At 54.0% G+C, this 249,774-nt stretch overlaps 12 protein-coding genes and 2 non-coding genes across 17 annotated transcripts in view; 10 read left to right on the forward strand and 4 right to left on the reverse strand.

Moving 5' to 3' along the window:
- LOC124526937 (neutrophil gelatinase-associated lipocalin-like) overlaps positions 1-2,797 on the forward strand; it is a 3,532-nt gene extending 735 nt beyond the window's left edge. Inside the window, exons 2-6 of the mRNA XM_047100152.1 lie at positions 1-53; positions 1,421-1,500; positions 1,643-1,762; positions 1,983-2,084; positions 2,778-2,797. The exon at positions 1-53 is cut by the window's left edge and continues 84 nt beyond it. Of these exons, the coding sequence (XP_046956108.1) occupies positions 1-53; positions 1,421-1,500; positions 1,643-1,762; positions 1,983-2,084; positions 2,778-2,797 (375 nt within the window). The remainder of the gene's footprint in view (positions 54-1,420; positions 1,501-1,642; positions 1,763-1,982; positions 2,085-2,777) is intronic.
- Positions 2,798-21,169: 18,372 nt separating this feature from the next.
- Positions 21,170-24,713, forward strand: LOC124526949 (neutrophil gelatinase-associated lipocalin-like). Its single transcript, XM_047100162.1, has 6 exons — positions 21,170-21,307; positions 21,828-21,964; positions 23,381-23,460; positions 23,598-23,717; positions 23,935-24,036; positions 24,694-24,713. Exons 1-6 carry the CDS (start codon positions 21,170-21,172, stop codon positions 24,711-24,713), a joined length of 597 nt encoding a protein of 198 aa, XP_046956118.1.
- A 4,097-nt stretch (positions 24,714-28,810) lies between these two features.
- On the forward strand, positions 28,811-32,266 carry BBLN (bublin coiled coil protein). The gene is made up of 2 exons (XM_047070141.1): positions 28,811-28,989; positions 31,787-32,266. The coding sequence occupies exons 1-2, from the start codon at positions 28,911-28,913 to the stop codon at positions 31,957-31,959; spliced, it is 252 nt and encodes an 83-aa protein (XP_046926097.1). The 5' UTR covers positions 28,811-28,910; the 3' UTR covers positions 31,960-32,266.
- Positions 32,267-33,219: 953 nt separating this feature from the next.
- CIZ1 (CDKN1A interacting zinc finger protein 1) lies at positions 33,220-48,857 on the reverse strand. Its single transcript, XM_047070133.1, is given in 18 exon segments — positions 33,220-33,564; positions 33,899-34,020; positions 34,150-34,219; positions 35,656-35,808; positions 36,009-36,122; positions 36,604-36,691; positions 38,296-38,420; positions 39,397-39,594; positions 40,217-40,335; positions 40,516-40,900; positions 40,902-41,142; positions 41,665-41,773; positions 41,967-42,060; positions 44,254-44,483; positions 46,116-46,187; positions 47,772-47,887; positions 48,125-48,257; positions 48,769-48,857. Coding segments are annotated over 17 exon segments (2,580 nt in total). The 5' UTR covers positions 48,253-48,257; positions 48,769-48,857; the 3' UTR covers positions 33,220-33,348.
- Positions 48,858-55,157: 6,300 nt separating this feature from the next.
- DNM1 (dynamin 1) lies at positions 55,158-98,277 on the forward strand. Its single transcript, XM_047070153.1, has 21 exons — positions 55,158-55,329; positions 67,615-67,688; positions 68,005-68,154; positions 68,519-68,722; positions 68,957-69,055; positions 69,152-69,312; positions 70,369-70,511; positions 70,622-70,757; positions 70,940-71,007; positions 72,141-72,279; positions 80,522-80,608; positions 84,007-84,077; positions 84,291-84,342; positions 86,912-87,025; positions 90,692-90,801; positions 91,530-91,641; positions 92,048-92,059; positions 92,429-92,599; positions 93,940-94,181; positions 94,550-94,765; positions 97,855-98,277. Exons 1-21 carry the CDS (start codon positions 55,169-55,171, stop codon positions 97,925-97,927), a joined length of 2,595 nt encoding a protein of 864 aa, XP_046926109.1. The 5' UTR covers positions 55,158-55,168; the 3' UTR covers positions 97,928-98,277.
- A 1,511-nt stretch (positions 98,278-99,788) lies between these two features.
- GOLGA2 (golgin A2) lies at positions 99,789-116,333 on the reverse strand. 2 transcript variants are annotated; one of them, XM_047070164.1, is made up of 27 exons: positions 116,242-116,333; positions 114,400-114,522; positions 113,122-113,202; positions 110,978-111,094; positions 110,645-110,688; positions 110,459-110,522; positions 109,999-110,058; positions 109,728-109,808; positions 108,897-108,935; positions 108,549-108,611; positions 108,369-108,462; positions 108,168-108,274; positions 106,929-106,987; positions 106,494-106,635; positions 105,278-105,367; positions 105,063-105,170; positions 104,732-104,819; positions 103,643-103,980; positions 103,251-103,364; positions 102,384-102,629; positions 102,231-102,306; positions 101,943-102,031; positions 101,504-101,686; positions 101,278-101,380; positions 101,088-101,194; positions 100,852-101,005; positions 99,789-100,766 (listed from the first exon to the last, which is right to left on the reverse strand). In XM_047070164.1, the coding sequence occupies exons 1-27, from the start codon at positions 116,323-116,325 to the stop codon at positions 100,540-100,542; spliced, it is 3,081 nt and encodes a 1,026-aa protein (XP_046926120.1). In that variant the 5' UTR covers positions 116,326-116,333; the 3' UTR covers positions 99,789-100,539. The 2 variants fall into 2 exon arrangements, with proteins under 2 accessions (XP_046926120.1, XP_046926130.1); XM_047070174.1 differs by lacking the exon at positions 113,122-113,202.
- A 311-nt stretch (positions 116,334-116,644) lies between these two features.
- SWI5 (SWI5 homologous recombination repair protein) lies at positions 116,645-121,082 on the forward strand (the record flags this gene model as incomplete). Its single annotated transcript, XM_047070186.1, has 5 exons — positions 116,645-116,754; positions 117,043-117,091; positions 118,947-119,068; positions 119,787-119,881; positions 120,713-121,082. Coding segments are annotated over 5 exons (441 nt in total), but the record flags the coding sequence as incomplete, so codon positions are not given.
- A 24,984-nt stretch (positions 121,083-146,066) lies between these two features.
- TRUB2 (TruB pseudouridine synthase family member 2) lies at positions 146,067-157,700 on the reverse strand. The gene is given in 9 exon segments (XM_047070198.1): positions 146,067-146,478; positions 146,480-146,721; positions 147,768-147,904; positions 148,442-148,514; positions 152,135-152,216; positions 153,825-153,886; positions 155,006-155,080; positions 156,761-156,892; positions 157,487-157,700. Coding segments are annotated over 9 exon segments (1,002 nt in total). The 5' UTR covers positions 157,602-157,700; the 3' UTR covers positions 146,067-146,394.
- A 103-nt stretch (positions 157,701-157,803) lies between these two features.
- COQ4 (coenzyme Q4) lies at positions 157,804-168,747 on the forward strand. 2 transcript variants are annotated; one of them, XM_047070210.1, is made up of 8 exons: positions 157,804-158,089; positions 158,178-158,309; positions 159,723-159,819; positions 160,340-160,442; positions 165,394-165,420; positions 165,525-165,654; positions 166,168-166,261; positions 166,798-168,747. In XM_047070210.1, exons 1-8 carry the CDS (start codon positions 158,020-158,022, stop codon positions 166,967-166,969), a joined length of 825 nt encoding a protein of 274 aa, XP_046926166.1. In that variant the 5' UTR covers positions 157,804-158,019; the 3' UTR covers positions 166,970-168,747. The 2 variants fall into 2 exon arrangements, with proteins under 2 accessions (XP_046926166.1, XP_046926173.1); XM_047070217.1 differs by lacking the exon at positions 165,394-165,420 and having other exon boundaries at positions 157,807-158,089.
- A 5,662-nt stretch (positions 168,748-174,409) lies between these two features.
- On the reverse strand, positions 174,410-174,501 carry TRNAR-UCU (transfer RNA arginine (anticodon UCU)). The gene is given in 2 exon segments: positions 174,410-174,445; positions 174,465-174,501. It is a non-coding gene; the product is annotated as a tRNA-Arg (tRNA).
- Positions 174,502-175,025: 524 nt separating this feature from the next.
- On the forward strand, positions 175,026-188,041 carry SLC27A4 (solute carrier family 27 member 4). Its single transcript, XM_047070229.1, has 13 exons — positions 175,026-175,152; positions 176,474-176,640; positions 178,228-178,622; positions 180,035-180,193; positions 181,290-181,359; positions 181,459-181,550; positions 182,359-182,468; positions 182,679-182,888; positions 183,126-183,252; positions 183,900-184,037; positions 184,216-184,380; positions 184,474-184,620; positions 187,165-188,041. The coding sequence occupies exons 2-13, from the start codon at positions 176,480-176,482 to the stop codon at positions 187,320-187,322; spliced, it is 1,932 nt and encodes a 643-aa protein (XP_046926185.1). The 5' UTR covers positions 175,026-175,152; positions 176,474-176,479; the 3' UTR covers positions 187,323-188,041.
- Positions 188,042-194,379: 6,338 nt separating this feature from the next.
- On the forward strand, positions 194,380-210,366 carry URM1 (ubiquitin related modifier 1). Its single transcript, XM_047070242.1, has 5 exons — positions 194,380-194,440; positions 198,601-198,671; positions 207,053-207,134; positions 208,455-208,503; positions 208,840-210,366. The coding sequence occupies exons 1-5, from the start codon at positions 194,406-194,408 to the stop codon at positions 208,906-208,908; spliced, it is 306 nt and encodes a 101-aa protein (XP_046926198.1). The 5' UTR covers positions 194,380-194,405; the 3' UTR covers positions 208,909-210,366.
- Positions 210,367-222,306: 11,940 nt separating this feature from the next.
- Positions 222,307-222,523, forward strand: LOC124505447 (small nucleolar RNA U3). Its single transcript, XR_006960659.1, has one exon. It is a non-coding gene; the product is annotated as a small nucleolar RNA U3 (small nucleolar RNA).
- Positions 222,524-230,736: 8,213 nt separating this feature from the next.
- Positions 230,737-241,218, forward strand: CERCAM (cerebral endothelial cell adhesion molecule). 2 transcript variants are annotated; one of them, XM_047100194.1, is made up of 13 exons: positions 230,737-230,933; positions 232,341-232,451; positions 232,626-232,743; positions 233,768-233,902; positions 234,006-234,210; positions 235,917-236,036; positions 236,373-236,449; positions 236,546-236,652; positions 237,478-237,610; positions 239,220-239,347; positions 239,501-239,704; positions 240,098-240,353; positions 240,464-241,218. In XM_047100194.1, exons 1-12 carry the CDS (start codon positions 230,737-230,739, stop codon positions 240,351-240,353), a joined length of 1,791 nt encoding a protein of 596 aa, XP_046956150.1. In that variant the 3' UTR covers positions 240,464-241,218. The 2 variants fall into 2 exon arrangements, with proteins under 2 accessions (XP_046956150.1, XP_046956142.1); XM_047100186.1 differs by having other exon boundaries at positions 240,678-241,218.
- The last annotated feature ends 8,556 nt before the right edge of the window (positions 241,219-249,774 follow it).

The following is a 249,774-nucleotide window of genomic DNA, read 5'->3' on the forward strand; positions in this document are numbered from 1 at the left end:
ACCTACGAGCTGAAAGAAGACAACAGCTACAATGTCACCTCTACCGTGGTCTGGTGAGAGCTACCAGCAACTAGGAAGCATGGGGGGCCTAGAGGGCTGTGGTGGGGGTCCAAGACGCAGACTGATGATATAGCCGAGGGGTGACCAAAACTGAAAGATGATCATTCATCCTACCACTGGGTACTGGATGTCTGCATTTAACTTTCTCTCATTCACTGGATCAACATTTCGTGGTCACTTCAGCACAGACAGAAGACAATCCTGGGGATGGACACAGACAGACATCAGGACACAAAATAAAGAGAACAGGGGTGACCTAGAATGGGAGGAGGGTCACTAGATCCACCTAGGATGTTCTCAAGGGCTTCCAGGGAGGTGGACTGTGGGCTGGGCTTTGAGGAACCAACCTGTGTCAGAAGGAGGCCTGGGACCTTCGTGGCAGGACTGCTGGACTGAGACAGAGATAGCCACCTCTTAAAGAAACAGCAAGCCATTGTATGGCTGTCCTGAGCAGGAGCTAATGAGCGGTCTGGAGAGGGGTGGTGACCACAGTGGGGGGGGCCTCAGGTACTGGTGAGGAGTGGGTGTGGCTGCAGCAGGAAGAGGAATGATGGTGTGCAGCCCAGGAGGCTGATCAGTCATAGGTGGGAGATGACCAGAGAGGGGGCAGATTAGGACCTAGAGAGGGGAGCCAAGGCTTACCCAGATCCTCTGGGTTTCTGGATTTGGCACTTGGGTATGGGGCTAGAGCATCTGTCATTGAAGAATTCGAAGAAGGGCAGGTGTTGGGAGATCGGCTCTGGAGTGCCAGGGGCCGGATGTTGGCCCAACAGCTAAAGGAGTCTTTGGCATCCAGCAGACTGTAGCCTCGGTGGTGATTCCCCTGGCAAGGTTACAGCAAGAAGCTGCAAGATAGGAATAGGGGACAGGGGCGCCTGGGTTGCTCAGTTGGTTGGGCATCTGACTTTGCATTAAGTCATGATCTGGCAGTTTTTGAGTTAGAACCCCGGTTGGGCTCTGTGCTGACTGCTCAGAGCCTGGAGACTCCTTTGTATTCTGTGTCTTCCTGTCTCTCTGCCCCTCCCCTGGTCGTGCTCTGTCTCTCTCTTTCTCTCTCAAAAATTAATGAACATCTTAAAAAAGTAAAAAAAAAAAAAAAAAGAATAGGGGACAAATGCCTCAGGTTGGGGGTTGAGTATGGAGGGAAGGCCACCAAGGGGAAACAGCCCCAAAGAAGGAGGGAGAGTAGGTGCTGGGGGAGAGTCTAGGCAGGTCAGGAATCTCAGGGCAGAATAAGCAGGGACAGAGAGGGTGGGCTCAGTTGGGAAGAGCCAGGGCCATATGTAGGGTGGGTTGTGTGCCTACTGCTATGGCGGTGTGGGCTGTCACTCTCTTATCCACCCATCTCTTGCTTCCACAGGAAAAAGGCCTGTGACTACTGGATCAGAACTTTTGTCCCATGTTCTCGTCCAGGCCAATTCACCCTGGGAAACATCGAGCGTGAGTCCTGAGTTGGGTGGGTCTCTGGGGCACGGACCTCCCTGCCCCTCCACACAGACGCCATCCTGTGGAGGCCGGGAAGGAAGCAATAGCTCCCTCTGCCTGGCAAGAGCAGGCTGATCACTCACCATCCACCATACAGGTTACATTGGAACCAAGAACTACACTGTCCGAGTGGTGGCCACAGACTACAACCAGTTTGCCATGGTGTTCTTTGAGAAAGTTTACAAAAACCAGGAGTTCTTCAAGATCACCCTCTATGGTGGGTCTTAACCCTTCTGGGACCTTGCTCTTGGCCATGCTGGGGGAGAAGAGGCCCATCGCACCCAGCTCCCAAGTTGCCCTTCACTCCAAGCCCAGGGAGGTGGGAGAGTGGTCTTTCCACAGAACCCCTCAGGGGGAAGGGGTCTGAGGTGTCTTTCATATATTCTACAATATTTATGGAGCTTTCACCAGACACTCACCAGACATCTTGGCCACAGGGAGGACCAAGGAGCTGCGTCCTGTGCTGAAGGAAATCTTCATCAACTTTGTCAAAACCCTAGGCCTCACTGATGAGCACATCATCTTCCCTATCCCCAACGGTAATCACCAGCTGGGGAAAGGAGAAGAACATATGGGGACTGTCCAGGTCTGATGTTTCCTCACTAGTAAAGTGGGGAGGAGAGTGACCCAGGCCCCTGTTGCAGTCACTGGAGTCCCAGGAGCCACTTTGGGCTCAGGGAGACCCTGCCACATCCAGGGTTCTGGGCCCCAAGTGTTCCTCCCTCACACAAGCTTGCACCTGCCCACATGAGAATTGCAGCACCGGGGCCATGTTTCCTCAGTCTCCTTGCTTGGTCACCTCCCCCTCCACCCAGGCATATTTGTCCTGGGTCACCTCACCTTTGTCCTGGGGCTGACTTACCACTGACTTGGGAGGCACCCTTGTCTTCAAGCAGCCTGGCCTGGGCAGGTGCCTCCCCAAGGCTGAGGGTCTGTCAGGACTCAGCAGGTAAACAGGCAGAAGGCTTGGTGCCCAATCAGAACTGTGGCTGGGCCTCACCTGCCTCCTTTGGAGAACAGGTGTCACTCAGGTGTGCTTGTCCTCAGGCCTCTCCCCAAGTCCCTGCCCCATCATCTAGCCCTCTGCTGTACCATCCACAAAGGGAACTCCAGAGCTTCTGTGGCTGGTCCAGCCTGGGGCCCAAGGCAGCCGAGGGGCAGTGTAGGGGCCCTGGAGGTCAGGGATAGCACACATATACCCCTGCGCATGTTGACTATTCTGTCCCCCATAGATCAGTGCATGGATAAGTGAGCAAGCGTGTGGTAAGTATGGCTGGAGTGGGGGCTGGTGGGAGCCAGGGTGCATCTGGGAGGGGGTCCCAAGTCTGCCTTTGTCCCACCTGCCCAGCACTGCTGCCCTCTCTATTCCCTTGACTCCCTCTCAGGTGCCCTCTGGCTCTCTCCAGCCCATCCCCCTCACACCAGCCTCTGCCCACAGCACGGCCTAGATGTCCCCAACAGCCTGGACAGCACTGAGAGAGCCAGGGGACCCTCCTCACTGCACAACCAACCAGCTGCTCCCAAGACTGCCCTACTAATGGAACCCCTCCTTGTTCGCTAAATAAACACATATCCCATGGTGCCAGTCTGTGCTCCTTGACCTCTGGGCCCTCTGAGAGGTTAAAGAACATAGGGCAGGCTCCTATTAGCATCTCTCCCAGGAATTGTGGTCCCCAGCAAGGGATGGGGGCCACAGAAGCAGAGTCTAACTCCGACTGAACACATCTAGCTCCCAACTCCAGGCCCAACCTCAAACCAACAGCTGCCCTCACTTGCCCCTGCCTCTAGCACACTGATGGAGCACATCTCACCCCCATGTTCAGCCACCTGCAGCAGGTCAATGGCAGAGGCCCAGCGAGGGCCAAGTGTGAGGTTATGTCACCCCACTTCACCAGAAATGAAGTTTTGGGGGTAATGGGGGGCGTCCTGAGCCAAAGGCCAAGAAAGTATTCTTGAAGACATCTTTGGTGCAAAAAATAGGATTTTTTAAAGCACAGGGACAGGATCCATGGGTAGAAAGAGCTGCACTGGGGTTATGAAGAGTGACTGCTTATATACTCTGGCGTTGGAAGAGGTAAAGTCAAGGGAAGTTTTCTAAGAGATTTTCATATGCTAAAGAAGATTTACAGAATACTGGGCACCTAGCTACTGTCCAACTAAGGTACTTTTTCCCCTAGCAAAGCATTAGCATTAAGACAGTAAGGAGTTCCTTGAGAAATGTTCTTCTCTGCCAGCCTCAAGTATCTGTCAATGGGCTGCAGGGTATCAGGAAATTAACATTACCTGCCATTTCCTTCCTGCCTTTCTTCCCCATATTACTATAAGGGGTGATGTGGGGGCTCCAGGAAACCGAGTCTATAAGTTTCTAGAGATTAGGCTATTGATAAGATTGCCTTTTTCTTCTAATTTACTAAGATATTTGTAAACTGATGGAGACTCACGTCCTGCATGACTGGTATCTCTACCAGTTAACCATTTGTTTTCTTTCCTTTCCTTTGTTCTTGGGCAGCCAAGAGTGCCTGAGGAATGTCACACACATCCCACCTGGGGTGGAGAGGAGTAATGCTAGCTTGTACTTTGCCCTCAGCTTGTCTTATGCTCCCTCATCATATCCCCCATAAACAGTTTTGACCGTTACATCTTTAAGGTAGTTGGAGGTGGAAGGTTTCATCTTCTGTAGCTTCTTCTTGCTCAGTAAGGGAATAGAGATGTCCCCACCTATGAGTCAATATTGATCAGTTGGGGAACATATAAAAGAGTTACAGAAGGCAGAGGCAGCTGCATCCAAGGTGGACAATGAGTACGAACCTCCTTGAGTAGAAAGGATCATCTGTAGGGGCGCCTGGGTGGCTCAGTCAGTTAAGCATCCAAATTCAGTTTAGGTCATGATCTTGTTATGCCCAGAATTCATGATCCCCAAAGACCACTAGGGAGCTGAGTCCAATGCAAAAGCAAAAGAGCCTTTATTCGAGCTAGCTCGAGCTCAATCCCCTACCTGCACCGACCCAGCGGTGAGATACCGGAGAGAGAGCAAGTTTCAAAAGGACAAAGGTTTTATTGGGGCCTAGGGGCAGTTGGTAAGGTAATGGCTGTGGCCTCAGCCGATTGGCTGGGGAAGGGTCCAAGTCCTGTTAGGCAGGTGAGGGGGGGGTACTCAAGGGGAGGAGGTGTGGTCAAGGTGAAGGACACAGAACAAGATGGAGTCGGCCGGCGTAGGCCCGCCCTTTCATTCCCCCCTGTCATATAGCTTACGGACCCAATCATGGGGCCAGCTGCATTTATGGTGACAAGGGGAACAGAATTTCGAGGTTTATGCAAAGTTCTGGGAACCAAGTGTCCCTGGGGTGGCTCTGGGAGATCTGATTAAGTATTGTTCCTGAGCTGGTGTCTATAATCTGCCAGGTGATGTTTTGGGGGGCGTGGGGACTCCTGGCAGCATGAGCAATGACAAGCAGAGTTAACAGAGTTACCAATATTAGGTGGGTCGAATGCGCTGTAGCTTGAGCTTGAGCGGGTTGTGTTGGTCCCGACTGACAGCCCATCGCGTGACGAAGTCCTTCCGGATAGAGGAGGGGTCCGCTGGCCGAACGTGGGTGTGATGGACCCAGGTCGTGATGCCGTCTACTTTGAGAGTGGTGAGGGTTGTCAGCACCACGATGTAGGGTCCCTTTCAACGCGGCTCGAGGGTCTCTCGGTGGTGCCTCTTGACGTAGACCCAGTCTCCCGGCCTGTACTGATGAGGTGTCGGGGTCGGGCCAGCCTCGTAGATGGCACGGAGGCGCGGCCAAATGTCCTCGTGCGCCCTCTGGAGCCTTCTCAAGGAAAGAAAAAGTTCTTGATCTTTAAACTCAGCAAGAAGTTCAGCTCGAAGGTTGGGAATAACAGGGGGTGGCCTGCCAAACATGATCTCGTAGGGAGTAAAACCCAGAGTGTAAGGAGTGTTTCTAACCCGGTAAAGGGCATACGGTAGGAGAGTCACCCAGTCCCTGCCAGTCTCCATGGTTAATTTGGTAAGGGTCTCTTTTAGGGTTCTATTCATTCTTTCTACCTGTCCTGAGCTCTGGGGCCTATAAGCACAATGTAATTTCCAGTTTGCCCCCACCGCCTTGGCTACTGCCTGTGTTACCTGTGAGATAAAAGCTGGTCCATTGTCTGATCCTACCATGGCAGGAAAACCATACCTGGGTAAGATGTCTTCTAGTAGCTTCTTAGCCACCGTCTGAGCCATTTCATGCTTGGTTGGGTATGCCTCCAGCCAGCCAGAGAAGGTGTCTGTAAATACTAAAAGATATTTATAACCATACTTTCCTGGTTTGACTTCAGTGAAGTCGACTTCCCATTGGGCTCCCGGTCTGGTGCCTCTGAGCCTGGTTCCTTTTTTTATTTGATGTGGCTCTCGCGTTGGTGAGTTGGCAGGTCTTGCAGACAGATACAACTTGCTCTATTTTGGTGTCCTGTTGGTGAATCTTGATTCTGGCATGTCGGATTAATTCTTTTAATTTTCAGGCCCCTGTGTGAGTAAACCGATGCATGTGCTCTAATATTGAGACTCCGAGCCGGTCTGGCAGCACGAGCTCCTTGTTAGGGGTATACCACCATCCCTTTATCTCCTGGGCCATGGGGAGTTTCTTGATCCACTGTAACTCCTCCTGGGAGTATTTGGGCTGGTCTGGTAAAACTGGGTCTCCCAAGTCCGGTAGTTGTTAAGCCGTTTTCTAGCTTCCAGCATCAGCGCCTTGGTGAGGGCTAGGAGCTCTGCTTGCTGGGCTGATGTTCTGGAGAGTAGAGCCTCCGCCCATACGGTGTCCGTTTCAGTGACCACTGCTGCACCCGCATACTTGTGTCCATCTCGCACAAAGCTGCTGCCATCAGTGAACCAAGTGGCATTGGGGAGGGGCCAGTTGGTCAGGTCTGTCCGGAATCCATGTGCTTGTTCCAGGATTCCCACACAGTCATGTAGTGGAGCACCTAGGTCAGGGTCAAGCAGCAGGGTTGCAGGATTGAGGGCTGCACTGGGGTGGAATCGCACTCTTGGAGGGTTGAGTAGGAGGCTCTGGTAATGAGTCATACGTGTGTTGCTCATCCATATATCAGGAGGCTGTTTCAGGACCCCTTCAATGGCGTGTGGGGTCGTGATCCAGATCTCCTGTCCTAGGGTCAGTTTGTCTGCGTCCTTGACTAGGAGTGCTGTCGACGCAATAATTCTTAGGCATGGCAGCCAGTCAGCAGCCACTGGGTCTAGTTTCTTGGACAGGTAAGCCACTGGGTGGTTCCAAGGGCCTAAGGCTTGAGTTAGAACCCCTTTTGCCATTCCCTTATGTTCGTCTACAAAGAGGTGGAAGGGCTTCGTAATGTCTGGTAGGCCCAGGGCTGGGGCACTTAGGAGGGCCTTTTTTAACTATTAAAGGCAGTTTCTTCTTTTTCAGCCCATTTAAATGTTTTCCCCTCTTTGGTAGCTTCATATAGGGGCCTGGCGATCTCAGCAAAACCTGGAACCCAGAGGCGGCAGTAGCTGGCTGATCCTAAGAATTCCCTTACTTCTCTTTGGGAGGTGGGAGTAGGGATCTTTAGGACAGTTTCTTTTCTGGCATCTGATAACCGCTGCTGTCCGCCCTCCAGGATATATCCCAGGTAACTTACCCTCTCCCTGCATATCTGAGCCTTCTTCACGGATGCCCGGTACCCTAAGGCCCCCAGGGTAGCCAGCAGGTCCTGGGTCCCTCGCTCACAGTCTTTGGCCATGCTGGCAGCAATCAGGATGTCATGTACGTACTGTAGAAGGGTGAGGCCAGGGTGCTCCCTTCTGTGCTCACCCAGGTCCTCGTGTAGTGCCTCGTGGAAGATGGTGGGCGAATTTTTGAATCCCTGAGGTAGCCGTGTCCAGGTGAGTTGCCCACTGTAGCCCTCCTCCGGATCATGCCACTCGAAGGTGAACAAGGGTTGGCTCTGGGGTGCCAGCGGCAGACTGAAGAAGGTGTCCTTTAAATCTAGTACAGTATACCAGACCCTGGAGGGCGCCAAGGAGCTCAAGAGAGTATATGGGTTGGGAACAGTTGGGTGTATGTCCGTGACCCTCTTATTTACTTCCCGGAGGGCTTGTACCGGTCGGTAGTCATTTGTGTGAGGCTTTTTGACTGGCAGTTGGGGGGTGTTCCAGGCAGACTGGCAAGGAACTAATACCCCTAGGTTTCGTAGTCTCCGGATGTGTGGCTGGATCTCCTTCCGGGCCTCCTGAGACATGAGGTATTGTTTGATCCTTACCGGACTCTCTCCTGGCTTGAGCTCTACCAGGACTGGGGTCCTGTGAGCGGCTAGTCCTATCCCCCCACCCCCGTCTCTGCCCAAACCGAGGGGAATTCTTGTAGCCATCTGTCTATATTATCCTCTCTTGGGAGCGCCTCCTGGTGGAGGTGGTATTCATCCTCCAGTTTCATGGTCAGGACCTGGATGGGGTGGCCCTTGCCATCGGTGACCTGAAGCCCCCCTTGTCTGAAAGTTATCTGAGCTCCAATCTTGGTCAGTAAGTCCCGTCCTAACAGCGGGTAGGGGCATTCTGGTATTACCATAAAGGAGTGGGATACCCGGCCCATCCCCAAATCTACTGTTTTTTGGGTAGTCCATGAATACTGGCTCATACCAGTTGCCCCTTGTACCCAGGACTTCTTGCTGGCTAGTTTTCCTTGTGGGGTGTGGAGGACCAAATGTTGTGCTCCGGTGTCGACAAGGAAGTCAACAGGGGTCCCCTCCACTTTAAGAGTTACCCTGGGTTCGGGGAGAAGGTCCGAACCCCAACTCCCCTAATCACTTAGTTCATCTAGCTCTAGGACTTTTACTCGATCAGTCTTGCTTCCCTTCCCGCCGGCCCTTTTCGGACAATCTCGGGCCCAATGCCCTATCTCCTTGTAGTATGCACACTGATCCTTCTGCAGCCTCTGCTTCCCCCCCCTTGGCGGTTCCTTTACCTTTTCTTGCATCGTCTGCCAGCTGCCGGAGACGGCGGTCTTGTTCCTCGGGGGAGTCAGCAGTGGTAGCTAGTAGTATTCTGGCCAGGTCTCGAGTCTGCTTACTGCTGGCAGCCGCCATGGCGCGAGCCTGCTTGTTCTCAGGAGGCTCCCAGTTATTATATACCTTTTCGGCTATCAGCAGTAAGTCCTGCAGACTTTTTTCTCCTAGTCTATCTATTTTCTGTAATTTTTTCCTAATGTCTATGGCCGATTGGTTTACAAAGACCATGATAACAGCTGCCTTGCTTTCCGGAGCCTCTGGATCCATGGGGGTATAGGTACGGAATGCCTCCATGATCCGTTCTAAAAAGGCAGCCGGAGATTCATCTTTTCCCTGTTGTACATTTCCTACCTTGGCCAAATTGGTTGGCTTTCTAGCAGCCATTCGGAGACCCCCCCCACTGGAGTCTGGCAGTAGACCCGGAGCCTCTCCTTACCTTCTGCCATGTTGAAATCCCACTGGGGCCGAGTTAAGGGGAAGGAGGCATCTATCTGAGCCTGGTTGGTGGTGGGATTCCTGTCTGCACCCGGAACTAGTTTTCGGGCCTCATTGAGGATTCTTTCTCTTTCTTCAGTCGTAAACAGGACCTGCAAAAGCTGCTGGCAATCGTCCCACGTGGGCTGATGGGTAAAAAGAACAGAGTCTAATAAATCAATAAGCCCTGCCAGTTTCTCAGAAAACTTAGGATTCTGAGCTTTCCAATTGTAGAGGTCACTAGTGGTGAAGGGCCAATAGTGATAGGGCTGATTCCCCTCCGCGTTCGGGGTCCGGTGGCTCGCAGGGGCAGAATAGCGGAGTCAGCGGTGGAGGCGGATTGCTCCCTCTGAACCCTTTGTCTGGTAAAGGGTGGGCTTCCCACTGGAGCCTTTCCACCTCCCGCTCTTGGAACAGCGTCTGCCTCCCCCGAAGGGGGAGGATGGTGTTCTTCTGGCATCCTATGGGGGTTATATGGGGGAGGAAAAATTAATTCTTCAGTCCCCCCCGTAGGACAGGGTAGAGGGGTGCTGAAGGCTGGGTAAGACTTTTCTTGTTTTCCTTCTTCTTTGTCCCCTGCAAAGCAAGAATGGGTTTTGGCTCCGGAGGGAGTGGGGCTAGGAAGGCCTTAAGCCAAGAGGGTAGGTAGAGGGCTAGTCTGATTCTGTCCCATAGCATCTGTCCAGTAAGTCCACAGAACAAAACAGAGAAACACAGAAACAGACAAACAGAGGGCCCTTAGAAAGTCTTCCAACTCCATGGAAGCAAAACTGAAAGCTAGCTTAGACCTTTGAGGGGATTCCACGTCCCTCCAAAACCGAAAGCTAGACGACAGCCTCATGCCGACCAGCGGGAGCGACCTGCCTCGTCTCAGACCTTTGAGGGGATTTCACATCCCTCCAAAACCGATGAGGGGATTCCACGTCCCTCCAGAAGGGAGGATCAGAACGTCTTCCGAAACTCCCGGCCTGTGGTCCTCCAGTGCGTCCACTTAGACCACGTCGAGCACTACCAGAATTTCAGAAATGAGCTCACACAGAAAAGACGGAACAAACAGACACTAACCATGGCCAGTCAGGCTCTCCGGGTCGGGGGTCCCTCGGGGGTCTTGGGGATCCCGGACGAGCCCCCAAATGTTATGCCCAGAATTCGTGATCCCCAAAGACCACTAGGGAGCTGAGTCCGATGCAAAAGCAAAAGAGCCTTTATTCGAGCTAGCTCGAGCTCAATCCCCTACCTGCACCGACCCAGCGGTGAGATACCGGAAAGAGAGCAAGTTTCAAAAGGACAAAGGTTTTATTGGGGCCTAGGGACAGTTGGTGAGGTAATGGCTGTGGCCTCAGCCGATTGGCTGGGGAAGGGTCCAAGTCCTGTTAGGCAGGTGGGGGGGCGGGGATTACTCAAGGGGAGGAGGTGTGGTCAAGGTGAAGGACACAGAACAAGATGGAGTCAGCTGGTGTAGGCCCACCCTTTCAATCTCACAGTTTGTGAGTTCGAGCCCCACATCAGGCTCTGTGCTGACAGCTCGGAGCCTGGAGCCTGCTTCGGATTCTGTGTCTCTCTCTCTCTCTGGCCCTTCCCCTCTTGAGCTCTGTCTCTCTCTCTAGAAAGTAAATAAACATTTAAAAAAATTTAAAAAAAGAAGAAAGGATCATCTGTTGATTTGCAGTTATTGTAGTGATGGAGTCTTGTCACAAGGCAGAGAGACATGGGAGAAAACCGCCAAATGTAATTAGAATAACAAGAAAAAACAGCCCAAATAAAAGTCCTTTGGTAATTGATGAAAAATTTCAAGTTCACAAGTTGAACCAATCATGAAAGGAAAAGAAGGATTGCTTAAAGCACTAATTTGAGTGTTCAGGTCAGTTAGAAATCCAGAAATTTTGTGTGATAATGTAGAATGTATACTGATGAAGTTTTGGAGATTGGTGCGGTGGTCCAAAGCCAATGGCCAAGAAAAATTTCTGGAAGAAGTTTTTGATGCAAAGAGGTGATTTTATTAAAGCACGGGGACAGGACCCAGGGGCAGGAAGAGCTGCACTGGGGTTGTGATGGGTAACTGATTATATACCCTCAGGTTGGGAGGGGGTCAGAGATAAAGTCTCTAAGTTATTTTGGAAGAAAGATTTTCAGGACCTTGAGGGGCTCGCTGTTGCTAAGGAAACACCACTTATTACCATTGAATAAAACCTGAGTGGTGAGACCCTTCAGATGCATATTGGGGGCTATAAGCTTGGAGTATGGTTGCCAGCATATATCTTGGGGCAGTTGTGAGAAAGGAAGTAGACTTACAGTATCCTCAAGGTTGGGATAATGTTGAGCTAAGGTTCTCTTTGCCCCTAGCAAAATGTCAACATTGAAGCAGCAGAGATTGAAGAGGGAGTTCACTCTGCTGGTTTCAAGAACTTATCAATGGGGTGATGGCAGTAAAGGGATTTAATTTTTTTTGCCTTAGTTTCCCACATCACCATGGCAAGCACTTAGATGCCTTTCCTTTGTTCTTGTGTAGCCAAGAATGTTTGAATAATGCACATATTCTACCTGAAGGGAGGGGAAGATGTGCCAGCCTGTTTTGCCCTCAGCTTGCCCCACCCTGACTCATCATGTCCCCCCTGAACAACTTTGACCCTTAAGTCTTTAAGGTTGTTGTAGGAAGAAGGTCTCATCTTCTATAGCTTCATCCTGCTGAGTAGGGGCATAGAGCTGTCCCTACCTATGGGTCAATATTGGTCCATCAGGAAACATATAGGGCAGCTAAGGTGAGGCAGCTGAACCCAAGGTGGACAACGTGTATGAACATCCTTGAGTAGAAAGGATCATCTCTTGGCTTGAAGCTATTGTAGTGCTGGAATCTTGGCACCAGGCAGAGAGACCTGGGGAAAAACAGCAAAACATAAGTAGAATAACTAGACAGATTAGCTCAAATGAAAGGTCCTTTGGTAGCTAACAAAAATCCTCCAGACCAAGAGCTTAACCAATTGCTAAGGTAAGAGAGGTATCATTTAATCCACCAATTTGAGTATTCATGTCAGTTGGAAATCCAGAAATATTTTGAAGTAGTCCGAATGTATACACGCCGTTTTGTTGTTATGAGAGTTTAAGTTCCACCTTGTGCAGAACTTAAAACATCTAATGCTATTCTGTTTTGTAGAACTGTTTTCTGTATTTGACTTATTTAATATTTAGTAATATAATGTTATTTTGAGAGTCATTTAAGGCCTCAACTGTGTACAGGTGGTGTATACTCATTATATTGACTCTGTTTTGTTTAGTAAGCCAGCACGTCATTAATAGGAGGTACTTTTATAGAAACAAGAAAAATACAGGTTAATGCTTAGAGCAGATTACAAACCCACTGTCTCCCAGTGCTGCCAGTGAGAATTGTTAGATGTTAGGCTTGAAGTATCCTCAGATGTTTGTGGAAGCAGGCAGCAGGAATCAGACTGGTCTTTCTGGCTTATATCTCAAATGTCTGTGGTGATCCTTTTGAATGGCCCATTGTAAGAATGAGCTGTTAGTAGAAATTGGGAAAAGAGGATGAAAAAGAAAGGTACAACCATCCTAAGAGAAGTTGGAGGTCTTCCACAGGTTCACAGGAATAAGAAGGCAGATTAGTTTGCTCGTTGAATTCCTGTGAGGGGGGTACAGGTTTTATTTTAGATACAGGAGCCCACAAAGTGTGCCCCTCTAACTTTATTGCAGTGGGAGTACATAATAAACCCAGTAGGAACCCTTCCATTTTGGAGTTAAATCCCCTGTTGTATTAGACTTTCCATCCTTTAAATAAACCAGGTCTTTTGGGTTTATATGGGGTGGATTTCTAGTAACTGTCAGATCAGGTGGAGGGAGGATATGGTTGGCATATTTAGAGATTTAGGAATTAACCTGGCCTCCAGTGAATAGTAAAGCACTATAGTCTTTATCACTCATAGGTCTATAGTGAGAAAAGTCTGTGCATACAATTGTTGGGGGAATCCATCCCATTTTCCAGCTTTTTAACTATGCTCACAGGGATTTATTATTATCTCCACTGAATAACAAGCAGAATATTTTTCTATACATGAAATATTGTGACAATTTTTCTGAAGTTTACCTCAAGGTGTCTAGTTTAGACAAACAGCAAACATCTAAAGACAATCAGAACTAGAATTTAACGTCCAGAGAGCTGCATTATAGAAACATAGTTTTTCTGTCTAAAAACCCTCATTTCCAGAGATGGCCAAATCAAGACTAATTCGTTTGCAAATTAAGTCCAGTTTTAACAAACTTGGCCTAGTGATTTACATAAGCTCAGCTAGAATAGTGATTGATCCTAAGGATCTTTTAAAGTTTGCTTTGCTGGAACCTGTTATAAGGAATCTCCAGGTTGAACTGGAGACTGAACTGATTGGCCTCTCCAGACCAGAAGCCAAGCCAAGTATTTGCATCACACAGACCTGCAATACTTGTAGATTTGGGCAAATTTCTCTCCACAAGGTCCCCAATATATCCTGAGTTCCCTGCACCTGCCCAGAAGTGATATTCTTTACTCACGCAGTAAAGCTTCTGGGAATTCTCTGAGCAAGGTATCTGACCAACGTTTTCTTTTCTTTTTTTTTTTTTTAATTTTTTGTTAACGTTTATTCATTTTTGAGACAGAGAGAGACAGAGCATGAATGGGGGAAGGTCAGAGAGAGAGGGAGACACAGAATCCGAAACAGGCTCCAGGCTCTGAGCTGTCAGCACAGAGCCCGACGCGGGGCTCAAACTCACGGACCGCGAGATCATGACCTGAGCCCAAGTCGGACGCCCAACTGACTGAGCCACCCAGGCGCCCCTGACCAACGTTTTCAAGGGGTTTTATGGCTCCGTGTTTCATAAAGTCAACCTTAGTTCCCTAAAGCCATTTGGTCATATCAGGGTCTATGCATTTCTCTCAAATAGGACATTCCAGTCAAAGCCCTGGCAAAACAACCAGTATTTCCAAAGGTGTCCTGTTACAAGAAGAATCTTACTGTACTTATGCAAATATCTGTAATTGCCATGAAAGAAAGAAGACTCACTGAGAGTGGTTGAGTTTCAGAGGGTTTAGGGAGAGAGAAAGGTTAAATGTTTCAGTTTACAAATGAAAACTTCATGACATCTCTGTACATTATAGATATCTTAAGAGAAAATTCCCTTGATCCGGAAGAGGAAACATCACAGAACCAGCAATATTTCAAACAAGAGTCACAAAAACTATAATCTTCCTCAGTTTATTTAGTGCCATGTTCCTAATGCTTGTTCAGTTTGAACGAAGCTTTTTAGTTCTGGAAATTCTTTCCCGTTTTAGCTTAATCTTAAAGATGTCGATAGGGCGCCTGGGTGGCGCAGTCGGTTAAGCGTCCGACTTCAGCCAGATCACGATCTCGCGGTCCGTGAGTTTGAGCCCCGCGTCAGGCTCTGGGCTGATGGCTCAGGGCCTGGAGCCTGTTTCCGATTCTGTGTCTCCCTCTGTCTCTGCCCCTCCCCCGTTCATGCTCTGTCTCTCTCTGTCCCAAAAATAAATAAACGTTGAAAAAAAATTAAAAAAAAAAAGATGTCGAATACCTGTATTTCTCCTAAAAGTCCTTTTTATGAATCTCCTTGAAGATGAAATACGTTTTGTGGGAGAACAAGAACAATTAAAAATGACAAGATCTCAAAATGGACATTGTTAAAGACCTGATGAGAGTTCACGATGATGCGATTGCCAAGGAAACAGTTATTTTTGTAACCCATAACACTTCAATAATCAGAATATCAAGGGAGGACCTTATACCAAAACATTAAAACTTTAGGAATTGTATATATATTTGAGCAGTTACAGCATTTAGCCATGCAATACAACTAAGGTTTACCATTATTTGACAGTGCTTTTCCATGTAACTTAGCATACCAAATAAAAAGGTCTAATTGGTCAAAATCTTGGGAAAGTTTGTTAAAACCTTAGAAAGTTATACAGCACATTCTAAATAGGATTATAGATCATTACAAATTTTAAAACTTTATTTAACCAAGATGGCAATAAGAGATTCCAAAGGCAAATATGTAGCACTGTATAGTTGTTAGCAAAACCTAGCTCCTTTACCATTGAGAAGTTTTAACCTTAAGTAATCAAAGACTCGATCAAGAGGAAACCTAAAGCTTTCGTCTTCCCAGTAGACAAAGAGAAAAAAACATTTGTTTACATTTTCTTATCAAGAGCAGATCAACAATGCCAGAAAACTTTGTCTTTTGAAAACAGAGAAAAGCAGCATATCAACCTTAGGCCCATGTACTTTTAAAATCCATTCATCTCTGGGCAGCTGGGTGGCTCAGTTGGTTAAGCGTCCAACTTCAGCTCAGGCCATGATCTTATAGTTTGTGAGTTTGAGCCCCGTATCAGGCTCTGTGCTGATAGCTCAGAGCCTGGAGCCTGTTTTGGATTCCGTGTCTCCCTCTCTCTCTGCCACTCCCCTGCTTGTGCTTTCTCTCTCAAATATAAATAAACATTAAAATTTTTTTTTAATAAATAAAAAAATAAAATCCATTCATCTCAACCTTAGTCCATCCTGACCACGCATAAAATTCCTCTCCAGGGGCGCCTGGGTGGCTCAGTCCGTTCAGCATCCGACTTCGGCTCAGGTCATGATCTCGTAGTTCGTGAGTCTGAGCCCCGCGTCAGGCTCTGTACTGACAGCTCAGAGCCTGGAGCCTGCTTCGGATTCTGTGTCTCGCTCTCTCTCTGCCCCTCCCCTGCTCATGCTCTGTCTCTCTCTGTCTCAAAAATAAAATAAAATTTTTAAAAAAATTTTAAAAAAATCCTTTCCAAAGATTCTTTTCATGAACCTTCTACAACTTTCCTTTGCCTTCAAATTTTGGCCCAAACCATTCTTCTTGAAACAACCAGTCTCATTTGAGACAAAATTACTTTCTTGTACCCTCAACAATGAAAAATGTATTTCCATTCTTTATCTTTCTTACATATCTCCCACTTTCCTACATACAGAGTTGCTTTCCTTATTTCCATCCATTTTAAGTACGCTTAGCAGAATTTTAACTCTTAGAAAACTTAGTCTCTAATAAAAACTTAGTAACCAATCATAAACTGTTACACCAGAATTCTTTAGATGGCAAAATCATGAATCAATGAATCACATACCATGTTTTCCAATAGACCCAGATTTTCTTAGTTTCTCTGCAATAAGGAGTCAAAAGCACAAACCTATATTCAGTAATCAATGCTTCAGTAATCAATCTATTTGGAAAAGACCTAGATATGCAATAAATTCAATCCCATTTATCCAAGTTTCAGATTGTGAAATACTTTGAAAGCTACCTTAAGAATTATCTGTGAAAACTTTGAGGTACACAAAATTAACAATTTTTAAGTCATCTTTTTGCTAACAAATTGCAACAGAGACAATATGAGCTTCTTTGACCTTTAGGAAACCTTGATAGAATAAAAGTTTCATATTTAATGCTGAAAACTCCAAATACATGTCTGTCATAGTTAAACCAACAAACTTAAATAAGCTTAAACACCAAACACGTTCCACCTGCATTCACTTAAAGGATGATCAATTTGTTCCCCATTGTCAACTTTTACCTGGGACACCAATGGGGGAATCTGAAATGGGCGATTCAAGGGGGTGCTCATCACTCCTTGACATCGAGGGTGGAGGATGGTATAGAAGCCAGTTATGTAGGTTGCATGGAAGATGATGCAGAAACAGGAGGAGGGGGAGAAGCAGGCAGAAGAATGGAAGTACCAGAAGGCAGAGAGGATTCCTGGTTCTAAACCTTGTCACCGGGAAAGGGGAGACTCCATGTTTGTTTGTTTTCCACCAAAGTGGAAATAAGGAGTCTATGTCAGGCTAGAGAAGACAGGGAATTTCCCTGAAGCAAATGGAGTTTGGGAATATTCTTTAAAGTCCATGTGCCAAGGTAGACTACCCATAGTTGGCTCCAATTAAAGCCATTAACACGGGAAATGAATGAGGGAGAAGTCCCCACATCTATTAGGAGGAGGAACAGAGAGAAAGAGTCAGCATCCCCTTTGTCAGGGATGGCCTATGTTTCCTCTAGCAACTGTGTTCCATCAGGAGGAGCCCTGTTAGGACATCCGCTATGTCAGGAGGGAGTTTACTAGCCAAACACATTAGAGCAAATACATTCTGCAACAGGCCTTTTGGCCCAGGTCCTCACTTAGAGCTGTGAAGGCCTGGACCTAGGGTGCCTCCATCCATAGACCCTGTTTCCTGCAGAAGAGATCTAACTGCTAGAACTTACTAAGGCCACGCAGTGTTACATGACATCACCTCTTTCCTAAATTTTGCAATCCAAATTGTTTCTAGCAGGTTGAAGAGGCATCCCAAGGGAGAGTCCTTGGGGACTGAGAAGAAGGTCCCATCCTCCTCCTAGAGAGAGAAAAGTAGAAAAAGTCCATTACCATGAAAATCCCCCCCAACTCCCAGGTGGTGTCCCACACGCAGGATATATCAGAGGTCCCTGAGGTGTCAAAGTGACCCGAGGCGAACTTCAAACAAAATTGCTATGATCACCAACCAGCCCCTAAGGGCCTCTGTGGGAGGGATGCCAGCATCCCTCCGATTTCCCATGGTATCCTAGGCTACAAATAGGTGCAGGCAGATGGGCCTACTTTGCCTTGCTGAGAAGGCTGAAGAAAACACCATGTTTAACCCATGGAAAATACTGGGAAAGTTTTACAAGCGGGAATTGCCCAATTTTGTAATTTAAGTAGTAGTTAGCAGAAGACATTGACCCAAAACAGTGAAGACAGAAACCCATCATGATCCAAGTGACATTCCAACACATATAGTCTCTATATTCCAACTTCCTAGGAAATGGTTCCCGGCTGGGGAACATTTTAATTCAATCAGGTACTGGTTTCACCAGCAACAGAAGAGGTCCCGCAGCCATAAGTGACTAGACCATGGATGTGAAGGGGATCACGTTAGACCAATGAGGAGGAAACTTCTGCCATATTCTAAAGATTGGAATCCATGCTAGTCATACAGATGTCTGTTCCATGCCCACGACAGACAACAATATATAAGGACAGGAAGAAAGAGAGGGCACAAGTTTCTGGGTATTTTTACCATTCCTGACTGGGGACTCACTTCCAGCCAAAAGGCAGGCTTTCTCCTCCCCATAGAGTAGCCACGGGCTACAGGAGTACAGCCTGAGCAATGGAGACAGGAAAGTGTTCTAATAAGACCAGACTCCTTGAAAAGCCTCTGAAATATGAGTAAAGGAAGAAAAGAGAAACACTCACCACATTTGCACTGAAGCTCAGAGTCCAGAAGAAAAGACTCACAACCCCATATAGGCGCCAAATGATGAGGCTGGGCGGGGGGCGGGCGCATATTATAGAGCTGACAGCCAAGAAAGAATTCTTGAAGACATCTTTGATGCAAAATAAGTGATTTCATTAAATCGCGGGGACAGGACCTGTGGGCAGAAAGAGTTGCATTGGTGTTGTGAAGAGTGACTGGTTATATACTAGGAAGTTTGGGGAAGTAAAGTCAAAAGGAAGGGAGGCCTCCAGAAGGACTTTGATATGCTAAAGAGGACTCCTAATCTACCTGAGGCCTTGCTATTGTCAAAGGTTGTTTTACCTCTAGTAAGGCATTAATATTAGGAACGGTAGGGGTTCCTGGAGACATTGTTGTACTTGGTATTTGCCTCAAGGATTTGTCACTGGTCTGCAGGGTATCAGAAATTTAATTTTATCTGCCATTTCTTTCTTGCCTTTCTTCCCCACATCACCATGGAGGTTAGGGTCTTAATAGGGGCTCCAGGAAACTGAGTCTATAGGCTTCTGGAGACTAGACTATTGATAAGATTGCCTTTTTCTTATAATTTACTAAGATATTTGTAAACTGATGGAGACTCATGTCCTGCGTGACTGTGATCACTATCATTAACCATTTATTTTCTTTCCTTTCCTTTGTTCTTGGGCAGCCAGAGGATTATCACACGTATCCCACCTTTTTGTGGGGAGGGGGGAGGTTCTAGCTTGTACATTGCCTTCAGCTTGCCTTATGCTCCCTCTTCACCCAGAGTCTCTCTTTCAGGGCCCACCACCCAAAGCCCAGGCTAGGGGAGCTGGTTCCCCTGTAGCAGGTGGAAAGCCCATGAGGTCTCCAGGAGTCTCATCTGCAGCCAGTGAGGCCTCAGGACAGCCTCAGGTCAGGCATTCTGTCAGCCCTGGCCCATGTGGTGACATCTAGGAGACACTACCAGAGGGCAGAGACCCATCACTGCCTCCCACGGACAGCCAAGCCTCATGAAGAAACTACTTCCTTCCAGGACAAAGCTGGGATCAGCCATGGCAGGAACACTTCTGGGGGCCCAGGCCTAGGCCCCTGGACTCCACACCCCAAGACTGGCCAGAGAGAGCAGATGGTATCCGTGATCTCTCAAGAATGAGGCTGAGTCCTTGCATTCACTGTGACCCAAATTACTCAGTGTACAAAGCAGCAGGGTAGAGAGCCCCCCTTGGGCCCTAGCCCCTGACCCCTTTTCACACAGTGAGGATGCATGTCCCCCATTGTCCCCCACCAGGATGAAGCTGAGACCGTAGCCTCAGAGCTCTGCTATGTCAAGCTGTCTCATTTGTGGCTGGCATGCCCAGCTTCGGGTTTCTGACCACTGGGCCCACAGGAGGGGCCAAGTTCCTGAGGGGCCATCTGAGGTCTGGGCCCACCCTGCCAATGGGGCATGGATGAGGGGGAGGGGCTGACTCAAGACGGGAATGATGGGGCTTTGGAATGGTGGGGTTCAGAGCTCACAACCAAGAATGAATTCTAGAGACATCTTTGGTGCAAAAAAGATGATTTTGTTAATTCACAGGGACAGGACTTTTGGGCAGAAAGAGCTGCACTGGGGTTGTGAAGAGTGACTGGTTATATACCATGGGGTTGGGGGAGATAAAGTCAAGAGGAATTTTCTAAAGGGATTTTTTATATGCTCAAGTAGACTCCCACATTACTGGAGGTCTAGCTGTTGTCAAGCTAAGGTTGTTTTCTCCTCTAGCAAAGCATTAACATTCAGACTATAGGGAATTCCTGGAGAAATGTTATACTCAATATGCACTTCAAGTATTTGTCAATGGGCTGCAGGTCATAATGAAATTTAATGCCATCTGACTTTTCCTTCTTGCTTTTGTTCCCCATATCACTAGGGAGGTAGGTGATATTTGGGCTCCAGGAAACTGAGTATAGGATGCTAGAGATTAGGCTATTGATAAGATCACCTTTTCCTCCTAATTTTCTAGGATATAGGTAAACTGATGGAGGACTGTGATTTCTATCACTTAACTCTTTGTTTTCTTTCCTTTCCTTTGTTCTTGGGCAGCCAGGAGTGCCTGAGGAATGTCACACAGATCCCACCTCTGGCTCGGGGAGCATGTTAGCATGTTCTCTGCCCTCAGCTTGCCTTATGCTCCCTCATCAGGAGCACTCCCCAGCAGGCCTTCTCTGGGGAGGGGAGGGGAAGGGTGCCAGGGCCTGGGGTGGGTACCTGGGAGGGCCAGGATCTGGGCTCCATGAGCAGCACAGGGCACACTCTGTCCTTCCCTACCAGGAATGTCCTCTTTCAACTATCTCCCATTCCCTACCCTTCCCTTCCCTTCCCTTTGGAGAACCACAAGCAGCATGGGCTCTGTTGATGCGAGGCATTCTCTGTTTTCATCAGATGCAGGAAGGGGGCCCCACCACACTTAATCCACCAGGCACCTAGGCCCCAGCTGAGAGGCTTCTAGAGGTCAGAGATGACAGCTGGTCCAGATCAGAGACCCATGACCACACACAGTGATAACCAGGGGGGAGAGACTGTGAAGAGAGTCCCCGCCAGAGATGTGGAGATATGGGGAATGCACCCTCTCACCTCCCAGACCTTACGGCCCCTCATCTTGCATAATCCTGACCTGGAGGAAAGAGCAGAGAGCTTGCCATGATCTTCAGCATGAGTTGCTGGCAATTGTCTCACCCTTCCAGGATTTGGCAAAGGATAAGTCGCTCCACCCTGGGGTGAGCCATTGGCCACAGAGACCATAAATAGCATCCCCCAGAAGGCTCTTCATTCATCTCCTCTTTCAGGGAATATCTGGAGTGGTGCCAGCTTCCTCAGCCCTGAAGTCATGGCCCTTGGTCTCCTGTGGCTGAGCCTTGTCCTGCTAGGGGCCCTGCAGACCCAGGCCCAGGATTCCACCCCAAACCTGATCCCAACCCTGCCTCTGCACAGGGTCCCTCTGCAACCTGACTTCCAAAATGAGCTGGTAAGGGGCCTGGGAGGGCTAGATGCAGGGAGGCCCTGGGAAGAGTGTAAACAGAGGGGAGGAGAGGCAGGATGGGCTCAGGCTTTAGCTCCATCTGCTCTCGGGTGCCCTGATGGAAGGCACACCCCATGCTCCCATCCCCACCCAACCTTGCTGACAAGAGGGTCAGCTGAGCAGACTCCCCTGGTCTACACTCTCTTCCATAATCCCTGCAGTCCTTGCAAGGTGGGAACATCTTCAGGCCCTCTACATGATGAGGAAACTGAGGCTCAGGGAAGCCAGCTGGCCACTTGCCAAGTGTCACCCTGTCCCTGACACACTCAGGGCTCCCGCCTGGCCTGATGGTCTCCAGCTCCTGCCAGGCTCATCAGCCCAGCCTGTGTGGCCAGCTGGGTCCCAGCAGCCCAGTTAGAGGGGCTTCTGGTTGAGGCCCAGGCTGCCTAGAGGTGCCTGCAGGAATGGAGCAGGAGGGCCCCCTGGGGCTGCTCCTGGCTCTGCCTATCATCAGCCCCTATTGTAGTTCCAGGGGAAATGGTACATCTTGGGACTGGCAGGGAAGGAAATTCATAAAGAAAAACACAGCCAATTGAAGATGTACACCATCACCTATGAGCTGAACGAAGACAACAGCTACAATGTCACCTTTGTCCTGCCCTGGTGAGATCCATCACCTCCTAGGGGAACATGGGGGGGCCCAGAGGGCTGCCGTGGGTGTCTAAGAGGCAGACTGATGTCATAGCTGAGGGCTGGCCATAGCTGAAAGATGATAATTCATCCTACCACTGGGTACTGGGTCCCTATATTTATTTCTTCTTTCATTTACTAAATCAACATTTCTTGGTCATTTCAGCACAGACACAAAACAATACTGGGGTTGGACAAAAGCGGTCATCAATGACAAGACAAAGAGAGCTCGGGGTGTCCTAGAATGGGAGGAGGGTTGGTGGATCCAGCCTGGAATCCCACCTTGAGCTTTGTCCAGGGCTTCAAGGGAGGTGGTCTGTGGGCTGGGCCTTGAGAAACCAACTTGCATCAGGAGACCTGGGACCTTTATGGCAGGGCTGCTGGACTGAGTCAGAGAGAGCCACTTCTTCAAGAAATAGCAAGCCATCTCATGGCCGCCCTGAGCAGGAGCTGATGAGCAGTCTGGAGGGTGGGGGGGTGGCCACCCTGGCAGGAGCCTCAGGTACTGGTAAAGAGCAGGTGTGGCTGTAGCAGAGAGAGGAATGATGGTGTGCAGCCCAGGAGGCTGATCAGTCATAGGTGGGAGATGACCAGAGCAGGGGCAGATTAGGACCTAGAGAGGGGAGCCAAGGATTCCGCAGCGCCCCTGGGCTTCTGGCTCTGGCACTTGGGGATAGGGCTAGAGCATCGGTCATGGAAGGAGCAGAAGAAGGGCAGGTGTGGGGGATCAGCTCTGGGTTCCCAGGGGACCAGATGGGATGCAGGTGAGAGGTCAGGGTTGGCCCAGCAGCTAAGGGAGTCTTTGGCATCCAGCAGACTGGAGCCTCTGTTGATTCCCCCAGGAGAGGTTATAGCGGGAAGCCACAAGATAGGCATAGGGCATAGGGGACCCCTGGATGGCTCAGTCGGGTAAGCCTCTGACTTTGTCTCAGGTTATGATCTCACAGTTTTGAGTTTGAGCCCCGTGTAGGGCTCTGTGCTGACAGCTCACAGCCTGGAGCCTGCTTTGCATTCTGTGTCTCCCTCTCTCTCTCCCCCCTCTCCCACTCAGGCTCGCTCGCTCTCTCTCTCTCTCTCTCTGTCTCTCTCTCTCTGTCTCAAAAATTAATGAACATTTAAAAATTAAAAAAAAAATAGGAGACAAATGCTGCGGGTGAAGGGGACAGTATGGAGGGAAGGCCACCAAGGGGAAACAGCCTCGAAGAAGGAAGACAGTAGATGCAGAGGGAGAGTCTGAGCAGCTCAGGTGGCTCAGGGCAGAGTAGGCAGGGACAGGCAGGGATAGGCTCAGCGGGGAAGAGACAGGCCCATCTGAGGGGTGGCGTGCAGGCCTCCTGCTGTGGCAGGGTGGGCTGTCACCCTCTTACCCACACACCTCTTGTTCCACAGGAACCAGCGCTGTGACCACTGGATCAGAACTTTCCTCCCAAGTTTCCAGCCAGGCCAATTCAACCTGGGCAACATTGAGCGTGAGTCCTGAGTGGAGTGGGTCTCCGGGGGCAAGGACCTCACTGCCCCTCCACACAGACACCATCCTGTGGTACCAGGGGAGGAACCAATAGCTCCCTCTGCCGGGAGGGCTGATCCCTCACTGTCCACCATGCAGGTTACCCTGGAATCCAGAGCTACACTGTACGAGTGGTGGCCACAGACTACAACCAGGTTGCCACGGTGTTCTTCAAGAAAGTTTACAAAAACCGAGAGTTCTTCAAGATCACCCTCTATGGTGGGTCTTACCCCCTGGGACCCGGCTCTTGTTCATGCTGGGGGAGAAGAGGCCCACGACACCCAGCCCCCAAGGTCCCCTTCACTCTGAGCCCTGGGAGGTGGGAGAGGGGTCTTTCCACAGACCCCTCAGGAAGGAGGGGTCTGAGGCATCATTCATGGGTTCCACAATATTCATGGAGCTTTCGCCAGCCACTCACCAGCCATCTTGGCCACAGGGAGGACCAAGGAGCTGACCCAGGAGCTGAAGGAAAACTTCATCAGCTTTGCCAAAGCCCTGGGCCTCACCGATGACCACATCATCTTCCCAATCCCCAACGGTAATCACCAGCTGGGGAGAGGAGAAGGGCACATGGGGACTGTCCAGGCCTGATGTTGCTTCACTAAGGAACGGGGGAGAGGAGGGAGGCAGAGCCCTGCTGTGGTCACTGGAGGCCCAGAAGCCACTTCAGGTTCAGGAAGACCCTGCCACAATCAGGGTTCTGGGCCCCTAGTGCTCCTCCCTCACCCTAGCTCGGGCCTGCCCACACGAGAATTGCAGGCGTGGGGCGAAGCTTCCTCAGTCTCCTTGCCTGGCCACCTCCCCCTTTGCCCTGGGACTGGCTCACCACTGACCTAGGAGGTGCCCTTGTCTTCAGGCAGCCTGGCCTGGGCAGGTGCCTCCCAAAGCCTGAGGGTCTGTCAGGACTCAGCAGGTAAACAGGCAGAAGGCTTGGTGCCCAAACAGGAGTGTGGCTGGGCCTCACCTGCCTCCTTTGGAGAACGGGTGTCACCCAGGTCTGCTTGTCCTCAGGCCTCTCCTCCAGTCCCCTGCCCCATCTTCCAACCCTCTTCTGTACCATCTATGAAAGGAGCCCCGGAGCTTCTGTGGCTGGACCAGGCTGAGGCCCAGGGTAGCCCAGGGGCAGTGCAGGGGCCCTGGAGGTCAGGGATCCTACACACACCCCTGCCCATGCTGACCACTCTGTCCCCCACAGATGAGTGCATATATAAGTGAGCAAGTGTGCGGTAAGTATGGCTACAGAGGGGGCTGATGGGAGCCAGGGTGCAGCTGGGAGGGGGTTCCAGGTCTGCCTTTGTCCCACCTGCCCAGCACTGCTGCCCTCTCTATTCCCTTGACGCCCTCTCAGGTGCCCTCGGGCTCTCTCCACCCCATCCCCCTCTTGCCAATCTCTGCCCAGGGCACCGCCCAGCTGTCCCCACCAGCCTGGACCAGTGAGAGAGCCAGGGGACCCTTCTCACTGCACAGCTCACCAGCTGCTTCCCAGGCTGCCCTATTCACAGAACCCCTCCTTGTTGCTAATAAACACATGCCCCCCAGTCCCAAGTCTGTGCTCCTTTGCTTCTGGGCCCTTTGAGGGGGCTAAAGAGCAAAAGGCAGGCTCCTATTAGCATCCCTCCCAGGAACTGTGGTCCCCTGGAAGGGATGAAGGCCACAGAAGCAGAGTCCAGCTCTGACTAAACACTCCTGGCTCCAACCCCAGGCCCGGCCCCAGACCAGCAGCTGCCCTCACTTGCCCCTGCCTCCCAGGACACTGAGGGGGCACATCTCACACTCATGTCCAGCCACCTGAAGCAGGTCCAATGGCAGAGGCCCAGGCCCAGGGAGCTGGAGAGGGTTGGAGGGCTGAGGTGCTGTCACCCCTACCTTATCAGGACCCCGTGGATGCTGGAAGATTGCAATAGAGGGGTGCACAGTGGGTGAGGCAGAAGGTTGCCCAGCTGGATACCATGCCAGACACAGAGTGTCACCAGAGGTGGTCCCTTTCCCTCTGCCAGCCCCCTTTGGGCCCACTGCTGGGTGGCAGTGTCCATGCCGACCACATTCTGAGTGCTGCCCCTCACCCACATCCCTCCACCATGAGGACCTCTGGAGAACCTGGGGCAAGGCCAGGGGAGGCAAGGATGAAAATGAATATGCTGCCAGGAATCCAGATTCTAGAAGACTCAAGGGTTCCAGCCTTATACCCCTCATTTGGCCGGGCCTGTGTCTGGGGCCTGACCAGCCTCTGTCCACCCCTCTGTGTCTACATCACACGTTTGAACCCCCTCCCTGGTCTCTTCTCCCCTTGCAAGGTCAGAGGCTGGAGGGGGCGAGGCTCTGAAGAAACCCAGGCTTATCCACCCCACAGACTTGCATACTTACCCCTTCACCCTTGGGTTGGGGGAGTGGGGAGATAACTGGAGCTCTGAGCAGTGCTGGCCTCAGCCTCCAGGGGGCAGGACAGGGTTGACTGCTACAGCCTCAGGAGTCTGGGTCAGATCCAGGAAGAGACCAGCTTGCTGCAGCCTGGGTTGAGGGACGGATGGAGGCTCTGCCCAAGTCCAGAGACACAGAAGGGCACCCAAGGGACTGCTGGCTAGAACGCCACTAGCTGGCCGAGGGGGCGGCAGGTGCACCCAGCACGCCCGGGGCTTGGGCTCCACTTTGGGCAACAGCCAGTTTCTTTGCCTTGGCCCAAGCATACAGCTTCCTGCCACCATTCGGGGCCTCCTGGGTCTTCCAGGATCAAATTCTTAGGACGCAAATGGGCTTTGTGTTTCTTCCTGGAGTCACTGGATTTTATTGGTTTCCTATTGCTGCTATAAGTTATCACACACTGGCAGCTCAAGACAACACGCATTTGTTCTGTTACAGTTCTAGAGGTCCCAAGTCTGAAATCACTTTCACTAGCTAAAATCAAAGCCTCAGCGGGGCGGCACTTCCTCCAGAGGCTCTGGGGAGAATCTCCTTCTTTAACTTGGGGGTCTTTCTTCCTTAAAGACAGCAGTGTGGCATCTCCAAATCTCTCTCTCTCTCTCTCTCTGCTGAGGTCATCACATGGCCTTCTCTCTTGTCTGCAGACAAATTTCCCTTGGACTCCCTCTTTATAGGGACACTTATGATTGCATTTTGGGCCCACCTGCCCAATCCAGGGTAATCTCCCCCTCTCAAAACACGTCATGTAGGGGCACCTGGGTGGCTCAGTCGGTTAAACGCCCAACTCTTGGTTTCAGTTCAGGTCATGATCTCACAGTACATGGGTTCGAGCCCCACACTGGGCTCTGCACTGGCAGAGTGGAGCCTCCTTGGGCTTCTCTGTCTCTGTCTCTGTCTCTCTCTCTCTGCCCCTCCCTGGCTCATGCTCTCTCTCAAAGTAAATAAACTTAAAAAATTAAACAAATAAATAAAAACGCTTCATGTGATCACATCTGTACAGGCCCTTTTTCCACATAAGGTACTGCTCTCAGGTTCTCAGGATTAAGATCCAGGTATCTTTGAGGGTGGACCACCACAGTGGGCTTAGAGAGGGAATGATGGCAGGGCTTGTGGGCTAGGGAGACAGAGGTGAACAGGGACCCCAGAAGCAGGGCAGCACCCCGGCACACGGCGTTCCCCCATCAGCGCTGGAGGGAGCTGGTGGCTGTTTTGTCCTGTGGTCCGGTTTATGGGCCTTAACCACAGGTGTGAAGTGGGCAAAGGAACAGGCCCTCCCTGGGACCACAGCAGCCTCCGACCAGGAGCCCTCACTTGCCCTTGGAGGTGGGTGCACTTGGGCCTCATGCGACCCTGTGCAGGCTCCACGCATGCGCATTTACATCCACCTGCTGCATCCGCGTAGCAGGTGTACCTGCGCGTGCCTTGGCGCGTTTCTCAGAAACTGCCTGTCTCTCCGGGTTTTTTTAGCCCATCCCATGTGCCCTGGATTCAGCATGCTTCTCCCCTGGTCTGTGGGCTCACACGTAGAGTCAGGGCCTGTGATCCCAGGCGTGGTTTCAAACTGAGAGAAAAACATGTGCCCGTGGTTTTCTTTGGCTGTCTCATGCTTACAAGGATAAATGTGTTTGGATTATGTCAGCATGTCCACGTGTGTGATCTGTGTTTCTGCCAGGTCTCTGCAGACCTGCGTGCCGCATGAAGATACAGGTGTTTCTATGCCAGGCAGGGCACCTGGGGCTCTGCTCTCTTGGTCGGTGAAATGCTTGATCCTAAGGGGGACCTCTAACCCCTCAGCCAAAGGCGGATGCCCAGCCCTCTTTCTCAGCCCTGCCCACTGGTTGAATGCAGGCCTCACCTCCACTCAAGCCGGTTCAGGGAGAAGGCAAGGCTGCCAAGAGTGCAAGTCCGTGGTGGCTCTGATGGCAGGCGGTGGACTCAACCTCACCTCTACCTTCCTCAGGTGAAATGACCAGGCAGCTTCTGGGACAGAGAAGATCCCTCCCCGTTGTCATCATTTGGGACATATCCAGGTCCCCGTTGGGGCCCGACATCGCAGGCTCAACAATGGAAAGCAGTGACAGTCCGGTTGCTCCGACAGCCAGCGCCAGGCTGAAGGTGGAGGCGCCAGATGGACAAGCCTAACTCCTAGCCCAAGATGTCCTGCCCACAGGAACGACCGGTGTGAGCCCAGGACCGGGCTGCTGCTTCCATAGGGCCTCCTGGCAGAGTCCCAGTCCCCTCTCGCCTGGAACACGGGTCTGGCTCAGCTGGACCCCTGGCCAGGATCACACTGGGTCCAGCTGAGCTGGGTCCAGCTCAGGAGCGACAGTTGCTTGGTGGGTGACTTTCGGCATGCCTCCCTTTCTCAGCTGGTAAAAAAGGGGTGGGGGATGATGGCCAACCTTATCCCGAAGCCGCACGCAGCCCTGTGCCAACCCAGACCCTGACTCTCGCTGAGGCTGTGAACGTTTATCTTCTGAAGCCATAGGGAGCCTGAGAAGTCACGCGTCTCAGAATTTGCCCACGCGGAGGCTCCGGCTCAGGAACTCGCAGGTCCCCACCGGCAGGAAGGGCACAGTGGAGGCTGCCCCCACCCCTCGGCCGGGCTCGCTCGCCCTAGCTGAGGGCCTGCGCCCCCACCACCCAGGCTCCTCAGCCGGCAGCCCGGATAGCCACGCCCGGCGGCCTGAAGAGGGGCGGGGCTCAGAGCTCGACTGTGAGGCAGGGTGTGGGCGGGACGCGAGGGCGGAGTCTGACGGCGGGCAGGGGAGGAGTTCTGGCGGCGGGGCGGGGCGGGGCGGGGGCGGAGCTCGGGCCGCGCGGTTGCGGCCTTGGGGGCGGGGCCGCGGGTGCCGGGCCCCGTTCCGCCGCGCCGTGCCACTCTTCCGGCCCAGCGTTCCATCCGGCGCCGCCACCTTCCGCCCGGCGCCGGCTCTCGGCGCGACGGTCGCCCCGTTCCGTCGTCGTGCTGCCCTCGCGGCGCCGGAGCCCGCAATGTCGGGCCCCAACGGGGACCTGGGCATGCCGGCGGAGGCGGGCGTGGAAGGCGAGGATGACGGCTTCGGGGAAGCAGGTGACCCAGGGGGGCTGCTGAAGCGACCTTTGCTTTCTCAGGGCTGCCTCCTGGAAAGGAGAATCGGGGTCGGACTGGGGCTTGGAAGGGACCGCAGAGCCCTCCCACCCCTCGCTCCTGGGTGGGTTGCAGCTGCGGGCGCTGGCTGGAGCTTCAGGGCGAGCGTCCGTGAGTGGGTCCCTGGAAACCGCCGCACTGGAGAACTGCGGGCAACCGGCCCCGTTTTACAGATGGGGAAACTGAGACCGCTTCAGGGTCACTCGCCCTTTTGGCATCTGCTCCAGCCGCTTCCTCCAGCCCCTGTGGCGAGGGAAGTTCCTGAAGGGGCTGGGCGAGTGGGCCGTTTTGGCTTAGCAGGAGGGGCTGTCTGGGTGGGCGAACCCGCCCTGCTGAGTCAGCATCCCCAGCCACCTTTGCTGTGATCTGGAGTCTTGGCGAATGCGACCTGCTTACCGAGCAGCCTGTTGCCTACACAGCGCTGCGGGGGAGGGGGCGGATGGGTGGTGGAGAGAGAAGCATCAGCTCCCCTCTCATCTTTGGGAGCCTCAGTTTCCCCATCTGTAAAGTAAGAATAATAACGTGTCTCCTGCATTGAGAGGTGTCAGGATTAAATGAAAAAAACAAATGGAAAATAGTAGGTTCGAAGCATGCAAGTGAGCAGTTATTATTCTCTTTAGTGTAATAAAGATGGGTTTCTCAAGTCGGAAGACAGGACCTAGTAAATGTGAGATAAGTATGGAGTCTGCTTTTTGTTTTGTTTGGATAACAGCTTTATTGAGCTATAATTCACATACTATATAATGTATCCATTTAAATTTTACATGTCAGTGGGTTTTAGGATATTCAGAGTTGTACATCCATCACAATAGTTTTAGAACACTTTGATCACCCAGGGTCTGCATTTAATAAAAAGGTAGAGGGCCTCCCACAGGGTGGCAAATGGTGGACTGGCCAGTTTTCCCTAGGCACCGCAGGTCAACAGTGGCCAGATGTGTCAAATGGAGCCCACTGCAGTGGTGGGAGTGATCTGGAAAAGCCACTTAAGTGTCACAATGAGTAGATGTTGGCAGGTTCACAGGACTTGGTGCAGTGGGGAGGAGGCTGTCCCAGGCAGATGGCAAAGCTTAGAACTAGGAAGTGCCCTTGACATGGATAAAGCCTGGCCCCAGTGGTGTGGAAACACTCACCTCCCCCATCCTGCTTCAGGCCTGTGTCTCATGACACAAAATGTGCAGTGTTGATAATAATCATCTACTAAGTACTTGTCGCGGCCAGACCCTGTCTGAGTTCTTAATGTATTTGAATCCTTACAACAACCCAGTCCTTATTCCCTTCCCAAAAGATGCAGTTACTTGCTGGGGCAGAGCAGAGCTGGGAATGAAACCCGTGTGCCCCTGCTCTAAGTCTTGGCTATGCCAGCAACCAGCTGGAGGATCCTGGGTAGGTCCCTTCCTTCTTGGGCCTCGGTTTCCCCATCTGTACCACAAGGGGGTTGGTCTTAAGATCCAGCAGAGACTTTCCAGGACTCTGTCCCCTGGGAGGTGTGCCAGCTCTGGGTGATGGTGGTTCCCCACCCCCCCACCCCCCCGAATGCAGACACACTTGCACCCACATTCCAGACACACTCCTCCAGCCCTGGCCTTTTCCAAACACTGCCAGCTGCTTCCCCTCTGTCCCAAGCTGGCACCTGAGTGTATCTGAGTCATGGGCTGGCTCAGAACTGGGTCCGCAGTGGCACAGGCCCAGCCCTTGGATCCTAAGGGACATTGTGTTGCTGAGAGGCAGGTCAGGAGTGGCCATGGAGGAGGGAGTGATGGTTTCTGGTGGACACCAGGGAAGGCTTCTTAGAAGAGGCGTTTTGAGCTGGTCCTTGAATAGCTGTTGTGGTTGAGGCATTCTGAGTGGCAGAGACAGGTGAGCAAAGGCAGAAAGGCTAGAAAGTCAGAGGCTTCATTCATTCATGCATTCATTCATTCAACAAGTGCTCATAGTGTGGCAATGAGGGCGTCAGGGGAACAGCAGTGAACACAAGAGCATTCCCCCTCTCAAGAGCTCTGCAGTCTGGTCGGGGAGACACAGCAGCACACGTAGCAGTCAGGCCAGAGGTGAAGGTGAAGGAGGGCAGTGGAGGCATGTGGAGGGCAAGGAGGTCAGACATAGAGGCTTGATCCCGTCTGGGGCATTGGGAGGTCTCTCTGTGGCAACACCCATGCTAAGACTTGAAGGAGGAGAGGGGGAGGGAAGCAAGACAGGAGAAGGACGCCCTGCAGGCAGAGGCAACAGCAGCATGTTTTAGGGGCTCCGAGGTGGGCAAAGGCGGGTGAGGAAAGGGTGAGGAAAGGAAAGGGTATGGGAGATGGGGCTAGAGAGGGGGAGGGGCCTTGGGGCTTGGGAGGTTCTTTTCCCTCAGGGCAGAGGGAGCCTCAGAAGGGCTGGAGAGTAGAGCCTGCCTGGGGACTGGGGCTTTGATTGCCCGACTCGGGAAGGTGGGCCCTGGCCTCCAGGCAGCTGATGTAGGAAGTGGAGAGAAAACTGGCATTGGCAGGACAATGTCTGGCAGACCTCCCCCCGACCACCCTAACCATAGAAAAAAGGATGGTGCACTAAGGTATTATGTCCCCAAAGCCTTTCACTTTTGGCATCCACCCATTTTCCTGACGGTGACACCGAGGCTCAGGAAGGAATAGGGACTTGCCCAAAGCCCTTTTGTCCCCCAGGTTGGGACACAGTGTGGGTGGGGATGTTTGTGAGCCCCGAGGAGACACAGAACCTTGGCTCTCTTTTGCCTTCCTCCCAGAATATGCTGCCATCAACTCCATGTTGGACCAGATCAACTCCTGTTTGGACCATTTGGAGGAGAAGAACGACCACCTCCACGCCCGCCTCCAGGAGCTGCTTGAGTCCAACCGGCAGACACGCCTTGAGTTCCAGCAGCAGCTCGGGGAGGCTCCTAGCGATGCCAGTCCCTAGCCTCTGGGAGCCTCCAACCAGCCCCAACCCTGTCTTCCTGGGCTAGGCTGTGGCCTGGGCACTCACCACCTGGCTTAGATACCTTCTTAAGGGTGGGTCTGCAGGTCCCTCTAGTAGGTCTGCCTGCCTGGGCCACCCTTCTGGTACTTCCTTTGGCATGCCTGGGCCAGCCCCCAACACCTGACGTCCCCTCCTGGGGTCAGGTGTGGGCCTGCGACCCACCCACCTTGCCTGCCTGCCCAATTCCAGGACACTCCCCACTCTGCCCAGGCCTTGAGCATCCACATTAAATGGGTCTCCAACATCACTGTGCCTCTCCTCTGTATCCTGGGGTGAGGACCCCACTGGCCACTAGCGGTGAACAGGTCAGTGGAGGCATCCAGGCACTGATCATACACTGAGGGCTCACGGGCCTGCTGGTAGGCCTGGGGTTCTTGGCTTTCTTGTATTTCTGGACACAGAGGGTACAGGTGAGGCAGGGCTTCCTCCCCACCTGGTGCACTCCTGGCCAGCAGCTGCCTCCTCAGCCCAGCCCATCAGACACGCTGTGTGACCCAATGTGATACACTCAGCTTCTCTGGGTACTAGGGCCTTTCACTCAGCCAGCCAACAGCAATTCATGCTGTGCAACCTTGGCCATCATCCTCTTGCTCCTGGCCTCAGTCTTCTCCGCTGGCCAATAACAGGGTTGGTCTGGCTGTCTATCTCTAAGGGTCATTCCAAATGGGGAAATAGCCCATGGAAAGAGCCAGCTCAGCCTCGGCCCCGTTCACAGATGATTCATCTTAGGGTCGCCTGACAAGGGGGGGGACCAGAGGAGTGGGGAGGGTCCCCACTCCTGCACTTAAGTTCCCACAGGGTTCAGGTGGACAGAAAGGCCAGCACAGAGCCAGAGCTCAGGCCCAGGACCAGTTGTATGAACTTCAGCAAGTCACTTGACCTTGCTAGGCCTCTTCACCTGTTTCTTCACTTGTAATTTGGAGATAACAATAAGACCTGCCCCCTAGGGTCCCGACTCTGAAGGCTGAGGCAGATCTAAGTTGAAGGTGCTTTCCCTAGCCCCGACCACCTCATCAAGAGGGAAGCAGACTCTGGGGGAGGTGAAGTGCCTTGTGACCTCAGAGTCCCTGGTTAGGGAGCCCGTCTTTGGCCTTCCAGCTCGGCCACCACACCGTGCCCAAAGAGGGTGGGTTCTGGCTGAGAGCTGGCAGGGTTGCCCCCTCACCCTGTCCACCCAGACAGAAAGGCTGGTGGGCCCTGTACAGCCAAACTACCTTCTTTTATTAGATTTTCAGTAAAAACACCAACCATGTCAAAATTTCCACACAGACTTCTAAAAAGCAAAGCAGACCTAGACCCAGACGGGATGGGCATGAGGAGCTCCCTCTATCAGGTTTTGAGGCGGGTTGAACGCCGGGGAAGTGGGGGAGGAGGGGGTTGGGCTGTCACCTTGCTGGGGGTTTTAGCTGTGTCCTGGGTGCTGGGCTGGGTGGGCGCGCGGCCACCAGAAGTGAACAAAGCAGTCAGGGCGTTCCGGGCGTTGATTGCACACCGGCGGCTCACGGGCCTGCTGGTAGGGCTGGGGTTCTTGGCCTTCTTGTATTTCTGGACACAGAGGGTGCAGATGAGGCAGGGCTGCCTCCCCACTAGGTACGCTCCCTGCCAGCGGCTGCCTCCCCAGCCCAGCTGACGCTGCACCGGACACACTGTGTGATGCTAGGAGATGTCCTCAGCCTCCCCGTGCCAGAGCTCTGGAGCTAACAGCCTGGCCCTCGGCATCGCGCCCCCCCCCCCGCCCCCCGCCAGGACAGCAGAAAGAGCTGGGCACTACCCCTGTTCTGATTCCCTCTGTGGGCAGGGCCTTCTGTTGGGGGGTTGTGCCCCAGGGCTGAGGCCTTACCCATCAGCCAGGGCGGGTGGGGCAGGAAGCCTGGCTCACCTGCAGGTTCTCGAAGTGGGCCAAGGACTTGCAGTGGGAGAGCTGTGCCCCCGAGTTGCTGTGGTAGAACTTGTGGCAGATGCGGCAAATGTACCCCATCACGGGCACCAGGAAGTCCACACCTGTAGGACGGCAGCATCTGTGCACTCGTCCCTCCAGGCCAACCCGTGTCCCGCCCTCCCTAGGGGCCCATTTGCTCACCCAGCCTCTGAGTGGGACGAGGGGAGGCGGGGTCAGGGCTTGGGTCTTACCGTATGCAGTACTGGGGCTATAGGTCTCGGAGCCTTTCCACTCCTCTATGGATATATCTCTGGACCTCACCTGGAAATAGGCAAGTGTGGGCCTCAGTTCTGACTTCCCTGAGCTCTTCGACACCACTCCCTTGATACCCAGGAGGATGATCCCCAGGAGGTTGTGGGTGGCATTCTCTGGGCCTTTGCACATGCCTATCCTGCCAGAGTGCCCTTCCCGACCTATACTTTTTTGGGTTCAGCTCCATCAGTCCCCTCCTCCAGGAAGCCCTCCATAATCCATGCCAGGTGTGCCCGACACATCACAAGTGTCGTCTCTGAACTCCATAACAACCTTCTACACTTCGCTCATTTTACAGAAGAGGAAACATGTCCAGGCACAGTAACTCACTGGCCCAGGGTTTACGGAGGAGCAGCGTATTTAACCCTGGTGGGCCCCAGGCCCTCGTGACATTTCTAACCACGAGCCCCCTGCCAGCTTCCTGAATTCCTATCTGATGTTGCAGTGACCTGCTCAGGTGACTAAGGACCCCTCCTCCTACCTACCAGACATGAGCCCCTTCCAGACGGGGCCATCTGATTCCAGCCACAGCAGCCCATGCTTAGTAGCGCCCTCCTCCACTTACCAAGCAAACAAATGTGCCTTCCAGGAGTGACAACCACTCCCATTTGCCACCCCCGCCTCAGGCCGGGCTTCGGCCCTTCCTTAGAGCCTGAGTTGGGACTCTTAGTTCTAAGCAGAGGAAATGGGGGGGGGGGGGTGGCTCAGAGAAGGCGAGGGGCTTGCCTGAGGTCATACCACGGCCAACTGCCGAGTAACAAAGCGATCTCACATCAAACCTGCATAGGGCTGGAGGCCACCCTTGCTACACTCCATCCACAGGCCCTCCACAGCCCCTCCACGATGCCCCTTTGCCTGGCTCCCCACCCCCCCACCACCCCCGGACTACAAGGGCAAGCTCTGGGAGGGCAGGGCCAGGCCTTAATCCCCATGCATCCCCACATCAAGCACCAGGGCGTGGCTCAGAGGAGCTGCGGTGTTAGGAGCACAGGCTCTGGCATCTCACTTCCCAACATCCAAGTGGGTGGGTCTCTGCCAGGAAAGTGCTTGGTACATAACTGGCACACGGTAACTGCTCAAAAAGTGTCGTCTGCTATGGGTGTCATCATCATCATCACCTTATGCTGACTCTTCTGTGTCCCCTGCACAGTTCCCTCCGTGCCCTTATTGGCCTAAGATGCCCTTTCCCTTCCTCAATGCAGGTCAAAATTTCAGCCAGATTTTGAGGTCCTCACCCATGTAACCGGCCGCCCTGCAGTCATCGTGATGTGTATTTATACCTAGCCATACGGAATACAGTCCTATTTGTACGAAATTGTGGCACCCGTTAGTGCCTACAAACGTCAGCCCTGTGCCCCCTGGCCCTGGGAGGTGGGGCGAGGTCCCGCCTGGGCTGGGAGCCCAGCCTCCAGCCTGCCTCCCACCCCACCTCGCCCCCCAAGTACCTGCTTGCAGAATTCTTCCTCAACCTCAATCTCTTCTTCTTCATCCTCCTCCTCCTCCTCCTCTTCTTCATCGCCCTCAAAGCAGCCCACAGCGTCCACCGTGATGAAGTGGTCCTCGTCTTGACCGGCGATCTCCTTCTCAAGCATCTTCAGCTGCCCCGGAGAGTGGGCCAGGCTCAGGTCAGCTCTGGGCAGCCTAAGGGCCACAGCCCACCCACCCCACGACTCTGAGCGTCCCAATCCCTCCAGACCTGGTATGAGTTCAGGCTGGGAAAAACCTCAACTTGCTGTGTGGCCCTGGCCAAGGCTCTGTACCTCTCTGGGCCCATGTCCTGCGAGGGAGCTGGGGTTACCTCCTTGGCTTTGTCCTTATGCCCCTGGGACTTCACATGCTCCACAAACTTGCGGGGGGTCTTGAAATAGCGGTTGCAAACAGTGCAGAAAGGTCGCAGGGATTGCTTGGCAATCTGGGGAAAGGAGGGCAGGCCGAGTGGGTGGCAGGCAGTGTCCCCGGGTGCAGCCAGGCTGTGCCCAGTGAGATCTCATCTCCCACCCGCAGACTACCACATCTGTAACCAGCTGGCTGTGCCCCGCCCCTTTACCAGAACATGGGCAAACATATCCACTCCCTGTGCTGTTGGCTACAAGACGGGATGGCAGATGGCAACAGGACAGAGAGAAGACGAGCCGGGGAGAGAGAGTAGCCGCCAAGAGGACCCCACCAGCCCCGTGGCTGAATGACAGGATGAGATGGAGCTTCACCCACTTGGAAAAATGGAGAAACGGAAGCCCAAAGAGGAAACATGGAGAAGCCACGCTTCTGAGTTATGACCATCCAGAGATAAAGAGTGCAATTGTCTTTCCGTCCCCTACCTCGGCTCCCTCCTTCCCAACCCTGGGCTTGGAGATAGATGTGTGGGTACCTTCGCAGCATACAGGCCCTCATACCTTGTGGTCCTGAGTCCTGCGGTGCTGGATCAGGTCCCCCATGTAGTAGACCTGGCAGGTGTTACACCAACGCCTTGGCGGGGGCTCTCTGAGTGACGGCAACCAAAACAAGTATATACAGTGGGATGCTGTCCTTGTTGGAAAGACAGCCGCTCTCCCAAGATGCTCCCCATAAATGTAATGCAGTTCCAACAGGAGTTTTTTAGAAACTTATCAATGGTTCTGAGATTCATCTGGAAGAATCCTTAAACAAGAATAATAACCAAGGAGGAAGGAGAGGCAGCCAGTCTGAAGGACTGGCCTCAGGGGGCCAGGTCAGGATTCAAGGGGTGACGTCATCAGGAGACAGTTCAGTGAATCTCCCGCACCTAAAGCCTGGTAACAGACGGGCCGCATCCTTCTGCTTTTCTTGTGTCACGAGATCCCAAGCTCATTCTGCACGTGGCAGTTTTGAACCTGTTCTAACCTGATGTTGCATCCTACCTGCTTCCTCGTTCTCACGAATTCCCTCCCGTTGTCCTGTTTATTAGAAGCACTCCACCAAGTGGACAAGCCTGATCTAACTAATCCCGCAGGTTTCGATACTCTAGAAAGTTTCCAATTAAAATCTGTCACCATTACATTACTCTGCAAGGAACATCTTTGTGAATCATCTTTCTCCTGTATTTATGATTATTTCACCTAAGTATAATTCCTAGGTCCGCAAGCAGGGGGATGTTTAAAGGTCGAGAACATACTGCACAACCACGTAGGAAGTTCTTCTCAAAGAAGCACCTAACAGAGACACCGCTGCCTCTGGAGAGAGGGTTCCGTCACCCAGAGCGTGCGGACAGGGAGCTCCAAGCTGTGACCCTCTGTAAGCGCTCAAGGCTGAGTCCCCAACCACTGCCTCGGGGACTGTCCAGCCTGTGAAGGAGTTTGGTTCGGCCTCCATAGGCTTTGTTTCATCTTGATTCTGAGCTAGCTGCTAACATTTTGAAATTGGGAGATTTCACATACCAAGCTGGGTTTCTAGATTCTCTGGAACAATTAGGAGACCTGGAGCTGTGGGGCAGCTGTTCTGTGACAGAGCCCATGTCCCCCAGCATGGCCTGAGGCAGTGCCTACCTGCTTTCCCCCCCCCCCGCCCCTCCAGCCCCCCAGCAGGCCTCCATGACTGCCCACAGGGTGTTGAAAGGTCTTGTACCTTCCACCAGGCCTTCTTAGCCCAAGAGCTAGTTTTGGACTCCAGGAGGGCACATATTTTGGGTCAATGAAGCCCCTATGGCAATGAAAAAGGGGTGACACAGTGTAGCTGTAACCTCAGGCCACAAGGTGACGATCCTCACCATTGTGTGTCCCCACCCCCCCCCCCCAGCTGGGGTCAGCACATATGCCGGAGAAGCAGGGCTCTGTGCCACAACCCACTTCCTTCCCATGTGGGTGGTCCCACTGTTCCTGCCTGGATGGAGCCTTAAGAGACCATCTAGTTCATGAATTCTTACACTGCATCCTTCACCAGGCCATTTTACAGATGAGGAAAACTGAGGCCCGAGGCTAAACCATTAATGGTGCGGAGAGGCCTCTGGCAGAGGGCAATGCTTAACCCAAAGGCGGACCTTGAAGACGGCAGACTCAGGGCCCTTCCCAGCCACGCCTGGCCTGCAAGACTGTCTACCCCCCAGTACAGAGCCTCCGAGATCCCCCACTCACTCGTCCTCTCTCTCCAGGACATCCCGGGGCACGGGCAGCAGGGACAGGAGGCAGGCTTGGCTCATGTGCTGGATCTCCCCCAGACGCTGCTGGTGCTGGGCCCCCGCCATGTGGTCCTGGAACTCCTGTAGCCAGCAGAGCGAAGGATGGGCCTGAAGAACGAGCCCCGGAACAGCGGGCAAGGGTGGAGGAGGAGGCCTCCAACCTCGGCTTCATGGCCACCCCGCCGCTGCCGAAGCCGTCTCTCTTACAACAGCCCCGTGGGGGCCACAGAAGGATGGTGAACTGAGACACCAAGTGGGCACAGAGCAGCCGGAGCTTCTGCTCCTTCCGGAGACTGTGTGGGCCCCTCAAAGGCAGGGAGCAGTCCCATTAACCTCCGGATCCCATGGCTCTGCTCCGGATGACAGAGGTAGCAATAGCAAGGGTAATAATAATTATTGTTATTATTACGAGCCTAAGGCTGTTATTAACGTGCTGCTCGCTCCAGGGGGCGCTTGGGGCTCGTGATTTCAATGTCAGGTCACTGAATCCTTGGAACCTCCGGGTGAGGTGGGTTCTAAGCGTTTCTTCATCTGATGCGTGAGGAAATGGGAGTCATAAAGAGGAGAATTCACCTTCTGAGGTCTACGCGGCTAGTCAGGGCTGATTTAAATTTTTTTTTTTTTTTCAACGTTTATTTATTTTTGGGACAGAGAGAGACAGAGCATGAACGGGGGAGGGGCAGAGAGAGAGGGAGACACAGAATCGGAAACAGGCTCCAGGCTCTGAGCCATCAGCCCAGAGCCCGACGCGGGGCTCGAACCCACGGACCGTGAGATCGTGACCTGGCTGAAGTCGGACACTTAACCAACTGCGCCACCCAGGCGCCCCAAGTCAGGGCTGATTTATACCCGGTCTGCCGGACTCTAAGTTCCTAACTTCTTGGCTGGTCAGGAACTGTTTTCAGGGCAAACGCGCAGCTGCCCTGGAGGGTGCTCACGGGGCCCTTGCGGCCACTCAGGCGCCGCGGGGAGGCCTGGGCGTCCGCCAGAGACACCCTCCACTCTGCCCACCGGCCCTCCCCCCCCCCCCCCGTACCGGGGCCTGGCTGGCAGGTACCTGCTGGCTGCTGCAGCTGGCCTTGCAAAGGTAGCAGAAGAACTGGAGGGTCTGCTTCGAGGGTGTGCTGGCGGAGGCAGGGGTGGCGGAGGTAGAGTCACCCGCGCGGGGCACGGGCGTGAGGGGGACTGTGCTGAAGGCCCGGCTGTCACTGCTCTGCAGGATGGTGACCTTCAGGGAGCCCCCGGCACCCCACACCTGCACCGGGAACAGGGGCAGAGCTACCACCAGCTGGGCACCTACGGTGGGCCAGGCCCTGTGCTAAACACCCGCGAGCAGGGTCTTACTGGGCCCTCCTGACAGCCCGCTTCACAGATGGGGACACTGAGGCACTGAGCTGGCAGGTGACTGCCCCGGCTCACAGAGCTAGGCAGTACCACAGCCGGGACTCAAACCCAAGCCCACCCAACTGTGAAGTCCACCCCACCCCACCCTCACGTGACAGACGGAGACATGGAGACACCAGGAAGGGAACGGGTTTGGCCACGATCACACCAGGAGGCAGAGCTGGGACCCAGACGGCACGCATAGGCCTGCCCTCTGTGTTCTCTCCGCTAGAGCAGTGCTCCCCCGTCAGGGACCAAGGGCTCTATTTCAGGGATGAACACGTTGGAAGGGACTTGTCACCAAAAGTACCTCTAGTTCTTCAGAGCAAAGGCATGTGAAGGCAGCACACCACACAGGAGCTTGACGACCCTCCATCAAACCCACGGCCCCGGCAGAGGGCGGCTGTCACCTTTCACGGGTGGGGAAACACAAGGGGTCCTCCCGCCGCCGGGCCCCGCGGTAAGCACACAGCCACGGTAGCGTATCTACCCACCCCTAGCATCTCTCTTGCCCTTTTTTCACATTCTCCCACATCCAGACCGCTGGTCAACTCCTCCTGGCTCTCCACGCTGACCTGGGAGCCTCCTGGCTCTGGCGAGGCCTCCTTCAGGCCTGAAATGACAGAGGGGTCCATCTCCCACCCAGGTCCAAAGCGATCCGGGCCCGAGAGCCACCGTTTCTACCCACAGCCAGGACCTTGAAGCCTCTGGTGGAGACAATGCCAGGGGAAGGGCAAAGGGTCCAGGCCGAACTGTCCCATCACGGGGCAACTGGGAGCCAGTGCTCACTTACCTGCTCCGGCGTCTCTCGGATCTGGTGGTGGCTCCGGCACCGTGGAACGAACCGGAACCGGTGCTTGCTCCGACGCTGGCATGGACACCTGCGGCCAGGTCTGAGGCTGCGCCTCAGTCCGGTCAGGGGGCTGCGCGGGAGGCTGTCCTGGTGGCTGCTCTGGTGGCTGGACCTGGGGATATGTCTGCGTCTGTGCCAGCTGCTGCAGCTGCGCCTGCCCAGGGGGCTGGGGATGTGCCTGGCGCTGCACCTGTTTCTGTGGCTCGGCCTCCTTCTGCACCTGCTGCAGCTGCACCTGCTGCGGCACCAAGTGGTCTGGAGAGGTCTGCGTCTGTGCCTGTTTCTGCAGTTTGGGCCGTGCCTGGGTGTCCCCTGGAGGCGGGGGGTGGCGGCGGCTGCGGCTGCGGCTGCGTCTGCGTCTGCGTCTGCGTCTGCGTCTGCGTCTGAGGCTGCACTTGGGCCTGGATCTGCAGAACCCGCGGCTGGAATCGTGGCAGCACTCGGGCTTCCGGCGGCTCAGGCAGCAGCTCAGGCGTCTGGGTCTGCTTCGGTGCCGTGGTCCGGGCCTGAGGCTGGACTTTCGCCTGCAGCTGCCCGGGGGCCCCCTTCTCTGCGGGCAACTCCGAGCTAGGGAGGATTGAAAGAGATCTTCCGATGTCTCCCAGTTGGCCCCAGGGGCTCCTCAAAAAGGCCAAGACCCACGTTCAGTCCTAGTTATAGCACGTGCGAGCCCGAGCCGGGCATTTGGCCGAGCCCCTCCGGCTCTCCAGGCCCCAGTTGTACCTAAATAAATGGGCAGGACAGGATCACTCGCCCCCGCCTCCCACCACCTGCTATTATGTATCCAAGGCCCTGCAAAGCCGCCCATCCTCCGCCCACTCTGAGGTCCCAGATGCACATGTTCACCTCTCCGAACTGGCCACCAGGTGACTCAGGCCCAGTGAAGACACCGGAGACTCTCTGGCCTGGGGTCTTCCCAAGTAAGATGCAGAATTGGGTTTGACCTTCCTCCAAGCCAAAGGTCAAGGCCCTTTCCTTGTTCCAGCTCTCTATAAAGGGTCCTGGCCGTCAGCTACACCCACCCCCGGGCTTTGCAAGAATGAGAGTACAGGGCCCCTGGGCCCAGGGAAGGTTTTCAGCATCGGTTACCTCTTTGACCTCTTAGCCGGTGGCTCCGATGCCTCACAAGACTCGGGCTCAGGTGCTACAGTGTGTTTCTCTTTAGCGATGCCATCTGGGCAGGGTGGGGAATCTTGGTCTGGAACGGAGGGCAGATGAGTGACCGCCAATGCCACGAGCAGCACAAACTAGGAGCTCCCCCCTCGAGGTGGGGCCTGGGCTCGCCCCACACCAAGATCCCTGCCTCCCAGGTCTGCCTCCATCACTGACCCCTGCACCCGCCTGCCCCAACCTGTGTCCCACCCAGAGGGCTAGCAGCCTCCCTCCCTTACCTTCTGGTGTGTCTGTTCGGGACTCGACAACTTCCTCAGACCCCTCTGGGGGGTCTGACTTGTCTTCCACGGGCACCGTCTGGGAAGAAGAATCCTGCTTCCTTTCAGAAACTGTTTTTGACACCTGCCACCCACCCTCATAAGCAACCCCCTGGCCCAAGAGCAGCTTCAACAGTCCCGCAGGGGATGAAGAGCTGCCCAGAGACGATCCTCAGCACCCCAGGAATCCTGTGTAGGCTACCTGGCTGTTAACCCAGATTTGGGGGATACAGAGCCCCCTCCTGGCGGGCCCATGGTGCTGCCTGACTTCCCAATCACCTTCTCCACAAAGCAGCCAGAAGGGTCCTTCTAACACGCAAACCTGATCATGTCTTTTGTCTCTTTCAGGATGAAACCCTCCTGTGACTCCTCCGACTCTAGAGTATTCCTTCCTCACCCAAGCCGACCCAATCTGCCCTCTGCCCCTACGCCCCCGCCTCCAGCCAACTCCCCACTAGCCTCCTCGCCCTCTCTACGTCCACCCTGGCCTTCTCTCTGGTTCCCCAAGGTCCTACGTCTCTCCCTGCCCCAGGGCTTCACCCAGAGCCTCAAAGGCACTTCTTGAGGGAAGCCCTCCTGACCCCAGAGCAGATAGACCCTTAACACAGGCCCAGAGGACCTTGGGCTTCCTTTTTGTGGCATTTGCCACAATGTGAATTAACTGGTGGGAACATTATTTGCATTCACGTCTTACCACTGCTAACACCCTCCTCCCCAGGCTAAGACCTCCAAGGAGGGTCAGGCCAGTCACACCGTCTGTACCACTGGGGCTCCTACCAGACTTACTTTAGATGTTTGCTAAATAAATGCACAGCTCCGGCTGGTCCTGGGCACTCCGGTTAGTCCCAGGAGCCTGCCCACAGCCTCTGTCCCTCCTCCTAAGCCCGAGGAACCAGCGCTAAGTGGAAACATGCAGCCCATCAGGACTCCATGCCCTTCAGAACTACCTGCCTCTCACCCTGCATGACACGGGCCCTACTGTCCTGTAAGGCTCTGGGTCTGTCTTGACAGCTGTGCAGCATGGGGCAGCCTCCACCATACTCCCTGAGCCTCAGCTTTCCCATATGTAAAATGGGTGGGGGAGAACACTGGACAAGACCATGTTAGGAGGGGCCCAATGGGCAGGTTGGAGGCCAGGACCGCTCTCTGGAGGGAAATGCCTCACTTCCAGATGTGGGCTGGCCGGAGAGCAGCCCAGAAAGGGCAGTGTCATCCCTGCCCCTGGAATGCTCTCAGAAGGGTGCCATATGTGAGGGGCTGCCGGGACATTCAGGGACACGACAGTCCCAGAGAAGCTATTCCCTCGACTCTTTCTGCTTCTGTCAAGGACTGACTCTGCTTATATCAGGGTGAGCCTCCTTCTAATGCCTTGCACCCTCTTCAAGGCCCAAGGAGGTGGCGGTGCAGCTCCAGAACCTTCCAATGACAACACTGTAGAGTTTAGGGTCCTGTAATGTTGTTTTACCCTTTCCTTTCTTTCACTTCTGTGTACAGCAATTCTTTTGGACTGCTTTTGAAATTTCAGGTAGTGACATAATGTTTCCTTGTTAAATAAATGTTAACTGAGGAGAAGCGAATTCATTTAAAGCTCAGCTACTACAGTTAGTAACCCCTGGCCGCGGGTGCCTGGCTTTTGAGTTTTCCAAAGGTAGCAAGCCAAATAGAGATACATGCCAGAATTTGGAGACTCAATACAAAATAAAAAGGAATGCAAAACGCCTCACTCGCGTCTTAAAATATTGATTGAAGGTTGAAGTTGTCATGTTTTTTACCTATGAAGTTAACTCAAATCTGTTACCGAAATTCATCTCACTGGTTTCTTTTTACTTTGTTAATGTGATGGCTAAAGAAATTTAAATTCCATTTATGCCTCATGTTTTATTTCTATAGGGTGGCGCTGGTTTACCCAGAACTGTGACAGGACACTTAATACAAATACAGTGTTATGGGTCATTTGTATCTCCGTGTGTTTACAAAGAGAGAAATATCAGGTAAACAACAGGATTGGTGGCGTTTGGACGTGGCAAAAGTCCCATCAGAGAGTCACAAAGATCTGAAATTTGGGAAACACTAGACAAGTCCAACTCACTAACCCCTTCCCCCTTTTTACAGATGGGGAAACCGAGGACAAAAAGGGATGTGACCTGCCCAAAGGCCCAGTGTGTGCCAGAGTGGGTGGAGTTAGGCTGATACCAGGTATGACCTTCCCACGCCCATCCCCACCTGCTGCGCCCCAGCCATCACTCACCTTGCGATTGGGGGTGGTGGAGGAGGGGGTGCGGGCCTGTTTCTGGGGAGTCCGCCCTGAAAGGTTGATCTGGGAGGGGTTTATGGGGACCCCAACAGGAGGGGCCCCCAGCAAGGACTGCCGAGTGGCCTGGGGAAAGAACTGCTGTAGATTTGGGGTGGCCAGCTGGGGGACCGTGAGGCTGGGGCCCGTCAGGTTCGGGGTTGGCAGGTTGTAGCCACGGAGGTTACCTGCAGGCAGGAAGAGGGGAGAAGAGGTTAACAACATGGTTGGACGGTAGAGGCCAGGGTCAGGCATCAGCCCCCCAAAGCATCACGGAAACAGTACAGATCACTTGAAAGGGAACCCTTCCCATACAAGGGCAGCCAGGGGAGGGAGATGAGAGCCAGAGGCCCACCCCCACCTTGGGCATTAATGGTGAAGGGGCCTTAGGGCTGGTTTCCTGCTCCAGCTGAGGAGGAGAGAGGCACTGCCTTCTCCCTCTCCAGATGCCTCCCTGGTCCCCGGCTGCCTCCCTGGTCATGCTCCCAGTGCATTCCCAGCAACCCCACTCACCCGCAGGCATGCTTTAGGGTACACCTTAAGGTATGCGACAGACCCAGCACAGGACCCATAGGGAGAACCAGCAAGTTGACTGACTGGTCCCTGGAATAATAAAACACTCTCCTACCCCCATCCCTCTACCCCTTCATCAAAAGTCTACTGGGAACCAGGCACTTGCTAAGCACTTTGCATGCGCGGCCTCCGTCACTGGGCCCAGCCACCATCAGGGTAGGTATTAAGATCTCTACTAATGACAAAACAGACGCAAAGCAGAGATGTAACTTGCCCAAGATCTCTGCACATTCTGCCTTTGCCCCTCCCCATGCTGCCTAAACCCTTCTGTAGCTCTCTGCTGCTTGAAGAGAAGCCCATTCCTCACCTTGCAGGGTCTGGCCCTGCCCTCCTCCCAGACCTCCTTTCTTGCCCTCCTCCCCACACACGTACCCACTACATTTCAGCCACAGGCTTCTGTGCATTACCTCAACAAGCCTGGTTTCTTCCCGCCTCTGGGCCTTTGCACATGCCATTCCTTCTGCCTGAGCTGTTCAGCGCCCACTACCTCCTGGTCATCCTTCAGGCCTCCCTTTAGGTGTTTATCCTCTGAGAGACCGTCCCACATTTTCCCTGTGTCCCCAGAGGCAGACTTCCTTCCCTGTTCTAGAACCAGCTGCACAATTTCCTTGTCTGCTTCCCATTGCCCACCACCCAACCACACTGGGAACTCCTTAAGGGCAGGCACCTCATCTAACTCAGAGGCCCAGTGCTCAGGAAGTGTTTGAGCCATAAAAGACAGTTCAAATCCTTGCCCCAAAGCTGGGACAGGAAGCACAGGATTGAAAGCGTGGGTCAGATGTGCTGTAAGAGCTAGTTCGAGTCCTACAGCCCAAGCTCTGTGGCCTAGAGCAAATCATTTCCCTCTTCTTAGCCTCAGTTCCCTCATCTGTACAATGGGATAATAATAGTGCCTGATCCACTGTTTTATGAGGATTCAATGACATATGCGAGTGTGCCTGGTATAGAGTCAGCGTTCAGTTAACATTAAAACAAATACATGTACACATATGTGCAGAGAGCCAACCGGCTCTTAAAAACAGTAAGATCAAGAGATCTAAAAGATCTAAAAGAAAAATGGACAAAGGACATGGACAAGTCACAAAAAGAAATATGAATGTTGAAACAGACAAATATAAAACGTTTGGCTACACTAACACTCCAAGAAATGTAAACTGAAAGATTAATGATATAGCTTTTTTGCCAACCAAGTTAGTAAGTTGTATGTGTGTATACATATATATATATATATAAAAAGCATATAATACCCAAGGTTGCCGTGGGCATGGTGAGACCGACACTGTCAGACGTGGCTGGTGGCATTGCAAACTGGTCCAGTCCTTGGGGAAAGCAAGTTGGCAATACTTATCAAGAGCCATAAAACATCCATCCCCCGACCCAGTCATCCACTTTTGGGAATCCACTCTAAGAAAATAGTCTCAAACGTGATATTCATCCCAGGGTTATTTAAAACAGAAAAAAAAAAAAGAAGAAGAATACGGGGAAAAAAAAGGAAAAAAGGGGGAGAAAAAGGAAGCAGCTGAGTGTAGGTACGCAAGAGCAAAACAAAACAGCTGTTAAAAAATAATCTTTACAGAGACTGTCAAATCATCTGGTAAATGACCAAGTCATTCTACTCCATGAAAAAGAAACAAGATATAGCTTTTCACTTACATCAATAACCAACCACAATCATATACAAATTCCCAAGTTTGTGCCTAGAAAAAAATTGGGAGGAAATACACCAAAATCTTCATGGGTGTTTTTTATTGTTGTTGCTATTGTTGCTTTCCTTCAGGAGGTGAGTGAGTCTATCTATGACAATTTGGGTTTTCTTGTCCTCTCAAAAATTTGTTTTCACTTTTCTTTGAGGAGTGTGACTTTTTAAATGGGGAAGAAAAGGGGGGATACATACATATGTATACATCGTGGGTCCCTGTGTGTGGTTTTCTCTCTCCAACTATCCATTGATCCTTTGTCAATCAGCTCCAGGACCATCCCCGCCTACGTGGCAGGGCTGAAGAGTGACAGCCACCACATCTTCTGACCTGGCAGCATACCCAGCTGGATGGCAGGATAGCCTGGTGTCTAAGAACATGGCTCTGGGCTCTAATTCTCCCTCTAATCCACATCTACTCCCTGGGTGACCATGGGCACATGATGCCTCTCTAGGTCTCAGTTTTTTCATCTGTAAAATGGGATCATGGTATCTCCCTCCCAGGGTTGTCAGCAGAGTTAAGGAATTGTGTATGTAAAGGTCTCAGCACAGTGCCCCGCCCAGAAGGACCACCCAGCAAGCCACAGCTTCCATCTGGGAGGGGCTGGGTCTGAACCTGAGCTGGCCGCAGGTCACTGGGCTCCTAAGATTACTCCCAAAGGGGCTGAAGTATCTGAAGCAGCATCTTAGAAGGAAGAGCTGAGAGACTGCTCTCCACATGGGGAAACTGAGACAAGGGCACCGGCTTAATACACAGGGCTAGAGACGCCCATTCAGAGACCCAGGGGGTCAGGAGCCTCGGGCCTTAATCTAGCTGTGTGATCCAGCACAAATGACTTCCCCCATCTCTGGACCTCCACTTCCTCATCTATCAAATGGGCCGTGGGGGCAGGGGGCGGGGTGTCAAAATAGACCTTTTCACCCATCATTTCCTCTAATCTGAATGTGAGTGAGGGGTGCTGAGGACAGCCCACAGAGTCAGCACCATGGCCAAGGGCACACCTCGGTGATCAGCATAGACCGGCGTCCAGCTGAGCAACTTTGGGACTTCCACCTCCTGGAGCCTCAGTGTCCTCATCGGCAAACGAGGACGCTGAGAGTAGCTCTCTCTCAGAGTTGGCGTGTGGATCTGGGGGAGATTTAGCGCAAAAGGGGGATGCTAGGGCACCACCACTAAGATGCAGTCAGAAGGGGCCAGTAGCTATACCTTGCAACTGCTGCAGAAGCAAAGCTCTCTGTAGCACAGAGCCGTTGAGGAGGGAGGCGGGGCTGGCGCCTTGGAGGTTCAGGAGCTGCTGCTGTGGCTGCTGTTGGGGCAGCCCCCTGTGTGTTGGGAGGGGCTGTCAGAGGGCTTCAGGAGAGTCGGACCCTCCCTCTTCCCTCACCTCCATCCTCTGCCCCCTCTCTACGGCAGACAGAGGAACCTCTTAGGGTGGGAACTGATGGCTCCCAGGACTGAAACGGGGACGACCCCGGGGCGAAAGGACTGGGATGGGGTCTCCGCCACAGGGATCTGAGCGGCGGGACTGAAGCCGCCCACCCCTCCAGAGGGGAACTCACCTGCTGACGGCCATGGGCAGGGGGGGCTGCGGTGGGGACTGCTGGAGCAGCTGCTGGAGCTGGAGCAGCTGCTGCTGCTGCAGCTGCTGCTGCTGGAGCTGCTGGAGCTGCTGCTGCTGGTTGAACATGGTGGCTGAAGGGAGGGCGCGGAGTAAGGCGGGACCCCTCCTTCCCTCCTCCCCCGCCCACGGCCCTCAAATACCTGCCCGCCGAGCTTCACCGCTACACCCCAGGCCTGCCTACACCCCAGGCCTGCCAAGAGCACGCCGCATTTGCACCCTCACGCTTTCAATAACCCCCGCCTCCCTCCACTTTCCCGTAAATCCTGTCGACAGTCCCTCCCTCAAATGCCCAACCCCGCCTGCCATCTCCCCTACTCCCACGGCTCTGTCCTTCCCGGGGCGTCCTACCCAAATGCACCTCCACCCCGCCTCCAGCCTTTCTCGCGCCACCGCGTCCCGATGCCAGCCCCCCTCCACGACAACCCCACCCTCTTCTTCGCGCCTACTTTGTGTCAATAACAGCACCCCCAACCATTCGCTTTGGCCTCTGAACAAAGTAGGAGGAAGGCTTCCCTCCCCATTCTGTTAACCCCTTCTTCTGCCGATCGAGCCAGCCTTACACATCAAATCCGGTTACCCCACCTGCGCGCGACGCCCTCAGCCTCCATCCAGATGGCCCCTAAACCCTTCTGTGCGTCCCCAAGCGGCGCTCGGCCCGCGCACCTCACTTCCCCGCACCCCCGCCGCAATCGCGCCGCCCCCACCGGCAGAACGGGCGGGGCGGCCCGAGCGCTCCGCTTCGCTGGGGCCTGACGGGGCCACAGCAGCGCCCTCTGGGGGACCGGAGGACTCGGTGCAGCGGCCCGTGGCGCAAGATCCTGCGCTGAGCTCGCGTCCCGCTGCGGGGGCGGCACCCGCTTACCCCGCGCCTCGGCTGCGGCTGGAGCGGCTCGGAGCTGCGAGGGGGCCCGAGGCAGCTCAGGCCCTCCGCCCCGCATCCTCCGCACCGGGAACCCGCGGCTCCGACCCCGAGGCCCGTCTGTCGCCCGGAGGGGTCTGTCGTCTGGTGGGGACATCGCGGGCTACTTCGAGGAGGACCGTCCCCAACCGACCTCCCGGCGGCCGCCACTGTCCCGCGATCCTGGGGCCCCGCGCGGGGCTGAGGTTGGAGGGGCCGTGCAGCCGGCAGCGGCACATTCGGGGACCTAGACCGGGCGAGAGGGTGACCAGCACAGCGGACAGAAGAATTTGCCCTAAAACGGGGTGGCGTGGTCCGTCTGGAGGTGTTTATTCGATTTGACTCGGGAGGGGGTGAGGAGGGCCGAGTTCAATTATTAAAAACGGCGTTCATCCTGATCCTGAAATTGTCCTGCCCCAAGGACCCTTTAATTACGACTCAGTCCCGCATCCCGACGCCCCTCTCCCTCATCCCCACGTGGAGTCACTGAGCCAAACAACCGGCGGTTACTAAGTAGCGATCCTTTTTCGCTTTTCTATTACCTAAAGTCGTCAATGCAGGTAACCGCCGGGGGCAGTCCTCTTCTTTTGCATTAAGCGCCAATTGTGCGCGGACATCGCGCACGGTGGCGCTAGAGGCGCGCAGACTGGAGGCCGGCCCGGCGCGCCTAGGCGCGGAGACCTGAGTGTCAGCCAATCCCTGCAGTCGTGTGACAAGCTCTGTCCTAGAGCTCTGGACCGGCTCCACTGCAGCCCCAGGCAGCAGCACAGGTGCCTAATTCGGCCTGGATTTAGAGACGCGAAAGTGGCTCGAGTTAGCAGGACGTTGCGCCCTTGGGTGGAAGGGCAGCCTGGAGCATGGGAGCTTTGAAGGCCTGGCCTTGGGCTTTATCCCCGCAGGGCAGAGAACGCTAGGGTATGACGGCATCGCATCCGCCTGGATTAGAAAACTCACTCTGGTGAGAACCGAAGACAGAGGCAATGGGGAGGGAGAGAAGGAGCCGAGTCAAGATCGTTTAGGCTTCCATCCAGGTCCAAGCACGCTGACACCTGGTCTGAGTGCCAGCAGAAGTTGGAGAAATGGAATCGGGGCTTCACTACCTTCTGGTTAGGTGACCCGGGTTGACAGGGGAGTCCTCTCTGAGCCGGTTTCTTCTTCCCTTCCATGGTGGGTGTGAGGATAATATTATGTAATGCTTAATACTGGCACTTGACACAGTGTGAGTTTAGTAAATTGCCAGAGTAAAAACAAACAAAACACTAAAAATAATGTTCATGCTGGTGATCCTGTGTTGATTCATCTTTCTGAAAATCTGTAAATTCTCCATCAAGACTATTGAACGTGTTCTGCCCTTTGACCTGGTAACCCCTCTTGCAGGAAACTTGCCCAAGAAACTAATCAGAAACAAGACTTTTTAAAGCCAGTAGGTCATTCATGGAAACATTACTGGTAATAGCTGTCTGGAAAGTAATCAGCTTTAGGGGAACAGCTAGGTAAAAAGAGGCATGGGGTCTGCCTCTTAAGGAGTGGCAGGCATACAGCCATGAGAAATTATGTTTTCAGGGGCGGCTGGGTGGCTCAGTCGGTTGAGTGTGGGACTTTGGCTCCGGTCATGATCTCACTGTTCATGGGTTCCGCCCACATTGGTTCTGTGCTGACAGCTCAGAGCCTGGAGCCTGCTTCTGATTCTGTATTCCTCTCTCTCTCTCTCTCTCTCTCTCTCTCTCTCTCTCAGCCCCTCCCCTGCTTGCTCTCTGTCTCTCAAAAATGAATAAACATTAAAATTTGAAAAAAAAAGAAATTATGCTTTCAGAGCCCAAATGTCCATCAACTGATGAATGGATAAAGAAGATGTGGTATATATGTTCAATAGAATATTATTTGACGATCAAAAAGAATGAAATCTTGCCATTTGCAACAACGTGGATGGAACTAGAGTGTATTATGCTAGGCAAAATAAGTCAGTCAAGAAAGACAAATATCATATGATTTCACTCAGATGTGGAATTGAAGATAAAAACAGATGAACATATGGGGCACCTGGGTGGCTCAGTTGTTTGAGCGTCCGGCTTCAGCTCAGGTCATGTTCTCACTGTTCGTGAGTTCGAGCCCCACGTCGGGCTCTGTGCTGGCAGGTTGGAGCCTGGAGCCTGCTTCGGATTCTGTGTTCCCCTCTCTCTCTGCCCCACCCGTGCTTGTGCTCTGTCTCTCTCTGTCTTTCAAAAATGAATAAACATTTAAAAAATTTTAAAACACAGATGAAACTAAGGGAAGGGAAGCAAAAATAATATAAAAACAGAGAGGGAGACAGACCATCAGCCTCTTTTTTTTTTTTAATTTTTTTTCCAACGTTTATTTATTTTTGGGACAGAGAGAGACAGAGCATGAACGGGGGAGGGGCAGAGAGAGAGGGAGACACAGAATCGGAAACAGGCTCCAGGCTCTGAGCCATCAGCCCAGAGCCTGACGCGGGGCTCGAACTCCCGGACCGCGAGATCGTGACCTGGCTGAAGTCGGCCGCTTAACCGACTGCGCCACCCAGGCGCCCCCATCAGACTCTTAAATACAGAGAACAAACTGAGGGTTGCTAGTGGGGTGTTAGGTGGGAGGAAGGGGCAAAGGGATGAGGGGCATTAAGGAGGACACTGGTTGAGATGAGCACTGGGTGTTATGTGTAAGTGACGAATCACTAAATTCTATTCCTGAAAATAAATAAATATATATACTTGATTTGAAAAATTATGTTTCAAAGGGTATGCAAACACTCACAATATGATGTGAAGTGAACTCAGCAGGTTACACAACCGTATACACAATTATGATCCTGGTTTTGGAAAAAATAAATATATGTGTGTAGTGGGGCGTTTTCACTTTTCTTTTTTCTACTTTACTGTGATGGGTTTGGATGACTTTATCATGGGAAGGGAGTGAATTTTAAAAAATGTATCTGACTCTGTGCTGACTCCTTGAAGACTAGACAAGATAATAGCTGGTAACTCGTTGGGGACCCTGTTCAGCACTAGACTCGTGTTAATTGCTTTTAACCAATACCTTGCTGACAAAGCCCCCCAGTGGACTAGATTCTGAGGCAAAAGAGAAATCCCATCTCCTTGCATCTGAAATGAAGTCTGAGGCTGTACCATCACCTGGAGTCCTCTTTCTTGCCTCTGATTCGAGCTGCACCTTTATTATGTAATGAACTCTTAGACTCACAAAGATCTATGTCCAGACCTATTCTGCTCCAGGAATCTACCCATCTCTCCCCATGATGCTACCATATAATGTAATTATTACAGTTTTGGAATATATTTTAATTCCTCCATAGCACAAGTCCCCAACCCTGTCATGCTTTACAAAAAAAAAAAAAAAAATGTCTTGCCAAATTCCCAATCATATAACACCTTTTTTCCAGGTAAATCATAGAATGATTTTGTTAAAACCCTCCCCCAACTCCCCACCCGATCCCAAGGTGCATATAATAATATACATCAGAGTTTCTCCAACTTCAATAGGAGTTGAAGGAATAGGGTATCTGGGGAAGGAATGGGAATCTTTTGGGGCTCTTGGTTCTTGTTAATCGCAGGTTATGACCCAACAGATCATGAGTAGAGCCTGAGATTCCACATTTCTGACAAACCCCAGGTAATGCCCAAGCAGCTGGTCTTGCTGCATCAGTGATACAGCAGTACCAGACCTATAGTATGATCCCATTTCTGTAAAAACAAAATCAAATAAAATGAATATATATGGAAAAACCCACAGAATAAACACTATAAAAATTATAAGGGTCCCCCAGGTGGCTCAGTCAGTTAAGCATCCAACTCTTGATTTCAGCTCAGGTCATGATTTCAGCGTTGTGGGATCAAGCCCCAAACTGGGCTCTGCACTGAGTGGGGAACCTGCTTGAGATTCCCTCTGTCTCTCTCTGTCTCTCTCTGTCTCTCTGCCTCTGCCCCTCTCTCCCCCCTGTAAAATAATAGTAATTAAAACTATACATAACAGTTATCTGTGGGTGGGAGGATGACCAGAAGCTTTCAAATATTTGGTAAAGTCTTTTACAGTAAGTTTCACTACTGTAATTAGGGAAAACAACCCAGCCATGAGGGTGCCCCTCCGGGCAGACATCTGTAAACTGCACCCCCTCCCCAGACTAATGGCTCCCCACTCCAGGCTTCCTCTCTGCCCTCTCTGGTTCTCAGAACATCATAAAGTGGCTGGCTCTAAGCAGCTGTTCAAGATGAGCATCGTGGGTAGCTGAAGCTCCAGCTGCCAGGAGGGCTCAAAGAACTGGTTTAATAACGTTCTCCTGAGCACCAGGCCAGGGCCAGGCTCTCACAGGGATTCTATTCTCTCATTATCCCCATTACCCAGATTAGATAACTGAGGCCCCAGAGGCATGTGAGCACCTGAATCACACAGCTTGACTAAAGCCCAGGCCAGGCTCCTGGGGCAAGGTCTGTTCAGTTTCCTCTGCTTGCCTGGAACCCCCAGCCCCACCCCACCCCCCACACCTAGATGTCCACGCGGGTCGTTTCCTTACTTCCTTCAGGTCTCTGCTTACATTTGTACCAGAATCTTATGCTCATCACCCTAAAAAACACTCCCCTGCCCCTGACTTTCCCATCACGATCTGACAGAGTCATATTCATTGGCTTGTGTATACTTCGTCTCTCTTTTTCCACATATGGGTAAGGACTTTGTTCATTTTGCCTACTGCTTTATCTCTGGGGTCTAGCATAGCGCCTGGCTCAGTTAATAGGCATTAAATGGGTGAATGAATGACAGTCTCTGATTCCCAGGCCGCTGCCCTCCCAGCAGTGGCCCCCACCCCCACCCCTCACATTCACATGCAGGGTGACCTGCTGATGCCCAGCAGCACAGGGTATGCTGACCTCTCTTCCCTAGACTCTTTGTGGGCTGTCCAAATGAGGTTTCTTAAATGCAGAGGTGAATGGCTAGGCCTGCGGCCCCTGGTCTCTCCGTGTGAAAGGGATAGATAGGGTAGATAGATAGGAGTCCTGGATTCAAATCCAAATTTTACCAGCACCCTGATGGGTTGGGGCAAAGTCTGACACTCTCTAGGACAAGAAGTCCCCACTCTCGGAAGAAGACCTTGCAAGGGTCAGGGCCCTTATACTTGCTGTTCATTCAGTTTGGCCTGCTCTCCCCTCCTGATCTGCCTGTGGCTGGCTCCTTCTCATCATCTAGGTCTCTTCTCAAATGTCACCTTTTCAGAGAACCACCCAACTCCTCCCAGGCTAAGTAGACCTGCGCACCCAACACAGGTACCTCTCTTCACATCCTGTTTATTTCTTCCGTCACTATTGGTATAAACTATTTTCACTATTACTATTTCATTCACCTGGTTATTCATTTGCTGTCTGTCTCCAGCACCCAACGTAAGATCTGTAAGGGTGGAGACATTGTTGGTCTTGTTTATTGCTGTATCTCTACTGCCTACAACAGGGACTGGGTTTTGGTAGGTGCTCAATAAATATTTGTTGAATTAATGTTCTTTCTCCTTCTAGAAACAGGGAAACTGAAACCCAAAGGCGGGCAGGGGCATGCCGCCATGAATTAGTATCAGAACCTAGAGTAGAAGGAAGCAGTAAGGCCAAGTGGAACTCCAGGTCAGGATACTGTGACCTTGAAGGAGACCCATCTCTTTCCAAGCCTCAGTTTCCTCCTCTGTAAGATTGAGTGAGACAGCCATGACCACTATCCAAGAGGCTCGGCACTAGGGGTACACCTCGCCCATTTCCAGGAATGATACCCTTTGCAGCATCAGAGCCCCCCCCCCCCGCCAGACACAGCTCCAGCGCCCCAAACCCGCAGATGAAGAAAACTACAATCCCCATGGTGCCGCAGGCTGCACCTGCGCACGACTGCCATCCCGCAGCGCCGTGGGCGCCCTCTGGCGGCATCCTGACGCAGAGCTCCGATCCACTCCCGGAGGGGCGGGGGGTCCGCGGCACAGGCAGTCGGAGCGCGCGGCTGCAGCGGCGGAGCCGGAGCCGGAGCCGGGAGCCGGAGCCGGGAGCCGGAGCGGCGGCCGGATCGTAGCCCGCGGGGCCCGCCGCAGCCATGGGGAACCGCGGCATGGAGGATCTCATCCCGCTGGTCAACCGGCTGCAGGACGCCTTCTCCGCTATCGGCCAGAACGCGGACCTCGACCTGCCGCAGATCGCCGTGGTGGGCGGCCAGAGCGCCGGCAAGAGCTCGGTGCTCGAGAATTTCGTCGGCAGGTAGGAGCGGCGCGCCTCGGAGCGGGGACTCCCCCCCGCCCGGGCCCCCGGGCCTCCGCCCCCCCCCCAGCCCCGACGGCACCGCGACCTCGCAGCCCTTGGCGCTGTACCCGCGGACGGCGCGCCCCCCACCTCCAGCCACAAGGAGGCGGCCCCCCCTCCCCGAGAGCCCCTCAGGGGCAGCAGCGCCCCCCGCTTGCCCGCAAACGTCGTCAAGCCACCGGCCACGGTATCACGCCCCCCTCCTCTGCCACATCCTTTAGGGAAGACGGCGCTCTGCTAAGAGACCCTGGCAAAGGGTCCCTCCTCCCCCAGTATAGGCACCAAGGGGGCCTGCATTACTCAGCGCCTCCCTTCGGCTCCCGCGTTCCCAGGAACGGGCAGCACCCCAGGGGCAGTGCTCCCCGGCCCTGGGCTCCACGGAAGACAGCTCCCTCCCCCATGAGGATCCCTGGGCCAAGGCTGGGAACCCTCTCCCCAGCTGTGTCCCTGGGAGAGGACACAGCCCCCGGGCATCGAGGACCAGGCACAGCCTCCCCCCTCACACACACACACACACACACACACACACCTCTGCAGCTCCCGCCGCCATCCGTGCGCAGCGCGGCGGCCGGGGTGGGGGGGGGGTGTCGGGGGAGCTGCAGGACCAGGATGGGGGTGGCGGTGAGACCGCTTCTGATCCTCTTGCGAGCCGCCGGCCGCTGGCTCCGCCGCCGCCCCTGGGTGGGGGGCGCCTGCCGCCGTCGCTCTCCCCGGGGCCTGGCAGAGGGCTTGTAATGGAGGGAGAAGGCGGCGGAGGGCAGAGATGACTAAGACAGGGAAGCAGGATGGCGGGGAGGGGGGAGCCATTTGCAGAACCTAATCCCCCTCCTGCCCCTGATCCCACAGGGCGCTGGGAGGGCCAGGTGGCAGGGAGTGGGGGGCAACCGCAAAGACAAAAGGTCCTGGGTTTAGGGGGGCAGGTAGGGTCGTGACCCCCTTGCCCAGGCTCCCCAAATAAAATGGACGCGGGGATGGCTTTTCCGTGCTGAGAAGAGGATGACGCTCTCCCGGGAGGGGGATGGGGGCTGGGCAGACAGGGAGAAGGCAGTGACACTGGCCTCCGCACTCTGGCATGTCCCTCCCTCACCTTCTTCAGAAACCCTAGCTTTCTCCCACTGACCTTCCAGGCTGAGGAAGCCACTGGCGAGGGAGGCAGAGGCCCCTCCCTCAGAGGGCAGCGGTTCTAAGGAGACATCCTGGATCCAAGCCAGGTTCTGCTGTGACGCCTCAGACCAATCACTTGCCCTCTCTGAGCCTGTTTCCCCACCTCTAATGAGGACAGCTGGACTGGATGGTTGCTCCTGCCCCTCATATGACTGAGAAGACCAGGGGCAGCCCTGGGGCTCAAGGGAAGGGTTCTGACTGGAGCAGTGTATCTGGGAGACATGGGAAAGCCACCATTGGGGGCGGCTGGGCCCATCTGGTCAGCAGAGGGGGAGGCCGTCTGTCTCTTGGGGACCGGCTCCCACAGAGCCCCCCTCCTGCTCACGTGACCCCCCCAGAGCTGCAGAGACAAACCGGCAAGAGATACACAGATGAGCCCCTTCCCTGTGGCCCAGCAGTCAGGGTGAGGGAGTGGGGGGACTCTGGAGACAGTAAAGCCCAGAGGCCTTAGTGCTTTAATGGCACCCATGGAAATGCAGCACTTTACGTGTACAGACCATAGTCCTACCTTCATCCATTGAACATTTGCTGAACGCCTGCTTATTGCAGGCTGTGTGCCCTGGGCCGAGGCGGTGGGGGGAGCAGGGAAGGTGACCTCAGCCCCCATCTGCTGAGCCCTTCTCGCGTGCCCCACACCATTCTTCTCGGGACGGCTCACAACAGCCCCATGAGGCAGGTACCATGGTGCCCATCCTGCAGATGAGGAAACAGACCCAGAGTCACACAGCCAGGAAGGACAGCATCTATTATATTCCAAAGCCCAGGTTCCTAATCTCAATCTTAAGAGCCCCCGAGAACCAGGCCCTGAACCGGACACGGGGACATGCAGGAGCATGGGCCTCCATTTTCCCCATCTGTGGGATGGGAACACTGGCAGTGGCTGCCCTGCCTTCCTGAGAGGGTGGCGCAGGGCTCCGGTGAGTCCCTGGGTGTAAAAGCCCGTGTTGGGAGGGAGCCGCTGATGGTCAGTTAGGTTTGGGGACCCATGCGTGCTAGGGCAGACCTGGCCCCGGTCTTCCTGGAGTTCGCTGTCCAGCAGACCAGCCAGGCCCCAGCTGACTGTAGCCGCTGTTAGCTTGTTGACCGGAGCAAGATGTGGACTCTGTTCCAGGAGCCCTGGGCCCTCTTATGCCTCCTGCACCTGACAGTGGCCCTGCAGGAGGATAGGCGGGGTGTCACGGGCTCCTGGCCTCTCCTCCGAGGGCTGGGTCCCCAGACTGGTGAGCATGGTAACAGCCGCTCAGCCTCCTGGGGCTTCCCAGGAGCCGACACCCCATGGAGAGGAAGTGGAAAATGCACCAGGGGAAGCAGAGGCTGCTCCGGGCCAGCCCGGGCTCCTGGGCACCCCAGGGGGGGGGGCCCTGCTGGCAGCTGTGCAACGGAAGTGGCCCCGCAGCTGCCCAGGACGCTGCTAGGACTTCTCTGGGCCTATGCTCTTTCTTCATCCCACTTTGAAAGAAGGGGAAACTGAGGCTAATTCATTTAGTCACTCGGACATTCGTAGAGTGTCCACAGTGTCACAGCACTGGAGATTCCAGGGTGGAAAAGACAAAAGCTTTGCATTCCAGAGGGGGAAACCTCTGAAATAGTAAACACAGGGACAGGTATATGAAGAAGGCAACCGGAGAATGTGGTCAGTCCCGTGGCAGGAGGAAGGGCCGCTTTCCACAGGGAGGTCAGAGAAGGTTTCTAGGAGGGGGTAGCATCTGAGATGAGAAGCCATGGGACGGGGAAGCATTCTAGGCGGAGGGAGCAAAGGCAAAGGCCCTGGGGCACTAATACATTTGGTGTGTTCAAAGAACAGGAAGGAGCCACGGTAGCTGGTTGTTTGGTGGGCAAGGGCAAGATGGCATCAGAGAGAGATGGGCAGGGGGTGGGTCTACAAGGCCCTGAGGCTACGATGAGGAGTTGGGTGCATTTTCATTATTGCCAGAAGCTTTTAAGTAGTAGAGTGCCTTGGGCTGACTCCAGCAAGTGTGTAAGTTGGGGAGGGGGTGAGGGACAGGGGAGGAGGAGGCTGCTTCGGTGAGCCAGAGCTGTCGGGGAGCCTGGCCCAGGGCTCTCACAGTGGGGAGGAGGAGAGTGGTGGGCTTCAGGGGACATTTTGGAGGGAAGTCCCCACAAGACTTGCTGGGATGGGGATGGGGAGGGTGAAGAAAGGGGACTCAAGGCTGACATCAGTGTCTTTGACTCTGGGTGGGTGTTGGTGCCATTATCGGAGGACGGGAGGAGCAGGCACGGGGGTAAGATCGGGAGCTTGCTTTTGAACGTGTTCAGTCTGAAGTGTAAGGTGGGCCGTGTGGTGATGCAAGCCTGAAGCTCAGGGGAAGGCGGGCTGGAAATGTAAATTTGGAAGTCCCAGTAGAGGTGAGATTTAAACCCATGGGAGTAGATGAGATCATCTCGGGGTAAGTGCAGACAGAGGGGTGCGGGGGGCCCAAGACACCCCAGCATTTTGTGAGCAGATGCCTGCTGCCCCGGGCCACCCTCTGTCTGCCCCTGGCTACGTGCCCGCTCCCTGCGACACCTGTCCAGTCCCAAGAGTGGGGTGTCCCGGGGCAAGCTTTCAGGCTCTGCTCCCCTCATTCTGGTGCCCGGTCGACTGGACAAGTGGATAGTGGCCCCCCTTCCTCCCCTCTTGGTCCCTGGGGAGGCCAAGGCCGATGCGAATGTGGCCGAGGGGCTGAGAGCTCGGGCTCTGGAATCGACCCCGGGTTTGTAGCTCGGCCCTACTACTTACAAGCTGAGTGACCTTGGACACGTTTCTTAAACCCTGCTCAGCTGCTCTTTCCTCATCGGCAAAATGGGGATAATAATAGCACCTCCCCCATGGGACTGTGCCGAGTGTTGAGATAATGCCCACAAAACACTCAGGGTAAGGCCTAGCACAGAGGACGTGCCCGTTCTGTTCCATCCGAACCAGCTGGGAGGCGGGCCGGGGTGCAGGGAGGGCAGGGGGTCTGGTGGGTGGGCTTCTGCCAGGAGGCGGCTCTGAGAGGCAAGGTGTTGGGTTTCCCTAGTGCCTCTTGCCTCTACCCCTGCTCGGGCTCCCTGCCTCCTACCGACCTCCTTGCCCCTTCCTCTACGTTCTCAGCCCAGCACAGGCTTGGTGCTGGTCTCTGGCCTCTGAGAGCCCCTCTTGAATGGTTCCATTTCCCGGATTTGGAGACTGAGGCCAAAGAGGATTAGGGGATATCTGAGACATCAGAGGTAGAAAGTCACTGACTGGAGGGGACGGAGGGGACTGACGTTTGCTGGGCACTTACAGTGTGCCAGGCCCTAGGGATACAGCTGTGAGCAAGCAGGACCCATCCCTGCTCTGGGGGGTGGGGGGTGGGGGAGGGAGTTCACAACTGAGCAGGACAGACAGACACTAGGTGACACAAAGAGCTCTTTTGTTGTGTGGACCCCCGAGGAGGTGGCCATTGAGGCTGGACATGAACAAGAAAGGGACCCGGTCAGGCAAAGGGGTGAGCACACTCCAGGTGCAGGGTCCCACCCGAGCAAAGGCCCAAGGAGGGAAAGAGCCCCCCGTGGGTTCGAGAAGCCAGACAAACAGCAGTGTCACCGAGTGAGGAGTGGAGGCCCCAGTGAGACCAGGCCAGAGAACACCTTTTCCAAACCCCCACCCTACCCAGTGGCCCCAAGGAGTCAGGCATGAAAGGTGACTCTGGCCGACAGCATCTGATCCCGGCTCCAATAGAATCGAGTTTCCCAGACCTTGGCCGGGGTCAGAGGGTCAGAACCTCGGGGGAGGGGATGCAGGGGGGCCTTTGCGGAGGAGGCCGGTCCAGGGCACAGTGTTATCAGGCGTGGAACAAGAGCGGGAAGGGAGGCCCACGTGCCATATGTCTAAATATTCCAGTTACGAATCAAGCGAAGGGACTGCTGAATACGATACACTCTGTCCTCCCACCTTGGCAAACACACCTTCAGAACGACCTGGCCGACCGGGTTTGAATTAGAATTTCAGACTCCTCAGAGCTCCGCGATGGGAGGTAGAGTGTGGGGACAGGTGGCCCCTCTCCCCGACCTGCCCCTGTCTCGTACTCCAGCCTGCGCCACAAGGGGCCTCCTGGGCTCCCATGTGGACACCCAACCCTCACATCTGAGCTCTGTCCGTGGTGGCAGAAAGGATCCCCCCTTGGGCCTGGGACTGCCCCTAACAGTTAGGTCAGACCCTGAGGGAGGGCTTGAGACCGACAGGAAATTCCAGAACACTCCAGTGTGGCCTAGGAAGGGTACATGGGCTCCAGCTGGGACCCTCGGCCCCTGGGGGCTCCTTGCTCTAGAGATCCAAAAAGCGACCCCCCTAAAGAATTGGGCAGGGGCCCTGATTCCCCACGTCCAAGGGCAGTGCTCATTATTTTCTTGGAACCAACAGCCCGTTAGTAGGAGAGGCAGATTATCATCCCGGGTTTTCAAATGGCGAGCTGGCTCAGAGAGGGTAGGGACCTGCCTGAAGCCCCACAGCACCGGAATTAGAGGCAGGACAGGAGACTGCCCCGGCCTCCCGCCTCTGGGTCAGCGTCCACCGTCTTCACCCCCACCCGTGTGTGTACGTGTCACACCCCTCAGCTTCCCCTCTGCTCTCCCTGGTTGTCTCTCTGGACCCTTACCCCTCCCCGGACCGGAATCCGAGAAAGGAGCAAGAGCTGTACGGGGAAGGCAGCCCTGGCCTCTCCCTGCAGGTGCGCCCTCGTAGCTTACAGTTCATGGGGAAAAATGGGTCCTCACCTTCACCGTGCCTTCGTCTTCCTCCTTCACTGGCTCATCCTCAAAGTCTCACATCAGCCAATACCTCCTCCAGGATGTCTTCCCTGACCACCCTCTCCCCTGTGACCTGACCCTCGGTGTGTGGGGCAGGGCTCAGTTTTCTCCCACGATGAGGGGCTGCGGAGGAAGAGCGAGGCCACTGCCTTGGGCTGAGGGCTCCCGGCCGACTGCAGTTCCAACCGCAGTTACCAGGGACATCTTACCTGTTTATTAGTGCCTCAACCCTTTCATGACTCTGGCTCAGGCGTGTCTGGTCTGAGCACAGGGGACTGAGGCCACCAGCCAGGATGGGGAGGAAAATCTCAGCAGGTGAATGCGCACTCACCTCTGACCTGAGTCCCAAATTTGAAGGAGTGAAATGCTCCCTAGCACACACAAAAGGCACCTCGCCTACGAGCGCCAGATGGCTCGTGTGGCACCACCAATGGACACCCTCCATTAGACCCTCCCACAGCCGGGATCTCAGCAGCCCTAGGAGGGAGCTGCTGGGTTGTGCCCATTTCACTGATGGGGAAACTGAGGCTCGGAGCAGGGAAATCATTTAGTGGTAGTGCTACGATACTTTCACATCAAGCTGCTGGTGATAAGAAATGAACATCCAGACGTAGCTCCATATTGAATGACCTGATGAATGTCCTTGATGAGCTGTTAGGCAAACAGAGCCGCTACTTAAGTGTGCACCGGAGGCCGGTGCATGTATAGGCACGTGAGGGGTACCTGACCTCGTCTCCCGTCCCACCAGCCTCACCCAGCCTTGCAAGGAGCAATCAAGAGGACGCAGGGGACACCGAAGCAGGCTCAGTCAGTAAAGAATGCGACTCTTGATCTGAGGGTCGTGAGTTCGAGCCTCACGTTGGGTGGAGAGATTCCTTAAAAATAAAATCTTAAAAATAAAAGCAGGTGGAGATTTCTTAAACAGCTTTATTGAGGTACAGCTTGCATGCCATAAAATTCACCTGTTTGTGGTGCGCAGCTCGATGATTTTTAGTGCATTTACACAGTTGTGCAGCCATCATCACAATCTAATTTTAAAACACTTCCATCACCCCAAAAAGAAGCCTCGTGATGATGCAGATTTTCAAGTGCCTGGCGGAGCCCCTGACCAGCAGTGCCCGATCCATCAGCGTTTGCCATGATTATTATTGTAAATGATAAAATGTTTACAATGGAGAGCCCCAGGTGTTGGGGTGATGGTTGCTCTTTATTTTTAAACATTTTGTGTATTTTCTGAATATGTTTTCAAAGGGAGAACATACGACTTTTACAAGTAGGAGGCAAAAGAGAAATCTATTTCCATCTTGAAAATATAAAGTCATCAACACTGGAAAGGAGGGAAAGAAGGGATGAAGGAGGGAAGGATAAGGAGAAAGGAAAGATCATGGATTTTTTTTAGTAGGGAAAGTGGTTGCTGAGGGGAGACTGTGTACTCAGAGTCCAGACCCCCACATGCCAGTCCTACCCAGTCACCAACTTGCACTGTGGTCTTGGACAACACTCTTTCCCGCCTTGTGCCTCAGTTTCCACACCTATACAATGAGGGTGATGGTGGGAAAACTGGAGGAGCTCATCTTCAAATCATTCTTTTGGCCAGCTGGGCTACCTCGAGCGCCAGCTACCCGCCCTGCTCCATGCTGGGGGCTGGGGACACTGGTAAACAGGACCAGCCCAGTCCCTGCTCTCAGGACATCAGAGCATCGGGAGAAGCCGGGCCAGGACTGCCCTGAAATGTTCAAACCGCAGCTGGAAATTCACAGGCTGTGTGATGTGGGCATGCCTGGGGCCTCCTGGGATAATGTGAACAGAGAGGGACTTCTTGCCTGGAGGCGGCCTCACCTCCTCCCAACTGTATTTCTTGGCCCACCCGCTTCCTCGCCTCCACCCCAGCTCCGTGCTTCAGAGGGCACCTCAGAGCCTGCCCGCCTCCCTTACCTTCCGCTTTCAGGGGCAAGATTTGGCTGGAAATATCCTGGCCCACCCGCCCACTCTTCCGGCCAGCCCCCGGGAGACCCACCTCCCAACTTCCTCCCTGCTGCATCATTTGGTGGGAGCCCAGCCCGTGTTCTCAGCTTGCTCGACAAGTTATATTATTTATAACCATAATAGCTACCATTGATTCAGGCCTCAAGTTATATAAGCCTCACAGCAACCCATTTTACTGATGTGGACACTGAGGTTCAGAGAGGTATAGCCATTTGTCTACAGCCACACAGCTCCTGAGTGGCAGCTCTGACATTCAACGCCGGGCCAAGCCCAGGAAACAGGAGGCTTAGAAGCAAGACTGGGCACAGACCAAACATGCCGCTTTCTGGTGGTTTTTGCATTCCACAGGACGGGGGAAGCAGGGTCCCTGAGCTCTGGCCACAGATCTCAGGTATGAGAGTAGAGTAGGGGAGGGTCACTTTGGACGTTTGGTGTACTTTCTCCGGACCCCTCTGGGCGGGACAGCACCAAATCAGGCAGGGAGCGTGCGGCGCTTGGAGGTCCTGAGGGGTGTGCATTTCATCCTCCCTGTGCTTCAGGTTTGAAGGTGCCTCTGCAGATGGCAAGGCAAGGCCTCCTCGGGAAGCCGCCATCTGTCCAGAATGAGCAGGGAGAGCTGGCATGCCACCACGCACCCCTCCCACGTGGCCCCCGAGGCTGGTGGGCCCAGCACGCTTTTCTCTGGGCACCTGTTCTGTCCTCCCTCAGCCTAAGCAGGAGCTGGGTGGGAGGTGCAGGGTGGCGCTGGCTGGAGGCCAGATCAGGCCCGAACCCCCACTTTATCAGAGCGCTGTGGGACAGTGTGTCCAGGTGGGAAGCAGGAGCCATGGAGCTATTTAGCCATGCTTGATCCTTTGAGCATCGCCTGAGCACCTACTATGTGCCAGGCCTCTGGTGAGCGCAGGAGTCCAGCGGGGAGAAAGGAGCTCACAGTCTGGACGTGCGAACCCGCTGGCGCTCTTTGCACCCGCCCAGGCCTGGAGCCCTGACCCCCGATAGGCCACTTCCTCCCTCATTGCACCTCCCTGCCCCTCTCTGGGCCTCTGTCCCCACCTCTGGACAATAATGGGGGAATGACACGGTCTCTGAAAACTTCTCCTTAGTGTTCATCATTTCCATCTAACATTTCGTGGTCAGAGTCCAGAGATCCGAGTCATGCCTGGAGGAGGCCGTCAGAGGGTTCTGTGGGATCTGTGTTCCTTGGTGACATTTGGGAACCCTCCTAGAGAGGGGGCTGCTGAGTGCCTACTGTGTACCAGACCCAGGCGACGCTTTTTCCATGCCCCCCCGCCCCCCCCCCCGAGGCTGCTGGGCCTTCTTGCAGCCCACGTGTGCTAGAGGATAATGCCCGGTTTCTATAAGGCCAGTTTGCAGCTGAGGGCTTTGAGGCCCAAAGAGTGAAACACCTTGCCCAAGGGCACCAGGCGGCAGAATGGCCAAGGCGGGATTCGAGCCCGGGGATTCGAGTGCAGGCCATGTGAGGGCCTCAGTCTGAGAACCTGGGCCGTGATAGAGACGGGGCCTCTCCCCCCACCCAGGCACCTCCATCCCCACCCTGGCCGCACGAGATCCTGGTCTGAGGAGGGGCTCTACTCCCACACATAGCCCTGCCCCTCTAATCTCTGCTTCCCTTAAGCTGCTTGTCCCTTAAGTAGCCCTGGAGAGGCAATGACTTGGGGCAGGCTGGCCCAGACCCCTGACCACCCTTCCAGCTGGGCCCTGGGCGCCGCCCCGGTACCCTCTAGGTGGCACCTCGTTGACCTCTGACCTGCAGGTCGGCAGGGACCAAGTGGGCCCATCTGTGCAGGGGAGGCCTCTCAGGGAAGAGCTCCGGGGAAGGTCCATGTCTCTGCGTGGGGGGCTTTCTGTGGGGAGTCCCATCCTTTCCAGCCCCTCCTGCAGTTTCCATGGCAACTACTGTTGCCATGGTATCGCTGGGTGAGGAGCGGGTGGGGAAAAGGGTGGACCCCAGGCCCCCAAGCCCAACCCAGCCTCTGAGAACAGATGTCCTATCTCCACAGCCCTGGGGGATCCCAAATACTAGAGGGTCACCCCCCCAAAGGAATGAGTAAAGGATGGCAGAGATAGAGACAGGAACCCCCCCCACCCCCGTTAATCCCCTCCTTCTCTCTGCTGACTGGTGCACCTCCGTTCCAGCACATGTCACACTGTATTGCATTATCTGTTTACTTGTCTGTCTCTCCCACCACACTGTGAGCTCCTCCTCCGGGTAGGGAGCGGTCTGACTCATCATCTCGCTTCCCCAGGGCCCAGCACAGGGCCTGGCACAGAGCAGCTGCTCCCAAATATGTCCTAGACTGAATTTAATTGAATTACATAAAAAGCCACGTCTGGCTTCTTGGATTGAAGGAGCAGCACACTTTGACAGGGAAGTTCCCAGGCTCTGGGGCCCAACAGACCCTTGGGTTTGAATCCTAGCTCTGCCATTCCCATCTGGATGACCTTGACAAGTCCCTTCACCTCTCTGACCCTCAGATGCCTCATCTGTAAAGCAATTTCCATATCAGAGCACTGTTTTGAGGACCTGGGGATTCAGTCAACATTTATTAAGTACCTCTTGGGTGCTAAGCCTTGGGCCGGACAGTGGAATACAGTGGTGGACAGGAAGACGCCAGTCCTGCCCTTCAGAGGCTTAGTCTTGCAAAAATGAAAAGTGCTTGCCTAGCACCTGGAAACAATGAATAAATGCAGGATTCATCATGCTTCTCCTTCCTCATTGAAGTGGCTGACTCCTCCCTATTAGCCTCTAACCTCCCCAAAGGAGGGGCAGGGTGAGAACAGGATGAGAGAGTCCTCCCCAGGGCCCAAGAAGAGACCTTGAACCCAGGAGCCTGGGCCTACTCTGTTGTGCCCGGGACCCTCCAGGCTAGGGAGTGGGGGCCGGGGGGTGGTGCAAAAAGCTGTGTGGTCCCGGTCAGGCTCTGAGCTGGGGGTAGGAGGCCTGGGTTCTTCTCGGGCTCTGTCCAAGTCCTATAGGAACTTGAATGTGTCTTTTCCCCTTCTTGGGCCTCCATGTGCCTCTCCATGAATGAGGTGGCCAGCTGGAGCCCTATGGTCCCTCAGGCTGTAGCCTGCTCCCCCTTTCGTGGGTCCTGGGGATCCCGTGACTGCAGTTCTGACAGCCTCGTCCCTGAAGAGGTGCCCACCCTCATGCTTGTGCTGGCCTGGGTGGGGCCAAGGGCGGGCGGGGATATGAGAAGAGCTGACAGGACAGAGAATCCACCCACAAGGGTTAGCCAAAAGGACTGCTGAGGTTCACACTGGCACAAGCAGAAATCTGAGGTATAGACATCAGGCCTAGGGCAAGGGGCGACTTTGGGAAGCTCAGGTCCAGTCCTTCAAAGACTGGGTCTTCAGGGGACCGAAGGGCAAGGAGCTCTCACTGCAGAGTCAAACAGATCTGCATCCAGGGTCTGCTCTGCTAGCTACTGACTGTGCAACCTAAACACCTCTGAGCCTCAGTTTCCTTATCTGCAAAATGGGGATAATAATGGCACCTACTGGGGCGGGGCGCCTGAGTGGTTCAGTGGGTTGAGCATCCGACTTCAGCTCAGGTCATGATCTCACAGTTCGTGAGTTCAAGCCCCACATTGGGCTCACTGCTGTCAGCCTGTCAGCGCAGATCCCACTTTGGATCCTCTCTCCCCTTCTCTCTGCCCCTCCCCGGCTTGCGCTCTTCCATAAATAAATAAATAAATAAATATTTAAAATAAAAATAATAATAATGGCACCTACCTCACAAGGCAATATCACGAGAGATTGCCCACAAAGAGCCTGGCATGCAGTAGGCACTTAAGAAGCATGAATTCTTGTCCTTGCTTCCTCCTTTCCCCCATGCCCCCCTCATCCTCAACCCCAGCCAGATGGGGCCCTGGGAAGGGGAAGTGAGATGCTGCCTTTCCCCACAGCGGAAGGGAGGGAAGAAGGTGCAGCTCCATTTCCTTGAGACGCACTCTGTGGCCACTGGACACTTGGGCATGTGGGGTACCCCGCGCCTCAATTGAATGGCAGTGCCTGGGTTGAGGCAGGGACTTGTTGGCCCAGAAGCAACACAGAGCATACCTGAGAGAAATCTGGGAGTTATTAGTCTTGTCTCCTGGCAGCTCACACGCATAAATCTGTGACCCAGGGTACATGGGGGAGGTTCTTTCCACCTTTCTTGCCTGTCATCTCCCCTTAGTGACCTGAAACCCTGAGGCTAAGGTGTAGTGGGCACTTTAGGAGAGCTTTGGAGCTCCCGGTGGCAGGACAGGTGCCCCTGGGACAGGCCTTGACCCTCCTCTCACTCCCAACTCATTGCAGAGACTTCCTGCCCCGAGGGTCAGGCATCGTCACCCGACGCCCCCTGGTCCTGCAGCTGGTCAATGCCACCACAGGTACGCGCTTTCGTCCACGAGCATCCCGACCGGGCCTCTTCAGTCCCCCACCCTATCCCCCAGGGAGGAGTCCAACCTAGCCGCTGAACTTGCTTGCTGTGTGACTTTGGCCCTAGATTCCCCACCAGGACAGTGGGGAACAAAAATGCATAACGTTAGACCTGGCGTTGTTGTGGAGAGGGAGGGGAGAGAAGGCGGTATTTGGGGGTGTGTGGGGGTCTATTCCCAGTGGAAGATGGGTCCCAGGTGGGTTCCGGGCTAAGATGCTTACCCATCCACCCTTCTTCCCTCCACCCCACCCACACTTTGGGGGCAGAATATGCCGAATTCTTGCACTGCAAGGGGAAGAAATTCACCGACTTTGAGGAGGTGCGTCTGGAGATCGAGGCTGAGACCGACCGAGTCACTGGCACTAACAAGGGCATCTCGCCGGTGCCGATCAACCTCCGCGTCTACTCGCCGCACGGTGAGGAGACGTGGCCCCGCCCCCGGCCTCCTGGCTCCCTCGCTTAGCTCCGCCCCCGGGACGGAGTCTTGGCCACGCCCCTTTGCTCATTCCTCCTAAGGCGGGCTCCGCGCCTCCTGCAGACTCCGCCCCCACAGGGACCCCTCCTCTGCCCATCCTACCCCAAGCTCCACCCTGCCATGACTCCGCCCACCCCTGGCCACGCCTTTAACGGGCCGCCGCTTTGGCCCCGCGTTTCCCTAATCCCGTCCACCTGCCGCCAAACTCCCAAATGGATCCTCTCTAAACCCGGCCCTGTTCCTTAATCCGCCCGCCCACGGCCACGCCCCTCGCCTTGAGCCCGCCCTCTCGCCGCCCTGTCCAGTGCTGAACCTGACACTGGTGGACCTGCCCGGAATGACCAAGGTCCCGGTGGGGGACCAACCTCCTGACATCGAGTTCCAGATCCGGGACATGCTTATGCAGTTCGTCACCAAAGAGAACTGCCTCATCCTGGCTGTATCCCCGGCCAACTCCGACCTGGCCAACTCCGATGCTCTGAAGGTTGCCAAGGAGGTGGACCCCCAGGGTAGGTTCCTAAGGGCAGCAGAAGTGCAAGGCCCTGGGGGTCTACCCTCAGTGCCAGGCGGAGGGAGCTGCTCTGTAAAGAATGAATGAGGCGGGAGAGCAGAGGCAGGCAGTGGGGGAGGGAGGGCGTGGGGAGGGAGATGTGGGGAGCGGGATGGCAGTCGGGGTGCATGTGGGTCCCCTGGGAGGGCAAGTGCAGGTGTAGACGGCCCTCTCCTGCTGCCCTCCCCCTCAGGCCAGCGCACCATCGGGGTCATCACCAAGCTGGACCTAATGGACGAGGGCACAGATGCCCGTGATGTGCTGGAGAACAAACTGCTCCCCCTGCGCAGAGGTAGGCAGGCTCCTCCCCTGACCCGCTCCACTGCCCTTCCCTGTCACCCCACCCTGTGCAAGGCTGGTTGCCCCTGACCTGGACCCCCTTCCACAGGCTACATTGGGGTGGTGAACCGGAGCCAGAAGGACATTGATGGCAAGAAGGACATCACGGCGGCCTTGGCCGCTGAACGCAAGTTCTTCCTCTCCCATCCGTCCTACCGCCACTTGGCTGACCGCATGGGCACGCCCTACCTGCAGAAGGTCCTCAACCAGGTAGAAGCTCAGGCCTGGGGAAACCAGCACGAGGACAGAATCATTTACATGTGTTTTGGGAGGGTGGCCAACAGAGGTTAGCGTCCACATCGTGCGTACGAACTGAGCCCCAGAAAACAAAGCAACTCGCCCACAGCCCCACCCACCGTGAGGTAGCACCAGAGCTTTGCTGACTTTTCCCTGACAGGGGCCTGGAAAGGGAGCCCTGTAGGCCCTGCGGGTGGAGAGAAGACCCAGACCTTGTGTGGAGGGTGGCACTGACAAGGGCTTGGGTTTGGGGGCCATCACTAGAGTGTACTTGGCCGAAGACCTTGCTTCCTTCTGAAACGGAGAGAGGCTCGTCTGGAGACAGGGATGGGCGATCCCAGGGGCTTCCCTAGGATGTTTCTCCATCTGGAATGGGGCTTCCAGAACTGAGGCATGTGTGTATGTGATGATGGAAGGGAGGCAGTGGGGAAGGCAGGGTGGTGTAGGGGCAGAACTGGGGACTCTGGAGGCCATAGACCTGACACTTGAGCTCTCTGAACCTCCATTTCTGTAAAATCCTGATGATGGGAATAAGGCCCCATTTCATAAGATCCCTGTGTAGCTTCAGGGAGATACTGAGTGTGGGGACTGAGCCAGAGCGAGCCCCAGTACTTGAGAATTACCTTACAGGAGGCCTAAACCCAGAGAGTACAAGGGGACAGCCCCCCCAGCCATCCCTGTCCCAGAGAGATTTTATTTGGCCTTCATCGTGTCTAAAAATATTGTTAGTCAAAAATCAGGTAATTTCAAATAAAAATCTAGACTTCTGGCTTCTGTTGAAACTTGTATTATTCGCTTATGAATTTAGTTAATACCCCCCTGTATGCCAGGCCCTGCCCTGGGCAGCTTTCCTTCTCGTAGGCAGGGCAGTAGTGGGCAGGGTCATGGCTGCCTTCTGCAGCTCTCAACCTGACCACACCCACAGTCCCCCCCCCCTCCACCGCCCCCGGGCATCCTGGTCCCTGCTTGACCCCGTGGGCATCTGTGTTGGTGCCCATGGCCTTAACCCTTGTCTCATCCCCGCCCCAGCAACTGACCAACCACATCCGGGACACCCTGCCGGGGCTTCGGAACAAGCTGCAGAGCCAGCTCCTGTCCATCGAGAAGGAGGTGGAGGAGTACAAGAACTTCCGGCCAGATGACCCAGCTCGCAAGACCAAGGCTCTGCTGCAGTGAGGCCCTCCCCAACTCCTGACTCCCCGGCACTGAGCTGCCCTCCAGCGCGGGGTTCGCCCAGGGCTCCCTCCACTAGGCTCCTGACGTCGCACCACTCTCCCCCCAGGATGGTCCAGCAGTTTGCCGTGGACTTTGAGAAGCGCATTGAGGGCTCAGGGGACCAGATCGACACCTATGAACTGTCAGGGGGAGCCCGCATCAACCGGATCTTCCATGAACGCTTCCCCTTTGAGCTAGTCAAGGTAGGATGGTCTTCCCGGGGGCGGGGGGAGAGGGGAGGCTTAGAACTACCACCCTCCCCCCAGGACTTTCACACATATCTTTGCTGACCTGGCACCCAGCCCCGGGTGTGGGGCGTCTGTCTGTCTTGGCCTTCCAGGGAGGAGGAAGGCCCTGACCGGCTGTCTCTGGCTCTCCTACACAGATGGAGTTTGATGAGAAGGAGCTCCGAAGAGAGATCAGCTACGCCATCAAGAATATCCATGGCATTAGGCACGTATTGGGACTGGGGAAGGGGGCTGAGCCCTGGAAAGCAGGGGTTCTGGTGCCACGGCACAGGGAGTGGTGAAGTGAGCCGCCCTCAGGAAGGACCAAGAGCTCTGGTCCCCAGTCCCCTCAACCCCTTCTGGCTTCCAGCTCAAACGGGCTCGAGCTGGGGGAGGTGGACGGGAGGCCTGGGCCTCTCCCTCCCCGCACCTGCTGTCCTCCTTTGCTGTCCCTGGGAGCAGGGCCTGGAGGCTGGACCAGGTGGGCAGAGCCCAGGACATAGGTGGCTGGGCAAGCTTCTCTGGGCTTGGGCCCCTGCCTGTCCTCAGGATGAGACAGCTTCCCCCAGTCCTATCCAGGTAGCTGCACACAGCTGGCCAAACCACTGGGGAGGGCCTGGGATGGAGCATCGAGGTATTGGTCTGTGTCCTTTTATGATAGGACAGGGCCTCTCAACCCTCCAGATCCTCCCATAGTCCCATTAGCCCGAAGTGGGCCCCATTCTACACCACTTCCCTCCTTCTAGCTAACCCCACTGCCTTTGGAACAGGAAGGGGGGACTGGAAAAAAAGATTGTTCCTTAAAAGCTTAGCCCCCTTCAAGGACCCAGATCTACACTGTTCATTCAACAAGAAAATTTAAAGCATCTGCTATGTGCCAGGCAGTGAACAAGACAAAATGTCCCTGCTTTTATACAGGTTGAATTCCAGGGTTTGGTATGGAATTTACAGACTGATAACTGCATTGGCTGAGGCACAGAAAAAAAAAAAAAATATATCGCTCCTCAGCTTAAAATAAAATGTTTTATTCCCAGAAAGGCTCCTAAAGAGAACCCAGTTTGGCATTTTTCATACCATTTCTGGCCATAGAACCTTTTGTATGAATAGAATCTTAAGAGCAAGCCGGACATACATGACAATTATAAGCAGACCTTGTCTTGCCCCCAAAGAGCATCCATGGAATGTCCTTCATTCAAATCCCTCCTGCCCATTTTACAGAGAAGGACACTGAAGCCCAGAGAGGGGTAGTGGGAGGACCCCAAGGGCAGAGTTCAGGTGGTCGGGGTGGGGCCCTGACCTGGCACTCCTGGCAGGAGCTGGCCTGTGACACTGTGCCCTTCTCCCGTTCCGGGCATTCAGAACGGGGCTCTTTACCCCAGACATGGCCTTTGAGACCATTGTGAAAAAGCAGGTGAAGAAGATCCGAGAACCGTGTCTCAAGTGTGTGGACATGGTTATCTCGGAGCTAATCAGCACGGTTAGACAGTGCACCAAGAAGGTAACCCGGTGGCCCGGGCCAGCCCCCCCCCCCCGCCTCTGCCCCCATCCTGCATTGCTGCCAGGCTCTCCTTTCCCACACCCCCCACTGCCTCCTCGGTAGCATGTACAGACCTCAGCGGGGTGGGGGAGGCAGGCCACCACAGACCAAGATGGGGGGCCTCTCCGAGGGGGCCTTACCCACCTCCTGGCCCCCAGGCACAGGGAACAGACATTGATAAGACAGGTGTGATGGTGGCTCTTGTCCTGAGAGCCCACCAAGAGCTCCCCCAGCTCAGGGAGAATAGGCCTTGAAGGGCCCCGAGCCCTCTTCCTGCCCTCAGAGGTGAGGTCATCTCTAGGGGCTCCAGGGAGGGGTCTTGGGGACACCTTGGCCCTGCAGACAGGAGAGCTACGGGCCTACTTGGCTGCTGCTCTGGGGATCTGGATGGCCAGAGGGGTGCAGAGGACCCAGGTCTGGCAGGTACCTGACTCCCCACTGTCCTTCATCCCCCCCCCCCCATTCCCACCCTAGCCTCACTCAGGACCCTGCCCTTCCCTTCCATCCACATCCAACCTTCCAGGGACAGAATCCTCTTCCATCTGCTATGTCATCTGAGCCTCACAGAACCACGCAAGGAGGGAAGGGCAGGGCAGGGAGGATGGCGCCCATGTCACAGCAGGAAGACTGAGGCTTAGGAGATCCAGTGACTTGTCCAAGGTCATATGAGCCGGCAGGTGGCAGAGCTGTTACTCGAAGCCACGGCTTTGGACTCCAAATCCAGTGCTTGTTTAATTCCACCCCCCAGCCTCCCTTCCTTTCCTCTCTTCACTACTGCCCTGGCCCCTCTCTACCACCTCCACTCTTTCTGTCTTTCCTCTTCTCTCTCTGTCTTTCCCAGCTGAGTTCTCCAGACCCTTTTGGAAGAGAGGCAAAGGATGCCCCTTGAGGAGAAAGGGAAGGGCAGGAGTAGAGTAGGGAGCTGGAGAGTGGAGGTCAGGCAGCTACCCTGCAACTCCAGGAGGCATCATCTGCACCACAGCCTATGCAAATAGAGCCCCCTGGAGTTTTGCAGTGCACAGCCTGGGCAGCTGGATGCAGTAATCCTGGTGGACGTACGGAATTGTGCTGGGCTTCGGAGTCAGGATGAAGTGAATGCAGGAGGTGCTGGCAAACCTAGAACTGAACAGAATGGGTGGGTGGGGTCCTGGCCTGGGCCAGCCCCTTAGGAGGACTCAAGGCTGGGACAAAGATAGCATCAGGAAAGACAGAGAGGGCCGGCTCAGGGTAAGCTGGGGGTGGAGGACGCCAAGCCCTGGGGAGAGGATCTGAACTCAGTAAGGGGCCTTGTACAGAACAGGGGGTTGGTCCCTCAGAAGCCCCCCCCCCCGGCCCATACCCACAGAACCCTTCAAGATACCTGGCCGCCCCTAGGAGGTGCCGGCCCTGGGGGGCGGTAGGGAGGGCCGGTCCCACACTCACATTGTCTTCTGTTCTCTCTTTCTCTGTGTCGGTGTCTCTCTCTTTTCCCCCATGCCTGTGCCATCCTCCACTCCTGAATCCTGGCTCTGCTTGGCTTTCACTCCCCTTCCTTCTCCCGGCCCTGCCCATGGCTGCTTCTCCTCCTGTCCCCTCCTCCTCCCCGGGTGCAGGACGGGCCTCTTCACACCTGACCTCGCTTTTGAAGCCACAGTGAAAAAGCAGGTGCAGAAGCTCAAAGAGCCCAGTATCAAGTGTGTGGATATGGTAGTCAGTGAGCTCACGGCCACCATCAGAAAGTGTAGCGAAAAGGTATGACGGCCACCAGGGCGGGGCTGGGCCTGGCCGTCCCTTCCTCATGGCCAGGGACTCCCGTGGGCAGAACCATCTGCTGAACAGACCCGGCAGCCTCTCGGCCACCTACGTGGACCCAAACACCTGTGCTGGCCAGGTGACTCCGGGCCCTTAAGTTTCGTGCCAGCTTATCACCCTGGGTCTGTTTAAATTTATGATCCTTTTAGGCCCCCATCTCTGCCGGAAGACCACCCCAACCCGCGCATCCTCAGTGGCCCCTTTTCACCAATAAGAAGGACAATGGCGACAATGCTAAGGGGACAGCTGCTATTTATTGAGCACCTATTATGTGCCAAGCACCGAGCTAAGTGCTTATCCTTTTTATCTCACGTTAGCCTCTCAACAACCCTAAGAAGTGGGTAGTATTGTCCCCATTTTACAGATGAACAAACTGAGTCTCGGACAAGAAGAGCAGAGTGGGGTTCTGGTTTAGGAAAGCCGAGGGAGTAGACCTGGGATCAGGGCCTCCTGGAGTCGGGGAACTATCCCAGTTCCTTAAAACAAATTTGCCTAAAAGCATATTGGATTACTCACTTTCTAGTAATCCATATGCATTCGACAGGGTCAGCCTCTTTTGGGTCTGTGATCTTTTAGATGCCTTCTTCCTATTTGTCCACTTTGGGGCATTTTGAGGATTTTTAGCCAGATATTCCCAACACAGTTCTTCCCTCGGGGGAGTGCATGAGAATCAGTTGCCTGGGGGAACTCTTCCAGAATTCAAATGTCCCTGCCCAGCTGGCTGAATCAGAATCTCAGGGAGAGCCCAGCCTCACCTGTACTTGAAAAAGCTCCCTATGCTGGGAGGTGGGGGCCCTTCTGCCCCAACTTCATGTTTCAAATACATGGGTTTTCATGGCTCGTACATAATTAGTCATGTGCACCCCCCCTCGTTATCCTCTATCACTTTGCCCACTTTTCATGCCTAATGCAGACGGTAAGCAAATTAACATCCACTCCATCCCTGTTTCAGGTGGAATAAAATCTGGGCTGGACTCCCCACTGCATACTATTTACCACGACGTCTGAGTCATGGTCCCACTGCACCTTGACTACTAAGCCACACAATCTCACTTTTGTTAAGTTTTTAAAAATACCGAGTTTAGTTTAAGCTGCCTCAAATCTCTTTACAAACAAAGACAAGGTACGACTACATTTTTTTTTTTAACTTTGGATTTTAATTGTAAAACTAGTACATTCTCTGTTTTAAAAGTTTGGTAAACGCCAAGGCTTAGAGAGAAGGCCACCCCCCTCCCTTTCCAGGGAGCCACCATGGAGATTTTTGTACATTTCTTGCAATGTACACTCCTTTTTAAAAAAAAAGAAAGAAAGAAAAAAAGAAAAAGAAACGATCCTTCTTGATTTTGTTCTGATCATGCAGGATTGTTATAAAAATATTCAAGCAGCACAGAGAAAGCAAATCCCCACAACTGAACAACTCTAAAGATAAGAACAAATACGTGGACCACGCTTCCTAACTAATTACGTATATATGCCAGTTTAACCTAAATGGACCGTACTCCACACACTGATTCGGGAACTCTTTTTTACCAAGCAGTGTGTCATGGGAACGTAACTACAGGAAGATGTGCCCTTGAACTGCTGAATCATAGCCCATGGTAGAAACGTGCTGTGATCTACATATTCAATACCTCTTGACATTTAGATTGTTTCAAACTTCTTTTTCTCTTACAAACAGTGCTGCAGCGAACATCCTTATAGATGTATTTACAACATATATCCTGTTGCTTCTTCTTTGGTTTAATGTTTATTTATTTAGAGAGAGAGAGAGAGGGAGGGAGGGAGGGAGAGAGAATCCCAAGCAGGCTTCGTGCTGTCAGCGCAGAGCCCAACGCGGGGCTCCATCTCACCAACCGTGAGGTCATGACCTGAGCTGAATCCAGAGCCGGACGCTTACCCGACTGAGCCATCCAGATGCCTCTCCCGTTGTTTCTTTAGAGCAAATTTTTACCCAGAGAATCGCCTAGTCGAGATGAGCATTTCACGGTTTTGGTAACTTCCACAAGAGTGCTCCCCAGAGGGGCGCCTGGGTGGCGCAGTCGGTTAAGCGTCCGACTTCAGCCAGGTCAGGATCTCGTGGTCTGTGAGTTCGAGCCCCGCGTCAGGCTCTGGGCTGATGGCTCGGAGCCTGGAGCCTGTTTCCGATTCTGTGTCTCCCTCTCTCTCTGCCCCTCCCCCGTTCATGCTCTGTCTCTCTCTGTCCCAAAAATAAATAAACGTTGAAAAAAAAATTAAAAAAAAAAAGAGTGCTCCCCAGAAAGTGTCACCTACCTATTCCTCCAGATATTTTTTTCTACATGTAGGTTTATTTACTCTGATAGGTAGTCACACTGTAAACGTACTAGCATTCTGCTTTTTCTTTTAGTAGCACACATTTTGGGGGGTATTATCACATAGTCAACATAAACATTTTTTAGTGGTTGCATAATAGGTTTATCATGGTTTACATAACAGTTTTCCTATTGGTGAACATTTAAATTGTCTCCAGTTATTCAATATTATAAATAATCTGACAATGAACATCTTTTTTTTTTTTTTAGTGTGTATTTATTTCTGAGAGAGACAGAGAGGGACAGAGTGTGAGCAGGGAAGGGGCAGAGAGGGAGACAAGAATCTGAAGCAGGCTCCGGGCTCTGAGCTGTCGGCACAGAGCCCAACACCAGGCTTGAACTCGTGAACTGCGAGATCATGACCTGAGCCGAGGTCGGATGCGCAACCGACTGAGCCACCGAGGCACCTCCCCCCCTCCTTTTTTAAGTAAGCTCTACACCCACAGTCCTGAGATCAAGTGTCGCAGGCTCCACTAACTGAGCCAGCCAGGCACCCCCGAACATCTTTATCTGTTCAAATGTTTACTTTTCTGTCTCTAGGATTTTTTCCTTAGGATAGATTCCTAGAAAACATATTACTAGATACAAACATTTAAAAACTGTGAAACGGGGCGCCTGGGTGGCTCAGTCGGTTAAACGGCTGACTTCAGCTCAGGTCATGATATCGTAGTCTGGGAGTTTGAGCCCCGCATCAGGCTCTGTGCTGACGGCTCAGAGCCTGGAGCCTGCTTCCGATCCTGTGTCTCCCTCTCTCTCTGCCCCTCCCCTGCTTGCTCTCTGTCTCTGTCTCTCTCTCTCAAAAATAATAAGCATTAAAAAAAATTTTTTTAAATAAAAACTGTGAAACATTCTGCTGAATTGCATTCCAAAAGAAAGCAGTAATTATCGTATATGGTAAAATTTTTGGAAACAACCCAGATGTCCACCAAGAGGCGATCGATTATGTAAAGTATCACCCAGTCAACGGCAGACTATATGTTAGAAGGGCAAGCATATTTATTTCCATTCACATGTCCCTCTACAGTGTACTGTGGGGGGGAAAAGCAGGTTTCAGAAGACAATGTATAATATTTGGGGGGAGGAAATAATATAGATAAATAACAAAATCCCAAAGGCACAGTCACCAAATTGCTAACTGTTACTTTAAGAGCAGGCAAGGAAAAATGGGAACTTTCCCATTTCCACTCTGAAAAATTTAGTCTTACAGTGAGTCTGTAGATTTTTGTCAGGAGGAATATGGATCGACAAAAACTTTAAAGGGGAAACCTTATAAATTATTTATTTCTAAAGTTTATTTATTTTGAGAGAGAAAGAGCGAGTGGGGGAGGGACAGAGAGAGAGAGAGGGAGAGAGAGAATCCCAAGCAGGCTCCACACTGTCAGCACAGAGCCCTACACCGGGCTGGATCCCACGAACCGTGAGATCATGACCCGAGCTGAAACCAAGAGTTGGACGCTCAATCGACTGAACCACCCGGGCGCCCCATAAATTATTTCTAAAAAATAATTTTGCCTTTTGATTTAATGAGTAGTAATGATCTCTTTTCTTTACACGGCAAAATACACCCATCTTCGTCTATTTCCCCCCCCCCAAGTCTTCTAGAAGTTTAGCAAGGCCCCCCCCTGACAGAGGCTTCTAAATTGTCAGCTCTTAACTATTCCCAGACCTGCTGGGACTGCAACTTTCCTCTCTGGATAAAATCTAAAGTTTAATGTCACACGTGGGACGTACTGCTCAAGCCCCTCAACAACGCCAAAAGGGAAGGTGCTGTTACTACCCCATTTTACGTGTGGAGAAGCCAAGGCTCGGAGAGGTTGCAGTCACTTTTTTAAGGACGGTCGGCAGGGCAGGGGCTGGCTTTCAAACAAGAGTCATGTGGCTCCAGGGCCTGTGTCCTTGGCCACGAACTCGTGGGCTCCAAACTGACCGCCCCGCTCCCTCAGCCAAGGACTGAGAGAGAAATGTTCCGTTTTAAAAACTGGCTAAAAGTCCTGGAAATGCTCAGAGGCAGCCAGAATGGAAAAAGATGCTCAAAGGGAACAGAACTTCTCAAAGAGGCTGAGGCTGCCCTGTCCTGTGTGACTCGTGGAGAAGTTGACAAATGTAACGTCCAGGCGGTTGGTGGGAGAACTGGTCGTGGTCTTTGGCAAATTGCTCCCTCGGCCCTCCCCCCTCCCCCCCCCCCCCACACCCCTGTCACAGCCCCACCCTGGGAGGGAGCGCTTGGGACCACCTCAGAGGAAGCCTTCTGCTGGTGGTGACTCGGTCCTGAATCTCGGCCCCAAGTTGGAGACTTCGAGGAGGAGGAGGAGCCCCTCCTTGGGCCTCGTGGGGCAGCGGACCCACCAGGCCCGTCCAGCCAGCGTTTGTTTTGAAGCCCCAGGTCTCAGGCCACCTCTCCCCCGGGTCCCCTGCGCTTGGCCACGTCAGCCGCACCTTGGCATAGGCATGGGATGGCCGAGGGTGGAGGGGGGAATGTCCCATCTCTCATGTCTACCTCTCCTGGGCATCCAGGGTGCCACTTTCTTCCCCATCCTCTTGCCTCTCCCTGTGCCCCGCCCCATCTTCTCAGCCTCCATCTTGCCCTCAGAATCACTACCTGCGACCCAGGCACGCTAACCTCCAGGTCTCTTCCCACATAGGAGGATCCACCTGAGGGGCCTGACCCAGGCATGGGAAGAGGGACAGGACTGGTTTGAGGTTGGCCCTACCTGGGTCCCACGTGACCACCAAGTGGGGAGGGCAGGCCAGTGGGACTCGAGGTTCCTGTGGGTGGGTTCCCCATCATCAGCTCAGCGAGGCCCCCCTCCCCGAGGAGGAGCTTGACCATGAGCCAGAGGAACTGGCGTCCACTCACCCTGGCAAGGAGGGCAAAGACATCCATCCTTCATTCATTCTGTCTTTCCTTCAACATGCCCTCTTTGAGCCCCAGCCTCGTGCCTGGCCCTGCCCCTGCCCTCAGGGCAGCCACAATCCTGTTGATGGGGTGGGGGGCCACAGAGAGGCCCCTAACCCAGCTCTTGGGGTGGTCAGGGCAGGCTTTCTGGAGGAGGTGGCAGCCAACAGTCTTGAAGGAGAATGAAGCAGCCTGGGCTTTGTCCAGAGCCGGGCTGAGCTGAGGGCAGAGTTCACAGGCAGAGAGAGAAAGGTTTGGAGCAACTTCCCCTTCGTCCTCAGTTGATAAAAACTGGAGGGAAATGGGTGTTGCTGAGCTCCTACCGCAAAGCAGTGGGGTAGAGACCGGTCGCCTGGCCAGCTCAGAGCTGGTCGGACACCGCTGGGGATGATGGTGCCAGGCCGGGGCATGCAAAGGGAGGCAAAACTGGGTGGATCCTACCAAGAGGGCCCCGGGCCCAGTCAGGCCCCCGCGGGGTACTGCTCATGCTGCTGGCACCCCACTCCGCATGCCGCCCACCCTGCGCCCTCGCATGTCCTGCCTGGGGCTCCTGCATGTCCAGTATGTGCCTGCTTGTTTCCCCTGGCCCCTCCCTCAGCTCTGACAGGGCCACTGCCTGTCCCCAGCCTGACTCAGGAGGCCAGCTGGCACCTTGGGCCCTGCCCTCCCCAGACTCTTCCTGGATAGGAATCTCGAGGCTGTTCTCTGCCTGATTCCACCCGACTCCTGACTCCACCTGATTCCTCCAAGCTTCTGGGAGGACAAGGAGTAGCCCCCAGGGTCAGCGAAAGCTTTGGGAGCTAACGGTCCCCCAAACAAAGGCCTCAATCGAACAGTCTGTTTCCAAGATGGCTGCCACCAAGGCGGCCGAGGAGGCTGAGCCCCGTGGCATTTCCGCCCTTGGGAACTGCCCTCCCCCGGAAGTTGCCCAAGTAGGCCAGTGAAGAGGGCCTGGAACCAGAAAGACCTTTGAATTGCCACTTGGATCCTACACTTGCGGTTAAGGGTGGCCGTGGCTTGGTGCCTTCAGCTTCCTGGGACCCCAGGCCTCTCTTCCCCTCATCTCGGGCATTCTGTGTGTGCCTCCCACCCCACGCCCCTGGATCCCTGGATTCTGGTGGGGTGGGGGTGCCCCCCGCCGGTGCCCCCTGTGTACGTGGCTCTCTCCCCTCCCGCCCTTCCCCAGCTCCAGCAGTACCCCCGCCTGCGGGAGGAGATGGAGCGCATCGTGACCACCCACATCCGGGAGCGCGAGGGTCGCACCAAGGAGCAGGTGAGTCCCTCCTGCGCACCCCCCCCCCCCCCCCCCCGCCTCTCCCCGCACCCCGGGCTCTCCTCCTCCTTCCCATTTTTTCCCATTTTGTCTCTTCTGTCTCCATCTCCCTTACACTTTCTCGCCTCTACTCTCTGCTTCTCTCTTAAAAAAAAAAAATTTAATGTTTATTTAATCTTGAGAGAGAGAGAGACAGAGAGACGGAGCGTGAGAGGGGGAGGGGCAGAACGAGAGAGGGACACGTTATCGGAAGCAGGCTCCAGGCTCTGAGCTGTCAGCACAGAGCCCGACGCGGGGCTCGAACTCACAGACTCAGGAGCCACGCGATCATGACGTGAGCCGAAGTCGATGCTTAACCCGCTGAGCCACCAGGCTCCCCTCTGCTTCTCTTTTTTATTGTGGTAAAATATATATAACATGAAATTTACTATTTTAACCATTTTTAAGCATGCAGTTCAGTGGCCTTAAGCACATTCACAGTGTCACGCAGCCATTAGCACCATCTGTCTCCAGAACTTTTTCATCTGCCCAAACTGAACCTCATTAAACAGGGACTCGCCGTCCCCTGCTCCCCACCAGCCCCTGGCAACCATCTTTCTAGTTTGTGTGTCTATGAATTTGACCGCTCTAGGTGGACGCTTACAACTGTCCTGTTTTTTTTTTTTTAATTCTGTTTCTTTTTTTTTTTTTTTAAGTTTATTTATTTTTGAGAACAAGAGGGAGATAAGAGAGAGGGCGTGTGAACAGGGAAGGGCAGAAAGAGAGGGAGAGAGAGAGAACTCCAAGCAGGCTCTGAGCTGCCAGCGCAGAGTCTGATGTGGGGCTCGATCTCACAAACCGTGAGATTATGACCTGAGCCGAAACCAAGAGTCAGACGCTTAACTGACCGAGCCGCCCCGGCACCCCAACAATTGTCCTTTTGTGTCGGGCTTAATTTACTTAGCACAATTTCTTCAGGGTTCATCCCTGTTGTAGCGGGTGTCAGAATTTCCGTCCTTTGAAAGCCTTTTAAGGTATATGCCACATAGTGTTTATCCATTTGGGCTGTTTCCACCTTTTGGCTCTTATGAATAATGCTTCTACAAACATTAGTGTGCACATGTCTCTTTGAGACCCCGCTTCCAGCTCTCTGGGGTATACACCCGGAAGTGGGATTGCCGAATCATTTGGTAATTCTGCATTTAACTTTTTGAGGAGCCGCCATACTGTTTTCCATACTATTTATTTCCATAGTATTTCCATAGTATTTCCATACTATTTCCATACTATTTACTGGAGCTGTGCCATCTTGCATTTCCACTATCTCCTTCTCAACCTTCTGACAGTCTGTCCTCTCGTCGTCTCTCTTGGGGCCTCTCTATTTTCTACTTCTCCGGGTCACCATATACCTGTCATAGCCACCCCCTCTTCCATTTATGTAGTCATTTATCAAGTATTCATTCATTCATTCATTCATTCACTGATTCATTCAGTCACAAACATGGTCCCTGTTCATTCATTCATTCATCGATTCATTCAATCACAAACATGGTCCCTGAATGTTGCCTCTGAGCCGGAGGAGCAGAGATGAACAGGCTCCCTCACGGCCCTCACGAAGCTCACAGGCGAGTCCTCCTTGCTTGTCCATCTCTCAGTCACCCTTCTGTCTATACCTACCTCTGGCTCCCCATTCCCAGCCCTTCTCCATGATGGTGCTGTCCACGTCTTCGTTTGGATGTGGTGTCTTTGAATCCTTACAGATCTCTTTCATTTCAAAAGTGATAAATACTTAATAAAATATTCAGTCAGTATAAAAGCAATTAAATGACAAGTAAGTGTTCCTTCATTGACTCTTCCCTGCCCCCAGCTCCTCCCACAAAATAGCCATCACGCACAGTTCGATGTGTTCCCTTCCAGGCCCAGGCATTTTTTTTTTTTTCTAGACGCATCCAGATTCCAGATTCCATCCTAATCTTCCGTAACCACAGCCCTGCTGTGCGTCTTGCTTTTTTCTCTAACGATAATTGTGGTAGCTAACATCTGTGGAGCCCCCGTTACATGTCAGACATGTGATCTGCCTCATTTCATGTGTCTTCACCACTCCTGTGAGGCAGAAACACTTACAGGGAGCAGTGGGGCTTGGGTCAAAACCCGGCAGTGTGCCTCAGGAATGTCACTCTGGGGGCGCCTGGGTGGCTCAGGCGGTTGAGCGGCCGACTCCGGCTCAGGTCACGGTCTCACGGTTTGTGGGTTCGAGCCCCGCGTCAGGCTCTGTGCTGACAGCGAAGGGCCCACTTCGGATCCTCTGTCTCCTTCCCTCTGTGCCTCTCCCCCGCTCTTGCTGTCTCTCCCTCTCTCAAAAATAAACATTTAAACAAATTTTATTTTTTCCACTTTCCACTTAAAAAAAAAAGTCACTCTGGTCGTGACTCAGTTCTGAATCCCATTAGTCCTCATTATTTGCAAAGGGGATCTTCCCATCCCAGAACTTAGAAATTGTCCTCATTCTTTTTTTTGAAGTTTTTAGAAGTTTATTTATTTATTTTGAGAGAGAGAGAGCACAAGCAGGAGAGGGGCAGAGAGAAGGAGAGACAGAATCCCAAGTAGGCTTTGCACCATCAGCGCAGAGCCCGAAGTGGGACTCGAACTCACGAACTGCGAGATCGTGACCAGAGCCGAGATCAAGAGTCGGATGCTTAACCGATTGCACCACCCAGGCACTCCTGTCCTCGTTCTTTTGAACAGCTGTAGAGTGCTTTATTGCTTAGAAGCGACCATAATTTATTTCACTTTCTTATGGCCGTTGGCTTGTTTCCAATTTTTCACTATTACCAACCACACCACACTGAACACCCTGGGATACATAGCTTTGCTCACTTGATGAGCTTATCTAGCAGATAGATACCAGCTAGATAGATAGATAAATAGATTTCTAGAAATGAATATGTGCATGTTAATATTGTTAAATATTTCCAAATTACCCTCCAAGAAGGTGATGCTAATTTACATTCCCACCAACAGTGTATGAGAATCTGTCTCCCCACAGTGTGCCCACACTGCTCACTATCAATATTTATTATTCATTTGATAGATTATGAAAGGGTCTCTTTGTTTTCATTTACATTTCTTTATTAATGAGGGTGAGCTTTTTTTTTTACACATCCTTATTGATTATATGCGTTTCTTCTATGAATTATGCAATCATGTTCTCTGACTATTTTTGATTTGTGTTTCTTGTCTGCCTTTCACTTATTGACTTGTAGGAACTCTTTTATTTATTATGGATACTATTACTGGTGTGTTGATTGATTTATTATGGATTCTATAGGTGCCGTAAGTATATTTCTTCCAGCTTTTCATGCATTTTAAAACTTTGCCGTACTTTTTCCCCTTGCCTGCTGACGTGTGTATCCTCAAAGGTCATGCTTCTCATCGATATTGAGTTGGCTTACATGAATACCAATCACGAGGACTTCATAGGCTTTGCCAAGTGAGTGCTCCCTAGGCAGAGAAGTTGACAGCTCCCGTGAGTGTGTGTGTGTGTGCGTGTGCGTGTGCGTGTGTGTGCGCGCGCATGCCTGCGTGCATGTATAGGACACAGGCCTGCTGGGCTGACCCTCTGAGCGTGGTGCCCACTGGGTAGTGGCATTGAAGCAAGGCCTCTTGAGAGAAGTTCTGAGACTCTTCCTTCGCTCCCTATTAGTGCTCAGCAGAGGAGCAACCAGATGAACAAGAAGAAGGCTTCAGGGAACCAGGTGAGTGAACCCCAGTGCCCCAGCCGGAAGGATGGAGGGTGCCGGACGGACGCCAAGCGCTGAGAGTCCCCTCCCCCCGAGGGGAAGGGTCTCACAGGGGCCAGGGAGCCTGTCAGCTGCCAGCCACAAGCCTCCCACTCTGCCTCAGTAACCCTCTCTCCTCTCTCCCGATGCTTCTCGTGGTTGCTATGGTTACCTCTTTGCAGGATGAGATTCTGGTGAGTACCAGGACTGGGGCTCTTGGCTTATGTAGTGAGGGGGAGGAGGGGGCCCATTTGTAGTGGGGACACACGGGGGGGAAAGGGCACCCTGGCCTGAGCTGCTTGCACACACCAGCACATGGGTGTCCACACACGATCTCAGTCCAGAGGCAAGGCTTAGCCATACACAGAGCCCATCAGCCTACCCATCAGCGTGCATGAGCTAAGTATCTACTTCAGTCAGAGGTAGATCATGTGGGCTGGGTGAGTGAAAATGGCTGGTGGGGGCCTGGAAATCATTAGGTGCTCCTTAAATATCTGTTGGATGGATGGATGGATGAGAGAGAAATCTATTTTTAAGGTAGCCATCTCTACCAGAGAGTTGGGTAAAGAGATGAGTGAAATATCAAGAAACATGTCCCTCTTTGCCTTCTTCTGCCCTTCAGATCTCTGCTGAAACACCACTTCTCATCCTCACCTGTACACACAAGCCATAATCTGGAATTTTCCAGAGGCCATAGTTTCTTTACAATAATCTAGGTGTTTGTGTGATTATCGGCTTCATATCTGGTTCCTTCTCAAACCCCATGAGGGAAAGGGCCGGGTCTCTCTTGTCCATCAGCACATTCTCAGCCCTCAGCCCAGGGCCTGGCACACAGTAGGTGCTCACTAGAATGAAGGCACTGATGAATGTAATATCCCAGGGCAATTCGGTTCAGGAAACGCTCGGTGGCGTCTACGCTGTGCTGGTCCCTGGACAGGAGTCAGACCTTGGTCCTGTCCCTTGGAGACCTGAGCCTGCAGTCAGGACCCAGGCAGGGTGGGAGCTGGAAGAGCAGGAGGTCTCTGGTGCAGGGGCTCTGGAAGGAGGTTTGGCAGAGCTGGGGGTGGCCGAGGGAGGACGAAGGCTGCAAGTCAGCAGGAAGTAGCATGACAAGGTCTTCTGGTCAGATCCTGGGGTATGGAGTGCCGGGGCGTGGCATTTGGACTCAATTCTGAAGACAGTGACAAGACACTGGGGGGATCCTCACCGAACCGGGACAGGGTGGAAGAAGGATCATGGGGCACCTGGCTCTCTTGTTTCTGTTAAAGGCTAAGACAGCTACGCCGCTACTGATCCACTGCGTGACTTGGGTTCTCTGCAAGGTTCTTGGGGAAGCCAGAGAGGGTCAAGGAAGGCTCCAGGAGGGTTTTGGGGGCCTCGGAAGTGGGCCTGACCCCAGAGGGCTTTCCTGCGAGCCCCAGGCTCCTCTTGTCTTCTCTGGATGCTCAGAAAAGCCAGGGAGGTCAGGGCCAGGGGATGGAGCAGAAGAAGCTTCCTCACACTCAGGATGGCCCACCGCTAGGGTCTACTTAGTGGCCTTGACCTTGGAGTAGAATCTGCAGGCCCTGGTCTGCGGTGATGGCTCAGGATGGTCTTGGGGACAGCAGCTTTCTACAGTGAAAAGAGACCTTTGCCTGTTACTCTGGGCTCCCCAGGGACAAAGGGGCCTGTTCAGTTCGTGCTCAGCCCTTCCCCTTGCTCCCACTCCCCAACACCCCACTCCTGTCCAGAGCCTGGGGCCAGAGACCCGGAGAACCCTACTTCTGTTGCATTCGTGTGTTCATGTCACAGATGTTTATTGATCACTTTCTGCCTGCCAAGCACACTGCAAGGTGCTGGAATATACCAGTGAGCTTTTAGAGAGCTCACAATTTAGCAAGACAGGCATCAAGAGATGATGTCTCTCTCTCTCTCTCTCTCTCTCTCTCTCTCACACACACACACACACACACAATTTTGAATATCAGCCATTGTCACAGAAGGGAGTGATAAAAGACAATAAGACTATAGTGGGGGTCCTGACTCCTACTGGGGGCCAGGGAGGGCCCACCTGAGAATGTGACTCCTGAGCTGATGCCTGGGGCGGGGGGCGCATAGGAATTTGACAGACAAACAGGAGGGGAAGTGCGTTCTAGGCAGAGGCGGCAGCAGCATGTGCGAAGTCCCTGAGGTCAGAAACAAGTCTTACAATAAGGTGCATCTCAAGCTGAAGAGACCTTCAGAATCGTGTGGCCCAGTTGGCCACCTCAACTCGACTCCACACTTTGAGCAGTGGGGAGCTCATCCCCTACGAAGGCTACCAGTCCCCTACTCAGGTGGCTCTAACTATCAAAAGGCTCTTTATCCCGACCCGACCTCTGCCTTCCTGCCTCTTCCAGTCTGTTCACTTGTGGTTCAAACCAGAGCAGGTCTGGCCTGCTCTGACCGGCCAGGCCTCCAAGAGCTAGAAGAGGGGCGGGCTTTTGAGCACCTCTCTTTGCCTACCCCATCCTCCGCAGGGAATCCGGGCCTCTGCCCACTGACCTCCTGCCCTCTCACCCTCCAGGTCATCCGGAAGGGCTGGCTGACCATCAACAACATTGGCATCATGAAGGGGGGCTCCAAGGAGTACTGGTTTGTGCTGACGGCCGAGAATCTGTCCTGGTATAAGGATGACGAGGTAAGGAAAGAGCCACTGGTCAGGGGGTGAGGCTCAGACACCCTGGGCTAGGAGTAGACCGAACCACCCAGCAAACGGGTTTTTTTTAATCCCATCAAAGACCCTTGGATGGAGTTGGGCTGCAAAGATCCAGGCAATCCCGGGAGCTCATCCAGGCTGGACAGAGAAGATGGCTTATCAGGATCGGGGAGCCTGGGGCTCAGCGCCCTGGAGAGGGTGGGCAGGGGTGCTGGGCACCCCCCTGACCCCACCAGCCCTGTGGCCTTCCTGTTTTCCTGCTCCAAGGGCGCGCCGCCTCCCCCGTGGCCCCCGCAGGCCTATGACACACACACGTCCAGCTGCCAGACGCCCTGTTAACCCCTGCACCCCAGTCCCCCAGACCCTGTCGGTGCAAGGAGGTGCCCCAGATGCCTCGAGGCTGAAGGACCAGGAGTGATGGGGCCCTGTAGAGGAGCCACGGAAAACCCCTCCTTGCCCACAGGGGCAGACAGAGCCCCTGCCGTCTCCCTCCCCTGCTGCTGGTCTCCTTTAAGAATGAGTCTATTTGGCTTCCACATCTGGATTCCAGAGGTGACCAGAGAGAATAGGGAGGGCTGGGGGGGCGGGGGGGCTTGCAGTAATGAACTCCAGCTGGCCACAGAGTGGGGGAGGGGACCCTCTTCCTGAGGAAGCTTTTAGAGGAGAGGGCGCTCTCGGTGGGGGAGTGGGGCTGGGGTGGGGGCTGTGATTTTGGTCTCCGAGCCCCCTCCTTGATCCCCGCCCCCTCCAAGTCATCCCAGGCAAGCCCCCCCCCCCCCCATCTTGGGCCGGGCCCTCTGTCGTCACTGGCTGGGGCGCCAAGCCATCTGGACCTCATTACCCCAACGCTGGCCTCTCCCGGAGCATGGGGCCCCTGGAAGGGAGGGAGTGTGAGGTGGCGTGACGAGGTGGGGGGGGGGTCGCTTCCTGCTCTGTCGCTCAGGCAGGCTACCTAGACCCCTCGTGGGCCGGGGGTGCTGACCGCTGGCCCCAGAACTCCTGGTGCCCTTATGTTGGGCTCCTCATACGGGGCCAGGGGACCGTGTGACCTGGGGCTGAGGGCTACACTGCAGGGAAATGTATCCAAGAGGGGCCCTGTCCTCCCGTGACGGGGTCTCATTGAGCTTTGTGTGCACATTCGAGTGGGGTCGCCTGTGGGAGCCGTGCTGAGTTGGTGTGGGCGGGGTGGGGGTGGGCAGCGAATGCCGGGAGGCGGGGTGTGCGAGGCTGGTGGATGTTGGGGGGGGGTTGTGGGAGAGCGTTTGGGGTGTAAGCATCTAGGTGTGGTTGGGGGCAGACGGTGTGTGCCTGAGGTCTGACTCTGGGGCGTGTGCTCCTGTGCTCGGTGTATAAGTGAAGGTGCGTGTATGTGGCAGATGGACTTGAGGAGGGAGGGTGTGCACGGGGAACAATATGCATGTACTTGGGACGTAAGGATGGGAGAGGGCCGGTGTTCCATGGTGAGGGTGCGCGTGTGCGCGCACGTGTGTGTGCGTGAGATGTGCAGGAGTCACAGATGTGTAATTTTAGTTTGGGTGTGGGAATGTATGTGCCTGAGTTGTGGGGGGTGTGCGTGTCGAGTCGTTGAGTTCGTGTGTATGTGTGTGTGTGTGTGTGTGTTGGATGTGAGCGGAGTTTTGCACTAGAACACCTGGGGGACATGGAGGTGGTCTGGGCTGTGAGGAGCGTGATCTGTCCCCCTCTCTACCCCAGCCGCCAGCCCTCTGGCCTTTGGGACTTGGGTGGCCCTCTGGGCAGACAGGCGGCTGCCCAAACCCCCAGCCCTCGCCGACCCCCCAGCTTCTCATTTCTTCCTCTGCCACCCGTCAGCACCCACATCCCGTCTCACAGCAGGGTACCCCCCCTTCCCTCTGCACCTCCTCCCAGCATCCCTCCCAACCCGCCCCCCCCCTCAGTCCCCTGCCCGGTCTCCAGACTCCGGTTCTGGGATGGCGTGTGGGGGTCGGTCCAGCTCTCCAGCGGCGGTGCCGAGGGTCTAACCCAGCCCAGCCTAACCAATGTGCAGACTACTGTACAATTTGGGAGTCCTGAACAGATAGTCTAAACACTGGGTAGACGGAGTGGAGGTGTCCTCTGATCCATCCAGGCAGCAGTATCTGTCGGTCGGGTGGGAGCTTCGGCCCCGTCTCCTGGAGATCCAAGGCCCCCCAGCCCCAGCCCAGCCAGCCCGTGGTCCCCTCTCTGCTCCCGACTCCCCTTCTGCCTCCTTTGACGTGGCAGGGGTGAGCGGGAGCTGTGGCTGGGAAGGAGGGGCCTGGGGAGGGGGCCGGCCAGCAGGAAGGGAGGGGTGGGGGGAGGAGGCCGCTCCTACCTAGAGTCCAACCCCAGAGCGCAGGCAGGGCGGCAGGGCGGGTGGTGGCGGGGCCTCCCTCGAACGCTTCCAGATGTTCCCTGGCCGCGTGTGCAACTTCCTCCTCTCCTCCCCCAGCCGCCCTCTGGGGCTCCTGGCCACCCGCCTGGCATAAAGAAGGCTTTATGTGGCTGGATGGGCCAGGCGGGTGGGGGGGGGGGCAGAAGGAGGTGGGCAGGACTGGGAGCAGGGTCCTCCTAAACCCAGCCCCTGACCCGTGGTCCTGGTCGAGGCTCGTGCCCGAGCCCTGAGTCCCTGAGACCCACATAGACATCCCGGCCCGCCCCCCACACCCCACCCCCGGTCACAGCATGGGTCCCGTGGTGTGGGCAAGTGGGGTGCCGGCAGCAGAAACCCTTGTCCTCCTCCCAGAGCCCCATCCTGGACTATCTCGTCCGCAGATCCCCGGGCCTTCCCTTGAACGTAGCAACCTACAGACAGATCTCAGCCCATGGCAGGCACACACGCGCGTGCACGTCGGCCCGGCGCCCACATGCGCATCCACAGATACACATCACTCCTCCCAGAGGGCTCCGGCCAAACCAATCCTATTAAACAGGCCACAGGCACGCAAATGTGTGTGCCCACAGTGTGGCCCGCGGGCACGCTCCGTACGACACAGGTATTTACAGTTGCCACCCGCATCTACAAAAGCGTGCACACATCCGCCTTGACACACGGTGGTGACAGCGTACGTGCTCGGGCCGGCGTGCGTTCGCACAGGCACACGGCCACACACACGTTGCACACACAGGCGTACCACCTCCGGGTCTGTGCCGTGCGCCTGATTGCTAACACATGGGTGGGTTGGGGGGCGTGGGCTGAGCCGGCCCTTTGAAGCCGCCGGGGCTGCCGGCGGCCCCCCCTTCTCTGTCTCTCTGTCTCCACAGTCAGGAAATGAAGTCAGCAGCTTATCCGAAGCAGGTCTCCTTTGGCCGGGCCGGCGGGGAGAGAGGCTTTGAGGGCGGGGTCCCTGGCTGGGGCCGGCCCGGACTGCATCCAGGGCTTGCTTGGGGTGGGACTGGGACCCACCCTCAGCCTGGCCACCCTGCGCTCTTGGGAACGGCTTAAAGGTCATTGGGCACCAGAGGTGCTCAGCAGGCCCAGGGCTCCAGCTCTCTTCAGACAGCACCTGTTCAGTGCAGGGGGCCCTGGGGCCCAGAAGCCCCGGGGCCACTCTGGGGGTCCGCAGCCCCAGCCCCCCGCCCCCAGCACAGAGTGTTCTTCGGACGTGAGGCGCGGCCCCCCCTCACCGTTGCTCCCATCTCTATCCGCAGGAGAAAGAGAAGAAATACATGCTTTCCGTGGACAACCTGAAGCTGCGGGATGTGGAGAAAGGTTTCATGTCGAGCAAGCACATCTTTGCCCTCTTTAACACTGAGCAGAGGTGGGTCCCCAGACCCTGCAAGCCCCAAACCAGCCTCACTGGGCAGAGAGGGGAGGGACCCTGCCCAGAGCCCCACAGCGCGTCATTCATTTGACAGATATTTACCCAGTCCCTACTCGGTGCTGGACTTCATATCAAAATCTCCTTCCCCCTTCCGCCGCCCCGCCCCCACCTTCCAGTCATTCGGTTAGTGGGTTAGTGCCTGTTCTGCATAGACTCTGCCGGGCACTGGGGACTAAGAAAAGCCCATCAGGCCTGGTCCCCTTCTTGTTGCTCAGTGTCCAGTGGGGTCCGTGACAATACCGGGTCTCTCCCCTCCCAAGCCAGGGCTGACTCCTGTGGGCTTCACCTCCCTCGAGATGAAGGTTCAGCACAGTTGCCATCAGGGAGGTCCCCAGAGGGCCAGGGAGGGAGCCACTGGGGGCTGCCTGGTCAGGGATGCCCCTCTTATGAGGGGCTCAGTCCCCCTTTTTCTTAGAGCATCGTACTGCTGGTTTCACTGAATCCTGACAGTGACCCAGGGCGGTAGGAGTCATTATTAACCCATCTTCTAGACAAGGAAACTGAAGCTTGGAGAGAGGAGGATTGCCCAGGGTCACACAGCTGGGAAGTGAGAGAGCCAGGACTGGACCCCAGGCATGATGACCGCCCCCCCCCATCCATGCATGCCCTTAACCACCTGGGTGAGTGGGTTTCATGCCTTTTCCCCTCCCTGCCTGCCCTTGCAGGAATGTCTACAAGGATTATCGGCAGCTGGAACTGGCCTGTGAGACACAGGAGGAGGTGGACAGCTGGAAGGCCTCCTTCCTGAGGGCTGGCGTGTATCCGGAGCGCGTTGGGGTGAGTGGTAGTGCCGGGAGGGGGCCAAGCCACCTGGGTCACCAGCCTCAGCCCTTACGGGCTCAGAAACAGCACAGATCCTCCCCCTACCTGTCCTGGGGTGGGATCAGAGTTAAGCCTTCCTCCCGTCCTCCAATGCTGGTTTTCCGTGACCCTCCTCTGCCCCCTCCTCTGCCCCGTTGGCATTTCGTGCATCCCCTGCATATAATGGTGGTTTCTTGTGGCTACTTCACTTTCCTCCTCTCTTTCCCTGGTGTCTAGAGTTGCTTTAGAGTGGGGGTAGGGTGCCCTGAGTTCACTCCCCTTCTCCTCTCTGTGTGTGTCTGCTCCGGCTCTGCTTGCTGGTGGCGGCGGCGGTGGCAATGCTGGTGGCGTGACCTCTGTGGCTTTGGCATGGGCCTCCCAGGACAAGGAGAAAGTGAGTGTGCCCCTCCCTCGCCTTCAGCCAGGTGTCTCCAGCCTGGCCGCAGCTCCGACCAGGTCTTTAGAATCAGGAAGGGACCTTGGAAAGCCTTTCCTAATCGATGGACTGGGAAACTGAGGCAAATTCTAGGCACTAGACTGAGAGCCGAGATAAGACTGAACAGGGTCTGGGGTCTTCAGAGGCACTGGGCAGAGCCCAGATGCAGAGCGTTTGGGGGAGTTGGCATCTGTGTGTGCAGGCCATTTGTTCTGTGCACCTCAGTGTTCCAGGCCACCCTTGGAGGGAGGGGCCAAGCCCCTGGGGGTGCCTAGAACCTGGCTGCGAGAGCCCAGCCACCCTAATGCCCTCTATTCTCAATGGCAGGCCAGCGAGACTGAGGAGAATGGTTCGGACAGCTTCATGCACTCCATGGACCCACAGCTAGAGCGGCAGGTGGAGACCATCCGGAACCTGGTGGACTCATACATGGCCATCGTTAACAAGACCGTGAGGGACCTCATGCCGAAGACCATCATGCATCTCATGATCAACAATGTGGGTGCAACGCTTCGTGGGCGGTGGGTGCTCTTTTGGGACCAGGGAAGCAGCAGCCAGGTTGGCCCCGGGGAGGCACAGGCCAGTCCCATGGGACCAGGTCTAGAGAGGTAGGTATAGGGCCACGCCAGAGCTGTCCAAAAGAAATAAAATGTGAGTTCCTTGTATTATTTTGTAGATTCACATATCCAAGTCACTACAAATGTTCTTAAATGTTTTCCAAAAGGGACTAGGAATCACATCTTTTGAGAAGTCCCAGACTGTGTTTTAAAATACATACCCCAGAGGGGGCGCCTGGGTGGCGCAGTCGGTTAAGCGTCCGACTTCAGCTCAGGTCACGATCTCGTGGTCCGTGAGTTCGAGCCCCGCGTCGGGCTCTGGGCTGATGGCTCGGAGCCTGGAGCCTGTTTCCGATTCTGTGTCTCCCTCTCTCTCTGCCCCTCCCCCGTTCATGCTCTGTCTCTCTCTGTCCCAAAAATAAATAAACGTGGAAAAAAAAATACATACCCCAGAGAACCACTACCATCCATGGCTCAGCGAAGAAAAGCATGGCTGCCAGAGAATTAGTACTGTGTTTGAATCCTGGCTTTGCCACAAATTCTGTTTGACTTTCAGTAAACTACCCTCTCTGAGCCTCTGCTCCCTTGTATGTAAAATATGGATAATAACAGAGTTGAGAATTAAAGGGATAAAAAGAACAGAGTAACGCAGTGCCTGGCACATAGTAGGTGCTCAGCACATCACTGAATAACAAACGAGTAAGTAAGACACAGGCCTGTGGCATAAAAAACCTCAGTGCCTCTCCATGAATATCCCAGAGCCTGGGCCAGGTAGCACCTGCGGAGTTTAAGGAGAACATTAACTCCCCCCCCCCAACCCCCTACACACACAGACACATTTCATCCAATCCAAACACACATTTACACCTGTCACTCAAGGGCTCAGAAAATTTAAACTGTCATCCACCTTATTTTGGCCCAGTGGAGCATGCAAGTCCTTGGACAGGGTGCAAATGCCCCATTTTACAGATGGGGAAACGGAGACCGAAAAAAAGCTGAACAACTAGGTGTCCTGGTTGCATGATAGGCCCTGGGAGCCCTCCCCAATCTATGACTTGGAACAGGTCACTTTTCCTCTCTGGACTATCTGAGGAAAGAGCAAGGACGGAGACGAGGAAGTGGCGGGCGGGGGAGATCTCCGAGTTCAGGTGGCGGCAAAGCCAGGACACTTCCCTCTCCCCCGGCCCCGAGTTCTCAGTCCAGCGCACACACCACGGCGCAGTCAGCGTGGTACAAGGCGTCAGAGCCCAGCCTGTCCTCTCTTCGCTTCCTCGCCCGCAGACGAAGGAATTCATCTTCTCGGAGCTGCTGGCCAACCTGTACTCGTGCGGGGACCAGAACACACTGATGGAGGAGTCGGCGGAGCAGGCGCAGCGGCGCGACGAGATGCTGCGCATGTACCACGCACTGAAGGAGGCGCTCAGCATCATCGGCGACATCAACACGACCACTGTCAGCACGCCCATGCCCCCGCCTGTGGACGACTCCTGGCTGCAGGTGCAGAGCGTACCGGCCGGACGCAGGTACCAGGGCCGGCCCCCACGGCCCCAAAGCCCCCCAGCCCGGGGCCCGCGGGAGGAGGGCCGGGACCGGGCAGTGGCGCGCCCGCGTCGCCGGAGCGGCTCCCACCTGGAGCAGGGGGCGGGGCTTAGAGATGGGCGGGGCTTGTTGCGGGGCGGGGCTTGCCGTGAAGCGCTGGCTGCGGGGCTGGGTGGAGCTGGAACTTTAGAGCCACCGGAGGCGGGCCTTAAACTCCGGGAACGAGTAGGGCGGGGCGGGGCGGGGCTTGCGCGCATGGGCGTGACCGGCACGGGGCTGGGGGGCGGGGCTCAGGGTGGGGCGGAGCTGCTCATCTCTCCCTTCCTTGTCTTCCGCACCCTGTCGCCCGCAGGTCACCCACGTCCAGCCCCACTCCGCAGCGCCGAGCCCCCGCCGTGCCCCCAGCCCGGCCCGGGTCGCGGGGCCCTGCTCCTGGGCCTCCGCCTGCTGGGTCCGCCCTGGGGGGGGCGCCCCCCGTGCCCTCCAGGCCGGGGGCTTCCCCTGACCCCTTCGGTCCTCCCCCCCAGGTGCCCTCGCGCCCCAACCGCGCCCCGCCCGGGGTCCCCAGGTGAGTAGGGGCTGAAAGCGTCGGAAGAGACCACCGGGCGGGCTTGGCCGGGAGGGAGGTGGGGCCAGAGCCGACCCCCTCCATCCGGGGCGCTTCGGACGTGGGTGCCGGAGCTACGGGAGGTGTGGCCGAGGGCTGGCGGAGCCTGCCCCACCAGGGAGCGCTGAGTCCCGGAGGTGGTCGTTTCTGCGGAGGGGGCCGTGGGACTCATCCCACCTGCCCCCTTCTTTCCAGCACTTGCATGGCGCTTCCCTCCCTTTTCACTTCTCTCTCCCACTGTTGCCTACCTCCTCCTTTCTCCTCGCTCTCCGCCCGTTCTCCATTCCGTCCTCCACTTCTCTCTCCCAGCCCCTAGTGACCCACCTCACGTCTGGGGATTTGAACTCAGATCTTCTCCAGATGTGGAGTTTGTTCACTTACCCTCAGGGCTACTCTGATGCCCCCCTTCTGAGTCCTGACTCTGAATTGTCCCAAGGGGGGTGTCTGGCCTCTGGCCCACAGCAACAGAGGCCAGGCTGTGACTGTGACCAGCAAGGTGTGTGTGATGTGTGTGTGGGCGTGCACACGGGTGTGAGTGTAAGAATGGCACTCAGGCACGGGGCTAGGACGCCGAGCAGCTGGGAAAGGGGACTGGGAGGGACGGGGCCATCTAATGGCTTTCTTCTTTCCCCCTGCCCCTACCTGGCCTGGACCAACATGGTGGGTGGGGGGCAGCAGTGGGTGAAAGGCTGCCCCGTTCCCAGAGATTTCCAGGGAAAAGAATTCTACTTCATCCCTTGGCTTTGCCTTCTTGATTCATGACCCTTTTTCAAGGAAGCTCGTTCTGATATCTCAGTCCGTGTTTCCACTGGCCACATTCTCTGAGGAAGAGCACATCAGACCAATAGCATCCACCTGTGTTTCCAGATGGCTGGAGGGTAGGACCTAGCCTTCGTGGGTCTAGTTTCCATGAACCCCAAATGAAGCAGAGATGGGACTTGCTTCCACGGTGCTCTGATGACCAAAGCAGATGGGTAAAGCAGGCAGCATGGTATTGGTCAAGAGCGCTGGACTGGAGCCCAGAGGTTTTGGTTAACCCTGTGCTTGTAAGCAAGTCACTTTCCCTCCCAGGGCCTCAGTGTCCCTTCTACCACATGATACTTAACATTCTGCCTTTCTCCCAGGGTTGGCGTGAAGATGGAGGGAGAGAGACAGTGACTGTAGAGAAGCCGCATGAAGTGCAAATGTGGCTGTAGGAACACTTTGCTAACTTCCCTGGGTGTTCAGATTCTTAAGGGAATTTGGCACGCCCAGGTGCGCGCTGAGGTGTGACATAGGGGAAGAGGAAGATCTGGCACCTGCTCTAACTCCAGTCTTGCCAACACACAGGAAACACTTGGCAAGTCACGGCCCTGCCTCGGGGAAGAGAACAGTCTGGGAAGCTTCAAGACAGCTTGACATGGGGGAGGTCCGGGGGCTGACTGGGATAAGACTCAGGTGGTGAGAAGTCAGGGGCATCTGGGTATGGAGCGGTGGTGTGGGCGAAGGTTTAGTGGGGATGTATTGAGGAGAGCCGCTGGTCAGAGGAGAGTGCAGACGGAATGAGGAAGAATAAGAAAAGGTTGCCCTGAGTACAGTGGGGCAGGCTGCAAAACCTTAAAAGTTCACAGAAGTTTGTCTTCTTGAGGCTCAATGCTGTGGGGAGTAGGGAGCCCTGGGAGGTTCTTGGGCAGAGAAATGACAGCTGGACCCTGAGAAAGCAAGACCTGTCCCTTACGGAGCACTGCAGGTGGCCCTCTGAGCACGCCAGGCACGAGTGTGCAGGGAGCTGGTGCAAACGCCTCCTGTGTCCGGGCGAGCTTCTGTGTTGTGACTCAGCCCGCGCGTGTGCTTCAATGTGCCGAGTGGCTGCATGCCCCGGATCCGTGCTGCACGTGCCGGCCAGTGAGGGTGCTGGGCAGCGGGAGGCGGGGGAGGTGTGTACGTGTGCGTGTTGTTTGTGGGCATGTGTCAGCGTGCGCATGCGGGGCCAGGGGGCCTCACAGCATGTGTGTGCACGCCCGGGCGTGTGCGTGTGCGTGACCCCACCCCCCCCCAGGCCTGCCCCGTCCGTGCGTGTGAACTGCCATGTTGATTTCGTGCTGTCTTTCAGAATCACTATCAGTGACCCCTGAGGAGCGTCAGCCACGGTAGGTACATACATGCCTCTCTGCCTGCTGCATGAACGGTGTGTCTGCCCCCCGCTGCACCAGCTCCACATTGGGGGGCGCACCCGGGACCTCAGAGCCAGGCTCCCCTCCCTCTCCCTTCTGCAGCTCCAGACTTATTCTTTCCTCTTTCTGTCCTTGCTGCCAGCTGGCTCTCTCACCTCCCTTCTCAGCGAGCCTCGGGACTCAGTGCCACTGCTCAAGACCTCCATGGCTGAGCCTGGGGAGCTCTTGGGACAGGCTCCGCACCCAGGCTGGCAGACATGGGTGCTCTCTGGAGCCGTCAGGGAGGGCAGAGAGCTCACGGTTTATGGTGTAGAGGCAGGGAACTCGGAGGGGGCGGGCGTCGTTGTGCGTGGGGCTGGACTCAGACAGCCAGAGGCCTTGGAACTTCATCCTGGGGATGCCACGCTCATTCCCCCATCTGAGCTGTGCTGTTGGGGCAAGGAGCTCTGGGAACCGAATCCACGATAGGGCAGAGGAGGTCGGAGCCCCATCTCCTCTATCAGATAGCCAGCGATTGAGCAGCAATCTGGGGCCAAGGCTCTGGTTATGTGCTGATTTCTGAAAGCTGGAGGGCCCTGTCCACACCTCACAGGTGAGGCAGGGTCACACGGCCCCTTCCCCTACCTCCTTGGTGTTGTCACGCCTGTGAAGGCACACTACAAACCACAGCGTCCTCGGCCCTAGACGAAGCACCATAGCCCGTCCACGGGCTCATGGGCTTGGGCCTGTTACTCCTAGGGGTGACCTACACTTTTCAGCCAAGGGGACAACAGTGTCCACTGACCTGAGCCTAGTCAACTTCTCCGAGTCCCACCCTGTCTGGGCCGCACATTCACCCAGCGACCCGCCTGTCACTCTGCCCCTGCCGCTGACTCTTGCTCTTCTGCTTTTCCCCAGCAGGAAGGGCCCAGCCTCACCTACGCGACCTGTGGTCCCCCGACCAGCTGAGGCTCCCCTCTTAGACTTATAAGCCTGTGGCCAACTGGCATCCGGCTGCCTGACCTCCCTGCCTCCCCAGGGTCCCTTCCGAGGACTCCGGGCTTTCTGCCCGCCCAGAGGGGTGTCCAGTGCCCCCTCCAGCCATCCTTTTAGCTTCGCCCTCCTGGCTCAAACAGTGTTCTTTCTCCTGTCTCTCTCCATGAGGACTGGTAGCTGTGGCCACAGGGCACGCGGCCCCACACTCCAAGGCTAGGGGTGGCCCTGGGCCAGTACGTTGGAAGACAAGGGGGCCACAAAAAGAGGGAAGGCAGAGGGGCCGAGCATGTGTCTGGAGCTGTGGGTGCACTGCCTGGTGGTGTATGAGAGACCAGCGTGCGTGGCGGGGGGTGGGGGGGGGCTGCCTTGACCTCCACCCCAGACCCTGGGGAAGCTGTGGCCCCCATTCATCTCCAGTTCTCCCACCTTCCCTTTCTCATCTCTCTCCTCCATTCCAGAACCCTTGCCCACACCCGCAGCTTCCTTTTCTCCCCCTGCCCTCCCCTCCTGCCCCACCGGGCTTGGCATTGCTTGCCTTACCAGTTCTCTCCCTCCTTCTCTCCGTTCTCTCTTTGCTTTCTCTCCAACTGCCAGCCGATCGGGTCAGGCAAGTCCATCCCGTCCTGAGAGCCCCAGGCCCCCCTTCGACCTCTAACCAGATCCCTCTGTTCCTCGGAGACCTCCCTTTCCAAGCCTGCCTGGACGGCTGTTCTGTGACTTGACAGTGGCTCCCCAGCCCCAAAGCCTCCCCCTTCATCTGTGACTTAGTCTGTTGTAGTGGTGAGCTGACACATCCAGGCGTGATGTTGGTGAAAACTTGTGCCCCCTCTGTGGTATTGCTCCTACCCCATTCTATAAATATCTATAAATATTCATATATATATACATACACACACACACACACACACACACACACACGGCCGCCACAGCCTCGCCGCTAGTGTTGGGAATCAATCACCATGCTGTCCCTGAGGAGTCTTGTGGCCCAACTACAAGGGAACACTGTCACCCTGACATCCCCGTCTCCAGCGTGTGCCACCTCTGATGAGCCTCCCCATCATGCCCAGCCCGTGGACAGCCACCTTTCCGTCCCTCCCCCAGTCGAGCACGGGGGTGCCATACTGGCAGCTGTGTGGTTCCCTGACTACCACCAGTCTTGCTGTCTCTTGGCTGAGAATAAAACCCATTTCTGGACAATGGGAAACTGTCCTCTGTCGGCTTGTGTTCTTTGTGGAGTTCAGGAGAAGGTGAAGGCTTAAACCCTGGGATGCAGGGGTGGGGAAGGGCCCAGCCATTGCTAGTGTGCTGTGAGGAGTGGCAAAGAAAGGCCTCACCCTTTCCCAGGCCTACTGGGAAAGCACCGGGGGGCTCACAGGTCCTTATTCTAGGAAGCCTGCTCTGCCCACTAGGGGGGCAGGGCCACCAACTCAGCCTGGAGGGAGGACTGGGGGCACTGGCACGCACTATGGAGGGACGGGACAACAGGCCACCAGAGGGGCAGGGTGACACCACAGAAACTGCCTGACCTGGAAGTCGGCACTCTTGAGTGCTGGGACCTTGCTTGCCCCTCCCCAGGATTGGATCAGGCTTCTGAGCCTCTTGGCCATTAGGGCAGGAGCCCCTCCCCCCCTTCGAGTCCCCCTGAGATCCCCCAGGCTTCCCCAAGCAGCAGGAGGGCGACAGGGCTGGACTGTCTCTAACAGTTCGTTTGGGCAGGTTCAGACACAGCGGGGCTTTGCACAATCCAGAAGCCTGCCCTCTGCTGGCAGGACCTGCTCCCTGTTCAGCACCCACAGCACAGACCCCAGGACCTAGTGACGGGTGACTGGAAAAGAGGCACACACGAGGCCAAGCAGTATGGCTAAATCCATTTATTCTGAGATAAAAAGCAAAACAGGAGTCGAATTACCCCTGCAGGACCCCGTCCCCACCCCCTTCCTCTCTGTCCTATGCTATCAATAAATAAGTTTCCCTATATTCAAATATTTAATAGAAGTCTCTCCCCATTTGCCAGTTCAGACCTCTGCTATGGTACAGGGGCTGCCCTATCCCCAGAATATACAAAATGTTACACAGATAAGTATGTACACTGGGGAGGGAGCTGGGGAGGAGCCCACCCCGCCACCAGCTTACGCCTTTGCTTGGCCTCAGTTAGCCCTGACATCCCAAGGCCTGGGAGAGTGCTGCCCAGTCATCTAACTGGACAGCGTGGGGGCCACTTGTGCCCCAAAGTGCCTCTGAAGAGAGGATGCATGAGCCCCTCTGAATGAAGGACTACCTGATGGGGGCGAGGAGGCCACCAGGGAGCCCCTGCTCCCCAAAAGAGGCAACCTCCTAAATAAACTATATTTATTGAGCCTCTGGCTCTTTGTTTTTCCGGAACTGTGAACAGCCCAGAGATAAAGATACAGCCGTTGCCAAGGTGGCAAAGGGTCTGCACATATTTGTCTCCCTCATTAGGGGGTTCATCATACCCCTCTCGAGGGTCTTATCTTGGTAGTCTAAGGATAAAAGGGTGGTCGGGAAGGAATGATAGGGTGGTAGGGACAGGCTGGGGGCAGAGCCCCCAGCCCCACTTGTCTAGGCTTTGTGTGCTAGTGTTAACTCCTAGACCACCGTGATCTTCACCTCATCATTTTCATCGGCCCGGTAGAAGAAGGGGACACAGGGGTTGTGGCCCAAGCCTGGGCGTTCTCGGGGGTTCTGGATCTCACACAGCAGCTGCATGATCTGCTGGGCGGTGGGGTTCTCAGCTCCAGTGTGGCGTGACAGGGCCTCTCCCTGGGGAGGCTCCGCACTGTCACTGTCGGCCAGGCTCACTTCTCGAAGATCATCTTCAGGGAGAGAGAGGGGCGGGGCCCTGAGCGCTGTGCAAACCCTCCCCCACCGCCCGCCCACCCGCTCGCGGGCTCTACTCACCACCCCGGCCACTGGCAGCGCCAAGCTCTTGGGCTGGGGGTGCCGTAGTGGGTTCCCCAGCAGGGTTCTGGGCAGTGGCCAGGAACTTGCCCTGCCATTCATTTCGCTCGTCCACCAGACGGAGCACCAGCTCCTGCAGCTCCAGTAGCTTCACCTGGAGGGAGAGGTGCTGAGCCCCAGCTCTACCCCGGCCCCGCCCCGCCCCCTCTCTGCTCCCGGGGACGCTGAGGGCCCACCTTCATTTCTTCTTTGTCCTGAGCCAGTCGGCTAATGTACTCCTCTTTCTCCCGGTGCCGCTCCTTTAGCACGGCCCTCTGATTCTGGTAGAGGGTAATGTACTCTCCTGCGGGGCAGACCGGCTGACGCTCAGGCTCTGCGAGCCCTCACGGAGCTCCCCCGACCCCGGGGGCTGGCCAGCCCGCTCACCTATGGTGTCCGTCTCTCCAGAAAGCTGGATGCAGCGATGCTCCAGGTCCTCCACCCGCTCCTTCAGATCCACTTTCTCCTGCATGAGCTCCAGGAAGCGGCTCTGCGGCCACAGCAGCGGGATCAGGGCTCGGCAGCCCTCCCTAGCCATCTCCACCCCCCGCCGGGGCCGTGCCGGAGCCGTGCCGGAGCCGTGCCGGAGCCGTGCCGGAGCCGATTCACTCACCTGCAGCTTGTCCATGGCCACCTGGAGGGCCTGGTGGGTCTCCCCAGGCACGCTGTCCTCGGTGGTCCCAGGGGCCACCAGGCGAGCCAGGCGCTTGCAGCGCAGCCTCTGCTCCTTCAGCTGCCCGCGCAGCCGCGCCTGTTCCTCCTCGGCACTGGCTAGGGCCGAGTTACAAAATGCCACCTGCGGGCAAGACGTGTACGCGTGCGCCTTTGTGGGGGAAGCTCGGGACGAGCCGGGGCCGGGGAGGCAGAGAGGAGCTCCTCTCACTGCCTCGGTGGGCACACCTGGGGTTTCGAGGATGGCGCAAGGTCGGACCACCGGCTCCCGGGGGAGGTTGAGGGTCAAGAGAAGCCGAGGGGGGCAAACCAAGAGAGGAGAAGGGTGGCGGGAGACCCCAGGGGGAAGCGGGAAGGTGGGACGGGGAAGGGCCGCTCACCATGGCCTCACGGCTATCTAGGTCCTCCGGCATGCTCAGCTTTGGCGGGGCTGCCTCCCCGTCCTTCTCCTCACCGTCCAGTCCGTCTCCTGTGGAGGCAGCCGGAGGGGCCTCAGACAACCCAACGGGGGAGGTGGAGCGGGCAGGGGAGGAAAGCCGGGCTCTGCCCCACCTCCCAGAGCGACCTTGGGCCAGCGCGTCCCCGGAGGAGGAGGAGGATTCGCCGCCCTGAAGTCCCCCCTCCTCCTCCTTGGGCTCCGTCCTCTTCCCTGGGCAGGTCCCGCTTACCTTCCTCAGGCATAGCCATGAGGTTCAGCTGCGCCTGGAGCTGCTGGTTCTGCTGGGTGGCAGCTTCCAGGCGTCCCTGAGGGGCCAGGAAGGAGTGAGAAGGGATACAGGCCGCAGGCCCTCCCCGGGGGCCCGGCGCTCCAAGCCCCTCACCTGGGTCTCCTGTAACTCTTGGCGGGCCATCTCGGCCTCCGCCTTGCCCTGAACTTCCTCGTGCTGCAGCCGGTCCATAAGCTGCGTCTGCAGCAGCACCTGCTTTTGCAGCATCTCCTTGTCGGAGGCCAGCTGCTGAAAGGCGGCCACGTGCTGCTGATAGGCCGCCACGTACTGCTGCAGGTGGCTCACGTACTGGTCCCGCTGCTGCTGCAGGCTCTCGGCCTCCTGGCTCTTCAGCTCCACCTGCGGGAAGACCCTGGGAGTGAGGCAGGCGGCGGCCTGCAGATTCGGAGCCGGGACCCGGGGAGGTAGGGGCAACAGCTCTTTCTGCCGCCCTGCCGTGGGCGGTTGGGGGGGGGGGTGGCCTGGCTCATTCACTCCGGGACCTAAGTGACTGTCCCCTGGCGCAGAGCCCCACGCCTCCCTCACCCAGCCTCACACCTCCTGACAACCTTCTTTCCATTTTAACTTTAGTGGAAAATCAAAGCGCGCCCCCCCCCTTAAGGGCACGGTTGTCATTTAACCCTCGACACCTCTGTGAGCAAAAGGGTCATCTCCCTTCTAGATTAAGGAAACTGAGGCTGAGAGATGAGAAGTGAAGAGTGACCACTGGGATCAGAAGCCACAGCTGAGTCCAAGAAGCTTTCCCCCCTCACTGGGGGCTTGAAGGCTCTAGCTGGAATGATGACCTTCGGCCCAGGGCTACCCACTTCTCAAAGTCAGGAGCAAGGAGCCACGAGGAGCTGTGCTCAGAAGGACTCTGGAGTCACATGCCCCCGCCACCAACCCCAGGCTGGAACCGCGGGTCCTGGCCACGCCCCCCGCCCCCGGCCCCGGGGCCTCCGCAGCTGACGCAGGGGTTACCGTCTCCTTCAGCTCCGCCAGCTTCTCCTGCAGCTGGCCCAGCTTCTTGGCCAGCTCCTTCTTGACATGCTGCTCCGACTGCAGCGCGCTGGTAATCTCCATATTCTCGTTGCTCTGGACGAAGAGAAGGAATCGGCGGCTACCCAGTGTGGTTGGAGACCCCAGAGCTTGGTGTCTGCCTCCCGCAGCTCAGGGAAAGGTGGAGGCAGGTGGGAAAATCCCCCCACCCCACTCATCTGCGCTCACAGGTGCCGTGATTGGCACCATTTCACGTAAGGTCCGTACCCCGCCCCCCACCGGCCCCATTTTACAGGCGGGGAGACAAAGGCCCGGAGAGGTCAAGAGTCTTGCCCAGCACCAAAGGACTCAGCCAGGGAGGAAGGGCTGCGCACCAGCCTGACGAAGCCATTCTGCAGCTCAGCCAGCTGCTCCTTGAGCTCACGGTTCTGGGACAGCGCACGGCTGATGGTGGTACGGTCATTCTGCATGGTTTCCAGAATCTGCTTGCGCTCCTCAGCCTGCTCCCCCCAGCACTCGGCGGCCCGCTCCAGCTCCAGCAGCCGCTGCTCCTGCTCCCAGTTCAGGCGGCTCAGACCTTCGTTGTCCTGCACCTGGGCCCGCAGCTGCCCTGCCAGGTTCTCCAGCTCCTTCTGCAGTTGTTCAGCCTCCGCCTGCAGTCGCTCTTCCACCTCCGAGGGCCCTGCTGGAGGTTCCTGGGCTGGGGGGACCTCTGCGGGGGGCACATGGTAGAGGCTTCTTATCCCTGTGCCTTCAAAAAACCCCTCTTTCTGGTCCGCAGCTCCTAGTTTGTTTTTTTTTTTTCTTTTTTAAAAGAGGCTCCACGGGGCGCCTGAGTGTCTCAGTCGGTCGAGCGTCCGGCTTCAGCTCAGGTTATGATCTCGCGGTTTGTGAGTTCAAGCCCCGCGTTGGGCTCTGTACTGACAGCTCAGAGCCTGGAGCCTGCTTCGGGTGCTGTGTCCCCCTCTCTCTTCGCCCCACCCCTGCCTGTGCTCTGTCTCTCTCTTTCAAAAATGAATAAACATAAAAATAAATAAATAAATAAATAAATAAATAAATAAATAAAGGAGGCTCCATGCCCAACAAGGGGCTGGAACTCACGACCCCAAAATCGAGAGTCGCACGCTCTACCGACTGAGCCAGCCAGACGCCCTTTGGTCCACTGCTCCCAACTGGGCTTCCTCACCCCAAACCTTGGCTTCCTGACCAATAATCCCTCACGCTCATAGGACGTGCAATCTTTCCAGACACTTATGAATAGAGTTCTTCACGTTTTTATGCTCAAGACAACTCTGGGTAGTTGACAGTGGGCACTCAACCCAGATATGCCAACTCCTGGTCCAGACCTCCTTCCCTTGGCCACAGTGCCCTTCCATCTGTCCACCTTCCTAGAGCATTCGAAGGCATCCTCACTGGCCCTCTGACACCAATCCTGTTCCCCTACCACTCCGGCCCCAGCTTACCTATCTGTTTCTTCAGTTCAGCCAAGCTGGCCTCCAGCTCCTGCACCTGACTCACACTGTGCTCCTTCTCTTCCTTCAACTGCTGCATCTGCCCAGAGCACAGAAGGGATGGACATGTGGGGGGTGGGGAGGGAGGGATGGGCATGTGGGGGCTGCGGAGGGAGGGACGGCCAGGCAACCATCGCCCTCTCCACCCACCCCACCCCCACCGCCCCCGCAAAAACCACCCAGCCACCTCTGGCTGCACACAGCAAGTGACAGGCTTCCCATCTTACTGACGCCCCGAAAGATCAAATGACCTAAGGTGGGGGGGCCGAAGGTCACACCTTACCTTTTCAGACATCTGTTTCATCCTTTCCTGCCAAAAGGCATTATCCTCTTTCAGATTCTCTACGTACTTGTCTCTCTCCAGCTGCATATGCTTGAGGGTGTCTTTCAGCTGCAAGAACGGGCACAGAGGTTAGCAGGGGCAGCCACGGGGCCTCACCAGCTCCTGCTTGCCTGCGATCATCCTGCTTCCACACCCCTCGCCCTGCAAGGCCTCACCTGCCCCACACGTGTCTCCAGCCGTGCCCGTTCTTCCAGGGCCTGCTGTAACTGTTGGTTGCTGTCGGGGGGTTTAGACCCACTAGAAAACTGGAGAGTAGAAAACGAGAAGGTTAGCATTGGGAAACCGGGCTGCTCTATGCAGGTTCCCGCAAACGGGTGTGCGCTAGGATAACGTGCATCCACATCGATGAAGAGGTCCACCCTCACGTCATTAGTACTACGTCCGCAAGCCTCACGTTTACTGAATATTCATTGTAAGTGGCCCTTTGCCTCCCAGGCCCATCAACCTGGTGTTCATCCTTCCAGATCCTTTCTGGCTATAATGATTAAGGCTACAGAGTGGTGCTTGTCCCAGAGATGGGGTGTTCAGGTCACAGAAGACAGGCATCCATCAACTCCGGAGCAAGCATAAGCCCTCACTTTTTCTATCTCCAGCAGGCCATTTGTTAGACTGCCCATCACAGGAACGGGCACAAAGGAGGCATTCCAGTCGTACTGGGTGGATGGATGGGTGGATGGATGGATACAGAGCTCTGTATGCTGCCCAGGCCAGGCCGAATCTGCAGACTCGTGTTTTGCTCTGGAAGACTGACTGTAAGAGGAGCCCTGACAATTCAGATCCCATCCAGAAGAAAGCAATCAGGAGGGTGACAGACCGTGGGAGAAACAGTTGGGGCTGTTTCGGTAGGAAAAGATCTTAGGGAGGACAAGGAACCTACGCACACTCCTTCTCAGAGTATCTGAGGGTCTGTCTTGGGCAAGAGGCAAGATTTTTCCTGTGCTGATCTGGAAGGAAGAGCCTTGCCGAAGGAAGTGACGTGAAGGCTGAGTGTTGCTCAGTGTGAAGAAGCACTGACAAGGGGAAGCTCTCTGACCCAGGCACCCTGAAGACCTGGTGGCCCAGCCTCTGAGAGGAAGCAGATAGACGCATGGGCTAGAACTGCCTTGTTATGTGTCATGACTCGGAACTATCATCTATACGACAATGGTTTTCAACCGGGGCGCTTTAAAAAAAAAGCAAAAATAAAAAAGCCCCATCCCTGAGATTCTAATTCCACAGGTCTGGGCGGGGCCCGATTTGTAGATGCTTTATCAATGTCTGCAGCAGGATTCTATGGCAGGAGCAGAACGAGAATGCAAATCTTCCAGCTCCTGGCTGGAGACGGCGGCCCCAGATGGATGGGGCCCCAACTCCCTGGGACTCTGGCCTCACCTGCTGCAGCAGGAGCTCCGACATCTCCAGCTTCTTCTCCAGCTCCTGCACCCCAAGCTGCAGGGCCTCCTTCTCTTTCATACAGACACGCAGCCTCTCTTCCAGCTCCGAGTTATGCTCCTTTAGGTCCTCGTTGTCTTTGCTGTAGCCATGGGCAGCAAAGAAAGGTACGAGTAAAGAACAGAAAAGAGCGCTCTGATGATCCACCCACCACCCTCACCACAGAGCCACAGAACAGTGGCGTCGGAAGGGACCCGGGGATCAGGAGTCACAAGTGGCAGGCCAGAGAGAAGACAGGAGTGGCCTGAGGCCACGGCCTGTGTTGATTGCACAGCTGGGCCCAGAGCCTGGCTCTGCATCTGTCCTAACCCATATGCCCCACCCCCCGCCCATGTTCCTGTCCCCCTCCCACTTCCCAGCCCCCAGCCATCCTACTTGTTCTTGTATAATTCCAGTTTGAGGGCGTCTCGCTCTTTGGTCAAGTCCTTGTTGTGCTGCAAACACAGAAAGGCGAGGTCAGGATCGGGCAGGCAGGAGGTGCGTCTCAAGGACTAATGGCAGCACAGGGACTCCTCTAGAGCTGTGCTTCTTCAGCCCGCACCCGCCCTTGACATTTTGTTCAAAGCATTCCCAAGCCCATGTTCTCACGTGCCTCGGCTAAGAACTCGGTAAGGGTGGGAGAGAGCCACAGCTGGCTAGCAGAGGCCCACACAGGGCAGGTAGGATTGCAATCATTATTACTAGCGGCACCAGCACTTCTGAACCTTTACTGGGCACTTTACTGGGCGCCGAGCTAACAATCGCACTGAATCCCCGCGATCACCGCCTGGGGGAGGCATGGGTGCATGTCTGTTTTACAGGTGAACAACACAGAGTAGCACAAGTTAAGTTGTCACCGAGACAGAGCTGGGATTAAACATCTGATTCTTCACCCATTTTCCCCCTGGGGTGGGGGAGCAGACACAAGGAGGGGAAGTGAGTTTGCATCGTGATCTCTGTTCCTTTTTTTTAATGGATGGTCTGTTCACACAGCCCACCACCCAGAAGGACAGAGGTGACATGCCTCCCAGCTACTCTGTTTCTCTCCCTGGGTATTTATACATCCTTTCACACACTTCGTGTCTAGCACACACACCCTTCTCCCCTTCCTGTACAAATGGTAGCATACTAAAAGCACCGTTCTAGGGGCACCTGGGTGGCTGCATGAGCTAAGCATCCAACTCTTGATTTCGGCTCAGGTCATGATCTCATGGTTCATGAGATCGAGCCCCAAGGCAGGCTCGATGACCACCTGGGACCTGCTCGGGATTCTCTCTCTCTCTGCCCCTCCCCCACTGGCACATGTCTTTCTCAAGAACAAACATTAAAAAAAAAAAAAGTACTGCTCTGTACTGGCCAAGGTCCACAGCCCATGGAGGGCAGGGCTGGCTCTCAGCCTCTGGGCTCTGCATTCAGTGCTCCCTCCAGAAAGCAGCTCCCACCCCTGCCAACTCCCTCAAGTCAGCCAGCTCAGCCCCAGGTTGCTTTCAATAACCACACAACTTTAAAGCAGCGAGAAATGGCCCGTGCTGCCTTCTGGGCAGCAAGACACCCCGTCGTACAGAAGGGACCTTCAGGCCATTCCCCTGTCAGGGTAGCTGCGCCTCCAGTGGATGGGTCAGCTGCTGGGCTCACCTTGTCCACCTGTTTCTGCTGTGTAGAGACAGCAGACAGTGTGCGCTCCAGCTCTCCTACGCGCTGGCGGGAAGACTGCAGGCGACTAGCAAGATCTTCAGACTCTCCTGGAATGACAGAGTTCGAAGTGGGACCCAGGAAGGAATCCCACCAAAGCCCTGCCAATGTGCCAGGCTGAGACATGGGTGTCTAGACTCCTACCTGCTTTCTGCCTGACTGCCTGCTGTGTATGGACCAAGGCTGTATGCAAATCGGTCTTCTCAGACACCAGAATCCCTATGGTCTGGATGTGAACCTTTGGGAGGGAAGGGGAAGCAGTAGTGAAGAGGAGGAAAGGAAGCGTTTCCTGGGGGGTGGGAGGGAGACCTTGACACCACACACCTGTAGCTGTTCCCTTAGAGAACCCTGTTCCTTCATAAGCTTCTGTTCAAACTCCTTCTTCTCCTGCAAGAAGGACACAACATCCCTGACTGGGAGGAGGCAGAGTTGAAACAGCAAAAGACACGCTCCTGGAATGCCACCGATGGCCCAGGACAGGCCCAACAATGAGGCCAGATTTGGGGCCCGGGGGGGGGGGGGGGCAGCAGAGGGGTAGGGCAGGGGTGCGGGAAGAGGGGGCCCTTTATTTCTCCAGGCTGGGAGCAGACCTAGACGAGAATGGGCCTCTACAACTGAATCCTCCCCAAACCTATCCACCACGTAATCAGCAGACAAATCATGTTACGTTACTTTTTCCAGTTGATCCAAAGTTTCCTGGTGCTGTTGTTTCTGTGGAGAGAGTCAAAGGAGGGTAACTGAGGCTGTCCCCCTTTTACTACCCTCCCCAGACCAAAACGGAGGGATGGGCAGGGGCCAGAAATGGGTTTTAAAGGGAAAGTTCATGGGGACATGAACTGACAGACTCTCCTCAAGCTCCCAAGGAAAGAGACCTTGGCCTCACATCTACACAAGTGAGTCTGAATCCAGAACACCCATGAAAGGACAAGGACATAAACCTCTAAAAAGGGAGCTGAGAAACGAGACTACCCTTCTGCCAGCTCGTGGCTTGGAAGGGTGCACTCATTCAGCAGATATTTACTGAGCATGTACCATAGGCCCCGTTCGGTTCTTAACAGCAGGGATATGGGAATGAAGGGCCCTGATCTTCTGAGCTAAATCGGACAGACTCGGACACCTCGAATTCTACCTCCTCAGGAAACTGAAGCCCACAGAGGAAAGGTGACTTGTCCGAGTTCAGAGACAGAGCAAATTAGGGACTGAGTCAGGGCCAGACCACACCAGTCAAGCCAGTGCTTCCTCCAGAGGCAACAGCCCCGGGGCAAGTGGGGAGAGGACTCGAGCAGGGGTGTCTGGAGAACAGAGAGGAGGCAAAGAGGACAGCCACAGAGAGCCATGCTGCATGCTCCGTGCTCCGGGGTCCCTCCAGCTGAGACCTAGGCCCCCCAGCACCCCACTCTCCCTTGGCAGCAGGGGCCCCCAGCCCCTCTCTTCAGAGCCCCAGGGGAAAACTAGAGCCCCAGATTGGCAGCGTGAAACCAGGGGACCCCACTGGACTCTTACCAATTCCTCTATCTTGCTACTGAGTTGTTTGTTTGTTAGATTGCTGGAGTCCAGGGCTAGTGATAGCTCTTGGTACCGGCTCTGAGGCGCATGCAGAGGAGGAGGAGGAGGAGGAGTTGGACGAGGGCGGGGGGAGAGGTAGAGAGAGCAGTCATTAGGGTTGGGGGCTGTCTGGGCTGTCTCAGCTGGCAGAGGGGCACCCAGCCCCCGCTGTGGGAGGAGGTGGGGGCTGGCCTGCAGGATCACTGGGCCGTGGTCCAGGCCAACTTACCTCCAGATCCTTTATGTTAGCAGAAGTAGCCAGGCCCTCCCCATTGATGTAGGATGAAGACTAGGAGACACGAAAGGGCTCACATGGAGACGCGCGCTGTCCCCCTTGGTGCCTAAGCTCTCCAACTTCCTGTCTTGCCCAACAACTGCAAACTTTTCTAACTTGGCAGTAACCCCTTTGTACCAACTCCTCCCGGTTCTTATCTGCCCCTCCTCCACCCCCCTCCCAGGCAGCTCTCACTCTGTGCTTTCTGCAGCAGGATCAAACGAGGTAACCAGCCTCGAGGTCCAACCCCTTCATTCGGGGAGCTTCAAAGAGGACACTCAGAGGAGCTGTGACGAGCTACACATCAGCCAGCAGGCCAGCTGGTCCCAGGCTCTTCCCTCTCTCCACCTCTGTTGCTTTCTATCGTATTTTCCCTCCCCATCTACTCCCCTTTGGGCTTCAAGTTCTGGGGTACCTCAGACACAAGACCATTGAGCTGCTGAGAAAGCTGTCGCAGGCTCTCGGTAGATGACAGACATCTGCGGATGAACACAGGAGTCAGGGGTGTAGGAGGCTCGAAGAGAAAGAGGGGGTCACGCGGGCAGTGGCCCGCCCCAACTCCCTCAGCCTAGGGACCGCTGCCCGCATAGGAGTTACTCACTTGCTTTCTTCCATGAGAAAAGGTTCATTTTTTGCATCATGGTTCTGTTAGGGAAGAAATGCATGAGGTAGTCACTCAATTTCTGGTTAAGACCACCCAGGGGTGGGGGCGGGGGAAGCCAAGCTCATTCTGACAACCTTCCATCTTCCCAAACTTCAAGGAAAGACCTGGTCTTGGCCTCCCTCACTTCAGTCCTCGGGAAGGGTGCTTGGCTCTAGAAACCAAACTACCTGAAGAAAGGGGACGAGGGCCCAAAGCAGGTACGGTCCTCTGAGGAGGAGCACGGGGCGAACGTACAGTGGGGTGGCAGGCAAGGGGGGAGGGGGCACAAACCTGAGTTGATGCCATGCTAGTGACACGGGGGGGACTAGCACAGGGGGAAGGGACACCGCCAGGTGACACGGTGTCATCAACAGTTGGTGCAACAGGAGCGGCGCGGTCTTTGGGCGCCTGTCACGGAACAGAGCAGGGGGTTAGGGGCCATGCAGGTAAGAAGGTGCCTTGCTGCCATGGATGCTGGGGTACAGAGCGGGCAGGACAGGGGTTGCTGTGGTCAGAGTGACAATCGCACATGCTGGGAGCCACTCTGGAGCGTGGAGGGCCGCTCTGCAACCTTCTGGATGGCCAAAGCTCAAAGCAGGGTATGCATGACCTCCTTCATGAATACATGATGGCTTTGCTCTCCCTGGAGCTCAGCAAGAGACAGTACCAGGCTCTGACCTTGGCAGCCACAGCAGGTGGAAGATAGGTGTGCCCAGTCAGGGAGGAGACAGGCACGGCTCTTCCGGAACGCCAGAGTGACCCTCACCCTGGGCCCCTGCTGGGCAAGAGGGTGGTGGTGATGGAGATGTGGTCAACGCCACCCTCTGCCTCCTTCCTCTCTTGCTCTCTTTTCCTCTCCCCGCCGCTCCCCCCAATCACTGGCCATGTTTGCCTTATTCAGGCCTTTTCTGGGAAAGCAGCTGCCCAGCTAGAAGCCTCACCCTATGCCTGCAAGTAAAAAGAAAAACATGGCCACTACCCCCACCCCAATCTCCTGGCTCTAAAACCAAGAACCAACCCGAAAAGCCAGAGGGAAGATGTCTACCCTCTGATTCTTGACATCCTGGAGAACAATCCTGGGAGTGGGGACAAGGAGCCATGGAGCAACCACTTCCTCTTCCCTACCTGGACCTACTTGCTTGACCAGAGCCCCACCCAGACTCTTTCCAGGCTCAGGCCTGACACTTAGTCCAAGTGTCTGGCCCCTAGAGATCTCATGTCCTACAGGCCAGATGAGCAAAGAGATGGGGAAGATGGCTGACAAATTCAAGTTTGATGAGGGGAGAGGACTAGGAAGCAAAGGCCCAGCCAGTGAAGCCAGCAGGAGGAGGCCATACCTCTTCAGGGCCCAGGGCTAGCTGCTCTCTGGACCCATCAGCCCTGGCCTCTGACAATCCACCCCTACCTCCCTCCTTAGAGCAAATGCTGCAGAGCCTGGGGAGCTGAAGATGAATCATTTGCATGTTTACTGTCCGTGCTGTGACCTTTGCCCCCGGAACCTGGTGTTGCCATGCCAACCTGTTCAGGGAACCTGGGTTCCCATGGATCCCTAGCACTGAACACAAGAAAGTTCAGAAAAGGACAAAAGTAATTTTCTGAGGACTTAAGTATATATAACACGACAATCCTGTGAACAACCAGGTTATTTCACACCGTTAGGTCTTGTAGCTAAAGTCTGGAGTGTTTAAAAAACACTGTCCACCCCCTCCAAATGTCCCATTGAAACTAATCTCTCCATGATTCCCCATTTCTGGAAATGCTGTCAGCTCTGTCCAGGACCCTGCAACCACAAGCCTGCATTGCGGGAGCAGAAAATCAAAGTGGGAAACAGTTACTGAGACAGAGAGGGTTTAAAAAACGACAAGCAGGGGCACCTGGGTGGCTCAGTCAGTTAAGCTTCGGCTCAGGTCATGATCTCACAGCTCGTGAGTTCGAATCCCACGTCAGGCTCTGTGCTGACAGCTCAGAGCCTGGAGCCTGCTTCGGATTCTGTGTCTCCCTCTCTCTCCGCCCCTCCTCCACTCACGCTGTCTCTCTCTTTCTCAAAAATAAGTAAACATTAAAAATAATAAGACAAGAAGGATCTGGGTCTTCATTTCCAGGACCACAGCAGGATACAGACACAGAATCGTAGAACTCAGTGCAAATACAAGCTTCCAGACTCCTCTAGGCCTGTACTCCCTTCCCCATGACCCTTAGCGGCTCCTCTGAGCCCATAAGGTATGTCTCACCTTCTCCAAGATGATAAAAGATGTGGGGGAAGGAAAACAAACCCAATCAACCAAGCAGGTGAAAAAGCAGACATGAACAGGCTGAGGGTTAATGACAGCAACATAAAATAAGCCAGAGGCAAAGTATCCCCCAAACCAGAGAAGCCTTGGAGCATGCACAGCTGGGAAAGAGCAAGCCAGAGAGGGGGCTCGGCACTGCCTCACCTTCCACTTGTCCAATGGGGGGAGCGCTACCCCATTGGAGCGGTTAAGGTCGGACACCAGCACCTTCAGAATGTCCTGAATCTACAGGAGGCGAAAAGGGAGAAACAAGGGCAGGGGGAGAGAGAGAGAAAAGTGGCTTAGAGAGAGGTGAGAGAGTCAGGGAAGGAAGAAGAGATGGGCTCACGAGAATGGAATGCTGGAAAAGAGAGACGGGAACGAATCCATGGCCTGTGCCGCCTTCCCAAAAGGCCACGTGGCGCCTTGCAGAAATCAACGTGCACAGAGAGAAAAGTCCCCTGAAAGATGCAGTGACACAGAATGCAGTCACCTGCCCGATGCAGCTGTTTTCTGAATACATCCGTGAGACCCTCTCCTCAGGCCCAGGATGCCGGGGATGAATCTGACAGGAATCTCATCTCTGTTTTAAAAACCAGACTGCCGAAGGAAGGGTTCACTTGAACAAAGGGGGCTCCAGCTAGAAGTCTGGAAGACACTGACCTGCTCCAACAATATCATCTTACAGATGAGGCCACTGAGGCCCGGGGGAGGAAGTGATTTTCCTGAGGTCTCCCAGCCAACAGGTGGCAAAGATGGACTCAAAACCCACTGTCTCCTGACCCAAGTGCTTGGGGCTCTCCTCACCACACCCTGGGCCTCTCTTGGTGCTTCCTAAGGGAAGGCTGTGGTGGCAAATGGCTGTTCGCACTGCCTGGCTTCCCCTTGAAGCTGGGGATGAGGCAAGTCACCCCATCAGTCACACAGCAACACCCTTGACTGAATGTTTACCCCGCACAAGGCCCTATACTAAGGGATTATTCTAAAAACAACATCAAGGGGCGCCTGGGTGGCGCAGTCGGTTAAGCGTCCGACTTCAGCCAGGTCACGATCTCGCGGTCTGTGAGTTCGAGCCCCGCGTCGGGCTCTGGGCTGATGGCTCAGAGCCTGGAGCCTGTTTCCGATTCTGTGTCTCCCTCTCTCTCTGCCCCTCCCCCGTTCATGCTCTGTCTCTCTCTGTCCCCCAAAAAATGAATAAATGTTGAAAAAAAAAATTTAAAAACAACATCAATCATCTCATTTCAGTGTCACAAGTGTAAGTCAGACCACAATGACCCCAATTTTTACTGAGTGGAAGTATATCCCCAGCAGGGACAGGTCTCCAGCAGAGGGACAGCTGGATTCAAAGCTGTACCTGACACTTTCTCCACAACCTTCATCACTGCCCTTTACTACCCCTCACGTACCCCTGTGCCCCCGGAAGCCTGGCCAGCCAATACTCACATCCTCAGGAGTGTGACAACCATCAGCAGTGGCTGTCTCAGGGTTACTGCCATTTTTAATCTTCCTTTTCTTCTTCGCTCCTGCAGGAACACCAGGGCTGTTCCTCTGCTGATACTCTCTCAACTGCAGCAAGGAAAAGCAGTAGGACTCGTGAGAACCGTAAACCCCCATATTCACATCCAACTTTGTTGTTTACAATATACTCCTCTATCCGCCACCTGATTTATTTTTTTCCAACGTTTATTTATTTTTGGGACAGAGAGACAGAGCATGAACGGGGGAGGGGCAGAGAGAGAGGGAGACACAGAATCGGAAACAGGCTCCAGGCTCTGAGCCATCAGCCCAGAGCCTGACGCAGGGCTCGAACTCATGGAGTGCGAGATCGTGACCTGGCTGAAGTCAGACGCTTAACCGACTGCGCCACCCAGGCGCCCCAATCCGCCACCTGATTTAATGCCACCAGCAACCCGACAAGATGTTGTAATCCTTAATGACTGCAGAAATGGATAGGTAACGGGGCTTTAAAATAAAGGGGGGGGGAGGGCAATAATTTAAACCCGGTCTTCTGCCTCTGAGTTCTGGGGTTATGCTACAAAATCAGCAGGTGCCAAGAGGCAGTCCCAGAGGCACAGAGGTGGAAAAGTAAACATCTGAAACATCTGAATAATCAGACATCAGAGTCCATTCCTGCACATCTGTCAAGGCTGCAGACTGGTATTTCTCAAACTTTTACACCAACAGACCCTGACGGCAGAAAGCAGTGAAGGCACACGCCTGGTGAATTTGGAAACACAACAGAACAAGGGCAACCCAAGCACCATTTCAGAGAGAAGTCTATTATAATCTTACAAATCTATGCAAATGTCATCCCTAGGTGTATTAACATAAAAGGATTTTTCTCAAGAGAATTAAGCAAAAACTGAGGCTTTGGTCTCATATTTATCCTGTGGCACTCAGGACACTCCATGTTCAGATGATGACTGGGGGAAGATTCCCAGCTGTGAAGTTCAGTTTCCAGAGATCTGTTCCACAGAGGGTAAGCAGATCTCACTCCAAAGAGCAGTGATTAAGAGGCACTGGTTCCAGAATCATAGGAAATTAAAATGTGAGGTAGAGGATTTAGATTTAAAATGTCAGAAGTCTTTCTGAACAGTAGAAACCTAGGAGGATACCAAACTAAAGGAAACACATTCTCCCCATTGTCACCAAGGTGTTATCAACGTGTCTCGATCACTAGTGAAGTCAATGTCTAAGGATGGGGTACAGTCTAGTAAGGGCGCTTGAAACCCCTCCCACCTAGGTCCTACAGTCCCCAGTTCCCTTCAAACTGGAAATTTGTGCCATGACCAGACACCGGAAAGGGGATGAAAACACAGGGGGACTGAGTAGTTAAGATCAAACACCAGGCTCCTGGCGCTAATGACAGTTCCGAGGGGGATTGTGACGTAACTACATTCCACTCCTCCCTACCGACGCTCGCGGCTCCGCTCCGCGGTGGGGGAGGGGAAGGCAGGGCTAGGACCCAGGTCCTTGGAGACCGGGATCGGCCCGGGGAGCCCAGGTCGTCTGGTTCTGGGTGGCAGAAGGCGAGAGCCGAGCCCGGAGTGGGGAGCCCAGGGAGTCACTGCCCAAAGTCACCCAGGGGCGACGGGAGAGGGCGGGGGCTGGGCTGCCAGGGGGCGGGACGGGCTGAGAAGACTTTGGTGGGGGGGGCGGGGGGCCGCCAAGGGGCGCCGAGGGGCTCTCCCTGTGTGCCTTAGGGGCAGCACAGACTCTGACCACCGCCCGGCCGTCGAAGGGGCCTTTGGCTGGGTCAGGGAGCCGCGACTCGGCACGCTTTACCTTTTTCCTGGCCGCAGCCAATTTGCTCTGTCGGGTTTCTTCCGACATCACGGGAAGGGGAGGGGGACGGGGGGGCCACATCATCGCGATCCCAGCAACCACTGCGGAACTGCTCCCGGTAGTCACCGCGCAGACGTGATGGCCAGAAAAGGAGGGACGGGGCGTTTCTAGCTCCAGCTGGGTGGGCGTGGCCTCAATCCTCCAATCCTATTGGCCGACAAGAGAGATGAAAGGGAAAGGGAGCGTGGTTAGAGCCCCGCGAGCTCAAACGGAGAGGTGGAGTCACAATGAAAGCTGAGCGCGCAGCCGCTGTCCCCGCCCACCTCGGGGGGGCGGGGCGGGGCCTGGGCTCGCAGGATGCGCGCGCAGCTCGCTACCTGACCGTTGCCGGTCTCCATCCTAAGCTTCCGGTTACCTGGCGGGCCCGAGAGGCCGCTCTCCCGCCTCCGCCCTGGACGCTCCTGCACTGCAGACTCCCCCGAGACGGGGGCCCCGGACCCCAGGGCTCAGAAGGTGGGCGAAGAGCGGACAGCAGGGCGAAAGCGCATCCCTTCACGGCCCCTTTCCTGATGCCTCATAGCCCTGCCCAACTCTCATCTCAGAGATCACTTCCAGAGTCCCCATCTAGCCCTCCACACTCCCCTTCTCAGAATCCTCCTTCCTTGAGGATCCCTGCCCTGATCCCGGACCCTATCTGCCCCCTTCCCAACCCCCTACCTCCTACACCCCCACATACCCGTTTCCTCCCAGCGCGGATTCTAGGTTCAATCAGTCTTTTTTTTCCCTCGGATTCCTCTCCAGGACTCAACCAGGACTTTCCAAAAGTTGCCGCGGGGCCTTCCAATCCCCTGTGAGTACCCTTGTGCCCGCCCCCCTTCTCACCCTCCGCGGCGTAAGTGGGTGCTGCCCCCAGCCCTCCTCCCCGTCCCCAACAGTAGCTGACCCACCCCAGCCCTCTTCAGGCCTTCACCCAGCAGACCTTGTTCTGCTGAGAAACTCCAGGCCATTTCTCAAGCCTTCCCCTTCTTTTCCTCCTGCCCACCAAGCTTCAAAGAAGAAACCGTGTCCTGGCCTTTGCTAGCGGTACCCCACGTTCTCCAAGCCGGCTCTGTCTCTCCTCCCTCCTGACAGCACCACAAGTGGTTGGTTTTGTTCTTTTTCACACCACGACCCACCCCACGCAGAAACCATTCTCATTCCCTCAGATGCATGTGTTCTTTCCTGCCTTGGCCATCTAGATACACGCTCCCCTTCTGGAATACTTTCCTTCCAGCTTTTTGCCAAGCTGATGCTTGCTCATCCTTTAGAGTTGAGGTCCCTAAGAGAAGCCTCACCCCAACTTCTGGCTCAGTCCGGTTGCCCCATTAGGCGCTCCCTTAGCACACGGTACTTCAAGTTCAAAGCACTTTTCAGGCTTGTTGTTAGTTGGTTAATTATTTGTCATTCACTCATTCATTTGGCACATTTTATTGAATGTCCACCACGTGCCAGGCACTGTTGGGGACACAGTGAACAAAACAAAGTCCCTGCCCTCATGCAGTTTACACTCCAGTGGTGTAAGGCCAACAAGGAGCATAAGGTTATTAATGAAACGTCTATGTCGGGTGGTGATGGATGTTATAAAGTATCAGGACAAAGGAATAGTGGGCCATTGAGAAGTGACCGTTTTAGGCGGGGTGGCCAGGCAAGGCCTTTCTGGTGAAGTGTGAGTAGAGCTTTCAGTGGAGCTCTCTGGAGGGAAAACACAATTATTGGCTGTTGTATATACATTCTGTGAAGGCAGGGGCCAGGCTTGCGGTCTTATCCGTTGCTGAATCCCTTCCTCGGTCTCTTCTGTCCTGTGCAGACAGTTGATCCAACACACATTTCCTGAAGATTAGCAGCGTCCCAGGCACTGGACTTCGCAGCTTTTAGAGGCAGAAAGGGCAAAGGTGAACGGCAGCTCCCGGGAAGGGTTTTGTTATCCAATGAGATGATAAGCCCAGCGACATCACAGACTTGAGAATCCAAGAAGTAGACTTGAAGCAGATTATCTGAGGTCAGATTAGGGGCCAGGGTGAGCCCACTGGTTAGGATTACGTCTGGCTGGGAGTGAAAGAAAACCCCAAATAATGGTGGCCTAACCCTAACCCTCAGGGACCCAGGTCTATGTCTTGTTTTACCACATCTTCAACATGGGTTCCACCTCATCGCCCAAGATACTGATCAACTCTATCATTAGATTCACATGCCAGCCAGTGGGAAAGAGGAAGGCCAGAGAAAGGGAGGCCCTCTTCCTGGAAGGACGGTTCCCAGACGTTGTACACACCATTTCTGATTCACTTCTACTTGCCAGAACTTACAGGGACCACATCTAATTCCAAGGGAAGCGGGGAAATGTAATCTTATTAAAAGGTGGGGGGAGTCTGTCAGCAGGCAGAAGCAGGGGTAGGCTGTTGAGGACAACTTGTAGGTTCTAAATTGTGGATAATGGGTCAGTGTGGCTAATGACTTTTTTTTTTTTTTATTGCTTTATTTTTGAGGGGAGGGGGGTGCAGAGAGAAAGGAGGACAGAGGATCTGAAGCAGGCTACACACTGACAGCAGCGAGCCTGATGCGGGGCTTGAACTCACAAACCCATGAGATCATGACCTGAGCCAAAGTTGGATGCTCAGCCCACTGAGCCATCGAAGCGCCCTTGGCTAATGACTTTCTGTGCCGCTCAGCGGCCATCTCCCAAGTCAGGCCAGGCTGATGGAGCCAGCGAGGATTCTCTGCACCTTGACATTCAGAAACTGAAGGAGAAGAGGGACCTGCTGGACACGGAGATCTCCCAACTAATATCTGAGTAAGTCTTGCTGGACCCCTCAGCATGTTTAAGATAACTTTTAACCAGTGCCCAGTAACTGAAACCCAGCCGCACTAGCTTAGTGTAAAACTAAGGACCGTACCCCATGCCCTGCTGTTGGATTCAGGGTGTCTCAGCTGAATCTTTCAGGTAGGGTGTGGTCAGACCCAGGAGGACCTGGAACTAGGAAGAGGAAAGCTGTCCAGAACAGAGGTTATCCCTCTCGCGGTCTCTCTCTGGGCCCTGGTTCTCTGCCTCTGCTCCCATCTGCACACGGACTCCATTCTTTCTCTCTCTGCAGGTGGGATTCTCAGTGCCTGGGGGGAAGCTGGCTCTTTCGCAACTCCTAGATTTTCCCATGCCCCATGCTCTGGCCACGTGGCATAGACTGAGCAGCCTTTGAATGTGCCTTTCACACATGAGGGGATCTGAGTAGCCACTCCTGTGCTTATCTGTGAATCCCTCAGCTATGGCCAGGGTCACATAGTACCAGCGTGTGGCTGGGAACCACCCCCTAAGGGCACAGAGACGTTTGCCAGGAGCGAGGGGCTGGACAGATCCCCGCCCTACTGTAAGTTTCCTCAGGGCCCTCCCTGTGTCCCTAGTAGGCCCCTAGTGAGCATTTGTTAAATAGGTGCCTTGTTACTCTCTGAACCTTGGGTCCTCCCCAGCTTTCTTAAACATTTTCTCTCTCTCTCTCTTTCATCCCTCATCCCAGAGGCTACAGTGTGGATGAACTGGAGGACCACATCTCCCAGCTCCACGAGTATAACGACATCAAGGATGTAGGCCAGATGCTGCTAGGCAAGCTAGGTGAGCATCAGGACCCCAGAGGAGTAGCCAGGGCTCAGAGGGAAGGAGTCCCCATTCCCCAGGATGTTTGGATTTTGTTCCTGGGCCCTCTAATTTTCCAGCCCTCCCATCCTCGGCTGCCCTGCTCCCCAAATGCCCCAAAGCAGCTGGACAGCTCTTACAGGAGTCCCTGAGGTTTTTTCCTTCAAGTGTAGGGCCTGCATCAGAGCCAGAGACAGGTTTGAGCATGAACTCACCAACCTGCCAGGTTGAGGCTATGGTTCCCAGTCTTCTGGGGCCTATTCAGTAAGCAAAGGAGCACAAAGAAAGGAATTATAAAATGTGTTAACTGCTACGAAGGAAACAAAGGCCAGAGCTGGGGAATACTGAGACATGAACAGGGTGGCGGGTGGGGATGAGCTAAGGTGGTTAGAGAAGGCCTCTGAGGAGACCCTTTTCCCTGAGAGGAAAAAAGAGTCCTTGAGGGAGCAGGAAGCATGGCATCACCAAATGGCCAGGACATGGCCCATAGGGCAGCCTAAGGAGTGAGAGTTTTCAGCAGGCCCCAGGCGCAATGTGAATATAAATTTACATTTTCAGCATATGCTCAGTGCAGTCTCAGCTTTGTTTGGCTCCTCTGCAAAGTGGGGTGAGGGTTCAATGAGTCTAGTTTGGGGTGGCCAAGCAGGGCCCACAGTGGAGGGGTCTAGAAGGAGTAGCAGGAGGGTATCTCGGCCAACTAGAGGAGAAGGAATAAGGTGTAGGAGTGGGTCCTGGGTAGCTCAGTCCTTGGGCCATTCTCCTTCCTATGCCTCCCACCGGACACATTCTTTCTTCCTTCTTTCCTTTCAGCCGTGATCCGAGGTGTCACCACCAAAGAGTTGTATGCAGAATTTGGCTTGGACATGAATGACTGAGCAAAGGCTAACAGCCCCTTGCCCATGGCCCACTGGGACAGGCAGATTTGGACATGAGAGGCAGCGAGAGCCCAGCCAGAACAGAACACCCACAGGCTTCCCAGCAAGAAAGGGTCAGGAGCCCTTTTCTAGACAGCTCAAGCTGAGTGAGGAGGGAGCCCAGAGAAAAGGGAAAAAGAGAAGAAGGGCTGTTCCCTGCTCCAAGTTTCCTGAAATGTCCAGTGATATCTGTGTGTGTGTGTGTGTGTGTGTGTGTGTGTGTGTCTCCTATTTGTAAATAAACATACAAGCAATCTTGGTATAAATCTGTACATGGAGTCCCTCTCCTCTGATCTTCCCTGGGAAGCCCCCTGGTCATCCCTGGGAGAAAAACAGACTGCCTTGGATTATAACAAGCTTACACAGGATGCCTGGGTGGCTCAGTCAAGCATCTGATTGACTTGATTTCAGCTCAGGTCATGATCTCACAGTTGTGAGATCGAGCCTCATGTCAGGTTCCACGCTGAGCACAGAGCCTGCTTGGGATTCTCTCTCTTTCTCCCTAAAATTAAAAAAAAAAAAAAAATTGGGGTGCCTGGGTGGCTCAGTTGGTTAAGCGCCAGACTTTGGCTCAGGTCATGATCTCAAACTTTGTAAGTTCAAGCCCCATATCGGGCTCTGTGCTGACAGCCCAGAGCCTGGATCCTGCTTCAGACTCTGTGTCTCCGTCTCTCTCTGTCCCTTCCCCGCTCTCACTCTGCCTCTTTTTAATTAAAAAATCTTTTTTAATTAAAAAAAAATTGTGGGGCGCCTGGATGACTCAGTCTGTTAAGCGTCCGACTTCAGCTCAAGTCGTGATTTCATGGTTCGTGAGTCTGAGCCCTGCATTGGGCTCTCTGCTGTCAGCACAGAGCCTGCTTGGGATCCTCTGTCCCTCTCTCTCCGCGCCTCTCCTGCTCTCTCTTTCTCAAAACTAAATAAGCATTAAAAAAAAATTGCAAACAAGCTTACACATACCAAGCACTATGCTGAGTGCCCTTCATCCATCATCTCTAATGCCGGAGTCCATCCTATGAGGACTTAGTATTGCTAAGGATGAGGAAATTGAGGCTCAGAGAAGCAAAGTGACTTACCTAAGGTCGCACAGCCAGTAAGTGGCAGAGCAGGGATTCGAGCACAAGTCTAGTTCTGAAGCTTACAGTTTGCGGAATTGCCCTTCTGGGCTGGGGCCCAAGCGGGTAAGGGCTGAGGGTGAAACCGTGACACTGGAGGAATTCTTCCCTTGTGAGTCCTTCTGCACAATGAGCGTTCCAGTCCCCAGCTATAGTCCGCCAAGCCAGGGCGAGCCGTGTCTTCCTTGTGTGTTGCTTATCCTGAACCACCAGCACCAGCAGAAGTCAAACTAGTGTTTCAAGTGCTCAGTGCCATCCAGAATGACAGGATTTCGCACTGAACTTGCCAAGTGTTCTGACTGTTCGAGCTGCTCATCCGGCTGTCCCTGCAGGACATCTTCTTAAGATCTTAGGTGTGATCGCAGTGCTTGAAGACAGGCTGTCATGAGGTGAGGGACGGACGGTTTCGAAAAACCGGCCCTGTAAGTCGGGCCTGACTGTGGGTTCCGGCTCTATCCGCTTGTGAGCTGTGTGGCCACAGGCCATGACCTGGCCTCAAGAAGCAGAAATAATAGTAGTATTGTATGCAGTGTGGCAGCGTGCACTAGCTACCTCAACAAACAACCCCCAGATCTCCGTGGCTGAGCACCGGAAGGGTTGATTTCATAAAGTCTGATGAGAGTCTGGCAGCCCCTCCCCCCGCCCCCCACCTCTTCGGGCTTCACCGCCGGAATCCACAGCAGGGAGAAGAGAAGAGGGGAAGACACATCAACTCGGAATGGAGCCCTCCCCAGGTCAGCAGCCATCACTCCTGCTCGCAGACAATTGTCCAGAGCTAGTCACGTGGCCCAAGCCCACCGGGGACTGGGAAACCGGAGTGAGCGGCACATGGCTATTTGGTGGAGACTGGCTGCCGTCCGAGCCACAAGTGCCTGGCTCCACGGCATTCTTCCAGGACTCGGTGAGCAGCTGCACCTGCGCTTCCGTGGCTGGCCTGAACCATGCTGGCGCTCCAGCGCTTTCTGGACCCCAAACGCTGGTTTGCGTCTCTACGTCCCTATTAATGACCATGAAAGCCCAAGTACATTCTCATTTTGGGGTTTCTTCTTTCCATCCTTGCCATTTCCTGTACTTTCACATCATAATGTCAATAGGTTTTCACAACCCCCTGATGGGATAGGTTCTATTAGAGTCCCCATTTGGCAGGTGAGGAAACTGAGGCTCAGAGAGCAGAGGCAACTTGTCAAAGTCAGAGAGTGGCCAAACCTGGACAAGAGCTCAGGTCTGTCTGGCTCTGGACCCCAGGCATTTTCTGACCTGGACCTCACACCATGAGGCCTTGTGGAGCTGGGCACCCTCTGAGGACAAGACTGTCAGATTCATCTTGGGGCACCTGGGTGGCTCAGTCGGTTAAGTGGCCAACTTCAGCTCAGGTCATGATCTAACAGTTTGTGGGTTCAAGCTCCCCATTGGGCTCTGCGCTGACAGCTCAGAGCCTGGAGCCTGCTTCGAATTCTGTGTCTCCTTCTCTGTCTGCCCTTCCTCTGCTTGCACTCTGTCTGTCTCTCTCAAAATAATAAACATTTTTAAAAAATCAGACTGTCATCTTTCCCGCCTGCACCTCACACATACTCGTTATTTGCCAAACTGAATGTGGCCCTGATCCCATCCCCTTAGGTCCTGAGGGAGAGCTGATGATCTCACTGGAAATGGATCCCGGACTGGGACAGGCTTCTGAGCCTCTAACATGTCTCAGGTCCTACCCAGCTGTCACCTCACTTGACTTTTCCCTTTCAGCTTCCTGGGCCACATCATCTTCCAGTGGAGGAGGAAGAGGAGGAGAGGTAAGCAGCCAGGCTCAGGGTGGTGGGAACCCCAGGGGGAGTGGCCCCCTCCTGGAGGTCCCCCCCCACCTCACACCATTTTCTTCACCTGGACAGCTGGCTCGTCCTGTCTCTGTCCACACAGAGCCTCTCAGTGCCAGGAGCTGGGGAGCTGTGGCCTCTGGGTCTCTGCCACACAGTGCCCCCCGGCAGCAGGAAGTCAGGGGTCTAGGAAATGATGACAATACAGTTTGGTACGTGGTTGTAGTGGGTTACAGGAGCACACGTGAGCAGCACCTAATCAGTTTGGGACACTGGAGAAATGTCCTTGGAAGGAGACACCAATGCCTGTACTGAGGGTCACCCAGACAAGAATGTGGGTGAGGATTCCAGGAGGGGAAAAGGTGTGGGCAGAGGCCCCCAAGGCTAAGATCTTAGCGGGCCCAGGACGGGCACTGGGGGACTCCGTCTGCTTGGACAACGATTAGAGACAATTTGCTGACTGTTCACTTGGACTCTTGATGCAGATGGGAGCCCACCCCAGACACAGTCATAACCCAACTCTGGGTTTGGGGCTGATCTTTTTCTGGCGGGGAGATGGATACAGTTTTTATTTTTATTTATGATTTAACTCTTACGATTTAAAAAAAATCCAGGGGCGCCCGCGCCCGCGTGGCTCAATCGGTTAAGCATCTGACTCTTGATTGATCTCGGCTCAGGTCATGATCTCACAGTTTGTGGGATCGAGCCCCGTGTCAGGCTCTGCGCTGACAGCACGGGGCCTGCTTGGGATTCTCTCTCTCCCTCTCTGCCCCTCCTCCACTCACACGCGCACGCTCTCTCTCGCTCTCAAAATAAATTTAAAAAAAAAACTTTCATTCATTCATTCATTCATTCACTCATTTAAATCCAATAAAGACTTTAACTCCAATGAAGAAGATGGGAGGATCCTTGGTGGTTTTCCTTTTCTCACCTTTTTCTCTACGGCAGCAATGCAATTGCATTAGGTGGTGCAGCTGTCGGGACCTGCTCATCCCCACACCTCCACCTGCTGACTCTCTCAGTTCACAGTCCAGCCAGTTCAACCTGACCTTCTTGTAATTGATCCTTTCTTTGCTTTATTCCTCCCCTGTTCCCTTAACTCTGGGTTATTTTGCTTTAATGTTAAGCTTCTCTTCAACCTTAATTCCAAATACTACTAAAAATCACTTTTCCCTGGACAATTGCCTCTTCAAAGATACAGATAGCCTGGGGCGCCTGGGTGGCTCCGTTGATTAAGTCATGCTCAGGTCATGATCTCCTGGTTTGTGGGTTCGAGCCCCGCATCAGGCTCTGTGCTGACAGCCCAGAGCCTGGAGCCTGCTTCGGATTCCATGTGTCCCTCTCTCTCTGCCCCTCCCCTCCTTGTTCTCTGTCTCTGTCTCTGTCTCTCTCTCAAAATTAAATAAGCATTAAAAACAAAAAAATACAGATAGCCTGGAGTCCCAAGACCACCTGTGGCTCTGTATTTGTGTTCTGGCAGTTGCCCTGAGTTGCCTTTCTTCTGGAAGGCAATAGAGGGCACTAGGGTCGATTCCGGGTTTTCAGGCTGAGAGTGCATACACTGCCCAGAACTCCAAAGACATTTGTATTTTGGACCAATCATAAGGCACCCAAGGAGGACGCTGGGAAGGAAAGCATCATCTGGGTCCATTTCCTCTTACATGGGGTCAGCTCTACCGGGTGTCATGGCAGGCAGAGACCTCGAGGGGGCAGTGTCTATCCAGAGATGCTCCCAACCGCGTGGGAGGCAATCCCTGGGAGAACGTTGCTGGGGAAAGTCCAGGCCAGCAGAGCTGCTGGCTGCAGACCAGATCTTCAAAGCACCCACATGGAAGTGGGGTTCTCTCTGGCAGCACCTTACCCAGGAATCTGAAGCGATCCCCACCCCCACCACAGGTGGTAAGGAGCCAGCTGGTTGTGAGATGTGGATAGTGACAGGTGCCATTGCTGGGGGTGTGCCCCCTTGGCAGCCAAGGGTAACTCTGACACAGACCTGATTTGATCACATCTAATGTAAACCTTAGTCAAAAATATTATTCATGGGGCACCTATGACATTAACGCGACACAGCCTGCATTCTCATCCTCCTTGGGGACCGAAAGAGGCTATTTCTGGACAGTACATCCCCATGGAGGCAGTGTCACCAAATAGCACCCCACTTGAGCTTTGCTCAGAAGAGGATACTTCAGGGGGAGAGGAGACACGGGAAGAAGGCCAGAGGCCCGGAGCCCCACTGTGATGGGAGAAGGGTGCCCGTGGGGCCCCCCACCCTGATGTCCTAAAGGCATTGTGATGAAAGTTCTAAGTCAGGTGGAGGGGGACTGAGAAATGAGGTGAAAGGTGACAACCACACACTCAAACCAGTCACAAGCCGGAAGTTTCCCCAGAGAAGGGTTTGATGGTGGTAACAACCAACCTTTACGAAACACACTTGTTGGTCGAGCAGGGAGACACGCATGTCACAGGCGCTGTCCCATCGGCACCTCCCAGCCGTGGAGCATGTGAGGTGGAGTCTCCTCATTTCCAAACTGCAGCTCAAGGGGTGGAGTGATTTGCTCAAGGTTACAGGTCCAGTAAGGACTGAACTGTTCGTTGGACTCCAGGCCCTGGCCCACAGGGTGCAATCCTGCCTCCCCAGCAGAGGCCCAGCCTCCCACGAGTCTCTTACCCAATGTCATACACTGATTAAAGGAGTTAGAACTTGAACCTAGAACTCTCTGAGCCCTTAAGCCCAAGGTCTTAACCACAAATCTCTGCTGTGCTTCTTATAAGTTGTATCTGCCCAAGCCCTGCCCTAGAGGCCAGGCCAGTGGCCAGAAATGAACAGCCTCAGCCTTGGCCCCGCTCTCCTATTTCCTCTGAACCAGAGGCTTTGCTCCCTTCCCAGTGACCCTCTCATCCCTAACATCAGGACAGGAGCAGAGCCCCTCCTGACCTTCAGCTTCCTCAGCCCTTGTGTTCATCCCAGAATCCCAAAGGATCCCAGCTGGAATACCCATCACAGCAGCTAACACCGGGATAACGTGCTCTGTGCCAGCCCCCAGGCCTTGTGCTCAGCATAACTATCACATGTGTTTGCACGTATTCCTGATGGTGGCCCTAAGAGGTACGTAATTATCTCCATTTTCCAGATGAGGGACATGAAACTCAGAGAGGTTAAGTCACTTTCCCAAGGTAACACAGCTAAGAAGCAGACTCAGAGGTTGAAGTTTCCAAAGACATGCTCTTTAAAAACCAGGTAATAATTTCCAAACCCCTGATTATCACAATTATCTGAAAGGGCTTTTAAAAATAAAGATTTGGGGGCGCCTGGGTGGCTCAGTTGGATAGGGATCTGACTTCGGCTCAGGTCATGATCTCACGGTTTGTGGGTTTGAGCCCCACATCCGCCTCTGTGCTCACAGCTCAGAGCCTGGGTCCTGCTTCCGATTCCTTGTATCCCTCTCTCTCTCTCTCTCTCTCTCTCTCTCTCTCTGCCCCTCTCCCACTTGTACTCTGTCTCTCTCAAAAATAAATAAACATTAAAAAAAATTAAAAAGTAAATAAAGATTTGGGTCCCTAACTCCACCCTAGGGATTCTGATTTTGTAGGCCTGGGGCAGGCCTATATTTCTTGAACAGGCTCCCCAGCTGTTCTTGATATGCGACCTCTCGGGTGAGTGTTCCTTGGTGGTTGGTGAAATTGCTTCTAACCACAGTAATAACGTCCGACCAAATCCTGCCTCCAAACCAGCCATTTTATTTTTTTTTTTTTATTTTTTTTTTTTTTATTTTTTTTTTTAATTTTTTTTTTCAACGTTTTTTATTTATTTTTGGGACAGAGAGAGACAGAGCATGAACGGGGGAGGGGCAGAGAGAGAGGGAGACACAGAATCGGAAACAGGCTCCAGGCTCTGAGCCATCAGCCCAGAGCCTGACGCGGGGCTCGAACTCACGGACCGCGAGATCGTGACCTGGCTGAAGTCGGACGCTTAACCGACTGCGCCACCCAGGCGCCCCTGAACCAGCCATTTTCAAACCCACCTACAGAGTCCCTGGACCCGAAGAGCCAGCTCCAGATCAGACTCAGGTGGGATTTTATCTGGCTTCTCTTCAGCGCCTGCTCACAGGTCCTGGTGTTTATTAGCTCTGCGACTTGCCTGGAGCCGACCTGCGGCCGCACCCTCCACCCTGGCACCAGTGGACCTGCCCAGCTGGTTTGCCAGGGAGCAGCTCGGCCTATCTGGCCATCTTGGGGCTCTTTTCGCTTCTGACTGATCAGAGGCTCAGGAAGTACCTGTGGGGCTTGGGAGCAGGGACCACGTGGAAAAGAGTGCAGGGTAGGGAGTCACTTTGACCATGAGCCCCCACCCCCGCCCCCAGACAGCCTCACCACCCCACCAGTCACCCCCTGGCCACCCACCTGATGCCTGTCTCTCTCAGTCAACCTCTACCGCCCCCTGACAGGAACTTCTTTGGTGTGACTCATGTAGGTCCCTCCTGCTATCCAGCCCATCTCCGGAGTCCCACGCTTCCTGCTAAGTGCTTGAAGGAATGGGTTAGTTAGGGACTACAGGATATTGCAGAAGAGATCAAGATGTGGATGACATGGCGGTGGAAATAGTTTTTTGTCAGTTTTCTAATCTGTGGCCAGAGAAAGCTCAGCGGGCCGTGCCACCACGTATAGACAGATGCAGGAGGGTGGGTGGGTTGGCACAGATTTCACCAGGGCTTAGTTTCCTCATCTACAGTGTAGGTAAAATAAAACCTGCTGTGGCCACTTTGCAGATGATCATAGGTGTAAAGGCGGAGTTAATGATTCTAAAGATATAGGTCATTTTGTCAGCTTATTATTATGACGATGCGTTTGTGTGTTCTAAGCATACTCCTGGCCCCCAAGGAGTGCAAGGGCCTTATAACTTCAAGTAGGACCTTTACTAAGCCTGTCTCCAAACCAGCCCTTCCAGGAAAGTCTGGGGGGGGGGGGGCTGGGAAGGAAGGAGTAAGAGAGGGGGCACCTAGGAGAGAAGGTAGAAGGGGAGGGGGCTGGGGAGCCTATAAAAGTAAAATTCTTACCTTGAAAGCTGTGGTTATCTGGGCATTCATTCATTCCTTCGTTCATTCAATAAGTATTATTTCAAGCACTGCTCTAAACTCTGGGGGTGCCACAGTGAGGAAAAAATAAATACCCGGCCCTTGTGGAGCTTACATTCAAAGGTGGAGGAGGAGACAATAAAGCGAATAAAAATAAATAAATAAATCGGTCTTCAGATGGCGATAAGTGCCAGGGAGAAAAATAAATCAGGGAAAAAGAGATCGTAGCTGAAGCTTATAATATTTGGGCCTCCTTCCCCTCCTCCCCCAAATACATATTGAATGAATTGAAAATACAGGTCCTGGGCCCAGGAAGGGGCTTGTTCTGGGGCAGTTTTAAGCAGGGTGGGAAGGGATTAGGGGAGTTGAGACCCACAGGAGGCGAGGGAGGGGCCCCTGTGGACACCTGCAGGGAATAGCAAGTAGAAAAGGCCCTGAGGCAAAAGTGTTTGAGGAACAGTGTAGAAGCAAGCTTGGATCTCAGCGGGGCAAACAATGGAAATGAGTTGGGGGGTGGGGGAGCAGAGAGTGAGGACCTTCCAAGCCACTGTAAGGACTTTGGCTGCTATCCTAGGTGAGAAGGAAAGAGCTTGCAACAGAAAAGTAGCAAGACTAACTTGCATTTTACCAGAATCCCTCTGCCCACTAGGTGGAGGGGGTCACAAGGGTGAACGGTGGTGATCAGAAGTCAGATTCTGGAAACAACGATATTTTGGGGGCAGAGCCAGCAGCATTTGCTAATGGATGAAGTATGGGGTGTGTGGGAAAGGGGGCCTGCTGGGATCTGGGCGGAAGTCACTGGAAGGGTGGAGTCGCATTCCCTGGAATGAGGAAGTCTGGGAAGATAAGGAGCTAGGTTGGGGTTCTTCGAGGTTTGAGACTCGCCAACTCATCATCCAAGTGGGAATACTAGGCGACAGGTATTTGGGAACGGAGCTCACAGGGAGTGTCAGGTGAAATGTAGAGATGGGGGCGCTGACCGTCTGACATTCCCTGGTTTAGACAGCCATGCGATTGCTCACTGACATCACCTAGGAGAAGGAACCAGGAAGGGAGGAGACCACGGGAACCATGGGAAGAGAATTGGGGACAGTCACCAGAGACAGCCTTTCCAAGAGTTGTGCTCTTAAAGGTAGAGAAATGAAATTACTAGAGAGAGCCATGAAGTCAGGAAGGAGTTAATGTTTCTTTTCGAGTTTGGGCTTTTTTGGGGGGGGGAATATACACAAAATTGTTTTAACCCTTTTTAAGTGTAGTTCAGTGGCCTGTGTACATTCACAACGCTGTGCAACCACTGCCACCGTCCATGTCGACAGCTCTTCTCCTCTTGCAAAACTGAAACTCTGTCCCCGTGAAACACAGATTCCCCAACACGCCCACCATTCTACTCTCTGTGTCTATGAACTCAATGACTCTAGGGACCTCGAACAACCGGAATCATGCAGTATCTGTCTTCTCGCAATGGGTTTATTTCACCCACCATGAGGCCCTCGAGTTTCATTCATGTTATAGCAGGTGCCAAAATCTCCTTCCTTTCTAACACTTGAATAATATTCTATTGTACGGACAGACCACGTTTTATTTATGCATTTATCCTTCCGTGGACACATGCATTGTTTCCCTTTTGTCTACTGTGAATGCCACTGTGCACGTGGGTGTGCAAGTATCTTTTTGAGTCTTTGTCTTCCGTTCTTCGGGCTGTATGTCCAGAAGTGGAACTGTGGGATCATACTGTCAGTCTATGTTTATTTTTTTATTATTTTTTAAAAATTTTTAAAAAGTTTATTTATTTTGGAGAGAGACAGAGACAGAGTGTGAGCTGGCGAGGGGCAGAGAGAGAGGGAGAAACAGAATCCAAAGCAGACTCCAGGCTCTGAGCGGTCAGCACAGAACCTGACGCGGGGCTCAGACTCACAGACTGCGAGATCATGACCTGAACCGAAGTCGGACACTTAACTGACTGAGCCACCCAGGTGCCCCAAGTCTGTTTTATCATTTGAGGAACTGCCACGCTGTTTTCTGCTTGTTTGCTTTTTAAGTTTTTTTTTTTTTAATTTACTTAAGTAATCTCTACACCTATCATGGGGTTTGAACTCACCACCCCAAGATCAAGAGTTGCACATTCTTCTCACTAAGCCAGCCAGGTGTCCCACTGCTTGTTTGTTTTTAAGACAGGAAGTACATCAGCATGTTTGTATGCTGATGAAAGGGATCAAATAGGGGGACCTGGGTGGCTCAGTAGGTTGAGTGTCCGACTCTTGGTTTCAGCTCAGGTCATGATCTCACAGGCATGAGATCGAGCCTCACATTGGGTGCTGTGCTGGGCGTGGAGCCTGCTTAAGATTCTCTCTCTTCCTCACCCTCTGCCCCTCATCTCTCCCTCTCTTTTTCTCTCTTAGAAAGAAAGGGAAGGGAGGGAAGGGAAGGGAAGGGAAGGGAAGGGAAGGGAAGGGAAGGGAAGGGAAGGGAAGGGAAGGAAAGGAAAGAGTACAAAGGAGGAAATGATCAAGCAAAAGAAAGGGAGAATTGCCAGGGTGATGAGCTTGGGTCAGGAGAAAAAGGTGGAAATTTGTGCACAAGACAGGCACACCTCATTTTATTGTACTTTGCTTTATTGTGCTTTGCACATATTGTGCTTTTTTACAAACTGAACGTCTGTAGCCATCATGCATTGAGTCTACTGGCACCATTTTTCCCAACAGCATTTCCTCACTTTGCGTCTCTGTGTCACATTTCGGTAACTCTCCCAATATTTCAAACTTTCTCATGATGATTCTATTTGTTATGGTGATCTGTGATCAGTGATTTTGCGACTGTTACCGTTGTAATTGTTTTGGGGCACCGTAAACCTTGCACACGTAAGACAGCAAACTTAGTCGATAAATGTTATGTGTGTTCTGGCTGCTCCAGTGGCTGGCTGTTCCCCTCTTTGTCTCTCTCTCTCTCTCTCTCTCTCTCTCTCTCTCTCTCTCTCTCTCTCCCCTTGGGCCTCCCTATTCTCTGAGACACAACAATATATTGAAATTAGGCCAGTTAATAACCCTACAGTGGCCTCCAAGTGTTCAATGGTCCAATGGTCTGGATAGAAGATCAAACAGGCCACCACCCATTCCCCTACGCCAACACCTAATCAGGAGCAAGGCCTTAATTCTCTTCAATTCCATGCAGGCTGAACGAGGCGAGGGGGCTGCATAAGAAGTCTACTTTACAAGCTAAAGTAGAGGTTGGTTTATGAGGTTTAAGGAAAGAGCCATCTCCATAATATCCAAGTGCAAGGTGAAGTAGCAAGTGGCTAACATAGAAGCTGCAGCAAGTTTTCCAGAAGAATTAGCGAACATTAATGAAGGTGGCTACACTAAACACAGATTCTTTTTCTTTTGTTAAGTTTTTTTGTAAGTTTTTTTTTTTTTTTTTTTTTGAGAGAGAGAGAGAGAGAGCATGCATGCATGCAAGTGGGGGGAGGGCAGAGAGAAGGAGAGACAGAATCTCAAGCAGGCACTGTGCGATCAGAGCAGAGCCCGATTCGGGGCTTGAACTCATGAACCGTGAGACCATGACCTGGGCCGAGATCAAGAGTCAGATACTTAACCAACTGAGCCACCCAGGTGCCCCTAACAGCCGATTCTTTCTTTATTTAAAAAAAATTTTTTTAAGTTTATGTATTTATTTTGAAAGAGAGAGAGAGAGAGAGAGCACAAGCAGGGGAGAGAGAGAGAGAGGGAGGGAGAGAGAGAATCCCAAGCAGGCTCCGCATTGGCAGCACAGAGCCCAAAGTGGGGCTCGAACTCACGAACTGTGAGATCATGACCTGAGCTGAAACCAAGAGTTGGATGCTTAACCAACTGAGCCAACCAGGGTGCCCCACAACAGATTCTTAATGTAGACAAAACAAAACATCCTTATATTGGAAGCAGATACCATCTAGGACTTCCATAGCTAGAGAGGAGAAATCAATGGCTGGCTTCAAAGGACAGGCTGGCTCTCTTCTTAGGGGCTAATGCAGCCAGTAGCTTTCAATTGAAGCCAATGCTCCTTGACCATTCCAAAAATCCTAGGGCCCTTAAGAATAGCTTAATCTACTCTGCCTGTGCTCCATCAGTGGAACAACAAAGCCTGGATGACAGCACATCTGTTTACAACATGGTTTACTGAATATTTTAAGCCTACTGTTGAGACCTTACTGCTCAGAAAAGAAAGATTTCTTTTTAAACATTTTTTTAAAATGCTTATTTATTTTTGACAGAGAGAGAGAGAGAGAGACAGAGCATGAGTGGGGGAGGGGCAGAGAGAGAGAGAGGGAGACACAGAATCGGAAGCAGGCTCCAGGCTCCGAGCTGTCAGCACAGAGCCCGACGCGGGGCTCGAACTCACAGACCACGAGATCATGACCTGAGCCGAAGTCGGACGCTCAACCGACTGAGCCACCCAGGTGCCCCAGAAAAGAAAGATTTCTTTCAAAATATTGCTGCTCATTGACAATGCACCTGGTCACCCAAGAGCTCTGACGGAGATGGACAATGACATTATATTTTCACGCCTGCTAACATGACATCCATTCTGTGGCCTGTGGGTCAAGTAGTAATTTCTACTTCCAAGTGTTATTATTTAAGAAATATATTTTGTGGGACGCCTGGGTGGCTCAGTGGGTTAAGTGTCCGACTTCCGCTCAGGTCATAATCACTGAAGACTGCTCAGAAGCCCTTTAACTAGTCAAAGAATAACACGTGGTGGTATTTCTATGCCGTGGAGCTGCACAGCAATAAAAAGGAAAAGAAACCACTGACCTGTCCACTGGGGATAAATCTCATATACACGAAGCCAGTCTCCAAAGTTTATATGCTGTCTGATTGAATTCAGACAACGTTCTGGAAAAGACATAACGATAGGAACAGAAAACAGATCTAGAGTCGCCAGGGGAGGGGCTGACTGCAAAGGGGCAGCGTGAGGGACTTTTGGGGGCGATGGGCCTGTGGGTAGCCTGACTGTGGTGGGAGTGGGTGGGCAACTGCATGCACTTGTCACAAACTGCACACCAAAAATAGTGAACTTGCAAACACTATTTACAAAAACACAAAGTAGAGATTGAGCCTGAAAAAAAAAAAAAAGTACTCTCCGCTATTTCTTAGACACCTGCCTCCACACACACAGCAGAGGAGGGTTTACCATGAAGCTAATGACACTCGAGCTTCATTCTTTTTCTTAGAGGACCCATAAATTGCACAAGCTTCAAGCCCCTCGAAACTTGGGTCCACCCCAGGACTGGGCCCCACAGGGGCGTCTGGCCCTGCCCCTCTCCATCCTCAACCTTCTCCCATTTGCCCAGTCTGGGCCGGCCACACCACCACAGGGCCCGGGGTCTCTGCTCCTGTCTAGGAAGCTCTGCCCCCAGCTCTGCCCCCAGACATCTGCACGGGGGGCTCCTCTGACATCCGGGTCCCGGCTTCTATGTCACCACCTCAGAGAGATCCTCCTGGGAGCTCTGCTGTACCACTCTGCCTGATTTCCTTCCAGGAACTCATTTCCACCATTATATTCTTACCTGCTCTTCTCGCGATGTACCCTCTGGGAAACCAAGGGTGTTCTCTGTCCTTCGACACCAGCACCAGAGCCAGGGCAGTGGCTGGTCCACGGAAGTACTGGGGGGAAGGCTGAACTAGGGAATGACAAGGCGGGTGTTGTTTTAATCCCCATTTGACAGTGGGTGGACTGGTTTCACAGAGGTCGAAATACCCAGTGCAAGGTGGGGTTCACATGCTGGCCCTTCCGCTGCCAAAGGTTTACCGCGACACGCAGGAGCAGGACAGGCAACGGCAAACCGTTTGCCCGTGGGTTTGCTGATGAAGTCGCTGTTTTGTTTTATTTTTATGTTTATTTTTAAGAGAGAGAAAGAGAGCACAAGGTTGGGGGGGGGAGGGCAGAGAGGGAGGGAGACACAGAATCTGAAGCAGGCTCCAGGCTCCGAGCTGTCAGCACAGAGCCCGACGTGGGGCTCCAACTCAAGAACCATGAGATCATGACCTGAGCCAAAGTCGGACATTTAACCATTTGAGCCACCCAGGCACCCCTAAGTTGCTGGTATTTTTAAGAACATGTTTTGTGCACAGTCAGTGCATGAAGTTGCACTTTCTTTGGCTTTAGAAACACAGTCTATTTCTTTCTTGTTTTCTTTCTCTTTTTTCCTTCCTTTTTTTTCTTTCTTTCTTTTTCTTTCTTTCTTTCTTTCTTTCTTTCTTTCTTTCTCTTGAGAGGGAGAGAAAGGTGCAAGTGAGCAAGGGGCAGAGAGAGAGAGGAATCCCATGAGGGGCAGAGAAAGAGAGAGAAGTAGAACTCACCCAAAGTGGGGCTTGTGTTCACCCAATGTGGGGCACAAGCTCAGGCGATATGGGACTCGAACTCACCAACCGCGAGATCATGACCTGAGTGGAAGTCAGATGCTTAATGACAGCCTCCCAGGCGCCCACTATTTCTTGAAATAATGAACTCAATAGTATAACTTAATGGCACAAAAACAGACACTCAGATCGATGGAACAGAATAGAGAACCCAGAAATGGACCCACAAACGTATGGCCAACTAATCTTTGACAAAGCAGGAAAGAATACCCAAAGGAATAAAGACAGTCTCTTCAGCAAGTGGCGCTGGGAAAACTGGACAGTGACATGCAGAAGAATGAACCTGGACCACTTTCTTACACCAGACACAAAAATAAACTCAAAATGGATGAAAGACCTAAATGTAAGACAGGAACCATCAAAATCCTCAAGGAGAAAGCAGGCAAAAACCTCTTTGATCTTGACCGCAGCAACTTCTTATTCAACACATCTCTGGAGGCAAGGGAAACAAAAGCAAAAATGAACTACTAGGACCTCATCAAAATAAAAAGCTTCTGCACAGCAAAGGAAACAATCAGCAAAAGCAAAAGGCAACCGATGGAATGCGAGAAGATATTTACAAATGACATAGCAGATAAAGGGTTAGTATCCAAAATCTGTAAAGAACGTCTCAAACTCAACACCCAAAAAACAAATAATCCAGTGAAGAAATGGGCAAAAGACACGAATAGACACTTCTCCAAAGAAGACATCCAGGTGGCCAACTGACACATGAAAAAATGCTCCACATCGCTCATCATCAGGGAAATACAAATCAAAGCCACAATGAGATACCACCTCACCCCTGTCAGAATGGCAAACATTAACAACTCAGGCAACAACAGATGTTGGCGAGGATGCAGAGAAAGAGGATCTCTTCCGCACTGCTGGTGGGAATGCAAACTGGCGCAGCCACTCTGGAAAACAGTATGGAGGTTCCTCAAAAAACTAAAAATGGAACTACCCTACAATTGTACTACTAAGCATTTATCCAAGGGATACAGGTGTGCTGTTTCGAAGGGACACATGCACCCCCATGTTTATAGCAGCACTCTCGACAATAGCCAAAGGATGGAAAGAGCCCGAATGTCCATCGATGGATGAATGGATAAAGAAGATGCGGTACATATAGACAATGGAGTATTACTCGGCAATCAAAAAGAATGAGATCTTGCCATTTGCAACTACGTGGATGGAACTGGACGGTATTGTGCTAAGTGAAGTTAGTCAGAGAAAGACAAATATCATATGACTTCACTCATACGAGGACTTTGAGATACAAAACAGATGAACATAAGGGAAGGGAAGCAAAATTAATACAAAAACAGGGAGGGGGACAAAACATAAGAGACTCTTAAATATGGAGAACAAACAGAGGGTTACTGGAGGGGTTGTGAGAGGGGGGATGGGCGAAATGGGTAAGGGGCATTAAGGAATCTACTCCTGAAATCATTGTTGCACTATATGATAACTTGAATGGAAATTTAAAAAAATATATTAAACAAAAAAAAATAGTACAACTTAAAACTGAAGTTACAAATCTCATGTTGCTAATATATTTGGCACCGTTTAACAATCACTGTTAAGTTCTAGCCTTTTTTTTTTTAACATTTATTTATTTTTGAGAGACAGAGAGAGGCAGAGTATGAGCGGGGGGCGGGGGGGGCAGAGAGAGAGGGAGACACAGAATTCGAAGCAGGCTGCAGGCTCCAAGCTGTCAGCACAGAGACCGACGCGGGGCCCGAACTTACAAACCGCGAGATCATGACCTGAGCTGAAGTCGGATGTTCAACCGACTGAGCCACTCAGGCGCCCCAGTTCTGGCCTTTCCAAGGTTAAAGACACCTACTGAAGAAAACATTTTACTAATCCCTAAGGGATTTGGGGTGGTTTTCCCAGCCCACTGAGGCTGCATATTGACCGGATAGTTTGGGCATGCCTCAGGGTTTTCCAGTCCCCTGCAATCCCAATGCCCTGACAGGCCACACTGAGTCCTCTTTCATAATCTCTGTGCCAGTATGGACTCCAAATGGGGTGGTGGGACAGCTCATGTATCTGGGTCCCAGTTATCTAATTTCCCCCCCTGAGATTTGCATACACCCTCTGCTGCCCCCCAGATTTCCTCACCGTTGGACTGGATCTAGCTAATCTAAGCCTCACTTGATTTTATTCTGAATTTTCCACATGCAGAAACGTGTATTTTCACATGTCTCCTATCTATCAGGACCACAACTCTTAGATAAGATTAGATTATGTGTGTCTCCTCTGGCTCCAAAGTCTTGGTAGGAAAATCCAACTGGGGACCTACCCAGGGTACAGTTGGGTTGGGCCTAGGTCGGGCCAAGGTCAAAACAGGGAGGCCATGGTTAAAGAAGGAATAAGGGCATAGGTTCTGGAGTCAGACTACCCAGTTCAAATCTTTTTTTTTTTTTTAAGTTTATTTATTTTCGAGAGAGAGAGAGGGTGCATGTGCGAGCAGGGAAGGGGCAGAAAGAGGGAGAATTCCAAGCACGCTCCGCACTGCCAGGACAGAGCCCACTGTGGGGCTTGAACTCCTGAAGGGTGAGATCATGACCTGAGCCGAAGTCAAGAGTTGGACGTTCAACGGACTGAGCCACCCAGGTGCCCCTACCCAGTTCAAATCTTGAGTCTACCCTTGACTGGCTATCTACCCTCTACCCACTTGGTGCCTCAGTTTCCCCATCTGCAAAGTGGGGATTCAATTGCCTGGGAATTTTGGTGTGAGGGTGGGGCCATCTAAGAGGGGTTGGTGGGTGGAAGCTTGGAGTTGCTAAACAGCAAGAAAGGTGACTGCCTGGGGCAGTGAATGTGGCTTGAGTAAGGAGGGGTGGAGCAGACATCTATTCATGGCTCAGCCTGCGACAGGTGCAGGTGACTGCGGTCAGAGAGGCAGGACACATGCGGGTTAAACTGAGGTGGGGAACATCTACCTGCCGCAGAAGTCATGGAGATAGCAGGGTCCTATTGGGACGTAAAGGCTCCCTGCCAGCTTCCTCACCCATAAAACAGGAATAATCATAGTATCTTTCACACTGGGGTGAGCGTGCGAGCAATGGAGATGGTGAATGTGAAAGTCTCAGTGCAGAGCCCGGCTTATCAGAACCCCACAGTAAATGATAGCTGCTGTGGATGAGGGAGTTTGGGGCAAGTTGAGGGCAAAGTACAGGCTAACAGTACCCCACACACACCAGGTGGAATACGTGTGATATTCCTTGGACACTCCTGGCTACCCAAGAACAAAGGGAAAGCGTTTAAGTGCTTGCCACGGTGATGCGGGAAACTAAGGCAAACGAAAAATTAAATTCTCTTACTGCCTACAGCCCATTGACAAGTCCTTGAAACCAGCAGAGTGACCTCCCTCTAGGAGCTCAGTTGCCTCGATGATGACACTTTGCTAGGGGCAAAAGAAAATCTTGGCTTAACATTGTCCTGACCCTCCAGGAACCCGTAAGTCTACTTTAACATATAAAAATTCCTTTGGAAACTTCCTTTAGCTCAAATCCCCCAAGATATATGCAGGCAATCGCGCTCTAAGTGTAACATGCCCCGCTGATATACATCAGAAGGGTCCCATGACTATGGTTTTACTAAACAGTAATAAATGTCGTTTCCCTAGCAACAGCTCAAGGTCCTGCACACCTTGCTTCCAAAATACCTCAGAGACTTATTCCATCCCTAACCCCCTCGCAACCTGAGGGTATATAATCAGTAATCTGTCATGACCCCAGTGCAGACTTTCTGCCCACGGGTCCTTTAATAAAATCACCTTTTTGCACCAAAGATGTCTTCAAGAAGTCTTTCTTGGCTGTCGGCTCCGGACCCCCCTCCACCCTCCACCATCACCCCAAAACTTCATCAGCTGTTATTAATGTCACTGTTCTCTTGCCTTCAAATCAGCAGACCTATTGATCACCAAACATGCCCAGGCCCCAGGCTGGGCACTGGGCACTGGGCCCTGGGAATAATTTACAGTGATGGCACCAGTTTAGCCTTTCTGGAAGGCACTGCGCGCAGCCAGTTTCTTCCTTCTATTGAAGTTATTGGCTGAAGTGTCAAAAGAAAGGCCCAGAGGGGCTGGGGCCTGTCTGAAGAAACAAATCCTGGTCATCCTGGCTCTTAGCCCTGTGAGGTTCAAGAAAATGCGTAGGTGACGAAATGGAGGTGGATCTTCCTTCCAGCAGATTATCGGTCAGATTATGAAGCGAAAGGTCCAAGGTCCCGCTTCCGGACAACACAGGACACCCACCTCCGGTGCAAAGGTCCTCAAGGTGATTCTCATTCACAGGCAATAAAGCCAATCTGGGTGCTGCATCACCACAGAGGGCCTATTGTCCCCTGATAAGTCAGATACTCTTTGACCTGCACTGGCTGTTCCCTTGGCCTCAAAGGCTTCTTCCTCCAGACAGTTTCCTGGCTCCCTGCCTCACCTCCTTCAGCTCTTTATTCAAGTGACCCCTTCTCAGGCTGCCCCTTTAACATCTCCACTTGGTGTTTGGGCCGTCTTGTTAACCGAGGTATTCCCGGGGCTTACCACAGGATCAGGAAACTGGTGGGCACTAAATAAATATTTGTTGAGTGAATTCCGGATAAAGTGGCTGGAACCCAGACCTTGGGGAAAGCTGACCCATCCTAACGGCAACAATGTGCTATGGGCAGGAATAGCCCAAGGCAGGGAGAAGGTCGGAGGCTTCCTGTACCTCTTCCTGTCCCTCTGGGTCTGGAGGAATTAGCACCCACACTTGATGGACAGACAGGGAGAAATGGTCACTCTCTATTACACACGAAAGAAGCAAGTTGTGCCACACTGTCTATTATAATTCCACCTTGTTAAAAAAAACTAACCATTTGGGTTATTCATTTATTCAACACATCGATACTGAATGCATATACAGGTAAGAGAAAAGCGCCTCCTTTCTCTGCACACGCAATAGTTCTGACACCAAATGAGTGGGACTTTCTGGACCAAGCAATTCTTGGTGGGCAAGGACTGGTGTCCTACAGTTTAACTCAATTCTGATACTCACTGCCTGGAGTTAACACCAAACCCACGGGTTCAGGGCTCAGTCCCACAAGACCGGCCCCCACTTTGGGCGCTAACCACGAGTCCCAGGTTGTCACTGGGACTGCAGACCAACTGGCTATACATCGGGAGTTCCCATGACCCCTTCATCAAGTTTGATCGTTTGCTTGAACAGCTCATAGAACTCAGAGAAACAGTTACCTATGTTGACCAGTTTATTGTCAAGGATACGACACTGGAACAGCCAAATGGAAGAGCCGCGCAGGGCCAGGTACGTGGGAAGGGGGCGGAACTTCCATGCCCTCTCTGGGTGCGCCACCCTCCTGGCACCTAGACGTGCTCCCCAACGTGGAAGCTCTCAGAGCCACAACATTTAGGGGTTTTCTGGAGCTCCCGTTCAGTAGGCAAGTGTGGTTGAAATGGGGCTTCTTACAAATGACAAAAGATGTTCCTTTCACTTTTATTACTTAGGAAATTACAACAGTTTTAGGTGCTCTGGCCAGGAGCCGGGGAGGAAGACCCAAATATGTATTCCTTAGGATATCTCAGTATCACAAGAGGTATTCAATTCCTTAAGCACAGAGTTACAAAGCACCTACTGTGTGCCAGGCCTGGGACTAGTTGGTAAGCCGCCACCACAAAAGCAGCGATACCACCAGCAGAGAGGCAGGGTGGTGTCGTGGTTAGGAATGTGTCTTCTGGACAACACATCTGATCCCGGGCTCTGACTCCCTTGCTGGGTGTCCTTGGACATGTCATTTGCCCTCTTCATGCTGCAGTTTCCTCATCTATAAAAGAGGGGTAGCCATAGCGCCTAAACCTCAGGCCTGTTTGAGGATTAAATGAGATCAGGTACGCTCCCGTTCTTAGCCCGGGGCCTGGCACAAAGCATTTGCTCACCTGGCTCATCTTGGCTCATCTCATCCCTGTATGAGATAGGCACCATTGTCACCCCTTCTGCATGACAGGAGAGGAAACCAGGACTCACCCACGTGAAGCTACTGGCCCCTTTCGCATACTGAAGAAAGGGCAGGGCTGGTATCCAAACCCAGGTGGTCAATCCTACAGCACCCCTTGGACCATTTCAGCTTGCAGAGGGAGCATGTTTTGTGTTCCTAAATGAAAAAGAGATACATCCTGTTGTGATGAAGTTTGTGATGAAGATGTTGCTGTGAAGGCATCCGAAAAATGAAATTAGCATTTAAGTCAGTAGATTTACCAGATTACCCTCTGCAGTGTGGGCGGGCCTTACCTAATCAGTTGAAGGACTTCGAAGGAAAAACAAAAAGAAAGTGAGGTCCCCACAGAAGAGGGAATTCTGTTTCCAGACTGTCTGGGGACTTAAGCCGGCAACATCAAGTCTCCCCTGGGCCTTCAGCCTGTTCCTCTACCCTGAAGATTTTGGACTTAACAGGCTCCACAATCACACGAGCAAATTTCTTAAGACAAATCTCTCTCTATATATACACACTTATTGGTTCTCTTTCCCTGAAGAACCTTGACAAACACATATCCCGTCCCAGGAGCCTATGGTGTGTGGCTCTGGAGAATGAAAGAGACAAAGTCCTCATCTCAAAGGACTCCCGAGAGATACTTTTCTCTTTTATAATCGAAGACCAATGACCCAAACTTTGTAAATCCTAGAATGAGACCCAGATATACTTTTTCTTTTTTTAATTTTTATTATATTTTAATGCTTATTTATTTTTGAGAGAGAGACACAGAACCACAAGTGGGGGAGGGGCAGAGAGAGAGGGAGACACAGAACCCGCAGCAGGCTCCAGGCTCCGAGCTGCCAGCACAGAGCCCGACAAGGGGCTTGAACTCACAAACCATGAGATCATGACCTGAGCCGAACTCGGGCGCTTAACCGACTGAGCCACCCAGGGCATCCCCAAATAGACTTCTTATATACAGTGCAATCAAATAAAAAGTTTAAATTCTTACTTGGCTAAGGGAAGGGGAGATGCTTGCTGAAAGCCCTGGAGAGAGGCCCTGGTAGGGACAGCTAGATTCCCTGACCCTGGCTTGCCACCTTCTAGATCCACTGGGGCCCTGAGCCCTCCCCACCACCCCCGGCTGGTACGGAAGGCTGTGAGCGGCTCTAGTCCCTAGCACTCCTACCAAAGAGCTCCTAAGGGAGCGTTGACTAACCACAGCATACCTGCCCCAGTCAATCTGCAGCAGATACGGAGGGAAGCACGGGGAGTTTTCTGGTCACGTGACAATAGTGCTCTGAGGAGCACTGGGCCAGCCCAGGTGAATGTCTTACCACGTGTTGTGGGTCGAATTGTGTCCCTGCAAATCCTCATGTTAAAGTCCGAATCCCCTGGTACCTCAGAACGTGAACGTTTCTGGAAACAGGGTCATTGCAGATGTCATTAGTTAAGAGGAAGTCATATTGAGCACAGCGGGGACCTAATCTGACCAGTGTCCTTAGGAAAGGGGGAAATCTGGACACAAGGTGCGTCCGCAGGGAGAAGGCCGTGTGAACTTGAAAACAGGTATCCGAGTGATGCCTTCTACCGGCCAGGGAACCCAAGATTGCCAGCAAACCAGCAGAAGCCCGGAGAGAAGCTTGGCAGACTCTCCCTCACATCCCCCAGAAGGAACCAGCCCTGCTGGTTGATCTTGGACCCCTAGTCTTCTACATTCAGCCTATTGCAAGACAGTAACTTTCTACCGTTTAAGCCACTTGGTTTGTGGTACCTTATTAGGGCAGCCCTGGTGAGGTAGGCAAACCCTACCACTTGTGGCTGTTCGCTACTCTCTTCTTCAAGTTTACTTATTTTAGGAGGGGGGTGGGCGGGGAGGGACAGAGAGAGGATCCCAAGCAGGCTCCCCAGTGCCAGCGTGGAGCCCGATGCGGGGCTCAAACTCACGAGCCGTGAGATCACGACCTGAGCTGAAATCAAGAGCTGAACACGTAACCGACTGAGCCCCACGTTGGCTACTGTCTTCTTAAATGGCCCTCAAGTAGCCATCACTTTGGCTCCTGATGACTCAGAGGATGGCGATGCCCAGCTGGCTCCTGGGGGGCCCTGTTTGTACAGCTCTGGTATCAGATTCTTTAGGCGCTTGCTGAAATGCAGATTTCCGGGCCCTGCTCCAGACCCACTGAGTTAGAATCCGAGGGCTAGGGCTGGAATCTGGATTCTCAAAGATCTCTCCGGCTGATCCTTTTGCCAATGGACTTTTTTTTTTTTTTTTAAACAGTTGTTTGCAGAAAAATTGAGATGACATACAGAGAATTCCCATATACTCAACACGGACTCTGCCGTATTATTGCACTATTTAACACTTTACGTTAGTATATTTGTTACAATTAACGAACCAATACTGAGACATTACTATATAGTAGCTAGTGTCCAGAAATTACTTAGATTTCCTTTATTTTTACCTGAAGTCCTCTTTTTCTGTTCCAGGATCTCTATGGGAGACAGACATCTGGTTGTCATGTCTCCTTAGGTTCTTCTTGGCTATGGTGGTTTCTCAGACTTCACTACTTTTGATGACCTTGGTAAGTTTTTTTTTTTTTTTTTTAATGTTTACTTACTTTTGAGAGAGCATATGTGGGGGAAGGGCAGAGAGAGTGGCGGGGGACAGAGGATCCGAAGCAGGCTCTGTGCCGTCAGCATGGAGCCCCGTGCGGGGCTTGAACTCACGAGCCATGAGATCACGACCTGAGCCGAAGGTGGTGGCCCAACCGAGCCACCCAGGTGCCCTGATGACCTTGATGATTTTGAGGAGTCCTGGTCAGGTATTTCGTAGGATGCCTCGCTGCCAGAATCTGTCCCATGTCCTCAGAAGACTGCAGCCATGGGTTATTGGGAGGAAGACCACAGAGGTGAAGGGGCATTTTCATCACCTCACATCAAGAGGACATACAGGCAATGGCAACAACTTTATCACTGTCGCTGTTGACCTTGGTCACCTGGCCAAGGTGGTTGTCCAGCTCCCAGCTGATTATCGCCCCAGATAAACAAGAGGTGATGGAGAGAAGGCCCCTGACTCTGTGACAGCTCTCTTAGGTCACCGTTCCGAAGAAAGCAGCCACGGCAGGCGGATGGCTGGATGGCTCGCACACACAGCGCTGGTCTTACCCACGGCGAGCACCTCACCATGACTTCATGTGTAACAACCCCACAAGACAGGCAGAACCATTATTCTCATGTTACAGGTCAAGGAGCTGCTCTTTGAGGCCCCACAGCCAGCAGCCCGCAGAGCCTCACCTGCCTGGCACCATGCCGAGGCTTGCGCTGCCCCCGTGGGAAGGTGAGGACGCCAAGGTGGCTGGGGTCTCCTCTCCCAGGGTGACAGCAGGGACAGGAGACATGCAGTGTTTCCCTTTGGGGCCCAGACTGGAACCTTAGCCAGAGGCCAGCTTGCTCCTTCTACCCCAAATGTGAGTGGGAAATATCTATATGGATAGATAGAGGTTAAAAGAGAGCCAGACCAAAAAACAAAACAAAACAAAAACAAAACAAAAACCCTGTTCACAAGGGATCAAGGTGTCCAAAGCCTAGAAAGAAACCAAATTGGCAGGAAAAAAAGGCTACAAAAATCAGTTTTTGGTAATTTTCCTGACAGTATTAGAATAGAGCCTTTTTTAGATTTAACTTTTTTTAAGTTTATTTATCGGGGTGCCTGGGGTGGCTCAGTGGGTTAGGTATCTGCCTCTTCATCTCAGCTCAGATCATGATCTCACAGTTTGTAAGATCGAGTCCCACGTCAGGCTCTGTGCTCAAAGTGCGGAGCCTGCTTGGGATTCTCACTCCCTCTCTCTCTCTCCCTCAAAATAAACTTTTTTGAGGGAGAGAGCATGGGAGCGTGCACAAGCATGCACACACAAGTGTGTGGTGGGGGAAGGGGCAGAGAGAGGAGAGAGAGAATCCCAAGCAGCTCTGCACTGTCAGCACGAGCCCGATGCGGGGTTGGAACTCACAAACCGTGAGATCATGACCTGAGCAGAGATCAGGAATTGGAAGAGCCACCCAGGCACCCTAATTTTATTTTTTTAAACTTATCTCTATACCGTGGGGCTGGAACTCACAACCCTGAGATCAAGAGTTGCATGTTCTGGGACCCTGGGTGGCTCAGTCAGTTAAGCGTCCGCCTTTGGCCTAGGTCATGATCTCGCTGGTCCCGAGTTCTAGCCCTGCATCGGGCTCTGTGCTAACAGCTCAGAGCCTGGAGTCTGTTTCAGATTCTGTGTCTCCCTCTCTCTCTCTGCTCCTCCCCCACTCACACTCTGTCTCTCTCTCTCTCAAAAATAAACATTAAAAAAAATAATAAAAAAAATTTAAAAAGTTGCCTGTTCTACTGACTGAGCCAGCCAGTCGCCCTTAGAATAGAGAACCTTTTGACCCTATATACACCTTGTCTACTTATACAGTCCCTTGCTGATGGAGGATAGTGACATTTCCTATTTGCTACTATTACAATGCAGCTATGACCATCTATGTACCTACAATTTTCTGCAATCAGAGTAAGAAGACAGATTCCTGAAACTGTAACCACTGAGTCTCAGGGCAGGAGTGTTCTTAGTGTTGACACATACTACCAAGTATTCCTAAAAGGTTACACAGTTGTGCATTCCTACCAATAGCACAGATTGCCCATTTTCTCACATCACCAATACTGGATATTCTCTTTTTATTGTTTTGAAAGGCAAGGAGAAGGCATATCATTTTCATCTGTAAATCTTTCATTATTAGAGAGATTGAGCATCATTTCTGGTTTACTGGCCACTTGTATTTCTTTCCATACATACATATACATATATATATATGTAGAAAATATACGTATATAGAACATATATATATTATATATATACACACACACACACACACACACACACACACACAATTCATGCCATTGGCCCAATTTTCTTGTCTCTTTCTTTTTTATAAGAGCTCTTTATACATTATGGCTATTCATTCTTAAACACATTGCAAGTATTTTTATCAGTCTGTCATTTGTTTATCACCTTTTCCTTCACAAAGTTCTTCCTCTTCAACTGTTTCAAGTCTGTGGATCCTTTTTCTTACAGCTTCGGAGTTTTATGTCACATGTAGAAAAGCTTCCCCCTACTCTTGCTTTCTGCACAGTTATCAGTGGCAGCTCAGGAACAACTCTTGTCTTTTCCATCCAGTGCCCCACCAGTGGCCTGGCCCTTCAATGCCCAGCACCATTCTCCAGCCTTGAGGCAGAGCTCAGCCCCCTGGAGTCCCAGGACCAGCTAGGGTTGGGGCGCTGCCGGGGTGCCCAGGCCTGGCCTCAAGCTCTTCTCCAGTTCCACTGCCACCCGGGGAGCTGTGGCCTGGATGGCATTCTGGATGCTGTGTATATCCCACTGGGTCCTCAGGAGGGCGTCGTCCAGGGTGAAGAAGCCGTCACGGGTACGCCGCACTTGGGAGCAGACAGCAGTGGTCTTCAGCTCCAGGCCGATCTCGTGCACCAACTTTCGCAGTTGCTTCTGTGTCTCGTGCATGCACTGTACCTCTGCCAGGGGTACATAACAACAGATCCCACGGATGGGAGCACAGCCTCTGGTGTCTGCTGATCTAGATCCACACCCTGTGATACCTCCTGGCTGGGTGATAACCCTAGCAAAGTATCTTAGTTCTCCAGGGCTCTGCCATTCCAAGTGTAGCCCAAGGGCCAGCCCTGAAAGCTTGTTAGACCTGCAGAATCTTAGGCCCCACCCAAACCTGCAGAGTCAGAAGTTGCCTTTAAAGAAGACACGCACCCCCCCCCCCACCAGAGCTCTCTCTCTCTCTCTCTCTCTCTAAATGAATAAATAAACTTCAAAACGGGGCGGGGGGGGGGGGGGTGGGCACCTGAGTAGTTCAGTCAATTAAGCTCCGGACTCTTGATTTCTTGATTTCGACTCAGGTCAGGTCATGATCTCACCAATGAGATGAAGCCCCACATCGGGCTCCGTGCTGAGCGGAGCGTGGAGCCTGCTTGAGATTCTCTCTCCCTGCTCTCTACCCCCTCCCCAGCTCATGCTCTCTCAAAATAAATCAATAAACTTAAAAAAAAAAAAAAAAAAGACCCCCCCCAGGTGATTTGTGGGCAGGTTAATGTTCCAGAAATGCTGCTCTAAGACTCCGTATGTTCATCTATAAAATGGGTGGTCGTGAGGAGTCTGAGAGATAATCTCCATAAGGTGCTTAGTACTGGGAGAGCCCTGGTCGGTACTCAAGGCAAGGAGTCCTGGTTAGTAAGACAGAGAGAAGGAGGTGGGCAGGACTGGGGAGGTGAGGGTGCCGTCCGCTGGCTTACTGAAACCTGAAACGCTGCGAACATCCGGGAATGAGCTGCTGAGTATAACTTGCTCGCTAAAAGCTGGCTCTAAAGGGTGACTTGGCAGCGGATAGGACAGCATTCGATCCGTGTGCCGTGTGACTTGGCCAGGTCCAACCCCGTGCGGAGAAGGACGCTGGTCCTGGCGCCTTAGCCAGCAGAGACTGGGGCTGCCACGTGCCAGCCTCTGTAAACCCACGAGCCCCATCTCACTGCTCCAACTTCCCGGGGGAGCCTACCTAAGAGGAACTCCGGAGGCGCAAAGTGGAGGCATCGAATGCCCGTTATCAGCATCGGGGACTTGTTCATGGGCCGGATCAAGCCTCTCACGGCCATGTCGTAGGCCTCCTGGGTCTGCAGGTCGAGGTTGGAGTACCTGGGGATGAGAAGGGGACTGGCGTGGAGTGGGGAGCTGGGCAGACTGTTTGCCCCCGGCCCTGCCCCCTCTCACGAAAGAGCTTTTCTGAAGCTCTTCATTCTCTTCCCATCTTCCCTGCCCTTCCAGTCACCTTTTTGTCTGTCCCCTCCAATCTTTAGATACAGGCTCTGCCCTCCTCTGCACACACCCCCCAGCTTCCAGTCATGCACATGCTGCCTGCTCCCACCCCCTGGCTCTGCATCATATCATGTGGGTTCCTGGCTTCCTTCTCCACTAAATCATATATTCCCACTGAGGCCAGCCGGGGTCTCTTGTTCCCCCTTGGTCTCCCCAGGGGCTGGCCTGGCACAGAGAAACACTTCTGCGTGCTGTGGAAGGAAGGGCTGCTTCAAGTCTGCTTTCGGGCTCCAAAGAGATGCATGGAATCTGCCCCAGGGTGGGCGGAGACTACAGGGAGCCCAGTGGGCATTTCTTGCTCTTCCAGCACCTCCTCAAGGGCCCCTTTCAGGAAAGTGTGGGTTGGGCTCCACTTACATCACCAGGGCCTTCTGATGGGAACCTTGGATCAGGGCCAGGATCCGGTCCAGTTTCTCTCTGGTCACGTGGTCTGGAAAAGCCAGGGGGGATGGTCAGCACACAGGTGCCTGCTGAGGACAGGTGAACTCCCTCCCCCCAAACCAGCCCTGTCCTTAGAACCTGGAGGGTGTCCCAGAGCACCCTCTGTCCCAGAGTTCCCATCTAGAGGATTGAGAGTCCTTTGAGAATCTTGTGAAAGCCCAGAACCCTCTTCTTACAAAGTTATATCTGAACTCAGCATTGTGAGGACATTTTCAAGGGGCTCATACACTCCAAGTTTCTTCTGGGCGCGCCTGGGTGGCTCAGCCAGTTAAGCGTCCGACTTCAGTTCAGGTCATGATTTCATGGTTCACAAGTTCGAGCCCGCACTGGGCTCTATGCTCACAGCTCAGAGCCTGGAGCCTGATTCGGATTCTGTGTCTCCCTCTCTCTCTGTCCCGCCCTTGCTCGTGCTCTGTCTCTCTCTCTCTCTCTCAAAAATAAATAAACATTTAAAAAAAAGTTTCTTCTGGAAATGAGATTTATCCAATATTCTAAGCCAGGTCCCCTGAACCCCAATCTAGGGTTGCTTGTGCCAGGGACCCTGGGAGGGAGAGCACCATCTGTCTCAACGCAGAAACAGATGGCAAGAAGAGGGAGGGGCTCTGCCTGCTGGACCCACTGAGTGACAAGGGCAGGCAGCTGCCAAGCCTGGGGACGCTCACGAACTGCTAGAAGGCTGATCCTGGGACCCAGCTGGGCAGGTGCCAACTTCTGACTCCAAAGGCCAGAGCTCTGGGCACAGGTGTGGTAACCAAAGGCTTTCCAGCTTGGAAGGGACTAAGCCTTTTATTCCTTCTGTCTGGCTTTATTCACCCTGTTGCCTTACCTGAAATGCACCCACCACTGCTTCCTTCCCCCTCATTTATAGCCTAGTTCAAATGTAGCCTCCTCCACGAAGACTTCCTGGAGCCTGTCACTTTTTTTTTTTTTTTTGAAGGAGAGACAGAGCATGAGTGGGGGAGGAGCAGAGAGAGAGAGAGAGAGACATAGAATTTGAAGCAGGCTCCAGGCTCTAAGCTGTCAGCACAAAGCCCGATGCGGGGCTCGAACTCACGAACTGTGAGATCATGACCTGAGCCGAAGTAGGACACTTAACCGACTGAGCCACCCAGGCGCCCCTGGAGCCTGTCATTTCTTTCTCCTGGCTCCTGCCACTCTGCACCTGGGTCTCTTTCCCAGCATTAATTTGCTCTGTTTTTAACTTTTTTTTTTTTTTTTCATTTTGAGAGAGAGAGAGAGAGAGAGAGAGCACAAGTGGGTGGAGGAAGAGGGAAAGGGAGAGGGAGAGGGAGAGAGAGAGAGAGAGAGAATCTCTAGCAGGCAGGCTCCACACTCAGCACAGAGCCTGACACAGAGCTCAATCCCATGATGCTGGGATCATGACCTGAGCTGAAATCAAGAGTGGGGTGCTTTAAAAAAAAAAAAGAAAGAAAGAAAGAAAAGAAAAAAAGGGCGCCTGGGTGTGTCAGTCAGTTAAGCATCCAACTTCGGCTTAGGTCGTGATTTCACGGTTTGTGAGTTCAAGCCACGCGTTGGGCTCTGTGCTGACAGCTGAGTCTGGAGCCCGCTTCAGATTCTGTGGTGTTTCCCTCCCTTTCTGCCCTTCCCCCACTCGTGCTCTGTCTTTGTCTCTCAAAAATGAATAAATGTTATAAAAAACTTTTAAATCTTCATTAAGAAATTTACAATAAATTGGGAATGCAAGCTGGTGCAGCCACTCTGGAAAACAGTATGGAGGTTCCTTAAAAAAACTAAAAACAGAACTACCCTACGACCCAGCAACTGCACTACTAGGCATTTATCCACGGGATACAGGTGTGCTGTTTTGAAGGGACACATGCACCCCAACGCTTACAGCAGCACTATCGACAGCAGCCAAAGTATGGAAAGAGCCCAACGTCCATCGATGGATGAATGGACAAAGAAGATGTGGTCTATGTAGACAATGGAGTATTACTCGGCCATCAAAAAGAATGAAATCTTGCCATTTGCAACTGCGTGGATGGAACTGGAGAGTATTATGCTAAGTGAAGTCAGTCAGAGAAAGACAAACATCATATGACTTCACTCATACGAGGACTTTAACAGACAAAACAGATGAACATAAGGGAAGGGAAGCAAAAATGATATAAAAACAGGGAGGGGGACAAAGCAGAAGAGACTCATAAATATGGAGAACAAGCTGACGGTGACGGGAGGGGTTGTGGGAGGGGGGATGGACTAAATGGGTAAGGGGCACCACAGAATCTATTCCTGAAATCATTGTTGCACTATATGCTAATCTGGATGTAAATTTAAAAAAAAAGAAGAAGAAATTTGCAATAATTTTTTAAGTTTATTTATTTTTTGAGAGAGTGAGAGAGAGAGAGAGAGAGAGAGAGCACGTACACATGCACAAACATGCAGGGGTAGAGTCCCAAGCAGGCTCTGCACCATCAGTGCAGAACCCGACGCAAGGCTCAATCTCATGAACCACGACACGAGATCATGACCAAAGTTGGACGCTTAACCAACTGACCACCCAGGTGCCCTTCTTCTTTAAGAAATTTAGATTAGGGGGCACCTGGGTGGCTCAGGGCATGATCTCATGGTTCACAAGTTCAAGCCCCACATCAGGCTCTCTGTCAGCACAGAGCCTGCTTCGGATCCTCTGTCCTCTCCCCTCTTTCTGCCCCTCCCCCACTTATGCATACTCTCTCTCTCTCTCTCTCAAAAATAAATACACATCAAAAACGAAAAACAGAAATTTAGATTAGCATTAACAAACACCTCCCCTCTCCTCCAAATTCTGCCTTCCTCTCTCCCAGAAGTGTCAACTTGCTAGTTATCTTTAGATGTGTTTTGTATGCTGATACACCCACATGTACAGACATAATCGTGTTACTTTGCCACATGTTTCTAATCCTCTCCAGGTGACGTGGTGGTGTGCGTTTGCTCTCCCTGCCGGACTGTGAGTTCACTGAGACTGGGGACCCCATCTGACTCATCATACATCCTCTCCCCACCCCCGGTACCTAGCACGTGGCTGGTGCTCAAAAAACATCCATTAAATAAGAAATGAATTAGATCTACAGAAAATGTCAGAACACAGGGAGAGTAAGAAGCAAAGAATGAGCCATCCCATCCAGCCATCCATCAGCCCCCATCCAAGCAGCCAACCCTCCAACCATCCATCCATCCAACCAATAAGCACCTCCCACGTTCCAGGCTCTGCGCTGTGTAACCACAGGAGTGGAATGACACAGTCCCTGTTCTCACGGGTAACAGTGTAATGGGAAGGCAGATATTAAATAATCATGAATCATTAGTCGATTATTGTTCTGAGAGTCCACCTCATTCATCTGGGGGTTAGAGGAGCTTCCCTGGGGAGGTGACATTTATGCCAGGTGGGGAAGCAAAAGGGGAACACATGGCACTTGTTTATGGAAGACAGAATCATGTGCCCAAAGCCCTCTAACAGCCAGACTGAACTTAGTGTGTTGGGAGTCACCGAGGGAGGCTGAATGGCCTGCACGGGGAATGGGGGGCGTCGTAAGAACCAAGGGACAGCAAATGCAAAGGCAGCCACAGCTGCTCCTCCCTCTGCCCTGGGTTCCTGCGGGCTCTCACCATATGTTGACTTCTCCACCAGCCGTCCGTCTTCACAGAAGTCATCTGTGGCTTTGCCCAGGAGGCCACGCACCGTGTAATCCTGCAGGGACAGGGAGGGGAAGATATGGTCAGTGTCCCTGCTCTCCCTCAGCACTGAGGAAGGAAGTGAGCCAACAGCTCAAACCCCCAACCTGCTAGAGAGGCCACAGGTGGGGGGGTCCTCAGGTCTCCCCTCAGGGAGCACAGGCACTCAGAGACCCCCAGCCACCTCACTGCCCCTCTCGGGAAGGGCACCAGACTTTTCTATGACTGCAAAGGACAATGACGACCCTACTATGACCACCTCATGCCTGCATAACTCTCCTCTCCAGACAAACCTGACAACTTATCATGCTGGGCCCTTCCCAGTGCACCCTGCTGGCTTCTCCCCACCACTCCAAATACAATCTGTGCATCTTCCTCTGTCACAGAGATGATGGCAACAGTGACAATAATTTATTGACTGTGCTAAGTGCCTGTGCTAAGTACATTGCATGCAGTTACTAATTTAAACTTCAGAGTAACCCTATAGAGGAGGTACTATTATCTCTCCCATTACAGACTTGAGGAAGGGGCGATACACAGATATTAAGCAATCCACCCAGGGACCCAGAGCTGGCAGAGGAGTAGAAGCTGTTTTTGTGTGTTTTTTGTTTTGTTAATGTTTTTATTTATTTTTGAGAGAGAGAGAGAGAGACAGAGACAGAGACAGAGTACAAGCTGGGGAGGGACACAGAGAGAGGGAGACACAGAATCTGAAACAGGCTCCAGGCTCTGAGCTATCAGCACAGAGCCCGATGCAGGGCTCGAACTCATGAACCGTGAGATCATGACCTGAGCTGAAGTCAGATGCTTAACTGACTGAGCCACCCAGGTACCCCTGTGTTTTGCTTTTTAATGTTTATTTATTTTTGAGATAGAGAGAGTGGGAGAGGGGAAGGACACAGAGAAAGGGAGAGAGAGAATCCCAAACAGACTCTGGGCTGCAGCACAGAGACTGACACGGGGCTCCAACTCACAAACCATGAGATCATGACCTGAGCCGAAATCAAGAGTTGGACGCTTAACCAGACACCTTGAAGCTAGTTTTGAACTGAAGCCATTTGGCTCCAAAAACTGCTCTTAACCACTAAAAATGTAGGCTCTCTGACATGGCACCTCTGTCCCCATTCATGGTGCCAGACTCCATGGCCCCAGTCCAGACACAAACTCCTTGAGGTCTAGGCAGCGACATCCACTTCTCAGTCTTGAGGACGGAACGGAGTGGTGTCATGATTGGGCTCTGGTGTCAGACAGATCCAGGTTCAAATCCCAGCTCTGTTCCTTACAGGCTGCACGACCCTGGGCAAGTGACATCCCCTCTCAATGCCTCAGTTCTCTCATCTGTAAGGTGGGTTAACACTAGATCCCACTTTTTGGGGAAGTTGTGAGGCATCCACAAGGGAGTCCACAGGGGTCCACGTGCAGCGGTCGGCACAGAGCAGCCCGCACGCAGTAATGCCTATAGCCGTTGCTGTGTTATCCTTATCCCCCAGCACACGGCCATAAAACAATGCCTGCTGATGGCCGGGCCCTTTCCCCCACAGAATCCTCTCGGCTTCAGATTCCCACCAGTGACTCCCAGGGAAAGGACCAGGGGCTAAATGAGTTGTCCCCAGCACCCCCATACCTTGGTGAGGTGAGCATTGTACATGTCGGTGAGGAGGCTGCGTCCATGTCCCACGCCAAGCACTGAAAGACAGCAAGGCTGATCTCACACCTGGCTCCCCCTTCCCTGGGACCCCCAACCCTTACAGCCACCACCAGAATACTCCCACCTTCAATGCTACTAAAGCCAGCGGGGGGGGGGGGGGGGGGGGGGGCAAGGACAGCACAAGTAAGCTCTTCTGCGTAGATATGCAAATGCAGATTTCAGGGCCCACCCATACATACTGACTCTGACTGCTGGAGGGGAGGGGCCTAGGATCCTTAGTAAGCTCGCCAGGGGATTCTGATGTGCTCAAAAGAGACCACTGGCCCAGTCACACAGACCTGCACTCAAATGTGGGATGGCTCTAAGCATGTCCTTTAACCTACTTGGGCCTCAAGCTCCCCATCAGCAAACTGGGGATAAAAATGCCATCTGATCCCTGCGGGTGTTGTGAAGGTTGAGGCAATGCACAGGAAGAAATCAGCACAAAGGAAGGGCCCAATAAAGGGGCACTGTGACCACTCCCTGCCTTTTTCTGGCTGTTTCTCCCTCTGGCTGAAGGAGAAAATGACCCTCCATTCACTCCTGGAGAGGGAGCATGAGATCATGTCTGCCTGCCTGTGCCCCAGGAAGTTAGACAAGGGGACTGTGACTATCGTGCATGGAGGATGTGGCCACCGCCTGACCCCGGGGGCACAGATGGCTCATGACTCAGGGCTTTGTGTGTCCAGCTCCAGCGACATTCAGACCCTGGCCAATGGGGCCAGTCACGCGCTTGGCTACCCCCCACAAGTGATGACCATTTTCCCTCCCTGGACGAGGGGCATTCACTAGCCACGTGACCCAGACCAAGTCACCTAAGTTCCTGGAGCCTTCTTTTCTTCATAAAATCATAAAATATCTACCTAATAAGGTTGTAGTCAGGAATATATGTGCACAAAGGGCTTTGTACCACATGTCACATACAGGAATCACTTGATAAAGGTGGGCAATTGTGACATCCCCTCCCCCCCACCCCCCACTAGCCCTTCCAGCAGCTGATCAGACTTGGGGCAGAAATCAGGGGAGGAGGGCAATGGTGAGAAATGGCTGTCAGGCTGGAAGTAAGCCGGGTTCCTGGCAGCTCCCCAGTTCTCCCCCAGGCTCACCACATCACCTACCAAGCACCCCAGACGCCTGGGCATCCAGCCGGTGTCCCACGCCAACCTTCAAGCTGGTGAATGCTGGTCCACAGACTGGAAAGAAACAAACAAGGACCCTTTCCTCAATGAATCCAGCTTCCAGGATGACTTTGGCCTGCATGGTGACCTCATTCCTAGAATGTAGCTTCATGGAGCCCAAACCAGGATGGGGGTGGACTCTCGGGCTTCCCTACCATGGATTCTGGGGCCTAGAACCACTTCTTCAGTTCCCTGGGCCCAGAAAAAGGGCTTGTTACTCTGTCTCTCATCGCTCCCCCAGTAAGAGGCTTTGAGTGGACTGGGCATAACACTGGGACTCGAGTTTCCTACTCAGCTGCTGCAGAAGGAGACTCCTGGCCACCCCAGGGAGAAAATGGACATGGTAAGTTCCTGAAGGCAGGGCATGGGTTCCTAATTCTACCCCCAGAGAACCTAGGTGCTCAGGAAATACCTAGTGAAAGAATGAATGACTCATCAAAAATACATACATTAAAATAAGTGGTTTTTTGTATATCAATTCTATCTCAATAATGCTGTTAAAGAAAAAAAAAAAAAAAAAAAGACCGTACACAGGAAATGAGTTAGAAGCATATACCTTTCTATAGATCAAGAGGTGTCTAAGGGAAGGATACAGGATGGTTAAGTGCCTACTGAATTCAGGCTATGTTACTTAATGTCAACACTGAGCCTCAGTTTCCTCATTTGAAAAATGAGAACAGGACCCACCTCATAGGATTGTGGTGAAGATTCTATGAGATGGTATTTGGTAAAAGCTTAACACAGTATCTAGTACAGAGAGGATCCTCAGTACATCATACTTGTTATTGTTACACTTTAGAGTCACTAAATATCACTGTCAAAGGGATTTTAATGGTTTCTGGACAAGCCCCTCAATCTTTCTAATCTCATCTAGTGACAGAGAGCTCATTATAAAACCAGTTCCATTCTTGGGCAGCTCTGTTGACTAAAAAAGTCACTCTTTCCCAAGAGTCCGAAACTCCCTCCTTAGGACTTCTACCTGAGGGTGTCAATTGCCATCTGGAGTCCCAGAATAATTAAAAGGGGTCAGCAAACTACAGTCTACAGGCTATATCCCCAAACTTGGTTTTTTTAATGGCCCATGAGCTAAATTTCTTTTTTCTTTTTTAAATGGTTCAAAAAAATCAAAAGAATAATATTTTGTGACATAGGAAAATTATATGAAACTCAAATGTCACTTTTCACAAATAAAGTTGCATTGGAACACAGCCAGGCTCATTGCTTTGCATACTGCCTACAGGTTCTTTTTTTTTTTTTTTTAACGTTTTATTTTATTTTTTGAGAGAGAGAGAGACAGAGCACGAACAGGGGAGGGGCAGAGAGAGAGGGAGACAGAATCTAAAGCAGGCTCAAGGCTCTACGCTGTTAGCACAGAGCCTGATGCAGGACTTGAACCCATGAACAGGAGATCATGACCTGAGCCGAAGTCTGACTGATGCTCAACGGACTGAGCCACCTGGGCGTCCCATCTACAGGTTCTTTTGCACTACAATGGCAGAGTTGAGCCTGCAAAGCTTAAAATATTTACTATCTGGCTCTTTTCAGGAAAACTGGCCAATCCCTGGTCAAATATGTCATCCCTGCTGTGGCCCTTCAAGGATCCGGGACAGGAATCTAAGCACTGACTGGGACACGGACTCTGGGCAGAGATTACCTGAGGAGTGACACCCAGGCCCTGGCCTGAAGGTGCCTTACCCAGAGGATGGTTGGTGAGAGAAGGCACACTGGTGGCTGTGAGGGTAAGCGCCTTCTCTTCGCTGCCTTCCATGGGGCCCAGCAGGAACCGAACACGCTGTTCAGGGGCAGGAGGCTTCCCAGCATTGACACCTGAGTACACAAAGGTAAAGGCTATCTGGTCAGTTCTGTCTGAACACATGGGGAAGGTGGAACAGGGAAGAATGGAGATGTAGAAGAGAAAGCCCACGATGTAGCAAATAGCAGCAGTTAAGACACAGACTTGGGAAGGTGGGTGGGGAACTGGTGAAATAGGTACTGGGAAATAAAGAGTACACTTATCATGATGAGCACTGAGTAATGCATAAAATTGTTAAATCACTATATTGTCAAATCACTATATTGTACACCTGAAACCAATTTAATACTGTATGTTAACTATACTGGAATTATAATAAAAACAACTTAAAAATATAAACATAAAGAGAAAAGGCAAAAAAAGAGAAAGAAACAGACTTGGGTTCAAATTCTGATTCTACTACTCATGACAACGAACACTGAGTCTGTTTACCCATCTGAACGCGGGGGGAAAGCGAGGAGTAAGGGAGTGTAAAAAACCAGCGATTTGGAAAGCGATCTGCCCGGGGAACTGGGTCACATGACTTTATTTTGCCTGAAGGATGAGAAGCGGAGATGGATTCCCGGGAGAACCGGAGCGGGGTTGTGGGTCCGGTTCGAGGCACTCACCCTTCAGAAGCTGCAGCTCCACGGTGTCCCGCAGGTGCTTCCATTTCAGCCCCGGGGGCTTGTAGACCGCGAAGAGCCCATGCAGCCGCGCCAGCGCCAGGCGGCGGGACCCCATTCCCCTAGGCCCACGGCGCGGGTTAGTGGACTAGCGGGACCCCAACGGAAGTGCCGTACTGTCCCGTTCCCAAATGTGTCCTGACCCTGGGCGCCGCCATGTTTCGCAGCCGGAAGAGGTTCGTTCTTATTGGCCTCGGGGAAAACGCGCAGTGGGGAGGGAAGTAGGGGCCGGCGCTGAAGTCCATGCCAGCGGGGCTCACGTGGGAAAGCTTTCTGGGAGTGAGGCGACATGGGGAGAGTTTTGCTTTAGTGGACGTAGGTAGCGGACAGGCCGTCAGGGTTTTCTTCGGATACTTAGCGATAGGACCCTTTGCTGGCCGTACTACGATTTTTTCCCTCCAAACGCCCTTCAGAGCGCTCCGCGCCCGGAAAGGCTTGCGGCTTCCACCCGGCCCTGCTCGCGGGTGCCCGCTGCCATGGCGACCCTGCTGCGAGCTGCCCTGCGCCCTCTCCGCCCGCCCCCCGGGCACCGGGGGCCGGCTGCAGGTAAGTGGCGGAGGCGAGAGGGAGGCCTGGGGCGCCCGGCTCCTCTGACCGCGGCGCTTTTTTTCTTTTTTTTTTTTTTTGCCTGTAGACGTGCTGCTCCGAGGCGCGCGCCATGGCGCCGGCCAGCTCTACCCTGAGCACATCCCCACCTCCCTGCTGCAGAAGGTTCTGCTGGCCGCGGGCTCGGCCGGAATGGCCCTCTACGACCCGTACCGCCACGGTAAGGCTGCCCGCGCACGCCCTTGCCTGGGAAGCCTGGGCAGGTGCCGACCTCTCTCTACCCGTCTCATAGGGGGTAACTGGAGAATAAACTAGGCCGGGGTACCCAAACCTGGCTGCACCCCATCATCACCCGCAAGGTTCACAAAAATGCAGATGCCCGGGTCCCACCCTGACCTCAGTCTGGACCGGCCAAGCCTGGGGAAGGGAAGGGAAGGGAGGGGAGAGAAGGGCCTGCGTTTTTAAATAAACTGCTTCCCGGAAGATTCAGTTATCCAGCCACATTGAGAACCTCTCCACTAAATAGATGATTTGTTTGTTATAGTAACATGCGTCAAATTGTAACAGCCCACTAAAAATTAAACTTTATGAGGTCAGAGACCATGACTGCCCTATTCCACTGTATCAGCAGCATTTTTTAAGTAATCTCTATGCCTAACATGGGACTCGAACTCACGACCCAGAGATCAAGAATCATACCTCAACGGGCTGAGCCACCCAGGCACCCCTCAGCAGTATTTTAGATTGTGCCTTGACACAACAAATGCCCAGTGTTTGCTGGATGTAAACATATTGGGGTTCTACAGTACTTTTATCCTCCCTCTCAGGATTCTTAGTATTCTGGAAAGTACTATTACTCCTACTAATAAAAATGATAATGCTGGGGCACCTGGGTGGCTTAGTTGGTTGAGTGTCTGACTTCGGCTCAGGTCGTGATCGCACGGTCCATGAGTTTGAGCCCCGCGTCGGGCTCTGTACTGATGGCTCAGAGCCTGGAGCCTGCTTCAGATTCTGTGTCTCCCTCTCTCTGCCCCTCCCCACCTCATGCTCTGTCTCTCACTCTCTCTCTGTCAAAAATAAACATTAAAAAAAATTTTTTTTTAAATGATGATGCTAACTGCTCACCGAGCTTTTATTCTGGTTGTTTACTGCAGTAAGTAAGTGTTCTATGTACACGGTGTTCTTGATTTCTCACGTTAACCCTATAAGAAAGGTATTCTCCACATTTCATAAATTAGGACCCTGAGGCTTGGAAGCAGTTTGCACAAGTTAACCTAAATAGTGAGATTGCAGCTGAACCCAAACCTAGCACTCTGATGCCAAAGCTTGCACCTATCAATGGAGGCATGATATTCTGTTGTACTAATGGGTGTAAAAGTGATTTGTAAACTCTTTAGAGCACTGTGCTAACCAGAGCCTTCTCAACCCATTAGATTAGTAACAATGGTAATAATTATAGGTACATGTATTTTGCACTTACTGTGTGCAAGGAGATTTGCTAAATATTTAACAAATCCTTGTACCTAAGAGATAGATTGTATTTCAGTTTATTCTGTAGGAGACAGGCTCAGATCAGGTCTGGTAACTTACCTAAGATCATGTCCTACATTTGTCCCCATTTCTTTTCTTTTAGACATGGTCGCGGTTCTAGGGGAGACCACAGGACTCCATGCCCTGAAGGTCCTCAGGGACCAAATGAAGAGGGATCCAGAGGGTGCCCAGATCCTACAGTAGGTCCCAACTCTGCTTGGGGGATTGAGGAAATTCTCTGGGGATCCTGATCTCTCTGAGGTCACATTGTGTTCCTCTGGGGAGGTCTTCTTGATGCACTGGCCATGGATGTCTGCCCAGGCTGGGCACTGCCCAACTCCATGGGCGCCATTCACATAACACTGTGATGACCCGTGGGTAGTGCAGTGTAGTGGCCTCAGCCCAGTTCCAGCCACAGAGCCCTCTGCCTTCCCTAAGCTCTCCTAACAGGTTAGCTATAACCCCCCCAGCCCTGCAGTGCCCTTTGTGAGTACCCTGATTACATCTGAGACATGCCCCCGAGATTGTGCCCCTATAAGCAGAGACTGTGGCCTTAGCTTGTCATAATCTCCTCGGCACCTGCCATCGTCCTGCAGTAGGATTTGTGGCCCCATTATTGCTCTCTGCCCTTTCACTTCTCACACCCTTGCTCTAACTGGATCTCTCACCTGCCTTTGCTGATGCGCTTCTAATACCTAAGTCCTGCCTTCTGCCTTGCAGGGAGCGTCCGCGGATCTTACTGTCCACCCTTGACCTGGACAAGCTCCGTAGTTTGCCTGAGGGCTCACTTGGCCAAGAGTATCTCCGTTTCCTAGATGTGAATGTGAGTTTCCAGCTTCTGTGCATTTGACAATCACCAGGAAGGGCAGAGAAGGGCATGGGAGTGACATCCTGAGGAAGAAGGAGTCCTGAGTGGCCACCACGGGCAGGTGTGCTTTTTGTCCCTTGTGCCAAGGCTTTGTCATTTTCTATGGGACAGGCAAATGGGCCAGGAACTCCAAGAGATAATACTGGCCAGTATTTAGTAGTGTCTTACTAAAACAAAACAAAACCAAACTCTCTTATTGAATGTCAGGTGCCAGGCTCATACCTGGTCTTGCTGAACCCTCCCAGCAGCCTTGTCAGGTATGTCCTATTATTATCCCCTTTAATAGATGAAGAAACTGAGACTCAGAGCACTTAAGCAACTTGATGATTTCATATAGCCAGTATAAACAGAGGCAGTATTCATACTTAGATCACACCTTTTTTTTTTTTTTTTTTTTTTTACATTTTAAGTAATCTTTACACATTGTGGGGCTCAAACTCACAACCCTGAGATCAAAAGTCACATGCTCTACCAACTGAACCATCCAGGCATTCCCAGATCATGCTCTCAACTGCTGTACTGTGTCCCGCCAGTTCTAGAGATAGGGTATGACAAGTCGTGACACACTCTGCCCCAGGCAAGGAGGAAAGGAGCTGGTGGGGAGAGTCCCAGCTACTGAGGAACTCACTCATTTGTTCAGAATCTGCCCTGCGCCATCCATGGTTACGGGTGCTAGAGATATAATGGTGAACTAAACAAAGTCCTGCTCTTGAGATACTAATATTCTGGTTTGGAGAAGCAAACAGTAAAGCAATAAGAGAAAAAAAATTGTGTAAAAATTCAGGTCAAATAGTTATTGACTACTTAGAATGTCCAATACTGTTCTCAGTAGTTGAGACACAGAGAGCGAAACTGGCAAAGAGCCTGCTGTTGTGGAGCTTCCATTCTCGCAGATGGTGAGAACAACAGTCAGCATGATGGAGGACGACGAGGCGGGGTCGGAGGCCCATGTCTGATGGGGAGGTCACAGGAGGCCCCTCTGAGGAGACTCGGAAGAGGAGGAGGAGCAGAGGGCCTGGCAAGGGCAAGGCCTTGTGTATTTCAGAACAGGAAAACTGACCAAGGCGGCCACATAGGAGTCGGGCGGGGGGGGGGCAGCCGGTGGGTGACAGGTCAGACCCTGCCAGCCATGGGAAGAAGTCTGTATTTTATAATGGGAGCAATGGGAAGACATGGAGGGTTTCAACTAGGGTAGTAACATGACCTGATCTGTTTTGTTTTGTTTTTTTAATGTTTATCTTGAGAACACGAGAGCGAGTGGGGGAGGGGTGGAGAGAGAGGGAGAGAGAGAATCCCAACGTGGGGCTCGATCCCACAAACCGTGAGATCACAACCTGAGCCAAAACCAAGAGACTAATGCTCAACCAACTGAGCCACCTAGGTGCCCCATGGCCTGATTTATAAAAGGGCCTTAGGATACAGCTAGGCCACCTTCCCTGTCTCAACCCCTCCCTCCCAAAATACACACATCCCGTCAAAGCACCTCTGTCAAATGGCCCTCCAGGTTGCTCTAGAACTAGGCTTCTGAACCTTGGCACTACGGACTTTTGGGCCCACTTAATTCTTTGTAGGGGCTGCCCTGTGCATTCGAGGATGTTGAACAGCCTCCCTGGCCTCTACGCGTAGATGCCAGTAGCACCCCATTAAGTTATGACAACCACCAGTGTCTCCAGACGTTGCAAATATCCCCTGGTGGGCAGTTGAGAACCTACTACTCTAGAAGATCATCGTCCCTGAGAAAATAATCTGCTCCCCATACTCTCCTGACACTTGCCCCTGCCCCATTTTCTACCATCTGCTCAGATTTCACCAGGAAGCAAGTTCTTTCATCAGTGGGAAACCCACCAGGGTAGCCTTCCCCAAGTGCCACCCAGGGAGGGACTGCCTTTCATCTTGTTTCTGTGGAGGGGATGGGACTGCCAGGGCCTCCCTGGGCACCCTGCCCAGTCTCAGCCCTAGTTGTGATAACAGCCCTAGAGATTGTGACACTTGTAGAGCACTGACACCAGCAGCCCACGGAATGAGAAGGAATACCTTTGTCCCAGCAGAGATTTATATCAAAGTTCAAGGTGAGGCTACCCTCCCTGAGGCTGACATTGGTAGAGGGTATGGTCATCTTGTGGTGTCAAGATTTTGAGCATGGGCTCTGGAGTTCAGAGCAGCCTAAGTTAGGATCATACCTCTCTTCCCAGCTTTATGGCCCTGAGCAAATCATTTGACCTCTCTGAACCTCATATCACTTATCTAAGGTAAGGGAACCTAATGTTTAACTGCCAGGGCACTCAACAGGGTTTATAAATAATGGATGTTAAGGCTACTGGCTTTGGAATCCAACAGACTTTGTTCCAGCCACTTGATTAGCTGTGTAATCTTCGGGAAGTTACTTAACTTCTCTGAGCCCATTTTTCTTATCTGTCTCTGAGGCTCATAACAATATCTACCGCCAGATGATCATGAGGGTGCAGTGTGATGATATATGTAAAGGACTTCATACAGTGCTGGCACATAGTAGATACTTGATAAATATAGTTGTTGTCACCGTGATCGCCTTCAGCTTCACACGGCATGTAGAAGAAATTAGGAGGGGGACCTGGGTGGCTCAGTTGGTTAAGTATCCAACTTCAGCTCAGGTCATGATCTTGAAGCTCGTGAGTTCAGGCCCCACACTGGGCTCACTGCTGTCAGTGCAGAGCCCGCTTCGGATCCTGTCCCTCTCTCTTCCCCTCCTCCTCTTGCACTCTAAAAAATAAGTAAAACATTAAAAAAAGAAGAAGTGGGGCACCTGGGTGGTTCAGTCAGTTAAGCGGCTGACTTCGGCTCAGGCCGTGATCTCATGGTTCGTGAGTTCAAGCCCCGTGTCAGGGCTGTGCTGACAGCTCAGAGCCTGGAGCCTGCTTTGGATTCTGTGTCTCCCTCTCTCTCTGCCCTACCCCTTCTTGAGCTCTGTCTCTCAAAAATGAATAAACATTAAAAAAAAAAAAATTAAAAAAAAAAGAAGAAGAAGAGATTAGGACCCAGGACCCAATGAGGTCACAGATGCGGACCAAGGCACTCAGCCAGCAACCCCAAAAGCAACGAAAACATCAAATCCTTTGGCCTCTGGACAGGCTGACACCATGCTTTGAGGACAGGAACACCACACTGTTCCCGTTCTGCATGGGTGCTGCTGAGGACTGAGGAGGTGGGTGGGTAAGAAGAGGACAGTTGTCATCCCTACCTGGGGTCAGAAAATTGCCTGGAGCTGACCTTTTACTCACGTATTCGTGAGACGTTGATTCACCCAGGCCCTGGCGATACAACAGCGAGCAAATCAGCTGGTAGCCCTCTGCAGCTGAAAGGCTGCTACCGCACCGTTCACAGAAAGAGACCGCAAGCCAATAGGAGGCTTTAAACTTGCTGTTAGCCACTTCAGTGAAAGCAGAAAGAAACAAGTGGAATTAACTTTAATAGCATATTACCGTATATTTAGCCTAATGGACCTAAAATATTATTTCAGCATGTAATCAATATTTCTAAATTAGTGAGATTTTACATTGCTCTCTTCATGCCAAGTCTTCAAAACTCAGTGGGTATTTTATACACACTATGGCACATTTCAAGGCTTGGTGGCCACATGTGGTAAGTGGCTGCTGTACTGGAAAGTCCAGGTTTAGAAGAAGGGCAGACTCACTATGTCACAATACAAGATACAGGATGCTGCAGGAGACCATAACGTGGACCTGATCGGTCAAAGGTCATAGACAGCCTCCCTGCAGCAGGAACACGTAAGGCGAGTCATAAAGGACAGATAGAAATTGTCAAGGTGAAACAGAGGGTTTAGGGGGAGAGTACCCTAGGCTGGGAGCAGCTTATGTGAAGGATCAGGGCCAGGACACCTGGCTGGTTCAGTCAGCAGAGTGTGCAACTCTTGATCTCAGGGTTGTAAATTCAAGCCCCGTATTGGGTATAGAGATTACTTGAAAAAATCTTTTTTTAAAAAACAGAATCAGGGGTCTTGGAAGCTTCTTCTTTTCCTATTTTATTTCTAATTGTGGTTTAAACCTAACATAAGGTGAAATAACATGAGAGTTGCTATCTCAGGGGAGCCTGGCTGGCTCAGTCAGAAGAACATGTGATTCTTGATCTCAGGGTCAGGAGTTCAGGCCCCATGTTGGGGGTAGAGTTCACTTAAAAAAACAAAACAAAAAAAACAGGCGCCTGGGTGGCTCAGTTAGTTGAGCTTCCAAGTTCGGCTCAGGTCATGATATCACGGTCTGTGAGTTTGAGCCCCGTGTCGGTCTCTGTGCTGACAGCTTAGAGCCTGGAGCCTGCTTCGGATTCTGTGTCTCCCTCTCTCTCTGACCCTCGCCCATTCATGCTCTGTTTCTCTGTGTCTCAAAAATAAAACATTTAAAAAAAAAAAAAAGTTGTCATCTTAACCGTTTCTAAGTGGAGAGTTAGTAGTGTTAAATATATTCGCGTTGTTGTGAAACCTCCAGGACTTTTACCTGGAACTCTATCCGCTTAAACAACTACCACTTCCTCCTACCCCATGGAGCTTCTTTGCCATAAATTCCAACAGGCTGAGACATTCTGTGTGAGTTGGGGTAGGCCATGGGGGTGTCAGTGCCACTATATCCCCTGCCTGCAGACTCCCCTGTTGGCAGGTATGGACAGAAACTGTCCTCAGAGGGAGCGCTTGGGTGGCTCGGTCGGTTAAGCATCTAACTTCAGCTCAGGTCATGATCTCACAGTTCATGAGTTCGAGCCCCGCATCGGGCTTTATGCTGACAGCTCAGAGCCTGGAGCCTCTTTTAGATTCTGTGTCTCCCTCTCTCTCCCTGCCCCTTCCTGGCTCGCACTCAAAAGTAAATAAACGTTTTTTAAAAAATTTTTTATTTATTTATTTATTTTTTTTTTTTTTAAGGAAAGAAACAGTCCTCAGAGATTTTTGGTGGGTATGAAGTTGGTGGGAGTGGTTCACAGTCAAAGAGAGGTTGGCCAGTTAGGCCTTGGGGACAGTTGGGAAGAGATACAGGGGAGGGTCATTGTTGTCAGAGGGTCTCCCCAGACACCCGAGCACCCACCCGATTCGTGGACGATGAGGAACTAGCATATGTGATCCAACGGTACCGGGAGGTACACGACATGCTCCACACCCTGCTGGGGATGCCCACCAACATGCTGGGTGAGTGCTCCCCCCCAGTTGCCTTGAGAGTGGCGATGGGCGGGGTGGGGTGGAGTGAGGTGGGAGGTTCCAGCCAGCCTGGCCACCTGGGTCTGTCACCCACCAGTTAGCCAGCTCAGTGCCTCGTTTTCCTGCTTTCTGAACATCTTGGGCGTGTGTGTGAACCACTGCCTGTACGATTCCTAAGCTGACCCGGGCTCCCTGCTCTAAAACCCTCTGCAACTCCCTGAGGCCTGGAGGAACCACCCTGGACTTCTCACCCTGGCTTTTAGAGTCCTCTGCACACTGACCCCAAGCTTCCTTTCCAGCCCTTATCTTCTTCTGCTCTTCCCCAGGCCCTTTCCTGCACCCAAGCCAAGTGCTCCAAAGCCCAGTGGGAACCAGGACTGGGCACAGCTAACCTGGTAGAGATTAAAGAGGAGCCAGTGCTTTGCTCTGCTCCGCCACGAGCACCGTGGCCTCTCCTCCTGGGCCCTTCTCACCTCCCACCCCATTCCTCGCCCTGCCCCCCAGGGGAGATCGTGGTGAAGTGGTTTGAGGCTGTCCAGACCGGCCTGCCCATGTGCATCCTGGGTGCTCTCTTTGGACCGATCCGACTCCATACCCAGTAAGTTCTCAAGTGGCAAGGGGTTGGGGGAGAACTCAGAGGAGCCAGGGCTCCAGGAAATGGGACAAGCATATCACCTTCCTGGACAGCCCCAGAGTTCTCTAGGAAGCCAGGGTAGAAGGAATGGGGCAAAAAGGTGAAACCGGTCTGGCATAGGATCTCCAAGGCAACGAATGAAGTTTGGATGTTTCACAGGACTCTCTAGGGGCTTCGGGGCCAGGCCTCAGTGTTGGGTCAGAGCAATGGACTTGCAAGGGTGGGGCTGGTGGGAAGGAGTAGCAAATCCAGGGTTAGTTTCCGGAGTTAGGTAGCCCCTGATTTAAATCTGGGCTTCAGCATATTCAAAATATGTAGCTTTGGGCACAAGATTTTGTCTCACTGAGTTTCTGTTTCCTCATCTGCTAATGAAGATAATAACTACCTTCTTTTCAAGGTGTTTGTGAGGGTTAACTGAGAAAATGTGCATCAGCTTCTGGGCACATAGTGTGCCTGGCCCTGGGGATCTTATGTCTTCTTTTTCCTCTGCTGCCCCACAGGGGCCTGCAGGTGCTGGTTTCGGAGCTGATCCCGTGGGCAGTTCAGAATGGGCGCAGAGCCCCATGTGTCTTCAACCTGTACTACGAGCGGCGCTGGGAGCAGCCCCTGAGGGCTCTACGGGAGGAGCTGGGCATCACAGACCCCCCGATGCTTGTTAGGGCCCTGGCCTAGGCCCTGAGGTACTGCCCACCCTCACCCCCTGGGGGCAGAAGACTCTTTGGCCATACCTTTGTTCCTTTTCTTTGAACACTGACCCTTGGACATCATTTGTCATAATTTGTTACAACCGCTGCTGGGTGGCTTGAGGGCCACCCAGGAGGGAGCCAGGAGTTGCCCAAAGAGAACCACGTGTGAGTGGGAATCAGTCATCCAGGCTGGTGGGGGCGGGATGTCTCAGTTCCACTGCCCCTGTTCTGGACTGCTCTTTGCCATCCAGGGTTTTTTGAGGGCCAGGCTGGATTTCCTCCAGCAGTGAGGGCTATACCCAGGTACAAAGGCCTGAAAAGGAGCAGGTGACTCTGCTGTCTGAATAAAGCCTGCCATCAGGCCAACTATCTACCTCTTCCTCTAGCAGCCTTGGACCTTTGAGCACCAAGGGCAGACATTCCCTTCAGCCTGAACTTCAGCTACTTGTCCTGTTTCCTTTGGTCTAAAGTCAGACAGACTGGGACTCAGATTCCCAATTCCTCCATCATTTTCCGGCAGAGGAACTTGGCCCCCCTGTCAGCCCATTTCATCATCAGTAAAAGGGGAATGAAAACAGCACCCACTTCCTAGGGTCACTGTGGGGATTTCGTGAGGTGACACTCAGAAGAGGGCTTCAGAGAAAGGGCCCGGGGACAGAAGGCAATTATCCTCATTGTGATCACAGGTGAGGAGGCAGCTCTGAGGCTGCTGATTCATTTTGGAATGGCACGCAGACATTTTCCCTGGGTCAGGGCCAAGGAGTTGGGGACAGGCAGGTTGAAAGGATCACTGGAAGAGTGAGTGACCCTGTTTTGGGTTTTAGAACGAGAAACACTGAGAGTTTTGGGGAGCCAGCTCCCCTTTGTGTGGATAGGACAACCAAGGCCCAGAGATGGGCAAGGAATTGCCCGAAATAACTAGAACACAGGCCACGTGTCGTCCTTGGTTGGGTTTCCTATGCCTCAGTTTCCCTATTGGTAATAAGGGTTACAGTTTATTTACAGCTGTACTCTGTGCGTTAGCAATTGAGATGCATTATTGCACTGATGCCTCCCAACAACCCAAAGAGAAAGGCCATACTATTGCTTGCATTTTACTAATGAGGCAGTAGGAGCAGAGCTGGGTCTGGAACCACGGGCCTCTCCAAAACCGGCCCCACATTGCCACACCAGCGCCTCAGCCTTCCTTGTGCCGACTGAGTCCCAGTCCAGGGCTCCCGCTGATAGAGCTGGGAGGCTGGAGGCCTACCTCGGAACAGTGGCCTTTTCCAAGAGGGAAGCCTTGTCCTGAGCTCTTTGAATTTCTGCAGAAAGAGGAGAGGATTAGGGTGAGCTTTCTATATCTAATCCTTCTTTGCAGCTTAGGCCATCTTTCCAGACCCAGCATGGTTCCATGGCTTTCCAGGGTCCAGGCACCCCTTACCCCCAGGTCAGTAAAAGTCAACAGTGCCAAGTTAGGGGGAGAAAGGCCTGACTCACAGATGGGCTTCTCTGCCCAACTGGGGAGTTCACCTGCTCCAGCCACCTGGTGCCTGAATGGCCTGGGCCTTTACAGCATTCAAGAGATGGGCACTGGCTGTCACAATTAGCTGGGAATGAAGTCTGGTCTCCAGATCTTAGGGTGGCACCAACTCACGATTGGAAATAAGTTATACACTGGCAACAGCTACCACTTACTGAGTTCTTACCACAGCCCATAAGACTCTGCCAGCTTCTACCTAGAAACTTCCACTCTTCATCTCAATAAACTATGTTGGCCTTCTGTTTGTTGTTGTTTGTTTTTTTTTTTTAAGTTTATTTATTTTGAGAGACAGTGGTAGCAGGGGAGGGGCGGGGGGGTGGGTAGGACACAGAATCTGAAACGGGCTGTGTGCTGACAGCCCGACGTGGGGCTCAAACTCAGGAACCATGCGATCACGACCTGAGCCGAAGTCGGACACCTAACCGACTGAGCCACCCAGGCACCCCTTCTTCCTACCTTTGGGAATAGCATCCTGTCCCCTAGTCATTACATGGCCAACTACTTGTCATTCACATTTGTGCTCAAATGTCACCTCTTCAGAGAAGCCTTCCCTGACCACCCATTTGAAGAGGTTCCCTCCCCCTTGCCACACTATGTCACCTTTTCTTCCCGGCACTTAACCACTCTGAAAAGATGTCATTTTTTAACATGTGGGGGTTTTTTTTGTTTTTTTTGTGTTTTTGTTTTGTTTTGTTTTGTTTTTGAGAGCAAGGGAGGGGCAGAGAGAAGGAAGAGGGACAGAGGATCCAAAGTGGGCTCTGTGCTGACAGCAGCAAGCTCCATGCGGGGCTTGAACTCACAAACTGTGAGATCATGACCTGAGCCAAAGTTGGACACTTAACCAACTGAGTCACCCAGGGGCCCCTTATTTGTTCATTTATTTACAAGTTCTCTGTCTGTGCCATGGGAGCAGGGACCTTGTTCTTTCCCTTCACCACTGGGAACAGTGCTTGGCACAGGGTAAGGGCTTGCTGCTTCATAGTGGAAAGCATGGATGCTAAGCCCTGCATGTGCAAAACTACATTCGGTCCCCACAACCACCTCACTTCACAGTGAAGACCACGGGTCTCAGGTCCAGGGAGCGTCCTCAAGTCACACATCTGGGCTGTGACGGAACTTGTTTTGCAACAGACAAGTCTTGAGTCCCCTTCTGGCAGCTCAGGGAAAGCTCCCTTTCCCTCTGCCTGTGAAAAAGCCATATGTAGCTGGCTTCAGAGCCATGTTTGGGGGCACAGGCTCTGAGGACAGACAGACATGGCCCTGCCACTGACCAGCACTGCACCCTTGCAGCAGCCTGTCACCCCTTTGAGCCTCTGGCTCCCTACCTGTAAAACGGGGAGAGTATATACCCATCCCACAACAGGGCCGTTATGCATGTGTAGTGTTAGCACATAGTAAACATTTAGGAAATGGAAGCGGTCATGTCCCAGGAAGATCCCTCAAGACCTCTGAAGTCACCACATACACGACGAAGCCAGAGGCATTTACTCTGCACACACCCAGGGTGGGCGGACTTACGTAGTCCAAAGGTCCTGATGCCAAATGCAACCAAGCATCTACAAGGTGAGCATCCGCTGTGTTCCGGGGCCAAACCACTGTAGTCCCCTCCGGACCTTTATTGCCTTCAAGTCCTAACTCTTACCTGAAAAGTCTGGAGGTTTAAGTGCTGATGTTCATTCTCTAACGCAGGGCAGACAGGGGCCATGTCAGTGGAAAGGAGCCCACTGTGAGGTCAGCCTAAACTCAGCCTGTCCCACAAATAACGGCACCCAGCTCCTACCCTCCTAACCCTCAATGGCTCTTTACTGCCCCCAAGATAAACTCCTCAGCCCAGCACACAAATGCCTTCCAATCACATTTCCCACCACAAGGTCCTCCCCTATCCATGTGTCCCGATGCACAAGCCACCTGGTCTCCAGCTATTTCACAAATGCCTTCTAAGTGTTGGCCAAATGCTGGGGGTCCTGCAATGATTGAAATAGCTGCATCCGCCCGCCCTCTTGGGAGTTGAGTGGTTACAGCAGCTAAGGGCCTCCAACATGCCCGCCCTATGCTGAGAGCTTGACATGCGCCATTTCCTTGAGTCCTTACCCACCCCTAGGAGGCAGGGACCATGATGACTGTATTCCCATTTTATAAATGAGGACACTGAGGGGGCACCTGGCTGGCTCAGTCGGTAGAGGATGGGACTCTTGATCTCAGGGTTGTAGGTTTGAGCCCCATGTTGGGTGTAGAGATTGTTTAAAAATAAAATCTAAAGGGGTGCCCGGGTGGCTCAGTTGGTTAGGCATCCAACTTCGGCTCAGGTCATGATCTCGTGGTTTGTGAGTTCAAACCCCGTGTCAGGCTCTGTGCTGGCAGCTCAGAACCCAGAACCTTCTTTGGATTCTGTGTCTCCCTTTCTCTGCCTCGTCTCCAGATCACACACACACACTCTCTCTCTCTCTCAAAGATAAATAAACACTTAAAAAATGTTTTTACTAAAATCTAAAAAAGAAAATGAGAGACCGAGGCTCCGTGAGAAGAGGTGATTTGCCCAATGCCTCACAGGTGGGACTGGGAGTGTAACCCAGGTGTATCTGACTGAAAAGCAAAGAAGACAAGTCATACTAATGTGTGGTAGGTGTTGACAGAGGTATGGTGAGCAGTTGGTGAGGGGCAACCTATTTAGTCATCTAATCTCCACCTGCCGGTGTATCCCACTAGACTGTCAGCAACTTGAAGACGGGCTGTCTGTCTCGTTCCCTCTATGTCCCCTTGCATCTCCCCCACAGGCCAGGCCCAGGGTCTGGTGGAGTACTGCCTTGGCCTCACCATTTTGACCAGGCTAGGGGGAGGAGAACAAGGGAGCTGGTCACCACTGCCACCTTGCAAACTCTCATTTGCCCACATTGTATATGACCTCAGCAAATGATGTGGACACGATCGTGTTTATACCCCTGGATCCTGTGTGGATCAGATCAGAGCCTCCAATTCACTCTCGCTGTCATTCATTCAACAAACATTTATCGGGCTTCTGTTATTTCCTAAGCCCTGCAGATATAATCAGAGATAATCTACATGTCTAGATTTTACATGAGCTTTGTGGTCAGTGAGCTTGTAAATTACAATAATAAATACGTCAAACACGGACTCAAATTCTGGGAAGTGAGCACTAGCAGTGTGTCCTCATTTTTATATATAAGAAGTGGAGGGGCACCTGGGTGGCTCGGCAGGCTGAGCGTCCGACTTCAGCTCAGGTCATGATCTCATAGGTTGTGAGTTCGAGCCCCGCGTCAGGCTCTGCCCTGGCAGCTCAGAGCCTGGAGCCCGCTTCCGATTCTGTGTCTCCCTCTCTCTCTGCCCCTCCTCCGCTCCTGCCCTGTCTCTCAAAAATACACATTAAAAAAAAAGAAGTGGAGGGGTGCCTGGCTGGTTCAGTTCAGTGGAGCATGTGACGACTCTTGATCTCAGGGCTGTGGGCTCAAGCCCCATGTAGGGTGTAGGGATTACTTTAAAAAAACTATTTTATTTGGGAATGCAAACTGGTGCAGCCACTGAGGAAAACAGTATGGAAGTTCCCCAAAAAGTTAAAAATAGAACTACCCTAGGATCTAGCAATTGTACTACTGGGTGTTTGCCTACCTAAAGAATAAGAAAACACACCAATTCTAAAGGGATACATGCACCCCTATGTTAATAGAAGCATTATTTCCAATAGCCAAAATACAGAAGCAGCCCAGTGTCTATCTATTGATGAACGAATCAGGACAATGTGGTGTATATATATATACACTGGAATGTTGTTCAACTATAAAAAACGATGAAATCTTGCCATTTGCAATGACATGGGTGGAGCTAGCGAGTATAATGCTGAGTGAAGTTATTCAGCCAGAGAAAGACAAGTGCCGTATGATTTCATGTGGAATTTAAGAAATAAAACATGGGGTGCCTGGGTGGCTCAGTCGGTTAAGCATCCGACTGCAGCTCAGGTCACGATCTTGCGGTCTGTGAGTTCGAGCCCCGCGTCGGGCTCTGGGCTGATGGCTCGGAGCCTGGAGCCTGCTTCCGATTCTGTGTCTCCCTCTCTCTCTGCCCCTCCCCCGTTCATGCTCTGTCTCTCTCTGTCTCAAAAATAAATAAACGTTAAAAAAAATTTTTTTTAAAAAGAAATAAAACATGAGCAAAGGGGAAAAAAAGAGAGAGGCAAGGCAAGAAACAGACTCTTAACTCTGGAGATCAAACTGAAGGTCACCAGAGGGGAGGGTAGTGGGGGGATGGATTAAGTAAGTGATGGGGATTAAGGAGGGCACTTGTGATGAGCACCGGGTGTTGTATGGAAGTGTTGGGTCACTACATTGTACACCTGAAACTAATAGAATACTATATGTTAACTAACTGGAATGAAAATAATAACTTAAAAATAATAAAAATTAAAAAAAACCTTTTATTTGTTTGTTTTTGAGAGAGAGAAAGCACGAGCAGGTAAGGGGCAGAGAGCGAGGGAGATAGAGGATCCCAAGCAGGCCTCACACTGTCAGCACAGAGCCTGACATGGGACTCCATCTCATGAACCTTGAGATCATGACCTAAGCCAAAATCAAGAGCGAGATGCTTGGGACACCTGGGTGGTGTCTGACTCCGGCTCGGGTCATGATCTCATGACTCGTGTGTTCGGCCCCACATTGGGCTCTGTGTTGACAGCTCAGAGCTTGGAGGATGCTTCAGATCCTGTGTTCCCTCTCTCTCTGCCCCTCCCCTGCTTGCAATGTCTCTCTCTCTCTCTCTCTCAAAAAGAAATAAACACTAAAAAAATTTTTTTAAAAACATTGGGACACTTAACCGACTGAGCCACCCAGGTGCCTACCAAAAATAAAATCTTTTTTTTTTTAAGGTTTATTTATTTTGAGAGAGAGAGAGAGAGCAGGGGAGGGGAAGAAAGAATCCCAAGCAGGCTCTGCATTGTCTGCAAGGAGCCTGATGCAGGGCTTGATCTCAAGAACTGTGAGATCATGGCTTGAGTGGAAACCAATAGATGGATGCTTAACTGACTGAGCCACCCAGGAGCCACATAAAATCTGAAAAGAAAGAAAGGAAAGAAAGGAAAGAAAGGAAAGAAAGAAAAGAAAGAAAGAGAGGGAGGAAGAAAGAAAGAAAGAAAGAAAGAAAGAAAGAAAGAAAGAAAGAAAGGAATAAAGAAAGAAAGAAAGAAAGAAAGAAAGAAAGGGAGACTTTGAACAAACACTTGGCTGAGAAGCTGACCCATGTCTGTTGGATGCCAATGCCCATCACCACTGCACCACACTGCCTCCCACGAGGGAGCCGGAGCTTTAATTTACCTAAGTCCCCCCAAAGGATGCACTCTATACTCTGGAATAAATAGGTCCAAGTAATTATTAGACCAAAACTTCATTTCATTTTTGAGCCCTCTGACTAGACCCTGAAAATTGCCCATCCCCCCCTTTAAGGACTTCTTCCTGGACTAAGGAATTAGTGGATGTATTTCAGGATAAGAAGTAATTGTGGACGCCCAACATGTTTGATTATCAAGGAATCAAGTTTTCAGAGGTCTCAGTGCCACACAGGGCTGGGAAGCTGGTCAGTGACCCAGGACTCAGCAGGTGGCATGACAAATGTAGTCATAGGCTTAGAAGTTAGCTGATTTGCTGCAGGGTACAGAGAGGTCCGAGGCCAAAGTTAGGTACAGGTCTTCAGATCCGTGCCCTTTGTACCACGAGGTGTGTCAAACTGCTTACAACACACCAAGGCTAGAAAGGATTCCTAGGCAGAAATCCTGACGTCACATTTATTGCCATCCCAGAAGCAGAGGTCCCAGCCTCTGGTCTGCGGATCTTCTGAAACTTGTGAAGGTATTGAAGGCCGTAAAATATCCACATGAAAGTGAGGGAGGAGGTATCCAAAATTCGACTCTGGTGGGACTCGAACCCACAACCTTTGAATCACCACACCAAGGATCGGCTAGAAGTCCAATGCGCTATCCATTGCGCCACAGAGCCGGCTACCGAAACCTCCCCCGGCTCACCCCTCAGCCTAAGCCGCCCTTTTAGCGTTCTTCTAGGTGCGGCTTTGGCCTCTCCGGAACCCTGCTCGTGTCTGCGCGCGGACTCTGGATTCTCCGCCCACGATGCTGGCGGGGGTGTTCCCCCCACGTCCGAACGCCCCGGACTGGGGGCGCAGGACCCACTCCCAGCCCGCGGGTCTCCTCCCGTCCCGGGGGTCTCCGCGGCGGGGCCGGGCAGGGCGGCGCGGACTACAACTCCCAGCGTGCCGCGCGGGGTGCCGCCCGAGGCCGTCGCGCGCGCAGGGCGGGCTGGGCCGGGCGGCGTCGGCGCGTTGGAGCTGCGCGTCGCCGCGGTCTCTGCGGCTCTGCGGCCGTGGGGAAGGCGCGGGAGGCGGTGCTGCGAGCCGGCGCAGCCGGTTTGGGGTTGCAGGAGGCGGGCGGGGGAGGAGCGCCGCGGGCGGGCGGGGCCGGGCGGCAGGCGGGGCTGGCCGGGCGGCCGGGCCATGCAGGGCGCAGAGCCGGCAAAGCTCTGCTGAGACTCGGCTCTGCGCGCCCCAGGGGCGGCTGATGCCCCCAGCGTTCCCCACTCCGCTGCCGCAGCCAGGCCGCATCTGGACGGGGCACCGCGCGGCGGGGCCGACGCTGGGTGAGCAAAAGCCAGGCCAGTGGGTCCCCGGGAAGGGAATGTGCCCGGCTGAGTCTTGGGGAGGTGGCGCGGCCGGCTGGGATGAGGGACGCGCCCTGCTGTTGTGTCTCCTTGCCGGGCGCTCTGCTGCCCTGGCTCCTTAGGGGCGAGGGCGGTTCGCAGTGACCAGGGACGGGGGCGCGAGGTATCTCGGCATCCCTTTCCCTTCTCGTCCCATCCCCCAGCCATCCAGGATGGGTTCCTGTTCTCTGCCCTGGCCGGTTCTGGGAGGTCTGAGGACCTTAGAGACCTTGGCATTGGATTTAGGAGTGCTGGTTTGGTCTCCCTCCCGGCTTTTGATTTTCCCGTGGAGAAGGGGGAGATGGCATGTAAGGGCTCCCTGTGGTCCAGACCGTGTCCTCATACTGGCTTGGAGACTCTCAGGCTACATCACAGCCGTGACCTTCAGCCCCCACCCACGAATCGGAGAACCCTGCAAGAAAACGGAGTCCCATCTGCTTCCTCTTGAGCAAGTCCCTAAGGCTCCAGGAGAAGAGCCCAAGACTCCTAATCTCAGTCCAGTCAGCTGTTCCCCTTCCCCTATAGCCCAATCCCTAAAGATGCATGTAAATGGCTTGCTGAGTGTGTTTGTAAGGGGGTGCCTTCAGTGACCTCTTGTGCTCCCTCAATCACCTTTCCCCTCTAGGCGGTCATCTCTCAGGCACCTCCAGGCTCTAACCCGTTTGCTCTGTCGCCCTCTGTGGGCCAGCAGAAACATGGCACCCTGCGAGTTTGTGGGCAGAGACTCCGCCAGGCCCCTTTCCGGGGAGCTTGCCCCTTTGGGTGTTGTGGCTTGGCCTGGTCATCCAGAGACCCAAAGACCCATCCTTGAGTATTTGGATGAGGAGTCAAGCCAGAGACGCTTAAGTTAATACCCCCTCCAAGACATTTTGGTTCAAGATCCTGGATGTCAGGAGGGTAGACTGTCCTGTTTTGGCTGGAAGGGCTTCCAAGAGCAATTCTCACTTACACCATAGCACAGAGGGGGAGACTAAGGCCTAAAGTAGGAAAGGAACTTACCCAAGGTCACTGGAAGAGTCGTAGGAGGACTAAGGGGCTAGAATCTAGCCTCTGTGTCTCAGCCATGGAATTACTCATCTCTAGTCCCGTGCTTCTAGCCTGTTTCAAGACAGCTGTGGAAAGGGACCCCATCCTCAGCTGCCTACTCAGTATGGCTAAGCCTCACCTCACTACAGGTTGAGCCTTAGGATCATAGTAGCTGCCTAGGCCAGGAGGTAGGGGACATAGACATTTGGCTCCACTGACTGCTCTGTGCCCACAGGCCGCAATGCTGCTCGGGGCGTCTCTGGTGGGGGTGTTGCTGTTCTCCAAGCTGGTGCTGAAATTGCCTTGGACTCAAGTGGGGTTCTCCCTGCTGTTCCTCTACCTGGGATCTGGAGGCTGGCGCTTTGTCCGAATCTTCATCAAGACCATAAGGCGTGATGTCTTGTGAGTATTTGGTCCAGCCCATCTTGGGGTCTCCCTAATTCCCCAGATTTCTCCAGACCAGACCAGGGCACCTGGGCCCCAGAGGAGGAACCTCTGCTCTACCTCCTTCCCCCAGCAGTAGTACCTGGTATCTCCATCTTCCAAGATGAAAGTCTTCTCCTAGGGCATCTCCCTAACTTGATGCTGTTTAGCCTAGGGCAGACTTAGGGGCCCAGGACATGCACTGAATGCCAGGTGTGTTGAGAAGACATCTGCAAAGAGTCCTGAGGACATGTTTTAGTTAGTGAGATGATGGAGAGGAACCCTGTGGGAAGGACCCTGTCCTTGGGTTGGCATGAGTCTAAGAGGGCACAGAGGTCAGAGCAGGGCCCTGAAACAGATGCGTGGAGGAACCTGCTCCCCAAAGAAAGTCAGGTAGGGTCTATAGGGCCATCCTGTGCCAGAAACACCTGCTGCTACCTGCTCTGTGCGAGGCATCGGGCTGGCTCTGGGACCCAGGGAGGAACAAGGGAGACCTAGTCCTGGGCCCGGCTCAGTCTGGTCAGGGAGATGAGAAGGTGATACAGTAAATCCCTAAACTCACAATGTTGTGTGGGCAGAGACCCTGGCCATCTTGCTCACAGTGGTGTCCCAGTGCTCGGCACAGTGACCCACACTCAGAACAGGCAGCTCGCTGATCTGAATTGACTGCAAAAGGAGGTATCGAGCGGCCACTGCAGGAGGGGCGGTAGCAGAGAGCTGTGAGAGTATGGAGCAGGGAGAGAGGGCTTTAGGCGTAAGCCTTGGGGAATCAGGGAGGCCTGGAGGACAAAAAGCTATAGTTAAAAGGCTCCTCCAGGTGATGGGAGCAGGCATAGAAGAGTGGAGCTCCAGTGGCACAATTGGTTAGCACGTGGTACTTATACAACAGAATAGGCATAGAAGTCAGGGAGCTAGGAGGGTTCAGGGGTCAGAGGTGGCAGGGGCAGGCAGGAAAAGGGGATATTGCCAAGTGATTCCGCATCACCTAGTGAAGCTCTGTGCCCGGTACTGAGTGAGACCCGGGGGGGTCTCAGGGGGTAAGCAGGATGGAGCCCCTGCTGGGCTCACAGGGAGGGAGACCGAACAAATCACAAACTTATCCTTTATTTACTGTGAGAGTGGTCTGGAGAGGTTGCAGTACAGGGCTGTGGGAGGTCCCAGATGAGCTGGGACTTCGACTTGGGCCCCAGAATCTTGGAAGACTCTGACAGAACACTAGATTCCAAGAAGAGCTTCAAGGGTCCTGGGTGTTACACTCTGGAGCCAGAGAGGACTGAGATTGTGATCTTAGCTTGTCGCAGCCTGGGCGAGCCGTGGTGCTGCAGGGCCTCGCTTTCTCCCTCGTACTGAGGAGGGAGTCACCCCCCGGGGTCCCTGGTGTTATTGTGAGGCATCAGTGGGCTGGTGCCTGTAATGGTGCCCAGCACACAGGTGCTGGGAAACGGGAGCGTTGCAAGTGATCGGGCTCAGGAACCTCAGGCCCTTGGAACAGCAGCCTGGGCCAGGGTGTCGGGAACCCTGCTCCCAACCCCAGCAGTCACGGCTCCCTTGCTTGCTCCCACCTAGCGGCGGCATAGTGCTCCTGAAAGTGAAGGCAAAGGTCCGGCGGTACCTGCGGGAGCGGCGGACAGTGCCCATTTTGTTTGCCTCCACGGTCCGGCGCCACCCTGACAAAACAGCCTTGATCTTTGAGGGCACAGACACACATTGGACCTTCCGCCAGCTGGATGACTACTCAAGCAGCGTGGCCAACTTCCTACAGGCTCAGGGCCTGGCCTCGGGCGACGTGGCTGCCCTCTTCATGGAGAACCGCAATGAGTTCGTGGGCCTATGGCTGGGCATGGCCAAGCTGGGTGTGGAGGCAGCACTCATCAACACCAACCTGCGGCGGGACGCCCTGCGCCACTGCCTGACCACTTCCCAGGCCAAGGTCCTCATCTTTGGCAGTGAGATGGCTCCAGGTGAGCCCCTGGGGTGTGGGGTCAGGCAGGGAGTCCCACAGCATCTTGCACAGACTACAGCACCCTTCTGGGCCTGAGGGAAGCTATGTGGCTCAGAGGTTAAGGGCATGAGCCTTGGTGTCCGATGGCCTGGCCTCTGCCACTGGTAAGCTGGAGATCCTGAGGAAGAGACTGGAAATGTCTGTGTCTCTGTTTTCTCACTGTCCTACCTACCACATACTGTTTTTAAGAAGATACTTTGCCTGCAGCACTAACAAAGTAGCTGATGCTAGGTGAGCCCTCAGCTATAATGGTAACCATTCTTATGAGTAATTAGGCCTCATTTGCTTCATCTATAAAATGGAAACAATCTCTTTTCTGCTGTCTGGCAGAGCTTATGTTATTTGCCGTGGTGTGGAGCACTGACCAAGACTGAGCTTGGTGCTTTAATAGGCAGCTCTAGGGGTGCCTGGGTGGCTTAGTCGGTTGAGCGTCCAACTTCAGCTGAGGTCATGATCTCAGTTCGTGAGTTCGAGCCCCGCGCCAGGCTCTGTGCTGACAGCTCAGATCCCGGAGCCTGCTTCAGAATCTGTGCCTTCCTTTCTCCCCCTCCCTGCTGGTGCTCTGTTTCTCTCTCTCAAATATAAATAAACGTTAAAAAAATTTTAATAAGCAGCTCTAATCTTCACAAAGCCTGGTGAAGTAGGGATGGCTGTCTCGGCTTTACAGATGAGGAGACAGAGGTTCCGAGTGGTGTGAGGAGATCATCTAAGGTCACACAGAGGCAGGATTTCATCTTGGGCTTGACCAGTGTCCCCTGTCCCGCATGGCTATGGTGCGGGATGACGGCCAGGGAAGGTGACTGAAATGCAGAACGGGAGAGGAACGATGCAGCAGGGAGAGGGGAGAGGGTTGGACAAATGTAAAGGGAGGCCGAGGAAGTGGGGCTGAGGGGGCCGGGACTGGCCTGTGCCTGGTGCGGGTGAGCACCTGGACCGTGGTAGTGCACAGGAGAGCCTGAGAGAAGGTTCCCACCCTCTGACCCTCCATGCCTCCCTTCCAACCATACACGAGCGTGGCACAGTGTGTAAAGGCACAGACCTTGGTGTGCGGTACAGCTGGTCATTCTAGCTGTGAGCAGGCCCTGCCGTCCTGGGAGCCTCGTCTCCTCATCTATGCAACGGGCTGCCGTTGGTACCTGGGCTGTGTGAGCAGGAGAGCACATGGAAGGAGCCCGCCGTGTAGCTCCGTAGCAGCTAAGGGAGCTGTTGCTCTTGTCAGCATCTTTCTTACAACGAGGCTGGTGCTTCACCCATCTTGCTCCACACACACAGCCGGTCTCCCCTGATGACATGCCAGCCTTGACACAAGCAGAGGTCCTGAGGACATGGGGTCCCTGGCCTGCCCCCTGATCAGCCCTGTCTTCCCCACAGCCATCTTTGAAATCCATGCCAGCCTGGACCCTTCACTCAGCCTCTTCTGCTCCGGCCCCTGGGAGCCCGGCACGGTGCCCGTCGGCACAGAGCACCTGGACCCCCTGCTGGAAGATGCCCCCAAGCACCTGCCCAGTAGCCCTGACAAGGGCTTCACAGGTGAGTCCCCTGCCCCACAGAGGGGTTCTCAGAGGGGCCCAGGACAGAGCGCTGACCTCAGGGCGGGAGGCCTGCATACTCCTGCAGACTTGTCATGTGACCTGGAGTGAGTCATATCACCTACCTTTTTCCATCTGGGAAGATGGGCACAGTTACTATGGGTCACTCTGAAGGTTAAATGAGCTGAAGATGCCAGGCACGGTGCCAAGCACTTGGGAGCTCACAAAACCTGATTCTTGGACTTGTTGAACGAGCCTTCATCGCTGCCCAAATGTGCAAGATCATGTGGAGCCCAAGAAACTGCTGGGTCTGAATTTCGGCTGGGGTTGGACCGGGGGCAAGACCCTCTAAATATTCACCCAGCACCTGTTTGGTGCTGGCCCCTGTCAGCCTGCGATCCTCTCCCTGCCCTAGACTGTCCTGCCTGCCCATCCCCTCCTGCAGGCAGCCTCTGACCCTGTAGCCTCTCCTCTGCTCCACCCTGCCCTATGGAACCCCCAGCTTGCTGCGCCACCCAGAGGGCGAGAGCTGGTGCTGAGCACATGCAGCAGCCCCTCTGCTTCCCTCGTGCCCCGGAGCACCTGAGCTGCCCTCTGAGCCTCGGTTCCCACAGCTATAAAATCAGGGGTGGTAATGGAACCTATTTTATGGAGTGGCTTTGAAGATTGTAAAAGATAACAGTGGAAAACTAGGGTGTGACAAGAAGTGCTCAGTAACCGGTCATTGTCATTGCAGTCATTTCATCTCTGTCATACGTGGATTTTGTCTCCCGGTGCTTTTGTAAGCTACTTGAAGACAGGGTGTCTGTCTGGGTCAGCCTGGTGTCCTCATGGTGTCCAGCCCTTGGCATCAGCAGGCATCCAGAGGGCATGAGATGGTTGACACACAGCGTGCAGCTGTCCCACAGCGTTCCTGACCTAGAACCCCCAGCCCAGTGGGGAAACTAATGTGACAGCCCCTGACCTGGGCTACAGGGTGGGATGGAGAAGTGGTCTGTGGTACAGAAGTTCCCTGGGCACTGTCCTTCCTGCAGATAATGCCTCCTCAGCCCTGTGCTGTCCCTTCTCAAAGCCATTTATGTGTCTGTTTTCTTTAGATAAGCTCTTCTACATCTACACATCAGGCACCACAGGGATGCCCAAAGCCGCCATTGTGGTGCACAGCAGGTAAGGGGCGAGGCTCCTGGGGGGAGGACTGGGGGTGGTGGGACCCAGGGGCCTCTCTTCCTCCTTTCCAGGGCCCACCGAACACTCTGTGCCCTCCAGGTATTACCGCATGGCTGCCCTGGTGTACTACGGATTCCGAATGCGGCCAGACGACATTGTCTATGACTGCCTGCCCCTCTACCACTCAGCAGGTAGTACTGGGCCCTTCCTCTCAGTCTCTGGCACCCCAGGCCTCAGGAGCCCCCCCAACCCCCTCAGCAGGCAGCATCTTGTGGTAGAAACACATGAGCTTTGGAGTCAAATCTGGGTTAAAATTCAGAGGTAGCCATTGACTGGACCTCTGAATGAAGACAGCAACGTGAACCTCACAGCTTGTGTGTCCGCAACACACAGGACACCTGGGTTAGTCTGTTCATTTTCATGGGTGTGCACACCCTTGCTGCTTGGTCTTAGGAGCTTTAGGGAAGACAGAAATGGAATAAATATAGTTCCTGCCCTCAAGGTGCTTAGAGTCAGATGTGTATTTAAGGCAGGATGAAGGATGGAACCCCAACCTGACTTTAATTCAGGAAATGACATGGTGAGTGCAGAGACAGGCAGGGAGCAGGAGCTCAGCTCAAGAGAAGAGCCCACTGATGGCCAGGAAAGCTTCCTGGAGGAGATGCATTCAAGTCAGGCAGATGTGAGGTGCAGAAGCCAGGTGGGCTAGCTTGTTCCCCCCTGGATGAATGGCAGCATTACAGGTACAGGAGCAGGAGCTTGGGGCCAGCTCCAGAGGCCCCAGGGAACGGTCTAAGGAGTATGCACTTGATCCCACACTGGGGAGGTACTGGGGAGCCATGGAAGACTAGGGGAGAGGTATGATTAGTGCTGGAGGAACAGGACAGGAAAGAGGGACTGGGGGAAGGGCCTTTGAGGAGACGGGCTGGACAAGAGGAGGCTCTGGAGGGAGGGGTCTCCTGGCTCCCAGACCTCCATGGCCCATCCCTTCGCCTTCAGGAAACATTGTGGGAATCGGGCAGTGCCTGCTCCATGGCATGACGGTGGTGATCCGGAAGAAGTTCTCAGCCTCCCGGTTCTGGGACGATTGTATTAAGTACAACTGCACAGTGAGTGAGGAGGGCAGGGGATGAGCCGTCCCTGTCCCCTTGTGACCGAGCAGCCCCACTCGGGGACGTCAGTCTTACAGCTAAGGCCAGTTGTTCACTGGGGGCAACATTCCCATTGTTCGGATGGGGAGGCTGAGGCCCGGGGCCTACAGGATTGGGAGGTGAAGTGAGAGCAGCCACGGGCCAGCCTCACTCCAGGTCCACCCACAGATTGTGCAGTACATCGGCGAGTTGTGTCGGTACCTCCTGAACCAGCCGCCCCGGGAGGCGGAGCACCAGCACCAGGTGCGCATGGCACTCGGCAATGGCCTCCGCCAGTCCATCTGGACCGACTTTTCTAGCCGCTTCCACATCCCCCAGGTGGCCGAGTTCTACGGGGCCACCGAGTGTAACTGCAGTGTGGGCAACTTCGACAGCCAGGTGGGCAGTGGGGCAGTGGAGGGCGGGCAGGGTCCAGCGTGGAGTGTGGTGGGCACCAGAGCCTCCACTGTCTGGTTAGGGCGGGCAGGGTCCAGCACAGAGGGTGGTGGGCACCAGAGCCTCCGCTGTCCGGTTAGGGCAAGGCAGTCATGGGAGTGTGAGGGCCAGGCCCCCCAACACTGCCTAGTCTCAGGCCTGTGGCGGGAGAGCCCAGGTCCCAAGTCTTGGCCTTTGCAGGTGGGGGCATGTGGCTTCAACAGCCGCATCCTGTCCTTTGTGTACCCCATCCGGCTGGTGCGAGTCAACGAGGACACCATGGAACTGATCCGGGGGCCCAATGGCCTCTGCCTTCCCTGCCAGCCAGGTCTGCCCCGGGGCTGGAAGTGTGGGCAGAGCAGGGGAGGTTGGCCTGGGAGATGGGACTGGGATGGGTGAGTAGGGAGCCCTTATTCTGACCAGTGGCTGTCACTCAGCTCTTCTCTTATAGCCACGAGTCCTCTTTCTTCATCCATCTGTCCCTCCATTCCTTGTCCCCTCTACCCATCAGTCAATTAACTCACTGTCGTGTGGAGGACGCTGGGATTGATCCTGGCTCAGTCCCTTAGCTCTGTGCCCAAGTCCCCTCATCTGCCAGTGAGGCTGATGGCGGCGCTGCCTCCTGCGGCTGCCCCGGGGGTCACGTATGGTAAAGAACGGACCGCTCTCTGAACAGAGCCAGGGGCCCAAGGAGTGCTGGCCCCGGTCAGGCTGTCCCCATAGTGCCTGGCCACCCTTTCGTATCGTTCATCTTTTCATCTCATAGGCGTTACTCAGACATTACTGAGTGCCCATGTGCCGCAGACCCGCCCAGAGAAGCTCCCTGCCCTCCAGGCTCCCGCACCGGAGCAGGGCAGCGTTTCTGTGGGAAGCAGTGTGAACAGAAGTCAAATCAAGATGCAGGGCACATTGCGGGGGGGGGGGGGGGGGGCTGGTGGTGGAGGAGGCCTAACCCTAACCCTTCCCTGCACCCAGGTGAGCCAGGCCAGCTAGTGGGCCGCATCATCCAGCAGGATCCCCTGCGGCGCTTTGACGGCTACCTCAACCAGGGTGCCAACAATAAGAAGATTGCCAAGGACGTCTTCCAAAAGGGAGACCAGGCCTACCTCACCGGTGGGTGGGCACCAGCCCCTTTGGGGTGGGCAGGGTGGAGAGGAATGAAGGGGCCCTCGCCCACCTGCAGAGAACACCTGCCCCAGGATGCGCCAGTCCCAGCCGTCCCTGTCCAGCAGATCCCGGGGTCCGGTGAGGCCTGCCGGCCCCAGCCCTGCCTCACACAGCGCCCCCCTAGGTGACGTGCTGGTGATGGACGAGCTGGGCTATCTGTACTTCCGAGACCGCACGGGAGACACGTTCCGCTGGAAAGGCGAGAATGTGTCCACCACCGAGGTGGAGGGCACACTCAGCCGCCTGCTGGACATGGCCGACGTGGCAGTGTATGGTGTCGGGGTGCCAGGTATCTGTTGGCTGGTGGGAGCTGCCAGGTGTGGGTGGGAGGCACCCCCAGGGGGCACGGCCAGCTCCTCACGGTCCGTGCTGCTGCCTCCAGGAACCGAGGGCCGGGCTGGAATGGCTGCGGTGGCCAACCCTGCTGGCAGCTGTGACCTGGAGCATTTTGCACAGCTGCTGGAGAAGGAGCTGCCCCTGTATGCCCGCCCCATCTTCCTGCGCTTCCTGCCTGAGCTGCACAAAACGGGTATGTCCCCTCCCCTGCTCCTGCTTACAGGCCCCAGGCCTGTGCCCCTTCTTGGTTCCTTTTGGAGAGACCCAGGCGGCTGTCATTTGACCTTTACCCACAGCATTGCTGTGTCGTTGGTAAGCAGACCTCCCTGTGTACAAGTGAATGGACTGAGCCTTCAGAGAGAGAAGGTTCATACGTCCGTTAGTGGGATGAATGTTTACTGAGTACCTACTATGTGCCTGCCAGGCTCTGTGCTAGGCCTTTGGGGATATAGGTAACAAATTCTGATGGGACCTTTGCCTTCTTGAAGCCTGTTCAGCGGTAGGGGAGGCAGCAGAGGACACGGAATTCCAAATGTAAAGGATAGAATACAGATCAAACTGACAGAAAAGCAAATGAATGGGGGTGGGGTGCCTGGGAGGCCCCCCTGAGGAAGTGATGTTTGAGCTGAGACCTGAATGAAAGGGCGGGGTTTGTGGGGTGGGAGGCATTCCAGGCAGGTCCTGAGACAGGACGGCACTTGGCCAAGAGAGGAAGGAAAGGAGGCCCCCAAAGCTGGAGCCAAGGGAGGGGGGGTGGGGGCAGGCAGTGATGTCAGGTGGGGCAGAGAGGTCAGTGGAGACCAGAAGACTCTGTGGGCTGGGGAGGGGCCGGGACTATGTCCAGGCAGTAGGGAGCCACAGAAGTGTTTGAGTAGAGCAGTGACCTATGTCAGGTGCATGTTCCACACAGTCCTCTGGATGCCATGTGGAGTGCAGGAGAGGGCTGCAGACAGCTCCAGGGGAGTGGGGAGACGAGTGAGGGGCTCTTGCTGTTGTCCAGGCGAGAGGTGAGTGGTGGGTCCACGGTCACATATCAGGGCAGTGCCAGCCTCTGTCTGTTGGACCACTGACGGGTCCCCTGATGGGCAGGAAGTCTGGGGGTCCTGCCCAGTCCTGCCCCCAGCTTGCCTTAGTGCTTGTTGTCCTGTCCGGACTCTCCCCCTGCTCAGCCTCAGGCCACCTCCCATATGCTCATCGTGTCAAGCCCTGCCCTGCTGGAAGGCCTGCCCTGACCAAGGTGGCCCCTGCCAGGTAGTAGGCCCCTAGGAGCACCTGAAACAGTGCATGACTGAGCCTGAGAGCTCCTGAGTTTTGGGTGACAGCTGACTTCTCTGTGCAGGAGAGGCAGGGAAGCTGTCAGCTCTCAGGTTTCAGAGGGTTTGCTACAGCACAAACACCCCAGAACTTACTTTAGGGCATAAAACAGTCATGTTTTTGCTCTCAGTGGTGGGTCAGCAATTTGGGGTCAAGTTCAGCTGAGCGGTTCTTCTGCTGGCCCCCCCTGGAGTGGAAGAGCTGCCATCGCTTGTGACTCAGCTGGGGCTGGAGGGGCCAGGATGATGTCCTTACCCACCCGTCTGGCTCCCGGCCAGTTGGTTCTGCAGCGCTGGCCAACAGACCTGTGTGTGAGGATGATGATGTTCTGTATGTGCGCTGACCGGCACGGCAGCCACTAGCCCTGCGTAGCTACTGAGCGCTTTTTTAAATGGAACCGGTATGACTGAGGAACTGAATTTGACATTTTGCTTAATTTTAATTAAATGTGTGTGGTCTCGTATGGCCAGTGGCTCTCCTACTGGATAGTGCCAGCCCAGGGGGCTTTCCTGGGATGTTTCCCCTCTGTTCTGCGTGGCTTCCCAGCCTTCAGAGACCACACCAGTGTCAGGCACTGCCAGGAGGGAGGGAGTAGAAGCTGCAAAGCCCCTCGAGGCCTAGACCCAGCACTCGAATGTTCTGTTGGTCAAAGCAAGTCACAAGGCCAGTTTGGGTTCAGGTGGGGGATGGAAAAAGACTCCAGCTCTTGCTGGGAGACATGGCCAAGCCACAAGGTGGTGGAGTACGCATCCAGGGAGGGAAGGAATCGGGCAATTTGTCATACATACCTGGATTCAAATCCCAGTTCCGGCGTTGATGAGCTGTGTGATGTTGGCCCCGGGGGCGTGTCTTACTGCGCCAGTCTCTCCTGCCCTGTAGGGGTGATGCCCCTGAGGAGAGATGGGGAATTTACATTACGAGTGCTGAGAAAACATTGCTGCCTGTTGAAACGACTTCAGATATGTTAAAAGCTGAAAATGACATGCATTGTAGAATCCATAGAAGAGTGTTGAGCACCTGCCTCTGGGGTTGATGTGCAGATTAAATTAGATCATGCCCTTCCCTGGGAGGTGCTCAAAGCCCAGATCTGAGTTCTGGTCCTCACTCTGCTGTCACTCAGTGTGTGTGGCCTTAGATGGATAGTTTCCCTTCTTTGGTTGTCAGTTTCCCCATTTGCAAAAAGAAGACGGGTAATGCAGCCCCCCCACGCCTTCACCAGGGCTGCTCTGAAAAGCAGGATATAATGTAATTAACTGGAGCCTCCTTTGCAAACTGTAAAGGGCTTGGCCCTACCGTGCTCTAGGCCGCTTTCCCGTGTTCTCTCCAGCCTTCCTTCTCTGTCCCTCTTCAGCTTTGGTGGGCAGCTTCCTGAGGCCCAGGCCCCTGCCCTGCACCCTCTGATCCATCCCCATTGCTCCCTCAGGGACCTTCAAGCTACAGAAGACAGAGCTGCGGAAGGAAGGCTTTGACCCATCAGTTGTGAGAGACCCACTGTTCTACTTGGATACCCGGAAGGGCCGCTACATCCCGCTGGATCAAGAGGCCTACGCCCGCATCCAGGCAGGCGAGGAGAAGCTGTGATTTGCCCCTGAGTCCCTCTAAGGGCCAGTGGGTGCAGGATCCAGAGCCCCAGCTCCCACCCCAGAGGGGTCATGGGCGATGCCAGACCAAAGCAAGCAGGGCCCAGCACCTCCGCCCCGAGGTGCTGACCCCCTCCCCATCAAAACTGCCAAGTGACTCACTGCCACCTCCCCCTGCCCCCCAAGAGGGCTTTCTGTGAAAGCCTCATGTCCGCATTACGTCTTCGAGGCCAGGTGGGGCCTCTAGGCCCCAGGCTAAGATGGACTGGGTGCCTCAGGAGGACGTCTTGGGTCAGGGCAGGGCCAGGTGGAGGGTCGCCAAGCACTCCCCCAAAAGCAGGGAGCTTGTAAATGGGACCAGGGCAGAAGCCCCCAGACTCAGGAAGCCAGCAGAGTGGGCAGGGGCTGCAGTGGCTGTTGATCAGGTGGCCGAAGAGGATCCTAGCCCTGGAGCTGTTCCAGTGTCGCTCAGCACTGCCTGCGCCTCAGGGAGGGTAGGAGGACCACCCTGACCTGCAGCGGGCAGTCTGGACTGAGCCCCCCGCCCCGCCCCGCCACCATCCTTCTCCTCGGTGGCTGCCTGGCTGCCCCTCAGGTGGGACCTTTCTCTTTGTAGGTCTGTCTGTGTCACTTTCTCCATCTCAGTCCTGGGCCGGTTATGAGAGGAGCAGGGGTAGAGGGGGTCACTCAGGGGCCAATAAACTGCCTTGACTCCCCCTAGCCTGTGTGCGTACCACCTGAGCTCACCCTACCTGCTCAGGCCCCACCTCCTGCCCCTCCGGCCCACTCACTCACTCCGACTTAGGGATATAGTGGTTAAGATGCCTTCAGTGAGTTGGCAAGGCATTTAATAGTGTGAGCTTGAAAGTCCAAACCAGCCGTGTCACTTTTGAGTTCGTGGCCTAGGGCAAGTGACTCAGTCTCCTCTTCTGTGAAAGGGGAGTAATCGGGAGGATTTCAGAGAACAAAGGGACCCATTTTGAGGAAAGGGCTGTTCAGAGCCTTTGAGGGAGAAAACTCTAGCCCAGGATGGGATCCCGTCTCCAGACCCTCACTTGTGCTGTTCGCCTTGCCTGGGGTGCATTTCTCCAGGGGTTCGGTGGCTGTGCAAAAGCCAGAGCAGGACCGCCTGACCAGCTGGGGCAGAGTCCAGGATAAAGCTTCCTGGAGCGGTGTTACCAGAGCTGCAGCAATCAGCAGCGCCAGTGGAGAGCCAGCTGTCTCCTGGGCCCCATCACTGGCGTCACACCCGGGCTGGAAACGGGTGGCCCATTGGGAAAGGGGTCCAACTCACCCCAGGGCAGTGGGCAATGTGTGCCCCTGGGGCTTCATCTTCACTGTTTAACCCTCACCACGGTCTGTCATTTGCTGAGGTCACACAGCAGTGGAGGCGGGGCGCTGGAAGGCAAACCCAAGCCCCTCTTGCTTCCTGCTGCCCCACCCGCCTGCTGGTGCAGAAGGCAACGGGAAAACCAACACAGCTTCCATTCCACGAATGCCTGTGGAGCCAACTGTAGGCCCCGCCCTAGGCCTGCAGCTGGCAGCCAGGGTGGAGGGGGGCCAGGGTGAGATCCGGGGTGCCTCCTGGGGGAGTGACTTTGAAAGAGGAATCTGATGCTGCTCAGGGGAAAATGGGGGGCAGAGCTGGAGTAGGGCCCTTGGAGAATGGTGTTGAGGGGGTTTAGGAGGGAGTGGTAGGCATGGCTGCAGTGTCCCAGTGTGACCAGCAGAGGGCATGCAGAGCTTGGAGAATTCCTTCTTGGCCCTTCTCAGCCTCCAAAAGCAGAAAGGAGGGGCTGCCTCATCCCCAGGCCGGTACCCAGCCCAGAGCACTCCGTCTTTGAGGGCCCAGGGTCGGACTTCCATGGGCTGGTCCTGGCTGACAGCTTTGTATCTAACCCTTAGTAGTGAGTACTTTCCAATGGGATAGCGCTGCCACCCACCCAGGGGCCCCTATTCCTTCCTGGAGATTGAACGCAGTCACCGAAAGGCAGTATGGAGCGGTGGTTGGGTTAACAACCTCCAGCTCAAAAGGGCAGGTGCTCAAGTCCATTTACCAGGCTAAGCCTCAGGTTCTTCTGCAAATAGAGATTTAGGGTAGTTGTGAAAATGCATTGTGCCTGGAGGTCTCTTAACTCTGGGTCTGGTGCCAATACCTGCTCAGTACACAGCAGTTACGGGGTAAAAAACGAAAAAGGATATATATACAGGTATCAGGAGCCCAGACTAGGCCTGAGTTTACCACTTCCACACTGCTTCCCCCTCTGCACCCCCTGCCCCCTCCCCCCCCCGCCCCAGTGAAGGGCCTTGGGAGCTCTCCCATCTGCCTCTGGTCATCCTCAACCATGGCTCTGTGAGTTATGCGTACAGTAGCTTCTCAATATGTGCTTGTGAATTTAACGATAGCTACTGTTTATTGGGCATTTCCTGACGTTCCTATGCTGTTTCATGGTTTACAAAGTACCGCGTTAAGTTCATCTGTGGAGCAGAGTCTAAAGGCCTGCTGGGGGCAGGGGCAGAAGCAGTGCACGGTAAGATAGAGAGACCTGGGAGCCCACTGTCCGGGGACAGGGGAGAGGGAGCTAGCGAGTTCAGAAGCAGCCGGTGAGGTAGTTAGCTGCACCCAACCCAGCGCGCTGGCCAGGTAGGCAGTTGTGTTTCACGGTCAGAGAGGCTATTCAAGAAAGAGTCCTCCAAGAATTGGAGTGGGAAGAGCATCCCAGACAGGAATAGCAGCAACATGTAAAGGCCTGCAGGGCAGGTCTAGGGAAGCAATGAAGCTGCAGGGGAGTGCGCATCCGGTGTGGAGTAGGGTTGAAGCAAAGTATGAAAAATGAGTCTTTTTGTGGGCACTTTCCCTTGCACACTTCCAGACAGTGGGGGCTCTGCTAGGAGGTCCCTCATCCCTCCTCTCGGGTCACACCCACTTCCTTCGACTTGCTAACGGCCACACCGTATGGAGCCCTTCCTATGTGCCAGGCGATTTGCAATGCGCTACGTGTGCATCAGTTTGTTAAATCCGTAAGGAAAAGCAGCTACTATTTTTACCCCCATTCCACAGATGAAGAATCTGAGGCTCAGGGAGGCAAAGTCTCTCCCAAGACCACAGAGCCTGCGAATGGCAGCTCTGGGGGTAAGGCCCCTTCCTGGAGCCTCAGTGTTCCCATCTGCAACGGTGCCTGGGGGCAGGCAGAGGCTGGAAAGAGCCGGCCTCGAGCATCCCTGGAGGTCCTACCGCCCTCAGGACAGGCAAGTGGCCGACCGGGCCAGTGCTTGGAGTATCACTTTCAATTCCTGGGAAGAAGGTTAAATACCTCCGAGGGGCCCATTTAGGCGGTGGCGGCAAGGGAGGGGGTGACCAAGTGACTTTCAAAGGGGCCTGAATGCTCGGCCGGCCCCTCCCCCCACCGAGGAGGGGGCCCTGCTTCCTCCCAGCCTAATGATATTCCAGGCTCAGCCCTCATCTTTGGCGGCAGTTTAACCCGAGCCGGGGCGGATTTCTTTCTCACTGATCTCAGCTTGACACCCAATTAGCACAAGAATGGGAGGAGGAAGCCTGCGAGAGGCGCCTCCCAGCCTCCCGGGGCGCATGAGGGGAGCAGGCTGGAGACAAAGGGCAGCAGGCAGGGGGGCACCCGCGCCCTCGCCTCCCCTGCAGACCCCGCCTTTGTCTCCCTTGGAGCTTCTGAGGAGATAGAGGCCGCCGCCCGGGCTGGCCGGCCTGCTGGAGGAGACAGGGGATGGGGCCCAAGCCCCTCTTCTGTGTGGATCCCAGGGGAGGGCATCTGGGTGAGCCTGACCCAATGGGAGGCAGTGAGGGCCAGTGATGCTGAAGGCACTACAACCTGGGGTTGAGGCCTTAGGGGGCATGAGACACTTAGGGGCCATGGGCAAACCAATGGTTCTGAGCCTCAGTTTTCTCATTTGAAAAATGGGGATAATAGTAGTCTCTGTGAGCAGCGAATCAGGTAGTGCATGTAAACACCTGGCAGGTGGAAGGTGGGCATTCAATAAATACTCTTTTTTAAATACATTTTTTAAGGTTATTTATTTAGAGAGGGAGAGAGGGAGATCATGAGCAGGGGAGGGGCAGAGAGAGAAATCCCAAAGCAGACTCTGTCCTGTCAGCGCAGGGCCCGACTTGGGGCTCTAACTCACAAACCGTGAGATCGCGACCTAAACCAAAATCAAGAGTCAGACACTCAACCGACTGAGCCACCCAGGCGCCCCGCAATAAATGCTCTTTTAATGAATATGAATATGAACTAATATTGTTACAATTAAGAGATTGAGTGGGGTAGGCTTGTGATCAGAAGGAAGGACTTTCTGAGACCCAGGCATTCACAGAATGGGCTGATTTACCCAGAAGTGAGCTCCCAATCTCTGGGACTATGTAAGAAGCTGGAGGAACCCGTTTGTTGAGATATGGGAAGATGCCTCCTCTGGCCTTCCTAGGTGCCATCTCCTTCCAACCATCCCTTTGGATTTGGGCTTCTGTGACTTCTGGGAAGCCTTCTCTGATCCCAGGGCTGGATTAGGAGGCTCCGCCAGCTCCCACAGGGCCCCATGTTCCCCCTTTATAACATTGATCACACCGTGAGGTCCATTTTTACATCTCTGGCTCCTGCAACAGCCCCAGGAGAACGGGGACCTGTTGGTTTTGTTCACTGTTCTGTTTCCAGCACCAGCTCTGGGCCTGGCACTTAAAAAGTGCTCAGTGAATGTTTGTCAGACGGATGAAGCCCTTCAAGTGCTCCCTAGCTCTCATGTTCCAGCCCCAAGAGGTGGCAGTTCCTGGGGTGAGAGGATATTCAATTCTCAAAGAGGTGAGCTGAGTTCAGAGGCTCGAGGGCTTTACCTTGTTGGTAAAGAGAAGCCATTAAATGACTTTCAGCGGGGGAGTGAAAGGTGTTCACTTACTCACTCAACAAGCACTTACCAAACCCCTACAATTACAAAGCTCCTTACTGCAAGCTAAGGATCAAAGATGAATCAGGCAAGATTTCTGCCCTGGAAGAGTTGGGTCTAGTGAAAGAATCTTAGAATATTTTTGCTGAAAGGACCTTAGATCGTTTGGTTCCTAACCTTCTTCACAGATTGGGGAAACTGAGTGCCAGAGAGGGAAAGTGACCAACCCACACAGCATGGTGAACATGGGGCCTTTCCATTAACCACAGGATTCCTTCGTGCTCTGAGGACCAGGCTGTGTCTGACTTGTTTTCACTTCGCCAGTGCCCTGGAACAGTGCCTAATACATTGGAATGGCTCAGGGCTATCCACGGAGTCAAACTACAGTCAAGTCATGGCCACAGTGAGGGAGGTGGGAGGCAGGCAGACAGAGAAGAAGCAGGTACAGGTGCCAGGTGCCAGGGGTGGCGGTGGAACATTTTGGGGTTGCAAAATCAGCTTTAGGAGAGGAATCCAAATTGATGACTTTTTTTTTTTTTTTAAGATTTTAAGTAATCTAAGTAATCTCTACACCCAACATGGGGTTTGAACTCAAAACCCCGAGATCAAAGGTCCCATGGTCCACTGACTGAGCCAGCCAGGAGCTCCTCAAATTGGTGACTATTTGGATATGGGACAGAATTAAGAACAATGTCTAAAGTTTCTTGCTTAAGTGTTTCAGTGTGTGGCAGTGGTATCCTTGAGATGGGGAACACAGGGCAGGGCCTGTTTTAGGGAAGGAGGCGCTGTGGCAAGAACTCATTTAGTCCTCACTACAACCCTGTGAGTTAGGGGGTGTTACTATCCCCATTTTACAGATGAGGAAACTGAGGCACAAAGATGATAAGGGACTTAATGCAAAGAAACATCTAGGAACTGGTGGGAACTGGATACAAAGCTGGCAGCTGAACTCCCAGCTCTTAACCATTATATCATTCCACCACTGACCTTCAGACTACCCCCCCACATGCTACCAATGCTAAGTTCAATTTGGAAGTGTTGTGATTTAGACACCCCAGTATATCTACTTTACTCCACTTCTCCCCTGGCCTTTTGGAACAGGCTTCAGCGGTCTCCCATCTTCTTCCCTGTTCTTTTTAAACCATTCACACTCCAGCAAGTAAGGATATTTTACAGTATAGTTCTAATGTCACCCCCTCCCCAAACCTTTCAAAAGCCTCCCACTGCTCTTAGAATAGAGACTGAAATTCTTACCTGGCTCTCAAAGTGTGATTTGGCCCCTGCCCCCTTCCTAGCATCATCTCTTACCAGCCCCTCTGCTCCCCAAATTCCACTTTCCTCTCTTGGTGTCCCAGCATGGTCTCCAACTCAGGACCTTTGCATCTTCTGTCCTCCTCATTGGAATGTTTCAGAGGTTTCTCTCCACCCTCACATCCACCTACGTTACTCAGCTTTATTGCTTAGCTGTGTCCAGTCCAATTGGTTTTCTTTTTGAAGTTCCTATAACTTCAGGTCACTTCTTTCAGTTAGAGATTTTCTATTTATTGGTATGATTGATCTGTTTCTCTGATTACAGTTAGCTTCCACCACTACACTGTGAGTGCCCTAAAAGCAGGAACTCTTCTCATCCCGTTCACCACTGCACCTGTAGCACTGACCAAGATGCCTGGTACACGGAGGACGTGCAGCAAATGTCTGCTGAATGAGTAAAACCCAAATCGATAACCAAAGGAGCGCCCGGATAGCGACTCAATAGCTCAGGAGAGATTTCTGGGCTGCAAATAAAGACTTGTAGTCACTTATAATTCAAGTCAAGTCAAGACGAATGGACGGGCTCACCCAAGCGGTGTGCGGGCTTAAGACAGACTTGTAACTTTTGCAAGATAAGCAGTAACGTGGCTCACAGGTACGACGCAAAGATGCCCGGGCTCCCCGCCTAGCTGTGGCTCGCACAAACCGCTGCCCACTCAGCTCCCTGAGGCCCGTCCCAGAAAGGTAGGTGACCAACTCATGAGCCCCTAACGAGACCCGCGACCTCCCCCCCTAGCTCCCGGCCTTCCTCCAATGGCTGCGGAGGATGACCCTCTGGGCACCGCCTCTTCCGCTCGTGGCGACCGGAAGTGGGCGGGAGGGCCGGAAGTTTAAGGGAATTTCCTGTGAGCTCGGCTTCCTCAACATGGCAGCGCCCTTGTCGGTGGAGGTGGAGTTCGGGTGAGTCACAGAGCTGGGGCACTGCGGGGATGGATTGAAGTCGTCGGGCCCGGAACTCCCCTCCCTCTGCTTTGGGGCCTGTCACGACCGAATCGCTGAGGCTCCTGGCGCCTTCCCAGAGCTACGCCACCCGCCTCGAAGAGTCTGAGAGGCTCGGTCTCCCTTGGCGACGAGACCGTATGTCCGGGAATAGAGGCGCAAGCCCGGGCGTGGAGGTGTCCTCTGGGCACTCCTCAGTTGCCCCGTGCCCTGCCGGACTCAAAAGGCATGACGTTAGCAGGCGGCCTCCTTACCTTCTTCACTAATCTCGTTTTGGACCAGTCCCGTTTGTCTGGCATCTGAGCTCCTAGAACCGAAAAGGACTACCCTTCACCCCCAGATTTCTTCTTCGGGCAGCAATTTCCGCTTGCTTACACGGTTCCTGGAGCCTTGTTTCTCATGGGATGTGTGGCCAAGGCGGCACTCCTTCTCTTTCCCAAGATTTGGGGGTGTTAAACAGACCTGAACCTTTTTCAGGTCCTTCAGTAAACTGGCTGATTGCCTTCTGCAGATCTTGAGTCAGGCGAAGATACGGGGATAAATAAATAGCACAGTGGAGGAGAATAAGTTGACAGTGCAGTTATACACAAGACAAGAGGAGCAGGAGTGGGACACACACACCCAATAGCTGAAGAAACACACATCAGGGAGGAAGTCTCCTCAAGCCACTATCTTCTATCCCCTACAAACGAGTTTGTCGTGTGATTTCAGAGCTGAGGGAAACTGCAGAGCTTGGAGGGAAGGCAAAGGAACTGAGACCCAAGAGATGGGTGGTATAATTTCGAGTCACATGGAAAAAGCTGGGACTAGATGTGTGTGTGCACGTGTGTGTGTGTGTGTGTGTGTGTGTGTGTGAAGATAAACAAGCCAAGGCTTATATGAAAGGAAAAATGTGAAATGGTAATCTAAAACCTCTACCCATAAATGCCTTTCCTTCCATTGGATGCCCTCAGTTTCTTTCATGTTTTCCCTTCACTGGATAGTCCATTCAGTAGTCATTATTGAGTGCCTATCATGTGCCAGGCAGTGAGCCAGGCACTGAAGATACAAAGATAAATAGAACTCTGTCCATGCCCTCCAGTGCTCAGTGTTTCTGTCCCTTAGAAGGGGTAGTCTCATGAATGTTAACTGCATTTTAATTGACAATATTGTCTGGCCCCATGGGTCCAATTAGAACTATGCTGGTCTGGTCTCCTCACTATTTTGCTTCACCGACCCTTGGCTCGGCTAAGCCCCCTACGCCAGCCCTCCCGTAGCATGGAAGTTCTAGGAAGATCCCTGCTACTTTGACAGGCCCCAGCAGAGCTGAAAAGGGAGAAGCTACAGACTACCGGTATCGAGGTTTCTCTGCAGTCAGCTTACCTTTCATTGTCACTGAGTCAGACCTGGTTTTTGTTCATCAGAAATGTTTTCCGTCTGCCAGGTACTGTGCTGGCAGCAGTGGGGAAGTCCTATAAGGAAAGTATGGTCCTTGCCTTCGAGAACTTATAAACCAGCTTAATTACCCCTTTTCTAGTCTAAACATCGCTAGCCTTAGCCTCCCTTACCCGCAAGAGCAAGAGTGAGCCCCACAACATTTCTCCCCCAGTCTACCCATCTTTGAATAGCTCCGCTCACCACCACAATGTCCCATGAGAATTGCAGCTTCTCAGGAAGCAAGAATATCTAAGGTGTATTTTAAACCCAGATTCCATCTCTCTTTGTGTCAACGCATGCTTTTGCCCCTGGCTTTTCCTTCATTTTCTCCATTTCTTCGCGGACTTCCTTCACCCTTCACTCTGAACCTGAGCAGATTTGCAAAGAAACCTTGCCCATCATTCTCTCCCTTTTGTTCCTGAGTGCCACTGTGATCCTTGAAGTGTGTGGTTAGCCCCTGACCAGATGTCGTCCTGTCAATCCTACCTGCTTTGAGAGCCTCTCTAGACGACCTCTCATACCTTTCATCTTGTCAGGAACCAGTTCTGCCATCCTTCTCTTGCCACATGAAGTGTCCTTAGCGGAGCATTTTCTCAGGTCACACAAAATTCAAAGTATGTGGTAGAAATGCATTTTGCGTCCCTGAGGTCCAGATGTGAGGTTCCCTCTCCTTTTCCTCTTATCCTTCCTCCTGAGACTGGTAGGTGTTGGCAAAGAGAGGCAATGCCATTGAGGCCAGAGAAGGAGGAGAAATGGGCATTTTCATTCATTCAGCAAATACTTCTTGAGTGCCTGCTGTGTGCCAGGCTCTGTTTTAGGCCGAGCTTGCATTCCAGCAGGCAAAGGGAAAGAAACAAAACTAAAAATGCATGGGGTGATCAGATAGAGACAAGCTAGAAAAAGTGAGGGCAGTTTGAGGAGCGTATATACCAGCCACTGGTACCAAGAAACACTCCTGTCACAAATTGGGGAGTGAAGGGAAAGATGAAGTGTCTTTAGATGTAATTCCTTAACTGAGTTTGAACAGCAAACCCTATAGGACATAAGAAAATCTGGCTTTGGTTCTCTTCTGGGGTCAAAACAGGCCCCTTGCCCACCTCCCGAATCTCTGCAGGGGCTGGGCGTTCACCTTCCACCCCTCCAGATGTGCTGGCAGCACAAACACCAGCCCCTCCCTTGAAGGCCAGTGAACCCAGTGGTGACAGGTCACTCTGAGCCAGACTGCTTCTCCCTTACCCGCTTGCAAAGGGAAAAACAGCCTTGGCCTCTGAGCCTGGCACCACCAGGTTTGGCCGCTCTTGGTTGTTTGCCTGGGTTCCAGTGCCCCCAGTTCCCACCCCTCTTCTCTGACCCCCAACTCCTGAGCCCCTTGCCTGTCACCCTCCCCCACCCCAGCTGCTGCATGTGCCAGCCCCCACCCAGAAGAGAACGAGGCTCTTGGAAGGGGATAAATGGAGGCTCTGTGCAGGCTTGCAGCTGAAATGGCCCTGCGCGCGGCCACAGATGGGCCTCCTCTCCCCCTCCACATTTCTGCATCAACAAAGCGTGACCTTGTTTGGATGACAGTCGCCCCATGTTTCCCCCATGACAATGCTTGCCTTGCCTTTGCCTCCCAGTGGACCGTCTCAGGACATCTCTGTTCTCCGAAATTGGGAAAGGGTGGTGTAGCGGGAAGCGTCACATCCATCAAAAGTCTGTTAAGGCCTTCTCAGTTAGGATCCACGTGAAGTCCGAGATGGGAATCAGGAGACCCAGAGGAAGAAGCACTGTGGGGCATTGAAAGAGCCCTGGTGTCTGCATCATAAACCCCTGGCTTCTGGACTTGGCTCCGAGCATCTCTGCTGTCCCAGCCTCCCCTTGGCCAGGTGCTGGCACATAGAAGTGAGCCAAGGTCTGCCCTCAAGGGGCTTTCTGACCTCTGGGGAGTCTTGTTTTCTTCCTGCCAAGGCTGCTGGGGCTAAGCAGAAACCAGCTGGAATTCAAATCCCACTTCAGCCACTGCCTGTGTGACCGTGGACAAGTCACTTAACCTCTCCGGGCCTCCGTCTGCTTCTTCATCAGATGCAACTAGTAATGTCTTCCTCCCTTCCTCCTTACCTGGGCTGCCCTCAGAATGAAATGAGATGAAGAATATTCTTATGAATGGCAAAGTTATTGCTAAACCCAGTGGAGTCTCCACCTCCAGCACTGTGGTGTGTCCACCGGGCCCAGCAGTGAGTGGCACAAGCAGGGGCATTTCAAACCCTCCCCTGACCCAAGGAGACCCCTCAACACACAGGGTCTCCACCGTGCCTGATGCTGGCTCCTCACCACTTCTGTAGATGGAAAGATTGAGGCTTGAGAACATGGAGTCACATGCCCAAGGTCTGGGCATCAGGCAGAGGTGGAGCACGGCCTCCATCTCAGGGTGACAGCTCCAAAGCTTGTTCTCTGCACCTGTATGCTAAGCCACCTCTTGAGAAAGCGGAGGAGTAAAAATGAGAGTCTGCAAATTTTGGGTACTTGATTATTGGTAGAGACTATCTGCACCCACTTCACATTAGGAAGTCACATTTGAGAATCCATCACAGTCTGGTACCCGAGCTGTTCCTGAGCCTTGGTCTGTGAGTCTCTTGGGCTTCTAATGCCAGCCCCTTCGGTTTGCAGTCTCCACCAGGTATTTGCAGGAGCTCACCCGGCTGTCTTTCTCTGGCCCTCCTTTGCAGAGGCGGCGCAGAGCTCCTGTTCGACGGCATAAAGAAGCATCAGGTCACCTTGCCTGGACAGGAGGAACCCTGTGAGTATGAGCATTCCGAGCCCCACTCTGAGGGCCGCTGAGCAGGAGCCTGGGGTCACTCAGCCCTGTGCAAGGGGGAAGGGGCAGGGTTTCCCTGGCCAGTGGGAGAGGGGAGAGGGAGGAGGAGGCATCACCATCCTCTCTGGGATGAGCCAGCTTTGTAGGAAGGAGATAGCATAGCTTAGTCCCTACAGATGCAGGTTCTGGATTCAGACAGACTCAAGTTTGAATCTCTCTAGAGCCTTAGGCCAGACACCTCACCTCTCTGAGCTTTAGTGTTCTCACATGTGAGGTAGGGACAGAAATCCCTACGTGCTAAAAGCTGTAGCGCGCATCTCTGTTGTTGCCGGATGGCAGCAGAGAGGCGTCCTCCTGAAGGGGGTCACCTTCAGCAAAAATAGAGCCGTGTGGATGGGCTCACGTGGTGAGAGGATTTAGATGAGGAGAAAAGTATCTAGCCAGAAAGGAGGTGTGATGGGGAAGGTTGACTGAGGGGGAGACAGTGGGTCGTTGGGGTTTTTTGTTTTTTTGGTCCATTTAAGTACTTGATCTTCTTCCTTTAACAAATGTACACTGAGCATGTCCTGTGTGGAAGACCATGTGCCAGGCACTGGGGAGACATGTAAAGAAGAGCCGGTCCCTGCCTTCACACTGGGTGGGGAGGGGGGTCGAAGAGGTAACTTACAGGGGTCCAGCTGGGTAAATACTGGGGTAGCCTGGAGGCAGGGGCCCGGGCACCGCAACCCTGAAGGGGCTCAGCAGCCCTGGCAGTGGACCCTCGCCAGAACAGAGCGCTCAGGAATGGGAACCCGTCTCCACCTGGGGATGAGATGGCTCTGCGGGGAGGGGAGATCAGTCACATGAGGAGGCAGGGGAATGAGGTTCACGGAAGCGGGCCGTCGAGAAATGGTCATGAGGTTTGACAGGGTTCTTCTGGAACCGGACACACGTCTGCCAGGAATCAGACAATTCCCCAAGTTCACTGGCTGCCAAGCTGTCTCTGACCCTCCCTTGGGTTGGAGAGCAGTGGCACAGGGTGGATCTGTGTGCCACATTCAGAGGCTGGGGGACGCCCACCGAAGAACAGGACACTGCCATCCTTGAGCTGGGAGCGGGCATGAGGCTGGGGTTAAATGTCGGGATTGGGGGACCGTGTGCATCCCTGGTGGGGGAAGACTGGGGAAGATGAAGGTGACTGTTCCTTAGTTTGACAGGTGGCCACACAGCCTTGGGAGGGAACAAGGGGCTCTCAGAAACTTCTCAAAGATTCAGCCTTAAAGACCTGGCCAGGAAGTTAGTACAGTCTCACAGGTTAGGATTCGTTTCCCCTGCATTTGCATGGCAGGTTTAGTGATTCCAGTCCCCTTCATTCATCCACTGGCTGAGTGTTTACCGTGTGCCAGAGATGGGAAGAAGTCGTTCGCGGTTGCAGTGGGCATATCCGGTTTTGAGTGCCCCCTTTGTATCAGGCACCGTACTAGTTGCTGGGTATTCGGTGGTGAGCAAAACAGATGTGGTTCTCGCCCTGGATGGAGCATAATGGAAGTGGAGGCAGGCAGCAAACCGGGAAACCCCTAATGTAAGCTGCCCAGGTGGTGGGCATTGGCATGAGGAGAACACACAGGGGCTTTGAACACGAGCAGGTGGTGAGGGCAGGCTTCTAAAGAGGTGACTTTGAGGCGAAGACCTGAAGGATAGAAAGAAGCTGGCCTCATAAATTGTCAGGGAGAGGGGCGCCTGGGTGGCGCAGTCGGTTAAGCGTCCGACTTCAGCCAGGTCACGATCTCGCGGTCCGTGAGTTCGAGCCCCGCGTCGGGCTCTGTGCTGACGGTTCAGAGCCTGGAGCCTGTTTCCGATTCTGTGTCTCCCTCTCTCTCTGCCCCTCCCCCGTTCATGCTCTGTCTCTCTCTGTCCCAAAAATAAATAAACGTTGAAAAAAAAAATTTTTAAAAATAAATAAATAAATAAATAAATTGTCAGGGAGAGCAGAGGTGCAGAGGGCCGTTCCAAGTAGAGGGGGTAGCTCTTGGTAAAAACCCTCAAGGTGGTCCAGGAACTGAAGAAAGGCCAGTGTGATGAGGGGCACAGGCTGAGTTTGGCGTGGTAGACCGCACCCCTGTCGTTGTGCAGATAATTGTCACAGATTCCTAGGCGGTAGCTGCCGTTATCATTCCCGTTTTAAAAACTGGAAACCCAAACTCCGAGACATCAAGGTCCACACCATGCAGTTATTTAAGTGGCAGAACTGGGATTTAGAACCAGACTTCAGGGTCTCCAAAGGCCTTGCGTGGTGCCACTAACTCCCTTGACCCATATGACCTCTCCTACTTGCAGTGTATTTTCTGGTTTTGACACTTTTCGTTCATTCATTCATCCATGCCTTCAATAGCTACCTACTTTGATTTGTGTAATGACCATAGTAAATATTATCTATCAAGAAAACCAGATCTCCGAGAGAGACAGAAAGACCTGTCCAGAGTTACAGAAATAGGGAGACTGGGCTAAGCGCAGATGTTTGATCTCTCATTCTCCATTTACTGCTTATGGGGCCGATGGGGCCTGTCCTCCCCTCTCTGGGATGGCCGAAAAGGAAGTGGGAGAGAAACTGAAATGGCCCCTTTACTCAGCCTTTGGGCCCTCGGCAGTGGATCTTTACCCCTGGTTCCCATTTTTGCCCTGCTGCGCCCAGAGGCATAGGTCACACCGCAGCCACGGAGCTGGCTGGCAGCTGCCAGACATTACCCTGGCACACAGGAGCCCAGCGGGTGCCGCCAGCAGAGTCTCACTCTTCCCCCAAGCCCGTGCCCAGCACTGTCGACTGGCAGCCTTCCCAGCCCGGGGGCTGCAACTTGGCCAAGCAGGTCTTGGAGACTCCAGCAGAGAAAATAGCAACCATAAGATTATGGATTGTGACAAGTCTCACAAACAAGGGGACTCCGGGGCCCTGGGTCCTGGGCCAGGGGAGAGCTTCCAACCCAGCCAACTTGGGAAAAGAGGATGGGCAAGGCCAAAAGGGGTGAGCCTGCAGGAGGAGCCCTGGCAGTGCGCGTTTGCAGATCACTTAGTTCCACGGGCCTCTTTTTTCCCATCTGTGAAACGGGAGGTTGGGTTAGATTTAGTCTTTATTGAGCTGGCTATCCATCGGACATCCACAGTCTGGGAAAGTTGCTTCCAGATCTGAGCATACAATTCTGGGAATCGGGATGTGTTGGTGAGAAGTTATGCGCGTAGAGGGGACCTCCTAACAGCCATCTCTGTGGAGCAGGCCTTGATTGGCAGAGGTTGGTAGCACCATCAGTTTCGGACATTGTGGCTGCTGGGGGCTGGCTTTTATACATCAAGAGTTCCTTCGGTGCAAGGCCCCCAGCCCATGGTTGGTCAGTGGGCTGGAGCAAACCCAAAACTTCAGGGGAGACACACTGTCCCCATGTGGGCCTTACCTGCCCTGGCCCCCAGGAGGAGACACTAGGCCTCACCTTTCCCTGCCCTTCTTCCTCTGCCCTGCCTTTGTATTACAGGGTGGCCCGGCCAGGGAGCTGGAGGGAGCTCCCGGGCGCTTTAAACTGCTTAGCATGCATTTCACAGCCTCTCTGGGGCCAGCTGTTCCTTTCTCTGCTCTGGGGCCTGTTTGCTGATCCCCTCCCCACCGCCCTCCTCTCCCCCAACCCCTCCCAGTCCCTGTGCAAAATTGCTTTTGAAAAGATCCACTTTCTGCTTAATTAAACAATGAGGAGCGTCCCCTGCACATCTGTAAACCTCCTTCTGAGGCCAGTTTAGCCCACAAACTGCTCCATTCTTACCCCCATTCACTTGTAAATAGACCCTCTGATGTTCCCTCTACCCTCTCTTCTCCTTTACTCCCCCCATCTCTGCTCTTTCTTCTCCCTTTTCAACTAAGGCCTGGGGTGGGCTCCCAGAAGAGCCTGGAGCCTGGTGGACTTGGTGGGAACTGGAGCGGTTTAACCTTATGGAGGAGAAGACTTAGGGGGTCTGGCTCTCCCAGAACTGAGTGGTGTGTGGAAGAGGGGCCACTTTTGTTGGTGTGGTCCCTGTGGACCAACCAAGGCTCATTGGGTGCGAGTGTCAGGAAGATAGATTTCTGGTTGGGGGCAAGGTTCTCCCTGGAGGTGATCAAAGAGAGGCTGGATGTGATGTGGGTCTGTCGCAGGCGAGTTCATGAGCAGATAAGACCTTGGGATTGTTCTCTTTCAGCCCAAGAAGCTAGGATGGACACCAGTGGCAGGGAGGGGCTGCCACAGTGGGTGGTCAGTGTCCGCAGACAAGGACAGGTCCACTGGGTGAGCAATCCTGGTGGAAGCTTCCGTAGGTGCTAAGAGGGGAGTGTGTGGTGCCCCTTTGCCAACAGCCTGCAGGAGAGGGGTCTGGCAGCCAAGGGGATAAGGAGCCCTGAGTCATTGTGGCCAGAGGACATTGTCCTGTGCGGTGGACGTTCCACAGGGCCTGCTGCTCCCTTTATGCCTGAACCCTCACGGCAGCGCTTTGGGGTTTGGATCGCTGTCCCCGTATGTCAGGCTGACACTGCAACTGGTGCCCTCCCAGGGCATCTAGCAGCAGCTCAGGGTCCCCCAGCTCCAGAACCCCAACTCTTAACCACTCCGCCACAGAGCAGCAGCTCCCATTACTGCTGTTTCCCAAATGGGCGGGCCAGGCTTCCTTGCTGGAGACCTTGTATTAGGTGCCCATCAGATGCCGGCATTCTGGCCTCCACAGCCTCAGAATGTGATTCCTTCCACCTGGGCTGTCCTGAGAGCATCTTAGGGGTCTGAACATCGAAAATGGAAGGGAACACCTGGCTGGCTCAGTCAGTAGAGCTCTTGACCTTGGGGGTCATGAGTTCAAGCCCCACATTGTGTATAGAGTGTGTGTGTGTGTGTGTGTGTGTGTGTGTGTGTGTGTGTGTGTGTGTATATTTCTTTTTTTTTTTTTAAATAATAAAGTGGAGGGAAGGCCAGTGTCTGGGGTCCCCTCACTGCTCCCAGCCCCCCACCCCATTCCCCCCTTGCCTTTCCAGCTTTTGATGGCAGCGGATCCTACAGAAAACCCCAGCCAGTCCCAGCATTATCTGATGAGTCCTTGACTGTACTCCATCCCCGAGACTGTCCGAGCACATCCCCAGGGTGCCAGGGGCCTGAGCAGAGCTTGTGGAAGCTCAGGACACTGGGAGAGAGCAAAGGGCATGGGTTTTTCCTCCGGATCACAGAACAGTCACGGCACTGACGTGCCAGGAACTTTATATGGATTGTCTGATTCAGTCCTCATGACCACTGTGTGAGGCATTCTTACCACTCCCATTTCCCAAAGGAAGCTGCGGCTCAGAGAATCCCACGGCCAAGGTCATAGGACCAAGAAGTAATGGGTTTAAACTCAGAACTGGGACGGTCTGTGTTCCCAACCTCTTCTCCCTCCATAGTCGTCCACATGTCCAGCAAACATCTCAGGCGGGTCCTGTGTGTGAGATTCTGTGCTGTGTGCTGTGTGCTGTGGCCACACCAGGTCCTCAGAACACACTCTGGTTCCTAACAGTGATGCCATGAACTTGAGCTGGATCTCGATAACGTGCGTAGCCAGAGAAACAGGGAGCCCCAGCCCAGGCAGTGTGGGTTCTGTACCCACGGAGCAAACTTGGGGTACACGAAGAAGGAGAGGCCTCTTCCAGGGAAGACCTGTCTCAAGGCCCCTGCATGCCCTGCGTGGTCTGGCCCCTGGCTACTGCTTCGGTCTCATCTGCTGATCGTCTTGCTTTCTCTGTTCTGTTACCTTGAACCTGCGAATTCCGTCCCGCCGTTAAGTCTTCATGTGTATTCTTTCTCCTGCCTGGGATGCTTCCCCGTCCTGCCCTACTCATCCATGAGCCCTCAGCATCAACATGAACGTCCTCAGAAAAGTTTTCCTGCACCTGCACAAAAGAGATAGCATTTATCACAACTGATTGAATAAGTGGTGGCCGTCTCCCCTGCTGGCCTGTTAGCTCCATGAGGGTGGGCTCTGTGTCCTTCTTGCTCATTGCCGTCTTCCTAGCACCTGGCACATAGTAGTTGCTCAGTAAATATTTGCCTTGCAAATCCCAGGAGGGAAACCGCCCTCCGTGGGAGCGGGAAGGCAGGAGGACATAGAGGGGGAAGGTGGATCGAAGATTCCCCGGAGCCACCAGTCCCTGACTCTGCTTAACCCTTCCTCCTCCCCTGGGCGCCTTTGGAAGCCGACCATCTGGCTTGGAGATTATTTGCATATTGTCTGGGCCTCAGCAAGCCTAGCAAGATGTCCCTGGGGGTGTGTTTCAGTCCAGGCCGAGTGGCCCTTGCAGGCCTCCTTGTGAAGGGAGCCGTGAGTTCCACCTCTCCCCACCCCCAAATCCAGGCATGGGGGAACAATACGGTGGCCTCACCATGGAAACAGGCTATCAAGAATGTGGGCAGGCCTGGGGGGCACAGAAGAGGGAGGGAGTGACCTCAGCAAAGAGGAGCATCATGATAAATGAGCCCGTACCGACAGCGGACTCACCCCCCAGTCCACCCCTCTGGGACTCCATGATGGTGCCTTCACTTGGATGACCCCGACATGACCACTAGCCCTCTCCCCTCCCCCCAGCCTATCCAGGGTGGAGCAGAGCCCCCCCCCCCTTTTGGAGGGAGCCCGGGCCTTTACCCAACGGGGTCCTGGTTCTGTACCGGCCAGCCAGGGCTGTGGAGGTACAGCTGGTGGCCCTCAGGCCAGGCACTGCCCAGTGCCTCTCAGCTCCTCCACGCACGCAGGCACAACCCCGCCTGCCATGGCTGGCTGATGGATGCGTCAGACCCCGGCGGCTGTATCGAGCGGCAGCAAGATGTATGGGCTGGCGGCCCACCAGACAGTGCCAAGATGGAGGCCAAGGGGAAACCTCTGAAACCAGGCCTCAGGGAGAAACCCAGCCAGAGTGTAAACGGACCGCAGCTAGTCGGAGGCTGCACTCCCCATCCCCTGCCCACTCCAGAGACCATGAGGACTCGAATCTGCTTTGTGTAAAAGCAGGAATTAAAATCGAAAGGCGGCAGCCTCAGACACTGGACACTTTGCCCATGGCCCTGTGCTCTGCTGGCATACGATCCAGGGAAGTTGGCACGGAGCAGAGTGTCTGGGTCCATCCGGGGTGCAGCCTTCCTGCCTCCTAGAAGGCTCCCACGCGGGTCGGGGAGAATGCCTTAAAGTCCTGTCCAAGGCTGATGCCAGGGTCGAGACACGCTGCTGGGCCTAGACTGGGGCAGAACTGAGCTTCTCCTTGTCCAAGACGATTTTCCCTCACCTGTGTGCCAGGGCTGTCGTTCTAGGCAGAGAAACCAAGGCACTACCTGGGCCTTTCTCCAGCTTCACCCCGGAGCTTTGTCTCAGGCATGTGTTCAGGACAGCAGACCCTTCTGAGAGACTAAGTCAGGATAGGGGTGGCTAGCCCCAGGCCCCTGCTGATTTCCCAGAGAAGAGTTGTCTCCCCAGGACTTTCAGTTCTCAGGTGGTCTCGGGGAGAGAAGGAACTCCTGCAGCCTTAGGAGACAGTTTGTTGGAGGTGTGGATATTTGAGAGCCATAGGCTTTGAGGAGTTTATAGAGCCAGATTTCAGTGTGCCGTGGCCAGGGACCCTGTTCCTAGGAAAGGAGAGGTGACCCAGGGGACAGATGGCTCTGAGCCTCCACATGATGTGCAAAGAGCTTGGTGACTGTCCCAGAACCAGAGTGGCAGATCTCAGTGTCCAGCTGGGAAGGAAAGGCCCTTTCAATCCTGAACCTCTTGCCTCTTCAGCGTGGCCGTCCCCGGCCTGGGGGGCTCTGTGAAGGTGGGGGCAATGGGGCAGTGATTTGTCAGCGTCTCCGGCGGGTGAAGGATCCTTCTCTCCCTCTGCCAGAGGAAATTAACTGATGTTATCGGCTCAGCAATTGTTTTTCTTCCCTCACAAAGGGAAATATATGCAGACCCCTCCAAGAGCAAAGATGAATCCCCCCTTCTGGGACTGGCTGGAGAGAGAAAGGTGGAGGGGGCTCTTCAGGGCCCTCTCAGAAGCCTATCTGTGGCAGCTTCGAACCATCTTCCGGAACTTGTGGGGGCCTGTCTCCCAGCCCTTTCACATGTAACAGTTCCTACGGCTGTCTGTCTTGAGGCCCCGTCACCTCCTTAAGTCTTGAGCAGAGCCACTTTCTCTGAAGACCTCTCTGGCAGGGCACCAACCTCCTAACCCATTTCCTCACCTTGGGAATCCACAAGTTCTGGGGCCATGAAAGCCTGGTCGAAAAGACGCCCCCAGAATCCCATGTCCACTTCTGAACCAGGCAAGGCTCTGAGGGCCAGAAATCATTGGGGTTTGGCAATAGTTTGTTCTGTGCCTTCCTTTCCAGGGGACATCCGGAACCTCCTTGTCTGGATCAAGAAGAACTTGCTAAAAGAGCGGCCAGAGTTGTTCATCCAGGGAGATAGCGTGTGAGTCCCTTCCTCCTCCTTCCCCGAGGAGGGCAGGCGGTGGTTTTGGGGGGAGGGGAGTGGAGGTTTGAACCCCTATCCTTGGGTTCCCCTGCAGCCTTCTTGGGGTCCTCTTCCCTTTATCCTCCCTCTGTCTCTGGGCCTCAGCTATTCTCTCCATACAGAAAGTACTGAGAAAAAGATGCTGCCCTTGCAAGGTCCCTTTCATCCCCCGACAATTTGGGACTGTCGTCCCGTACAACTCTCTGTGATGATGCAAATGCTGTGTATCTGTGCTGTCCAGTAGAGTCGCTAAGCACATGAGCCTTTTGAGCCCTGGAAATGTGAATAGAGGCTCACAGATAGGTGCGTTTGGAGCGCACGGGTCTAGAATTCCAGGGAGTCAGTGTGCGCACGTGTACGCACACGTGTACACACACGTGGACGCACACAATACGCACACACGCACATTTGTGCTCACTGGGGACACCCCTACACCTAGCCCAAAGCATCCGTACCTGTCCAAGGCCTAGCCCGGCCTCCTGGGAAAGGAGCCATGTGCCAAGACGTCGCTGTGCTTCTATAAGAAGGCCAGCCTAATGTGAAAAAGAGGTGGGCAAGGTGCTTGTGGGACTCAGTCATCCCCTTGAAGCAGAGGTCACCAGCACGCCCTGGGGGGCTAAGGCTGCCATTCAGACCCCTGGCTCGGGTCACAGTCCAGCGGTGACGGAAGCTGCCCCCAAGGACAGTTGCGCTCCTTGGGCTGCTGCCAGCAGGAGCCAGACCGATACCTGTCCAGACATCAGCCTACCCAGCCTTACACCAGACAGGGCCACTCCTGGGCATGTGGGTGCTGGAGGCCACTGGCAGCCCTCCCTGATTCTGAAGAGCCAAGATAGTCTCCTCTCCAGCACGGGCATGTGGGAGGCCTGGGACAGTGAGGTGAGACACCTGGAAAAATATGCTGCTACCAGTGTCACCATGATGGACACGCATCATGCCATCTCATCTGGCACAGTCCGGGAGGAAGGCTGTGAGTTAGGCCATTTTCAGATGAGGACACTGATGCCAGGAGAAACAAAGTGAGTTGCCTGAGGTCTGGGAGGTGGTGCTGGAATTTGCACCTGTTTTCCATATCATCCCAAAGGCCATGACTGTCTGGCCTGGTTTCCCGTAGACTCAGAGTGTCCCCTCCTCTTCCTGGGTGATCTTCGATCAGAACCTCGGGAGGAAAATCTTCCACCGCACCGTCCTCCAACCCAAGTGTCTCAGCCTCTCTACCCCTGCTGCCTCCTGCCTCCTGCCCTTCACTGCCTGCTCCTCACTCCCTCTTTCCCACAGGCGGCCAGGAATTCTGGTGCTCGTTAACGATGCCGACTGGGAACTGCTGGTCAGTACCTTGGGGCATATCCCTCCCCTCACTGCTTCCCTAGGACAGCCTTCGGCCTTTCATCAGGCCCAGAGGGGGTGGCTGGTTAGTCCTCTGTCCCACTTGGCCTCCAACCTGAGGCCACTCAAGTCTCCCGTCCCGGGAAGGAAGGAACGGGTAGCTGGGGGAAGTGTGCTTTCCTCCGTCCTGGAGATGTGCAAATTAACGTCAGGGCACCCGTTTTTCTGGTAGATTTTATCCTTCTCTCCCAAAGCATCAAGGCCCCCCCTTCCCTCCCGACCGCTGAGGAGAGGCTGGAAGAAGGGCCCTGACAGTCTCCTCTCTCTCCTGGACCAGGGTGAGCTGGACTACCAGCTGCAGGACCAGGACAACATCCTCTTCATATCCACGCTGCACGGCGGCTGAGGGCCCCGCACTGTGCCCAGGCTCCCTTGGGGTGGGGAGAAGAGAACAATCAGACATCCCCTGGGGCCCTGCTTCCAGGTCTCCCTGTCCCCCTTGGCCGCTTTCTTCCCTGCTCTGTCCCCCGAGCTCCCTCCAGGCAGGGAAAAGAGGCCAGGTGCTAAAAATGAGCCTTTCTCAGGCACGTGAGTGGGGGTGGGCAGGCTCAGCCCTGCCTCCCTTCCCAGCAGCTGAGGTGGGGGAGGGTGCCCCTCTGGTTGGTCACAACATGAAGGGGGCTCCGTGGCCAGGTGACCCAGCCACCTCCCACTCCTTGTATCTCAATCTGAACACTGAGTGACCGCTGACACGCTCCAACTCCTGGGCTGTAGCGTCTTCGAGGAGAAGAGGAATGGACCCGAATAGCTTATAGGAGGCCCCTCCCTTCTCAAAGATGGGAGGAGTCTCTGCCTCAGTTTCCCCATCCAGACAGCAGAGGGCTCTGGCTGTCCCCCACTGATATCATTATGGAACCCCAGCTGGGGTCCCCTATTCAGTGCTGACTCCCCCCTCCCAGCAGCTGCTCTTCCAACCACACCCCTCCTCCTGCTCCCCCAGCCCCAGCCCTTGACCCTGGCTGGCCTTCCCCCACACACACAGGCCACCAGATGGGCTCCTGAGACCCTCCCCCAGCAAAGGCTGCCTGCAGCCCATTCTGGAGAGAGAGAGCAGGCAAAAGCTTGAACTGGCAGATAGCGGCCTGGGGAGTCAGAGTGCCTCAGTTTCCTCTTCAGTGGCAATTGAGTATTTATAGTATCTGAAAGCAGGCTTGATACTTGATGGCACAAATGCAGACTTCATCTCCTTTCCCACCTCCTGCAGGAAGCAGGATGGGGGCAGGCAGCACCTGGTAGGCAGGATGGTTTGCCCCTCCTCCCTCCATCCCTTCTGGAAGTCTTGGGGCCTCAGTGTCTGCAACAGCTGGCCTTGGGCAAATAAAAGACTAGGTTGTTTACTAGCTTTGCCTGGAGCTTCATCCTTAGAAACCAGTGGCACCCCACATCCCCCCAGCCATGGCCCCCGGTCCAGTCTCTGCCCCAGCCAAGGGCTTTCAGAGCTGCCCTTCACCCAACAGAGGGCAGGGGTTGGAACCCAGACTACACAGGCTGTCTAGGAGGGGGTGATCCGACATGGCCGTCTGGAGACAGGGATGTCAAAGCCAGTCTGTGCTGACCTGTCTGGGTCCCAGGACGCTTCTCTACTTTGTCTGTCTGAGGCTAGGCTTTGTCCCACCAGCTGCAGCCCCAGAACGCAGAATGGGGGTGGCATATAAGACTGCTGAACCTCCCTTCCCATGACCTGGAGGAAAAGCCTTGCTGGAGGGAAACCTCAAAAAAAAAAAAAAAAAAAAAAAATTAGGGCATTAACATCATCCCACCCAAAACATTGCTTTCTATTAAATGTCAATGGTTTAAGGTGGAATTTCTCTCATTCTTCGGAAATGAAAGTGTCAAGTGGTTGTCTCAGCAGCGTTGGGGATGGGGGCAATGTGTGTGCACATCATTCTCAAGGCCTAGGGGGACACATGACCCCTGACTTCTGGGCTTCTTTCCAGTGCTCTGGAGGTAGAGACCTCCTGGGTTGCATAGGTGGGGGCCAGCCATGTTGGGGTTATGGGTAGGAGCTGGTCTGAGTGCGAGTTAAGGCCAGTGTTGGGGTCCAAGTGCTGTCTGGAAAGGCTGTATGACCAACCCACCCAAGGTGCTGAGGTCAGGATCTCCATGTTAGGGAACAGAGCAAGGGATTTGAAATGGCCCCCTACAATCTCACTGATTCCTGTAACCTGGAGGTCCCTCCCTGCCTCCAGCCCCACTGGAATGGCCCATTGTCCCACCTGGGATTCCAAGTCCTGGAAACTGGACGGTAGTGTTCCTTTCCTGCCTGCACCGGGAAGAGGGAGAGTAGATTCAGGATATCCCTTCTGCCAGGGCACCCCCATTTAATGCTGAGGAGTAGGGCAGGAGGATGCACTGAGAAAACCAGGTTCCCTGCAGGGAGGAATGCCAGCAGCACCGCCGAAACTGGCCCAAGCGCTCTCCAGCATTTCGGGTCTTTTTCAGCCCCCATCGGGTCAGGAACAGGTGACCTGGGCTCAGCCCCAGCAACGCTCAACTGCTCCCCGCCGCCCGCCCCCCCCCGCAACTCCTGACCCCCACTTGTGAGGAAATAAACAAATAAGTAAACCCCACTATCTCCGAAGATTTGTCTTTAATGAAAAGGATTCGTTTGTCCAAGTTCTGTTTCCAAAGCCGAGGCGATTGCCCGGCTGGAGCGCATCATTCCCGACGCTTCTCCGACTCCTGACTCCTGCAGCGGCTAAAGGAGGCTCAGCCCATCGGTCCGTCTGGAGGGGCTGGCGGGAGGGGTCGGTTTATTTGGGATTTAGGGGTCGGTTTAGGTTTTTTTGTCTGGGGTGTATTGGTGGGGGCTAGGTTAAAACCAATTCAAAACGAATTAGCGAGCGCGTTCCGCCGGCATCTTCTTTCGCCCCCGACTTGCTGCGGCTCGGGCCGAGGGCGGGCTACCCGGACCACATTCGTGCTCCGCCGCGGCGTGCCAGCTTCGTTCCCGGCCGAAATTTGAAAAAGGGGAAAACGACGCGATCGACTGGAGGCCCCCGCCATCCACGACTGGTCACCCGCAGAGGAGGAGGAGAAGGACGACGACGACGACGACGACGAGGATGAGGATGGCGGCGCTGGTGGCAGGGACCGGCGTCCCTCCTTTGCGCGCCCGGCCGGGGCCGCGATCCTCGCGCTGGGGCCAGCCAGCCGCCTCCCCGAGGGGTCTCGCCCGCGCCGAGCTCTGTCCCTGCGGCTCCCGCCCCTGTTGCGCCCGGAGCTCAGCCACAGATGTCCAGCCACAATTCTCGGTTGGCCGCAGACTCGTACAAGAATTGCGTTTGGACAATCAGTGGCGAAGCCCCCGAGTTCGGGGCCCCGGTCTCCTGCGTGCGGGGTTCCGCTTGGCTTCTTAAAAGCGCCGGACCAGGAGATCTCCGGAGCTGCGCCTCCCACTACCTCGCAGACGCTCAGCGGCAGCGGCCCATCCCGCGGTAAGGTGGCCGAGCAAGCACGCGGATCCCGACCCTGCGTGGGGATCCCCATCGCCCCCGGCGTGTGTCTCCTTCGATCTTGGCCCGGGGTCCCTAGAATAGCCCGCGTTGGGTCTCTGCGCCGCCCTGAGTCGGGGGAATCTCCTCTGTCAGGCCCGGGGAACCCCAACTCCCCTCTCCCCGCCCCCAGCCTGGGCTCCCCAGGCTCGCCGGGAATCCGGAAAGCAGGGGCCCCCGAGGCCGGGTCGCGATTCCAAGCCCGGGGGTGCGGGCTGCTGGACTCGTGGGGTCCCCGCCCCCGCCCAGCCCCGCGCACGCACCGGCTCGGGCGCTCTCCGCTTCCCTGTGGCTGAGTCGCGGCCGGGGCGCCGGCGGTAGCGGTGGCGGCGGTGGCCCGGGCGGCGGGGAGCGCTGGAATGCGCCGCCGCCGGGTCACCTGCAGCGCCCGGGGAGCCGGGCTGGGAGCCGGCGGGCTGGCGAGGCGCAGGGCTGAACCCGAGCGGGCGCCTCTGGCGGCTCGGGGCCGGGGCGGGCTTTTAGTGGGCCGCTCCAACAATACGGGCCTGGCGCGGAGAAAGGGGCTCGGCTGCAATTGGTACTGGATTTGAATAACGCCACGGGGCCATCAATGGTCATTGTGTCGGCGGGTAATGAATCTCCGCTGTCTCTCGGGCTGGCCAGGCAGCTGCAACCTGCGCTCAGGCAGCTCTTAAAGACATAGCGTGCCCCTCCCCGGGGGCGCCCCCCTCCCCTGCACCGGCCGGACCCCTCGCCCTCCCACCCCCACTCTGTGTCCTAGACTCCCAATGCCCCGCCTGCTCCCTCGGCTGAACCTTTCGCCCATCGCCCCCTCCCTCGTCCTGGGCCAGGCACCCGCATCTCGGGGCTGCACTCCCATGGACCTGACTCAGAGCCCCTGGCCTTGGCTGAGCTCCCCAGGAGTGCCTAGGGGACCCCAGAGTCTTTTCAGGCCCAACCCTGGCCTCCCATCTGCATCTAAACCTGAGGCCTCTGGAGCCCTCCTTCTTTAAGCTGCTGCCCCAGGGACTTCTAGCTGGAGGGTGAGGGGGAACAGTCTGGAGGTCAGAGGGTCACCCCCTTAAAAGGCTCTGCTGAAGGATAAGGGAGGAGGGCAGGCAGTCCCAGCCCCCAGGCTGAAGATGCCACCTCCAGAGACCACACCCCCACCAGGGATCTGGAGACTGCCCTCTCCCCAGACCAAGGACAAGGACTTGATTCCCAGGATACCTCCTGCAGGCTCCTGGATACCTCAACTCTGGCAGGGGGGGTAGGGGGGAGCAGGGGGAGGGCGAGAGGGGTGTGGATGCTATTAATGCTTGTCTTGTCATGTCTCTTCCACTGGACAGCTCACCACCCGTTCAGGAGGGCTGGGGCTCTGTCTAGGTGTGATGTGCCCCCCACCCCCGGCCCAGCCAGGTCTGGCACAGAGAAGGTTCTCAGTCTGCTGGGGAAATACATACCAATTTCTCACCCACAGAGCTCAGCCTGTCTTTCCCAATGAATCTCACATCCTGGTGGGGAGTGTGTGACCATCTCACCCGTACATCCTGCCCTCCTCCATCCACCCCGGCATCCCCCGGACACCCAAAGGAGCCCTGCCTCTGCCCTGAAATCCTCTCCTTTCCTCACGGACTGTGGGCCACCTCACCACATCCCCCCGCTGGATTGGGATTAATTGGTTTGTCTGTTCTCATTGGGACAAGAAGTGGGTCCTACTAATAATCTTCATGCCTCTGGAGCCTCGTACAGTGCCCCCCCCCACCACCCATCGTTGGATGTCCATTAAGCCATCAGTGGCTTAAACATGAATCGCATAAACTTCTTGGAGTTTCTTACAAAAAGTTGAAAAAATAAGGCTTCTGGGGAGTAGCACTTGAAGTCAGGGTTTCATAGGGAGGGAGCACTGCTAACCAGGTCCCAGCTCCTGGGAATGAGCCGTCTGCTAATAATAATAGCCACAACAAATGTTTTCCATGCCAAGCTCTAAACACCTTTTTTTTTTTTTTAATGTTTATTTATTTTTGAAGGAGAGAGACAGAGCGTGAGCAGGGGAGGGGCAGAGAGAGAGGGAGATACAATCCGAAGCAGGCTCCAGGCTCTGGGCTGTCAGCATAGAGCCTGACGCAGGGCAGGGCTCGAACTCACAAGCTGTGAGATCTTGACCCGAGCCGAAGTCGCACGCCCAAGCGACTGAGCCTCCCAGGCGCCCCAAGCACTAAACACTTTTAAGGACTTCTCACAACAACCTAGAAAGTAGTTAGCAGCCCCACTTTACAGATGAAGAAACTGAGACTGGTGGCAGTGAAGTCCCTAGCACCTAGCTGGCAGGTGATGGAGCCAGAGCGGGAACCCAGGGCTGTGGAGCTCGGTGCCCAGCCACTTCCAGCCTCGACTCGGCAGAGATACCGAGGGGACTGATGGACATGCACACACAAAGTGCTGGGACCCAGGAGACACCCGAGTCTTCTTAAAAATCCAGCCCCAGCCCCAGCCCAGCCTGGCAGGAACACAACCTTGACGGAGCTGGCCAGAGAGGTCTCTGCTCAAGCGGAGAACTCCCAGGCCTCTTCGGAAAACCACATTCTACAATCTAATCAGCACTTTCCACCTCCGGAGTATGTCAGAGCTATTTAAAGCCATCCGTCCTGGGCAGAGAAGGGTCAGTTGGCTTCATCCTCAGGGAAACTGAGGAGCCAAGAAGGGTCTTATCGCTAGTCATTGAAAAGATATTTCTGGAATGCCTACTGTGTGCTGGTCAGGGCTTCAGCAACGGGCAGTGTCCCCAAAGGCAGACCAGCAGGGGAGGAGACCCTAGTCCCCCGGGAGTGGGGAGTTAGGTGAAGGCGACAGGCCGCTGAGGCGAGCACTGTTCCAGGCAGAGGAAACGGCACGGCCAAGGCTAACAAGCAAGAAAGAACCGGGAGAGTGGGAAGGAGAGAAATTCGGCGTGGCTGGAGCTCGGAGAGAAAGAGGAAGTGCCCGATAAAGCTGGGTTGACCCTGCGGGCCCTGTAGGACATTGGGAGGATTTGTGATTTTATCCTAAACACAGCGGGGATCCTGGAAGGTCTGACAAGTTCAGATTTACATTTTTAAAGGTTTGCTGGGGCTGTTGTGTAGACAATGGGGGTGGGGCGGGCGATGGGGCAAGCTGGATGACTGAGACCCATTGAGCTACTACTGCTGATTTGCAGGTGACAGCTGGTGGTGGCCTGAGATTAGGGGATGGCAGAGCAGGGTCCCAAACCGTGTTCTTGACAGGCAGGCGACCTCAGGCAGGTCACCTGGCAATGAATAACTTTTAGTGAGTATCTGAGGTGTACTCGGTGCCTGAGGCCGGTGGGGAGGACAAAGAGAAAGATGAGCCATCTGCTCTTGCCTCTCCAGAAGTATCCATCGAGGGGCATCAGGACACTTGATCTCGGCTCACGTCAGTCATTATCTTATGGTTCTTGAGATTGAGCCCCACGTGGGGCTCTGTGCTGTCAGCACAGAGCCTGCTTGGGATTCTCTCTCTCCTCTCTCTGCCCCTCCCCTGCTTGCACTTGCTCTCTCTCTCTCTCTCTTTAAAAAAGGGGGAAAAAAAAAGTATCCGACCGGTAGACAAGTGGACAGACACACAAGTAGCCAGCCAGTCCCCATGAAAGGAGCAGAGCCAAAGGAAAACTCCTTCACGGAAGTATTAGCAAAGCTCTTGGGGATTATAGAAGACCAAGGGATGCATTCCAACAGGGAGGATGTGAGGAGTCTTCTGCAAGAGGCAGCATTGTCTTGGGCAAGTAGAGTTCAATAGACTGAACTCTAGTTACTGCCTCTGTGAGATGGGGCCGTTGTGCCTGTCCAGCCTCCCTAGAGATGGCTCTGGTGTTGGGAGGACTCAAACACTCCTTGTATTTTCTTGCAGTAAGATTTTACCATTGCCAGGGCACCTGGGTGGCTCAGTGAGTTGAGCATCTGACTCTTGATTTCGACTCAGATCACGAGCTCACGGTTTGTGAGATCGAGCCCCGTGTCTGCTTGGGATTCTCTCTCTCTTCCTGCCCCTCCCTGGCTCGCGTGTGCACACATATTCTCTCTCTCAATATAAGTAAACTTCAAAAAAAAAAACAAAACATTTTATCGTTCCCTTCCAACACACACACACACACACACACACACACACACACACACACACAGATACATGTTTGGGCTTATGCATGCATTCAACTGTTCCTAACCTCTGCTCTGCCTTCTCCCTTACTAAGATGAGCACTCAGGAAAGAGGTGACAGAGTTGTCCACACTGCCAGTTAGGCATGCCCCATCCCCCAGGACTATCATTTTACCAAACACTGTGCCCAGCACAAAGGACATGCTCAGTAAATGTCTGTTGAATGAACGACGGAATGAATGCTTTATTGGAATAATAATTAAATGAATAGGCGGATAGACAGACAGATGGATAAGAAAACAGCTGTTGGGACACTTGGCTGAGAGATGAAATGAGTAGATTGCCTGAGAGTATGAATGTAGCCAACCAGCTGAGGTTCTAGATGCAGAGCAGGAGACGTTGCTGTGGGTGGGCTCGCCGAAGTAGGGCTAGAAAAGGATTCATGCTGCAGCCTGGACTCCACGCTTCAGAAGCAGGCCCAGGAGCGTGGCAGACACGTGCCTAAAGGAGCAGCTCTGGCGACGGGGCAGTCGGGCCGCACCTCTGTGCACGATGTTTCCAACCTTGGAGTCCTGTCCCCAAATACTGCGATCCACCCTGGTTTCCGGGTGGCCCCAGGATGGAGGAAGGAGCCCTGCCACTGCTCAGCGTGCCTCCCCAGGCCAGGCCCTGCCTATACAGAGAGTTCTGGAAGAGCAGCCAGTGTTCCGGCATGGTGCTGGCCAAGTGGCCTGACTGCATAAATGAGCTGACAACCTGACATTTACCCATTCTCAGAAAATAACAAAGCCAGGCCACCGTCCGCACCCAGAGGGGATCCTAAGAACCCCCGCGCCTTGCGTAGCATGTTTCAGTTTATAAAAGACGATGTTCCTGGCTGGCTCAGTTGGTAGACCATGAGACTCTTGATCTCAGGGTCGTGAGTTCAAGTCCCACGTTGGGCGTGGAGCTTACTTTAAAAAAAAAAAAGGGGGGTGCACCTGTGTGGCTCAGTCGGTTGAGCATCCGACTTCGGTTCAGGTCATGATCTCGCAGTTTGTGAGTTCGAGCCCCCCATCGGGCTCTGTGCTTAGAGCTCAGAGCCGGGAGCCTGCTTCAGATTCTGTGTCCCCCTCTCTCTCTGCCCCACCCCTGTTTGTGCTCTATCTCTTTCAAAAATGAATAAATTTTTTTTAAAAATTAAAAAAAAAAAAGACTTCCTCTCCAGGAGATGACAGGGCAGGGAAGCTTTCCAAATGAAAGCCACCTCCACCCACCTGGGGTGCTTTATCCCATCACGCTGTGCTCTTGTCTCCATCACACATATCCTCTTCCTTCACCTGTTGTCTTATTTGTCCACTAAAATGTGAGCCCTATCCAGGCAGGGATATATATGTATACATACATATAGATAGATATGTATTTTTTAAAGTTTATTTATCTTGAGAGAGAGAGAGAGAGAGAGAGAGAGAGAGAGAGAGAGAATCCCAAGCAGGCTCAGCGCTGTCAGTGTGGAGCCCGACCTGGGCCTTGAATGGTGAGATCATGACCTGCACCGAAATCTAGAGTCGGATGCTTAACCAAAATGATTGAGCCACCCAGGTGCCCCAACAGCCACCATATATTAAGCACTGGTGCTGGGCTAAGCACTTTTCATGATCGCTACAGCTTTGTGAAAACTGCCATCACTTGGCCCCATTTTACAAACCAGGAAACTGAGGCCCAGAGATGGAAAGCTACTCCCCCCAGGTACAGAGTTACTGAGTGACAGAGCCAGGTCTTCGACCCAAATCTGTCTAACTGCAAAGCCCACGTTGTTAACCATGCCACCGTGATACCTGATACTCCGTTACCCTAGTACGCCGTGGGGATGAAGCCACTGGAAGTTAAGAGTTTGGACCGAGACCTATTGCCTGATTCCATTAAAAAAAATTTTAACGTTTATTTTTGAAAGAGAGAGACAGACAGGGAGCAAGGGAGGGGCAAAGAGAGAGGGAGACAGAATCTGAAGCAGGCTCCAGTCTCTGAGCTGTCAGCACAGAGCCCAACTAGGGATCCGAACCCACGAACCATGAGATCATGACCTGAGCTGAAGTCCGACGCCCAACTGACTGAGCCACCCAGGCGCCCCGACAGCGTACATTTTAAATGGGCAATTGCATGGTATGTGAGTTACATCTCAGTAAAGCTGCAGAGGAGAGAGGGGTGGGGGGAGGGCAAAATGGGTGAAGGGACGTGGGAGGTACGGGCTTCCAGTTATGAATGAGGAAGTCACGGGAATAAAAGGCACAACATAGGGAATATAGTTGATGATACTGTGATAGTGCTGTTATATGGTGACAGATGGTAGCTGCACTTGTGGGGCAAAGAGTAACTGTAGAGACATTGAATCACTATGTTGTACACCTGAAACTAATGTCACAGTGTGTAACTACACTCGAATAAAAAAAAAAATCTTTGTTTTGAGCAAAAAGAGTTGCAGGGAGCGCCTGGCTGGCTCAGTGGGCAGAACATGCAACTCTTCGTCTTGGGGTCATGAGTTCAAGCCCCATGTTGGGGCTTAAAAAAATAAAATAAAGGGGCTCTTGGGTGACTCAGTCGGTTAAGCGTATGGCTCTTGATTTCAGCTAAGGTCATGATCTCCGAGTTCATGAGTTAGAGGCCCGCGTCAGGATCTGGGCTGACAGTGTGGAGCTTGCCTGGGATTCTCTCTCTCTCTCTCTCTCTCTCTCTCTCTCTCTCTCTGTCCCTCTCCCACTTGCACTCCCTCTCTCAAAATAAATACATAAACTTTTAAAAAATGTGTACTTTAAAAAATAATAATAATAAATTCGTTAAAAAAGAGTTGGGGCTGAAGGGTCTCACCTGCCATTCACCTAAAAGTGCTTGGCAAGTCACTTCCTGTCTCTGAGTGGCAGTTTCCTAACCAGTAAAAGTGGGAAAAATAAATGTCTCTTGGTGTTGATGTGAGCATTAAATGAGATAGTAATACGTGTCATTATCCCCATTTCATCGAGGAGGAAACTTAGGCCCAGAGAAGGGAAGTGACTTGGCCTGGATGTAGAGCTGGTGGGTGACAGGTGAGGGCTCTCCTGGGCCCCTTGACACTGCTTCTTTTAGCATTTCTGTAGACTGGATCTGTGCTCCCACCCATCCCCATCACTGCCACCACCCCCTTCCATCCTCCACTTTCTCTGGGGCTCTGAGTCTCCCCACTGTCCGAGCCCAGAGCGCACCGAGGTAGTGAGGTCCCCCTGGAGCACAGGACGCCCTCTCCCCAGCCCCCACCCTGCTCCCCTCCTGGGGCCATGATGCTGTCTTGCTTTTGCTTGTAATAAAGAAAATATCTCAGCTACCCTTCCACAGTTGCTTGGCAACCCCAAAGGGGGGTGGGGGGAGCCAAGGGGAGGAGGGAAGGGAGAGGACTCTGGAGCCAATCTGGAGACAAAGAGTAGGATTTCGGTGACATGGAGCCTGTTCTTAGTGCTAACCTGGCCTGGCCGGGAGGCGGGCAGGGGTGGGGGCTTCCTCCCACCCCAGCGGCTCACACCAATAAATATGCATTAGGGAAGTGGGCAGAGTTTTTCCCACAGACCTGAAAGGCCACAGCTGACCTTTCTACCCTCTTTATGTACCAACGTGACAGTCAGAGAGAGCAAAGAGCAGGACCCCCTGAGACGCCTCCCCCGTGGCCTTCTGACTTGGGGAAACTTTTCACCCTCCTCCTTCCCCTGGCCCCAGACCAGGTCACAGCCTGGCCTGGGCCCCTGTCCCAGGGGTTTCAGGTGGGAGTCTGGAGCTCCCAGCCTCAGGGTCGGCCTCAGGCCTTGTAGGCCTTGGTGGCACGGAGCCAGGCCTGAGGCTCTGGCTCAGCCTGTAAAGGCGCTTCCTGCCTCCTGGGCCAGTCTGCCTGTAGCTCCCCATACTGTGCCCCTCCCGCCCCACCTCTGCCTGAGGCCTCCTCCATTAGGAGCCCGTTCTCGTTCTTCGACCGGTCCCTTCCAGAGTGCTCTGTTCCTCTTCTCCTTTGGGGTGGGCCCCCTCTTCCCCAACCCCCCTACTTCTGCAGTGCCCTCCTTCAAAAACTAGGAAGCCCTCGAAGCTGCCGTTTCCCTGAAGTGAAGATGGCATTTGGGGGGTGCAAAGGAAGGAGGGTGGGGGTGGTGATCTCTCTCCCTGGTGCCCTGGCTTGCTGGCCGCAGGCCGGGGGTGGAGAAAGTCTGCTCTGAATGGAGTCAGTGTAGAGACAGGAAAAGCAAACACCTCAGCCTGGGCCCTGCTGGCCTCTTTGGGGTGAGGTAGGATGGGGCAGGGGCCCAGGTTCATCTCAGCCTCTCCCGATCAGCCCTCTCCTGCTCCTGAGAGCCCATGGCTTCCTGGACCCCTGGCCCACAGTATCCAGAAAGGAAGTGGGTTTAGGGTCTGTGGACAAGCCCCCCAAGAGACACCTTCATCAGAATCTTTTCCTGCGCCACTGCCCAACCCCCAGCCAGTGCCCTTACTGCCCGGCAGATGCCAGGAAAATCTGTGCCTGGGAAGGGCAGTCTGGCACCTGAAGTCCTGCTTGACCAGCCCTTCTCAGCAGCAGGAACTGGGTGGGAAGTCACTTTGTGCCAGAGACGGCCCCAGCAGTGCCATCTGCCTCCCGGGCCGAGGGGACCCCAAGATGCTCTGCCCAGGTGAGTTCTCCTCTGGCCCCATGACCAGAAAGTGAGGGAGGGGGAGGCTAGGACCATCCCCCACCCCCCAAGAATCTGTGACATTTTCCTCGCCCTCTGTGGTGCATCTCACCACCCTCTGTGGTGCGTGCGTCTCTGGCACTTGGGTGAGGGGAGCTGAAGGGAAGGATGGTTGAAGAGGCTGGAGGTGAAGTCTGAGGATGGAGAGACAGGAGGGGCTAGAGTCTGGGGAGCAGGACTCCTGGGCTCCAAGCCAATCTTTTGATTAGACTTGTGGAATCACAGAGGCTCCTGTGATGGTCTCCTTTGATCACTTCGATTCTAAAAGACTCTGGATTGAGCTCAGAGAGGGGCAGCAACTCATCCTGGGTGACACAGCCAAGTTGGCAGAGCTGGGACTCAAACCTACCAGGCTCCCTTAGCACCCCGAGGGCAGTACTGGTGGTACCCTGGGCACCACGGTTGGCCACCTCTCCTTCACCTTCCGAGTACGGTTTGGTCCCTCTGGATTTCAGGGGTGGAGAGGAGCAGACTCTGAACAGCACCTCCCAGGGCTTCCTTCCCTTTCCTGTCCTCTCCCAGGCCGGGCACCATGCCCAGGACTGGGCCACCCCTGTCACAATCTCCTCTGATTGCCCCTGGAATGCCATGGTTGGTCTTTGCCTTAGAGATCCCGAGAACAGGTCCCCTTTGCTCGCAGTGTCTAACCATAGTCCCTCATGCTGTAATCAAAATCCAACCACTTCCTGGAAAACAAGGTCAACAGCTGATCGACTGCCACAGTGTCCTAGCAGTGCCCACCTTGAGGTGCCCTGGCTAAGGGACTTGGCTGCAAGGATCTTACTGAATAGAAACAGGCAGCCCTCACTGAGTCAGGCACTGTTCTAAGGACTTCTATGTACCTCACTGAATGGTCACCACACTCCTACAAGGTGAGTTCACTTTTACAGGTTGGAAAACCGAGGCACAGAATGTTGAAGTAACTCGTCCATGGACACGCTACCAGGAAAAATCAGAGTGGAGCCAGGGGCCCTTAAATGTTCTATCCTGCTTCTTATTCTTAGGAGGTCTCCACCAGAGGTCATTTCGTCCAATCCCCTGCATCTGGGTGTCTGCCCAGGCCAACCTCTATTCACAGACAAGAATCAATCTCGTTTTTAAAAGCACCTGCTCCAAGGGTGGAATCCCCCCTGGGGGTAATCAGACATTTATTTATTCATAGCCTTCTGGCCTGGGAGGAGAGGCCCTCCCACCCAGAACTCCCCAGGGTCCAGCTGCCTCATTGCCCCTCTCCTTCCCACTGCGGTGTAATCAGAAGTGAGCCAGTCCTGCCTGGTGTCGCAGCTCCACAGACTCAAAGCTGTGTGGCCCTGGACAAGTGGCTCAGCCTCTCTGAGCATCAGCTATCAGCTGTAAACAGGAGTTAATGATGCACCTGTTTTATGAGGTTGCTGAGTATTAAGCGATCAAAGGTGATGAAAAGACTGTTTCCAGGGGTCATTTCTATCCTCTGTCATTGACAGTTTCAGTTTCTCCAGTTTCTGGAACCCCAGAAAACACAAGAGAAGCAGGAGGCAGCCTTCTCTCCTGGATGTGAAACCAGCTTTTGGTGTTGCTTCTGCACCTGCCACTTGCCATCGATAATTGTCCTTCTCTTCCTTTGGGAGAGCAGGAGAGAGAGGATGTCACTGAGTGGTCTCTGTCATTAAAAAAAAAAAAAAAAATCCAGAAAGGGGTTAGTGATCACCATGCCTGGCACCTGCTGTGAAATGCCCAGAATAAAGTGGTGAATACTTCTCACTATCACCACCATCATCATGGAAATCCGTCTGTTCGTAAGATAAGAGCCTCTTTGGGCCTTATAGTTTAGCCTCCTCACTACAGATGGGGAAACTGAGGCCCGGAATGGGGAAGGACTTGCTCAGGGTCACCTGGCAAATTGGTGGCAGAGCAGGAAGGAGCTCCCAGGCCCCCCCCCCCCACCATCCACAGTGGAATCCCCATCCCTTCTCCTTCGCTCCCTCCCCAGCTCAGGCCCTCCTCCGGGGAGCCCCCTGGGTCCAGCACCCTGGCACCCAGTCTGGTCCAGGCAGAGCCCAGGAGAGAAGTCGCAGTGCCTGGAGGAGTAGGCGCAGAAGCCGTCGCGTTCTCAGCCCTGGCTCTTTGTCTGCTGCTTTGTGATGGTAAGTGCTCCCCCTAAATCAGTTCTGTGACACTGTTATTGTTGCCCAGGGCGCAAGAGTCTAAACTTTTCCCCTGAGGTCAAGAATGTGGCCGGTCCCCAAGCCGCCAGGAGCAGGGGCCTGGGTGGCTGGGGGTGGGGCTGGGGCCTCACCCCGAGCTGGGGCGAGATGTGGAGGGGAGGGGGTCAGCGGGAACAAAACGCTTTGAAATGCCTCCTCTCCATCACTGCCAACATTGTCCGCTGCCCGCGGGGGGCCTGGCACCGCCTCGCCGGGGCTCCGGCCCCCAGCCCTGGCCAGGCCCGGCCCGGCATCTGAAAATGGACAGAAGGTTATTGTCCCTCTTCGCGGTCCTTTGTCTGCCCCAGTTCCAGATGTCTAGGCTGGGACCAGGGAGCTGACCCATGGTGGGCAGGGGGGGAGAGGACAAAGGGGGAGAGCACGGGTCACTGCATCCTGAGGGGTCGTTCCCAGACCCTGAGATCCCACCCAGCCATGGCCCAGTCACCTTCTGGGCTGTCTCAGCCCTGGGATTGTCCCTGTTCCCTTGTCCCTTCTCCCCCTCCCACCAGACCAGGTTCGGGCCACAGGAAGGAAGGCCACAGGGGTGCAGGAGTTAAGTGCAGGAGGCCTTGGGATCCCCACAGCTTTACCCCAGTAATTGTGATCTTGGGCAAGTTGTATCTCCCTTGCAGCCTGCTGTCCCCATGGAGGGAGGTTCCACAGACCAGGGTCCAGAGCCTTATGTGCCAGCTCCATACTGGGTGTGGGGGTGCACAGTGCTAGGTGGGCCACTCAGATCCTTCCAGATTATGGTTAGCAGTCACAACAGTGAGGGGTGATACTTCCCACCCCTCTCTGGGTTGGGTGCTGGGCTAACCACCTCACCTGCATTATCACCATCCTTTCACAACAAAATCAAAGACACAGACTATTGTTCTCACGTCCATTTTCCAGTTTTGGACCGTGACACTGAGATGTAAAGTCACTTGCCCAAAGCCAGGATGCCAAGAACAGCAAAGCCGGGATTCTAGCCCAGGCTGACCCGCAGCCACCCAGAGGAATGATCTGCTAATAAATACTTGGAAGGTATTGAGCACAGAGCCTGGCATGGCTCCGGGAGCCGGTGGTAACTCCGCCCGTCAGTGATCCCATTTCACAGATGGTGCTACCGATACCCAGATACCTTTCCTGGTGGGGTCGGGGGGAGTGCGGCGGGCAAGGAGCTCAGGGAGAAACTTAAATAGCAACAGCAACAGCGATTCCAGAACCGCCAGGACTGGCCGGATAGCGGCAGGCAGACCAGTTTCAAACGCCAATTCTGCTTGGGCTCGGGCAAGCAACTTACACTGGCCATTGCCTCAGTTTCCTCATCTGTAAAATGAAAACATTCCCGACGTCACAGGGATGTGGTGAAAATTAAACTAGATAATACGTTGAAAGCACTTAGCACAATGCCTGGCACACAGCAGTTAATGATAGCTATTATTATTCTTATTACTATTGTTATTATTCTGAACAAATTTGTCCCTTTGAAACTTCCTCTCACCTGGGGCCACCTGAGGACAAGGCTCCGATGAGAGGAGGGGATGTCAGGTTAGCAGCTGTTGAGGGGGTGGGCATAGCAAGGCTTGGTCTTCTTGGGGGGTCTCTGGAAGTCTTGCAACAGGCTACTCCCACGGGGTGGGGGCTGGGGTGGTGCATGTAGGAAGGAGCTGGCTGGGCCCAGAGGAGTTAACAGCTCCCAGGCCCTGGCCCAGTGGGGCTGCCACGCTGCAGCCCCAGCCACAGCAACAATTTTCGCAGAGCTGCTTCCTGATGGGCAAAACAGCTGGCTACCCGGGGAAAACAGCTGGCCTAGCCCCAGCTTCCTGAGGACAGAGGCAGAGCCTCAGAGGAGGACAGCTCCACATCTGGGGTCCTGGGAGATGAGGGCATGGCCAAGAGGGAGAGGGTGGTCCTCTGGAGTGGGTGTGGGCGTTGGGTGGGACCCCTGGAGATGAGAGGGTGTGGGCGGATTCTTGGAGCAGAGGCCAAGGTATGCTAGGTCTAAGCAGAATGGGCAGAGTGACTCCAGCTGGGCAAGGGGTCTCAGTCTCCCCTCAAAGAGGAAAGATGAGGGGCAGGGGAGCCGATGGGGGTCGAGCCCGCACTCAGCCCTGGGTCCTCTTGGAACCGGGCTCGGAACTGAGCTAGGAAGGAGCACAGGCGGGTCTCCTGGACTCCTGTCTACCGAGCTGCACCCAGGACCAGAAGCAGGGCATGGGCCCCTCCTCTGGCCAGGATGCTGGGCTCCTTTGGCCACAAAGCAGGACAGGGGCCCAGAGAGCCCCCAACCCAGGAGACGTGAAGCTGGCAGCTGGTAAGAGCTCCATCCAAGTAACCTCCCTGCCGTGGGCCCCTGTTCCTAGCTTGCTTGGCTGCCAGGCTGTGAGGACCCCCAACCTTGAGGCTCTGTCTGGGCCCTGGGGTTCCCCCAGGCTGCCCCCACCCATTGGCAGGGAAGAAGCACCTGAGACCTCACATGAGGTTGGGCAGGGTAGGCGGAGGGTTAACACGGGTGTAACCAGAGTCCACTGGACCAGAGCCACCTGCCTGGGCTTCTGACCCCCAAGTCCACAGGCCAGACAGCCCTAGTTTCTTTCTGACCAAGGGGGCTTCTCTAGCCCACCTTCCTAACCTGCAGGAAGAGGGGGTCGGCCCCTACCTTGGGTGTGCCAGCCTCAGCGCCCCTCTCCCTGATGAAGGCCATCCTGCAAAGCCTTTGCCAGCGGACAGGCCTTGGAGCAGAGGCTCCCAGCGGGGAAGAAGGTGCAGGGGAGGGGGACAATTCTTCCGGGGTCTCTAGCTCCCAAAGCCAGACTGAAGCCTAAGGCGCTGGCGCCACCACCTGGCTCTGCCCAGAACCACAATGGCTGAGGGATGGGTGTGAGGATTCTGGGAGTCCGGGTGGGGTCCGGGTAGCCCAGAGCCCAGTTAAATGTTGGCCCAGGGTGGTCTGGACCTATTCAGCAAGAAGGGCCCAAACCATCTTTTGTTTTGTTTTGTTTTTTCCCAGGCATAGAGTCTACATGACCCCGAGAATGAGGACATAGTCCCCATAGGACAGCAGCTTCAAAGTTTAGCCTGCATCAAAACCGCCTGGCAGCCTTGTGGCTTTAACGTCCGCTCCCACAGTTTCTGACTCTGTGGGTGTGGGGAGGGACCTAGGAATTTGCATTTGTAACAATGTCCAGGTGCGGCTGATGCTGGCTGGTCTGGGGACCATGCTCCAACAACCACTGCTTTAGCATTTCTGTGGATCTGGCCCGCTATTACCTCTGTAGAGTATGTCCTGTTATTATATCTGGGGGCAAAAAGAATTAGTGGAAGTACAGGTGCATGATCAGCCCATCTCAGTCCGTGACCCACCATATTTCTACTGAGAGCCCACCTTAGGTCCGGCTGGCCCTGCTCTAGGGTTGGGGATAAAATGGTAAACGAGATGGACGGGTCCCCGCCTCAGAACTGACAGCCAGGAGGGTCTGGCATGTGATCTTCCCACCTGGGAGTCTAAAAGGCAGCTCGAAAGAAGGTCCAGACAGACCTCGAGTCACAGTCCACCAGCTTCATCTCAGGTCTTCCCCGTTCAGTAACTAGCCCACCAGCCGGTCCAGCTGCAAGCCCCGAGTCACCCAGATTCCTCACTCTGCCTCCCGCATGGAATCCCACAAGGCAGGGGCTCTGCCTCCATAGTGCGTCTGCTCTCTGCCCACTGTCATCTGTCTCTCTGAATGTGATCTCCTCCTTCCCTCCTTGCCCCCCTGGCCCACCCTCTGCCTGGCAGATGTGATAAGGCATTATCACATCACTTCTCTGCTTACCCTCTCCAATGTCTTCCTTTTTTTTTTTTTAATTTTTAGTGTTTATTTTTAAGAGAGAGACAGAGTGTGAGTGGAGGAGGGGCAGAGAGAGAGAGGGAGACACAGAATCTGAAGCAGGGTTCAGGCTCTGAGGGGTCAGCACAGAGCCCGATGCGGGACTCGAACTCAGGAACTGATATCATGACCCGAGCCAAACTTGGATACTCAACGTACTGAGCCCCCCAGGCACTCCCACGTGTCCTCCTGTTGCACTTAAAACACATCCAAAATCCTGATGCAGCTTTAAGGCCCTGGGTGGTCCTCACCTCTTCCCATACTCCCTTGCTCCCTGGGCTCCAACCACTGGCCTCCTTGCTTGTTCCCCCCGCAGGATCTTGGCCCAACTTGTCCCCTCCAGGTGGAACACTCTTCTGCTAGAACTGCCCTGAGCAGGCTCCCCTTGTGCCCTGAAATAACCTCGATGTTGCCCCCCGCCCCCAGCTACTCTCTGTTCTTATGAACTGGTTTTATTTTGTTCATAGCACTACTATTCTTTGAAACTATTGGTTTATCAGTTTGTTTGTTTCCTGTCTGTGCCCTCACCAGAATGCGAGCACCCTAGAAGCAGAGATTGTCTTATGCACTATGTGCTCCATAAATACTTGCTGAATGAATGGGATTATAGAGGATGCCATGGCAGGGTAAGTCCCCCAGACATGACATGGGGAAGGTTTTCCAGAGGAAGTTAGTTGAAGGCTGAGACAGGAGGGCCTATAGAAGTTCAGGCGGAGAAAAAACAAACAAGCAAAAGGATGTGGGACAGTCCTAAAGCATGGAGTGTTCAGGAAAACTGTACATAGTCCAAATCGGCTTGAGCAGATTAGAGGAGAGGGGAGGTCAGAGGAGTCAGAGAAGTGTCACATAGGCCATGCAGGGCCTCGCTGCTCTGTGAGGGGTTTGAGCCCTATACTGAGGGCAGTGCGCAGTCCCTGAAGGGTGTCAACCCAGGGCATTTAGAGTGGCTGAGGGCAGAATGGCTTCTAGGGAGAAAGTGTGGGGGGCAGGTCTCTGGGAGATGCTGTGGGCCAGGTGAGTGGTACTGGTACACCGGTCGAGCGGCAGAGCAGAAGGAAAGAGGTGGCCAAGTGCCAGGGATATTGAGGAGGTGGTTTTGCCAGGATGAGGTGATGGAGTAGGTTGAAAGAGGGATGCGGCATCAGTGACACCCAGCTCTCCAGCTTGAAGGACTAGGTGGCAGAGGCACCATTCTCTAAATTGGGGAGGCCACCAGAGGGGGAGATGTTGGGGGGAAAGGGTAGCGTTCTGTTTTGAGCAAATGGAATCTTGGGGCACTTGGCTGGCTCAGTCGGCAGAACATGTGACTCTTGATCTCAAGGTTGTAAGGCTGAGCCCTACCCCTGAGTGTAGAGTTTAATTTAACACACACACACACACACACACACACACACACACACAGAATGTGGGTCCAAATGGGTAGTGGAGACACTTGCGGTTTTCCAGAAAGACAGAGTGGCCCACGTGGTCAGCTGCTGAAGAGAACCCTCTTCTTGGTTGAGGAGGTAAAATCCTTTGTGGGGAGTGGCCAGGAGGACTCTGGTCTCGGCAGGAGCAGTTTGGTGGAACGGAGATGAGGAAGGGACCCTTGGAGCAAAGCACAGATCCTAGTTCAAGGGGTTTGGAGGGAGAGAGAGAGAGATAAGACTGTGGCTGGGGGCCCGCAAACAGCTTGGTGTTTTCCTGTTTTAAACTGGGGGAGATTCAAGTCCTTTGGAATGTCAAAGGAAGCACCCAGAAGAGAGGGAGGCTGATGATTCCAGGAAGGGCAAGGGCATTTAGAGCTTAGGGGCCTTTCCATCCTGAGGAGGGGGTACCTCTTCCCGTGGTACCAGGCAGTGAGAGCTGCGGTAGGCTTGGGGGAAGGGGATGGAGGTTTGCAGGCTGGAAATGACAGCTCCCAGGTGAGGGCTTGCTTCTCTTTTCTCCAAAAAGTATCAGGGAGATCCTCCTGGAGCAGAGATTGCAGAAGCTGTGACATGCCACTGAGGAGAGGAGGCAGGAGCAGCACAGGGGAAACAGACCGTTGGGCCTGGTCAGAGTCCAGTGGAGAGTGGAAATCCTGTCTGCAGTAGCCCCAACATGCCGAAAAGCAAGATGGTTATAGGGTTTTCCCGGGCAGGGTTGATGGGAGAACCCACAGGCAAGGGAGTCAGTGACAGGCTGGATCACTTGATGGACTGGGGAGAGAGGAAAGGGACAATGGGAGGGGTCAATGCATTCAGAGGAGAAGGAGGAGAATTGAGGAGGAGGAGTTGAGGCTGGAGAAGAATTTGGAAACCCCTGTGACCAGCAGGATGGACAGAGGCTCTGGGATGACTCCAGGATGGGAGAGGAGGGGCACACTGCTTCCTTTTAGAAACGGAATCCCCATTCTGGGGCTGGGAGTGCCTTCTGGCCAGAGGCTACCATGCAAGGGAAGGGACTCTCCCAGAGGACCTCAGACCTTTCATTGTAGGACCACTAGCCACCTAGAAGCTTTGGAGTGGGGCTGGAGACCGGGACTCCAGGGTTCAATGCCCCCACAGGTTTCCCCATCTTCAGGCAAGTCCATTCCTTGCTGGTTCCCCACCCTTCCCCCCTCAGCAGAGTTAGTGTGTATAGGCTTAGCCCTCTTCCCTGACCCTGGAAAGAGACTGAAGGGAGACCCAAAGGAGCCATAGGAAAGTAAGCCTTTACGGTGGGGGGGGGGGGGGGGGGAGGGGGGAGGGGCGGTGAATGGAAGGGGAGCTTGGCTTCTTCTCCAGTGCTGTCTTTCAGCCCCAGCAATTCTTCCGGGGCCAGGCTCCATGCCAAGAGAAGCTTGGAGTGCATTCATTCCTTGCAAACCCACCCAGAGGAGGACTAGAGGTGAACCAGAGAAAGTGATACTGAGCTGGAACCTGCCGCTGGTGCCTTCAGGCCCCTCCCTTTCCTGCCCTCTCCTAAGAGAAGCTGGAGCCCCCTTCCCGTCTCAGCTGGGGCCTCAGGACCCCGACTCTGCCCCAGGGGAGGCTATACCTCCTGCTTCGTACGTGGCTGGGTCAAGGTGCGGGCTCTGGGGTTCCCCCTAGCTCTACACTTAGCCTGAGAGTGGCTTTGCTCTCTTAAAGGGCCGCAGCGCCGCCGGCGCTGGCGGCGGAGGCGAGGACGACGACGCGTGGAAGACGCAGCGCTCGGGACGCAGCTGGATGGCGCGCCCAGGGCCGGGGGACCCCCGCCCCGCCCCCCAAGCCGGGAGTCGCCGCGCAGGTCTGAGAAGTTCCGCATGGGCCCGCCAGAGGGCGCCCGGGGGGCGGGGGCGGGGCGGGAAGCGGGGAGCCCGGCTAGGGCCGCTGCCGGTCGGTCCCGCCCCGCGGGGCTGCGACTGGGGTCCGAGGGTCGGATGGGTGGCCAGGGATTCCGGACTCAGGGGCGCCGGACGCTCAGTGGAGCCGGATTCCGGGGGCTGAACGCTCCGGGCTTCGGAGTGGGGCGTTCTCAGGCACCTGGGCGGCTCGGAGGCCGTCCCCCGGGACGCTCCCCTCTGCCTCCCTTCCCCCCGCCGGCGCCCAGCCGGGAGGGCGCTGCCCCTGGGTCGCGAGTGGGGCGGGTCTCCGGGTCCTGGTCCTCCGCTGCCCCCGGCGGAGGAGAGGGCACTTGAGAATCGGCGCGTGGCGGGTGGGAGGGGGAGCCCACTCTTCGGGGGTACGCTCCCCCCACCCTCTCCGGCCGCCTCGGCCCCGCCCCGGCCCCGGGCCCCGCCCCGGCCCGGCCGCACCGCCCACTCCCCTCGGCCGGGCCAGAGCCCCGGGGGCCGCTGCCGCCGCCGCCGCCGCCCGAGCGCCCGCCATGCGCGCCGCCCCCGCCGCCCCGCTGCTCCAGCTGCTGCTCCTGCTGGGGGCGAGGCTCCAGGCTGCGGGAGTCGTGGAGCCACCGCTGCCCGCCGTGGTCCTTACCATCCTGGCCCGCAATGCCGAGCACTCACTGCCCCACTACCTGGGCGCGCTGGAGCGGCTGGACTACCCCCGGGCCAGGCTGGCCCTCTGGTGAGAGAGACTGGGCATTGGCACCCTCTGGGCTTGTACCCCCGGGTCCCACGGACAGCCTCCACCCCAGATGGGCTCGTCTGCTCGTCCAGACACCACCCAGACAGGCCCCTCCCCTGGCAGACAGGCCCTCCGCAGTCGCGAGCCCCTGGAAAGAACCCCTTATCCCCTTGGCTCTGCGGACTGACCTCTGAGGACTTAGGTTGACCCCGAAACACTCACCCCGGCCCCTACTCCTCCAATGGGGACCTCCTCTGGGTTTAAGTGGGGTCCTCTTGCCCTAGCTTCAGAGCCCAAACTTAAGCCCCATGGGCCCTGTGATTGGCTTGACCTGGAGTGGAGCAGACAGGAGCAGCTGGCCTTCCCTGGGTCCCCACGTGGCAGAGACCAGCAGGACTGGGGGATCCTGGGGAGCAGGTGAGGGTGCTATCACTCTGGTTCCATGCTGCTCTGCAGAGGGGTCAGAACTGCTCCTTCTCTGGGCAGGTCCCAGCCTCTCTGTGGAGGGTGTGGGTCCTGCCATCCGAGGGCAGAGCCCCTTCCCTAGAATCTCTCCCCCAGCCGTCCCCACAGGGCGCTGGAATCAGAGGCCACAGTCTGTGGAAGCCAGAACAGGGAGGAGTCCCAAGCTGAGGTTGGGGATAAACCGAGAGAAATGACAAACTACCCCCCACAACACACCAAAGTCGGGCTTGGGGTGGAGCGTGGCCTGGGGAGGCGGCCCACAATGACCACAGTTTGGGAGTTAGTTAGTTCCCACCCCGCCAAGACGTGACACGTAGTTAGTCCTCACTTCTGGGGAACTGGCTTAAAGGGGCAGGATCGCCTAAAACCTGGGGTCTTGGCCGAGCCCTCTGCGTCCCCCTCTGTCCTGGGAGTCCCTTCCACAGAGGAGAGGTTATGCTCTGTGGTAAGGGAGCTCCGTCCCATCAGCCCTTCTCAGGGGATGTTCAGAGTATGGCTTGGTCCTTATTACAACTTTCGGGCAGGGGAGGCAGCAGCTCTTCTGTCCAGTCCTGAGAGGGGGAAGGGACTGACCCGTCTCCTGGCGAGGACAGAGGGTATCGGGGGCACGTGGCAGGTGTGTTCCTCAGAGTTGAGGTACTTTTTCTTTCAAATGCATTCGTATCCTGTCATCTCAGCCCATGAGCCACGCAGGACAGCTTACAGTTACAGAGGCAGAAAGTGAAGCCCAGGGACCGATGGGACTTGCCTGAGGTCCCGCAGTGGGTCACAGACCTGTGACTGGGACCCGGCTGCTTGCCTTACTCTGTAGCACACCTCCTTCCGCTGCAGCACCCAAGGGTCTAGCCTCACAGGTGCTGGTGCTCCAGGGGTCACGGCTGCCTCGGGGTTTGGCTCCTCCGTGGTTCCGCCCCCTCACCCTTCTTCCTCCTGTGTCCCCAGGTGTGCCACGGACCACAACACGGACAACACCACACAGATGCTGCAGGAATGGCTAGCCGCTGTGGGTGACGGCTATGCAGCTGTGGTCTGGAGGCCTGAGGGGGCGCCCAGGTGGTGATCTCAGGGGCAAGGTTCTTGGGGAGATGGGCAATAGCTATAACCCAGAGAGGAAAAGGGACAGCCCCAAGCCACAGCCTTCAGGCCAGGGCTCTGTCCGCTGCTCTGCAGAGACGAGGACCACATGTACCTGCCCCAGGGGAACATCTCGTCTCTTTACCCTCTCAGGTCCTACCCAGATGAAGAGGGTCCCAAGCACTGGACCAAAGAAAGGCACCAGTTTCTGATGGAGTTGAAACAGGAAGCCCTGACCTTTGCCAGGGACTGGGGGGCTGACTACATCCTGGTAAGAAAGCCTGGCTACGATGGGAGTTTCCCTCAGGCGGCGGTATCAGTCCCTGATAGACATCTTGCTGTGACTTGACAAACCTGTAGGCTGGACCCTCCAGCTAGCAACCCGGGTCAGAACCCAGACCAGATATTGAGCTTGGATCCCCATGTTTGAGTTCACATTAGCTACTAAGCCTGGATCCCTGAGACAGATTGCAGGGTATATACTGAGCCTAGGTTCCTAGAGCCCAGAGTGTAAACTAAGCCTGGTTCCCTGGACTGGAACTCAGAGTAGGTCTTTGACTCTACTCCCTAAGTCAGATCTAAAATAAAGTTCTCACGGGGCACCTGGGTGGCTCAGTGAGTTAAGCGTCTCACTTTGGCTCAGGTCATGATCTCACAGTTTGGGGGTTCGAACCCTGCATCAGGTTCTGAGCTGATGAGCCCCTCTCGACAGCCGAGAGCCTGAAGCCTGCTTCAGATTCTGTTTCCGTCTCTCTCTGTCCCTCCCCTGCTCATGCTCTTTCTCTCTCAAAAATATATTTTTTTTCTAAGTTTATTTCTTTTTGAGAGAGATAGAGACAGTGTGAGTGGGGGAAGGGCAGATAGAGAGGGAGAGAGAGAATCCCAAGCAGGCTCCATGCTGCCAGCGCAGAGCCCGATGCGGGGCTTGAACCCATAAAATCATGAGATCATGACCTGAGCTGAAACCAAGAGCCAGATGTGCAACCGACTGAGCCACCCAGGCACCCCCCTCTCTCTCAAAAATATAAATAAACGCTAAAAAATGTTTAAGTAAAGTTCTTAGATCAGCAACTCAGGTTTAACCCCTGGACCCAATCCATGAACCAGTGCTCCAGACTAGATCCTTGGTCCAGAAACAAACTTACCTTGTTTATAGGTTCGAACTTTCTAACGGAAACCCTTCGGATCCCAGGAGATATGTGGGGTCTCTGGCAATCCAGAGGGATCCCACTCAGTGAATCCTTGGGGGTGTAGCCCAGACAAGGCTGGGACCTGTGACAGCCACCTCCCAAAAGTTTGCAGATACAGACAACATTCTGACCAACAACCAGACACTGAGGCTTCTGATAGAGCAGCGGCTGCCCGTGGTGGCCCCCATGCTGGACTCCCAGACCTACTACTCCAATTTCTGGTGTGGGATCACCCCCCAGGTAAGGCTGGGATGGAGGCCTCAGGTCTGTGGGCCATGGCGGGGGAGCAGTGCTCTGGGGAGGACGGGCCGCTGTCATGGCTCAGAGCAACCCTTTTCCCCAGGGCTATTACCGCCGCACAGCCGACTACTTCCCCACCAAGAACCGCCAACGCCGGGGCTGCTTCCGTGTCCCCATGGTCCATTCCACCTTCCTGGTATCCTTGCGGGCTGAGGGAGCAGCCCAACTCGCCTTCTACCCCCCTCACCCCAACTACACCTGGCCTTTCGACGATATCATCGTCTTCGCCTACTCCTGCCAGGCTGCTGGTGAGGACCAGCTCTCTGTGAGCATTCCTGGAGGCCTCTGGGCCTTTGCACATGCTGTTCCCTCTGCTTTGCACACCCTTCTCCAGTCTCCAATTCATCCTGTTAAACTCTTCTTGGTCCAGGTCGTAGCCTTTCTTGAGCCCGCTGTGCCAGTAGGCTAGATGTCCTTCTTCTGGATTCCTGGTACTTTCATGTATTGGTTCATTAGGCAAATGTTTATGGAGCACCTACCATGTGCCAGGCACTGGGGAGACAGTGGTGAGTAAACTCAGGCAGCCTCTGCCCTCCTGGAACCTCCAGTCCAGTCAGTCCAAGGAGCTCACAAATCAATGTGCAATCACAGCCATGACAGGAAGGAATGTTTCTTGATTCTAGGTGCTCAGGGAGCTTAGACCAGAATAGATCTGGTCAGGGAAGGCTTCCTGGAGGGTATGAACTTTGAGGCTGAGATCTAAAATATGGGAAAGCATCAATAAGAGCAAGAAAGAGCATTTCAGGCAATGGGACCGGCAAGTGCAAAGGCCCTGTGGTAGCAGGGAACGTAAGAAGGCAGGTGACAGGACCCCAATAAGTGAGGGAGACATGGTACAGGCTGAGGCAGGGGCCAGCCTATGTGGACCTGACCAGCAAGCATCTGGTCTTTAGCCTGAGAACATTGGGCAGCCAGGAACACTCTGATGTTGGCATTATTTTTAAAATGGAAATTACTGGAGAGTGTTTGGGCTGAATTGGGCTAAATCCAGTCCTGAGAAAGAGTCAGAGATGGGAGTGAGACAGAGACACCAGTGTTGAAAAGAGAATCTTAAGAAGAGACTAATTCGGGGAGAATGAGAAGCGACCATCTAATCCAGAAGTGCCGTACGTGAGCAAGCGGGCTGCCAACAGTGGCCAGAGGGGAAAGTGTGGTAATTGGCTTTTTCACGCAAGGGGTATTGGTGGAGTCCGTTGCAGACAGGCAAGACAGGAAATCTTACCAAGTGCAAAAAAGTGAGCGAAGGAAAAACAGAGTCACAGAGAATCCGTGAGAAGTGGAAGTGTTCCCTTGCTTTTCCAAGGCTACCGCTGTTTCAAGGGGCAGCTGCTGGAAGGAATTTTGGACCGGGGTTTTGTCTGTATCATTCAGGCTCCCGGCGCCCAGCTACTGAGTCCCTGCTCTGGACCAGGCTCTGTGCTCCCTGCTGGGCATGGGGTTGACTTTTAAGTAAATACTGTGCGCCTGTCGCTGAAGAGTTCACAGTCCATACGAGATAAAAGGGAAATAAGTAATTACAATAGAGGTGACCAATACTGAAGAAATAGAAAAGGTGGAGGGCAGCGCGGGCGGGGCAGGAGGCGTGGGGTTGCTTAGAGGGGTCTGGGCACAAGGTGATGGTGCTGGATCCAGGCGGGGCAGCAGGGACGGGCATAGGTGGGGGAGCTTTAGCGGGTGGGGCTGGCCTGGCCCGACGGCTGTGGTCAGGTGGGAGTTTGTCTGTTCCTCTCTCCCTAGGATGCTCACCGCCATCCCCCAGCACCCAGCTGGTACTCTAGACACATCTGTTGAATGAATAAACCATCTCAGCAGAAGGGTCCCTCGGATACTGTTTGAGTAAAGCCCTTTCTCCCTCCAGCCCCACGGTTGGGACACCGAGTCCCCAGGAAGACACGTACTTGGGGTTCTGAGAGCCCTGCCCCGCCTGCAGCACCCACCCAGCCTCTCTCCACAGGAGTCGCGGTCCACGTGTGCAACGAGCACCGTTATGGGTACATGAACGTGCCTGTGAAGTCCCACCAGGGGCTGGAGGACGAGAAGGTCAACTTCATCCACCTGATCTTGGAGGCGCTAGGTGAGGGCTGGGAGATGGGCTGCTAGCCGGCTGCCACTGTTCCCTGCCACCCCCTGTGCCCCTTCTCCCAGGCCCTGGACCTCACTGGGCAGTGGGCTTGGGGTCTCAGCCTTACCTCTAATTCATTCCTCGTCTCTGGGCAAGTCCTTTTCCCCGCTGGGCCTCATTGTCCCCATCTCTACAATGAAGGCAGGTGAATTCTATGATCTCTGAGGGCTCTTCCTGCTGGGTGTTCTGCCGAGGGGGCAAAAATGAAGTGGGGGGGCTAGGACTCCAGGGTCACTGCTGACAAGAGCCAGTAGGGATTCATGATTAGGGGGTACTTTTCTTCTGCAGTGGACGGGCCCCCCATGTGGGCCTCAGCTCACGTGTCCCGGCCCCCAAAGAAACCCAGCAAAATGGGGTTTGATGAGGTAAGTCCCCTCAGCCCACAGGAGCGGGGTGAAGAGGCCCTCCCCTCCCTCTGCACCCACCCCCGACTCTGCACCCACCTCCCCTTCCTCCTCCAGGTCTTTGTCATTAGCCTGGCCCGCCGGCCCGACCGCCGGGAACGCATGCTAAGCTCGCTCTGGGAGATGGAGATATCTGGACGTGTGGTGGATGCCGTGGATGGCCGGTGAGTGTCCCTGGGGGTGGGGCCCTGGGCAGCTGAGGGAGCAGTGTGGTCCCTTGGAGCCCCCTAGGAATGGGGAGAGCAGACAAATGAATTGAGTGTTAGCTGTTCCAGGAGGTACTCAAACAGGGCCTGAGTCATTGTGTCACAGAGAATCCCAGGGCAGATCCTGATAGGACAGGATGGCCTCCTCCAGCCTACTGGAGGGAGGAGAGTACGGTGGTTAAGGCCCAGAATCTGGAGCCCCGAGGCTCGCGCTCCAGCTCTGTCACTTACCAGCTGGGTGACCTCTGGCAAGTTACCGCCACCTCTCGGCCCTGCTGTGTGAATGGCAGACAATTGTGTCTGCCTTTTAGGACTTGTAAGGGCTCAGTGAGGATTTTGCACAGGGCCTGACACATAGTAAGTATTCCAAAAGTTAGGCGTCTTTATTATTATCAGGCTTATTCTTTTCCATCTTGGACTTAGGTCCCTGATGGGTGGGGGTGGGAGCGGGCCAGTCACGTGGCCCTGGGAAACCAGAGGTCACACGGCTGCACTTGCCCACTGCTGTTTGCCACTTAGCCCCCCACCCCCACCCCCACCCCCCGCCCTTCAGATGGCAGGATGTCCATCTTTTCCCTGGGCGTCTGCCCAAGGAGTAGATACCGTGTTCCCCACATTCATTCTGGGGAACATCTTCTGACAGCTTCAGGCCACGTGAAGCAGTAACAAGGCTGACATCTCCTTCAAACTAAACTCCAGGGTGCCCCCAACAGGCACAGGCGAAGCGCCCCTGGATGGGTCCCTGGCGGGCACCCCGTACCCCATTAGTCCCGTCTCCCTCAGGACACTCAACAGCAGTATCATGAGGAGCCTCGGCGTGGACCTGCTCCCTGGCTACCAGGACCCCTACTCAGGCCGCACACTGACCAAGGGCGAGGTGGGCTGCTTCCTCAGCCACTACTCCATCTGGGAGGAGGTGAGGAACCCCCTTTTGGCCCACACCCCCCACAGGCAGAGCGGGGCCACCCTACTCACTGCTCTGTGCTCAGCACCCAAGGGAATCCATGGGTGAATTCATATATTTTTAAACACCTGGCCGGCAGCTTTTTTGTTTTTAATTTTTTTTAATGTTTATTTATTTTTGAGAGAGAGAGACAGAGTGTGAGTGGGCAAGGGGCAGAGAGAGAGAGAGACACACACAGAATCCAAAATAGGCTCCAGGCTCCGAGCTGTCAGCACAGAGCCCGACGCGGGGCTTGAGCTCACGAACCGTAAGATCATGACCTGAGCTGAAGTCTGACGCTTAACCGATTGAGTCACCCAGGCGCCCCAAGACGTGGCCTGCAGCTTTAAACTGTGTTCATCCCTGTATCTTATTCATTCTGTCATCTCTGTTGAGCACCTCCTGTGTGCTAGGAGATATTCTGCTCTGAGAATATGGAGACAAACCAAAAAAAAAAAAAAAAAAAAAAGGCCTTTCTGGTTCTCTTGGGGCTCAGGGACCAGAGGAGGGCACAGAAACCGAGGAAGAACCAAGCTTGCCAGGGAGGGTAGAGGTACAGGCTTGTCCTAGAGTGTGGACCAGCCTAGATTCCTGGACTGATGTGGGGTCAGGGTGGCATTGAAGGGCAGTGAGAAGAGCCTTCTGGGCAGAGGAAAACAGTGGAGCAAAGGCCCTGAGGCAGGAAGGAACTGTATGTTCAGAAGTGGGAAGAAGAAAGGCCTGGGACTTGGCCAGGAGGACTCAGCTTAGGGCTGCCAGTATGGGCACCAGTGAGAGGTCACTGCCTGGCCACTGAGGAGGGACGAGGAGACTGGCCCTGCAAGGGGATGGTGCCCCCTCCAGGAGGCAGCACCCAGGCCCACTTCTTGTTTTCATTTTCTACTGCAGCGAAAATATGTGCATGTGAGCTCATATTTCTGTTTGTCTCCCTCTGTCTCTGAGCAGATTGAGACCGTCTCTGAACGTGATTTCTATTTCACCGTTGACTGTGCTGATTTCATGTTCTTTTCACATTTCCAGAAGTTACAAAAAGTACTTTTTCTTAGGGATCGTGGGGGCTAGGGTCTTTCTTTAGAAAAGTCCAGAAGGCCTGGTGAGGAACTGGGCCTGGAGTCCAGTAGATGAAGGTTCAGATCCCAGTTCTGCTACGGGCTGTGTCCTTGGACAAGTGGTCGTACCTCCCTGTGTCTCCGTCTCCTTACTACAGTACAGGGACGTCGTGTGTCCTGCCTCTCGAGGGTCCCTGGGATAAGCAGTAGTTCTGTGGCCCCTGGGGTATGGCAGCGCTCTGTGAATACAGCAAAGGTTATGATGGCTGTCACGATTCTACTTGAAGATTCTGCCTCAGGGGAGGGGGCCTGGGGGGCCTTGAATGCCAGAACGAGATGTTGGAATTTCAGTCCCCAGGCGGTGGGAGCCCCAGCAGGCTTTGGAGCAGCTGAGTGACTGACATGGCCAGGGCTGAACCTTTGGCATATAACTCAGGCCAGGGAGAGTCAGTCATTGTCAGGCAGGTGGAAGGGGACAGCCTGAATCTAAAGAGCCATCCCCCTGTGTTGTGTCCCCTTCCCCCACACCACAGGTCGCTGCCAGGGGCCTGGCCCAGGTCCTAGTGCTTGAGGACGATGTGCGCTTTGAGAGCAACTTCAGGGGGCGACTGGAGCGGCTTATGGAGGAGGTGGAGGCAGAGAAGCTCCTGTGGGACCTGATGTAGGCAGCCTGCGCCTCCAGGGGCAGGGGAGAGGGGCAGGGGAGAGGGACGGCCTCCCCACCGAGCCTGGCCTGTGGGATGCAACTGGGGAAGGGCTCCTCTGACACCCTAGGACCTACAGTGACTCCCGGGCCCCTTGGTGTCGCCCATAGCTACCTGGGCCGGAAGCAGGTGAACCCTGAGGAAGAGGCAGCCGTGGGGGGGCTGCCACACCTGGTGGTGGCCGGGTACTCCTACTGGACGCTGGCGTATGTCTTGAGCCTGGCGGGTGCTCGCAAGCTGCTGGCCTCCCAGCCCCTGCGCCGAATGCTGCCTGTGGACGAGTTCCTACCCATCATGTTTGACCAGCACCCCAAGTGAGTCTCCGGTGGGGGCAGGGCAGGGTCACCTGACCCCGGGGAGCCTACCTCCACAGGCATGAAGTCCCCTCGCTGGGCGGCTGGGGAGACCGAGGCTGGCGAGGCTGAGTCACTAATGCGAGGTCACCAAGGAGTAGCCCAGCCTAGCTTTGGAGTCAGACCAACCAAGGTGTAAACTTTGTGCTGCCGTGTGGTTTTTAGTCAAGCCACTTCTCTGTTCTGAGCCTCAGTTTCCCCGTCTGGAAAATGGAGACGACAGAAACTCCGCTTCTGGAGTTTGTCGTGAGGTCTTGAGGGGGAGGGCAGTGAGGGGCTTCGGGCAGGTGAGGTGCCCGGGCTCCAGGCAGGGGCCCCACCTCAGCCCTCCTGAGCCTTCCCCCCGCCTCACAGTGAGCAGTACAAGGCGCACTTCTGGCCACGGGACCTGCGTGCCTTCTCTGCGCGGCCCCTGCTCGCTGCTCCCACCCACTACGCGGGGGACGCCGAGTGGCTCAGCGACACGGAGACATCCTCACCCTGGGACGATGACAGCGGCCGCATCATCAGCTGGAGTGGCTCTCACAAGACGCTGCGTGGCCCCCCCCTGGACCTGGCTGGCAGCAGCGGGCACAGTCTCCACCCCCACCACCCTCGGGACGAGCTCTAGGTGAGGGCGGGGCTGGGAAGAGCCCCTCCCCCCCCCAACTCCGCCGTGTGCCTCGGTTTTCTCTCCCCCGCAGGCTGACTGCGTCTGGGTCTCTGTGTTCCCCTTCTCAGCCTGCCTTCTCCCCTCCCTCCCTCTCTCCCTCCCTCCCTCCCTCCGGCTCTGTCTCTGCGTGTGGCTCCCTGCATTTCTGTGTCCACCTCAAGCTTCCTCTCCCTGCCTGTCTCTGTCTCTCGGACCTTCTCTGTGTCTTCTCCTGTCTCTGCCTCTGCATATCCCACTCCCGTTCTTTCTCTTTCTCTCTTCTCGCCCCTTCTGTCCCACCAGGTCCAGGCAGTGACTCCAGAAGAGCTCTCAGGAGCAGGCCGCAGCTGGCCAGGGAGCGGACCTGGAGATCGCTGGCAGGAGCCGCCACCAGAAGCCACAGACCCCATAGAGACCCGACTGTCACCTTAGGCATGGCCACTCTGCCCTCTGGCCCCACCTTACGTGGGGAGAAACCACTCAGAGATGGGTCCCCTTCCCCGAAGTTCACGTAGCAAAAGGGCAGGGCTCCCAGGCCCTCTCACCCTCCTGACTCAGGATCCGGGGTGGGGGGGAAGGTGGGGGGCTCCCCAGCCTTCAGTTCCAAGCTGGGCCGACATCAGGAGCCCTGCCTTCCCCGCAGACCCAACTGCTGGGGCCCCTCTGCCATCTTCTACCTCCACCTCAGTCCCCTCCCCACTCGACGCCTGGGTCTCACCTGCCTGGGCCCACCCTCTCCCCTGGCCAGTGGGAAGTACAGGGGGGGTGAGAGGAGGGCCCTTGCAGACTTGGTGCCCAGCACATGGTAGGCCCTCAATAAAAGCCAGCTGGTATGTGCACTTTATATGTCTAACTCCTGGATGAGCCTCTTTGTGTGTCACGAGGTCTGGGAGGGAAGGGTTCCCACCAAGGGTGCCCATGTGGAGGTGTCATGGCTGAGCAGTTGGAGAAGCAGAGAGAGGAGGGCAGCCTGGAGGAGGAGTCAGGCTGACTGGGCATGACCATCTCCTTGCCTGGTGATCTGGTGTGGATGCCATCCCTCCCTGGGTCTTAGTCTGGTGGTGAAATGGACATGGAAGGGAAGTGTCGTGGCTGGGTGGGTATGGAATGGCCCGGCCCGGCCCACGGTGAATGCTCACCCTTTGGGGCTGTCGTGGGCATCACTGGCCTCACCCTGCTGGGCGGGGGGCGGGGGGGGGGCGGTGCGCCCAGCCCCGGGGCTGCTGAGCCTCCTTCCCTTTGAATCTTCACCTGTGCAGTTGCCACCCTTCCCCTGGGAGAGGTGGGAACGATCCAAGACTCCCCTCTGGCCCTAACCAGCGTGGCCGCCAGAGGGCGAAAGAAAGCAGAATGTGGACCTTGTGGGCCAGGGGCGCCCTCTGCTGGGACGGAGCCAGCAATGGGGAAGGGAGCCTGGGACACTTGGAATCGCCTCCCTGTGCTGCCGGGCTATGCACAGCAGCTCCGCGTCTTCTGCTCTTCTGCTTAGAACTGCTGGCCTTCCTCCCTCTCCACCTGCCCTTCACAGGGTCAGGCTTCTGGGCCCAGCAGCCGTCTCCAGTGCCTGGACTCAGGCAGCTGGAGGGCATAGCGCGGTGGCTCCTTGCCTTGGCCGTGGCTGCCTTGGCCTCCGCCAGCACAAGACTGGCACTGGCATGCCTAGGTTTCCTTTGTCAGGGGAGCCCCTCTCCCCTGGCAGCTCCTTGACTTGGTTGTGGAAGCACCAGGGCCCTGGCAGAGTTGGACAGGCGCCCCCTGAGGCTGGGCTATCTTAGGTTCTACCCTGGCTGGGATATCTAGCCGGCTGGCCTGGCTTTGGTCCCAGGACCTAGAATGTCTGTGAGAAGGACTTTGGGTGAAAGCTATAGGATTGGTGCTTTGTTCCAAGAGTGAAAGCCATTGATTTCAGATGACTATGACCTTGACAAGTCACTTTTCCCCTCCAGGCTTGAGGTGTCGCCTTCGCTCATTAAAATAATCATTTATAGATCCCCTCTTATGGGCCAGGTTTAGGCATTAGGGGTACAGCAGTGAATAAAAGTAGCCAAAAAATCCCTGACCTGGTGCAGCTGACATTCTAGGAGGGAGATAGAGAAAAATAGATAAGTAAATATTAGAGAGTGGTAGAGCAAAATGAGGAAGGAGACATCAAGTATGGTCTGAGAATGGGGCGCCTGGGTGGTTCAGTCGATTTGAGCGTCCTTCAGCTCAGGTCACGATCTCGCAGTTTGTGGGTTTGAGCCCCGCAGCAGCTCTGTGCTGACAACTCAGAGCCTGGAGCCTGCAGCCTGCAGCCTGCTTTGGATTCTGTATCTCCCTCTCTTTCTGCCCCTCCCCCGCTCGCTCTCTGTCTCTCTCCCTCAAAAATAAACAAGCATTAAAAAAAAAAAAAAAAAAAAGTATGGTCTGAAAAGTTCACATTTGACCAAAGGCTCAGAGGTGAGGGGGCAAGCTGTGGGGATATCTGAAAGAAGCCCATTTCAGACTAGGGGAACAGCATGTGCAAAGGTCCTGAGGCAGGAGCAGGACTGGCAGGTTTAAAAGACAGCAAGGAAGCCAGCGTGCCTGGAGCAGAGTGAGCAAGAAGGAGCCAGAGCCTGGAGATGATAGAGCCAAAGTCAGAGCCAGAGCAAGGAGGGCCTTGGAGGTCCTTCTGGCTTTTACTCTGGAACCGGGAGCCCCCAGAGGATTTGAGGCCAAGAGACGACATGGTCTGGGGTGCCTGGGTGGCTTAGTCAGTTGAGCGTCCAACTCTTGATTTCAGCTCAGATCATGATCTTGAAGTTTGTGGGTTCGAGCCCTGCGTCAGGCTCCGTGCTGACAGTGTGGTGCCTGCTTGGTATTCTATCTCTCTGCCTCTCTCTCACAAAATAAATAAACTTTAAAAAAAAAAAGAAAGAAAGAAACGACACAGTCTAACTTATTTTAACATGATCACCCTGGCTACTGTACTGAGAATAAACTGTAGGTGGGCCCAGGGAGCCAGGAACCCATTGCAATACAACGATGCATCAGCCCGGGGTGTTCACTAGCAGTGGGGTGGTAATAAGGCAGAACCGACAGAACTTCTAAGGCAGGATAGGAGGTTGCAGATACGGACACCCAGAGCCTCCCTGTGCTGCCTAGCCATGGTCAAGCCCACTGTGCTCTTGAGCCCTTGGGCCGCACCTCCTTCAAGCTGTTTGTAGAAGTTCCCAAGACAGCAGAAAACTTGCACGCTCTGAGGACTGGGGAACGTCCATCTACAGGGAGAAATTTGATGTTGAGAATGTATTCCTGACATCTCTCCCATGGCAAATGCTGGGCGCAGCACAACTGGTCCCCAGGTTTTCATCTGCACTGCCCAGCTGGGATGGCAAGCAGGTGGTCCTTGGCAGGGTGAAAGAGGGCACAGATGTCGTGGAAGCCATGGAGCGCCTCGGGTCCAGGCATGGCAAGACCAGCAACATCATCACTGCAGGGCGTGGACAGCCCTGACAGGCTGGTCTGTGCTTTGTCTCCGGAGGGCACCCCTCCCGCCCCCAGCTGCTGGCACCACTCTGTGCCTTCGTGCTCTCACGACACGTCTTCGGGGCCGTGTTGGTGCAAGGGCTAAGTTTAGGATAATGAAATTAAAACTAAATGACAAGAAAGAGAAAGAGGAATTGAGGATGATGTCGAAGCGTTGGGCCTGAATTTCTGGAGGAATGGACCTGTCATCAAGTCAAATGGAGAGGACTGTGGGTGGGGCTGGTTTCGGGGTGCCGGTCAGGATTCCGGTGCAGACATCACGTGGTTGTTGGCTTGTACGAGCCTGGGATTCAGGGTTCAGGTCTGGGCTGCAGATGGAAACTTGGAATCCCGTCCTGACCCAGAAGTCCTGGCCCCAAACCACACACACACACACACACACACACACACACACGCGCGCGCGCGCGCGCGCGCGCGCGCGCCCTCCCCCCCCTCCCCCCCCCCGGGGGTTACCTGGGGAGCTTGTTAAATGCAGATTACTGACTCATCCCACTCCCTCTGCACCCCCCCCCCCCACCAGGTAGGCTGTGGGTGAGGCGTGACTTTCTGAACGAAACCACCCCCGGTGATTCCTGATTCCGAGGAGCTGACTGCTCTGGGAACTCCCGCTAAATCAACACACAGTAAAATCGATGCCGATGAGGGGCGTCTGCGGGGCTCAGTCGGTGAAGCGTCTGACGTCAGCTCAGGTGGTTGGTGATCTCACTGGCTTGTGGATTTGAGCCTGGTGTCGGATCCCCGCTGGCAGCGTTGAGCCTGCTTGGGATTTTCTCTCTCCCTTTCTCTGCCCCTCCTGCCCCTGGCTCAAAAATAAATAAAGAAGCTTAAAAAAAAAAAAGTTGAGTTTGATGATCTTTGACAAATGTAAACAGTCCCGGTCACCACCACGACAATGAAGATGTGGAATATGTACATTTCCCTCCAAATTCCCCTATCGTCAGTACCCTCCTCCCAACTCCAGCCCCTGAAACCATAGATCTGTTTTCTGTCCCTGTGGTTGTGCCTTCTCCCAACCGTCGTGTGGGTGCAGTCATATAGTATGTGGCCTCTTGTGTCTGCTTTTAACCAGTATAAATGTTTTATTTGGAAGTTTCATACAAAACTGAGCATGAACACCTTCCCTGATATGTTACATTATGGTTTCTTTCTTTCTTTTTCAGTGTTCATTTCTTTTTGAGAGAGAGAGGGTGCAAGCTGGGCAGGAGCAGAGAGAAAAAGAGAGCCGAGGATCCGAAGTAGGTTCCTCACTGTCAGTGCAGAGCCCAACTTGGGGCTTGAACCCACGAACCATGAGATGGTGACCTAAGCTGAACCCACGAACCGTGAGATCATGACCTGAGCGGGAAGGAGGGCCGGTGGGCAGGAACCGAGTCTGCTATAACTCACTCGAGGTGGACTGCTTTTAATCTGCTCTACCCCACCCTGCAAGGTTGGTACAATTGTTTGCAAATCAAGAGACAAAGGGCTTTCCTATGAGTAAATGGCAGTTAGCTTTGGGGCATTGGCTGTTTGCCAACTGTTTTGCCCGTTCAGGGAGATTTCTGTCTCCTTGCTGGTTTTTCAGCTGAATTGTAGGCTCTGGGGAAGAGCCCTCCCTGAAGGCGGCAGTCTCTGCAAACCTCAGTGTGCTCCTGCTGGCCATGACATAGGCCCCTGGGGCTGTGTGTGTGTGTGTGTGTGTGTGTGTGTAGGAGAGAAAGCTGGTTTGAGTTATGTCTGCACTTTCTAACCCTGTGACCTTGGGCAAATGTAATGAGCTTTCTCGGGCCTCAGTTTTCAGCTCTGTAAAATGGGGTTAGCATTCATGCCGAGCTCACCGGATGTTGCGAGGCTTTGCAGAGCTCATGCAGGTGAGCACCGTCCCTGGCACAGTGGGAAGGGTGCACTGACGGTTGCTGGCTTCACGGCAACCCTCCAGACAGTGACAAAGTGGATCCAGATGGGCTAAGGAGGTCTGCCTGAGTCAGAAGAGAGTGGGGGGTGGTCTCTGGAAACAGATCATCTAACTTTCACTTTCACCTTTGCCACTTGAGCCGGGTCCCTTCTCCTCGCTTAAAACCCTGCAGTTTCCTCCTCTGTAAAATGAAGAGGCATGACTAGATTCGCCCTCCAAGTCCGAGGGTCCGGAAAGTGGTTCTCAGACTCTGGAGTATACCTGAATCACCCACAGAACTTGTTAAAACGCAGGTTGCTGAGCCCCATCCCGAGACTGTCTGGTTCCCTAGGTCCAGGGTGGGGTCCAAGGTTTGCATCTCTACCAAGTTCCGCGGTGATGCTGATGCTGTTGGCGTGGAGACTTTGAGAACCACTGGTTTGGACAGCTGCAGAATCAATACTGTCAGTGAGACTGGAGGCCATCCAACCTCCGAGGGGCAGGGACAGTGAGGGTCTTGGCCAAAGGGTCTAAGAGGAGCAAGCCTTGATCTGGGAGAATTTTCTCTCCCAGCTCCACCCAAAACTTGAAAGGAAAAGCCAGGCCCACTGTGGAGCACAGGTTCCTTCTCCCCAGGGCAGGGCCGTGGCAGTTGCATCAGGGCCCTGGAGGAGATGCTCCTGGATGGAAAGAACTGGTAATCAGGCCCTTGGGCAAATGGAGAGGCTGGAGCCTAAGCCCGGGGTGGTGGGGGTGGGGGACACTCAGGGGTCTCCCTCCGCTGTGAGCTGCTGGCAGGGTGGGGGCCCAATGCTGGGGCTGATGGCTGGCTCCCCCAACTGTGGTTGTTTCTAACTAACAAAAGAAGCTCACATTCGTTGTTGACATTGGGAAAAATAGAACAAGGAAAATAAAATGGTCGTATTAACATTTTGAGATAATGTCTACTGGTTTAAAACAACAACAACAAAAAAGATGTTTTAAGTGCCCCCACCCCCCAACACGGGCCTTGGACTCATGACCCCGAGATCAAGAGTCGCATGCTCTACTGAGTCAGCCAGGTGCCCCTACAACATTTTTAATCTCTTATTTCTTAAAGCTGAATGATGGCTCCTTTAGTGTTTCTTTGATCATACATTTTTATTTTTATTAAAAAAATTTTTTTAATGTTTATTCATTTTTGGGAGGGAGAGAGAGACAGAGAGACAGAGCGTGAGTGGGGAAGAAACACAGAGAGGGAGGGAGGCACAGAATCCGAAGCAGGAGCTGTCAGCGCAGAGCCCAACGTGGGGCTTGAACTCACAAACCACGAGATCATGACCTGAGCGGAAGTCGGACACTTAACTGACTGACCCACCCAGGCGCCCCCTATTTTTAACTTTTTGAGGAGCCTCCATACTGTTTTCCAGAGTGACTGCACCACTTTGCATTCCCACCAACAGCGCAAAAGAGATTCTCTTTCTCTGCATCCTCGCCAACACCTGTTGTTACCAAGGTTATTAATGTTAGCCATTCTGACTGTGTGAGGTGGTATCTCAGTGTGGTTTTGATTTGTATTTCCCTGATGATGAGGGATGCTGAGCCTTTTTTCATGTATGTTAGCCATCTGGATGGATGTCTTCTTTTGAAAAGTGTCTATTCGTGTCTTTTGCCCATTTCTTCACTGGATTATTTGTTTTCTGGGTTAATTTATTTTTGAGAGAGAGTGTGGGTGGGGGAGGGCCGGAGGGGGGCAGAAGATCCAAAGCAGGCTCTGTGCTGAGAACAGCGTGCCCCATGAGAGATCACCTGAGCCAAAGTCAGATGCTCAACCTACTGAGAAACCCAGGCACCCCTGGGTATTGCCCTTAAAAAAAAAGTGGTCAGGGGCGCCTAGATGGCTCAGTCAGTTAAGCGACTGGCTCAGATCATGGTCTCGTGGTTTGTGAGTTAGAGCTCCAGGTTGGGTGCAGTGCAGAGCCTGCTTGGGATTCTCTCTCTCCTTTTCTCTCTGCCCCACCCCTGCTCCTGCTCTCTCAATAAATAAATAAATAAGTAAACTTAAAAAAATTTTAAAAATAAAAAAAAGTGGTCAATGCTAGCCAGGCTCAAAGTGGTTTGCACTCAGAAAACATGGTCCAGGGCACCTGGGTAGTTCAGTGGGTTAAGTGTCAGGCTTCTGCTTGAGTCATGATCTTGAGGCTCGAACCCCACGTCGGGCTCTGTGCCGACAGCTCAGAGCCTGGAGCCTGTTTCTGATTCTGTGTCTCCCTCTCTCTCTCTGCCCCTCCCCCCCCACACACTCTCTCTCTCTCTCTCTCTCTCAAAAATAAACATTAAAAAAAGAAAGAAAGAAAGAAAACATCGTCGGTCCAGCAATACAAAGTAATATAAGAATAACTCAAGTTCTTTCCTTGCATTTCTCAAACACTACAAAAGGATAGATCCCCCTACCACAGCTATACTCTCAAATATGCTCCTTTTCAGGGGCACGGGGAGGCTCAGTTGGTTGGGCGTCTGCCTTCAGCTCAGGTCATGATCTCACTGTTTGTGGGTTCGGGCCCCACATCGGCCTCTGTGGTAAGTTCAGAGCTCCAGCTCAGAGCCTGGAGCCGGCTTCAGATTGTGTCTCCCTCTCTCTCTGCCCTTCCCCTGCTCATGCTCTGTCTGTCTCTGTCTCTCAAAAATGAATAAACATTAAAACAAAATATGCTCCTTTTCTTCTCCATCCCACATCTTCCACACACTACAAAGGTTCCTGTGCCCTTCTTCAGTCTCCCTTCCACCACCTCTCCCTTCCCAATCTTCTGAGAAGCGTTTCCTCCTCCTCCTTCCTGTCACCCAGTGCTGCGTGTGTGTGTGTGTGTGTGTGTGTGTGTGTGCGCGCGCGCACGCGTGGTGACCTCTCAAGTCTGTCCATTCTCAGATTTTCCATCACAAAAGCCCCAAAGAACTGCACTGGCTATGAAGGGCCCTCTTCAGAGGGTGAAGAGCAGACAAAATCACATGGGCAAAATCCTTCAGTGGGTGGAGAGAGGAAAGTTTCAACCATGATATCTGGTCAAAACCTAGAGGTTGGCTGTGCGCTCCTTGAAGACTAGGTAGGGTGTGTTGGTCTAGCATCCCTTGAACTGGGCTTAGCACATAGCAGGGACTTAATATTGGTTCAGTGAATGTGGGAGCAGTGAGAAATGATCAACAATTCTGTGCTGGGGGTAGCAAGAGACATTTTACTGAGATCTTTGATCTAGGCCTGGCAGTAAGAAGTTTACCTTGGGCAGCAAGAGGGACATCACTTCCTCTGAAGGGAGGAACTAAAAGATGGTGGGGAGGCGGGGTGGGGACTTAAAATGAGTGCAGATAGGTAGGGAGAAGGTAGAGGAAATTCTTGATGGCTTTATTTTTCTCTATGAGAAAGGAGAGTGGGGAATATGAGACGGGAGAGGCAAAGGTTTGGTAAAGCCACTTGGAGAGAGAAGGGATCTAGAGACAAATGGAACAATTTTGGGTGGTGATGAGGGCTCAGCTGAAGGTGGAGGCCATGGTGTGTGGGTTTCATCCTTGCAGAACCTCAGGTGGTTGAATGGTTAACAGGAGACCCGTTATTTATTCAATAGGGAGAAGATGAATGGACGTAGAGGGCTCCCTAACACCGGGGAATGAATATGGTGGACATTAGCCAATGAGAAGAAAATGAAAGCGAAGCCAGAAAAGCAAGTACTATGTGGAGAGCGGGAAGCTGGAATTTCAGATGTCACGTGTACCAGTTGTGTGACCCTGAGGGTGCTTGACTGAGAAAGTCATGGACATGAGGACGTCAAGCGACCGAGGCCAGATTGGCCTGAGGATGTTAAAGTCTCCCAGAATCCAGGGCGGCGCGGTGAGCCACGTGACAGCCCCCCTTGATTGCTCCACAGTGAAGCATAGTCGAGAAGATGGCGGCCCAGCGAGAACCTCATCGAAGTAGGTCTGTACACACAGCAGCGCCCAGTGTGCAGGAGGGCGGTGAGGAGCGAGGGGGACGCGGCCCGTTCCTCC

The sequence above is a fragment of the Lynx rufus genome, unplaced genomic scaffold (genome assembly GCF_022079265.1).
Source record: "Lynx rufus isolate CCGP_SWC_20201006 ecotype Redwood Valley unplaced genomic scaffold, mLynRuf1.p SCAF_10, whole genome shotgun sequence".
Taxonomy (NCBI): Eukaryota; Metazoa; Chordata; class Mammalia; order Carnivora; family Felidae; genus Lynx; species Lynx rufus.

Excerpts from the sequence above, each read along its gene's own strand:
- COQ4 (XM_047070210.1), top strand. The coding sequence starts at position 158,020 with ATGGCGACCCTGCTGCGAGCTGCCCTGCGCCCTCTCCGCCCGCCCCCC. Across the intron at positions 158,310-159,722 it reads CTACGACCCGTACCGCCACG|ACATGGTCGCGGTTCTAGGG; the intron begins GTAAGGCTGCCC and ends CTTTTCTTTTAG. Across the intron at positions 165,655-166,167 it reads GATGCCCACCAACATGCTGG|GGGAGATCGTGGTGAAGTGG; the intron begins GTGAGTGCTCCC and ends CCTGCCCCCCAG.
- DNM1 (XM_047070153.1), top strand. The coding sequence starts at position 55,169 with ATGGGGAACCGCGGCATGGAGGATCTCATCCCGCTGGTCAACCGGCTG. Across the intron at positions 67,689-68,004 it reads GCTGGTCAATGCCACCACAG|AATATGCCGAATTCTTGCAC; the intron begins GTACGCGCTTTC and ends CTTTGGGGGCAG. Across the intron at positions 84,343-86,911 it reads AGAAGGCTTCAGGGAACCAG|GTCATCCGGAAGGGCTGGCT; the intron begins GTGAGTGAACCC and ends CTCACCCTCCAG.
- BBLN (XM_047070141.1), top strand. The coding sequence starts at position 28,911 with ATGTCGGGCCCCAACGGGGACCTGGGCATGCCGGCGGAGGCGGGCGTG. Across the intron at positions 28,990-31,786 it reads TGACGGCTTCGGGGAAGCAG|AATATGCTGCCATCAACTCC; the intron begins GTGACCCAGGGG and ends CCTTCCTCCCAG.
- SLC27A4 (XM_047070229.1), top strand. The coding sequence starts at position 176,480 with ATGCTGCTCGGGGCGTCTCTGGTGGGGGTGTTGCTGTTCTCCAAGCTG. Across the intron at positions 184,038-184,215 it reads AGACCAGGCCTACCTCACCG|GTGACGTGCTGGTGATGGAC; the intron begins GTGGGTGGGCAC and ends GCGCCCCCCTAG. Across the intron at positions 184,621-187,164 it reads GCCTGAGCTGCACAAAACGG|GGACCTTCAAGCTACAGAAG; the intron begins GTATGTCCCCTC and ends TTGCTCCCTCAG.
- GOLGA2 (XM_047070164.1), bottom strand. The coding sequence starts at position 116,325 with ATGATGTGGCCCCCCCGTCCCCCTCCCCTTCCCGTGATGTCGGAAGAA. Across the intron at positions 114,523-116,241 it reads TGGCTGCGGCCAGGAAAAAG|TTGAGAGAGTATCAGCAGAG; the intron begins GTAAAGCGTGCC and ends TCCTTGCTGCAG. Across the intron at positions 101,687-101,942 it reads TAGATAGCCGTGAGGCCATG|GTGGCATTTTGTAACTCGGC; the intron begins GTGAGCGGCCCT and ends TCTTGCCCGCAG.
- CERCAM (XM_047100194.1), top strand. The coding sequence starts at position 230,737 with ATGCGCGCCGCCCCCGCCGCCCCGCTGCTCCAGCTGCTGCTCCTGCTG. Across the intron at positions 233,903-234,005 it reads GGTGTGGGATCACCCCCCAG|GGCTATTACCGCCGCACAGC; the intron begins GTAAGGCTGGGA and ends CCTTTTCCCCAG. Across the intron at positions 239,705-240,097 it reads ATGTTTGACCAGCACCCCAA|TGAGCAGTACAAGGCGCACT; the intron begins GTGAGTCTCCGG and ends CCCGCCTCACAG.
- LOC124526949 (XM_047100162.1), top strand. The coding sequence starts at position 21,170 with ATGGCCCTTGGTCTCCTGTGGCTGAGCCTTGTCCTGCTAGGGGCCCTG. Across the intron at positions 21,308-21,827 it reads CTGACTTCCAAAATGAGCTG|TTCCAGGGGAAATGGTACAT; the intron begins GTAAGGGGCCTG and ends CCCCTATTGTAG. Across the intron at positions 21,965-23,380 it reads GTCACCTTTGTCCTGCCCTG|GAACCAGCGCTGTGACCACT; the intron begins GTGAGATCCATC and ends CTTGTTCCACAG.
- URM1 (XM_047070242.1), top strand. The coding sequence starts at position 194,406 with ATGGCAGCGCCCTTGTCGGTGGAGGTGGAGTTCGG. Across the intron at positions 198,672-207,052 it reads GCCTGGACAGGAGGAACCCT|GGGACATCCGGAACCTCCTT; the intron begins GTGAGTATGAGC and ends CTTCCTTTCCAG. Across the intron at positions 208,504-208,839 it reads ATGCCGACTGGGAACTGCTG|GGTGAGCTGGACTACCAGCT; the intron begins GTCAGTACCTTG and ends CTCCTGGACCAG.